Below are 244073 nucleotides of genomic sequence, written 5' to 3'. Positions count from 1 at the left end.
GACGCCATTCACCACTCTCTTAAGACCCTTTTCATCTCGTAAAAGACAAAGCAATTGCACTTGAAGGCTGGTCGTTTCTGACCATTTGTAAGTTTCTCAAAGAGTACCAGAACAACTTGTGTGTATTTTAACATCTGAACCAAGAATTCTCACCAGTTAAGGAATAGAACCCGTAAATCTCTCATGACGAAGAATCCTTTTGAATGAGTTTGTGCCCTTGAAGGGAAGTTTCAAGACCTGCTGTAGCACATATTAAGGATGGTGAAGGATTGAGATATGTTATCATTCATACACGAAAGCGTATGTAACCAGAGAAACTCTAGATGTGTAGACAAACAGGACAACCCCAAGGAAATATTGGCAGAAGAGAAACTGTGAGGGTTATAAAGGGGAGAGGCCAACAGTATGACAGCTTACAAAGCGAAGCTGTATCAAGGTCAGGGCTCATTTAAATAACCATAACTATATACAGGTCTACGGGGTCTAGTCAATAATAGATTCAGAGGAGAATCATGACAATACGCCATAAATGAAGGATGCATGATTGATGCCACAAATGGGATATACATCTTTGTGTTGGTCATCAAGCAGTCATTGCCATATCTTGCAACGAGCTTGTTGGTCCGGTTCGTGTGAATAGCAAAATCAATCAAGATGTGGGCGTAGGTCTTGACAGGTGTTAAAAAGAGGCTACGTTTTATAAAATGACAAATAGTTAATAAGAACGTTTATAGACTGCTCAGTGGAGGGAAGGCGCATCCGATGATTATCGACTATCGATGTGGGCTGTTTTCTTTATCACGATATTGGTAGTCTATCTTTCAATAATAAATGTTGGGAAGACGAATGGTTTCCTGTTTACCTGATCGTGTATCTAGATGGCATGATAACTGTAGCATGAACAGTGATGAGTAATCTGGGATACAGATATACAGGCCGATATGGAACAGGGCAACGAGAAGAAACAGTGTTGAAGATTATATGGAAGACTCCTTGAACACAGAGAGAGGGAGGGAGAGAAAGAGGGGGGGGGGGACTCTCTCTCACGCACGCACACACACACACACACACACAAGCGCGCGCGTAAAAAGATCCACACCTGAGGACATGTTCCTGCAGTAATGAGGGGTCAGTTAAGAAAGGGATGAGTTAAGGAAGAATTCCCCAGAGACAGAGACAGCCTTCATATCTACATAACAATTGATGATATATCTGCAGAAATGTTACAAATGGAAAACTATAAACTGCGGCTAAATGGCTACAACAAACAGGAAGACTTATTAAAATCCATTGAATGTACATTTGTTGGTTTGATGCATTTTGGTAAAAGCGGTTTTATTGGAGGAAGACTCATGAATGGAAGAAAAAAGTTGTACTTTTTCAGCAACACATGCAAAATATTACTGTTATATGACGAGAGACATTTCAAAATAACATGGCATAGATCAGGGTTTAACCGTTACCCGATCAGGGTTAACCATCTCCAGTTGAGTTGGATGACAATAGGAAGACAATTGAAGAATGTTACATAGGGTAATTCCTGCTTTGTTAGCATATTATTATGCAGAGAGTGCTTAACCTTACACATGGAGAGAGTCTCAGTAGTGAACACAAGGCAGTATTATGGTTTACCTTACTGATTCAGAAATCATTTCGGGTAAGGCTAATACTGACATATTCCTCATATTGAAGAATGATATTTTCCACCATTTTTGAGAGGTCTTCAATATGGTTTATTTTGGCCTTTCTGAATCTTTCACAGGGAAATCTTTACATGACGAACAGTGACACGGTGATAACTCATTTCAGGATGTTATGGGAAAATCTGAAGCAGTTGTTTGATTCAGGAAAGTAGTTTCAATTGAAACATCCTATATTAGAAGGTCAATACACTCATTTGGATAAAAGGAAAGGAATGGTCTATGTGGAAATAGAGTTGTTTCTATATCAATTGATCTATTGATGTACCAACAATTAGCAAACACTGTTTTCAAAAATACATATATTGACGAGCTGTGACGCAGTTGTGGTGATATGAAGACAGATTTAAACCACTTCCTAAATTACTACAAATGATGCTACAAGATGAATAGAGATACAAAAGGGGAAAAATCAATGTTCAAATATAGTGTATGGTTTAGATGTGCTTGCTGGGCAACCAGCTATTGATCGGACGATTCAAATATGATGCCCATCGTGATTAGTTGGTCACTTTGGCGACCAGTTTCAGCTGCCACCAAAGATTCAGTTGGCATATTGCACATCGTGGGTAGTCGGTCACTAGGTAACCGTGTACCAGATATTGCTGACACTGAAGATTCAGTTGGCATATTGCACATCGTGGGTAGTTGGTCACTAGGTAACCGTGTACCAGATATTGCTAACACTGAAGATTCAGCTAGCACTTTGCACATCGTGGGTAGTTGGTCACTAGGTAACCGTGTACCAGATATTGCTGACACTGAAGATTCAGCTAGCACTTTGCACATCGTGGGTAGTTGGTCACTAGGTAACTGTGTACTAGATGTTGCTGACACTGAAGATTCAGCTAGCACTTTGCACATCGTGGGTAGTTGGTCACTAGGTAACCGTGTACCAGATATTGCTGACACTGAAGATTCAGTTAGCACTTTCCACATCGTGGGCAGTTGGTCACTAGGTAACCGTGTACCAGATATTGCTGACACTGAAGATTCAGCGAGCACTTTGCACATCGTGGGTAGTTGGTCACTAGGTAACTGTGTACCAGATATTGCTAACACTGAAGATTCAGCTAGCACTTTGCACATCGTGGGTAGTTGGTCACTAGGTAACCGTGTACCAGATATTGCTAACACTGAAGATTCAGCTAGCACTTTGCACATCGTGGGTAGTTGGTCACGAGGTAACTGTGTACTAGATATTGCTGACACTGAAGATTCAGCTAGCACTTTGCACATCGTGGGCAGTTGGTCACTAGGTAACCGTGTACCAGATATTGCTAACACTGAAGATTCAGCTAGCACTTTGCACATCGTGGGTAGTTGGTCACTAGGTAACTGTGTACCAGATATTGCTAACACACTGAAGATTCAGCTAGCACTTTTGCACATCGTGGGTAGTTGGTCACTAGGTAACCGTGTACCAGATATTGCTGACACTGAAGATTCAGCTAGCACTTTGCACATCGTGGGTAGTTGGTCACGAGGTAACTGTGTACTAGATATTGCTGACACTGAAGATTCAGCTAGCACTTTGCACATCGTGGGCAGTTGGTCACTAGGTAACCGTGTACCAGATATTGCTGACACTGAAGATTCAGCTAGCACTTTGCACATCGTGGGTAGTTGGTCACTAGGTAACCGTGTACCAGATATTGCTGACACTGAAGATTCAGTTGGCATATTGCACATCGTGGGTAGTTGGTCACTAGGTAACTGTGTACCAGATATTGCTGACACTGAAGATTCAGTTGGCATATTGCACATCGTGGGTAGTCGGTCACTAGGTAACTGTGTACCAGATATTGCTGACACAGAAGATTCAGTTGGCATATTGCACATCATGGGCAGTTGGTCACTAGGTAACCGTACCGTACCAGATATTGCTAGATATTGCTGACACTGAAGATTCAGCTAGCACATTGCACATCGTGGGTAGTTGGTCACTAGGTAACTGTGTACTAGATGTTGCTGGCACTGAAGATTCAGCTAGCAGATTGAACATCGTGGGTGGTTGGTCACTAGGTAACTGTGTACTAGATGTTGCTGACACTGAAGATTCAGCTAGCAGATTGCACATCGTGGGTGGTTGGTCACTAGGTAACTGTGTACTAGATGTTGCTGACACTGAAGATTCAGTTGGCATATTGCACATCGTGGGTAGTTGGTCACTAGGTAACTGTGTACCAGATATTGCTGACACTGAAGATTCAGTTGGCATATTGCACATCATGGGTAGTTGGTCACTAGGTAACCGTGTACCAGATATTGCTGACACTGAAGATTCAGCTAGCATATTGCACATCGTGGGTAGTTGGTCACTAGGTAACCGTGTACCAGATATTGCTGACACTGAAGATTCAGTTGGCATATTGCACATCGTGGGTAGTTGGTCACTAGGTAACCGTGTACCAGATATTGCTGACACAGAAGATTCAGTTGGCATATTGCACATCGTGGGTAGTTGGTCACTAGGTAACCGTGTACCAGATATTGCTAACACTGAAGATTCAGCTAGCACATTGCACATCGTGGGTAGTTGGTCACTAGGTAACTGTGTACTAGATGTTGCTGGCACTGAAGATTCAGCTAGCAGATTGAACATCGTGGGTGGTTGGTCACTAGGTAACTGTGTACTAGATGTTGCTGACACTGAAGATTCAGCTAGCAGATTGAACATCGTGGGTGGTTGGTCACTAGGTAACTGTGTACTAGATGTTGCTGACACTGAAGATTCAGCTAGCATATAGAACACCGTGGGTAGTTGGTCACTAGGTATATCTCAGTACCCGTTATTAGTGACACAGATGTTGCTGTGAAAATATTGCTGTCTATTTGGAATTTGGGAATATACCAGTTGTGGATAATCCAGTGCTAATCAGTTTAGTTGACGCTGAACTGATTGCTTGAACTCTTCACCTATCCTGATATATACTAGCCACATAAAGAAACTGTGCATTGTCAAAATATTATCCCAGTTGATAAGTACGATAACAATGTCAAAGGTACATATAAAGAATTTCAATTGAAAAGTCAATCACAATGACGTCACGAATCCACAAGCGGGACAGGGGTCAAACGACCATGTCACAAGCTCAATAACGGGTATGTCCACCATCGTCATTGAGAACAGCAGTGCATCGACGACGCATAGAGCCTATCAAACGTGCAAGGAAGGCTTGTGGGATGTCACGCCAGATTCTCTCAAGTTCTGTTGCAAGGTCAAGGACGCTATCTGGCGGATGAGGAAAACGGCGTAGACGTCGATCCATCTCGTCCCAAACATGCTCTATCGGGGAGAGATCCGGTGAATTTGCAGGCCAAGGCAGTAAGTCAACGTTGTTGTGTTGCAAGAAATCCATAGCAACCCTTGCCGTATGAGGGCGGGCATTGTCCTGTTGGAATGTTAGCCCAGGGCCATGACGTTGCAGAAAAGGAATTGCCACAGGTCGAAGAATCTGATCCCTGTAACCCACACCAGTTTAGTTGCCCTGAACAATCACCAAAGGAGTTCTTTGGCGTGCTGTTATTCTACCCCAAATCATCACGGAACCACCACCAAAGCGATTCCTCTCCAAGACACAGGCCTGTGCATAACGTTCTCCCACGCGTCTATAGGCACGTTGACGTCCATCACTATGGGAAATGTTAAACCTAGACTCATCTGTAAAAACAACATTTCTCCACCAAAACAAGGGTCTGCGGACGTGATTTCGGCACCACATTCGGCGAGCTTGTCAATGACGTTGTGTCAGGATAGGCCGTATGGCGGGACGTCGTGGTCTGATCCCGTGATGACGTAAACGTTGTCGAACTGTGTTGGGGTGGATACGGCGAAGTCCTGGGATGGTTCGGGCAGTCATCACTGCAGTCTGAAACCTGTGGCGAAGATGGGTCACCCTTATCCATCTGTCCTGTCTTGGCGTTGTTACACGTGGACGTCCAGAACATGGCCGATCGATGACGTCATTTGTGTTCTGGTAGCGTCTCACCAGTGCAGAAATGGTGTTCCGGTGGCAGTGGAAATGTGCAGCCACTTGTCGTTGAGACATTCCCCCACGGACCATCCCAATGGCCTCATGACGTTGTGCAGACGTGAGCCTTGGCATGCTATGCGTTTCAATAGCCGTTTAATTTTTTGAACGATCGCAAGGGCAGGGGTTGAGCTTTCCAAAGTGACAGTATTGTGTGGCATTCATTTGCTCTGTTTCTCTTTCCCGGAATGCACGTGCAACAACGTATTGCACGTCTCAAGGACGAACCCTCTGACGTCACGGAACGTGGCACGTGCATGCATGTTGGATACACGTCACTAATCTCTGAGTTTAAATCCTTATGTGTCTACACAGGTTTGATAAATTTCGATTTTAAATTTTTGTATGCACAGTTTCTTTATATTCCTAGTATAGTTCCATAAAGATTCCATTGATTTAACAGGGTTGTTGGCCATTAGAGATAACTAATATGGAGTACATCTGTGTTCCATCGATCAAAAACCTAACCTGAGATAGTACTGCTGATACGTCAGTTATGTCACTGATAACGATTGCTGTAAATGTGATGCAATTTCACATGCGTGTAGTGTAGAAACATGGGCCTATGACTGATTCCTTGTCTAGATTATGACGAGTCATTACGGCCTGCAAGTGAATCAAGAATAGTGTTTCTTCTGCTCTGCCCTAACTTTCTCTTTCAGTTACTTATCATTTGATATTCGACAGGCGGGGGTGGAAAAATGGTGCAGTATTTCAATGGAAACTTGATATTTTTTTTCAGCTGCAGCGACAAAGACAGATATCTTTTTCAAAATTGATGAAAAGTTAAAGTCATTTTCAGTCTGTTATATTTGGGGTTTTTCACATAAAATCCCAAAACAAAATTAAACACACACATTCATCCACACACATCCACACATGCACACACACACACATCCACATACACATTCACACACACACACACACACACACATACACATTCACCCACACACACACACACACACACACACACACACACACACATCCACTCACATATGTTCGAGCACACATTCACTCACACATTCATCCACATACACATTAACTTACATAGGCACACATAAAATTCAACTTTCAAAAATATTTTGTAGTCAGACTCTGATTTGCATAGTGGGGTGACTGTTATGTCTGCATCAGGTCAGAGGAAGGTGAATTGCTGGGCCCACTGAGACTAGTGAGAGTGACTGGGAATGCTGCATTAATACTTTTCGAGCACCAGTCAGAGGTCTTCTTTGATAACGCTGTTGATGCTGAAACATGTACTGAACGGCCATGATTTATTGTTATATTTGACATAAAGAAGTGTCAATAGTTGTGGTAATACGAGTTGGCACCGACTCCCCATTGCTTGCATTTGCATCGTCGATAGTGTGGATTGTTGGTAAGTATTAATTGGATGATGATTAATCAAATGAGACAGCAACAGAAACAGCTGACACAATGGATAATGTGTCGTCGAATAGATGAATGTGGTCTCAGTCCAGTCAGTTGTAGGATGAATACAATATGTTTACTGAATCATGCGCTTATGTCGTGATTGCCAATGAAAACGCATCAACAGATAGCAGTGCAGCAGAGTAAGCAATGGTGCCATGATTTGATCCTTTTTGGGGATTTGGAAATGAAACAGGAACAAACAAAGACACTGAACTTTGAGAATATCTAATCACTCGGTGTGTAGATTGTGTGATGATACCTAAATGGATATGTAGTTCCCAATACATTATAATGGTTATTGACAGATAGCAAAGCAATAACAGAGCCCTGTGATAATATGCTGGATGATGAGGAAGTTACAGTGGCCTTTGCTGGGGACATCATGCTGGATGATGAGGAAGTTACAGTGGCCTTTGCTGGGGACATCATGCTGGATGATGAGGAAGTTACAGTGGCCTTTGCTGGGGACATCATGCTGGATGATGAGGAAGTTACAGTGGCCTTTGCCGAGGACATCATGCTGGATGATGAGGAAGTTACAGTGGCCTTTGCTGGGGACATCATGCTGGATGATGAGGAAGTTACAGTGGCCTTTGCTGGGGACATCATGCTGGATGATGAGGAAGTTACAGTGGCCTTTGCTGGGGACATCATGCTGGATGATGAGGAAGTTACAGTGGCCTTTGCTGGGGACATCATGCTGGATGATGAGGAAGTTACAGTGGCCTTTGGGACATCATGGACATCATGCTGGATGATGAGGAAGTTACAGTGGCCTTTGCTGGGGACATCATGCTGGATGATGAGGAAGTTACAGTGGCCTTTGCTGGGGACATCATACTGGATGATGAGGAAGTTACAGTGGCCTTTGGATGACAAAGCATGTTTGGTCGACTCAAATATGGCTTGGGAAGTTGAGATGACTTGATCAGAGCTTGGTGATTTACCATTCATTGATGATGAAGCTGAATTAATATCTGTCGAGAGGATGACATGATCAGTCTCCTCCGATGGAGATGCTTAATTGGTCTCTGATGTGACTCCGGAATTTTCAGAGGTGATTACACTGGTGGGAAATATTATTTCACGGGTTAACGGGTTAGATGAACTGGTGAGGAAGAGTCGATGATCTCTAGTGTAATTTGACCCCTTGTTGGGGTAAAAAGGTGGCGTAAACTACTACTCTCTGTCACATAAACATGGTTTTTGATAGATACAGAACCCTTAACACTATCTGACACACTAATTAATACCTGTGTTGTTATAATGCTGCTCTCTCTGAGGTCAGCTGTGGTTGAAACATGGGCATTCGTTGTTGATGCTTCAAATACTGATGTCTCAATGCCCACGGATGTTGATTGATATGGAGATAAGTAAGGACTTGAAGGGGTGAACTGATGCGCTGAAGATGATTCCTGAATGTCTAATGTCATTGTTGATGAGGTGAACCTGACATCTGTAATCTCTGAAGTTGCCAGACCAAAGGTTGATGACACGTCAAGTATATGTTGGAGACCATGTGATGAAGATTGTCCTAATAGTTCTGAGATACCTTCGGCACTTGATGTCTCTTCCGTTGCTGTGGTGACAATCACCTGTGGTGATGATGTTCCAGTAATTACGGATTCGACCGGTACGGTTGTGGTGGAATCCGGGAATGCAGTACTGACTGACAGTTCTGGTTCGAAAGAGGAGACTACGAGTGAGGAAATCGGTGTCACCTGTGTATGAGCACTTGATGGGACAATTTCCAATATGGATGAATCGGTGTCTAACGAAATCTTGGAACTTTGCAACACAGCTGTTGACAGTATCTTTGCTGCTGCTGAAGCGCTGCTCAGATGTGATAAAGATATGCGTTCAGATGTACCATGAACGGTTGGAGTTTGACCAGCGCCAGATGACAATCCTGCTGTTGCTGATGGTGTAACCAGTTCTGATGTATCCTGCATGTTGTAGGGTGTGTTAGTTTCATCCGTGCCACTGCTTGAAATGTGATGTTCCACAAAAGAAAATTCATGATACGCATCTGAATTTGACTCTAATGTTCCAAGTGCAGATTCTGGTACACTTTCGAGAGAGTCAATATACCGTGATGAGGTTAATGAGATAGATGTTTCTCCAGTAACAAACGGTTCATTCAATCCATCAGTAGTTTCAAACATGCTGCTTAACGCTGGCAGTGAGCTCGAGTCCATGGCTGTTACCAGAACTGATATTGATGTTTCCTCAGCGAAAGATGGTTCATGAAGTGCCTCTGTGGTTCTTGGAGCCATGTCACTAGTGCTGCTTAACATTAACGATGACGCAGAAATCAATCCCAGTGTTCTGTTGTCACTGCTAACGATGGATGTAGAAGCTTCAGTCGATATGAGTCGACTGCTAGGTGTTGCACTTGAGTAACTCAGTTCATTTGAGGATGTAAAATAGAAAACACTATTTTCGGAAACCATTCCAGTACTGCCTCCTAGCAGTGGGTAACTTGATGTCAGTGCCTGAAAAGGTGTTGAAGTCTGTTGTGGTGTTGACAGATGCGATAACTCTCCTTCCGTTTCAGGAACTGAGGATGAATCTGGAGATAACACATTGGGTGACATATCAGTACTCAATGGAGTTGAACCAACCTGCTCCACTAATGAACCGGAAAACATTCCAGAACTGCCTTCTAGCATTAGATAACTTGATGTCAACGCCTGGATAGGTGTTGAAGTCAGTTGAGGTGTTGAGTGATGAGATGACACCAATATGTTTGAAGAAACGGATGACTCGCCTTTCGTTTCAGGAACTGAGGATGAATCTGAAGAAAACACATTGGTAGACATACCAGTACTTGATGGAACTGAACTAACCTGCTCCACTGATGAACTGGACAAGGGTGATTCTGTCATAACATCACTGGCACTGTTTACAACAGGGACAAATGTTGTTGGACTTCCTAATGAGGGATCTTGCACCGTGAATAGTGATGATTCTGCTGCAGCATGAATGTCACTTGATGAAATTGGACTTTCTATATTTGATGATGGATGAATAACACTGGATGAAGCTTCATTTGTTGAATATCTCATTGATGAATAGCTGCTGAATTCGGATGAAGAGTCGGGGATATATGTGGATTCAACACTGTAACTGCTTTCAGAAGTTAGTCTAGGATTGTCACTCAAAGTCGAAGACTGTTCAATTTCTCCGGTCAAAAGTTGGGTGCTGATGTCGGCTGCTGTCGTTGAAGATGTCTCCAGTACTACTAAGGATGAACTTGAAGCGTCTTGTGATGTTACTACAGGGGACGTGGGAGTATTGGATCCAGGTGTTGTAACACCATCACCAGTGGTGCTTAACACTGACAGTGAACTATAACTCGAGTCTGTTGCTGTAACTAGAACTGATATCGATGATTCTGACACAAACAGTGATGTTTCCTCAACAAAAGATGGTTCATGAAGTGTCTCTGTGGTTCTTGGAACCATGTCACCCATGCTGCTTAACATTAACCATGAAGTGGAAATCACTTCCGATGTTCTATCATCACTGCTAACCATGGATGAAGATGCTTCTACTGCCGTGATAGTTGAGGTTGTTGCCTCCTGAGGACTGCTAGGTGTTGCACTTGAGTAACTCAGTTCATTTGAGGACGTAAATTCAAAAATACTATTTTCGGAAAACATTCCAGTATTACCTCCTATCATTAGATAACTTGATGTCAGTGCCTGAATAGGTGTTGAAGTCAGTTGAGGTGTTGAATATTGAGATGACACCAATATGTTTGGAAGAATAGATGACGACTCGCCTTCCGTTTCTGGAGTTGGGGATGAATCTAAAGAAAACACATTGGTAGACATACCAGTACTTGATGGAGTTGAACTAACCTGCTCCACTGATGAACTGGACAAGGGTGATTCTGTCATAACATCACTGGCACTGTTTACAACAGGGACAAATGTTGTTGGACTTCCTAATGAGGGATCTTGCACCGTGAATAGTGATGATTCTGCTGCAGCATGAATGTCACTTGATGAAATTGGACTGCTTTCTATACTTGATGATGGAGGGCCATTACTAGATGAAGCCTCATTTGCTGAATATCTCATTGATGAATAGCTGCTGAATTCGGATGAAGAGTCGGGGATATATGTGGATTCAACACTGTAACTGCTTTCAGCAGTTAGTCTAGGATTGTCACTCAAAGTCGAAGACTGTTCAATTTCTCCGGTCAAAAGTTGGGTGCTGATGTCCGCTGCTGTCGTTGAAGATGTCTCTAGTACTACTAAGGATGAACTTGAAGCGTCTTGTGATGTTACTACAGGGGACGTGGGAGTATTGGGTCCAGTTGTTGTAATAATATCACCAGTGGTGCTTAACACTGACAGTGAACTATAACTCGAGTCTGTGGCTGCAACCAGAACTGATATCGATGATTCTGACACAAACAGTGATGTTTCCTCAGCGAAAGATGGTTCATGAAGTGCCTCTGTGGTTCTTGGAACCATGTCACCCATGCTGCTTAACATTAACGATGAAGTGGAAATCACTTCCGATGTTCTATCATCACTGCTAACCATGGATGAAGATGCTTCTACTGCCGTGATAGTTGAGGTTGTTGCCTCCTGAGGACTGCTCGGTGTTGCACTTGAGTAACTCAGTTCATTTGAGGACGTAAATTCAAAAATACTATTTTCGGAAAACATTCCAGTATTACCTCCTATCATTAGATAACTTGATGTCAATGCCTGAATAGGTGTTGAAGTCAGTTGAGGTGTTGAATATTGAGATGACACCAATATGTTTGGAAGAATGGATGACGACTCGCCTTCCGTTTCTGGAGTTGAGGATGAATCTGAAGAAAACACATTGGTAGACATACCAGTACTTGATGGAGTTGAACTAACCTGCTCCACTGATGAACTGGACAAGGGTGATTCTGTCATAACATCACTGGCACTGTTTACAACAGGGACAAATGTTGTTGGGCTTCCTAATGAGGGATCTTGCACCGTGAATAGTGATGATTCTGCTGCAGCATGAATGTCACTTGATGAAGCTGGACTGCTTTCTATACTTGACGATGGTGGGCCATTACTAGATGAAACCTCATTTGTTGAATATCCCATTGATGAATAGCTGCTGAGTTCGGATGAAGAGTCGGGGATATATGTGGATTCAACACTGTACCTGCTTTCAGAAGTTAGTCTAGGATTGTCACTCGCAGTCGAAGACTGTTCAATTTCTCCGGTCAAAAGTTGGGTGCTGATGTCGGCTGCTGTCGTTGAAGATGTCTCCAGTACTACTAAGGATGAACTTGAAGCGTCTTGTGATGTTACTACAGGGGATGTGGGAGTATTGGGTCCAGTTGTTGTAATAATATCACCAGTGGTGCTTAACAATGACAGTGAACTATAACTCGCGTCTGTGGCTGTAACCAGAACTGATATCGATGATTCTGACACAAACAGTGATGTTTCCTCAACAAAAGATGGTTCATGAAGTGCCTCTGTGGTTCTTGGAACCATGTCATTCATGCTGCTTAACATTAACGATGAAGTGGAAATCACTTCCGATGTTCTATCATCACTGCTAACCATGGATGAAGATGCTTCTACTGCCGTGATAGTTGAGGTTGTTGCCTCCTGAGGACTGCTCGGTGTTGCACTTGAGTAACTCAGTTCATTTGAGGACGTAAATTCAAAAATACTATTTTCGGAAAACATTCCAGTACTACCTCCTATCATTAGATAACTTGATGTCAATGCCTGAATAGGTGTTGAAGTCAGCTGAGGTGTTGAGTGATGAGATGACACCAATACGTTTGAAGAAACGGATGACTCACCTTCCGTTTCTGGAGTTGAGGGTGAAACTGGCGAATACACACTGCTTGACATACCAGTACTTAATGGAGTTGAACTAAACTGCTCCACTGATGAACTCGATGATGCTGTAATATCATCACTGGAACTGCTCATACTAGAGACAAATATTGTTGAACTCCCCTACTAGGGAATTTGGTGCTGTGAATGTTGATGATTCCGCTGTAGCATGGTCATCTGGGGATTCTATACTTGATGATGGATAACCAATACGAGTTAAAACTCCATTCGTTGTATATTCCACTGGTGAGTTGCTACTGGAACCAGTTGAAGAGCTGGGTAAATATGTTGATACAAGACCATAACTACTTTCAGCATGTAGTCCATAAGTGTCAACCAATACCGAGGACTGTCCGCTATCTTCAGTCAAAACACTGGTGCTGCTGTGCGATATTAACACTGACGATGTCTCAAGTTTTACTGAGGGTGAACTCGAAGCCTCTTCTGATGTCACAACAGTTGACACGGGAGCACTGGATGATGGCCCAGACACTGAAGACAGTGGAGTTGTGTCTGTAGCACTTGATGCAGATGTCTGGGCGGCAGTTTCATAGCTGGTTGACAATCCATGTGATGTTCCATCCCCTGCACTGGAAATCAGTGACAATGAACCAGACGTCGTTATGTCACTACTTCCCTTTGAAACATGTTCAGGGTAAGTTGATATAAACTGCGTTGACATTAACGTCATGTCTTCGGTGGTACTGCCGACATCACTGCTGAAAAGGGTAGGAGCTATAGAGGCTGCTGGTGGCACCAACGTTATTGATGAAGTTATAGATGATGATGACGATAATGATGTTTCTGCAATAGTTTCCAAAAAGTTAGTAATGAATGAATCAAGTGTTTGGACCCGTGTTACCTGTGTGGATTCTGTGGATGATAGACCTTCGAGCGGAGAAGGCACAGTTTCAGTTGTGGTGGCAGATGATGAAGGTAACAGATTATCAGATGAGATCATAGTTGTGGAGGGCTCGGTGAAAACAGCAGATGTTAAAGTTGACGCTGATGTCACAGTTGAAGGAGAAGCAGATGAAATAGCAGCTGACGAAGATTTAAATGAAACTGTGGATGAAGATGAATTCGCAGACACATCACCTGAAGATGACGTTACAGTAGATGTGTCGGCTGACGATGACGTTACAGTAGACGTATCTGCTGAAGATGACGTGACAGTAGACGTATCAGCTGGAGATGACGTTACAGTAGACGTATCAGCTGGAGATGACGTTACAGGAGACGTATCAGCTGGAGATGACGTTACAGTAGATGTGTCGGCTGACGATGACGTTACAGTAGACGTATCAGCTGACAATGATGTTACAGTAGACGTATCAGCTGACAATGACGTTACAGTAGATGTGTCGGCTGACGATGACGTTACAGGAGACGTATCAGCTGAAGATGACGTGACAGTAGACGTATCAGCTGAAGAAGACGTGACACTAGACGTATCAGCTGAAGATGAGGTAACAGTAGACGTATCAGCAGAAGATGACGTGACAGTAGACGCAGCAGCTGAAGATGACGTGACAGTAGATGTATCACCTGAGGATGAGGTAACAGTTGACGTATCAGCTGAAGATGAGGTAACAGTAGGCGTATCAGCTGAAGATGACGTGACAGTAGATGTGTCGGCTGACGATGACGTTACAGTAGACGTATCAGCTGGAGATGACGTTGACAGTAGATGTGTCGGCTGACGATGACGTTACAGTAGACGTATCAGCTGGAGATGACGTTACAGTAGATGTGTCGGCTGACGATGACGTTACAGTAGATGTATCAGCTGTAGATGACGTTACAGGAGACGTATCAGCTGAAGATGACGTGACAGAAGACGCATCAGCTGAAGATGACGTGACAGTAGATGTGTCGGCTGACGATGACGTTACAGTAGACGTATCAGCTGGAGATGAGGTGACAGTAGATGTGTCGGCTGGCGATGACGTTACAGTAGACGTATCAGCTGAAGATGACGTTACAGTAGATGTGTCGGCTGACGATGACGTTACAGTAGATGTATCAGCTGTCGATGACGTTACAGGAGACGTATCAGCTGAAGATGACGTGACAGAAGACGCATCAGCTGAAGATGACGTGACAGTTGATGTATCAGCTGAAGATGACGTTACAGTAGACGTACCAGCTGAAGATGACGTGACAGTAGATGTATCAGCTGAAGATGACGTTACAGTAGACGTATCAGCTGAAGATGACGTTACAGTAGATGTGTCGGCTGACGATAACGTTACAGTAGACGTATCAGCTGGAGATGAGGTGACAGTAGATGTGTCGGCTGACGATGACGTTACAGTAGATGTGTCGACTGACGATGACGTTACAGTAGACGTATCAGCTGGAGATGAGGTGACAGTAGATGTGTCGGCTGACGATGACGTTACAGTAGACGCATCAGCTGGAGATGACGTTACAGTAGACGTATCAGCTGGAGATGACGTTACAGTAGATGTGTCGACTGACGATGACGTTACAGTAGATGTATCAGCTGTCGATGACGTTACAGGAGACGTATCAGCTGAAGATGACGTGACAGAAGACGCATCAGCTGAAGATGACGTGACAGTTGATGTATCAGCTGAAGATGACGTTACAGTAGACGTACCAGCTGAAGATGACGTGACAGTAGACGTATCAGCTGAAGATGAGGTGACAGTAGATGTATCAGCTGAAGATGACGTGACAGTAGATGTATCAGCTGAAGATGAGGTAACAGTAGGCGTATCAGCTGAAGATGACGTGACAGCAGATGTATCAGCTGAAGATGAGGTAACAGTAGGCGTATCAGCTGAAGATGACGTGACAGCAGATGTATCAGCTGAAGTTGAAGTAACAGTAGACGTATCTACTGAAGATGACGTGACAGTAGACGCATCAGCTGAAGATAGTGTGACAGTAGACGTATATACTGAAGATGACGTTACAGTAGACGCATCAGCTGAGGATGAGGTAACAGTAGACGTATGAGCCGAAGATGACGTGACAGCTGATGTGTCAGCTGAAAATGATGTGACAGTAGACGTATCACCTGAAGATGACGTTACAGTAGACGTATCAGCTGAAGATGACGTTACAGTAGACGTATTGACTGGAGATGACGATACAGTAGATGTGTCAGCTGGAAATGAGGTGACAGTAGACGTATCAGCTGAAGATGACGCGACAGTAGACGTATCAGCTGAGGATGAGGCAACAGTAGACGTATCAGCTGAAGATGGCGTTACAGTAGACGTATCAGCTGAAGATAATGTGACAGTAGACGTATCAGCTGAAGATGACGTTACAGTAGACGCATCAGCTGAAAATGAAGTGACAGTAGATGTATCAGCTGAGGATGATGTAACAGTAGACGTATCAGCTGAAGATGACGTGACAGTAGGCGTATCAGCTGAAGATGACGTTACAGCTGAGGTATCAGCTGAAGATGACGTTACAGTAGACGTATCAGCGGAAGATGACGTTACAGCAGATGTATCAGCTGAAGATGACGTTACAGTAGATGTATCAGCTGAAGATGACGTTACAGCAGATGTATCAGCGGAAGATGACGTTACAGCAGATGTATCAGCTGAAGATGACGTGACAGTAGGCGTATCAGCTGAAGATGACGTTACAGCTGAGGTATCAGCTGAAGATGACGTTACAGTAGACGTATCAGCGGAAGATGACGTTACAGCAGATGTATCAGCTGAAGATGACGTTACAGCTGAGGTATCAGCTGAAGATGACGTTACAGTAGACGTATCAGCGGAAGATGACGTTACAGCAGATGTACCAGCTGAAGATGACGCGACAGTAGACGTATCAGCTGAGGATGAGGCAACAGTAGACGTATCAGCTGAAGATGGCGTTACAGTAGACGTATCAGCTGAAAATGACGTGACAGTAGATGTATCAGCTGAGGATGAGGTAACAGTAGACGTATCAGCTGAAGATGGCGTTACAGTAGACGTATCAGCTGAAGATAATGTGACATTAGACGTATCAGCTGAAGATGACGTTACAGTAGACGCATCAGCTGAAAATGACGTGACAGTAGACGTATCAGCTGAAGATGACATGACAGTAGATGTGTCGGCTGAAGATGACGTGACAGTAGACGTATCAGCCGAAGATGACGTTACAGTAGACGTATCAGCTGAAGATGACGTTACAGTAGATGTATCAGCTGAAGATGACGTTACAGTAGACGTATCAGCCGAAGATGACGTGACAGTAGACGTATCAGCTGAAGATGACGTGACAGTAGACGTATCAGCTGAAGATGACGTGACAGTAGACGTATCAGCGGAAGATGAGATAACAGTAGATGTATCAGCTGAAGATGACGTGACAGTAGATGTGTCGGCTGAAGATGTGGTGACAGTAGATGTATCGGCTGAAGATGACGTTACAGTAGACGTATCAGCTGGAGATGACGTGACAGTAGACGTATCAGCTGAAGATGACGTTACAGCAGACGTATCAGCTGAAGATGACGTTACAGTAGACGTATCAGCTGAAGACAATGTTGCAACTGATGAATCAACTGAAGTTGATGTTAGAGTTGACAGATCAGATGAAGATGGCATTATTGTAGATGAAGCGACAGACGTTTTGCTTGAAGATGACAATACACTTGACGAATCAACTGAAGATGGCATTACGTTGATGAAGTGATGAGGAATCAGCAGAAGATGGCATTACGCTTGACAGTGATGAGGAATCAGCAGAGGATGGCATTACGCTTGACAGTGATGAGGAATCAGCAGAGGATTGCATTACGATCGACGAAGACACATACACATCAGTAGCCGTCGACTCTTCGGGTGATATCGAACTTGTAGTAGTTGCTGAAGAAGTGGCATCAGAAGCTGCAGAGGAGAACACAGCAGTAGCATCTGTAGATAGGATGACAGGAGAAGAAGATGACGAAGCTGAACCTGACAGTTGCGTGATGAGGTTAGTTTGACCTGATGTATCAGATGAAGAAGCAATGGACTCGGCGGAATGTTGAGGTAGCAAGCTAGCAGATGTCGGCAGTGCAGCGCTTGATGGTTCTGTTGACGAGCTATGCGCGCTATCAACAACCGAATCAGAATAAAGGTCACTTACTGGCGAACTTGTAATGAGGCTTACTGCTTCTGATGAGCTGGTCAGTGAGGACATGGCATCTGAGGACTGGCCATGGGTGGTGAGTTCAAGGTAGGAGGACATCAGAGAACTCAGAGTCTCTGTAGAATCGGTCTGGCCGATGATACTTGCTCCTGATTCCAGCACGACTTCTGTGAACACAAAGGATAGAACACGTCATACATGAACGCTTTGTACTATACCCCTATAGGCCAGGCAGAGTAACAACAAGTACCAGTCTCGTCCGTCTCCCTCCCTGTACAGATACTCTATACACTACGACGGCAGCGTTAGTGGGAATGCGATTTTAAGACTGTCCATCCACATCAAGGTTTCAAACTCCATGAGAATGCATCACGTCCAGAGGGGGGGTCATCCTTTTGTCATGAAAGTTTATTAAATGACCATTGAAACTCTCGTGATTATGAAGTGTGCACCAAAAAAACACAACAAAAAACATGAGGCTGACAGGGGCATGAGGAGAGGCTTTACAGGGGAATGGACCCTCTGAGGATCAGGAGGCTGACAGGGGCATATGGAGGAGCTTCCTCTGACCCTCTGAGGATCAGGAGGCTGACAGGGGGTATGAGGAGCTGCTTTACACGAGGAATGGACCCTCTGAGGATCAGGAGGCTGACAGGGGGTATGAGGAGCTGCTTACACGAGGAATGGACCCTCTGAGGATCAGGAGGCTGACAGGGGGTATGAGGAGCTGCTTTACACGAGGAATGGACCCTCTGAGGATCAGGAGGCTGACAGGGGGTATATGAGGAGCTGCTTTACACGAGGAATGGACCCTCTGAGGCGGTAGACGTATCAGCTGAGGATGAGGTAACAGTAGACGTACCAGCTGAAGATGATGTGACAGTAGACGTATCAGCTGAAGATGACGTGACAGTAGACGTATCAGCTGAAGATGACGTGACAGTAGACGTATCAGCTGAAGATGAGGTAACAGTAGATGTATCAGCTGAAGATGACGTTACAGTAGACGTATCAGCTGAAGATGACGTGACAGTAGACGTATCAGCGGAAGATGAGATAACAGTAGATGTATCAGCTGAAGATGACGTTACAGTAGGCGTATCAGCTGAAGATGATGTGACAGCAGATGTATCAGCTGAAGATGAGATAACAGTAGATGTATCAGCTGAAGATGACGTTACAGTAGACGTATCAGCTGAAGATGACGTTACAGTAGGCGTATCAGCTGAAGATGACGTGACAGTAGACGTATCAGCGGAAGATGAGATAACAGTAGACGTATCAGCTGAAGATGACGTTACAGTAGGCGTATCAGCTGAAGATGACGTGACAGCAGATGTATCAGCTGAAGATGAGAGTTACAGTAGACGTATCAGCTGAAGATGACGTTACAGTAGACGTATCAGCTGAAGATGACGTTACAGTAGACGTATCAGCTGAAGATGACGTGACAGTAGACGTATCAGCTGAAGATGACGTGACAGTAGATGTATCAGCTGAAGATGACGTGACAGTAGACGTATCAGCTGAAGATGACGTAACAGTAGACGTATCAGCTGAAGATGACGTGACAGTAGGCGTATCAGCTGAAGATGACGTGACAGTAGACGTATCAGCTGAAGATGACGTTACAGTAGACGTATCAGCTGAAGATGACGTGACAGTAGACGTATCAGCTGAAGATGACGTTACAGTAGACGTATCAGCTGAAGATGACGTTACAGTAGACGTATCAGCTGAAGATGATGTAACAGTAGACGTATCAGCTGAAGATGACGTGACAGTAGATGTATCAGCTGAAGATGACGTAACAGTAGACGTATCAGCTGAAGATGACGTGACAGTAGACGTATCAGCTGAAGATGACGTGACAGTAGACGTATCAGCTGAAGATGACGTGACAGTAGACGTATCAGCTGAAGATGACGTGACAGTAGACGTATCAGCTGAAGATGATGTAACAGTAGACGTATCAGCTGAAGATGACGTTACAGTAGACGTATCAGCTGAAGATGATGTTACAGTGACAGCTGAAGAGACGTATCAGCTATCAGAAGATGACGTGACAGTAGACGTATCAGCTGAAGATGACGTGACAGTAGACGTATCAGCTGAAGATGACGTGACAGTAGACGTATCAGCTGAAGATGACGTGACAGTAGACGTATCAGCTGAAGATGACGTGACAGTAGACGTATCAGCTGAAGATGACGTGACAGTAGACGTATCAGCTGAAGATGATGTAACAGTAGACGTATCAGCTGAAGATGACGTTACAGTAGACGTATCAGCTGAAGATGACGTTACAGTAGACGTATCAGAAGACGACATCAGCTGAACGTATCAGCTGACGTTGACGTTACAGAGACGTATCAGCTGAAGATGACGTTACAGTAGACGTATCAGCTGAAGATGACGTTACAGTAGACGTATCAGCTGAAGATGACGTTGACAGTAGACGTATCAGCTGAAGATGACGTAGACGTATCACAGTAGACGTATCAGCTGAAGATGACGTGACAGTAGACGACGTATCAGCTGAAGATGACGTGACAGTAGTAGACGTATCAGCTGAAGATGACGTGACAGTAGACGTATCAGCTGAAGATGACGTGACAGTAGACGTATCAGCTGAAGATGACGTGACAGTAGACGTATCAGCTGAAGATGACGTGACAGTAGACGTATCAGCTGAAGATGACGTTACAGTAGACGTATCAGCTGAAGATGACGTGACAGTAGACGTATCAGCTGGAGATGACGTGACAGTAGACGTATCAGCTGAAGATGACGTTACAGTAGACGTATCAGCTGAAGATGACGTTACAGTAGACGTATCAGCTGAAGATGACGTGACAGTAGACGTATCAGCTGAAGATGACGTTACAGTAGACGTATCAGCTGAAGACAATGTTGCAACTGATGAATCAACTGAAGTTGATGTTAGAGTTGACAGATCAGATGAAGATGGCATTATTGTAGATGAAGCGACAGACGTTTTGCTTGAAGATGACAATACACTTGACGAATCAACTGAAGATGGCATTACAGTTGATGAATCAGCAGACGGATCAACTGAGGATGGCATTACGCTTGACAGTGATGAGGAATCAGCAGAGGATGGCATTACGCTTGACAGTGATGAGGAATCAGCAGAGGATTGCATTACGATCGACGAAGACACATACACATCGGTAGCCGTCGACTCTTCGGGTGATATCGAACTTGTAGTAGTTGCTGAAGAAGTGGCATCAGAAGCTGCAGAGGAGAACACAGCAGTAGCATCTGTAGATAGGATGACAGGAGAAGAAGATGACGAAGCTGAACCTGACAGTTGCGTGATGAGGTTAGTTTGACCTGATGTATCAGATGAAGAAGCAATGGACTCGGCGGAATGTTGAGGTAGCAAGCTAGCAGATGTCGGCAGTGCAGCGCTTGATGGTTCTGTTGACGAGCTATGCGCGCTATCAACAACCGAATCAGAATAAAGGTCACTTACTGGCGAACTTGTAATGAGGCTTACTGCTTCTGATGAGCTGGTCAGTGAGGACATGGCATCTGAGGACTGGCCATGGGTGGTGAGTTCAAGGTAGGAGGACATCAGAGAACTCAGAGTCTCTGTAGAATCGGTCTGGCCGATGATACTTGCTCCTGATTCCAGCACGACTTCTGTGAACACAAAGGATAAAACACGTCATACATGAACGCTTTGTATTATACCCCTATAGGCCAGGCAGAGTAACAACAAGTACCATCCTCGTCTGTCTCCCTCCCTGTACAGATATTCTATACACTACGACGACAGCGTTAGTGGGAATGCGATTTTAAGACTGCCCATCCACATCAAGGTTTCAAACTCCATGAGAATGCATCACGTCCAGAGGGGGGTCATCCTTTTGTCATGAAAGTTTATTCAATGACAATTGAAACTATCGTGATTATGAAGTGTGCACCAAAAAACACAACAAAAGAAAACACACCCCACCCTTAATCAAAAAGCTGTGTCCGCCCCTGAATGAGCCCCAATCTTAACACTTTGGAGCATTGGAAGCTGCTTTACACGAGGAATGGACCCTCTGAGGATCAGGAGGCTGACAGGGGGTATGAGGAGCTGCTTTACACGAGGAATGGACCCTCTGAGGATCAGGAGGCTGACAGGGGGTATGAGGAGCTGCTTTACACGAGGAATGGACCCTCTGAGGATCAGGAAGCTGACAGGGGGCATGAGGAGCTGCTTTACACGAAGAATGGACCCTCTGAGGATCAGAAGGCTGACAGGGGGTATGAGGAGCTGCTTTACACGAGGAATGGACCCTCTGAGGATCAGGAGGCTGACAGGGGGTATGAGGAGCTGCTTTACACGAGGAAGGGACCCTCTGAGGATCAGGAGGCTGACAGGGGGTATGAGGATGAGTAGACACGAGGAATGGACCATGGAGGTTACACTCGGTATTGGCCATAAGACACGCAAAAATACATTTTGAATGTTCACATTCACCCAGGGCCATTCCAGGGCCATACTTATACAGACATGGTTTGTATGAAAATCAGTGGGTTTTTTTTAAATGAGCAATTATCTTCATAAAATCAATATGGAGTCCAATCATTTTGTGGTTTTTATGAATCAAAGGATCATACAGGTCAGAAAACCTCATGTTTTTCCGTCGTGGTCACCACGAGAGGTTTTATGTACGTGTTGAAAACACACATTGCAAATATACAAGGATGGTGCTTAATTAAGTTCTTTATGTATATATGAATACCGGGAAACAATTTCTACAAATTTGTCAAACAACTGTGTGAAAGAGATGAAAATCAACGTTTCACCATTCGGCCCCGTCGTCGATACACACATCATGTACCATGAAAAAAAGTAAGTGATATGCCGAAAATAACTTAAAATTCCCAATATCGATATCGGTTCCGTCATAATAATGAATCAGCAGAGAACACATGAGACCGGTAAGTAAAGTATGATAATAAACGTAATGACGCCAGCGGACGATATAGAGACAGGATGGGAAATTTCAACTTCTTTGAGTGGCAATTATCATCATAAAATCAATAGGATTCCATCAGGTGGTCACCACGAGAAGTTTGATGTACGTGTTCAAAACCTATCATTGCAAAAATATACACGGGCTGCTTAATAAAGTTCTTTGTGTATACACAACTCGCATTCTGAGACAGGATGGGAAATTTCAACTTCTTTGAGTGGCAATTATCATCATAAAATCAATAGGGATTCCATCAGGTGGTCACCACGAGAAGTTTGATGTACGTGTTCAAAACCTATCATTGCAAAAATACACGGGCTGCTTAATAAAGTTCTTTGTGTATACACAACTCGCATTCTCGCTTCAACCAACAGGTGTTCTGGGTATAAGGTATGTGGTAGGAAATTAAACCTCTAATCAGCACTATCCAATCAATTGGGATGACGTATACAGGAATGCATCCACATAGAAAAAAGTATCGCAACGTCCCATATTTTCATGGTATGTTACCATTAACCGCAGCAAAGGAACTTATGGAAACCTCAATGTAACTTACTGTCTGGATAAACTGACCATAAAGGAGTATTGTAAATGCACATCTAAACGCAGAGAGAACGAAAACTGCAGTTTATTCATAGAAGCCAACGTGGCACAGAAAAAGACTCATTTTGTTGTGCTGAAAATTATGGTCTTATCACGTTTGCGGTCATTTCAAGATTCTGGCACACAATCCTCAAGAAATCACATAAGGGACCGTTCAAAATGTATGGCTCGGGGATGGGGGTGGGGGTGGGGTGTGATGATGATTTAAGGGGGTCACTCATTTTGTTCTGGGGAGCAACTTTGTCACACAACGGTGTTGTACACACGTGGGGGGGTGTTCAGCAATTTTGTACATAAAAATATGTTTAAAATTATGCTAAGAAATTAATGGAAGGGGAGGGGGGTCATTGATTTGGGGGTCACTTATTTTGTACATGAATATTAGGGGTGGGGTGGGGGTCATTCACATTGTACATGCTTCTCCATAAAAATAGATCACCACCACCACCACCACCCACCCCAGCCATCAATTATGAACGGTCCCTAAGTATCAATAACTGAGTACGATGTCGATATCTGGCGTAACCTCCGCCCACTGCAGTAACATATGTGAACCTCTTCCTCATTGACTGTATCGGACGTTAAGAATTGTACGGTTAGGTATTGCGTTCCATTCTTGGTGGAGGGTTTAGTCTTAGGTTAGGTTTTGTAGTGGAGGATCTCTCTGGCGTATTCTGCGACCCAACATACTGTATGGGATTGAGATTGTGTTTACGTAGGAATCACGAATAGCACGTCCACGATGTGACCAAGCATTGTCATCCATTTAGATTTGCCTTGCGTATAGGATGCTCATCGACATGTTTAGGATGTCAGTGATGTATCGTTGTCCATTCATGTGGAGCACAGTGGGTGTAGTGGTTAGCATGCTGGCCTCTCACGCCAAAGGCCCGGGTTCGAATCCCGGTGGAGACACCAAAATTTGTGACCTGGGTCTCATACTGTGTTGTGTCCATGGGCAAGGCACTTCGTCCACATTGCACTCAGTCCACCCAGCTGTTCAAAATGGGTACCTGAGAAGCGGATGTACGGACCTATACGGTCGCGCGAAGCGCTTAGTAGCAGCTTTGAAAGTACAATTCCGTCAGGGTAATAATGTAACGCCAGAGAGCAGCATTAGCATTATCATTATTATTCAGGTTTTATCTGATCGTCACAAGGTCAGGTAATAGGGGCGGTGGGGTAGCCATAGTGGTTAAAGCGTTGGTTCGTCACGCCGAAGACCCGGGTTCGAATCCCCACGAGTACAATGTGTGAAGCCCATTTCTGGTGTCCCCCGCCTTGATGTTGCTGGAATATTGCTAAAAGCGGCGTAAAAACCAAACTCAGTCAGTCAGTCACAAGGTCAGGTTTACAGTCACGTGAGAGGAACCCCCACATCATCAAATAACCCCCGGAAACGGACTTGCTCCAAGATAGCCTACTAGTATTCCGTTGTGCATGAGCAGTGTTTCTGCGGCAACAAACAAGAGCTCGGCCATCTGACATGAACAAAAGTGGACGCTTCCCAGTGACGTTAAATTCCAGTGACTTCGAGCTTGACAAGAAGCTCGTGGTGCTGCCTTGTACACTGAGGACAACGACCGACGTCTGATAGGTCGTTTGACTTTATACCCGGATTTCGGTCCGTTTGACAAACAACGATGTGGAAGCCATGCTGATTTCCACGTGACATGAAGTCTTGTGATTCTGAAAAGCGTCGTATCCCCACTAGGAGTTAACTGATGCATTACACCATGATAATACCATAGATGTTGCGATACCTTTTTCCGTGTGTATATTATAAATATAAGATAGTTTAAAATGTTACATAAAACCATGAAAACCAATTTGAACCTGGATTTTATTATACGATGTCGTAATATGTAAGAGGAGTTGTGTAGGATTACTGACCAAAGAAATTTGTCTGATTCGTTTCTACGCTGAAGTTTGATGACGTATTGCTGAGTGCATCCATGAAAACGCCAGTGAGGGTGCTGCCGTCGATGACGGTGGTGGAATTGTCACTGGTGCCGTTGCTGGTTGTGTTCGGCGTTTTTAGCACGATTGTAAAGTCCACCTCCACACTGCCTTTTCTGAAACGAGAGTGGCATGGTTACACTCGTGTCTACACAACTAAACAGACATATAAATACAAAACACTAGTACAATATTACCGGTAAACCGGTATATACCGGTACAGTGTCTCGCGATACGATTATCGCGATATGGTTCAGATTCTGCTGGTGTCCCCCGACGTGATGTTTAGTTTTACGCCGCTTTTAGTAATATTGCAGCGGTATCGCGGGGGGCACTAGAAATGAGCTTCACACATTGCACCCATATGGGGAATCGGTCCCGGGTCTTCGGTTTGACGAGTGAACGCTTTAACCACTGGGCTACCCCACCACCCCTTCAGGGGAGATTGGCTGGAGGGCCAGAGATCTGAACAGTTGCAGTATGTGTTGTGTTCACGAAGACCATTGATAAGCACACGTTGACTAGGATGTGTTTCTTAGTTTGTTGTTTAACATGGGTTGCTGAAGACCAATTCTTACCCGGATCTTCACGGTGAACACGACTCACAGTGAGTTACATACTCCATCGCAGCACTCTATTCCAAAGAAAAGGATATTTCCCTTGCATGCGAAACGCCCAGTGTCCCAAAACGCGGTGTTTACGCCAAATGTTTGATGAAACTGGTTTAGCAGATGACCTATTATATGTCATCTGGAAGTCATGGCGTGCCTTGTACATACCCGATTAAGTAGCAAGTGAACAGTGATAGTGAATGTTTGAAGACATTTACCTGAATCCTTGAATGACCGCTCCATGATAGTTATCCGACAGGGAGCTCGACATTAGTATTGAATTCAGCTGAAAACAGATAAATAATCAACCATAAAAGGTCGGTCAGTGGATTCTTGGCAGCCAATTATCAAGTTTGCAGCTTGGGACCAGCTACACTGTATGTGCATCATGGATAAGACCTACTTGAGCAGCCTATAATTCATTCAGCAATATATATATAAGGTGATGGAATCCTGCCGTGCAAATGCTGGCATTACCCTACACCCGCGTTTTGAAGAAAAAGGAAATATTTTCCTTCAGATGCAAATACATCTTAGGCGAATTATAACGTATTCATTCATGAGGTCCGTCAGTAATTTCATACAAACTGTTTCGCTTGTTTTCAATGAGGCGATTTTGATAGTTGTAAACGACTGAAAGCAAACGTGCTGAGACAAATTACACGGAAACAGCAGGTTCGCTGTGAGTTCCTCTTGATGCCAACAACGTGGAACTTTCATAACATACTGGAAATACACACCGAAACTACTGTAGTAGAACCAGCTGGTATCGATTATGAAAACAAATTATTAAGTTATTGTTCGTGAGTTTGACTGAAAATGGATTGCAAAACGAACAAGGAATTTTGGTATTTTTTCTCTCTGTGCCATTGTTATGATAACCAGCTGCATGCAGTATACATACAAACAGTTTTGGTCGTTATCGGACTGAAATATGCGGAATCGTATTTCAAACTATTCTAAGGGTTCATAAAGTTTCAAAACGCCATATCAAGAATAAATTTCAAAGTGAAAATGTGTTTATTTTAAGTAACGTGAAAGCAAAAAATCCAGTGCCTGGACCAATGTTGGTATAATTAGTGCGATGTACTATACATACCGAAGTTACTTGTCTACAGATTTACCAGATAAGTATACTGTTGACTGACAATATTTCAAAAGATTCGATACGACATGTCATCCAAGTCAGCGAGCCTGACCACCCGATCCTGTTAGTCGCCGACATGCATAGGTTACTGAAGACCAATTCGAACCTGGATGTTCACAGGTTTGAATGTTTAGTAATGACCTTACATAACAATAGGTTACGCCAGATCTCGGTGGGAGGCCATCCTCGATAATCTCCAGGGTATACGTTACGATCACTCTCCACTATACCCTGGATGCATCCACGGCTTGGCCCGATGATTTTATTACCTCCCTTGGCTGGCTTTATATCCAATCAGGTGTCTACGCTGGGAAGTTGAGCGAACCAATCAATACTCACTTTCGCTTCTTAAATTATCTAACCGTTTAAACTTGGCAACACAATCGATGCAGAGGTACTCTGAAGGGGTAGAAGGAGTTCTTTCATATATATTTTTTTAAAGTTTCAGATCTGTCAATTTGTCTGTATGATTTCCCAAAAGATATGAGTGGCACTGCGAACAAACCTTCGCGACTGCGGCCTCTATCTTTGTTGACAATGGCAAGCTCGGATGTAACGGCGGCTTAGCTGATAGGCTACTGTGAGAATGTGGAGCCAGCAAAGGGAGGTCATATAATTATCGGGCCAAGCCGTGCATAGTGGAGAGTGATCGTAACGTATACCCTGGAGATTATCGAGGATGGTGGGAGGCAAGAAAGCCGCTTTACACAAATGTTCAATTATTACGAGTTAATATTTTCTGTCGTCATATTAATGAGTGTCTGAAATGAGAATAAAAACTTAAATAACACACTGTTTAATCGTGATTTAGGAAATCTGACACAATTACCATTATTTTCATTTATGATAGAATTCCCTAACCATTCTTCCATGTTAATTTTCAACCAAAAAATGGCCAAAAATTCAAAGGCCCATCTCCCCGGTCCCACTCCCATCATCTAGGTAGCCACACCCATTTATCTGCCCACTCGTTCACCAGCTATTCGTCTGTCAATCGGAACTTACCAGATTGATGATTTTATCTTCCAAATACACGAAAGCCGAGGTGTTGCTGTACAGGAAGTCCGGGTTCCAGTCTATTCCGTGAATGATCCGGAGTCTCCCGTGTATGTGAATGCGGTCCTCACTGAGAGAGAGGTCCCTCCGAAACCGGCGGCGGGGAGGCTCCACTAGAGGGGACGGGGTGCTGTCCAGGAGGTGTTTGGGCAACTTGAAGCTCTTGCCTCCATGGTCGTGGTTAGCCTTGCTGGCATCGTTACTGATCACGTTCGCAGAATCTACGGACGTCCCTGTTTGAAAATATTCTCTGTGTTAACTTTTATTTGAAATTTCCATTACCAATGCCCTGCGTCTTTTGTAAGTACCATACATCAATATAGGGATTTCTTAGACTAAATCAGTGCTTCAAACCATGCAAAACTGTTCTAAAAGGAGAAGCGAAAAAATGTATATATCCACAAAATGTTATTTTTCCAAACATTCCTAGCATATCCAAGGTGCGATATATATGTTTGGGGAATATTCAGAACATTGTTCTCCGAGTTGTTGTTTTGTCAAAATCTTTCCAAGACAAACCTGTTGTCGAAAAAGGACGTCTATTTTTAGCTAAATATAAACTAGTGCTCAAAAGAAAGTATACAGTGAAAGAAAAGAAAAGCATATATAAATGAAAATCTGTTTAATTTCAATAGACTATTTAATTCTACAGCACATTCTACACAATTTCGTTTCATATAAAGTCGAAAGTACCGTTTGACTGACACTGAAACGATACGTGGTATCAAAGTCTGAACTTTTGCACAAAATCACAATCAACAAGGCGTGTTTTGTTGTATGTTTTTTTGCAGAATGTCATCAAATCTTGAATCAGTAGTGAGTGTGACCACCACTGGCTTCAATACACGCCAAAACACGTCGACGTTTTGATGACGTAAGACGACGAATGACGTTAGGCGCGATCCGCTGCCATTCCTGTCGGAGACATTGTTCCAGTTCTTGAGCGGTGACAGGTGGTGACAGATTTGCCGATCCAGGTAGTCCCATAAGTGTTCTGTCGGATTCATGTCGGGAGAACATGCTGACCACGGCAATACAACGACGTTAGCGTTATGCAGAAAGTCGTTTGTCAGTCTTGTTGTATGAGGCTTTGGGTTATCGTGTTGGTAGACAATGCCACGTGGTTGTTGCTGGATAAATGGCAACACAACTGGTCGCAAAACTTCATCCCTGTATCTTCGAGCATCCAGGCTGCCATGAATAATCACAAGTCTCGTTTTGAGATCGCCGCAGATCCCTCCCCACACCATCACACCTCGGCTCCAAACGGTCAGACTCCAAATCGGTGCTAAACGTTCACCTATTCCTCTGTAAACACGAGCCCGGTCGTCATTACTGTACAGGCAAAACCTACTCTCGTAAGTGAACATCACCTCTGCCAACGTCGAACTCGGTGGCGACGTCGGCTTTGAAGAGATAGATGCACTCCGCGGAAGGGTCGACGTCCTTGAATACCATGTTCTCTAGTCGCCGATACACTGTATGTCAACTGATACGGTGTCCTAGTGCCGTCGCTGTCGTTGACGTCGCCATTACAAAACGACTTTTCAGATGAATTGTCTGGATGTGGCGATCATCACCGGGCGTTGTCAGATGTGGTCGACCACTCCTATTCCTGTCTGACGTATTACCTGTTTGTTAGTCGATGCATCAGTCTGACAGATGCTCGGATGCAGCCGATGGTTCTGGCAATGACGGTGTGGTTAGCTCCTTGTTGGGCTATTCCGACAGCCCTCTCTTTCTCTGGATTTGCCTCAAACGTGGCATATTTGTGTGTGTTCTTTTTACGAGTGTGTTGCTCGCGTGTCGCGTAGCCTGTTTTATGCCATCAGTATGCACGTGCATTTCATCAGAAAAAAACCGTTTTGTACGTTTAGACGATTCGTTAACTTGTTTCCCCGTTTGTTCCCGGAAAGGATGGAGTCTGTATGTGTGTTCCCGGAAAGGATGGGTCTGTATGTGTGTGACATGGAAAGGATGGGTCTGTATGTGTGTGACATGGAAAGGATGGGTCTGTATGTGTGTTCCAGGAAAGGATGGGTCTGTATGTGTGTTCCCGGAAAGGATGGGTCTGTACGTGTGTTCCCAGAAAGGATGGGTCTGTATGTGTGTTCCCGGAAAGGATGGGTCTGTATGTGTGTTCCCGGAAAGGATGGGTCTGTATGTGTGTTCCCGGAAAGGATGGGTCTGTACGTGTGTTCCGGGAAAGGATGGGTCTGTATGTGTGTTCCCGGAAAGGATGGGTCTGTATGTGTGTTCCCAGAAAGGATGGGTCTGTACGTGTGTTCCCAGAAAGGATGGGTCTGTACGTGTGTTCCCAGAAAGGATGGGTCTGTACGTGTGTTCCCAGAAAGGATGGGTCTGTATGTGTGTGACATGGCTCAGTATGGTTTTATCACTTCAGTTTTTATTTTGGTGAATATTCAGATAATATTTTTTGCGGTGTATAGTTTCTTTTGAGCACTAGTTTATATTACTGAAAAGGTAAAAGAACATCCTATTTTCCATATGACTATAGTTAATGACGTGGCATGAGGACACCTGAAACGGGCTTCACACATTGTTCAATCCACCTGCAAAAACACTGACCGAGCTCAAGTAAATATAAAACGTTAATGCAAAAAGAATCATCAATTTCGATTTTCAGCCAAAAGAGATTACATTAAGCGTACGAGGTAAAAGACACAGACTTTCAAGACAAAATCATTTCAAACAATAAAAAAATTGTTATATATAAATTATAAAGATTTCCTAATGCCTTAATGCTCTTCTCGTTTCAACACGTTGTATTGGGGTACTCAATACCATTTAACAAAAAAATCACAATCAATAATTTTCAAAAACCGTACATTGTGTAGGACCCCGTGGTATTGATTTAAACGCCGAGTAGATGGTTCATCTATGAGGTGAATGTTTAAACTGCTTGTAATCAATGAGGCTTGATGGCATTATGACAACCTTGAACACGTGGACAATCGAGTAGACTAATCTCAGGTTGCCCTACAGTCTTTGTCGATGGTTTCACTATGTCTGGTGATTGTATGCGTGTCGTGGGCTTTGTGTGGCATACAACAATTCTCGTTCACTATATGTTACACATGGCTGTTGCGATCAAATGGGATGGTTTAATATTTTAAGTCAAACTTTTGTGCTCCAGCGTAAGCTAGGCCTTTGTGTCAGAACCCTTGTTATGTGTTGCAAGCAAATTGATCTTTAGTCATTAAAACTGTATCGGTGGCTTTTCAGTGTGTGTGATCATAGTATACAAACACTGTGTTGAAAGGCTTTAGGATATACTCAAAGGCAAAAGTTATTGTGTCACACAAACAGATTCAGGGCCTATTCGATTATGCTAATCCGGTTTTGGTTTCTGGAAAACCATGCACTCGATTATGTCGCAACCTAAAACTGGGTTCTGTAACTCAGAAACCATCTCCGAGGCAGGTTTCGCAGTTTCGGTTTCGCGTTCTCTCACAACAAACATGGCCGAAGAGAAACGAAGTTCAGCAGGTCTTGGGGGAAGATCTTTCCATATCCGAGGAATGTTTGGGGAAGATCTTTCCATATCCGAGGAAGGATTTGGAGTTCATGCAACGTTGCTGGAGGATTTGGACGACGTCGTGAACGTCGCTCCATTTCACCCAAGATGTATTCAGCGGGTGACAAATCAGGGGATCTTGTGGACCAGGGCAACACGTGAACATTGTTCTGACAATATCATTGCCAGACACGTATAGTCTGGCGTTACCGCGTTGATGTCACTCCCGGGTTTCAAAAATCATTGCCGCCCTTGCTGCAGGTGTTATCACACCCCAGATCATAAAGCGGTTCGCATCCCGAAATAATAATAAAAATGTTTCTGGCTGTCTAGCCTTTACAAGAGGCCATTACTGGTATTTTTTCTCGAATATGTCATGATCTTTGCTGATTTTGTAAAATTCGAACATCAACTGTTTGGTTGCGTTTCTCTGACCATTTCAACACACTCTTTCCCTGGTTCAAAACTTCATTTATACGATTACCAATGAAACAAATCCATGTCACAATAACTTGGCCTCTGAGTAGTGTGCTGCAGAAGAAAGATTATGTCATGCTGGTAGAACACAAATTCTCCAGCTTTGGCGATTATATTACAGCTGGTATTATTAATAGGTTTATGTGGTTTTCTATCCTGGTGGTACCTAAAGTGAATTTCGTTTGATTTGATTGAATACTATTTCGCTCGTAATAAGCAGTGGACTGTGAGAATAAACTTAGATAAATTAAAAGATGATAAATTCCTGACGTTTGCTTTCATTTTCAGTGATCCGCAATTGTGAGAGAAGATATGGGATACATTCGTTTAAAGCCATAAACCCTGGCTATTGACCTTCTGTCCACTGATCGATGTTCATGATGATGATCACTGGATTGTCTGGTCCAGACTCGATTATTTACAGAACGCCGCCATATAGCTGGAATATTGCTGAGTGCGGCGTAAAACTAAACTCACTCACTCACTCTGTCCACTGTATCGTGACATTCTGTAAATAACCCAGTCTGGACCAGACAATACAATGGCCGACCCGTGAAGATCCAGGTTAGAATTCTTCAATCGTAAGAGACAACTAACGGGATCGGGTGGTCAGGCTCGATGACCTGGTTGATACTTGTCATCTTATCCTAAGTGCGTCGATCAATGCTCATGCTGTTGATCAGTGGATTGTCTGGTCCAGACTCGATTATTCACAGAGTGATGCCATATACCGGGAATAGTGTTGAGTGCGGCGTAAAACAACAAACGAACAAACTATCAGGGTCAGTATCAGGGGAGGATACAGGTGTTTGAGAAAGAGGGGGTTCATCTTCACACGTTTTCATGAGAGATTAAACGGTCAATAAATAAACTTTCAGGACACACACACACGCACGCACGCACGCACGCACGCACACACACACACACACTGGATACGCCTATGAATACGCTCCTTTCCTCCTCGCCCCTCTTTCAACAGTTTTGCTTGCTGCTGTTGTTGTTTTGTCTGTGGTTTGAACCCACGATAGCAGCTTCTCTGCACATTATGTCCCTATCCATTGAAGACCTTCACGATCGAACACATACATTTCATACCAGGAATCGTGTGTTTATGTTACAGTAATTGCGGAAAATGACTGAACCGTTTCACAAAATTAGGCAACAGATTGACTGAACATCTAGTTTACCATGATTAAAAAATCTAAACATTTGGAAAATTAAGGTAATCTCCTCGTGAAAAGAAAACGAAAGCCACATAGCTAACATGGCACAACTAAAGGGGTTTGTTGGTTTTAAAAAAGTCCATTGTTGAGTTGGATAATTATGGGTTATAAATCAACGTGTTACCGGCTATGTTTCATGTCAGGATATGGGTGTATGCTTAAACAAACCAACATATAAAAACACTTACTTTCAACAAATCCATTTTGCAAGATAACAGTGCTTATTCAAGCAGCGACTTATCGGTTAATCCGTTGATGGAAGTATTTTTGTAACTCAGCTGACCACTCCCCTCGTACTGCCCTGACACGTGCATATTACATAACATGTCATTCATTCACCACAAGACCTGTGATTTATATGCCAATCTTACATTGAGTAATTACCCCAGACAAGTGAAATACCAGAACCTTTGTCAAGTAATATGAGATGTGCTGTCTCTAATCATACATGTAATAAATTCTTTAACCGAGCGCCAAGAGAATGACAACAAATAGATAGGTTTAGGTTTAAACCACGAAACATGAAGGACGACAAGGGAGTAGTAATTGATACAATTCAGTTGCCAGAAAATATTTGTCGTTGTTGGTTTGAGTACATACACGGAACTTCATCGATGCAAATATAATACGTACTAGTAATTGCTGAATACGGAAGTAAAAAAGTACATTAATATTTAACATTGACAACAACGGTTTCTTTATTCACGGAGCGACGTTTCGGTGTAGATTCTTACACCATTTTCAAGCTAAAAGAGTCTAGGAATCTGCGCGGAAACTTCGAAGTTGTTGTCCATAAACTAGTCTGCTTTATTACTGACTCACCAACTTCTAGAATGCCGATAAAACAATAAATGGTTTTTATCACGCCACGCCCAGAAACCAAAATGTTGCTGGGAATGCAGAAACGTGGTCTGTCCCTTCGTTTCGTTTCCGGAGTTTAACTCTGAAACCATTGGATAGTTCTTCTTGTAACTTTGTATGTACAGAACTGGTGTCTTGTGCTACTGAGAAATTATTTTTGCGTTGAGGTCGTTTCAGTGTATATTTCACAAAACGTTTCCCGTTTCTGTGTGTCGTTTTCAAAGTGCGAGAACCGGTGGCCTGTGCAAGTCGGGTATTTTTTCAGATTGTATGTTAACAAGTTGAATTGATGTGCAAATGGTGTTTCATTTTACGGTTTAGCCAAGTCGAGTCTTTTATTGTCTATAGGCCACAGGCCCGATACAACATATATACAAATTTTACATACATTTTCACAGATACAATGGTAGAGTAGATGCTTGATTTGCATTTTAGAAGATGCTATTTGATGAACATAAAGAATTTTCTGGATTACATCTTCTTTTTATTCTTTGAGTAATAAAAAAATAAAATAAAAGTACGTGGAGTAATCATACAAAATATGTATCTTAATGCAATGGCAAGTATTTTGATTCTCTTAGTTCGTATGCATGGTATTAATATGTACATGATTGTCTTAGAAGTGTTTCGTTATTATAGTTGATAGGACTTTCAACTTACGATAATTAGGTTTTTGACAATATACAGATGGTAAATATTTTGATCTAAGACCATTATAGACATTACAAAATAGTGGCATTCATCTTCTATTCCTAAATTGCACAATGGACACTTCCGTTCCGTTACATTAATATTTTGCCATCTACCTTCAGTATGCTTTAATCTAGCAATCCACATCTGAATTTTGCGGAATTTTCTGTCGACAACATTTGGATGTATATTTTTCGGGAGCTAAAAGACTTTTAATCCTCTCTATATACAATATCGCGAGCTGTTATTTTATATACACGTTCATGACTGGTAAAAACATAGTCATTGCAACTGATTTAAATTCATTTATATAAGAAACTTTATCACCGACCGTCTGAGAAACCCAGACATAACCAAAACCATGTGAAAAAAGAGTATTTCTTATATATGAAGCATATGTATTATATCCCCAGTTATCATAGTACATTTGCAATTTATAGACTTTTAAAGGAATTCTGTCTTCATTCATACGAGTGATTTTTAACCAATATTTAAAGGGTTTACACAATGCATTTATAAAGAGAGGGTATGTTCCACACTCGGCATAGACAATAGCGAAAGGAGTTTGTGGAGTGGCATTTAAAAATCTTTTACAGGCTATCAAATGGACCTTTTCTATTTGATCAAATTTATGCATTCCCCATATTTCAGCCCTATAAAGTAATGTTGGTTGTATCAGCGTATAAAAAACACACACTTTGTTATAATATATGTAGCACCAAGGATCCTATTTTGTTATAATGAGATATGTAATATATACGTTGTTGTACTAATGCACTTATTTGAAAAAGATATAATGATGGCTTTATCTTCTTGTTCAGTTGACATCCGACAGTCCATACTATATAATATCCACGAATGCTCATGCTGTTGATCACTGGATTGTCTGGTCCAGACTCGATTATTTACAGACTGCTGCCATATAGCTGGAATATTGCTGAGTGCGGCGTTAAACATCAAACCAACCAACCAACAATAACCACGATGAGTGAGTGAATGCAGGTTTACGCCGCTTTTAGCAATATTCCAGCAATACCATGGCGGTGGAAACCAGAAGTGAGCTTCACTCGTTGTATCCATGTGGGGAATCGAACCCTGGCCTTCGCGGCATAAGGGACGAACGCTTTAACCACTTGGCTACGCCACCACCTCCATCAATTGCAAAATGGGGATTCTTTTCCAGTAGAGATATACTAAGGGACCATTCATAATTTATGGATAGAAGGGGTGATGAGGATTTTAGGGTGGGTGGGTGGGTAAGGGTACCTCTTTCTGGGGAGGTAAGGGGGTGGTCAATTTTGTACACTTCTCACCCATTTTGTTCTGGGGAGGTAAGGGAGTGGTCAATTTGTACACATGTACTTGAGGAGGGGTGTGTGTGTGTCTCCATTGCTTTTGTACATGACATGTAGTCGGGTGGTGGTCACACTTACTTTGTACATTAATTTGGGTGGGTAATTCACATTGTACATACTTCTCCATAACAATCATCATCAAGCCCCCGAGCCATAGATTATAAACGGTCACGAACACTCGTTTCGTTATATCACTAGAAAAAGATATTGATATGTCGCTTCCATGTGGGGAATCGAACCCTGGTCTTCGGCGTGACGATGAACGCTTTAACACCTAGGCTAAAAGTAGAGGTATACTAACACTCGATTCGTGATATCAGTTTCGTAATATTTGCTCTGAAAACTCGAAAGATAACAGTCATTTCGTAAGCCTGTATATGACTCATGGACTAATTATCTTTGTACGAAAAAAACCGGCTTTCGTAATAAACACGGGTACCGCGGAACTGAAACGTATACAACTCGCAATCCTATTTCCCCATGCACGTTGGACAATAACCACATCAGCGGATAATCCGCCCAGTAATAATGTTGAAATAGGTATAAAAACCATGCTGTCAAATACCATAATCGTTAGAAATTAATAATCAGATGAGATCGATATCCAATAGACGATATTGAATTGCACTATCAAGAACGGCACATTGGACGGAGCGGCTAACGGTAGTTTAACGAAGCCGTTTCTTTGTTTGCATCAAAGTTATTGACCGTTATGTTACAACACTGCAGATCTGAAAACGTGTGAGACTGAACACACCACCAGAGGTTTTGTTAGGTTTTGATTTACAAAGGAGTGGTATACAATATTTTTTAAATATCCAATATTAGGATCCCATGATTTTTTAACATGGCGCGATAATAGTTACATATTACACACTAATGGCTGGATAATTGAGGAAATATTTTTTGAAAGAGCTTCATCTGTATGACATAATGACAGTTATGCGTGTGAGATTTATGATGGAAACTTCGGGTGCTCATTGACGAGAAATAGATACTGTTTACGTAAAGGCTGAATGGCTTAGATATAAATGAAAAATATAATACGCTTCACAGTTGTTTATTTTTCACTTTGTCGCCCATCCTCATTTACTAAACGATGTTTCCGTAAAAAAACGTAAGTTCATGGGATGTTACTGCGTTGTAGCTATAAATATGTGAATGATTCGGTGTATAATGTATATATTCTATCATATAATGATGGGTATATATTATGATATGTATACGTATTGTTTCGTTCAGTAAGACGTAGTTTGCATAATGGTGAATTTGATTAAATTCACAATCCTCTATAAAAAAGAGCAGGCTCAACATAAAACACTTATATGTAGGTGGAGAATCGAACCCGTGTCTCTGGTGTGGAGATCAAACTCTTTTGTCACTTGCCTACCAAACTGCAAAGTGTTTTCATCCTGCATAAAAAATTAATTCGTTTCGCCCAATATTGCTATTTCCGCGTAATTCGTAAATATAACAACTTGGCGTTGATGCGGAAAAGATTCTGTTAAATTTAATGTTACACTTTGCTGTAAATTCCTTTAGATATTCACCAATTTGAACTTCACATATCTTACACTTTACGCAGTCATTAATGCTGTTCTAGTTAATGTTATGTTTTGATGTACAGTTCCTTTATATGGTTACCTATACGAATTACACATACACCAATTCTGCAAACTTGCCTACCCCTTTTAAAGAAAATAGTAAGATCAGCTAAAACAATAGTAAGGCAGGTGCATTTGATAGTAAGGCATGTTAATGTCAAGAAATAAAGGAAAGATATTGATGGTTAAACTCTTAACATAGTGTTTAATAGTCAAATGTGGTGCCGATCTAATTAACGGTTTATTAAGTCTTTCACTTTGAAATATACTTTACCAGCACTGTAAAATGCACAGATTATTTATGTATAATGTTTATGATGCGCCTTCTGTTTTTCAGTACTTTATGTACCGTAAATGACTCTGTAAATTGCATGGGCATGCCTATATCATTCTAGTATTCTACCATTTATTTGTAGAAGTGGTAAGGAATTTCAGTATGATCGTAAGGTCGTAATTTAGCACCAAAAATAGTAAGCCTTACGCCCAAATCGTAAGGATAGGCAAGTCTGAATTCTGTCATGTTAATATTGAGTTATACCATTCCGGGTAGAAGGTATCTGGGAGCAACGCAGTGTACTTGAACATGCACCATGTTCTTTCTGTCTGTAGAGGTTTTGCCCTGTAGAGGTTTCGGGAGGATGTCTTGATCGATATTGTAGCTATAAATCATGACTACCTGTAAATAATGGAGACTGTACCAGGCAGACCAAACAATCTCCGCACGCTAGCGTACAATCAGCCATGTAACACAGATACTCAATTACAAGTGTATTATATTTCTACTTCACTGTGATATACACCCTAAACTCATCCGCTCCCTTAGCCATGTCGAAAAAGATGGTTTTTAAAAGGTCAAATATACGTCGATACTAAAAAGACACGTTTCTTAATATTTGTCTTCCCTGTTCAAGTCAAGAGGTGGAACTTAGGTACAAGACTGAATTCAATGATTCACACTGGAAACAGATTTTGAATAGTTTCCGGGGTAAGTAGACGTCACGTGGTCTCACTGTGCAGTGGTATAGGCGCTCGGCCATCAACATAGCACTGTAGATGAGATGTGCTATGGTCAAATAAATATAGCGATCGCATCAACGACGACGATGACATCTGCTTCAAAACAAACTAATAATCACCAACTACCAGAACCACATCCACAACCACAACCACAACCAAAAACACATCTACATTAACATGATTGTCACTATTACTACTACTACTACTACTACTACTACCACCACCACTACTACTACTACTACTACTACTACTACTACTACTACTACTACTACTACTACTACTACTACTACTACTACTACTACTACTACTACTACTACTACTACTACTACTACTACTACTACCACCACCACTACTACTACTACTACTACTACTATCAAATCAAATCAGATTAGACATTTGTATAGCGCTACATATCCAGAGTCCTGCTCATGTGCGCTTAGTCGGATATTTTCCGATTTTCTGACATTTTCAGGTAATCCATTCCAGAGTACAGCACCACTCTGCTAAACGTTCTGTCACCGTATGTTGTGGTTCGGACAAATGGAACATCTAAGCTTTGCTGACCAGCTGACCTGAGTGACCTTCCAGGTTTGTGAAGGTTTACTAGTTCCTGGAGATAGAATGGAGCAAGAACATTAATGGACTTGTAAACAAACACAAGAAGTTTGAATACAACTCTGTCTTTTACAGGGAGCCAGTGAAAGTCCTTCAGGTCTCTTGTAATGTGCACATACATATGTGTGCGTGTTAATAAACTGTTATGAGCCTGGCAGCTGTGTTTTGATCACGCTGTAACTTGTCCATGTACTTCTGCTGTATTACATAGAGTAGACTATTGCAGTAATCTAAACGTGATATCACAAATGCATGGGTTAGGCATTTTACTGATGGTGTGTCCATGTACCTGCTAATCTGTCTGATGTTCCTTAGGTGGAAATTTACAGATTTGCAGATGTTACTGACGTGATTTTCCGTGCTTAATGTTGAGTCAAAGATGACACCTAGATTTCGAGCATGGCTTTCTGGTTGAACAAACGTGTCTCCAATTTGAACTCCAGGGACCTTGAACTTTGATTTTGTTTGTTTGGAGTTGATGATGAGAATCTCAGTTTTGTCATCGTTCAATTTAAAAAAATTACCCTTCATCCAACATTTGATCTTAGCTATGCAATTTGTTATTGTCTGCAGGGTATTCTGTACAGAAGATGCAGTTAGTGGCTTGAATCCAAGATAGAGCTGAGTGTCATCAGCATAGAGATGGTAACTGAGATTGTGGGCCCGGGCTATATCACCAACGGGTATGGTGTATACAGTGAACAGGGTTGGGCCTAGGACTGAGCCTTGTGGCACTCCAAACCTTAATTCTCTGCTCTCAGACCTTACCCCATCGATGATAACTGATTGCTTGCATCCTGTGAGATACGATTGAAACCATGATAACGCATCGCCAGTGACTCCAAGACGTAACTGTAGAGTTTCCAAGAGAGTGGAATGGTCTATTGCGTCAAAAGCTGCTGATAGATCCAAGAGGACAAGAATTGCCGCTGCCTTGGAATCAACAGCATGCAGAAGGTCATTCTGCACACGCAGCAAAGCTGTTTCAGTGCTGTGACCTATTTGGTATGCTGACTGCATGATATCACAAAGGTTTTTGTCCAGGAGGTGTTGTTTCAGTTGATTTGCCACAACACGCTCTATCAATTTTGAAGTGAATGGCAGATTTAGATTGGACGATAGTTCTTAAAGACATTTGGTTCTAATGTTGGCTTCTTTAAAAGAGGTGTTATTAGTGCTTCCTTCAGTGACGATGATACCTGGCATTGACTTAGTGACTGGTCCACTATGGATGTAATAGTTGGTATGACGGCCTGTGGGCTGTTTTTTAATAAGCCATGTTGGACAAGGATCGAGAGAACACGTTTTAGTTGGACTTCTTGCAATTAATATACTGATCTCTTTCTCAGTGGTTGGTGCAAAGCATGTCAAGTGAGTATGTACTACTACTACTACTACTACTACCACCACCACCACCACTATGACTACTACTACTACTACTACTACTACTACAAAAATGTCAAAAAGTACATCTTCTTTTTGTCACAGCTTCTATAACTACCAATATTGTTAGCGTGGTGCTAAGCAATGTCTTCACAACACGAAGAGGAACAGTCAGCATTGTATTCAGAATGTTTCTGATCATATTCAATACAAAAGTGAGTGAGTGAATGAGTTTAGTTTAACGCCGCACTCAGCTATATTCCAGCTATATAGCTGCGGTCTGTAAGTATTCAATACAAAATGAATAAGTGCGGACATTTTGTTCTCACATTACACATAACAAGAATACTTATGGAAGAGTGTGTGAGTATGGTTTTACGCCGCTTTTAGCAATATTCCAGCAATATCACGACGGGGACACCAGAAATGGGCTTCACACAATGTACCCATGTGGGGAATTGAACCCATGTCTGCGGCGTGACGAGCCAACGCTTTAACCACTAGGCTACCCCACCGCCCCCTCTCGTGGAGCGCCGTTCAAAGTAACTGATCTGGTTATGGTGTTTCCAAAATGTCACCGTCATGGACTATTAGTGAGTGAGTGAGTTTGTTTTTACGCCGCTTTTAGCAATATCCCAGCAATATCACGGCTGGGGACACCATAAATGGGCTTCTCACATTGTACCCATGTGGGGAATCGAAACCGGATCTTCGGCGTGACGAGCGAACGTTTTAACCATTAGGCTAACCCACCGCCCCCTTGACTATGAGAGTTATCGGTCATTAAACGAGAAATACATTCATTGTCCATTTATTAAAAGTGTGTTTTACTTTTTTGGTTAAAAGTGAAAAGTGACCACAATACCACCACAAGTTTATGTATGAAACATATATACCAGTATGTATTTTTGAGCTGTTTGGGGTTTCCTTTCAAAAAAACACTTTTTGAATTACAACTTACGTATGATTCATTAAAATATAGACGATATTAGGGATAACTATAAAGTGAGAGTATAGATGTACGCAGATTTCAGCAATAATCTAGCGGTTTTCACGGAAGGGTGACATCACAGATTGTACTCAAATGTGGAATCGAACCCGGACCCTGACGGGCGAACGTTGTAACCTCCGAGATGATCTCCAGTGATGACCTCGTTGATGAGGTAACGTGTACACATGACCGTGAAGTATTGAAGACTATCCGGAGTATATTAAGCTTTTCAATTTACCTTAAAACCCCTGCTAAACCGTGGGATGAAATGGTAGCTGTTGCTATTATTGTGGCATTATATGTCTTGTATTTCCAATGAAACAAATTGCGCTTCCTTCAAAGGTTCACTTCCAAACCATAAACGGTTCAAAGCAGTTCATAAAATTTTGTAAATACAAGCGGCAATTAAGGAACCAATCCCTTTGTTATTCAGGAATTATATTTTCATCTTTAATGTTTCCTTGACAGAAACACCAACTGTTATTTTCTGCACATTGTGACAACTGGAGTTAAGTTTATAAACATGCGTAGGTTTTGTTTCAAGAATAGGGCTCTTCCTCTATGAAATACGAATGGTTTTGACACTCTGTATAATGTCCAGTGCCCGGTTCTACAAATCATGGAAACAAAAACAAAAACAAAAACCACAAAAAAAAAGAAACCCAAAACAAACCCAACTGTTTTCTTTTATTGGAATCTGGGTGCATTTTGATAAAATTTACAACAACCTCTGTTTCTATAAATAACCTAGTAATTCCAAATAATATCGAAAAAACAATCTCATAATCCATACCAATGCTACACTTGTCTACGCTTGTTTGCAAACTGACGTTCATGCAAATTCTCATTCGGATACATAACAGTTACTACTTTACATCTATCATGATCTTTCTAACTGACCTCGAATGATGACCGGGTTCGATTCCCCACATGGGCACAATGTGTGAAGCCCATTTCTGGTGTCCCCCGCCGTGATGTTGCTGGAATATTGCTAAAAGCGGCGTAAAACCAAACTCAGTCAGTCAGTCAGTCGAATGATGACCTCAGCCTCAGCCATGTATAGGGAATGGGAGTAGCAGTTGGAAAGAAAAGACTCTGTAAACTACCATTGCACATGCGAGGCATAATCCTTAGTATGTAACATACAAACTAGCAGAAAAAAATATTGCTTCTTAAAGATGGATAGTGCTCTTTTGTCTGATGTCTGTTTCCAGAGTAGGTCTGACTTGGTGATCGGCCCTTTGAGTGCTACGTACTGAGTACCCCTGTGTGATTAGCACTCAGGATGTCATGCATAGAATATTGTCTTTTTTAGAGGGTAATAGTCTCTGTGTAATTGGTGTTGTGAGTGTCATACATAGAGCGTTGTCTCACTACAGTTAGTTTTACGAGGGACAATGTATAGAACGTTGTCTCTGTGCAAGTAGTACTCTGAGCGCGGACATATAACATTGTCTGTATGTGACTAGTGCTTAGAGTGTTATGTCTAGAACATTGTCTGTATGTGACTAGTGCTTAGAGTGTTATGTCTAGAACATTGTCTGTATGTGACTAGTGCTCAGAGTGTTATGTCTAGAACATTGTCTGTATGTGACTAGTGCTCAGAGTGTTATGTCTAGAACATTGTCTGTATGTGACTAGTGCTTAGAGCGTTATGTCTAGAACATTGTCTGTATGTGACTAGTGCTTAGAGTGTTATGTCTAGAACATTGTCTGTATGTGACTAGTGCTTAGAGCGTTATGTCTAGAACATTGTCTGTATGTGACTAGTGCTTAGAGTGTTATGTCTAGAACATTGTCTGTATGTGACTAGTGCTTAGAGCGTTATGTCTAGAACATTGTCTGTATGTGACTAGTGCTTAGAGTGTTATGTCTAGAACATTGTCTGTATGTGACTAGTGCTTAGAGTGTTATGTCTAGAACATTGTCTGTATGTGACTAGTGCTTAGAGCGTTATGTCTAGAACATTGTCTGTATGTGACTAGTGCTTAGAGTGTTATGTCTAGAACATTGTCTGTATGTGACTAGTGCTTAGAGTGTTATGTCTAGAACATTGTCTGTATGTGACTAGTGCTTAGAGTGTTATGTCTAGAACATTGTCTGTATGTGACTAGTGCTTAGAGTGTTATGTCTAGAACATTGTCTGTATGTGACTAGTGCTTAGAGTGTTATGTCTAGAACATTGTCTGTATGTGACTAGTGCTTAGAGCGTTATGTCTAGAACATTGTCTGTATGTGACTAGTGCTTAGAGTGTTATGTCTAGAACATTGTCTGTATGTGACTAGTGCTTAGAGTGTTATGTCTAGAACATTGTCTGTATGTGACTAGTGCTTAGAGTGTTATGTCTAGAACATTGTCTGTATGTGACTATGTGATGTCTAGAACATTGTCTGTATGTAGTGCTTAGAGTGTTATGTCTAGAACATTGTCTGTATGTGACTAGTGCTTAGAGTGTTATGTCTAGAACATTGTCTGTATGTGACTAGTGCTTAGAGTGTTATGTCTAGAACATTGTCTGTATGTGACTAGTGCTTAGAGTGTTATGTCTAGAACATTGTATGTATGTGACTAGTGCTTAGAGTGTTATGTCTAGAACATTGTCTGTATGTGACTAGTGCTTAGAGTGTTATGTCTAGAACATTGTCTGTATGTGACTAGTGCTTAGAGTGTGATGTCTAGAACATTGTCTGTATGTGACTAGTGCTTAGAGTGTTATGAGAACATTGTCTGTATGTGACTAGTGCTAAGAGTGTTATGTCTAGAACATTGTCTGTATGTGACTAGTGCTTAGAGTGTTATGTCTAGAACATTGTCTGTATGTGACTAGTGCTAAGAGTGTTATGTCTAGAACATTGTCCTTCAGTTCTGTTCATGAATATCAGTTGTTAGCCAATGTTTATATTTTATTGTCCTTATTTGAAATCCAATTTTAGAGGGGGGTGCTAAAGTACTGTCGGAAATAGAAAAAAACTGTGTTTAGGCTGTTACTCTGTATCCCTAAAATTTACACAATTGAAAATAGCACATGTCGAAATAACCCACATCGGCCTAACTTGGCGTTCAGAGGGATGGTAATAGGATATCCAGAAAATCATGTTTACTCTTAAAATCTGGCAAAACTTAGAAAAACGTTTCCTATCTCCCTCCCACCGCGACTGTAGTTAGGCCGAACTTGGTTTAACAGATATTCCACACTTTCACATATTAACTACCTAAATTGTAGATATAAATGTGAAAAGACAGGGGTATTTTTTCTATTTCCGACAGTACTTTAGTTTTTATTCCTTGATACTGTGATATTCTAGTTGTTTTACTGTCCCTCGATGACAGGTTTTTATAATTTACATGTATTTATGATGAATTCGAAACTTGTTTTAGTCACGATGTGGCTGAAATAATGCCGATGTGACTGTAAATCTCAACTCACTCACTAACTCACTGTTCATGAATAATCTGTTAACTATATACACGGACTGTGTGCAGTCATCAAAGCATATCAGTATTGGTGGCTATGATCGCCTGTTCTACACAGTCAGGTAGGCAGCGGGAATATGTTGTACATATAAGGCCATATACGCCATATCGTAATCATGTGATCAACAACGTCGATTGTGTACATCAGCCCTCAGCCATATACGTAAACGATAAAGGGTTCATATTAACATAAACCTGTATGTAATTTAACAGATGTCGTTATGTAGCGGTCAACATATCACAGTTTGTTGATGCTCGCAAAACGTTCTGCCGGTAGTTAACGGTACGTACGAACGTTTAAACATTTTACAGGTCAAATAATTCAACGTGAATGTAGGAAATTACATGTAAATTGTATGGAACACTGCAAGGGACCTTCCCGCGAACAAGTTCGAGAACGCGAGAATGTCCCATACATTATTTCATAAAATAGTGATACAGAGCATCAAAATGTAACCTCATCCTTGACATCAGTATACGTATAATGTTGTAAATATTTGGAACGGCAACAGAATGGAAACTGTGCATGTACTTGGAACCACGGTACACTCTTCATTTGCACCCAACAGTCGAATGTTTTATGTCTGTGAAAAGTGAAGTGGTTGAAAGTATTCAACCGTTTCTAGTTTAACATATACGCTACGAATCGCTAACATCTATGTTATAAATCCAGGTTACACTTGATATTTTGGAAACACTCGCGGCAGTCAACCAAAAAGCCCTAAAGACACACCTTTATTGCATTGCGTTAAGGTCCTGTGGGGGCGTTAAGATCCTGTGACAGCAAATGCCGTTTACAGTTGCATGATAAATGTCCTATGGGGCTCTATGTAAGAAGGCTCAGTTGGATTTCTTTGACGTGTACGGCATAGAAATTGTTTGAAAAGAAACGTTATTGTACATTATGACCTTAATGACAGAAGGCGATGTTTGCGTCTCCAATACGATGAAAACAATTAAAGTTAAACCAGTCCTTAGCATTATCAACCATAGGTCATGAAGGGCGTTACTAAAGAAACCACAATAAGAATGTTCTACAAAACCTACAACAAAAACACAAAATAAAAGGTCAAATTTATACAACGCCCCCAGAGGACCAGTAATATATTTTTAACGATTTTTGGCATTCTAATTACATTGTGGTATTTCCAACGCTTCGACTTGTATGTATCAAGGCTGATAAATGTTTTCAAGAAGGAATTTTGTAATATTTGAACATAAGCATGTATATCACCTATGGTGATTTCCTTAGTTACAAGCATGGCGCATGTATGATACAATATTTATAGCGGCTGACATTAGATTGCCTCTAAAGATTTATCACCTGTATACAGTACATCCCAGGTCACGGCCTGTCAGCTTACATTTATTTAGAAAAGTCATACATAAAGCAATTTTAGCACTATTCCAGCAATCACGACAGGATGACAGCAACCATGGGCTTCACATATTTGAGGGCAAGAACCTTCGGCTTGACGAGTTATTGCTTTCTCTGCCATTCTACCCCACAACACCTTCCGATATTAAATACTGTATTTCGTCACGGTTTAAGAAAATGAGATCCCGAAAATAGGTTTATCTTCTAAATGACAAGAACTCTTTCTTTTCAGAGAGTCCATATTTGCATCCAATGTTTCAGGCGTCACAATTTGCTGTGTCGAGTAGCGTCCCTTTGACACGACACAAATATGATCACGGGTTCGAATCACAGTTTAGTCATGGTTATGAAGGTTTGTTATTGTATATGTTCGCGTGGTTTTCCACAAGATATAAACATCTAAGATGTGCACCACTTCAGGCTGTCCTGCCTTCCACAAATAGTTCTCCCATCCAGGATAAGTGAAATATTGTTCAAAACGGGTTTAAAACCACAGCCAACCTGACGTTCAACCTGCTTGTCTGTTTTAATACACAATACACTGCTACTTTAGAAGATCTGGGTAAAATTCGTCTTCAGTAACTAACCCATGCTTGTCGCAAGAGGCGAGTAATGGATCGGGTAGTCAGGCTCAACTTGGTTGACACATGTCATGTCCGCAAAGCTAAGGAAGCGTTATGTGATCGTAACTCCCATAGCTTAACCTAACCTTACGACAGTCGTCGCTACGGTCGCTTTGTGGAACCAGTCCCGGGGTGACGTTGTACAAATCATCCTTAGCACTATGACTATTTGAAGTCTATGTTGAGGTATTGGACGATCACCTTAGCGCTAAGGTTGTTTTGTACAACGGCACCCTGAACATTGTACACCGTGTCCAGACCATTCGCATTTCACGGGCGACCATTACGTTCATTTTCGAAATGGTTAAATTACCAAATAAAATATCAAAAGTCGTTTATAAATGCTCATTTTTCATATTTGTTCACAAGTGTATTAAATTGTTACCAATTAAGACAATATGAACACTTCACCAACCAACAAATACAGCGTTCTTTGAAATAAGAAATTAAACATGTTGTATATTATAAAAATACATGATATCGTGGAGATTATGTCTTGTTTAAAACAATGGATGAAATCGATCTGTCTAATTTGTGTTTATGCCACCATTCCTTGATCTGTACCTAGTTACAATGACGCACGGCTAAGTCCGGAGTAGTCGCAGTGTTCTAGTATACCGTTGATACTGCATGTATAGATATTTTATAACTTCTTTTATCGTCTGAAGAGCTAAAAAATGATGCATTGCCTGTGTACACGGACTATGAATGGGGTATGCCACTCAGTTGATAAACAAATTGTTCTATAAAAATATGCTTCAAATCATCCATTCATCACATGTGAAAACAACCCATTTAATTTGTGGCGATGTGCGAGGACATGAGACAAATATAGTTTTATCGACGTATAAAGAGAAAGTGATGAAGCAGATTTACAATTTTCAGCCAATTGCCATCGCAGTTTACATAATTACATCGCTTTTCGAATTTTTTTTACCAGTATCAATATTATGTAAAATTTAAAACGAACGAAATGTCAACGGTACTGCTGTAAACATCAAGGTTAAATAGCGAAGTTTATTTCGTTTGGGAGTTTTCCATCAACAAAGTGTATTTGCAGTATACTATTAAAACGTCAGGTACACTAATATTAATATTGTATCCACGAAAGGAAAATTTCCACCTCAACGCACACCTGCACGTTATAAGCAGTTTACTCAAGAACACTAATATTGAATCTACGGTAAAGAGTGTTTTCACTGATATCTTATTTATTCATCTGTACTTCTTTTCAAATGAGAGAAAATATTTCAAATTAAAAAACAAAAACAGCGTAAATAATAACCAGTCATATTGGATCAATTGTGGAAAAAAGACAAAATCTGTATGAATAACAAAAACTCGGTATTAACCAAGAACAACCCCAATTGAACACTAAAATCAGAGTAAAACGACTTGAATATGTGTGCCAATATTATTTCACACATACTAGTAGTGATGCTACATGAGATGTCTCACCTGTGAGGATGGCAGCTAGGGTGACGAGTATCCCCAGGTTGGATGGGGCCATTTTTGGTGGTGTCATTCCACCAACATACTTCCACGTTGATTTCACAAGACAGAATGAACGTTTACTGCTTAGTACAAACACAAAAATATCTCACTATTTCCGCGGCCTATCTCCCACACTTAAAAATTGATCACGGTATTGATATGTCTTAAGCTGTAATCCAGCAAAGGAAATTATGTCGTGACGGGCTTGTATTGTCATCGGGGAATTCGGCAAGCACCTGTCGCATAGTCCAATCACTGGTGACTGCAAACCGTCTCTCAAAGGAGCGCTTTAATTATTCAAACACTCGCAAATCAGCAGGGGCCCTAAACGATGCGTTAAAAAGAACAATCGTTTTGAGGACAGGTTCAATACGACCCAAATCTCTCTGAACGAAAACTTGTGAAACCACTCTTTTTCTGAGACTTAATTAGTGCAGCTGCAATAAAACCAATTTATTCCCGTTGTTTTCCGGTTTCTGACGGAGCGTATGCATTAAGACACTGTATAACAGCTGGCTATTATATACCAATAAACGGGTGCGTTTAGGTATCGCCTCCATTGTTCTTGCCAGCGTAGTCAATAAAGGGGGATAATTTGTTGCCATACGATAAACCCATTCTAAACAATTACTGAACGCTCGTGGCTGTCTCTGTTGTGATGGCGCTACGCGTGGTCTCCATGGCGAGCAGTTCTTCCGCGATAATTGACCAGCAGGGGAGATATTCCATTACACAGCATTAGTAAATAATTTTTGTACTCATGCAATAAAGAATGATATCAGAGGATTAATGAGCAGATCGTTGTTACGTGATCCATCAGCTTGCCATTCAGATCATAACTTATTACTGCAGGCTGTTATGCAATCCTAGCGGTACGTGCGCACGTCACCGTACTGTGGTACAGCTTCTGAGAAGGACTTCATCCATAGCGGATATATTTACAAATTACGGAATGTTGTGCGAAATTCACTAAGTTTGAAACATCCATAAAATACACAACTCCATATCTTTGCTCTCGTATTTCCGTTATATAAGTATTTTAAGACACCAGAGTTGTGTAAACATTAACGTACAATTTTAAAACTATTATCAAGATGTAATTGTGATGCTACGTTCACACTATCATGACTGAAATCGTGGTACTAATCGTGTTGATCGTAGAAACATTTTGGACGGTTCAAAAAGATTCTACGATCAACCCGATTAATTGTCAATGGTCACCATCGCATCAGATCGTATTGAATCTTAACAAAGCGCAACATATCGCGTCTAATTGTGCTTCCAAATCGTGGTGATCGGAATCAATCGTGGTTGTGGGTTGTAGTGTTCACTCTGTTGAAGTTCAAGAAACAGTAAAGTCCATGGTCAGTCGGGCTGTATATACATCCGTCGGGGTCCAATCGTAGCTCAAATCGTGATCACCTCGATCATGATCGTGAAAGACATGACGACCACACTCGTATCCTATCGCAACAGAGTGCATCGGTTCGTGATGAACGTATCGGAACGTACAATCGCTTCTTTGTCCCTTCTATTTTATCAAAACATCAAATATAAACCCAAAACCTTTACATAAAACTGTCTACAAATGAACACGAAGAACATGGTTCCAATACAAATTCAAAACAGTTCTAGCTGAATTTCCATTATATATGCGTATTATGTCGTCTAACCTAACAAGTGAGAAGGGTGCGAGTCAAAAATGACAAACTGCTACCACCCTCGAACGTAAAACTGCGAAATGGAAGATGGCGTCCACTCGTCAAACCAAAGGTCCATGTTCGATTGAACATTTGGTGCAGCAAGTGAAGCCCATTCGTCCGCTCCATGCCGTGACTGTGCTGGAATCATGATACACGCGGCTCACCATACTCATTCCCCAATCAAGCACTGAACCCCCTTTAGCAAAACGATAATATCAAAAACACTGTTTAACACTAACGGACGACAGTGGTGGCTCAACCAGCTTCGTGACAAGGAACCATAGAGCGTGAACGATCTAACTTGCTGAAATCGAACATTTTTAACGACACCACTTAAGCCAAGCTATTTCTGACTATATCTAATCACAGGGGATGCCCATATACCATGGATAAGCAAATTATGCAGCAACATTGAACGGTTACGTGAGACCTACGGGATGTTTACGCATTGACATCGACAACACCGCGAAACAATGGACGTCTTCAGACTGAGGTTCCGTTGTCATCAGACATTTATAGTGTAAGTTATAAGTTATAACAAAACAAAACTGCAGTCAGGCGCACACATGACGGGATGTGATTATAATTTACGTCTAGCTGATCTCTTCCATACAATCGATATGACGGCATCCCTGAAGAAATAAGTGACACTTATTGCTGGTCTGATAGACACTGGCTCGACTTTCTACCCGGAACAAACCGACGGCTAATATTGAAAATGTCGGTAAATGTCATAAATATATAACGTCTGCATCAAAGAATAGTGAGTGAGCGAGTTTAGTTTTACCCCGCATTTAGCAATATTTCAGCAATATCACAGCGCGGTACACCAGAAATAGGCTTCACACATTGTGCCCATGTGGGGAATCGAACCCGGGTCTTCGCCGTAACGAGCGGCGCTTTGACCACTAGGCTACGGCACCATCCCTATCATGGAGCCCCGTTCAACGTAACTGATTGTTCATCTGGTTATGGTGTTTCCCCACCGTCCAGCCAGAGAATCACCAGTCTCGAGTATTCCACCAAACAGATTCCACTGGGCTTGAAAAGGCAAAATTGCAGTGAAAATTACATCAAAACAATCACGGATGGTCAGTGAAGACACGACAGGTATTCTCGTCAAAGATACGATTGCCCTGTCCTTCCCCTAGTTCCCTAGTGTGTATTTTATGTAATAAGCGTTACGGGAGAATTTTCTAAAAACTCCATTTCTTCACCGATTTCATTCAAATTTGAAATATAAGTTACTCATAACATATAATAACAATATAAGGCTGCAAAAATCTAGAATTTTATTTTTTAAAAATTATTGTCCAAACAGTGATTCGAACCCCTGTGACTGGCACGACTTCAAAGCCCCTTCTTGCCGATCTGTTTCGTTATAGATATACTGCGAAATGCCGGATCGTCCTGGCAAAATCTAATATGGGAAATCGACAAAGACGTTTAATTTAAGCGTCGGATAAATCGATGATCTGATATATGTGAAATAGTATACCTTTCACTGATTTACCAACCTGAACTAGAAATAAAATGAAAACGCCTCTTCTGCTTCATGTTTAGAGTGACAAAACACACCACATCTTTTCAATTACCAACCTCACCTATCCAACAGCTCCAGCTCCTCGTGTCTACATTTTACAACGTTTTGAGCATCATAGTTATATTTCCAATATTTCCAAGTGCGTCGTACTAATTTCGCTCAATCGTAATATAAAAAGAAGGCTTCAACATTCAAAGTCTCAACAAAGATAGATTGACTGATTGATTTATATACTTGGTGGTAGACACGTGCAACAGACTCTACCAAGACAATCGAGGTGTTAGGGGTGAAACGATACAGCTCAATCTCGATACGATACGTATCACGATACATAGGTCATGATACGCTACATCGCGATGTGGATATTTACGTCAAACCATTAACAAACTTCTGGACTATGAATACTTCAGATCAGGTTCAAGCTAGCTTAACTGTCGTTGCGGTTATTTTTGTAAGTGAAACTTAACGCAAATTATAACACATTTTTCAATATTTGACTGACAAAAGCGCTGGGTCTCAATGAAAGTGTAGCAAGTAATTGTATTAGCAAACGCCTTTCGCGTTTGCGCCTCTGCCTTGCGCAAATTTCAGAGCAGCGGGTAAAGTATAATGTTTCGCATCCCTAATGAAAAGTGTAAGAGTGAGCTGCGTGTGTCCGCGACTGCTGTAGAAAGGCAATTGTGGTGTCAGCTGAGGTCGTATCAGTGTGCGAAATAGCCACTGGCCCGTTAGCCCGTGGCTAGTAAAAATCTAGTCGGGCCAGTAAATCTGGTGGTGAATTTTAATGGGGTCAATATATCACTCTCCGACTTGTTAAGTTCCAACGAACTTTATATCATGCAAGATTATGGCCTGATAAAAATGTTCATCATATTAGCAGCTTTTTTTTATGAAACCCGTGTCTACATTCAAATTTCGGGCGAGTGAATTATTTTGTGGGCTAGTAACTTTCACGCATAGCTAGCCCGACTGGCTAGCAAAATTTGGAAACTACTTGGTTCACTGGGTCGTATGCATGTCTGATTTGATGTGTTAATAATCGGTAGAGACGAATGGCCAGCATATAGTATGTTAAATGATGACTATACAATATCTAGGCGCTTAAGCACATTAATTGGTGCAAAAATATTAAATCGTGTTAACCGGAACTGATTTAAATCATTAATGAACGCAACTGTTTAACATCAATAACCTGGTGACCTTAGCCTCTGACCTTCACGTGTCATGCAGGCACACATTAACAGTATCATTCAAAATAGTTTATTCCAGCTCAAAATACTTTTCAAACATACAGATGATACGAATTCATCTAAAAATGACCTAAAATACATCAGATCAATTTCCTTTCTGATTAATAGTGATGCCAGGTCACAATTACAATAGACACACTGTGTAGAGGGCATTTCACATAATTAGCTTCAGCTGAAACTTCTGTAATGAAACTGGTAATGGCTTCCCCGGGTATATCAGAATAAACATTTAATAATATTGTGAAATATACAACTACATTTTGGGTGAATGGAAGAGGTTTTATTGGTTTGGGGGGAGTGGATGTACGTCAGCTCCATGTGGGGACAGATACACAAGATATGACGATATAACCTACATTTTCAATGTGGTGAGCCTAAACCTTAGTAACTAGGCTACAACATCTAGCGCACATCCTAGCTTACGATAAAGAACAGGTTCCACATATTAAATCAATATTTGCATGATATTACACATCTTTTATTATGATGCTGCACAGCAAGGTTTGGCGTTTATCATTATGCTTATCACCAGAGAACACAATGGGATCTTCTTGAATTGAAGGAAAACGTATCAGTAAGGATATATACATTGTATGTATTAATGCAGCAATACATTCAAACGTTGCCATGGGTTTCATCTAACACTGAATTAGCACTGAAAATGCCACTAGTTCATAATCTAACATCCCTAATCACTAAAAAGAATAAAGTTACTCAATAAACGATCTACATGTACTTGGAGAGATCAGCTACTGGCAGGCATGTACATATCTAAAACTATACATGCTTCAGTTCACTACAGGGGCAAGCTGCTCTGACAACTTCAATACACACGAATTGATAGTCATTAGGAAAGTATGTTATAAACGTGTTACAATGTTAAAATTGCTGCCTTCGAAATGCACAAGGGGAATATTTTCGAAATTCCTGAACTGTAAATGGCACCAGGTCGGCTCAAGCTATTAAATCAATTTAGATACTACTGATAATCTGCTACGAAATAGTAACAATTTGATATATACTATAGATCGCTGCAACCAAAGGTGCCAATGTGTGGCGTAGGTTGTGGCAAAAGGGAGGTTACTCTGATTTGAAACAGAAAGGTAAAGGTCGTACAATATTGCCTGGTGCAGCTGGAGCTAGGTAGATGCCGGCACAAGCTAGATACATAGCCTTCACTAACATCATCGCGTTCATGTTAGTGAATGCTACTGTATGTATCTTAGCTATGTCGGCACAGGTACTACAGAAATGAACACGGGTCTCTTTCAGACTCCTCAGCGTGAGGTTTGTCCAACTATTCCTCCTATTACACCTATTAACCCTGCTATTTTTAACACAATTAAGTGTTTTCTTAATTTAGTGTCAGTACACCTTTGGTTAATCAAGTCCATAAGACCTTCAACACCCAATGAACCGATTTGGGGACGTGGAAGATGTAACCCGATGTTGCCACATTACACTGCTGGCTGTATATATTTCATTTATTATAACCCATATATCTTGCCACTGGACTTTTAAGTTACTTATATTTAGAAGTGAATATCCAAAGGATGAATGGGGCATTGTAGGTAGCATCACACACATTTTCATAACCAAAGAAAATGTTTCCCTTACCATCAAACAACCCTATGGTGTTAAATTAATAACAATTCTTAACATATTCTGTGTATAGAATAACAAATATTACAGATAAACAAACACATCAATACAGACACAACATTTATAAATAGAGTAACACAATTTAGAGTTTCAAATCATATTAAGTGATAGAAGTATTTACATTTTGCTGTGTACAAAAGGTACATACATCAAATTGTCTGAATGAGATTATGTTGTTCTTTTAGAATAGTTTACAAAAATATGCAGTTTCATAAATGCTGTAAAAGTTCCAACTAATATTGCGCCAGATCAAATGTCTTTTTTAGTACAGAGTGAACAGTCTCTTGATGAAGCTGAATACACTGGGGCAGCATGTTGTCTCAAGTGACTGTGGTAGGCTTGTTTCTCCAATATCATTCATGTCAATAACCACATAAGTCTCAGAGCTGACATGCTGTACTGCAAATGGCCCAGTGGGATCTCCCAAGTCTATCTCGGGTATGTCTTCATCCAGGTTCATGGAGGAGCCATATAGAGAGCGAAGGGCAGGGTTTGGGGAGGGGGTCTGGGTTACAGGCTGGGAATTGACTTCAGCAGTTGGGAGCTTAGAGAGCAAAGAGAACAGATAGTTAGCACAAGTAAAGTGGACAGAAGTGTAAAATATAGTTCATGAAATATGAATGAGGGTTAGTCATAATCTATGATTCAAACCAGTTGGAATATAGAAATGTGTTAACCTGTGAAAACAATTCAAATGTCAAAGTGATCTAAATATGTTCACCAAAGAGCAAGTGTTCTATGTTTAGTCACAAGCTCTCAGTTTAGACACAGCCACAATAGTGTTTCCTAATGCTCTAGATGACCTACTGGGAGAGGTTCAGGAAGGTCGGAGAGGGAGGCAGCTACGGTTGGTGGTCGAGGCTTTCTCAACTCTTCCCGAGCTGGCGTGGGAAATGAAGCAAAAAAATATGGTGCATAAACCTCTGAAAAGGTTCTGCTCATATAAATGTCAGAAGTACAATCAACGTATTATCAAGGACACTTTCGTAATGAGGTTACAAGAGGACACTGATAATGATAGAATAAGAAACTAAAATAACAGCTAAGGTAAATCCCATGCCTTGAAATTAAAATGCATATAAATTATAATATGTTTTTAAAATATTCTCCAAATTCAATGCAGTATCCATCATACGGCTGAAGTTGTCGATATAGTTACGACCATGGAAATCGTGTCAGACAATGGAAAAGGTTTGTTGATCAACAACAAAATGCATCCTTCGGTTCCAAAGATATTGGATGTAGATCTATTTGAAAACAAAGCAAATACCAACACAAGATTTTAATAAGATACCTTGATGATAAACGCTTGCAACACTCGTAAACATGGTGCTGAGCTTGTGAGAAGTGAGTAACAAATCGCAAGTTATTAGAAGAACTTTGAAGCGTTACAGTGATGCTAAACAACAATGGCGTCGTTTACAGACAGAAGTCACCATGGAGACATTCTCGCGAGATCACAACGGTTTTTGATGAACTTGTACTCTGTATATGATGAACTGGTACCGTATATGTTGTGCGCAGAACGTTATCCAGTCTCCTTCCTGAGGCGAATGATTACAACCTCATTCAAGTCATAATAATTATCACAATGGAAGGGCACCAAGAATTGGTGTCAGAAATGCTACTTGTGTTGGGAATCGAACCCATCTCAGAAGACTAGGTCACTGGGGCCCCATTTTATTTCTGTTCTAACGAACTGCATTCAAGACAGATAACTACTGATAGGCTACTAAATTTGCAGGCTCTCCCAGCGACATCAAACAAAATCAGAGTGTGAAAAGGGTGGTTCAAGTGGACGATTTGGAGCTCTGAGTTTTAAATTTTTAGTTTTCAGTCTTCAAGTGATTAAAAAAATAAACTTTCCTAATGTCATTCACATCTTTCTACAAGGTAGCCTATGGTTTTGTCCAAACCAGCAATTGTGGTAAGTCAAAGTAGTGCCAAGTCTATTAGTAGCATATTTCATCAATAAAAACCTTAGAAATGACTTTTAAAATCTAGTAAACAAACTATCGTCAGTCTTCATTGTGGTAAAGGAGAGCAAAACACAAAATTGCGTGACAATGAGTCTACTTACTCAGGGAAGTTTCAGAAGTGAGTGTTTTGGCGGGTGGGGTGGGTGTATGTCTCAACAATTTAATTGATAAATAAATAAAACTTCAACATCAAAGTGTTTTAACCGAATTTTAGAACAGGTTTCTAAACTTCAGCGCAAAATGCAAACTGAGCATATAGCTAAAGTTGGCGATCTGTAGGACAAACAGAACTAACATTCTCGTATATAATACATTTCCATCCAATGAAATACAACTGCATTCGAAATCACGGCAGTCGAATAAATATTCTCTAATGTATGCTATCACTAACTGTCTATATTTCATTTCTTGATATCACAAAATAAACTATTCATGTCACTAATATCTATTGATATAACAGATTCTATTTTTTGCAGTCAATGAATGGTGCATCATCGCCAATACGGCTATTGTAACATAGCTGCGAATCTACAGTCGTGTAGTACATACACACAAAGCTAGACGAATACAAAATACATATTGAAAGGTTTCAGGGACATTTTTACTGAATCTCAATTTGTAACTTCAAAAGACATTTACCTTACACAAAAACATTTCATCTAGAAATGTAAATCCAGTCCCTATTATATGGGCAAGAGACATTGTTCCAAATCTGCCTCTCTACATTCAGCCTGGCAATGAGAATGCAAACCTCCAAGTAATGGTCTATGTTGTGTGCTCCCTAGGGGGGTGAGAATGCATGCAATATGAGTACCAACTGGTCCATTAACTTGGAGGCATTAATTGTGTAACACAATGTGAATGCATTAGGAAGTGCATACAGCACAATATAAACATGCATTTTTCATCGATATTATCATTATTAATAAAAGCGAATTGGGCGTCTCACTGACAATTGCCGTTTGCGTAAGAATCGGGTACATGATTTGTGATTCTCAATCTGTGCCAGTGGATAATCAGTGCAATGTCCAATATGCATATTCAGCATATTAAGATTATTATTAACTGTATCAAATATATACAGCCTTCACCTTGCGTAAGCAGGTGCGGCGGGGTATGCCTCGTGGATAAAATTGTTCGCTCGTCACGCCGAAGAATTAACCGTAGTACGATTCCCAGCATGGGTACATTATGTTTTGGGGTTTGGGTGAAGCTTTCATTTCTGGTGTCCCCTGTGATATTGTTGGAATATTGCTAAAAGCGGCGTAAAACCATCCTCATTCACTCACTCAACTTGCTGCATTATATTTGTTGTGTTTGGCTGTTTTCATGCATATCTGTAGTTTGTTTGGAAAAGCACCGTTTCACCATGCTGGGACACGTAATGCGTGTACATTGTGCGTAGTTGATCACAAAACTATATGAAAGAATGAACGTAGTATAATAAATGTAATAATTATCAATATAGCACCAGAAATATGCAACATGAATTAGTTTAGTTTTACGCCGCTTTTAGCATTATTCCAACAATATCACCAGAAATGGGCTTTACACGTTGAACCCATGTGGGGAAACGAACCCGGGTCTTCGGTGTGATGAGCGAACGCTGTAACCACTAGGCTACCCCACCGTCCCGAAATTCGCAAGACACATGGAACAATACATATACGATTATTGAATTACCATCATTCAAACACCTTGACGTGAAGAGCGTTAACGATACCTCATATTCATTTAGTTTTTAAGTTTTGCTAGACAGAACCATAAAGAATCAGGGGTTTACCATACCAAGAGCCACTTAGTACAGCAATACAGTTTTAGCAATATTCCAGTAACAACAGAAAATGGCTACACCCATTGTACCCAGATGGGAATTAAACCCGGTATTCGGCGTGACGAGCGAACACTTTAACCAGTGGACTACTGCACTGCCCGGTTTGGCCAAGAAATGCCACTTGATCTTCTACAAGGTTCAATGTTTCGTTGCTCATGACGAGGTCGCTAGTGGCTGGGTCGCCAGTTAATTGTAACATGGTAATAAGTCTGTTTTAAATAGTGAAGAGCAATGTGCTTGGTGACTGAACAGGCGGAATGCGGTGGGTTGGCGTGCAGCACACGTGCTGCACGTGAAGCACATGCTATCTTTCCATGTCAGCTGTGTTTATCGGCTGCATGAAGATCTTCCTGTCATGTAGTAATTGTTGGCTTTTTGGTTTTGTTTGGTAAGTTTGTTTTGAAAGTCATAGTGTGTGAGGTTTTTCTGCCAGGTTTAGCAACATTGCATCAATATTCTTGACGACTATACACTACTAGGCCTATGGTCAAGTCGTGATCTTAAGGTATATGTGGTATGATCGAGAGCGAGTGTGTTTATACACCACTTCAACGACACCACGGTACCGTGGACATTAACAATGAATTTTATATATTATACCTACGTGAGGTTCTTAACGGACATTATCCCTTTCCCCGAACTGTGTCGCCTTCGAGACGTAGTGAAGACGCTTTTACGCCGCTTCAACTATATCAAAACGGTGGAACTCGATTAAGTGAGAGTGTATGGTTTTACGCCGCTTTTAGCAATATCACGGCGGGGGACACCATGTGGGGAATCGAACCCGGGTCTTTGGCGTGACGAGCGAACGCCTTTACCACTAGGCTACCCCACCGGAAATACATTAATAGTTTTACAAATTGCCACCAGTGTCGTGTGTATCGACGTAACGGTCATTGTCCGTGTCAAGTAAATTACAGGTGAGGATTCCGTGGACCCAGGTAAACCTTGTATAAGACGGGGACTAACAGTTCTGACCATGATGCTTCGTTTGTGAAAGGTCAAAGCTAAACACCCGTGAAGATCCGGGTTAGAAATGGTCTTCAGCAACCCATGCTTGTCGTAAGAGGCGACGAACGGGATCGGATGGTCAGGCTTGCTGACTTGGTTGACACATGCCATCGTATCCCAACTGCGTAAATTGATGATCATGCTGTTGACCACTGGATTGTCGGGTGCAGACTCGATTATTTACAGAGCTATTCCATATAGCTGGAATATTGCTGAGTGTGGTGTTAAACAACAAAACAAAGCAAGACAATCGCACCATTCATCTAAGCTACTGCTGCTGGTTGATGGGATGTTGTATGTCTACAACACTTATCATAACCAGAACTGCATGAATTGGGTTTATTTAAATAAAAGTATATTACTTTTGTACTTTGTTAAAATCTCATTGCTGAAGGTACTACTTTACTTTTCAAAAACTGCTTAATGTAACTAAAGCAGAAAATTGTATTTGCTATGTCTGCTGAGAAGTAAAAAACAAATGTAAATATTTATTTTCTTATATTTCTCAACCAGGTGCCAACCACATTAACCTTGTTGTTTCTACTGCCTGTCACATTTGTGTTATATGTTCAGCACTGTCCTGAGTCACAATCACTCACAAACATACAGGGTGGTGAGGTAGCCTAGTGGTTAAAGCATTTCCTCATCAGGTTGAAGGCCGGTTCGATTCCCCACATGGGTACAATGTGTGAAGCCCATTTCTGGTGTCCCCCGAAGTGATGTTCCTGGAATATTGCTAAAAGCGGTTTAAGATCATACTCACTCACAAACATAATTATTTGTGAGATATTGTTTGTGTTTGTTCCGGTTGGGGTGGATGGGCATCACCACAAAAGACAAACTTTAATCAGTATACCATGTTAACAAGTGTATAGGGTGTGTTGGGAACTGCCCTCTGACTTCTATTCATGTAATATTTCCACCTGTTTCACCAATCTACTCAATAGTGGGTAGCATACATATGATTGGTTTCTTGTCGTAAGAGGCGACGAACGGGATCGGATGGTCAGGCTTGCTGACTTGGTTGACACATGCCATCGTATCCCAACTGCGTAAATTGATGATCATGCTGTTGACCACTGGATTGTCCGGTACAGAGCTATTCCATATAGCTGGAATTTTGCTGAGTGTGGTGTTAAACAACAAAACAAAGCAAGACAATCGCACCATTCATCTAAGCTACTGCTGTTGGTTGATGGGATGTTGTATGTCTACAACACTTGTCATAACTAGAACTGCATGAATTGGGTTTATTTAAATAAAAGTATATTACTTTTGTACTTTGTTAAAATCTCATTGCTGAAGGTACTACTTTACTTTTCAAAAACTGCTTAATGTAACTAAAGCAGAAAATTGTATTTGCTATGTCTGCTGAGAAGCAAACAAATGTAAATATTTATTTTGTTATATTTCTCAACCAGGTGCCAGCCACATTAACCTTGTTGTTTCTACTGCCTGTCACATTTGTGTTATATGTTCAGCACTGTCCTGAGTCACAATCACTCACAAACATACAGGGCGGTGAGGTAGCCTAGTGGTTAAAGCATTTCCTCATCAGGTAGAAGGCCGGTTCGAATCCCCACATGGGTACAATGTGTGAAGCCCATTTCTGGTGTCCCCCTGAAGTGATGTTCCTGGAATATTGCTAAAAGCAGTTTAAGACCATACACACTAACAAACATAATTATTTGTGAGATATTCTTTGTGTTTGTTCGGTTGGGGTGGATGGGTATCACCACAAAAGACAAACTTTAATCAGTATACCATGTTAACAAGTGTATAGGGTGTAGTTGGGAACTGCCCTCTGCCTTCTATTCATGTAATATTTCCACCTGTTTCATACCAATCTACTAAAATATGGTACTTAGCATACATATGCCTGGTTTGCATTAATGGGTACAATAAGGACTGCACTCTGCTCGAGTCAGTATAATGTGATGATCCGGGTGGAATAGGTGCTTCAGCATGGTATCCCAGTTGGCTAGCACTATAAAACCAGCTTCAGTCTGTGCTAGTGCCATTAAAGGCGACATATGCATTGTCATAAAATGCTTGATTAACGGGATCGAAAACATTCCTCGGCACGACAAGTTAAACAATTTCACCTCACCTCACCTCACCTCACCGCTAACAAGTGTATAGGGTGTGTTGGGAAATGCCCTCTGACTTCTATTCATGGAATATTTCTACCTGTTTCCCAACTACGATTAGTGGGTACAGAGACCATACAATATTACATGATCTCTGGGCATACATTGCTGATTGGTTTGCGTTTGGTTAAACTCACTCACTGCACTCTGCAATATTCCAGCTATATGGCGGCGATCTGTAAATAATTGAGTCTGGACCAGATAATCCAGTGACCAACAGCAAGAGCATCGATCTACACAATTGGGATACACTGACAAGTGTCAGCGAGCCTGACCATGTGATCTATTACTCTCTTTCGACAAGCATAGGTTGCTGAGGACCAATTCTAACTCCGATATTCACAGGTAGCATGCATATGAGAGTCATATCCCCAGATACTACAACTATGTCAGAAACACAACCCTGCACATTTGTCTGGTGTCTGGATCACTGACATTATTTTACGACATGACCAAACTAATACTATTAAAACCATAGATGTCAACATTACGACAAAATGTATTGTTGATGGACAATCACTTTATTGTGTTTATAGTGTACAATCATAGACTTTATAAGCAAAGCTTCTCCCCAACAAAAGCGAGAATGAGGGGTATAACACTCAGTGTTCACATAATATGTTTATGTGCAACATAACAAAACAAAACTCTTTGTAAATCAGACTAAATACAACTAAGACACCAAAAATATAAATGAGTAATATATAAGGATTTGTGCGCATCATTAAGATCACTTGTATAACGAAGGCCATCAACAGTCAATGAAATCTTTGAAGGGCATTTAGAAGTGGAATGTATAAGAAAAGCAAGATTTATGGATGTCAACTTCTTTATTGTGAATAACACGACGTTTCAGAGAGTATGCTTGCTCCTTCATCAGGTGAATGGTAGGGAGTATGAGGGGGATGGTCCTCTTATACTTCATGATGGATATTACTGCATCATCTCCATGTTGATGTTGGATCAAATCTTTGAAGGGCATTTAGAAGTGGAATGCACCTCATTCCCCTTCATACTCCCTACCATTCACCTGATGAAGGAGTAAGCATACACTCCGAAACGTCGTGTTATTCACAATAAAGAAGTTGACATCCATAAATCTTGCTTTTCTTAAACAGTCAATGAGTCTACAAGCATCATTTGATTCTCATCTGTAATCTGAGAGAAATTGTTGGAAAAACTATGCAACTACCAACAAAAACCTTCAATATTCAATTAGCATTTCCAACTGAATGACACAGATTTGGCAGGTTACATCTGTATTGACTCAAATCTAACATACCATTATTTCACATATCAAACATCCAGTCTACATCAGTGATTCAGTCTATTGCCAGGGTTATATTGTCAAAGCTAGACATTATCCTTCAGGCAAAACTTAAATACTTGACAGTTCATACATTACATGCATAAAGAAATGATTAGAAAAACCTCATTACTTATAAAGATCTCTCAAATTACAAGAACTGACACATATTTGATTTGATTGGCAATATCAATGTAAATAAATATATAGTTGTTTTGCCAGTTAAATGTCATCCCTCCCTTCTAAATTACAGGTAAATAACTGGTAAATTAGAATGAAACTGATGGACTGATGATGGCCCATGAAAAATACAATTCTGTATATCAAATATAATGACCCTGAGATTCTAACATATACATGTATGTTCATTTTGCTCTAGAGGGAACTCACTCATTGCATCAAAGAGAATGGTTTAATGGGTATCTTTGCAATATTTCAGCGATACCATTACATTGTACAGTGGAGGTACATCAGAACAGGTCTTTTTCAGTATCATGAGTGAACAGTTCAGGTTATCACAAAGCCCTTTGCTCCATAAAAGTTGATGTTTTACACTTTTCTTGAGCATGAGTGGATATTTTGAACTTTTTAACATTGAATCCTTATCATTTATAACAATTTGTAAAAAATGATTTTACTATAATAAACATTCCGCTAAACATGTGCATATTGCTTCATCACTATACATTTTCATCATATCCTTCGGCTTTTGCAAACAGACTCTGTAATATTTACTAGAGCTGGCTAATAAGATCAAATAATTGGAAATATCATCAATAATACATATGTGATGAAATATAGTTTTGGTTTACGCACACAATACACAAACTTTGGTCTTTATTTGTGTGCAGTTTCTAAATTGTATTTAGGACAATGTTTTGTTAGTTAACCATGCGTAAATACGTCATGCACTACACACCAGCAATATATTGATTTCTTTCAGACTTTGGGGGCAATTTTCCTCAAAGTTACTTCTCAATGTTTATCAATAATTAATCAATATTTAGTTAACAATTATCGATCTCTATGATCAATATCGATAGCCAGGCTAATACTTTCATATGATTCCTCATCAGATTTTTAAGTGAATTAAATCAGGACAGTTTCTTCTCTGATGAGAATTATTTGTTCAAAGCATACATAAAATCATTCATACTAAAGTAAATTGCCTAACTTTTCCCAGATGCTTGTTAAATGATATAGATTTACTCATCCATGTTATTTGGAATTCTTCTTAAACTTCTTAAAGAAGCAATAATGGCAGATGAGATGCTGCTCAACAGCAAAACTCAATTATTCATTCACACAACAACCTTATGAAACATGCCTGGTATCACTCAGTAAATTAAAATCAAAACAGAAACATCGAGCAAGCACATTTTGAGACTCTTTCCTTTGTACAAAATCCATCCAGAATCAAACTCACAGAGTTTCTTCCATTGAAAAAACATCTTACCTGAGTATAAAAAATCCAGGCTTTTCATGCAACATTCAGAAATAATCTATCCATATGACAGTGATGTGTAAGATTTGTCGATTATTAACTGAACAAATCTGACATTAAGCATGTCAGCTAGGGTGGAAATAACTTTAAAATTGCTAGTGTACTCCGGAACAGTGGCACATGTAAAATCACTTGCCCTGATAATTTTTCCACTATACCTGCCGTTTTCTTGTTGATTTTTAAATAAACAACATAATTAACATCGGAAAGTCAACTGGACATGGGTACAGTGTGATATACAAATTTGCTTGCCCGACAGAAAAAACACTGAACTGGGACGTCTGGCAATGGGTTATTTCCACCCTGTTAATGTCACCAGGCCTAATTAACTGATTCATCAAGGTTTGATTTCTTGGGACTGTTTATTACCCGCAATTCCCCCAGTGTTTATTCTTACACACTAAGAATAAAATAGATTTAACAAGACATGGGTCATTTTAACAAGACATATGTCTGTGAGCAAAAATGCTTTGATGAGTTCTTTTTACAATTAGTTACATTCTTCATTACAATCTGAAATGATGGTCAGGCCATTGGAAAAACAATTTGTGCATTTTGTTCTGTGGCCAAGAGATAAGTGTTGTCATTTGTCAAAAAATCGAGGACTTGATCAGTTTAGCTCCATGCAATACTGTCCTCACATAATAAGTAGGGATACATTTTCAGTACTGGTTTTTATACACTGTTTCTCTGCCACGCATGAATACATGGGACACTTTGTAGTGTAGTTTCTATTTTCAACCCACAGCCTGGTTTCAACCATCAACAGGGAAACCAGCCACTGTTCTGCTAAATGAACCTCATCTTGATGTCCCACAAATATTTCCCATGCAACATGTACAACAGACTTACAGCCATGTACTTTGGACTAAGCTCATTTGAGTTAAACAGTACAATATCATTGCTTGACTCAATATAAACGTGTCACTACTACATCATATTTTGGACCTATGTATTTATAAGTGATGGGAGCATGTACAGCAGTTATTGACAATGCTTATGCATGGTTTTACGCAACGTTCAAATGTGTATCCAGTATGCACAAATATAGAGAATGGAAGCAGAAAAAAAATTCACTGCATCCAGAGGGAAGCAGAATATTATTCATTGTACCCACCACACATCTAGGATTTTTGTTGTTTCTGTCAGAGCAGTTGTTCTAATAACTAGGGTCCCAGGGACCCCATGTTAGTGAGTCGAGGTAAAACCTTGCTTATGACAGTCATCAATGGTCTTCTTTCAGGGCTTCTTCCATCGCTTGCAACTGGGCTTTCAATTCCTCCATCTTCAGTCCAATGGTTCTCAAGACATCTTGTCGCTGTTGCTCAGACAACTTGGTTAACAATTCTGAATATTCCTTTACTGTCTCTGAAACAGCTTCCTGTGCTTCTTCCATGTCTTCAGAGAAGTACACACTGCCCTGACTCTCTCGCTGCAAAAGATATGCCTGGGTGAGATCCTGAACATTTGCACACATGTTAAAACTTATTCCTACTTATGATCTGAGGAACTGACCATTTGATATTCTGGTGTTCCTGTCACATTCTTTTAAAACAATCATTGGTTTGAGAAAAAATATGGAGACATGTTATTACTCCTCAGGTTGTACTCTTCTCCACACAAGAATTGTTCACTAGATGTCCCTAAACAAATAATTAGTATGGCTCCTTCTTTCACAGAAAAAAAACATCTTTCAAAGATGAGTAATCTGGAAGAATCTGAGGTTGAAAAATCCATGCTAGGGTCCATGATGGGAAGGAAAAGTACTTAAGTCCCCATTATGTTTCCTAGTATGGTGATCTACCTTCAGCTGCTGGTGATGTTTTTGCACATTAAATCATGGGTCCCTTAAAACTATGCAACCTCTACTTGATCTATAAGTACCTCATAAAAAATACTTTTCTTTCAGACCTTGGAATAGTTATTAGTATCAGACTATGCCAGATGCTTGATTTCATGTTGCTGTCAGGAATATTTCAGCTATATGTCGCAGTCGTCTGGAAATAATCCAGTTTCGTTCATACAACACGTGAGTGATATCATGAGCAATGACATGTTGCTGTGGAGCAAAGCAAGCATACAGTCAAGTCAACAAGCATAGCCACCTGATCCATCTCGGTGTACTCTTAAAAGCTTATACTACTTGGCGACACATTATCTTGGTCCCACAGGTACACAAAAATGTTATCACTGATTTCCAAGGCACATATTTGGATTTGATTGATTGTTGTTTAATGCCACACTCAGCAATATTCCACCTATATGGTGGCAGTCTGTAAATACCGGTAATCGAGTCTGGTCCAGACAATCCAGTGATCAACGGCATGAGCATCCTACTACACAACTGGGATACAATGACTTGTTAACCGAGTCAGCGGGCTTGACCACCCAATCCCGTTAGTTGCCTCTTACGACAAGCATGGGTTACTGAAGACCAATTCTTTAGAACAGCCAGCTAGCTTTAGACTTTTATTTATGTCATAAACTTTACAAAAATCACCTCAAACCATGTTTCAAATTTTGTTCCCATATATTCTAGTGGTTAGTGGTAATGACTAAAATACTCACAGCATCTGAAAGTAATTCTCTTGCTTCCATGAATTTATCTGTTAAACCTTCCATTGCCCTTTTTAGTTCAGTTTGAGTAATTTCTTGAAGCAAAACTCTGCCTGTCGAGAAAGGTCGATTACTTGGTTTTTCAATTGATAGATGCCATTTCCTTTGCCACCATAAACATCCTACACTTACGGGCGATATCTTACAGTTCCACCTGAAACCGTTTGGAAGCACATTTTGTGAACAACATTTGACTACTGGTTCAGGGCCAGCTGCCTTTTGCGTGGAAAAACATGACTTTTTTAAACGATTTAAAGACACATATCTCAATGTTCTAAAGCAGATTGCTTTCGCATTGTTCGAAACCAATGTCATCATAATAAAAGTTTGATATCCCCGAAACTAAAGCACCCTCGAAAACTCAGAACGCCGTTTCTGAAATCAAGTACTTTTACGGAACTTGATAATGCGCATGTCCGGAACCGGAAGACGTCATATCGTGGCAAAACCCGTATGCAACATTCGAAAGAAGATTATTTTTCGACACTCGGAAGTATTTTCAGGTAAAACACGAAGCTATTGCTACTAGACATTGGTATTTCAGTTTTTAAATGAATCAGATACACCTATATATCCACAGTGAATGACAATTTCTATCCCGATTTACTTGTTTACTTCTTGCGGCCGGCGCACAAACAATGTGAATTCCATGCCTTCCACCGCATGCTTTTCATACATGTCGCCCGATAAGAAATCGAAATTGAAGATGTTCAGCGATTTTAAGCTCTGTTAGTGAATAAATATGATCTAATTCAGGAATGTGTAGATATTATTGTGTTTGGATTTAGAGCCAATGGAAATTTCCCGAGGTTATAGTTTGACGTTTGAATAATCACATGGTCGTCTCAAGTCTATCATCATATTAAACACACGAAACAACACACGATACGCTTCGATTAAACAATTCAATCTTTGTAAGCAAAAGGTGAGCAGACATCGCATGATGCTACAATAATACCATTCAGTATCGTTTTGGAAGTGAAAATGCATATTTTAATTAAGCATGTCTAGCTAAATCTGAAACCTTTAGAAATGATTACTCCATTCATCATGTTCACTGATTCAAAGTGTACATTGATTTCTTGTTCACTTCTGAATCCGTTTTATCTATGTTTTAGTGTGTATCAAGGATGCATTACTGAATCAAAAGCAGAAAATAGAATGTTGAAAACAGCCTTTTTAACATTTCCAAAATATGTGCTGACATATTTGGATCTGGATCATATTCATAAAGAATATATGATATACAGCAGATATATCCATGGTTAACAAGATACATTAGGATGTGAGGCACAGATAGATGTCTTATTTCCTTTTCATAAGTAATTGCATTTAAAGTTAGCTATTTGAACACATTTGCTGGCAGTAGTGTTGACAGGCCATGCTGGAAAAGTTGTCACATGTTTATGCAGTGATTCTGTGCATGATTGAAGGATGATTGAATGTTTGGTAACCTTCAAGATATGGTGGAAATAAGTCACATGCTTTTCCTTATAAAATATCAGCATTAATCTTATTTTAATTGTTAACTTTCCATAATCATGATTACCCAGTACATATGTTCCCTGAAAATATTTCTCTCAAAACAATATGCAGCCTCAACGGTTTTAACTATATGAACATAACATTAACAATGTAGAAGAAATATTAAATGATGTTTTTCACATTATTGTCATTGTCAGGGGCTTAGGCACAAGAGGATTTGATTGTCATTGGTTTGAATTCCAGAGTTGCTATTATCAAACACATTAAAATCAGATCATATTTCAAGCTGCCACTAATTAATAATCTGGGTATTGCATTTCGGGTCATGTAAGGACAGCATTTCATCCAGTCAATTAACATGTCGCTCTCCAAATCAGGAAAGGGACAGTCTGAGGTTGTTTTCCAACCATGCAACCTTGAAAAGTGTAACAAAAGATATTCCAAACGGAAAGAGTTCCTTCCGTTCCCCCAACTCTAAACCTAACCCTAAACCTAGCCCTAACTTAAATTTTGGACTTTTAATCATTTTGTGAGTTCTCTAGTAATTGTTGTGTTAAGTTTTGTTTATAATTCTAGAATATTTATACATATTATTTGGGATGGGGGAACGGGAGGAACTCTTACCTTCCAAACAACTGTTAAGGGCTGTATGATTCTGTCAAAGTCATTCACTATTTCGCTTTTCAATGGGATAAACATTTGAAAGAGAGGAAGACATTTTACATAGCTCATGGGAAGTTCTGACCAACAATCTTTGCCTTCTATGAGGATATGATTTTATTTAGGCACTGAAAATGGTTATTATGATCATGATGTTGATGCTTTTGAAATGTTTATCATGTTAAATAACTCATCCTTGTTGAACAAGGTGGACTAGTGTTGTCACTGACACCACAGCATATGGTTTCTTACAACCATGACCTTTATTTTTTAGGCCTACTGTGGAGTTAAATGGTGATTGGTTATCTCACTGGTCGTTGTAGATGAACCAATGCTATGCCAGCTAGTGCTCTCGAGAACATTGACTCGGCAGTAGACGAGACGCTGAAGGCCTCCTTGATAACAGGGAACGGCATCGACAAGCAGCTGGTCTCTTCTGCCAAGAGAGTGCTGCTACACAAGGTGGACTTCCACCCAGCAGACCGACCCTACTCACTGCAGATAGACTCCCTCAGATCCAAGTACATCCCCCTCAACCCATCCCAGAGCTACACACCAGGTAGTGGTACTGGGGCAGAAAAAGGGAATGGTAAGTTGACATTCAATTTTCATACAACTTGCACAGTAAGACCTACCCTTATCCGTTTTCATGACAAAATAGACCCCCTGTATCTGTTTGTTCTCATATGTTAATAGTTTTACCAGTTAGGCATCTCTTGATGCAAGTACTACATTTGTGTAATATGCACTTAGCATGTTGGAGCTTAGAAAGTTAAGACCCTTTAGATCTAAATATGAAGACAAGACATTTTTTTTAGATCAAGAACTAAAACATTTTCAACTGTAAATAATCGGAATTTACGTACACCTTCGTCATTGTGGCTTTTTCTCCAAAGAAATCTGTAATATACACAAGAATGCAAACTGTCGTGGAAAAATAAATTTTAAGTAGGGGGCACTAAGATTACATACAGATTGGTGTAGAAGTTAGTTAGCAGCCCTTGATCATGCGTTAATTGACCATTGTCACACTACATACATCGGATACTGTATATATGGAGCATACCCCATGGTCCTTCTTAGGTTTAACGTGAAGCCCATTTCGGGTGATATTGCTGGAATATTGCTAAAAGCGGCATAAAACCATACTCACTCACTAGGTTTAACCAATATAGTTGAAATAGTTAACAAAGATAAGCAGGTTATATTGTAAGCATTGAACCCCATGCCATGGATTGTGCCTCAGATATTGTTTGCTACTGAGGTAATTTTTGAGCATATTATATCATATCTGTGCATGTAACATGTGTTAAACGTCAAGTTTCATGCAAATATTGCAGAACATTTAAACATTTGGATTATTCAACCTGTTCTATGATATTGTGTAAAGTATTAAGTTGTGTTTGTAAATATACTAGCCACATAAAGAAACTGTGCATTGTCAAAATATTAACCCAGTTGATAAGTACGATAACAATGTCAAAGGTACATATAAACTTTAATGGAGGGATCATGAGACCATAACAAGTCGGGAGAATTTCAATTGAAAAGTCAATCACAATGACGTCACGAGTCCACAAGCGGGACAGGGGTCAAACGACCATGTCACAAGCTCAATAGCGGGTATGTCCACCATCGGCATTGAGAACAGCAGTGCATCGACGACGCATAGAGCCTATCAAACGTGCAAGGAAGGCTTGTGGGATGTCACGCCAGATTCACTCAAGTTCTGTTGCAAGGTCAAGGACGTTATCTGGCAGATGAGGAAGACAGCGTGAGCGTCGATCCATCTCGTCCCAAACATGCTCTATCGGGAGAGATCCGGTGAATTTGCAGGCCAAGGCAGTAAGTCAACGTTGTGGTGTTGCAAAAAATCCATAGCAACCCTTGCCGTATGAGGGCGGGCATTGTCCTGTTGGAATGTTAACCCAGGGCCATGACGTTGCAGAACAGGAATTGCCACAGGTCGAAGAATCTGATCCCTGTAGCCCACACCAGTTAAGTTGCCCTGAACAATCACCAAAGGAGTTCTTTGGCGTGCTGTTATTCCACCCCAAATCATCACTGAACCACCACCAAAGCGATTCCTCTCCATGACACATGCCTGTGCATAACGTTCTCCCACGCGTCTATAGGCACGTTGACGTCCATCACTATGGGAAATGTTTAACCTGGACTCATCTGTAAAAACAACATTTCACCACCAAAACAAGGGTCTGCGGACATGATTTCGGCACCACATTCGGCGAGCTTGTCGATGACGTGTCAGGATAGGCCGTATGGCAGGACGTCGTGGTCTGATGACGTAAACGTTGTCGAACTGTGTTGGGGTGGATACGGCGAAGTCCTGGGATGGTTCGGGCAGTCATCACTGCAGTCTGAAACCTGTGGCGGAGAGGGGTCACCCTTTTCCATATGTCCTGTCTTGGCGTTGTTACACGTGGACGTCCAGAACATGGCCGATCGATGACGTCATTTGTGTTCCTGTAGCGTCTCACCAGTGCAGAAATGGTGTTCCGGTGGCAGTGGAAATGTGCAGCCACTTGTCGTTGAGACAATCCCCCATGGACCATCCCAATGGCCTCATGACGTTGTGCAGACGTGAGCCTTGGCATGCTATGCGTTTCAATAGCCGTTTAATTTTTTGAACGATCGCAAGGGCATGGGTTGAGCTTTCCAAAGTGACAGTGTTGTGTGGCATTCATTTGCTCTGTTTCTCTTTCCCGGACTGTACGTGCAACAACGTATTGCATGTCTCAAGGACGAACCCACTGACGTCACAGAACGTGGCACGTGCATGCATGTTGGATACATGTCATTAATCTCTGAGTTTAAATCCTTATGTGTCTACACAGGTTTGATAAATTTAGATTTTAAATTTGTGTATGCACAGTTTCTTTATGTGCCTAGTATACATGGGAAAAATTGTTCTATTCATAATCAGTGCTTTATGTTGTGGTTATCAGGAACATGCTTGGATATTCAGCATGTTTTTGTTTCTTCTTCACTTCCTGGTAGTGTTTTGCTTTCGTTCTCTGTATCACCAGGCCAAGTGAATATTGATTTATGTTGCATAATAAAGTATCAACCAGTATGAACTCTGTTTGAATCCCTGTGGGGTGGTTTTTCAGTTTGTTCAACAGGATGTAGAATTATGCATAAATGTCAGGGGCACTCGTGATAACAATAATGTTAAAGGTTTAACTTCATATATACTCTATCAACGACCTCAGGTCGACAGTGTTCAATGCCGTGAAGACATGAAACATGCCAATTTTCTGTGTCTTGCGTGTGATCAGATGGTAACTTTCTTCATTTAATACTCTTTGGTATAAATGGCTGGGGAGTCATTCAAAATGAAAAAGATAAATCATGTATTGATCTTCGAATAAAACAATGAAATGTTTAAACTTTCTTGATGCTAAAAGGGCGGTAGGGTAGCCTAGTGGTTAAAGTGTTCGCTCGTCATACCGAAGACCCGGGTTCGATTCCCCCCGTGGGTACAATGTGTGAAGCCCATTTCTGGTGTCCCCCGCCGTGATATTGCTGGAATATTGCTAAAAGTGGCGTAAAACTAAACTCACTCACTCACTTGATGCTAAAACTTATTTCTACACTTGTTTTATCCTACATTCACCCCAGTTCTGGTGTTCCCTATCATGATGTTGCAGGAGTATTGCTAAAAGCGATGTAAAACATTGTTGTCTCCCTCACCCCTGCATTCATCAAATTGATAGCAGCTCCAGCTGAGGTTGTTTTTAGGACGAATACATGATTAATATGCTTGACATTCAAATCATGAAAAATAGGGCTGTTACCATTCACTTGTGAATAGCATAAATCGACCAGAATCCTTTCATGATTTAAATTCATTATTTGCAATCATTGAAATGGAATAGTCATGAATTTTGTACAAAGGAGTGTTTTAATTAAATTTGGCTGTTATTGTCAAAGTGAGATATGTAAAATGGAATATATCCAAGCCAGGCACCATTATAGTCAGCACTCTGATATATTCAGTTTGATAGCACTGTTGTCACTGGTAATTGTCATGATAAATTAACATTGTCATACTGGTCAAACCCTTGTCAAACAATCAATTTTGTTTTTGTTTCACTGAATGTAATGAATAACGCATCAACAGGTGACTTGTTATAATGTTTGGTACCCAATATTCAGGATATGTAGCCCTTGTCTTGTCTCCCCCCACCATGATATTGGTAAAGTATTGTTAAAAGTGGCGTAAACCTAACCTCGCCCACTCACTCAGGATATGTGTCATATTCACCCTATAGTTGATTCATTCATCCCTAATGAACAACACAAAATTGATCCGTTACCATTCTTGTAGGAATGTACTGTAATTTTCAATTATCAATCCTGATTTCTCATAAAAACTTCAAAGAATAGTAAATTGCTCAAATAGAGGTTTGGTCGTTAAGGTTTGGGGAAAAAGTGCAAATATTGATCTGGGGCTCCTTTTAAGGTTTGGGGTTAACCTTAACTCCCAAAAAGTGCAAATATTGATCTGTTCTGTATGGATGGTATGCTGATGAAGCCTTCATCATGTTCTTGATTTGAAATCAAAGTCTTGACCACTTTTTGTGACTTTCTTGTACTTTGTGAATGTATCACATTGCTTTAATTTTAAATGGACTTTAGGAAAGATGAATGTTGCAAGTCAAAGGGAAGGCGAGGATGGTTTGCCTGTCCCCAAAGTGGTGCTATACCCAGAGGAACGGGTCAAGTTGGAATGGCGGCGTGTTCAGAAGATTGGATCGGGGCTCGTCAACATGGGCAACACATGCTTCCTCAACTCCACCCTGCAGTGTCTGACCTACACTGCACCTCTGGTCAACTACTGCCTCACTGATGACCACATCACCTCCTGTAAGTGCCCAGAAATTATGTTGTGCGCAGTCGTGTAAGAATTAGATCTTCAGTGGCATAAATGTGTAAAAGAAGGGACTTTACCTTGACCTTAAAACTTTAATAGCCCATATGAAGTAATGCCATTTAATCTCATGGTGTCCCCTGAAATATATTTAAAAGCAGTGTAAAACCATACCCACCCACTCACTCATTTGATCTATTATACATTCTATAATGTTCTAAAATAGAAGTCATTAATTTGAAACTGGTGCCAAAAAGTTGAGAAATCTGCATTCTGATTGTCTAATGTCAACTTCGTTTGTCATTTCAATGGGACCCGTGAAGGTCCAGGTTAGAATATTGATCTTCAGTAACCCATGCTTGTCATAAGAGGTGACTAACGGGATCGGGTGGTCAGGCTCGCTGACTTGGTTGACACATGTCATCAGTTCCCAGTTGCGCAGATCGATGCTCAAGGTGTTGAACACTGGATTGTCTGGTCCAGACTCGATTATTTACAGACTGCAGCCATATAGCTGGAATATTGCTGAGTGCGGCTAAAACTAAACTCACTCACTCATTTCAATGGTCGCTCAAAGTTTGTGAAAGGTGACTTGTAATGGCATGTCCTCGGATCATTGTTTAACAATGGTCTAATTGTGTGGAGTTGCAATTTGCATATCTAATGTCATTATTCTTTAGATTTTATTTTACAAACAAAACAGGTGGAAATGCATTGTTAAAAATGTTCCCAATTTTAGAATATTGATTCCAACTGCATTTTGTTCGATGGTTTAAGGTGTCAATAACTGCATCAAAGTTCTGTTAATGATTGATAATGGGTATCAGAGGCAGCTACGATTTGATTGTGTGTAGTTGTGTCCCTTGTGCCAAGGACATATGATCATTTGTTGGATGTCAGATTCACCCTGACTATGGTTTAGGTTTCTTTAAATAGTACCATACCCGTGGATTTCATCAAAGTTAGTCTGTGCTTTTACTCCGCTTGAAGCTGAAAGGCCAGGATGTGACTGGAATACTGTTCAAATTCCCAAACCTAAGTCTTGTAAAATCCATGTATTCATTATTCATTATCCATGTATTCATGTATTGCATTTCAGGTAAGCAGGCTGGTTTCTGTATGGTGTGTGAACTACAGCGGCATATACACGGAGATGTTTTGAGAATGCTGGTCATGCTATCAAGCCTCAGTCTATTCTACAGAAGCTGAAATGTAAGATAGTGTTACCATTTCATGGCAACCCTCTCACCCATGGGTTACGTGTAATAACGATTCCTCTCTTCGCATGAGATGCTGCCACTACACATGCATGTCTACAAGATATGTGGAGTGTTAGAATTTAAGTGGTTCCTTGTAATTTGCTGCTGTAATGTAATGAGTCTCCAAGTGTTGAATATATTTCGTTGACACCGCCTCCATGGTGTAGTGGTTAGAGTGGAAGGTCGCGTGTTCGACCCCCGGCCACGTCATACCAGAAGACGTTAAAATGTGGTACTTGTTGGTCCCTGCCTGGTGCTCGGCATTAATGGGTACAACAAGGACTGGTCGGCTCGGAGTCAGTATAATGTGTCTGAGTGGGGTACTCATGCTTAACTGCGGCATGGTATCTCAGTGAGCTCATACTTTAAAACCACCTTAAGTCTGGGCTAGTACAAGCAGCCACACATACACACGCATGCACGTTGTCATATGAGCGAAATATTCTTAAGTGCGACATTAAACCCGTTTTCACCTGACCTAACCTCACATACCCCAGTATATTTCCCTGGTTCATTCTGCAGGTGAACAGTGGCATATTGTGAACAAAGTCATTTGCACAGTGTTTAGTGTTGGGTTGGGCAGGACAGAAGCCCTAGAACTCTCAGAAGCCATGGTTTGGTCATAGCCTGGTTCTTTCAAGTCGCTTGAAACCCACCTTTGACATTAGCCTAATATTTTGTTATAGACAGTGTAGTGGTCATGATCATCAACATTGAGCATGTCACTATTACAGATATGGACTGGAAATGGATTATAGTACATAGCCTGCTTTTGAGATTAACAAGTGAGAGTAGGATTATACTTGGTAGTGGGCATCAACATTACCAACATTTGGAAGTTTTACATAGTTACCTTGGTTATGTTAGTTTGATTCTTGTCTCAACTGAATTTGAAACAAATCAATATTTGTTTCAGTGATTGCAAAACATATGCACTGGGGAAGACAGGAGGATGCTCATGAATTCCTTCGCTATGTTGTGGATGGTTTGCAGAAGGCCTGTCTCAATGGCCATTCCAAGTGAGTATTGATCTTTTGTTGTTCTTTTGGTTTTAAAGTGTTTCTAAATTATGCTTGATTGGCTGGTTTCAGAGCCTTTCAAAAACATTGTTATTTCTTCATGTTAGTGAAATTAAAGTCTATGTTATGAGTATTTCCATAAGCATGTTTTAACAGGCATCCCTATGTTAGTTCAAGGGCAGAATAGGTCCCAGTACTCATGCCTGTCCTATGAGCCATCTTTTTTAGATCAATTAAAATTCGGTCATGTCAGCACTATTGTATTTAAAACATCTCTCTTTTTTTCAATTTTAGACTGGACAAATTTAGCAAAGAAACCACCGTGATAAACCAGATTTTTGGAGGTTACCTTCGAAGTCAGGGTAGGTAACCATGATGACAAAGTAAAAGTGATGTCAATAGATTAAGTCTCACCATAACATCCAGGAAATCTGAGTGATTAGGCCTTAGTTCTTAAGTAGATCTGTGTTTATTTTCCACCCGTGGAGATCCAGCAACCCATGCTTGTGATAAGAGGTGACTAACAGGATCAGGTGGTCTGGCTTGCTGCCTTGGTTGACACATGTGTAGAATGATGCTCATGATGTTGATCACTGGATTGTCTGGTCCAGGCTCAATCATTCACAGACCTCCACCAAAGCGCTGGAATATTACTGAGTGCAGCGTTAAACAAATACCTATTGCCCACATAGTTTCAAAATGACCTTCCCAACTTGTATGTTGCAGTAATATTAATATTGAATATTGATCTCCCCAGTACTTGATTGAATTTGCAAAAGGTAACTTGATGGAAAGTTGTCGTTGGACTCTGCAACCTGGTTTGATTACCTGTCATCGTATCCTGGCCATGGGGATGCAGTTCTTGATAAGAGTTCACTGAATTATCTGGTCCAGACTTCATTATTTATAGCCTGTTGTAAAGCTGGCATATTGCCGGATGTGATCTCCAGCAACAAACAATGCACAGTAATATTGATTCTCTATTTCATTTTTCAGTTCAGTGCCTCAGATGTAAAGAAAAGTCGAACACATTTGATCCATTTCTGGACATCAGTTTGGATATTAAGGTGCGTAGTTTGAGTGTTTCTATCAGTGTAGCGACATGTAGATGCTAAAAGTAGTAATTACCCATGATATTTCTGGAATATCGTTGAACTACGTAATACAACCCATTATCGACATTACATTACCTGTAAAACCATTTGAACCAAGGACCACTTGCATGTCATCTTCTAACATGTTGATTGACTATGATTTGAGCTGTGTGATTGTTGTTTCAGAATGTGCAGAGTGTTGAAAAGGCATTTGAGAGATTTGTGCATCACGAGACGCTGGATAATGACAATGCCTATATGTGCCCAAGGTACCGATCCTTATGTTGTTGTTTTGTTCAAAGCTGTTAGTACTCAGAGCATTGAAACAGATTACTGTAAGTTGCCCAGTCCTCTAATGTTCAGTAATTCACTATCTATAGTTACCTCTCTCAGTAACTGTTGATTCTGTGTTTGAATCGCAGACTGGAACCGATTATTTATACTCAGTTTCAAAAAAGTGGAGACCGGCTGAGCTGTTTCACTTTGGGATTGCCCAAATTATCCTGATATGCATTTCTAACTAAAATTTCATACAAATCTCAACTAAATCATTGAAATGGGTTTTATGATCTTTGCATCATATGCAACGCTTGTGATCATATTCATGAAAGTATTTAATGTCTGATGGTGCAGGGGTGGTTTGGAAGTCTTGTGGTTGTAGCGTTCGCTCGTCACACCGAAGACCTAGGTTCGATTCCGAAGCACATGGGTACAATGTGTGAAGCCCATTACTGGTGTCCCCAGCTGGAATATTGCTAAAAGCAGCATAAAACTAAACTCACTCACTCACTGACTCTTATGGTGCAGGGTAGTGTGAGATGACCGCTGTTTGACACAAGATGGTTACAAATTTGACTCTTTCAGGTGCAAGCAGAAAGTTTCTGCTCACAAGAGGTTTTCAATCCACAAAGCACCGAATGTACTCACAGTCCAGCTTAAAAGGTAAGTTGATTCAGAACATGTCTTTTCATGATCCAGTGTCTGTTCTATTTTGTTTTACCACATGGGTACAATGTGTGAGAAGCCCATTTGTGGTGTTTCTCTTTTCCTCCTTTTCTCTCTTCTTTTTCTCTCTTCTCTTCATCCTCTCCCTCTCTCTTCTTTTCCCCCAATTTTTCCTGGTTTCCATGGAAATGATTAGGACTTAGTCTCAAAAGGGAGGGATGGGCTTCGTTTCCGGAGCACAACTCGAAAACCGTTTAATATCTTTCAACAGAACTTGGCAGATTTATGAGACAGATCTTGAAGTGGTGCCTTTTGCTATTTACACATTTTTGGCATTTATATTTTTCATGATTTCCATGGAAACGATTTGGACTTAGTCTAAAAAGACATCAAGCTGGACTTTAAGTAACTGTCAGATGATTTGTTCTTTCAAATATGTGGGGCTGGGGATATGTCATCTTCTGATGACTCTTGTTGTGCACGTTATCCCCAATGGGGACAGATTTTGGCAGAAACCTTTTCTCATTTAACAGCTTATGTATCGCTATTTGTAGGAAGAATGAATAGTTGTCAATATGAGGAACAGAACAGGTGGTGGGGGATATTGATGACCATGTCTTCTTGTTGAACCATCATGTCATTAGAAGCCATATCATCTAAATGACCATGTGTTATTGTTATTGACCATTAGTGTCCTAGAATGTGCCACCACATTTGATATTTGCTCCAGGTTTGACTATAACCGTTTGATGGGGAAAGTGAGTCGACACATCCACTTTCCTGATAAACTCAACATTCGGCCATACATGAGCAGTGAGCAGGTAAGAGAAAGTTGCACAGATTATTACTGAAGACGGCATCAAAAGGAGAAATCCTTTTCCAAAAAAGGTGTTTACGGGCTTAATTAGAAAATGTTGTAAATCTGAAGTTTTGCTGATGCAGATAATGCCAATGTGTAAGAAGAGCCTGTTAAATAAATACTGAGCGATTGCAGTGTGGTATGGCTGACTCATTGTCTTTGTATCGTGTTGTCAACCACTGGATTGTCTGGTCCAGATTTTTGTCAGGTTGCAGTGTCTGTTTGTTTGTTTGTTGTTTAATGCCACACTCAGCAATATTCCAGCTATATGGTGGCGGTCTGTCCAGACCAGACAATACTGTGATCAACAGCATGAGAATCGATCTACGCAACTGAGATAAGATGACATGTGTCAAACTAGTCAGCAAGTCTAAGGCTAAATAAAAAAATGTTGTGGTTCCGATTACACCTCTTAAAAATTTAGGGTAGGTAGGTCGGAATATTTTCTTTTACATATTTTCTTTAGAAGTAAAGTACAAACTAATAACACATTTATCAATGTGCAATTGTTTATTCAATCAAGCTTGCGGCCATCATATCGACTTTCTGTATCAGAATGACATATATCTGTTGGTGCCGGGGAAAAACAATGGTATCTGAAAGCTTATTTTATTCATTCCGCTTAAAAAAAAAACATGGTTGGGACTAGAATTCAAGGGTCAGTTGGGTAATCAGAACCACAACATATTTTTTTATTTTAGGCCTAACCACCTTATCCCGTTAGTTGCATCTTTCGACAAGCATGGGTTGCTGAAGACCAATTCTAACCCGGATATTGACAGGCTGCAGTGGTTTAGCTGGAATATATACTACTGAAATGAAGTTCACAAATACAATCTTGTATCTTTCTCGTTCATATTGCTGTAGATAATTTGACATGCCATTATGCTTGATAACGGTGTTAGTACCTACACCGAAACTCGCACTCATTGCAATAAAGAAGTTGACTATCCATAGACTATCCCTGGTTTTCCTTCATTATGTCATGCCTGTGTGGGTATATATGTATGTGTTTGTCCCCAGGGTGAAGCCGTGATGTACCACTTGTACGCAGTACTGGTTCACTCAGGCTTGCACTGCAACTCAGGGCACTATTACTGCTATGTGAAAGCTCCTTCTCAGATCTGGTACTGCATGAACGACTCCACAGTAAGTTGCTCCTCTGTATTATTGCACAAATATGTTCATGATTAAACCGTGCATGGTGCTTCTCTCTGCTGATTCATGTTTTTAATTCTGTACAGATTTGCAAAAGATATTCCTGAAATTAAGCAGGAATAAGTTTGCACTGATAACTGCTAGGACTAGTGTTACCTTACCACCTGTTGCTGAACAAAATACAAATCTGATTGAATAGTATTATTCGAACGAGCCCAATTTACCAGCTATCAAAGTGTTAAAGCAACTGGACTTGTTCATTTCAACAGCTTGTACTCTTTGCCTCCTTGAGAAAATCATTTAAAGACAAAGTACAGCTGCACATATCACAGAGTAACTCAAGCTTTTCTGATAAATATGTAAAGTAGGGATGTGGTGACTCCTCTGATAAGCCTTTATTGCCTGAATATGCCATGCTATTTTGAAACTGTCACCTTTCACTGAAATCATGACAGAAATAGCGCAACCTATGACTGGTTTTCCTCGTTCTGTGATTAACTCGAGTCGTGACTTACTATGTCCAGGTTCATCAAGTCAGCAGCAGTCGGGTGTTCAATGCTGAAGCATATCTGTTGTTCTACATCAGGTCTGCCGCTCCTCGACAACAGCAGACCAGCAAGGTACTGTCATCTCACTTCCTTACAGAGTCTTACAGTTCCCTGATTCTAGTGGGATTTAAACATACAAGACATTGCTCTTTTGTATTTCATGTGTATGTATTTTTGAGATGGTACTGTGTATTCAAGGGAAACAAGTTTCATGGTGTGATATATACTGTATCATGGTGTGTTAGAAATGTTAACATTTGAACTGACATAAGTCGATGAGATGTAGTTTTGGTATAGCTTCAAGCCATTCCATCTTATGAGGGGGGTGGGATAGCCTTGTGGTCAAAGAAAGCATTTGCTTCTCATGGCTACGTACCTGTTTGAAGTCTCCGCATGGGTACAAGCTCCTATTTTTTGGTGTCCATGCCATAATATAATAGTCCACTTGTATAGCGCCATTCCAGGATGAATATCTTGCTCAAAGCACTACTATTATTACCCCGGCTAACCCAAGCTGTGAGGCGCTAGAAGGTTATTAGGCACATGACTTATCCCACCAGGTACCCTTTTTCTGCTGAGTGAACAGAGGAAATTTTGAACAAACTCACTTGCCTAAGGTGACACCAAATGTGTCATGTGCACTTCGTTGTGGGGCAGGACTGACGTCCTAGAAACTCTAAGGAATCAAGCTGCCAAACATGGTCACCCATCCATGGACTCTCCGCGCTCAACACTGCTTAAGTTCAACTGATTTGTGAGCTGAGCTCTATGCACAGTACTACAAAGCACCCGTAATAATATTATTAACAACAGCATAGAAAACACAAGGTTGAAAGATTCTCTTCACTTAACCAGAGAAGCAACAGTAACTATGCAAATGCTCTTAATGTACAGTACTACATATTAGTCACATTTTTATTCCCCGAAACGGGTTTTGCGGGGGTCATTAAAATGGACTCTGTCCGTGCATCGTACCGTATGTCCGTGCACATTTGTCTTTTCCAGAGCAGAACTCTAAAACCGTTCAATATTTCTTCACCAAACTTGGCACATACATAGATCTGGTGGTGTACTGGTGCCTTTTGGTAGTTTTGGATTTCTGAATAAAATATTTTTGGCATTTCCATGGCAACAAGTTTGACTTAGACCGAAATTGGTGATAGTGCTCCTTTCTGGAGCAGAACTCTAAAAGCTTTCAATACTCTCCTTCCCCTTTTCTATAGACACACCTAAATATTTGACATAATCATAACTCGTAGACATAATCATGAAGAGTATTTTGTCATTGCGGGGGATATTGATGACTTTGTCTTCTTGTTATTTATCCTTCATAGATAAGTATTGAAGCTGTTTAGATTATTACCAAAACTGTGTTTCCTGCCTTCCAGACTGGTTTTATTGGCCCAACAATGCCAGCTAACCACACACTGAATAATCAGCAAAGATTCAAGACAGTCAATGGCACCCATGGAGGTATGTGTGGTAGATTAAGTGATTATGATCACAGTGATTGTGTCAACTAGTTTGGTAGTGGTTATGATCACAGTGATTGTGTCAACTACTTTCCTTGTGGTTGTGATTACAGCCTTTGCAGATGCATTACCCATCAGCTTAATTGGTGCCTTTTGCATTATGAATTCTTTCAAAGTTTTACATTGTTACGTTGCTCTTTTAAAAATATGGATTTAGTCTCTGGTGCCTTTCCGATCCCATACGTAATGCAAAGCTGACATGCTATGATGTTAAGAGCTGGTCAGATCCAACAACTGATTAAGTGCTTATTTAACTGTAAGATACAAACTTACTATGGTATCGTCAGTAAATACTTTTTCCATTATTCAGGCCAGTCAAGTACAGATATTGGAACCCCAGTCGCTAGGAAACAAAATATTACTTGTGCAAGCACGCCTGAACGAACACCAAAACTTGTGCCAAAACCAATGGGTACACCCTTGCCTGAAAAGCGTGATAAGGTTTCTTTTGGTATACGACCAACATTGGCCAAACCGTCTCACCCTCAAGAAGGGACTGGAGATGGTAAGCCTAGAATTGTTGTGCAGATCAAGAACGGGAAAGTGACAGCCTTGGAGAAATCTCCAGATGGCAAATCTAAAGTAGTTAATGGTGGTTCCAGAACCAAGTCTCAGCTTGTTCCATATGGAGAGGATTCCGATTCAGATCAGGAAAACAAAGCCAAACTGAATTTAAAGAAGACAGCTGAAACTATGGTGGATGAGAGTGTGCAGAAGGCCGAGGATGGCGATGGCATAGTGTTTGACAGCAAGCTGAATGCCACGACGTCAGTGCCAGGGAACTCTAAGCTGTTGGAGTCTGCTATTAAAAGGGAAACTGCTTTAGAGAAAGGAGAAATCACACCTAAATCAAACACCCATGACCTAACTTTAAAACTGAATAAATCACACAGTACTCCTGTGAAAAGGTCTTTCAGTGAAAGTAATTCTCTATCATGTGTTACGTCTCCTACTTCCAAAATTAATGCCACTTCCTCTTGGCATGTACAGAGTCAGGACACGGCTCCCAGTCCATCAGTGGGTAGTTGCTCCAGTACAAACAGTGTGAACTCCACCACAGAGTGGCATGTGATTGATAAGAGCGAGGCGCTGCAGTATGCCAAGGTCCCAGAGAGACAGCATGTGGGTTGGACGGTGATCCCTGAAGGGGGAGAGATGGGGGACGGGGACAACGGTGGCGGGATGGGACAAAGGGGAGAGTTGGTTCAAGTCAGTAACCATATAGGTGGTGATGGGGACATGTTAGATGACATTGAGAAGGACCACCAGATATGTGATACTGAACTTGAGAAGTGTTCTGTTCCTGAGGTGGGTACTGTTGACAGATTGAACCATGAGATTGAACACAAAAAGACAAATGGTGATCACTTGAATGACATTTTTGTCAATGGGAAGTCCTCAACTGCAAGTTCAAGCCCTTCCAGTTCAGCCATTGCAAATGGCAGCCATGTAGATGTGTCCGAGAAGCAGCATCTGCTGTCCGAGTCGGCTACACCTGATGTCCATGTACACAAAAAGCATAAGAAACATAAGAAACATAAAAAGAACCATGAGTATAAGTACCAGGAACTTATGAATGAGAGCAGCAGCTCTGCGGAGACATCAAGTAAAAAACACAAGAAGAAGAAAAAACACAAACACAAGCGAGACCGGGAGGATTCTGAGAAAGACAGGAAACATAAGCATCGGTCGAGTGATGAAGACAGCAAATCGAGGAAGAAACATCGAGAGACGGATGAGGTGGAGTATCAGTATGAATGGGTCGAGAAGACCAAGGACTCACTGCCGGCAGAGAATGGGGACTGCAAACAAAGTGTCAAAGAAGGTATGTTATTTACTGCATTTGTGGTTCTCTTGTGCAATAGGGGTGGTGGGGTAGCCTAGTGGTTAAAGCATTTCGCTTGTCACACCGAAGACCTTGGTTCAATTCCTCACATGGGTACAATGTGTGAAGCGCTGCCCATTTCTGGTATCCCCCACCGTGATATTGCTGGAATATTGCTAAAAACGGTGTGAAACCATACTCACTCACTTCTCTGAACTATATATCTTCATTCCAACAGTTCCCAGCCAGCCATGGGACTGGCATATGAAGGAAGGAGGGAAAAAGACCCAGGAAGGTGACAGCAAGATCAAGTGGACCTTCTGGGATGGGTCGAAGACGTCCAAAGTGGCATCTGAGCTGGAGAAGCAGTGCTCCAGTAGAGCGTACGGAGCTTCAGGTCAGTCCTGGGAGTGGCATGTCAACATTAGTGTAGCCCATAGACATTCTGGGGAGTAGTTCATCTCCAGTACTTGGAATTTTAGCTTCCAATCTGCAGCAAATGTCTGTTCAAATAATAATACGAAAGAGGTGATACGAGACTTGACTTTCCAAAATATTGCACCACCATGTCCTTGCATAAACACAAAAATGGAACTGTTAATATAGCATTTCATGTATTATATGCATGTAAAGGTACATTTTGTGGTACCTGTTCAATTTAGGAAAGTAACGTGAACAACTCTTGGCAAAATAAAAAAATATTTGGCCAAGATTTCAAGACTTAGATAACTGCCTGTAACAGTGATGTTTGTCTATTGCAGTATTGTCGTGGGAAGGAGAACAAAGTATACTAGACCAGCAAGCTGAGAGGGATAAAGAGCGGGACCGCAAACGATATTGGGACAAAGACGATGACGATGATGAGCTTGACAGGGGAAAAGTAAGGAGTGCTCTCTTGTACATTAAACTGAAACCAGTCTCACAGCCGAAGTGGTAATTTCCTGGAAGCATCACATAATCACACACAACTTTATTCAGGCCTAAACCAGGCTTCAGATATATCTCTAGGATTAGGATCCTCAGCTACAGCACAATACCAAGGCTCTGAGGTTCCTCTAAACTGGAAAACATATTAATGTACCACCTTTGTTTTCCTCCAATATTCTAACATATAAAGTAATGGTGAAACCAGTTAAAATGTGATGTGTTTGTTTCGTTCAGACAAAGAAGGTAAAGAAACTCCACCCTGAGCCGCTGTACCCTGTTGGCAACCCCTTCCAGCGGATGCAAGATGACAGAAATAAAGGCAAGGTATGACTAAATGGGTCACAGTTGGCACCTTGTCCCAGTTTATCAGCATGGATAGGGGATGTAGTGTTAAATAAAGTGTAGTTCTTGTGATGTGCTTATTTTTCATTTGATAAGGTTCATAAGCATATGAACTATTGAAAAACCAGAGTAGAATTGGTCTCCAGCAATGCATGCTTGTCGTGAAAGGCAACTGACACAGGGGTGGAAATAACTTTAAAATTACTAGTGTACTCCGGTACAGTGGCACATGTGAAATCACTGGCCCTGAAATTTTTCCACTATACGGCCGTTCTTGTGTTGAATTTTTTAAATAAACAACATAATTAACATTGGAAAGTCAACTGGACACCGGTACAGTGTGATATACAAATTTGCTTGCCCAACAGTAAAAAACACTGGACTCGGACAATGGGTTATTTCCACCCCTGTGACAGGATTGGGTGTTCAGGTTCACCAACTGTCTTGATGCTTCATATCCCGCATATGCAGATAGATGCTCATAATGGCAGACATTGGATTATCTGGTCCAGTTCACTGTAATATGGATGTTTGTTGTTTAACGCCACACTCAGCAATATTCCAGCTATATGTCGGCGATCTGTAAATAATCATTAACACCAGACAATCCAGTGATCATCAGTGTGAGCATCGATCTACCCAATTGGGACACGATGACATGTGTCAACCAAGTCAGCAAGCCTGACCACCCTATCCTAATCGTCGCCTCTTACGACAAGCATGGGTTGCTGAAGATCAAATCTTACCTGATGAATGACAAATTTAAACTAATTCTTTTTTCAGCAGATTGGTCTAGAAATGACAAACACTAATAATTGCAAGCTCCAAGGTTCAATATTCAATGACTGAGGATTCATGATTTATAGACCACTGTCATATAACTTGAATATTACTGAGTGCAGTAGTGTGTAATAAGCAAATATTTGAACCTGCATAACGTGACAATCAATTCCTAACATAATAGCCATATTAAGTGGTTTATGTCTGTGTTTATCACCGATTTCAGCACTTTTCCAGCTATGTGACGTCTGTGACGTGGGTCTGTAAATATGTCACAGTGAATTTAAACTCACATTTTAGTCATTTAGAATTTACTAATTGCTCAAAACTCATAATCCCCACAAGAATGACCCTTTGTGTTAGTGCCAAAGTGACAAATGTCTAAGACCTATGGCATATTGGACTTTCAGTGATTTGAAAATATTTAAAGCCAAATTGAGTATTGCTACTCCAATGAACTCTTCAAATTGACAATCAGTTCAGACTGTTCAGATATTTTGGTCATCATTTAGAATTTGCTGATTTGGGGTTCAAATCCGAGAATCCTCACAGCATCAGTGATAAATGTCAAAGACCCATGGCAAATTGGACTTTGCTTGATCCGTGAACTGGGACTCAGTGATTTGAAATTAATCTTTTGCGATACAGCTCACTCGTCACAAAGATTATCAAATGTCTCACCTTGTGGTCAATTAATATTTTGTTTTGTTGATAATCAAATAAATTTGACAATTTATGGATGGAGTCATGATTGACTTGGTCTGATTGCAGTCATGGTTTAACACAGACAATCGCCAACCTCACTCGCAGCATCGAAACTATGACCACCACGGCGATCATGCAGGCCGACACTACAGCCATTCATACAGTCGGGATCGTCACGCCTACAGACATTGATTCCTCCACGATGCTGCATGGATGTTGTGCAACTAACAGTTGAAAAGTTTTGTAGTGGCTACAAATGACATTGAGTGTTCAGGTTTTAGTCAAGTAGAAGTTGGTAATTCAGATTCTTTGACACTGCAATTATACTCTTTTTCTGTGCTCCATTCTTTGACTTGATGTATAAAGAATTGTGAAAATGATATGTGATAATATTTATCATGTGTCACAGTATTTATTGCAAAATGTTTGGTACTACTATTTTCAAATTTGAAATATTGGCATAACTAGCATGGTTGAGCAAACTTGAATTTTGACTCCGTGTTTGTGTTTGTATGTTTGCTATGCTGGGTACGATAAACAGGTATGTGTGTCTGTAAACCAAATATCTCAGCATTGTATTCCCTTGAATGAACAAAGATTTTGATGAAATTGTTACAAGGTGAGAAAACAGAAGGGATTGTTCATATGGCTGTGAACATTTCTAATGAGGCAATCCTTTTTTGTCACAAATCTAACAATGCACAGATTTGATTTTTTTATTTGTTACTTGCTGAAATAATGTGCATTTTAAATACTTCCATGTTCTGTTTGTGAACTTGTTTTTACCTTTTGATTTCAGATTCTTTTATAATTTGTTATATGTTTTACTCCAAACCTAAAAGTTAAAAACCCAGTGTAGCAAATGTATGTAAATGAAGATAAATGAGAATTATGTAACCCTTCCCTCTTTAAACCACCTGTATTTTTGTTTCATTTCATGTGTGTATTTGTCAACGATGTTGCGTTCCACATTTGTCTTGATGCTGAAGTTTTGTGTAGACAGAATATGTGAAGGCTGTCGTCACATGAAGCTGATTGCTGTAGTAGTCTACATGATGATGTTAGTCTCCAGTTAAAGTGGCATATAGGGGTTACGATACAGTACTTTCACATCAATCATCTTGATACACCAAAATACATATATAAACTATAAAGTTCGTAATATCTTTGTTTGGTCACCTTACACTTACGGTGTTATCTTATTGCAAGGGCTTTTGTGTTTGATGCTCAACCATTCTGTACAGGTTTTAAACTAAAATTTCTTCAGAACCTCTGGGCTGATCAGCATTATCAGTTTTTTAATTTTTCTGCTTTAGGTTTTTCATTTTGAAAGACACATGGGCACCTCATCAGCATCACCATTTGAGGTGTGTTAATGTACTAATAAAAGATGAAATCCCCCTTTCCTTTGCTGTAGGATAACCGTAATGCATTATGCATTAATCAGCCGAACCACATTAAATTCAACTGATTTTGTTGTCATAACGACACACAGAAACAATATCATCAGTACCAATATACATGTACATGAAACAGTTACAACACATGGTTTTCTCATCACTACCAAGAATGTCGCATAAACATTAGGAAAGTGTCCCATCGGAAATTAATGCCAGATACTATTTTGAAAACTTTATAATTTACATAGAAATGTTTAAGAGTACTGCATGTTTTTTTTTGTTGTACAAACGAATGCTGTGTTGCCGTATCGTTTCACCTTATGCCACTGATTGCTGTACAGTTTGATGTTAGCATTCATCACTTGTCCCCTTGTTTGTGATATTAGTCAGCATTTGTAGTCGGGAGAGCATCAGCTTCTGTCAAAATGGATCCTTGCCTAGCTTGTGAGTGATACTGCTTTGATTGGACTTTGTGTCGATCAGACAAACATTTTTACTTGGTTGGAATCTGGGTTTTGTTACATTCTTAAATTCATTGGTGAGCAGAAAGCATAGGGATGCAGTGGTCTAAGGTGCTATATATAACCTGCTGCACAGGGTTGTGTCCCTTTGTTGCTGGGATCTGCTGGCCATGTGTTTGAATACAAGTTAGCTCATATCATGATCCCTAGACTGAAGGTTCCATAGTGGGTTTTACCAAAACCCTAAAGGTCATGGAAATGAATTGGCCATCAAATAAGTACAAAGGCTCTTAACTAGGCACACAATTTTAGTGGTCCTTTTCATAAGTCTAATGTTAAAAATTCAGAATTTTTTAGGTCCTGTTTACTCCTTCAAAGAACCAACTTTCACGTCCTCAAAATGTCTTAAACAGACCTGTAGTTGAAAATACATGTAATTTGCTTGAAGTACACATGTAGAGACTTGAAACTTGTTTTGTTTTTGACTTTGACCAGGAGATCACAACATAATCCTCTGACAAAAAGCGGTTTCATGTTTCATGGTTATTATCTCGAGATGACAATCCTGGATATCTACTTAATTAGAGAGTGCAATTTTCTGACTCTCACAAGACTTTTATAGATTTGTGAATTGTATGTTGGGATGAAATCTTTTCCAGAATTCAGAAGCATTTGTATATACTACTGAAATTGTGATTGTGGAATTGAATTATGAAATTGTCTGTCACCACAGACATCTACAGAGAACATCAGTTGGCAACAGGAACAGTGCTTAAGACATGTTTCATTTGGTAGTGCCAAGCCCCAGTTATGATTCTCAGTCTGTCCACACCATGCCCTTACTTGTTTCAAGGAAGTGGTTGCTATATATGACATTTGAGGCAAAGATGAAGTTAACAGCAGCTGTGATGGTGAAGAACATAGTACCAAAGATATACTTCTAAAAAATGGTTAAAGAACACCTTTTTTTCATGTAGCTACAGTCATTGCATGACTTAACGAGTCATTGAAAACATGGGTGTTCTGAACTACTCCTGAGTTATATATATTCTCATTAATTGCAGCATTTATTTTTTTCCAATCTAAAGTTTATGGTTCCTCCAAAACACCGCACAGGTCACTGTGATAATATGATTGCAAAGACAAGTAATTTTATCTTCGCATATCTGACAATCTTTTTACTTTATTGGTACATATGGAAAGTACATGAGGTTCTTCAGGCAGGGTTCATACAGATTGCTTTGTCTAGTAACATGATTCAAACTTATACAGAAAAAGATTATACATGACTATTAACCGCAATAGTAGGCTTTAACTCAACAATGCTAGTCAACATGTAGTTTAAAGTTAAATACTCTGTTTGGACCGGCTCATCTTTAAATATTGGTATGGAAATTCCAAACCTTTATGAATTCTGTTTCATGTGTGCATGCTTTAATACCAGAACTTCCTCCAGTGTATAATAAGAAAGTAGTGCTGACCTCGTGATTAGTGCAGATATGCATGTTTATTGGCTAGGTATTAGGCTGTTCTGTCTCATTAAAATAGTGGTCTAAGTTCCCCTACTAAGGTGTGCTGCTAGGGGTTCCAGGTGTAATCCTTGGTTTGTCATCACACTGTGCTTGTGTGGTAGATGTCTACATGTCTATCCTCCCATGGGTTGCAAGAATGGTGTGGAATACTGTGCAACAACTCTTTGAATCCCAACTCTCACAGTTGGTTGCCACCTGTGTTGCAGTAGGCTTGTAGGATGGCTGGCATTCTCTCAAATATTCCTAATCACACTCATTGTGGACTTCTACCAATATCCACAAATACTTGACCCTTCAGTTCTCTGCAGATTCACCATGAGTAAGATGCCTTGGCCTGCACATTATCTGTGCTTGCTGGTTCTACCAAAGTGATAAACGTCCATGACTTGATTCCCTTTTGGTTGTCCTCTACAAGGTGATACATGTACTTGATGAAGAAGGGTTCAGACCTAGATGGTTCCTACTCTCATTCTTGCCTGCAAGCTCCTTGTGGACTGGGAAAAGCTGATTCCTCCTCAAACTAATCATCACAAGACCTGCATCTCATTGGGCTTTCCCTTTTCTAACATGCCATGCATGTAACTGAAATACTGTTGAAAGCAGTGTTAGGCCCAGCTCTCACACATCACAGGTCTGTCTGGTCCAGACTTGACTATTGGTTAACAGGTTAGCTTTGATCTGATTGGTTTTGATTACTAGTATGGTTGATGTGACCCCTTCTGTATCCTCGAGTCAACACTCTCCACTGTTGTAATTCTACCATGAAAGATTCATGACTTTTTTCCAACATTTTTTCAATTCTATCAACTTGATCATGTTTAAGCCCACTATCTTCAGGAGCGTAGGAACGGTTTTCAGAGGGGGGGGGGGCTAATTTATGAAAAGTATTGAAAATGAAAATGAAATTGTAGTTATGGTAAGGTAGATATGGTTTCATCTTGTAAAAAGTGGGGGGCTAAGCCCCCCCTGTTCCTACGCCCCTGATCTTTAATGGATAATCTGCCAGTTTTTACACATGAGCATGCTATCCACACAAAGATTGATGTGGGCAGCAAGAGGTAGAATCGGTCTCAAAAGCCAAATGTTTAAGCCAAATGTGCCCTGTACCTTTTGCTGAAGTAGGCAACAGCTACTGACAATGGCTGGAGAGTGCCGTCTGCCACCATGACGTTAGCAGGAACACAATAAATGTCAGTGTCTTGATGCTGCCCCTTCATTAGAGAGCAGTTCAAACATTCATTTTCTGAAAAGGGATATATTTGATGATTAGATGTCTTTTTTTTTTAATCTGGATGAAAATCACCTGAGTAGTAGAATTTGTCAGATGGAAGTCTTGCAGACCTGATATATACTGACAGAGAACTGTTGTTGCTCCCTAATCTGGGCTGGGTTTAATTACTTCTTTGGCAGCCCTGGTAGAGCTGTTATATCACCAGTAAGACGTTAAACCCATTCTAATCATGAGACTGAAACTGGCTTTGGGGTATTATTGTTTTCAACAGTTCTGCGATTTCATGTCTTTGTAATTATGGTTTGGTCATGAGGGTGCCGTTATACCCATATCCCATCAGAAGTTTTTCCTACTACTGGTGATTATATTTGCCCGAAGTCACTTACTCCTTTTCCCTGTGACTTTATTGTCAAGAACATATTTTTCATATACAATGTGTATATGCAAGCTGTCATTTACAGCGATTGTTTGTGGGAAGTTGATAACATTAAGTACAAAATGCAACATATCATATATAGAATTCTGCTCAAGTTGAGTAGAGCTCTCCTCTCAGAAGTTAATTGTAAGTTTTGTCTTACACAAAATGTTTGAGGTATATTGACAATGTACTGGTTCCAATCAAAATTATCACCATTGCTTCCATACAGTATTATAAAGACTATTATGCTATTATAAGCTACCTACCATTTGCATGAACATTGAATCTAAAACACGAGTCTTGGCTGAAAGCTTTGAAAGGGCTAGAAAAGCTACTGTTTAAAAACAGACCCTGTACCAGGGGTGAAGGCTAGTTAGATGCGATTACCAACCCTTGTCATATATCCCTAGAGGAATGTTGTATACGCTCTTCTCCTGCACTAACCAATTGTGTACCAGTATCTGGATTGTCAAGTGTTTTGAGTATAATGTAGCAGTTTGGCTGGACATCCGTCCTGGAGTAAACTGTTGATGTGTACATTTCTCAGTTTGTGTCAATGGTGAGTACCAATCATGTGATGTAGATATGCAAGGGCATATTTCACTCACTGTATGTATTAAATTAAATATTCTAAATCATGACATGCTTGTGTTGTCTTCTTTTATGAGCTCTCTTCGTTCACACACTGCTGGGTTTGAGAAGAAAAAACCCCAAAGAAGCCTTTTTACCACTTACACCAATGGTGAATTTTTCTGATGCACAATTGAGTGACATGGACTTTCAAAGTCACTCTGTATGAACTGGACACAAGACAAGCTATTGATCACATAAACTTAAGTTTAATTCACTTTTGATTGTACTCCAGTCCGTAGTGTTAGGTTGGAGGAAAGCCCACCAGAGTGTGGTCTACATCTTTCATTACATTTTTGTTTGCTTAGTCTATGAGAAACTGACGCACAATACGACCATTATGTGCAGTCCAAGTATAAGTATAAGTCGAGTGTAAAAAATACTGAGACTTCCATATCTCCACCAAGTTGGTCTTCAAGTAGTGCAAGTGAAAACAAAAAACACAATTTTTAAGTTGTAATTTCATTGAAGACGTTGCATATTTCACAATACATATATCAAATAAAAGTGGTATATCATAGCACATTATTCCCTATATTAAACAATGTAATAATTACAGACTGGTGCAGACCTACCTACAAGGTTACTTTAAGGGTAACTCTACAAAATTCCTTTTTTGTGATGGTTGCTGTCCTGTATCTCAAAGACCTAAGAACATGCCTACTAGATTGCTACATCGTTGCTACTAGGTCCAATACACCTTGTTCCTCCATCACCAATGAATCCATAGGACCACGCTAGTGCAGTGATAACAAACATCAAACTTTATTGGCTAATGAGGTCATGTGTAACTGACAAGTTAAAATGAGCCAGGGCTGTGCATGGCCTTTGTGTAAACCCGGACATTGCTTTACATATGTCGATGAGTGAGTGTGGTCAATCAATATTCCTGCAATATCATGGCAGGGGACACGAGAAATGGGCTTCACACATTTTGCCCATGTGGGGAATCGAACCCGGGTTTTCGGTGTGACGAGCAAATGCTTTAACCACTGGGCTACCCCAGCACCCCAATCAAGAAACAATGCTATGTAAACAATGACCTCTGCTGCCCTCCCTACATCTGAAACCAGGCAGTTGTTGGTTCAAATAAACTGACTGTGTCGTAGCTGCATGTATTCACTGAACAATGGAGGAACATACTGTGTATAAACCCATGAAGTATTGACAATGGACTGCAATATAACCAATATTTGATTAATAACAAGGATCAGAACCTAGTTTTGCCTCTTTTCATATTTGTTTAATTCAAAGGATGAAAAATTTAATTCTGGCACATCATTTTCTAGTTTGAAGATGCATATCCAGTGACCAGTTTACACTAATATCAATGTGAGATCCTATGCAACATACCTCGACTGCTCTTATCATAAAATATCATTAATGATATATTTGTAGGCAAACCTTTTTACCAGCAATTTGAGGATGTACAGCCAGACCATTTACACTAAATATAAGGTGCTGAAAATAATCATTTCTAGATATTCATTTACTGAAAGATGTATGTACAAAAGCATGTAAGGAATTATGAGTGCTATAAACTGGATTTTGTTTTCACAACAGACAAAAAAGTAATTATTTTCCTTCTCAGTCCTAATAAAGAATTATTTCTAAAGATTTGAGCTTGGTGAGTCCATACAGATGACTTGCCACCCTCCACTATTCCCCTGTGGCTACAAGACCAACTCTGGGACCAAAACAGGCACAGTTTGCATTCCACATAGATCAGAGGACAATTAAACAAGTATGTATGTGAAATTTTATATATACATGTCTCAATAGTGCAGGTACAGTCGTCAAGAAAGTTACAATAAAGTTTAACATTCCAGTTTCAAGATATGCATGCACCAAAATGAATACAGCTTATTATTTAGAAGGTGTCAAATGTTTTGATAATACACACTTTATATGATGTCTTCAAGTCATTAAAGTTACCTTTGAAATTGGACCTTTCATAAATACAATGCATCAGTATTAATGCCTGGCATATACATCACTTGGGCATAAAAACTGTTGTGGTTCTGACAGAATGAAGGCAAAGGCTTCCAAGAACTTAATCATCACTATGCTACAAATGTGGGTTTCAGATTACATCTTTCATATACATATGGAAACAAAGGCACACATACAGAAGAAGTCATTAGTTTTAAATGAATTTCGCATGCTTGTAGAAGCTCTAAGGGTATCAGGAATTAGCTGTTTTGACAAGTCAAATACTAACAATTCCCTTTGTTTTGTTCAAATCAGGAATCAAATTGAATCCAACATATTAATTTCTCCTGCAATGTTCTTTATTCTATCTTCATTGGTATATGTATACCTTTATTTCCTTATATTGAAAACGTCCATGTATCTTTTGGAAATACTATCATACCAGTATGACTTTAACCTCAACATCTAAGACACTATGATGACATGATTCCTCTGCTAGGACTTGGTCACAGTGCCAAGAAGCAAATGGAAGGGAAGTCAAAAAATATTGTCATGGAAAACCTACAAAACATGTCACCTGATAATCAATGTTGTTTTCTGTAGTTCAAAATGAGTGTCACTTTGTAACGGAAAAAAGTTTTGTCAGACACAATCGTAGCTAGACAGGACTTCTAAAGTAGTGGTGCTTAACTTCCTTCCAGGTGTATATGTCATAACAAAGTAGCACTATTTTCTTGTTACTTGAGAACCATTATGTGAGTACTTGTGTGGTGAGAATGATTTCCCATGTGGGAAGGAAACCCAAAGAGATGTATGTCGTAGACACTTATCACTTTGGTGAAATCACCGAGCACAGACATGGTGTTGACAAACTAATACGAGCAACTTATGAGATCAGACTGTTACAACGGGAGAAAGAATCATTACGGTGGGCCTGGCCAAATAATCAGAACCACAACAGCTTTAGTGCCAGGCTGCAACTGATTGGGGCAACAACGTATTGTGAGATGAGATGCAGTGAAGCAGCTTATGGGTATGACCATGCATCTACAGACTGGATTGAGTACTTGGGTATACTTCATAACATTAACTGAATCATACAGAACAATTCGTGAGTCGCCATACAACAGGTCGTCAAGACTTGCTTGACTTCTTCGCTGCTTCCCTCGCTGAAAAAGTAAAGGAAGTTGAGTTAATACTTTGGGGTTCATATCTATTAACATGCATACAGAATGTACCACACATTTTAAAAAGCATTTTAGACATTTGACAGTTTTTAAGTCACCATTTCTAAAAGGGAAGGTCAACATAGCTATTATTGAGTTTGTGAGTGTGATATGGAGTCAAATTTCACACTCAATGGAGCCTTTTTACCATGTTGAAGAGTAAGTGCTCATTTGCTCAGACCTATGGCTAGATCTTGTTGCTAATAGTACTTCAATTATCTATCTATACCCATACATTTCAGCTATTCGAATGTACAAAATATATTTGACTGAACCAACCTATTCTTTCGTCCTCTTTCTTCTTGGCTGCTTCTTCTCTCTGTTTTCTAATGAGGGCAAGTCGAGCAAGATCTGCACGCGCCTCCTCTGTCTTCCCCTCTTCATGCAGTTGCTGATACCGTCGGGCAGCTTCCTGTTTCTCCAGTTCCTCCCTGACAGCACACAGTGAGGAATCAACAGTCAGCATATAACAGCTATATACAGGGATTTACAGGATGCGAATTCCTGTGTCCTATACGCATAAAAATTTATTAGAGCATCCACAGGGACGCAGAAAAAGTCCAAATACTTTTTGTAAAAATTCCAATCGAGTGACAATAAGTTATCACTGAAAATTAAGAGTATGAGTCCCAGGGACCCTCAAATACAGGACTCAAGGTAAATCCCTGTATATAACCAGACATGGGAGCAGTTGGTGCCAGACAAGCAAACTGTTACAGTACAATGACAGTCAAAAACACACTCAACGGCTCTAACAGTAAAAGAGGGAACGCTGTGCACCAGTCAGCAAAACTCCAGCTATAGTATATCACATGTCCCCATGAACAACCCTGTCTGGACCGGACAAACAAGTGAGTTTAGTTTTACGCTGCTTTTAGCAATATTCCAGCAATATCAGGGCAGGAGACACCAGAAATAGGCTCCATACATTGTACCCATGTGGGTAATTAAACCCAGGTCTTCAGCGTGACGAGCAACACTTTAACCACCAGGCTACCCTACCACCCCCTACCCCACAAACAAGTGAGTGACAGAAGGAGCAACAATGAAACTGCTGGGTGAAGTCACATACCCTGACCACTGAATTTCCACCAGAGTCTTAAGACAAATATGAGCCAATGTTAATTATGGAGAGCAGCATCACCATAACCTTTTCAATAATTATTACTTACTATGTAAAACAGGTGGTTTGATTGGCTTTTGTCACTTTTTGTTTTATAAAGAATCTTATGTTTGGCTCAAGCCAACATGAACAAAACTTTCTATAGGCATGAAAAAGAAAACCTCATGAAAGTGTAAAGCATCCAAATATGCCACTGAACGTTTTGCTTAAAAAGGGAAGAGAAAAAGACAATCACTCTTGCAATGGAAGAGTCAGACTAAAAAAAAAAAGCCTTTCCTATTAATTAATTTGGAAATCAGCCAAGCTCAGACCTGTTTACCGGCAACTTGTCATGCCAGTAGTTCACTAAGAATCTGTCAGTAGTAAACAAAAACAAAACAAATTCCGCTGAAAGTTGTCACTATGAAATGTAACCTTAAGGCACCCCAATTGCCAATGACTTGAGTATTTAGGCATGTTTCAATTTTGCAATTACTGCTTTAATTATTTTGGCAATCACTCTGTACATAATGTCCAGTAGTTAAGTCAGACAGTTACGTTACATCATTTACTTCCTACAAAAACCACTGACGAATGCAATGAATTCCTTACCGTTCTCTCCTTGACAGCTGGGTTGAAGCTTTTGAATCTAATTCTGTAACTTTTCGTGCCGTCCTGTTTCCTGTTCGGTTTGGATTGTGAATCTCTATCAAATGTTCTACACCCTTGGGACGAGCCTCCTGTAATAAGGAATTAATTTGGTCATGACACAAAGGAATTCTTCCTTAATACAAAGCTTAAAGTAACCATCAAAGAATCATCATATTTGCAAATAACAGTACATTACAGTAACCTCTAAATTGGATTGAACAAAATGTTATGTAAACACACAAGAATGGAATATTTTGATAAGAACTAACAACTGGGAATGTGAAATGACAACAGGGCAGAAATATGAATGCCAATGGACTAGTGAGTGAGTAAGTAAGGTTTTACGATGCTTTTAGCAATATTCCAGCAATATCACAGGGAGCCAATGGACAAGTAATGGGAACTGACAAAGGGGTAGAAACAGCAGAAGACCAAATAATAGTTCCACACAATGGAATGTCACCTGACTAGGGCTGTTGGTAACAGTATTTTATACACACCTCTCCATCTGACGAATCCTCTTCACTCGATGAATTTGGTGGCAATTCCCCAACAGCACCTCGTTTGTTTACTTCTTCTGGTTCATTTTCATCATCACTATCTTCTATGCCCTTCTTTTTCTGGAAAATCAGAGAATGTTGTGCAATGTAAACGTATAATCAAAAGCTAACATGGTGACAGATATGTCAATTTTCAGAACAGAGCCATTCTAATTAGAGTAATCTGAAGAACTTGACCATATAACCCAAAGGAGGAGGCTATCTTTCTAAATTAAAATGAACCTCACAACATATAATTTTTTTCAAAACAAACAGTTCTCATTCAGTTTCTGCACAGCCAAAATTCTTTACCTTTCTGAAATTTTGGTCCTGACAAATGAAAACTGCACAAAACTGCACTAATGTGTAGAACTACCTACAGAATGTAGATGCTACTGTGCTAAGAGAAACAAAACAAGTTGCAAAGATTCTTGATCGTTATTATTCTCCATATGGAACTGACCATTGGACTGACTGACTGATTTTGGTTTTACGTTGCTTTTAGCAATATTCCAGCAACATCACGGCTGGGGACACCAGAAATGGGCTTCACACATTGTACCGATGTGGGGATTCGAACCTGGGTCTTCGGCGTGATGACTGATCAGTGGAGACACAGAAATCAGATATGTATGGTTTCATGCTCTGCCCACCAAGAATATTGAAGTCTCCATGTTGAATTACTGATAAGAAATTCATCTGGAGGAAATCATCAGACTTCAATGTTTTTTGTTATTTAATGCCGCATGCAGCAATATTCAAGCCATATGGCGGCAGTCTGTATATAAATGACCACCCGATCCCGTTAGTCGGCTCTTACGACAAGCATGGGTTACTGAAGACCAATTATAACCCAGACCTTCATGGATCCAGACCTTGTTAGGAGTCTTTTCACAGTTGTAGGAAGTGATTTTATTAACATAGAGATAGATTCTAATGTGATTTCCTCAAAACATCAGTATTTTGCTCTTTGACAATTTAAATATGGCCCTGTTGCCAAAGTATGTGTCCGAGTATTGTTTTTTTAATAACATTGCAAAAAATAGTTCATAATTTTAAATCTGGGGATAATATATGGTCAACTGAAATGTAATAATTGTTTAAGACATTGTAAAAAGTGATAGATTTAATATATTAATCATGTCATTTTGATGTGACTACACCCTGGCCAGTTAATTGTCCTGCTGTGTCTGAGGACTCATGATGTCATGACTGATTGTTTGGCCTGCATTGTTGAATGGGTTTATGAGACTGCATACCATCCTATAAACTAGGTATGGAATAATTGTCATTCCAACTCACTCTCCATTCTCTGGCTTTTGCGTCTTTCTCATCCTGTTGCTCCATCTCACGAGGATCGGTGAAGTGGCGACTTTTGCCTTTGTGGTTCTTTTTGCCACCACGGCCGCCGCCTCCTTTGCCTAATAAGTTTAACAAACATTTCTGTTAAACATCACTTTGATCAAGTAAAAAAATATGTGAGTGTGAAATTGTGTTGGGTTGTATGCCACTCATAGCATCACTGAAGTAATATAACAGCTGGGAACACCAAGAATGATCTACTGTTAATCAAATTGTCCTGGTTAGAAACAGAACCATGTAAACAGTGACAGATTTTGTGTACCAATCTGAGGAATATCGCAGACTGCCATTACACCCATAAAGACTATTCTGGTTAGGGTGAGTTGAGTTTCAAAAACTTGAATTTCTCTCCAGGAAATTGTGTCCTTCTTAATTTATGTCAAATGAATATTCACTGCTTTACTGAGACCAATAAAAAAGATATACAATTGATGTGTTAAATTTCACTCACAAGACATGAACCAAACTGCAGTTAACTGAATCTGACTTGCACAACAAAACGAAATCCATTAGAAAAAGTGACATATTTACAGATGGCATTTGCATGATTTGAACACAGAGAGTAACTGGTAATTACACTTCATTACCAAAAACGTAACAGGCAAACTTCTATGAATTTTCAACTTTATCTTTAATTTAAAAAACTCTGGGTTTGGTTGATCACATGCGTTCTAGAGCCACAGCTCCACGTTTTCACGTTTACCATTTGGTAACTCATACGAGGAAAAACGTTAGGTACAACGATTCTATATCTAAATCTTTACAAAGAGAAATATGTAAAGAAAAGGAAAGACTATCGTGGCGTAACGTGTACCTCTTGGCATTGTTCTTATTTCTTAAAAATATTGCAGGACTTCTGAGTCAACAAGCACCCTTAGTGGCGGAAGAACTACTGCGCCATCTACGGGGATCATAAGTTATTTGGATAAAGTATTTTATGGCGTGACGTGTTTTAGTGATATATCCTGAGAAATAGACGAAAGAAACGTATAATTTAGTATATTGTACATCAATTGTGAAAAATAGTGACATTTCACTTCTATTTAATTCTGAGAAGCAAGCTCCTCTAATAATATATTTTTAAATTATCAATTTCTCCCTTCTCACGGGGAAATGCGAAGTTTGCCGATTGCAGTTTCTCTCGTAATTCCGCGAGACTTTACGGCTTTACTGGCAGATTTCATCGTACTGAAAACAACGTTTAGGTCAACATGCCAAAAGTAAAGAGGAGCAGGAAACCCCCTCCAGATGGATGGGAACTCATCGAGCCTACTTTGGATGAACTTGATCAGAAAATGCGCGAGGGTAAATATCACTAATATCCATGATTATCCCAGTTTAATGTTTGATTTTTGAAACTGTCCTGTTTTCGATCGTTCAAATTGTTACACTACACAGTCATTCTCAGTTAAGTTGTACAAATTGCTGTCGGACTGGTTACAACCCCCGCTATCCCTAAAGTGAAACTGATTTTCATATGAAATCGACAGTATTCAATAGTCAAATGCAATAGAAGTATATGGTAAACTACAATACCCAGATAGCATTCGGACGTTGGGCCAACGTCTGAATGCTATCTGGGATAGTCATAAACATTTGAGAAAATATTTGAAACTGACTGTTCCTTTACAATTGGTTATGATTTTCTAGCTGTCGGTGAAAGATATTGCCGTCAATGATTCCTTTCTAGAAAATAATCCAAAGACAAGTCAATGTTATAAACCAGCATAATAAATTCAAAGTGAGCTTTTATATTTAAGAACATAAAAATCAAGGATGAGAAAGAAACAGAAAGACAATATTTTGTTTCAATTTTGTCGGTAGAAGTAACGTAATTCACGTTGTGCTAACTGGTGTACATCACAGGGGCTTGTAACACTAAAAACTGCCATCAAGGTATGTACTATCACTGATGGGGTCTTAGCACTATTATATAAGGAAAGGGATGTAACGAGGTCAACACACCAAGTTCGTTTCAGGGCGAATTCAACAATGCTCACTGTATTTATCCAATTTAAAGTATGCACACATATCAAGCCTATAGATTTACCTACAAAATGGGACATACTGCACAAAAATCGAAGCAGTACTTTAGGAGCTAGGGTCTTCGGAAGCTTGAAAAAGATCGTGATTTCTCGATTCTGAGCCAAAATCCCTGCTCTCAATTTGTAGCGGTAACTCACCCATTTTCTTGTTTATTTTACAGTATACACAAACAACATTCACTAAAACATGTTGAACTGATGGCACCTGTCAGCGAGCTAGTTGCCATTCTTTCAGAGACACTTACATTTCACTGTCATAATGAGTTTACGTATATTTATTCATCGCAAACAGAATTGTGTCGTACCCATTCGCCATTGACGACCTTGGCCTTAACCTGCCCCGCACTGAAAATAGTCAGCGATCTGATGGGACATATTTTATTTATAGCCAATGAGCTCCATTGCTCTTTTAAGTGCTTAAAAATGTAATTTGAGGAAAATCTGAACAGTTCTTATCACCTTTTGAGTTGTGTTGAGACAATGGCAATTGTTTACATTGAGAAAAGTAAACCACATGGGACTGATGATGTGTTTAAAGAGCACTATTTTCTGTGTAAAGTTTGGCTAATTAGTTTGGCTCATATTGAAATAAAAAAAGTGACAGGCTTTTGCAAAATGCTGAAATGTGTGTCCAATATGCAGTTGTACACAATGAATGCAGAAAAAAATACACATACCTGGATTGCTTCCAAAGAGACATACAATGATATTTACTTTACCAAATTCTTCACAAGAAATATGAAAATCATGTGATTGAAATAATCACATTTTTATTACCTTAGGTGAACCTCATATTTCCAATAGAGACATTTGAAATTAAAGTACTGTCGGAAATAGAAAAAAACTGGGTTTGTTTCTTCACATTTATATCCAGAATTTATGTAGGTTATATGTGAAAGTGTGAAATATCTGTTCAATTAAGTTCGAGCTAACTACAGTCTCAGTGGTAGGGAGATAAGAAATGTGAAAAAAGGACTTTACTGAGGAGAGATTGGTACAGAAATGACCAATGTTTTTTTGTGTCCAACTCGACTTATTTGGAACAGACCTTGGCTTTATGCAAATTAGTGTGTGATGATATTGTATTACAAAGGACACTTTTTAAATGCTCATTTTGAAATTTGACTTAACTTCATTATAAACGATAGCTGACATACAAAATAAATTTTAATTTGTGAAACTCTTAAGGATGTAGACCAGTGAAGGTCCGGGTTAGAATATTGATCTTCAGTAACCCATGCTTGTCGTAAGAGGCGACTAACGGGATCGGGTGGTCAGGCTCACTGACTTGGTTGGCACGCGTCATCGGTTCCCAATTGCGCAGATCAATGCTCATGCTGTTGATCACTGGATTGTCGGGTCCAGACTCGATTATTTACAGACTGCCACCATATAGCTGGAATATTGCTGAGTGCGGCGTAAAACTAAACTCACTCACTCACTTAAGGATGTAGCTACCATGGACTATCACTATAAAAACAAACAGGTAGGAGGGATCGTCTCAAAAGCAAAACCAGGTCAGGTGTTGCAGATGGTGGTTGGGGTTGGGTTGATTGATAGAGATATCAGCAAAGATAAGATAATCCTTCAGGGGAATTAAACTGGGCAAGTAACAATTTACAAATTATATCCAGTCCTGTCGATCTTCAGGTGGCCATGCTACCTATATATTTTAAGACATTTAATATGATGGCAGATTTAAGCCTTTCTATGGGCATCACACTGTTTTACATATCTCAACATAAACTTTATGAGACATGTCAGATGTTAATCAATATATGAGACATACTCAACACACAAGAAAACGCATAGAATATCTTTGAGAAGACCCCTTGTGCCTGTACATGTGCATTACTTGCCAGGTGAGTCAATGGTCCGTCGTCATACCTGGCTGAGCGACCTAAGTGTCATCTATAGTCTGATCTATTGTTTTCAGCAGCTATTCATATTTTTTCTAAGTTTTGCCCAATTTTAGGAATAAACATGCTTTTCTGGATACGCTATTGTGCATCCCACTGAACGCCCAGTTAGGCCAATGTGGGTTATTTCAAAATATGCTATTTGCAACTGTGTAAATTTTAGGGACACAAAGTAACAGCCAAAAAAAAGTTTTTTCTATTTCTGACAGTACTTTAATCAGCGCAGTCCCTTCGACTCCCAGTTTTGTTAGTCAAGGTACTAAAACCCTAAGTGTGAATGGTAAATGTGGGGCCTTTGCTTGCAGGAAAACAAGGTGGTTGTGCTTTTGTTTCAGTAATGCAAGTCATGTTTTGCAAACTGATGGGTGATGTGTGACTGCATCCTTGGTAAATTATTAGTTTAGTAACTCATAGCTTCACATTATGACATGACTTCATTCTTCACATCCACCTAATTGGAATCCATAAACGTTTATTCAAACAAGTGCCTAACAACAACAGAATGAGTAAAGTGTTGCAATTTTTGTGAATGCTTTATTGAGTCATGTTTATTTCTTAGCTGAAACAGAGCCACATGAGGGAAAGAGGAAGGTGGAGGCACTGTGGCCTATATTTCGCATCCATCACCAGAAGTCACGATATCTGTATGATCTTTTCTACAGGAGAAAAGCTATCAGTAGAGGTGAGACTTATTCATATAGATTAGCATCTCCAACATCAGATGATTCGAATCATGATAATGGTGTACCTGTAATTGCTGACTTCTGAAGTGACAAAGGGGGTGGGGTGGGTTGCACACCCCTGCAACCCCCTTCTGGATCCGCGTATGCTGTTGATCTCTCGATTGATCACTGGAATCGAGATTCGATTATTTACAGACTGGCGCCATATTGCTGGAATATTGCTGAATGAGGCATTAAACAAAAAATAAATGAAAACAAAATGAGGCCTAAAAAAATGTTGTGGTTCCAATTACCCGACCGACCCTTGAATTCTGGTGCTGACCCTAGATTTTTTAGAGGTATGAATAAAATAAGCTTTCAGATATCATTGTTTTTTCCTGGCACCAACGGACATTGGTCATTCTGATAAAGAAAGTCAACATGATGTCCGCAAGCTTGATTGAATAAACAATGAATTACACATTGATGAATTATTAGTTCATACTTTACTTCTAACAAAAATGTAAAAATATGTAAAAAATTCCTACCTATCTACCCTAAATTTTAAAGAGGTGTAATCGGAACCACAACATGTTTTGTTTGTTTGGCCTGATTGCCATTGCTCGTGAGGCAGTACTGATAAGTAGAGGGTGTAACATGTCATTTGTCACTATTACTGTCTGACCATGGGCAACAGAATTTTGTTGATATCAGCAACGTCTGGAACTTCCAATTTCCAAGAAATATCATTGTAGGTACATTGTAGGTATATAAGTGACGATTCAAATGACATAATTTGAGCCACCGACTGGTCACTATGTTAACTGACAATAGTAATTAGGTAACTGTTTTGACAACTAAGCAAAGACTTTGTTATGTTCCAGAACTGTACGAGTACTGCCTGAAGGAGGGGATAGCAGACAAGAACCTGATAGCCAAGTGGAAGAAACAAGGTTATGAGAACTTGTGCTGCCTCCGCTGTATCCAAGTCCGCGACACCAACTTTGCTACCAACTGTATCTGCAGAGTACCTAAAGGAAAGCTTGAAACTGTAAGTGTTTTTACATCTTTGGGTGCGTGAAGTGTTTCAAGAGAACCTTGGCCACAGTTATACGTTGCTTCATTATGATCTATACCATTGATGTTCTCATGATCAATTCTGATAATTGAAAGTAATCTAAGAACAAAGGTTTTGTGGGTCTTGCATGTCCCAGGGATGAAAAGTGCCATAGTCAAATACAGAGTTGTGTCCCTTAGATGTGCCAGGATTGTTGGTCATAGGGATCAAAGCATAGATTTACCTTGATGTTGATTTTTGGTCTGTCACAGGTGTGCAATTTTAGCCACGAGTCCAACGGCTGAGTCTAGTAAAATACTTTTGGTCCATGTGATAACAGTAAAATCTAAAGAAAATGTTGTTAAGAGCCATGTTCTGGCTCTTAGTGTTAAAAGGTTTTCCCACAGTCTACTGGCAGTGCCATTTCTGTGCTTGTGGGTGTTACCATAGTAACAATGACCAATGATCTATGACAAGGTGTGATGTCATTTGAAATATTTTCAAAGTTGCTTAATACTGGACTTGCTAATTTCATTGGAATATGCTTACATTGTTTTTTTTGTATATTTTTTCAGGGCAAGATTGTTGAATGTATACACTGTGGATGCAGAGGCTGTTCCGGCTGATTCAGAGAAAAGTGGGATTTTGTTTTCAACTAATCTCAGACCTCATGTGACCTTTACAAGTCATGAAGATTTCACACACTTTTTTAATTATCCATTTGGCTCATTGTAGTGTGAATACAACAAATTCATATGTGACATATTTTTAAATTTGTTTGCATATTTTATGGATTTGTTTGTATTCATTGTAAGAAAAAGAATATGTCAGTCACAATCATGTTGTTTGCCTTATTGATAATTAGGATGCAATTTGGTATGTAGATATTTTCAAAGGTTTTCAGTCATTTTATGTGTGTAATTTGGGATCGGTTATGTATGTACAATTCAATACACTTTTCACAAACTTTCAATGATACATCATGTATATATTTCTCACTCTCAGCTTATGTAAATATGAATGTTTCTGTCACCATGGTAACTGTTTACTATAGAACCATTTTGGATGAAGTAATTTGTGTTTACAACAGTACGCTTGGTGGTGATAGATTCACAAGAGAGTACATAATTTTCAGTTTTAACAGTAAGTGTGGTTCTAATGTATGTGTGAATAAAATGGGAAAAATCAAAAAGGTTTTGTGAAGTTTCATTTATTTGTTTCACATAATGGCTAACATGCGGACAGGCAAGTGGGATGGCAGAACTAAACACCTAGGTTTGATTTTCTGTGTGAGTGAATGTGACGTGTCAGTGCTGCACGTGCGTGTCTGACGCCAAACATCTTCTCATCGAGTGAACTTAAGATGTTTCCATAGTTGAATAAACATTTTAAACATATTCTTGGGGTCTCCTGACATGATGTTACTGTGCACTGCTACACAAAGTATAGAACTCGCTCACTTAACTGAGAGTGTATGGACAGGAGAGAACTAACTGTGTGACAAAACGCAGCAACGAAAACAGTGCACAAAAAGCACCTGAGAACATTTAACTGTGGACATGAAAACATGGATTTTCACGTGCACATTGAACGGGACATGTGATTTCGTCTATTTTAGAGTTTAGTTGTGTGTTGTACCTCAATGTAGCAACATGTAATAATGTTTCATTTCCAATACGGGAATTTAGAATAGAAATGTTGCATAAAAGCAACTTAGTTGTTCACCTATAAAAGTGGACTTAAAACACAAAGGTGTAAAAAAAAGCATTTAGAGAGTATATTGTGTAGTTTAATAGCTTTAATAAAAGTTGAATTTGTTTTAGTCAGAATTGTGTTTTGATATTTTGAGTTATCTTCACTCCAGTGTATGTTGCCAGGTATTGCACCCAGCTGTAGTTTGTCAAAGATAATATGCTTTTGTGGAGAGTAGAATAAATGTATTCACATGCTTTCTGTCTGTAGTATCTCTCAGCTCAGTGATAAGATGATGACCATACACTTCAAATGCATTTTAGAATATTTTCATTGGCATGTTCATAACTGAGCTGGGTTTAACTTCACTTTTAACTGTATTCCAATTCTATCACAGTGTCAGATTTATGTGCGAGGAAATCCAGAAGTGATGCATGTTTTAGTTATGTCCATGGGATATACTAGATATCTGATGTCTGTGTGATACACATCATGTGATGGCCATGTGATATACAGAGTTTAATGACCATGTGACTGCCTGTCATTTATTCACTCAAAGCAGCAGAAAGATCCATCATAAAACTTGAATTCAATGAAAACAAACAACTTGAAAACATTCAATCGTTATAATATATAATTTATTTCATAATTTAGTAATGAGCATAACAATCCAGCATCCCTGATCAATATACACTTGTTCCTCGTGAATGGCTGTAGTCTATAATACTGCATATTCTGACAAATGTCAACACCTGTGCTTGTACATTGCATGAGATCAGATACTTGTGGGCAGCACAGTTATGTGTCAACGTTATTCATAATCTCATAAATGCCAAACCATTATATCAAGTGAAAGAGAATTGATATCAAATGAATCTCCTTAAATTCTTAATTCATATCAATCTTGGAATACTCAAGTTAGAATGTTGAATTTGTTTTATGGACTGAGTTTGATTCTCCAATGAAAAACACATATTAATGTTGAGGTTTGACAAATCTGACCACAAACATGGTTCACTAATTCTAGGCACAATAAAAGCACAAACATGAAATATGTACCAGTACATGTATTGAGGATACATAAATTCCAGTAATTCTCATTCAGATGTCTTCTTGTTGACTAAAATATTCAGTATCTTGTACATACCTGATAAAATGAAAGGACTTAAAACATTTCTCACAAATACCTACCTGCACTTTGTACTCTGTTGCCTGACAGTTAGTTGGTAGTATAAAATAACTTTGTTTTTAACACAGTAGTTCTAAAATTGGTCGAATGCCACATTCAACAGTTTTACAGTTAAATCACGGCATAACGGCTCAATCTTACAGTAAGTTGGGTTAAATGCTGCTTTTAACAAAATTCCAGTCATATCACAGCTTGTCGGCTTGACACAGGAGGAAAGCCCAAAGTGATGCAGGTCTCCTACATTTACCACTTATGGTTTGCTGACAAACAGAGAATCTGAGGGACATAATCACAATACACAAGTACATGCCACATGCACAGTATCACATAGGGAAGGTTAGTATCAACAGCTCAGTACTGCCAGCACTACTGTCAGTGTCATCACCAGAGTAAAGTGAAAGAGGTAGTTTCAACTCAACTTTAAATTCAACTTTAAACTGAACCAAGGGCACAGGTATGCTTACATATAAGTGTCATTTTTAGGCTAGCAGAAGACATGATTAGATCCTGGCACAGATAAGGCACAGCCTCAAACAACTGAACCCAACTATGAGTAAAGGAACATGATATGAACAAAGAGTGTGTATTATCATGATTATTAACAAGAAGAGAGAAATGGTGTTCCCAATTTAAGAAGATGGGTAATGATATTTATATTCCTAAATATGCTGTAGACAGGTACAATCACCGGAGTAGAATATCATGAAATAGCTGTAGGCAGTCACAGGTTATGAAAATCATGGCAAATACAGATATAAATTCTTTCTTTCATTCACAGTGTAGAAGCCATGCTCAAAATATTCCAGCAATATCACTGAGGGGTCTCCAGGGTTGGGAAACAATTTATAAGTGTTCTGAACACATCAATCCACTCCTAACACATGGGATCAAACAGATGCAACACTCTGCACAAACAGCACTGACTAGGTTTTCACTAAAACAAACAATACATATGAACCATATATATTCAGAAAAGCATGCCACAACCTGATCAATCTAATCATGACAATGAGGTGATCAATGCAGCAAGATGAGTTTGCAAAAATATATCCTGTCACAAAAACAACAATGAACAATGACCACAAATAAGATCATCTAAAGATTTAAATGACCTAAGTTGATAACGTCCTTGACCTGTAAACAAAGCTGTTCAGGGATAGATATGAATGCATTTCTAGATGCTGCCATGCATTGAGTGGAATGTCACCATCGCTGATGTTTGTTTGCATTCATAAGGAAGTTTTGTAATTGTACTTGATTATATTTTGTTTATGAACAAATGTTGTTTGATGCCCCAGTTGGCAATGTTCTACCCGTGTCAGAGTGGACTAACAAATTAGGTCTTGAAAACTGGTGGTCAATGAAATGAGCAATGATCAACGTAGTTGGTACAATAACACATACATGTATATCACTGAAATTAGCCAAGTTCACATTTTAACAGTGTATGAAATAAGGCCCGTCCGACCGCCCGAGACGGGTTAGATTTCTGACGGACGGTCTACATTTACAGCTCGCCAGCCCGATGGTCTGGTAAAATGTTTAGATATCATGTTCCATACATTTGAGTAAATTCACCATATCTTTAATTTTATCATTGTAACTAAAATTGAGTTATTCTCTTTGGATTGTCTGCTCTGGTTAAATCCATTTTGGGCTGGTAACATTATGAAGTTACCCACCCACCCCCACCCAACCTGATGTCTGGCTGGGTTTTTGGCTTATTTCATACACTGATTTTAACAACAGATGGCTCTTACAACAAGTATGGGATACCTATTCTGCTTGGAACTCCACAGGTTCTCAGATGTCTTCCTGTTCGAAAATTTACTTGCATTCTCCTGATTCTGATTTCACCTCAACCGCTTTCCTTAAAATGTGTACTCACATCTACAAACAGCATTGCAAAATCCCTCATGAAGATCAAATTGATGTACATTCAACTCAAACAAATTGGCTGCTTCAAAGTACAGATAAGACAATCAAAAACATCAACACATTTTCATGCTTAAGCATTTCATGTCTTAGCAGAAATAATTGCCTATATTGAAAGCTTGTTTTATAGGCATAACGATTGACAGAGGTTTTATGGAGGTAAAAGTCATTACTGGATAACAATGAATATTGACAATAGATCAATACACATTAAGTAGTAAGACAAGAACAGGTTCAAATATTGATTGTAAAGACAAAGATGCACAAAAAGTAAGAACTGTTATGAAGTAATGACAAAATCCTTTAACAATTAACAGGATGGAGGCGGTATTGACCTATTGTCGGAAAACCTTTTGTTCAAGGCTGTAGACTGACAGCTGATTCTGTTGTACTTGGCAAAGGAGACTGATGATGTGTTTACATGACAAGAAAATGCCCATTTAAAAACAAATATACTGTACTTATAACAGAAACAATTCCTGTCATATATCTGCTATTTTGTAAGTATTAAGTCCATGTACATGTAGATTTACCATGGGAGACTTGTGTTTACATAGCAAGAAAATGCCAATTTGAAAAAGAATATCCTCAGTTTTATTGGGGAACCATCATACAAATAATTCCCTCACGTATCTGCTTTTGTAAGTATTAAGTCCATGTACATGTAGATATACCTGTAGTGAGTGAGTGAGTTTAGTTTTTTGCCGTACTCAGCAATATTCCAGCTATATGGCTGCGGTCTGTAACTAATCGAGTCAGGACCAGACAAGCCAGTGATCAACAGCATGAGCATCGATCTGCGCAATTGGGAACCGATGACATGTGTCACCCAAGTCAGCGAGCCTGACCACCTGATCCTGTTAGTCGCCTTTTACGACAAGCATGGGTTGCTGAAAATCAATTCTAATCCGGACCTTCATGGGTCAGATATACCTGTAAGTTACAGATGGATTAAACTGTGTTTAACATAACTTGGAACCAAACTTGCACCAGTTAGAACATGCAAGAAGATAAATCAGCCAAACTTAACAAAATGTGAAGAAAAGATAAAAGAAAAGGTGCACATTGCAACAACTGTTAGCAAAACACACACTACACAGATCCCAGACACTGCACTCAACACAAGCATTTTATTGAATATGCCATATACATTTATACAAGTAGGAAGCACCCATTACTGCCTTGGCAGCCATAAATCAATATCATTAAATACCACACAATCTACACAATTCTATATGTCTGTGGGTAGTACCTTTTGACACAATTTCAATCTCAAATATTTTAGAATCTCTGACAATTTGTATAAGAAGGCACCATAAGTTTGAAATTAAGATTTAGTGTATTTCTTTTGATCAGGTTCATAACTCTCACTAGTAAATATAAAAAAGTGAACATAATGAAACTTGATTCCGAAATGGCATAGATTCTTAGGCACTGCTCACATTGAGGTGAGAAATCAACATTAAGATAGAGTGAGATTGCACTCGTTCTGTGTGCTCCACTCACACACAGTATACCGACTAGTTGTTTTATCTCTTATCAAGTCAGTTTAACAACAAATACCATCTTTTAATTTACCTTGGTACGACAGGTATCCACTAAACCATAGAGGCGGTCACATCATGGGGTTATATCCATGTAACAGTACTTTAGCTATATTATGATATCTCATGGAGTAGAGTGAAGCAGGTTCTAGATGTTCACCACTGTGTTGGAGAAAACTTTAGAGAATCATAACTTGGTAAATGTGGGATCTCTGATCACCAGATCCTGGCAAGACTAAGGGATGTTACTCTACACTTGTCAGCAAAACACCCCCGAATGTTGCTTACTGAGCATATCTTTTCACACTTGAAATAAGAAAACTTGGAAAAATAAATTATAATCCACATCATATATACATTGTCATATCACCTCTGTCAAATGTGAAATTGTGCATCTGTAGATAAACGGCATAAGTCCCTGATAAAATAACACAATTTTATGTTGAGAACAATTCAATAGCAAGACAAGTAATTCATCTGGACTCGTTCATGATACAACACAGTCACTGGCATCCATCCCAGACTGGGAAATTAGCATAAAGTTTGTTGTGTTAAACCTGGGCCTCCTGTATATCAACTACGTCTCCAGACATCCCCAACAATAACAACTAGAACAACAACATATAACCATGTAGTTTCTACATGCTGTAAGTTGTGATGCACAGATTCACTGAGAAACAATGTAAGTCTTTCATAAATCAATAAAATTGATAACATGAAAATGTGAAGGAAAGAAAAAGATACACTTTGAGACTGGCTGAAACAGATGATGAGCAAATGGGCTTTTACACCACAGCAGCAATATTTCAGCCCTATCACAGTGGCCAGTATGTGAAACAGCCGTTGACCGAGAGATTCACGTGCTATGGCAACACATAGCCAGAGGAGCTTGGCTTATGATAAACTATCTTGCTGCCATAATCTACAATTTCAATACAATCTGATGATTCCTTTCTGTGTGAAGACGGACTATCCATGAGGTCACATCATGCAATTGTTCAGTCAGAAATTCAGCACTGAGGTACAAACAAGAATCATGGAGAGCAGTGCCATGGCTAGTGCAAAACCTTTGGAGAATGTGTGTATGGGAGTTCTTTCATAAGATCTACGAATCAAGATGGTTATGAAAGATTCTAATTTGTCTTGCAAAGCTGACATCTGATGGCTCAAGAATCCATGTATTTCTCCACATAGACTGGGTAGGGAAACTTTGCACATGACTCTAATGCAACCTTCTATAGATAGTTTCTTCACACAGCAAGGTATGAAACTGGCGATTTTAATGAGTTAATCATAGGCTCATTCCTGCATGTGTTGTCAAAGTCACACAGACAGGACAGACAGCACCAGACTATATGCGCATCATACGCTAAATGCCCCCCAATCACTAAATGCAGCGGTTTCAGCAACAAAAACAATTCTGACTAATATTCAGTTCTTTGATGACTTCATTGTGAACAACTGAACAATGCACATTTCTGTTCATTCCACAGCAATCTTCCAGTCTTCGTGGGTAAACCTCATAGCAAAATACAGTTGATGTGCAGAGAACTGTCGACTCAGTGGCATGCCCAGCATAGGTGTCGCTGAGAAACCAGCAGCACCACCTGGCGGCACTTCAGCCTTCCAATCAAATGTCACCTCTTTGTCATTAGTCTCTACACTTACTCGCACTTTCCCGTTCGGTAGAGGCTCTGTCTTAATGGTGAGCACAGACCCTTTGATTATTGGGGACAGCTTTGTCTTCATCTCTTGGCCATCAACATACACTTTACCTACAAGATACAAGGGCATACAGAGAGTTTCTAGTGGGACACATTCATCAACATACTTTACCTACAAAATACAAGGGCATGCAGACTTCCTACTGGGGAAAAGCAAAGATAGTTTGACATAAATTACAATTAATAATTACACAACTCGGTAAGTCTGACATGAATGTTATGTAATCAGAGTTTTGCTGTTCATTCAGTACGTCAGGTTTTTGCTTCAATCCTAAAACATGCACAGTGGGGCAGCCTGACTCACCTCCTGTATCTACAAAAACAGCTCCTGTCCGTCGAAGAGTATCTGTGTGGTCATCCATCCACGATACTCCAACACCATCATCAAATGATTTTTCTCCGGCGTCCAAAATCCTAAATGAGATCTGTTCCCCTGATGATATGCTTGGAACGCCTGAGTAGAGAACAGATCCCAACGACCCGCTGACACGAGTCGCTGTCTTGTCTTCATTACTAGTGCAATAAGCCTCACTTTCACTGTGCCATTCTGGGGAGGAAACAAGAATCAGTTCAAATCAGAGCTATATTCACCTCTTTTAAAATCCAGTTTAAGAAGTGTTTTCAAGTACTTAACAAATATGAGCAGCTCTTCACCACCATTTTCAGAAGGACACAAAATCATTACATATCATGCATTTCCAGTGTGATGTCATTGCTTTTGTTTCCTGAAATGATTGATTGTTGTTTAAAGCCACACTCGGCAATATTCTAGCTATATGGCAACGGGCTGTAAATAATCGAGTCTAGACCAGACAATCCAGTGATCAACAGCATGAGCATCGATCTATGCAATTGGAGTACGATGATATGTGTCATCCAAGTCAGCGAGCCTGACACTGGATCCCGGTAGTTACCTCTTACAATAAGCATGGGTTACTGAAGACCAATTCTAACCTGGATCTTCACAGGCTTGTTTGTTGAAATACTAGGTACTACTATATACCTTCAAAAAGAATTCTAACTGCACCTTCCACTGAATGATTTTATAAAAACTCATTTCTAATGAAGTATGTAATTTTTCAAGTAAACTTGATATTTTTATACTTATCCTGACTCATGATCTTTTGCTTATCTCCCTTTTCCTTGCGAATGGTAGTGGAACACTTGAATCTCTTGAACTTCCCGAAGTGGAAGTAAAAATACACTCACCCACGAGTTACCTCCCTTTTCCCGCGTAAACAGTCATGTGACCAGCCTTACTCTCTCCTGATTTTTCTGCCCAAGCACTTGGATCTGCTGTGCCATCTGAAGTGTTTCGTGCGGGGAGGTTGGGAGGGCTTCTTGTCATGAGTCAGGATAAGTATAAATATATCAATTTTACTTGAAAAATTACATATTTTTTCTTATCCTGACTCATGATCTTTTGCTTATAGAATCTGACGGATTGGTGTTGGGTCAAGCCACTTCGTGGATTCATCAGCTGTCCTTACTTCCATCTTAAGACAAGTTGAATCATCTTGATTCATATGGCTTAAGATATACTAGTATCTTCTTTTTACTAGATATGATAAGATCTTTATCATAAATGAGTTGCAACCCCTTCATGTACAGGTAAGATTTTTACCCATACAGGATCTTTAATCACTCATGCTAGCCTGTCATAGACTGTGCGCATGGACTTTCAAACTAATACTTTTCCTTAGTTAAAGTTATCAACAAGTCAACGTGATAAAGGGTGAGATTTTCCAACCCAGCGCCTTTGAGGAACCGTTAGTTGCTGTGCTACAACGAGAGGCCAAATTGGTGAATGCCTGAGACATCTTCAGTGGCTAGGTCTCGGAGGTAGTGGTTGGCAAACACCATATCCAACTTCCAAAAGCAGCCCTCCATAATTGCTGATATAGAGCAATTTGCGTGCAGTGCCGATGTTGACGCCAGTGCTCTGACTTCGTGTGGGTTGGAAGCTCTAGGAGGTTCTAGTCCTTCTGCTTTATAGGCTCTCATCCCGAACGATATCGTCGTTCTTGAGACTTCTGCTGATGTCTCTGTTGATAATGGGATGAACAGGCACTTGAATTTTTCTTTCCTTGTCTTAGTCTTTTGAAGATATCTCTTCAGGGCTCTGACCGGACACAAGGATAGGTCCTCTATATCCTCTGGTCCAAGGATTGTAGCTAGAGCTGGTACATGGAACTGTCTATCTGGCTGACCAGGTAGTTGGTTCTTGGCAATGAAGTCCCATCTAAGTCCTAGATGAACTGCAGCATGTTGCCCCGTGTCGAATCTGGTTCGACCAAAGTCCAGCGCATGTATCTCTGATATCCGAGCTGCCGTGGCTAGCGCAAGCAGGAACAGAGTCTTCTATGTCAGCAGCTCGAAGGTAGTATGGTCTTGAGGTTCGTAGACATCACTTGTAAGATGACGTAGAAATACATTCAGATCCCAGGCCGGAGCTCTGAACTTCTTTTGCTGGTCCTCCAGTTTAAAAGATCTCAGCAGAGCAAGTAATTCTGGTACTTCGTCAACTTGATGCCTGTTTTCATGGTAATTACTGTACTGATGGCAGCGAGGTATGTAGATAATGTCGAACCTTTCAGATGTCTAGTCTGTCTAAGATGACACAGGTATTCCGCAACTTGTGGATGAGTAGCTTTCATAGCAATAAAGCCTTTCCGCCTTGCATAAGTCTCAAACTTCAGCCACTTGTCATCATACAGGTTATGAGTAGAGTAGAGTACGCTAGCGTTACTGCCATGGCTGCCCTGGCGGAGTATCCTCTTTTCTTCAAACATGTTTTGATACGGTCCACACGTATAGCTGGAACAGTGATGGGTTCCCGTGGACTTGCTTGGTGTGCGGATGTATGAGTAGGTTCGGCCAATCTGGTAACTTGATTGTTGGACTTCTGAGATCTTCTATTAGGTCTAGGAACCATACTCTCGCTGGCCAGTATGGCGCGACCAAGTCAGTTGTAGCGCCTGTGTCTGTTTGATCTTCAACAGTACTTTCGGTAGTAATATCAGGGGCGGAAACTTGTAAGCATTTAGTCCTTCCAAAATATGCTCAGTACATCTGTTGCCCAGGCCTGAGGATCTGGAACTGGTGAGACAAACGTCTGTAGTTGTATGTTGAACCTCGTGGCAAACAGGTCTATGCAAGGGGATCCTATTTCCCTTATGATGAGCCGAAATGCTTCTGGATGGAGCATCCATTCCGTAGGTGACGGGTACAGTGGTCGGGAGAGAGTGTCTGCAAGCACGTTCTTGGCTCTGGGTATGTGACACGCCTTTATCCAGATGTTTGCCTCCTCCATGATGTCAGACAGCTAGAATGTGAGCTGTAGTAGGCTTGGTGATCTTGTAGATCCTTGCCGATTTATGGAGAATACCACTGTAGAGTTGTCCGTGTGGACCATCAGCATTCTGTTGATCAGCGAGCTCGACATAGTTGTAAGGCGTTAATCACAGCTTTCATCTCCAGCAGATTGATGTGATGATGCTGCTCTGTTTAGGACCACTTCCTTCCACTTCAACTTGATTGTTGAGATGTGCACTCCAACCTTGTCGAAGGCCGGCTCTTGTAAAGAGGTCCCTCTGCAGACGTTCGACCTGTGGGTCCACCAAAGTAGGTACCTCTTGAGATTGTCTGGCAGCAGGATAGGGTCGACGCTGTCCAGATGTTTTGTCAGGAACCGTTGCAGCGGCCTTAGTTGTAACCTTCCTGTGCGAGTCAAGTCCTGCGCCGAGGTTAGTAGACCCGGTAGACATTGCCATGTTCGTAGTGTAAACGGAGAGATGACTGCTTGTGGAATCATGGCTTGTATCTTGACCCAATGATCTTCTGGGACCACAATTCGATTCTGTGTTGTGATAATTCTTATCCCAGCAATTGAAGATCTTGTTTTGATTCTAATGCCAACTACATCAGGTTCACTAGCCATCCTAGTTGCGTGAGCAACTGAATTGTGAAGTTCAGCTGCTGTCTGAGTTGATTGGCACTTTGAAGAACCTGTATGCCGTCATCCAGATAACCGGCTCTGCGTAGACCTCGATGCTGCAGATAGGTGCCGATAGGCTTGGTTATTCGTATGATGATCATAGAGCCGACGATATTCCAAACTGTAGGACGTTCCATTGGAAGTGCTAACCTCTGATTGCAGTGATGATACATCATTCTTCCCCTTATATGCGCAGGCGATCTGTGTTGATCAGCATACACCGAAGCGTTGTCTATTTATAGCAAGGCTGGCTCCAGTGTAGCATCGCAGGGGACAGGTACTCATACTGACTTTTATCAGTGACAACTTCCAAAATAAACATTGTTTATCCTGCTGTAAAAGCTAGACATCTATTAGATTCCCATGATGATAACAGGCCGTAGTTGTATACTGTTTCCAAGGCTGACGATGAAGTATTCCCCCATACCATGGGTTTGTTTACAAATCAGAAAACATGCTGGAGCCTGCTCTGTCAGTGGGAGGCGTTGTCTGAGGTGGACCAATCAGCTTCCAAGCATGACGTCACCAGTGTTGTAGCAAGTTGGCCTCGATAAAATCTGATGCAATTAGTTCGTTGAGTAAAAGCGTGCGTAATTCTACGCCGCTCATATAAACCTCTTGAATAAGGGTTGCTCCAAGTGTAAAATCTTGTTCAGTGATATAAATCACGTATTCACATTATGGATAATATAAGCCAGCATGACGATGGAGGCTGTCAAGCCCTATGTCTGTATGGATCTTGAAGAAATACCAATGTTGAATCTAGTTGATAGGATATAAAATCCTAATCCCCTCTCATAATTTCACCCAGATCAAGTTCTGCGTTGATTGAAGCTGCTGCGGTGTAGAAGAAACGCTGATGAGTTGTGTGCCTCAACTTCACTCTGTTGAGAAGTTGGTGGTAGTTCATCAAACAGCTGGCCTGCTGTGACCATTGCAGGAGACGATCTAGCAGTCGTGGAAGTTGATTGAGTCACCGATCTGGTAGGTACTTCGGGTAGAAGTAACGGGGGATCATAAAAAAACACGTCTACTTCATGCGGAGGTACTATCTCTTCGTTGAAGGATTTCTTCTGCGTTGACTAACTAGGCTGCGTAGATTTACCCTCCGATCTGGAAACAGATGCTTTCTTCTGCAACGTTGAAGAAGACGACCTAAATACAAAGGATATAATGCCGTATACAGGACTCCAGTGCTCGCCCAACCATCCACTTGGGCGAAAAGGGATACAGTGACAAGTATGGCTGGTCACATGACTGTTTACGCGGGAAAAGGGAGGTAACTCACGGGTGAGTGTATTTTTACGTCCGCTTCGGGAACTTCAAGGGATTCGCAAGGAAAAGGGAGATAAGCAAAAGATCATGAGTCAGGATAAGAAAATATATAATATTTTTACATTTATGAAACAAACAATTAGTTGGACATGATACAAATGACATGGCACTAAATCCTAAGAAAATTAGTTTTAGTTTTAAGCAGTTTTTAAGCAATATTCCAGCAATATCATGGCGTTGGACACCAGGTATGGGCTTCACACATTGTACCCATGTGGGACATCAAACCCGGGTCTTCAGCGTGACGAGCGAAAGCTTTAACCACTAGGCTACCCCACTGCCCCTAATAAAGGAGAAACATGTAGGTTGAAACACACCAAGCATCACTCAGCAAGAGAGGTTTACATACGGTAATGTGGTATAGTAGTAGCAGCTGTGGTGGGCAGGCTCCAGGCACTCCAGTCAGACTTGGGGGCTGCTCGACCACATACTCGGAATGAATATATTTTATTGGTGGAGAGATGTTTCACAATTGTTTGTGTATCGCTGCCGGTGTAACTTGTATGCCAGAGAGCATTGGCATCATCATTAAACTTTATATTGCCATATGCATGTTGGAGCCAGAATTCAGTGACATCAACTTCATCATCAACCTGAGGAAAAAGAGATGTTTATTAATCCTCTCTGAAAACACAAAGAGATGCTACTTTTATCAAACTCCAATGGTACAGCTGATGATAGGATCATGATGTACCTGATTATGTTAACTTCTTTGACATTACTGGTTATGCTGCTATACAAGAAAAAGCATTGAGGTTTTGCTCTACAAATTGGGTCTTAGCATTATCACTCATGTTTATCTTAAGGTGAACTCAGTTGAGACAGGGGCCAGTCCTTGTTTTATTCCCTAAATCCTGAGAGCCATAAAGGTTTAGGGAAACAAAAAAGTGTCATCTTTTAACCTCTTGGTGTGACACGACCATGGATGAAAGAAAACCTCTTCTGCTCTCCGGACAGATGCTCTATCCACCAGACCAAGGAGACAGCACTTTATGATAAAATATAGGTGTTAACTCAACTTCCCTTGAGCTTGACATCACTGCTTTTTCAGTATGTTCTCTGCTACTTTTTACTCCATATAAACATCTCATCACACTAACATCTGTGATATACATATTGCCTTTACTGGTACACATCACCATACTCACCTCACTCCAATTTACAATCAGTCCTCCTGGACGTTCTATCAAGTCTGTGATCTGAACAGGAGCTGATGCAGTTACTTTGCCCTCCTTCCGAACCATACCACATATCTTCTCCCTCAAAGGCCCTCTCAGTTCTACTGTAATATCAGGGACAGCTGATCGACACGGAATTTCTGGCAGGCTGAAATATATTCATGGCTTGAGAAATGTCGTACTTCTTCTACAGCTGCAGGATCAGCTCGTATACTCTCAGGAGTGTGGAACATGTCCTTGTCATGCATGGTTATTTCAACGAAAATGTAATTTTTTGAGTAAAATTGATATTTTATACTTATCCTGACTCATGCTCTTTTTGCTTGTCTCCTTCCTCTTGCGAACATAGTGGAACACTTGTATCTCCCTAATTGAAGTTCCCTTCAATGTAAAATCACTAATTAGTACACCACGAGTTACCTCCCTTCCACAAGCGCGGGAACGAGGGCGCCACCTCTACCCATGTGCCTCACTCTCTCCTCATATACTGAGCCCAACATTTGAATTTACAGGAAATCCAAAGTGTTATTTGGGGAGGATGGGAGGGGCTGACCTCATGAGTCAGGATAAGTATAAAATATCAATTTTACTCAAAAATTACATATTTTTCCTTATCCTGACTCATGCTCTGCTTGTAGAATCCAACAGAGCGGAGGTGGGAATATATAATACTTTGGATTTTAATAATTAGTGATTTGAACTGTGATGATTGTAATAACCCTATGGGAACTTCATAAAGGCATTGAACTGATGAATTCCTGCTGCCAGCTTATCAGCTGCCATATAGAGGTTATTACAATGTACTTATTATGATAAGTATATATAATATTAATACAATGCTTAAGACTAATAGACTTAAGCTTGTTAATATGCTAGTATAAACTCCTTAGAGTTTGTTAGCTAAAATACTTTAAGATATAAACATAGCACTAAGCTTAAAATATGATTAATTTTAAGCTAATTATATAATAACAAACCTCTTTAGGGTTTGTTAGTTAAAATATTTATATGATATAGACAGTGCTGAGCTTAAGATATGAATAAGCTTAGCTATATATATAACAACAAACTTTGTAGAGTTTGTTAGCTAATACATTTTACAATATGAGTATAGTACTGTGCTTAAGATATAATTGCTTAAGCTACATATATAATAGCCAAACTTAGTATAGTTTGTTAGCTAATATATTTTACAATATGAGTATAGTACTGTGCTTAAGATATAATTAACTTAAGCTACATATATAATAGCCAAACTTAGTAAAGTTTGTTAGCTAATATATTTTACAATATGAGTATAGTACTGTGCTTAAGATATAATTAACTTAAGCTACATATACAATAGCCAAAAACTCTGTAGAGCTTATTAGCTAATAGATTTATAATGTAACCATAGTACTAAGCTTAAGATATGATTAGACTTAAGCTAAATGTATATAGCAAAAACTCCTTAGAGTTTATTAACTAATATACTTTTATGTTATAAACATAGTACTGAGCTTAAGATATGATTAAACTTAAGCTATATATATATAATAGTAAAACTCCGTAGAGTTTGATAGCTAATACATTTTATTATGTTGATTTAGACCTAGTATTGAGCTTAAGATATGAAGTAAACCTTAAGCTAAATATATAATAGCAAAAACCTTTTAGAGTTTTAATAGCTAATATACTTATATGGTATCAACATAGTATTGAGCTTAAGATATGAAGAAACCTTAAGCTACATATGTATAGCAAAAACTCCAGTAGAGTTTGTTAGCTAATACATGATATAATGTAACCATAAAGCTTAAAATATGATGAAAACTTAAGCCCAATATATAATAGCAAAAACTCTTTTAGAGTTTTGATAGCTAATATACCTATATGCTATAAACATAGTACTAAGCTTAAGATATGAATAAGCTTAAGTTACATATATAATAGCAAAAACTCCATAGAGTTTGTTAGCTAATACATGTTATAATGTAACCATATTGCTTAAGATATGATGAAACTTAAGCCAAATAGCAAAAGCTCTTTAGAATTTGTTAGCTAATATAGTTATATGATATAAACATAGTACTGAGCTTAAGATATGAATGAGCTTAAGCTACCTATATAATAGCAAAACTCCGTAGAGTTTGTTAGCTAATGTATTTTACAATATGAGTATAGTACTATGCTTAAAATATACTTGACTTAAGCTCATTATATAATAGCCAAAAAACTCTGTAGAGTTTGTTAGCTAATGCATTTATCATGTAACCACTGTGATGATAAAAAAGCGAGCTTAAGCAAATTATATATAGCATGAAGCTATTTAGTACTGTTATAAGATAAGTAAAATCTGTAAGATTGACTTATCTTCTCGAGAACTGTCAACTGTTGTGCAAGGACCATGGGATCAAATTGGTGGATACCTGAGATGTCCTCGGTGGTGATATCTCTCAGATAATGGTTGGCAACCACCATATCGGATCTACAGTAATAAACCCTCCATTATTTCAAATAACATTTGTGTAGATGAAATTGTAGAAGTTAAGCTCTAATATCAAAGAGTATTAAAGCTCATGGAGGGTGGGATTAGGTCCATCTGTCTTGTATGCCGCGTAGTATGACAGTTCTGATCCAAGCGGAGATATAGTACATTGAGACTACACTCTCGTAAGTTGATGATAGAGGAAAAAATCTGTTGTATTTTTTCTTCCTGTTTGGTTTGGTGGAGATAAATTTACAGTGCTCTTGCTGGCCAGCGTGATAGCATCATCATTATCATGGAGTCCAAGTATGTCATCCAGGCATGTTCATAAACCTCACTTGTGAGGTGTTGTAGCACTATATTCATATCCCCAAGTTGAGTGCGTGAAACTTCCGTTTATTCTCCAAACAGAAACTTAGTAGGTTTACTAACCATCTAGTTGTGTTAGTAGCTTGATGATGAAATTCAGGTGTAGTCTGAAGCGCTGTGGATTCGATCCACTTGTATCCACGTCGTCTAGGTAAATCGTTGCGATGTCCTTGGCGATGTATGTACTAACCGGGGAGTTTGTGTCCTCGATGAACTTTATGTAAAATCGCCTGACTGCTGTGCCCTTGTCTAAACTTGACAGGGGAGGTCTCTAACCTGAAGAAAGCAGCCTAATCCTGAAGGTTCAGGTTAACTGGGCTGTAAGGAGGCTTGCTCGTTCATTGATATAAAGTTGTCACTTGCAACCTATGTCTTGAACTGTGAACTATGCTTTCGACCTCTGTGTAGAGGCGTTGTTCATCGAGGGTCCAATCAGAATAAGGCATTTTGATTCTGTAGAGTACCAGCTGTGATGTCACGGTGTAGCAGGAAAAGGAACCTTGTATAATATAGTGCGTCGTTGATATTAGAACAATCGTCGGTCTTCATCGTAACTTCGAAGTTACCCAGTGATACGTGTTTTGAGGATTAATGGTAAAGCGAAAGCTCGGTAAAAAATACCTCGCTCTGTAATATTAATGCTGGGTAGGTTATTTTCCTGGCTGTCGTGAAAGTGCTTCAGTTTTGAATATAATTCCGACTTCTTTATATATAAAGGTACAATAACTTGTAAGTTGTCAGCTTGTAGACTGTATACATGAATGTATCGTCATAATTGTAGAATTAAAGCTGAATTTGTTGTACATATTTCTTCTCAGAAATGTTGGCGATTATGAGTTATACTTTCGCTGTAACAAGGCTGCTGTTCAATTTCGATATTGAATTGTCTGCAGATATCGTAATGGTCGCATGTAGATAATCGTATCGTCGTCGGGATTGCATATACTAGCAATTTATCACGGAATAGTTGATTTCTGTGAAGATCTATGAAGCGTCGTTGACAAATTAATACAGCGGCGTTCTGTGTTGTAAATAGCCTGTGCAATTGTCTTGGCGTAGGCTTATAGGCGGCATCTGGCATACAGTTGATAGACAACTTATGCGATGTCTTGAACGGACTGAGGAGTAGCTATATATGGCGAGTGGCTAGTATATGGAGACCTTGGAGGAGACTTCCTCGGTGAGCGCCGGAGACTTCCGCGAAGCTCGAAGTATCCCTTCTAGATCTACTGGTGAAGTAGACTTGGAGCCACTTATCCTTAGCGACCTTAGCGAAGGTATCGAATCAAAGTCCGATTAGAATATATATATATATATATATAAAAGCTTGCTTCGCGAATGGCCTCTGTGTTTAACAGGATGTGGGGTCGTGGCGCTTCTCCTCAGCGGCGTCCCTTGTAGCTGGTGAGGCTCTAGCTCCTTAGCGGAGGCTGACCTGGGACTTGCTGGTTCTGCATAAGTAGGGCGAGTGGATCATCTTATCATTTTCAGAAGTGGAGTGTTACGAAATCTGGCGATAAGTGTCTCAATGATCGTTCTAGATCTATTTAGGCCAAGCGAACATACGTCTCGTCATGGATTCAACTGAACCAATTTACGATTGTAGTTCTTATTGTTGATATCGATGATCAACTTGTAGTTTTCATCGATGTCTTAAGCATTGAAGAAGGTCCATGTTGTGCGTGGAAAACTTCTAGGCGTGAAAGTTCGGCAATTATGGTGTCTGAACTTTTGTGGCTTTATGGGATGCTATGTCTAGATTCTGTGCTACCGCAGCAATCGATTCGATCGGAGGTAGGGTGATAGCATCTGCGTCGTCTTCCTTCATCAGGTATGTCTGCGTGTTACTGCCACTCTAGGAAGGTGATGTAGACTTGTGTGCAGACTTGTGTGGTAACCTGTGAGGCGATCGATGTGGTGATGTCTGAGGAGATCGGAGACTATTGACAGCCCAGCGAAGCTCTTGAGTAGTCCCTTGACTCTGTTAAATGGCGATCTATATTGGGGTGTCCTTCGAGTGCCTTCGCGAATGCCTTTGAGCGCCTTCCTGACGCACGCCAGCGAAGCTTCCTCGCGTTGATTGCTGGGGAGCGGCGATTTGAGCTTGAAGGCTTCCGTGAGGTCTGGTGGCTGAGTCTGCATCTAAGGATGAAGCGAGGAATGTGATGATCTATCCCGCCAGCGAAGGCCTTAGCGAAGGCTGTACATCTGGGTCCGCCGTCAAGGTGGTCTGCGACTTCGCCAGCGAAGGCTGCATCGTCTTGGCTGCTACGTTGACTGGAGGTGCCTCTAGAGTGTTGTCTAAGTTGGAGCCAGCGAAGGGCTCGTACTCTGGAGCTGGCTGCTTCTCCAGTTTGTAGTGACCCTCCATCACGACCATGATTTGCCATAGTAGCTTCGTCTGGGATGGTCTGCGGCGAAGTAGTCGGTGCCATCTCTCGCTGTTAGTGGTGGGGCCCTCAGGTAAGTCGTCTGACATCAGTGTAGAGACATCAGGCTGCATGGCGATCTCTGCTGATGTCATTGTAGCTGTCATCACCGGTCGCTACTTGTCTCATCGTCGGGGATGATGATCGGCTGATCATCGTAGAGGCCAAGTTCAGCGGCTGGAACAATCTCGGTTGAAAGTCCTAGTAGACCCGTTGAATTCCCCTCAGAGGTCGGCGCTGCCCTGGGGGTGCGAAGTCTCGTTGAGTGTTAGTAGCGGGACCCTCAGGAAGATCATCGAATGTTGATCTGCGCTGACATCACTGTTGCCGACATCAGTCATTCTTTGATGTACATCAGGAATGATGATCGGCTGATCATCATACAGGCCCAAATCTGCGATGAGAACAATCTCGGCTGAGAAAGTTCTAGTAGACTTCGTTGAATACCCCTCAGTGCGGCGAAGGGATGTCTGGGGAAGCAGGGCGGCTTCTTGAGGCGGCGGACTACGTCCCACGCCTCTCCACCATTCTAGCGGAAAACCAGGCGGGAGGGTCGACCAACAGCAGTAGACTGGCGAGGGTTCAGGTGTATCAGTCATGCTAGACTCTGCATCGTGACCTATCTGCTCGCGGCGTCTCAAAGCGCCAAAGTAATTATTTATTAAAGGTAGAATTGGATAAATTAGTATCGCAACTGCAAGCGTGAATCACATGAAACATGGCGCCCAGTACAGCTAGGGCATATTAAATGCGGATCAGCAGCAGAATAAAAAGCGTAATGTGCAACAGTACAGAATTTTTATCAGCGTAATCCACTGCAACAGCCGCGGCGTCCGTGCATAAACAGTAGAAACGCGACTAAATATCAATATATAATTGTTGAAAGATACTAGCTAAACCTCTATAGATCTCTATACGAGGTAACTAACTAAATATAATCAAAGGATATAGTGTGTCGGGAGACACAGGCGCTCTCAGGTCCAGCTCACTGGGCGAAGAAGGAGAGAGTGAGGCACATGGGTAGAGGTGGCGCCCTCGTTCCCGAGCTTGTGGAAGGGAGGTAACTCGTGGTGTACTAATTAGTGATTTTACATTGAAGGGAACTTCAATTAGGGAGATACAAGTGTTCCACTATGTTCGCAAGAGGAAGGAGACAAGCAAAAAGAGCATGAGTCAGGATAAGGAAAAATAGGGATTCTTCCATTTTCAGAGTAATGATAATTTCTTCCATGTGCCATTAGCAAGGTGAACAGGCTTTTACTAAATTCTTGTACAAATTCAGAATGTACAAGAGCAAGTCAAGTTTTATGCCTTTTCATCAATATTCTAGCAATATACTAGCAATATCAAGGAAAATCAGAAATGGGCTTCACACGTGGGAACTTGAACCCTGGGTCTTCAGAGCAGCGAGCAAGTGCTTTAACCCCAATGCTATCCCACCATCCGGCAATGTACAAGAACTTTGGGCAAGTAAATTCCTGTACAGGCATGAATAACACATACAACTCAGATTCCAGCCACCTCATGATAGCTTGTAAATAATCATGTGTGTCTTATTCACCACTGACTGACTGTTTTCTTAGTTGGCTCTTGTGACGAAATGTGACACAGGGGACCTTCTCAACCTTAGAATCGAAACAGGTTTGAACAAATAAAGATTTATCTATTTGCAATAGTTTTCTCAATACCTTGAAAGTCCTTTAGTGTGGGGATTGTCCTTGAACTTGATAATGCCCTCTAAATTACTCTCAGGGTCATTTTTTAGCAGAAGTGAACCTGAAATGTAGACGATAACCACATTGTTACAATCCTCAGTCAACCCAGGTTTGTCATTTAAAACTAGATATCTTAATGAAAGTAATCCATCTGTGGTTCATATAGTGACAGCATGAGGAACAATCTGTAAAACCAGGTCACATGTTGTAGCCATCCAATCAACATTTAGTTATCTCTTTAGACCAACATAACATCAGGGGATCCTTGGTACCTGAGTCAGGGGTTGGTGCACAAAACATTGACAGATAACTTCAGTATAATTTGCAATACAAGTAAACTTCGGTGAAATTCACAATGTAAATAAATTTTAATTTGTTGGTTGGTTGGTTTAGTTGGTTTGTATTTAACGCCGCACTCGAAAATATCCCAGTTATATGGCACCGGTCTGTATAAAATCAAGTCTTCACAAGACAATCCAGTGATCAACAGCATGAGCATCAATCTACGCAACTTGGATACGATGACATGTGTCAACCAAGTCAGTGAGTCTGACCACCCGATCCAAACACCTCTTACGGACAAGCATGGGTTGCGGAAGACCAATTCTAACCCAGAGTTTCACTGGTTTTATGCATTGTGATTTATTCACAATGCACACAAAATTGGTAAATTAACAAGACACATATAATGATTTGAAAGTCAGAAAGTACATAAATGCCGCAAACTGTTCCCAGAATATTGGTCACCAATCAACATTAACTAGTGAGTGAGTGAGTTGAGTTTTACGCCGCACTCAGCAATATTCCAGCTATACAGCGGCGGTCTGTAAATAATCAAGTCTGGACTAGACCATCCAGTGATCAACAGCATGAGCATCGATCTGCGCAATTAACCCTACCTTCCTCCATGACAGCAGCTGCGTTGTCAATACCCTGCTGTATCATCTCCTCACACTGTCCTAGAGGAGTCATCGCAGTTTCTTCAATACTGTCTATCTCCTGCGTCAGAGTTAACAACCGGGCATCCAACGCTTCATTCAACACAGACTTCAGCTCATCAAAATGAGCTTTTAATTTATTCCTGGAATTATCTGCACTTTGTTGAACCTAGAACAAATCAAGAAAATACAAAAAAACTAACAAACTCAAAGGGACCACTAATTTCACTTCATTTTAAATATATATTTCTTTGCTTCCACATGGGTTACAGCACATATATCATATTATTGTACACATTCTTGATCCTAAAATAAATCTTGTAAGCAGTCTTAATCTTTGTAAAGATCATAGAGGCATATCATAAACATATAATTTACATAAATACCATACTAACAATAATTACATGAAGACTGGTTGATGCTGACAACAGCGTTGCAAACTCCCGCCTGCCAGACCGTCCGGGACGGTCTGTTTTGCGACAGGAGGGTCAGTTTTAAAAAGTTACACGCCCGATGGTCTGGCTGTTAAATCCGTGTAATTTTGTAATGTATATAATGTCTAAAGCCTTGACTGAAACAGATTTAAAAATGTGTGTTATTGTGACAATAACCTGACATTAAACAGTTCCCTCCTCTTATTTACCTTCTTTTTATTTTTCTTAATCCAGAAAATACTGGACTGGCAACTTTCCAACGGTCTGGTAACTTTTGATCCTATTCCTATGTTAACTGCCACGCTTCAGTCAACCATGGGTATCATTCCTCTAGTAGCTTGTAACAACAGGGGGCTAGAGGGGTGGGGTGTTAGAGGGGTGGAGTCCAACCATGACCCCTAAAAGCTCTTTTATAAAGAGATAAACATGAAAAAAGCCATAGAAACATGTGACTGGGAACTTTGTAAAAAAAATAAAATAAAATGAGCCCTTGAAGCACTCCTAAAATACCTCTGCTGCCCTAAAACACATGCATCTTTTGAATCAATATGTTTGCTGGGCAAAAGGAATTTGTGACAAAGAATGAAACACTTCCAACATCATTCATTAGATATCCTTAAAAATCGATCTTCAAGCCACTGGGAGGTTTGAACTGCAGAACATATGTACTACTTCTACCCACTATAATATAAATGAAATCAATAAAAGAATTACTGAGGGAAGATAAATGATTGGTTGAATAAATCAAGTATTCAGTATCAGCTGTAGACAAAAAATATACCGAAAAACAAGTTGAGAAACTCTGCCAAACTAACCTATTTATGGACAGCCTGAAATAGGAAACGCATTTTACATCTACAGTGAGTGAGTATGGTTTTACACAGCTTTTAGCAATATTCCAGCAATATCACATCGGGGGACACCAGAAATGGGTTTCACCTATTGCATCAATGTGGGGAATCAAACCCAAGTCTTCAGTGTGACTAGCAGACACTTTAACCACTAGGATACCCCACAGCCCCTTACATTTACAGGCTGATGACCTGTTTTATGAGGGTGGGACACAGCTACCAACCTGATGTTTCAGCTCTCCGAGGCTTGTAAGCAGCTCTGACAACTGGTAGCGGTGCTGGTGTGCAGAGTCAAGGATCTCCACAACACTGTGAAGCAGCTCACCACTCATCTTGCTGATGCTACACCTGTAAACAATGATGCATGCAAACAGCAAGGACATGCCAGCTGGGTTGGTGAAATGTAATTACGTACTTCTTACTTACTGACAATCTTTTAGATATAATTGAATGATTAATTGACGATGAGTACAGAAAATTAATAGGGGTGGCATCCACTTGAACTTATTTCATATAGACGGAGCTTGGTTTCAGGTGTTTTTTTCAGTTATTTTAAAGCATGTGTATTATGTTGAAGGTACCTGACAAAAGTTAAACAGTGGTATGATTTGATAAACAACAACATCCGGCATTCAACCCATGATCAATTAATCCCAAGGCTAAGGGACTAGGTCTGGATTAACTCATGCTGGGTGAATCTGAGTAGGACATGAGGTACCAACAGAACTAACTCAGACAATATCGACCTGTGGTTTATCATGTGGTATGTTATTTAAAGACAAAAATCCCTGTAATTCCATGGTTACACTACACTAATGTTTGCACTTCTTTCTGACAATGCATACATTCCCTCTGAATTTTACAAGTTTGATTAAAGAAAAGGTATCAGTAAACTTCATTTGGTTGGCTGGTTGTTTACCAGAGCTCCAGATAAGATTTAGGTCATGTGGGTACTGTACCCACTGTATTTTTTTTTGGAGTGGGTATTATGAATGTTGAGTGGGTATTTCATTTTCCGTTACCCACTGCTTTCAAATATGTGCGTATTTCAGTCATTTTACTCAAGTACTATGTCATTGAGTAAGTTTACTGAGCAGGTATGTTCTGCCTTATGTCATATCTAATCAAAACCAACTTAAATATAATGGAAATGATTTCATAAAAATCACTCATCCTATACTAACAGTACAACTTGATAGCAATCGATGTCTTTTTCATTACGCAAGCAATTTTTATAAATATATTCCGTACGCATTTGTTTTAAACTTTTTGCGTATCTAACATTTTAAATGTGTAATTGGTACGCAACAATTATTTTTCAATGCGTAATTGGAAAATTTCTATGCGTACATTACCCGGATACGCAGCTTATCTGGGCCTCTGAGTTTACCACCGCACTCAGCAATATTACAGCTATATTGCTGCAGTCTGTAAATAATCAAGTCTTCACAAGACAATCCAGTGATCAACAGCATGAGCCTTGATCAACACAATTGGGATACAATGACATGTGCCAACCAAGTCAGCGAGTCTGACCACCTGATCCAATTAATCACTTTTTACAACAAGCATGGGTTGCTGAAGACCAATTCTAACCCAGATCTTCATGGGTCAGTAAACTTCAGTGTGTAGTTATATGACAATGTAATAGTAATACACCTGCAGCACTGTTTTACAATGAATTACACTGTCAACCACTGTTCTGAAGGTAGTTTATACATTGCCATATAACAGTTTGCCTGGACAGATTATTTTCTATGTGTAAACAAAATATGTTTCACAATAGCTCCGGTCAAACAAGTTAAACAAACATTTTGTACCAACTCTCAAGACCTATATCTGGGGTACCTGGTTAGAGTTTGGTAATATGTGGAGGGTACGCAGGTAATAAATGTTTACTCATCGTAGCCCTATAAGGTAAGTAACTAGACACATCACATCACATCACTGAGAAATGTCCTGAAAGGAAACACAGTGAAGAGACTGCTTACGTTCACTGTCAAGCCGAAATAAATTTAAGAAAAACTGATACTTCAAGTCCATTTGTCAGTATCCATTTCATTGAGTTCATATGACAAGAACAGACATCATGCAAAATACACCTAAGTTGTAAATTTAGTAGTTCAATGTCCAATTTCCATTACCATGATGAAATTTGAAATTCATTTAAAGTACAGATTATCTTGAGAAGCGCTAAAATAATATCTTCTGACACACCTTTCTGCCATTGACAAGGGAGATAACTCAAAATAACATGTTGCATTCGTGTACAATAAAACCGGCACAGTATGGGGACATGCGTGTTTCTCACGTTTCGAATCGACTGATACAATCTTGTCAAGTATAGTGCATTAAGCATGCAAACAAGGTCAAATTTCTAACAAATGCGTAACGTGTCACTGTAGATCTCCGTAACGAATTTCACAAACTTTTTACAGTTTTTGACATTTTCATCTTTTCGAACTATTTAGCAGTAATTTCTCTGCTAATACGACTGACACTGCTACAAACAAAGACAATGGTTACAAATTTGAATAGCAGTGTGGAATATTACCGGTGTCCTCCACAACCGTCTGAACAACCGAGGGCTGGTTTTCAGTGCATAGGGCCCCAGTGCACTTTCCTGAAGGAAGCCGCCATTGATTGAGATGCTATACCCCTAACAGCTACTATTTCACTAATCATTCCTCTCAGCATAATAGATAACATAACACATAATTTTATACAATCATATTAATTCCACACCAATAACAAGTGAGATTCACCCCAAAGTGATATACTATTCAAAATATTTAAGAAAATAATAAAATTTGAATTATATACTAGACAATGAAGAAATATTATTTATTTAAATTGGGAAATGGGGCCAAACTGTTCTGTTATTTAGTTATTGATTGAGCAACATAATAATATTTTTGCATACCCAAATACTTCTGCAACGGCTAAGATGATATAGCCTTATGGGGCCTTTAATTATCTGTGTCATGGGAATTACTTTGTTAGTATAAAAGATGTTTTATAGTCAAGCTGACTGCATAATATATTACTGGTCAGAATTTTAATTTAGGTTTTCTCAGTGACAGCTGCAGTACTTCCTTTTGCATCTGCTTAAATATCTATTGTAAAAAAACAACAACTTTCATCACGTGAAATAAGAGCAATGTAGAGGTACCTTTCTAAAATACTTTTAACATATCTGATATCATTCTCATGGATATCAGGTCTTATTGCTCACTACACTTTCTTCTTTTAATGGTAGCAAGAACTAAGATTTGATTATAATGAGATTGATCTCACATACCACCTTATTATTCTAAATAATTCTTATAAAGTTATTTTCGGGTATTTTAATTAAATCTTGTTTGAAAATGAGGAAAATATAAAAGAATAATGAATGGTGAGTGAACACTATATTTATACCATTTTGTATGTTAGATATTCCACTGTAATAAGGGATAGATATTTAAAAAATACATGCATATCGTCTAAAATAAGTTTAATTTTAAACGTTGTAAATTGTGGAAAAACAGAGTTTGATATGAATTTCATGGCTAGACCAGCAGAGGTCTGGACGCCATAAATAATTCGCTGTCGGGGAAGCAGTATCGCTCTTTCGTGCTTGTATCCAGTGCACTACTCAATGTTGTTGCACACAAGGCTAACTACTGCTGGCGACAAAGGGTAACCATCGAGTTAGCGCGGTGATCGCGAAAAGGAGATACTCGTTCTTTTGGTAAGTTTACTTTTGCCCTTGTCATGATTTCTTAGACTGGCAGTTAAGAATAGTTATTTCTTTCGTGTTATGTGTCAATAATCCTCAAACTCTTGACACGATATCATCATTGTCAAACGTCGATCTTGATGAGAGCACTATGACGGTGTCCTTAGTGTTTATAGTACGCTATGACAGGTGTTTCAATTAGCTATTTCTCATCGTCTTTTCTTATGAGTGAAACTATCATTACAAACAAACTGTGATCTTAGCTGATTTGACCTGTAAATTTTATCCCCTAGTGACGGTTACTAAGTTTAAACAATAATAAGTGTCAGTAACACATTGAAAGTGAGGGTGATTTTAACTGAGTGAAATTGGTTGGGACCAATTATGTTTATTAACCTTCAGTTAGTTAGGATCAACGGTTATGTAACCATTTGCCATAAGTAACAGCAGACCCTGTAAATTCAATATGGTCAATTAAGTGTCCCCAGTGCATGCATCGATAAGCATTGTGTTCATTTCACGGTTCAGTGATCAGCCTAGCCACTTCGAAAGATTCATGGGTGTCTTTGAATAAGCCATTGAAATCCATGATTGGCTTTGTTGACAAAGGTCTATATTTCTTTTGTTACAGGCTGTCTAGGCTATTTCAGTGCCCATGTTTACTTCCTCACAGTAGAGCATGTGGCCCAGTGCAGTCTTAAAGTTGGCCACGTGCCAGGTCAAAGGGGGTCATGCTAGTGGAGCCAAAGCAGTCTTGTCCCCCTGAGTCCATCTGTCTCCTCCCCCACCTGTTTCCTGACATCATCGTTGATCATAGCCGAGGGAATATAGACCTGATCGAGTAGAAGGTGCAGGTTTCAATGGCAAGTGGAGTTCAAGTTATAGGCCCTGGAAATCCATCTGGACACAAGGCTCCCCCTCCGTCTAATCCAGCAGGATCTTCATGGTTACATTTCAGTCAGAACAGACAGTCCTTGCCAAATTACCCAGATATAGTTGATAATGAGACCTACTTTCAGCCCGTCAACTCAGATAGTGTTAATGATCTGACCCCCAGCCAAAACTCCACCAGTGAGTTTAACCCTGAAGCAGGTCTCAGTGGCTCAGGGCACAGTCCCTCCCACCATGTTGGCGAGAGCAGACGGGTGGTATCAGAGCTTGAATCCAGCCCACCAGACATGAGCGGGGCACCTCAGCTACCACTGTACCCCTCCCTGCAACAGGACCCTGACCTCCCCGGTGTCTCCCAACAGTGGCACCAGGCAGGTGCAGATACCAACATACAGGCAGATTCAAACCAGGGACATTAGTGTTGGGGTGTCCGCCAGGATTGACCCTCATCGGGCAGATACCCTGCCTGATTTATTACACTCCCATGTTGCATCTCCAGTGACGCCGTCTCGGCCAAATCAGCATCGACAAACACGGAATGGAGAGAGACGTACTCGACCAGATCATCGAACAAGAAATCAAGGGAGACAAAGGACCCATGAAACCAGTACCCGAACTGCACGTCATGGCCGTAGGAATCGCACACGATCCTCAAGTTCAATACATTCAGATGAGGGAGCATGTAAAGAACCTTGTGTGAAATGTTTTGTGAAATTGACATCATTCCGATGGGTTCTGGTGGTGTTGTCCCTGTTGGGAGTTTGTTGTGTGGTGACTGGGATAGTACTCGCAGCGCTGCATGCAGCAGGAAACAGCTTCCTCTTTCTAGCAATTATGTTCATAGGTAAGTACAATAATGATGAACTCTTTCCAAAACTTACCCAACACTAACAGTTCTTTAACTCAGAATAAGGGTGAAAAGCTACCCATTACATTATTTAATATCAATGCATCGAATGTTATTTATTCTAATTTTTGGAAAAAATGTTAATTCTTGTGTAAAATAGCAATTGGATATTATCATCTATTAAAGTATACTCTGCACCCAACATTGTTTAAAACAGTTAGTTTCTTTGTCATTCTAATACATGTGACTTGTGGCTTGAAAGGCCTTAACTTTGGCAGTGCAGCCTTGAAAGGGTCTTAATTTGCATTCTGTTAATATCCAGTATACTTACTTTTGGATGAGATGACACGTAGCAAATTATTAGTCCACATCATGGTCGATAAATAACTTGAAGTCTGCCATGTGGAACGTGAAAGTTTGATTAGTATGTATGATTTGGATGAACAAATTGAGGTAACATGGCCTTATTGTTTGAATTGACATCAGGCCTATGTAGTTGGCCTTGAATGCATGATCATTGCCCCAAAAGGCCTTTGATTTTGTGTTCCATTATTGTCATGTGGCATAATTATGTAGAGATTGTAATGATCCATGGAGTCTTGACTTGGTGTTTGTTTACATGGTCGTGTTCCAACATACCACTTAAATTACATGTGATGGTCGCCTGTAGCCGACACTAGAACTCAGCTATTATTAGTCACATTCATTTTCATGTACACATGATGAAAGTTATGGCTATTGCACAGAACTCCTGCATATGCGGTGCAAGTTTTAGAATTGCAACCATGAATCTGAGTTTTGCTTATGTATTCAGCACCAAAGGTTTATACCAAGGAATTATAACAATATTTGGATAAACAACTTCTTTATTACAGTGAGAGTGACATAATAAAGAAGTTGTTCGTCCACATATTGTTTTCCTGTTTGACTGATCCAACTTCTATATGCCTCTCTTGGGCGGTGGGGTAGCCTAGTGGTTAAAGCGTTGGCTCGTCACACCGAAGACCTGGGTTCGAATCCCCACATGGGTACAATGTGTGAAACCCATTTCTGGTGTCCCCCGCCTTGATGTTGCTGGAATATTGCTAAAAGCGGCGTAAAACCAAACTCAGTCAGTCAGTCTATATGCCTCTCAAAGAAGTTAGGTTTATACCACCTTCCAGTTATGGGGTACTTACTGCTATACTCATTTCATGTTGTGTTGAGTCTACTGTTGACACAATTGTGATAGTACTGACAGAGAAGGAACTCCTGCCCAAAAAGGTCACTTGATTATTTTTTGCAAAACAATTCTTATTATTACAAGACAAAATATTATGGATGTCAACTTCTTCTTTATTGTATACACAACGTTTCTGGGCTATTGCTTGTGTATACAATAAAGAAGAAGTTGACATCCATAATATTTTGTCTTATACTTGAATACCAACTTCTATATGCCTCTCAAGAAACTCAATTGTTATTATGTGAAGAGTTGCTTGACAGTTTTAAGAACAAAACATAGGTGATAAGATTGACAGAAAGAACTTCTGCAAACTAAAGGTCACCTGAGTTTTTTTAGCAAAACAGTGGTTATTATATAAAGAGCAGCATGACCATTTGCAAGGACAAGACATGATTAATGATTCTTTAAATGCACGTCGAATATAAAAATATTTAGCATGTATTGGTGTATCGTGCCAGTGTGGCTCACAGGATGTGACTCACAGATAAATAGATACTGTAATGTGCAGAGGAATATTAACACATCAGTTTTATGATGGGTGTTTTGAAAATCATCAGTTGATTTATTACATTCTCATATAATTATAGTCTTTCCACTGACATTTAATGTTTGTCTTGCAAGAAGCATGTCAGCTCCACCTGTTTGTGTAAAATGGAGATCACTGTCGTCTGCTTGTCACAAAGCCATGGAACTGTTCAACAACCAGTACGCAAGGTATAGAAGTGAAATGTTTGTTTGAATATTGTAAGCGCTGGGTGCCAGTGTCAACAAGCAGGAAAAGCCAGTATTCATTTCAATAACGTGACAGTCCTTGCTAACTTTAGACGAACCTGTCTGACAGCATGCATCTTCTATACCCTCTACAGAGTCAACATGGTGGGTCTTATTGTAGAAGGCTAATAATGCTTGCAAGATATCTGAAATCTGCCGTTACTTGGCTAGTTGGCCGTGTTTCATGCTCAGTTGCCAACAGCCATTTTTCTGTTGGGGTATAATGGTTGGTGTGTTTCTTGTACAGAAGTCCTGTGTTGAGTCCAAATGTTGAGTGAGTGAGTGAGTTTAGTTTTACGCCGCACTCAGCAATATTCCAGCTATATGGCGGTGGTCTGTAAATAATCGAGTCTGGACCAGACAATCCAGTGATCACCAGCATGAACATCGATCTGGGAACCGATGACATGTGTCAACCAAGCAAGCGAGCCTGACCACCCGATCACGTTAGTCGCCTCTTACGACAAGCATGGGTTACTGAAGGTTCATTCTAACCCGGACCTTCACGGGTCCAAATGTTCAAGTGGGAAATCCTTTCTTGTTACCTGGTACATGTTTTTTGTTGCAGATTTTTCCAAAATCAATAAACTATCTGATATTTACACCTAGTCTATTTAATTAATAAAACTAACATCAGGACTCTGAGGGGCAGTGGGGTAGCCTAGTGGTTAAAGCATTAGCTCACCACACACAGAACCCGGGTTCGAATCCCCACATGGGTACAATATGTGAAGCCCATTTCTGGTGTCCCCGCCGTGGTATTGTTGGAATATTGCTAAAAGCGGGTAAAACCATACTCACTCACTCACTCATTATGTCCAACCTGAAGATCCAATAACTTCAAATGTAAGTTTTATTAGATGTTTATCAGTATTTAAGGAGATTGGTATTTAACCAGAGGTGTGCTGGTGTCACAAGTGGCACTAACTTTGTTGGGACATTAGCTGGAAATGTACACAAACCTCTGCAGCATAGATCCCAGCTAACAATAGAAGCCTTCATTGAGCCATAATAAATTAATTATGATAAGTTCACCCCCACCTGTCACATCAGCCAGACCAAGCCATCCTTGTAAATTACATCAGAGATACACATTATTATCACTGGAGTATTGTGAAGCAGGTATACAAAGCCTTAACACCTCACAAGCCCATGGCAATAACAGCCCAGACCGTAACAGTTACAGCAATGGCATACATGGTGAACTGCTTACAGCACCTGAGGCAGATAGGAATAATTGAGAACAATGGTATGAAAATGACAACAGGGAAGTGCCAGACTGGGGACAACAACAAAAACACACCCCCACCCCCACACTTTGACAGGTTGATATACTGTTTCTTACTTCAAAGGATACTACTGATTGCGTCACAGGTTAGGGAGCAGTCGAGGAGTGGAGGTGCCAGTTAATTATTCTGTCCCAAGATGTGATTGATTTATTGGTTTTATTTGCCTGCTGCCTGTATTTCATTCACACATTGTGAATATCGTCCAAGGATATACACGTGTACTGTAATTAATTGAGGATTTTAGGGATTGTTAATTAAGTAATATTCCAAAGAATATTCTCGTTTGACTCAAACAAAGACTAGTGAATTTTGTGTGTTTAATTCTGTGTGGGTTTTTATGTTAACAAAGTCAGATGATCTGTTTGAATGGCAGTTCAGAAGTTGCTGAAGGACCTACACTGAAATGTCGCATCATAATGTAATAAATACGTCGTCATCCATATAGTATCTTACTGTCAGATGAGGTATTTTAACAAAAAGGTTTCATGACCTTTTGATAATGAGGATTTTTAAAAGAGATTGTAGAGGGACAAGAAGGCTTCATGGAAGTGATCAACTTTAAAAGAAAATTCTGTAGGCAAAACTTTGAATGCGTCAGCATCGTCATGCTTTTACTTATAGACCTGACCTGAAGGCAGCACAATGTTTGTTGATATGGGCAGAGTGATGGTGTTCTGCCTGGCTGAACCCAGCTGACTATATGCCTACAGTGAGTCGATGATGTGGAACACATAACCATAGTAGTTCTGATGCCCTAAATACAGCCCTACCCAGGAGCTGTCACGTTCAGGACTAGTACAGTTGTGAGGGCATATGGCTCCCAATAATCACTTGGCAATTCTAAATATGTGGCACTCTCAAACATTTTGCTGACGTAGTCATGACATTATTGCACATGTAGTGTTGTTCATGTTAATGTTAGATTGAAGAAAGTCAACTGTGACATTCAGAAATCTGGGCATATAACGCCACAGCATCGAACTGTTAGTTATATGTATCATGGAGTCTATGATTGTAGTATTTATATTTTAAACAGCTCAATGTTTTTGCATGGCAGGACTTACAATGATTTTTAGTTTGAATGTTTATAGAACACAGTATTTATCGTTAACATAATCCTGACTGTTGAAAAGTTTTGGATAATGAATTTACAATAGGGTAATACGGCCCTATCCTGCCCAAGAATCTACACAGACACATTAGGTACTGGAATCCCCCAAATCCTCACATGAACATAACATTTTAGCAGAGACTAGGGACCTTCTCTGCCACAGCATTCCCACTAAGAGACAAGTATGAGGTAGGGATTTATCCTGAGTCCTGTATTTCAGGGTCCCTGGGACTCATACTTAGAATTTTCAGGGGTCCTGGACAACACAATGGGGTCACAGACACTTAAACATTATTATTAATACTGTTATTGTATTGTGTATCATGATCAACACATTAATTGTTACAGTAATTAAATTGCAAATCATACCATAACCCAGCGAATAGCAAACTCATTGATAACTTGTTGTTACAGTAGAATACTATTATAACGAACATGGATATAACGAACTGACAGCTATAGCGAACTGTTTTAAAAGTCCCGAATAAACCTTATATTATCATATAAAAAAGTGAATAGCGAACTACGGATGTAACAAACTAATTTCAGTGGTCCCTTAGGGTTCGTTATAAAGGTATTTTACTGTACTTGATTGGAATGTTTACAAAAGTATTTGGACTTTTCTGCATCCCTGTGGATGTGCTAAGAAATTTTGTTGCGTTCATTGTCAATTTTTATGCATATAAGATGCATGAATTCACGTCCTGTAAATTCTGATTGGGTACCGATCACTTTTTCAGACCTGATTCCCTACAGGTACATAAACATTTGGTCCTCATCATGTCTCGCCAACAAAACCTCACAAACAACATGAATATCAGGTACCTTGTACCTGTCTTCCATGACTAGTCTTAATTCAATGTTTAAAGTTGGACTGCCATTTTGACCTCCCTGAGACTTATATAAATATATTGAAAGCAACACGCACCTTGAAAGTGTCAATGCATTGATCTCAAAGATTGTACCATGAAAAAAATATTTTTTGAAAGTGTATGATCTATTTAGAGAAACATTTTGCAATAAAACACTTTCAAATTACACTTAAGATACTGGAAAGTAGCCCAACCTACTAAGGTATAGAATTTGATATGCTGTGTACACTTGAACACACAACATGGTGGGAAATGTGATACACTACTGTAGTTGTCTGATTGACTTATGTCAGTCAGCTGTTAACATGTCAATATTGCGTGTCACTTGTCATTAACAGCATGAAGCTGTAGTATGATATCCAGGTAACTCTTCAGTATGTGATATAGCAGGGTTTTATCTGGGCGTACTCACAGCCAATATACAGGAAATGTAGGCCAACATGTTCAAAATTCCTGAATTAGAATTAATATTCCATATTCCTGTTCAGACTTGAACTTCTAAGATATTGAAAAGCAATTTTAATTTAAAGCTTTGGATGGTATTAAATTTACTTGAAGCATATAATTCTTATAAATGCAGGAAATTTATACATTCCAACTAACAAATTTCAAGTAATGTTTTATTCACAACAACTTGATATTGGCACATTTTGTGAAACAAATAAAACATTGATAATTGACAATTGCATCCATGTCATTAGGAATTTATGAGTGAGTGAGTTTAATTCTACTTAGCTATTAGCAATATAAATTATTCCAGCAATATCATGACATCATTGTACATATGTGAAGAATCGAACTCGTGTCTTCAGCATGACAAGCAAATGCTGTAACCATTAAGCTTAGATATCTCACTGACTGTCCAGGAATTTTATAAATGAGATAGAATAGTTATATTGAACTGTCCATGACTTAAAATATTATGCAGTGAATAGTCAATAAATATGTGGAGTACATCCTCCAATAAAACCAAACTGAAAATGCTAAAAGCATGTGGAAAAAACAGATCAATGTACTTTAATTGTCATAAAGGGTTCTTTTTTCATTTATACACCAGCTTTTGTTTATAAGCACGAAGCTGATTACTCCCAGGTAGGTAGAAACTGCCATGTCTGCTGTAAATAATGCTTGAGAAGCAGCCATTGATATTGCAAAATTAACAAGCTCCTTAACAAGCACCACTAGAGAAGCGATATTGACTTACAGGATTATTGAACTGCAGAGTCCTCGCTGGAAAATATCCAGGCGATTAACAAAGTGAGTGTGACAAACTGTAAATTTTTGCAGAGGGTATTAGGGACAAAAAGTTTTGAGTCTGGTTTCATCAAATACATTTAAAATTACCTTATTACCAAGGTTTTTTCTTGGTCCTCTGGTTGTTGTTAACAGATAATATTAATCACTGGTTTGCGATTGATATCGGAGGGGTAGTGGTTTTGTTTTACCATTTCTGGAAGTATGCAGTCATGTAAAGTAGGACAGATGGTAATTTGCAAGTTCGACTACAAGCTATACCACATGGGATATTCTGTTCTCAAACCTCAAAGTGATGCTTATAAAGAGACAACTTTATGGATGTCAGCTTCGATATTATAAGGAACAGTATATTCTTGCTCCTTCATCTGTACTGCAATTGTAGAACAGATGGCCCATCTGGGAACAAGCTTAATCCATACCCTAAGGAGCTCTGTTCACAATGGTATTGAACAATTGTGTGCTTGATACATAGTGTATGCTAGCAATATAGAATCATGAGAAGCACATGGACGTACAGTAAGGAGATACTTCAGTAAAAATGCCGTCGTCTGGCAATGATCATGTTGAACATTGTTACTGGGTGTGACCTACCCTGATGAAGTTTTCATGGCTATTGATTAAAGTCAGGCGAGTTGTCAGAAGACGATTGCTGGCGAGTATGTGATGTGTTATAACTCTGATTAGCTACAACAACATAAGCTGGTTATTCTCACGATCTGTCCAGATGGCCGCGATGTCTCATTGAGATCAGCCTGATTTGAGACTGTATTGATCACTGGCAGTACATTTTAGATAGGGCAGTCCCTCATTAGACCAATCTGATAATTACAAGACATCTGTGTTTGTTAGTGATCGTGAAAAGGTGCTGTGTTAGCCTAGTGGGTAAAGTGTTGATCCCACGCCGATTCCCCTGATTGCATTCCTGGTGGGTAGCTCATTTTGGTGTCACCTACTGTGATACACCTGTAACATTGCATAATGAATATACAGATGGATGGGTGGATGGATGGGTGGGTGGGTGAATGAATGATGAATGGAGGGAAGAATTAAGGCTCTCATTTTAATTCCATGCTTTTGATTTCCCCAAATACCTGTTTTGGAAGGCTGATCAACATGATTTCAATGAAATCAGCAATGTTGTTTTTAATCTCTAAGCTGTTGTCACCATGCTCGCGTGTAGTTAACCATTTCTTCAAGATATATTTTCGAAGAAATAACATTATATTTTTCTATTTGCATTTTAACAGATGTATCAAATAAATATAGTAATTCAGTATAGTTACTTCATCGAGATTACCTTTTTGACACGAGGTCAATTAGTCAAAATCCTAGAAAGTTGTTCATGTTGTTACTTCAAGATTTTCTGATTAACCCCAGATATTCTAAGATTAATTTGCCCAAATCCTAGAAGGTTGTTCCTGGTCAGTGTTAGCTGGGCAGCATGCGAGCGCTAGTCATCAGGGGTTGTGAAGTATTGTCAGTAAACCCTGTCTACACCATGTGAGCCCCTGCCTACACGCTGCTATATACACTACAGTTGGGTTCAGTTTGTCACGTTCAGGGCGGTGTTCAGGTAATCATCTTGACTTCTTCCAGGTACATGAGAAATTCCTCAGGCTCTGTCACAGTAAGCTTCATTACATGGCGGCCGCTTTGTTTCGTCTGCGTTCAATTTGTTAATTGATCTGATACTGGTGGGGCTTCATGGCCTATTTCCCAAAGACTAAGCTTAGCTGTTCATCTGCTGAAAGGAAGTGTAGCCAATGCTTTGGAAGCAATAGGATTCTGTCAACATTTAGGGGAACATTATTTATGACACATGTATATTTCACAAAACTAAATGAAACTGAATTATTGCTTTCTGTGGAGGTGAAGAGGTTGCATGTTTTATTCGGAAAAAGTTAGGAACAAAGTGTAATTCCAACATATGTAACATGTTGTCAGGGAAGGTGTGTACATTTTATCTCATCGTCCTGATGCATTTGATGCGTTGCTGAAATATTGTTTTAATTGAATTTTGACTTTGATACTGCATATATTTCACATCTTTAATTTAGAATATACTGATGGGCCATACTTTTGTTGACAGATGGGGATGTGTTTTAGGACTTTTTCATTTTTTTTTTTTTTTTTTTTCAATGTTGAAGAACATAATGTTCTATCTTTGACAGATTTATGATGTTTTGGAGAGCTTTTTGTCTTTTTTTAACCTTTTTTCTTAATCTGAGAACATAAGGCTACATTTATGTTGACATTGTTTGCAATGTTTATAGAATTAGGATATTAGACAAATTATTTAATGTATTGTAGCATGGTGTGTCTTCTTCTGACGTCAAATCTGCCACTGATTGATCTGGTGACAAAAACGTTTGACACCAACATTTCCATGTAATGGTCCCATGATTCTCATATTACATAAAAACAGATTTGGTAAATCCTTTTTGTGTTGCTTCACATATCATACTCTCAAGAGCTCATTTGAGAAATAGGTTTTGTCAAGTTGATTTTATTCACTGACAAGGAATTATTTGATTACCAGTATAGTGTTTTTGCAGATTTCACAGTAATCCACTTTACTGATGGACATTCCCAGTCTGAAGGAACTTTTTAGAAAGAAAAAATCATCTAAAAAGAAATTTTATACCTCTCAGACAGCATATGGCTAAAAGCCTACATTAAAGTTATGTAGTGCAGCTAAGTCAAATTGATGAATAATTCTTCCATAATGTATGATACAGTGTCATCAGTTGTTGATATCTGTGTTAGACAGCAGCTGAAATATGTATTGCTGATTCTTCAGATGATCTTAAAATGAGAAACCCTGACCATGGGGTCTTACATTGTATTTTGCTTGGGTTATGGAACTGCTGAAATAAAAAATCCTAAATTCGGAAAATACATCAAATTAGAATAACAAGGGTTCTTATATATCCCCAAAGGTATAACAATGACTATAAAATTAATCCAACTAATTTCTGTGTGAATAAAACCAAAAAGATTCATATGCTAAATCATAACTACATCTCTGATTGTATAATGGACTAAAATTAAGAGAAAAATTTGAGAAAAGTTTAAAAATCCACTACAGTATTATATTTTTATTTGTTTGACCATACAAGCGAATGTTTCACTTTCAAATCCCTAAAATGTGATTAAACAAACCTGTTACCTAAACCTTATATTTCTTTTTCTCAAGTTAACCTTAGCTTTTAGCACTTTCCTTGTGTTGTCCATACTTAGGCTCAAGCATTATTGTTTACACTTTAATATGAAAACTGTCATAAACCTTCCTTTGCAAATGCCGAAGATGATTTCCTAGCCTACCTACCCTGTTTGGGCGGAGATGGGATGTAGGCACATTTTTGTTTCAAATAGACTGAATACAGAGTTTTCCACTTGCTGTTCAATGAGAGGAGCACTGTCCTCGACTCCTTGCTGATTTCCTTTGTGTGGGAACTGTGGGAATGTTTTGGTGGTATTTTGACCCCCAGCAGGGGCCAGGCGAGATACACAGGTATAACATAACTGATCTGTATTCCCCCCCCCAGGGTATTGTGATCAAATGATACCAAACCTCAGGCTAGATGAACATCAGTTGCCTGTCTCACAGTCCCTGAACCATAATATTTTTCACTTCTGCCTAGTCTTTCTCACAGTCCCTGAACCATAATATTTTCACTTCTGCCTAGTCTTTCTCACAGTCCCTGAACCATAATATTTTCACTTCTGCCCAGGCCTTTCTGCAATGTTAAAGCCTGTTCTTCATGTGAAGAAACTATAATTCACTTGTTTTGGCAGTGTCCATTTGTAGATTTCATTTGGAATAACTTCCATGGATGGTTGACACAGACATGTGACCATATATTCAATCTGAAGCTCTCTGCTGAACTTGTTATGTTTTGGTGTGACTGAAATACTGTCACAGATAACTTTTTGACCTTTTACTATTGATGGCTAAATTCTTTGTGTATAAATGTTGGCGTCAAGGAGTAAAACCATACATTGATGGTTTTAAGAAAATTAGTTTCTCAAGCAGAAATAAACTCAATAAATTTTACACAAAGTGGGCGGGGTGGTGGGGTACCCAAGTGGTTAAAAGCGTTCGCTCGTCACCAGGTTGAAACTTTTTTCACTTCCAGCTACAAGAAGTATACCTGAAAGGGCTCACCTAGTACATTTGAATCAAGTTTACTTCTATCGAATTGTCATCTACTAAATACATAAATTTGATTAATAAAATCCTCCTTTCAGTTTTGAGAAAGTTTATGAGAACAAGATTATTTTGTGACTGGCTGCAAGGAAAGGTTGCATCTAACATGATATGCTAAACAGTGGCCATTATTTGAAGGCATTATAAGATCAAATACTACATTAATAATATTCTTTTGTGAAATATGTTGTCTTATGTGGATTGTTGCAAGTTCAAATCAGAAGTTCAAAGCAAGTGTTCATTTGAACTTGTTAAGAAACAAATCAATAGCTGATAAAAAATATATATGATTTTAATCATATATGTTCATGGGTAATGTTGAAATATTATTGTTTGGAAGAAACTAGATAATATTAATTCTGCTAAAATTGTTTGATAATAATTTGGGTTAGCCAGGTTTTGTAAAGTTCTTAAGGCTGTACAACAACATTGGGCATTGAGAATGTAAACCTTTTGATTACAACAATATGACTTTTTGTGTACAAACATCAAAACCTGTTGACTTGTAGAAAGTGCATCCAAATGTCACATAATGACCAAGGTTATGAATATTACGTGAAACAGCATTGTAAAAACAGGATAAATTGTGTCGTTGATTTATCACCTGGTTAGATAAAGTCAAAGGTAAATATTGACAGTGACTGACGTTGTAGAGGTAAACAGTCCACTGATCGTTGTAACCCTCTGTTTCTCCTGGCAACACCGAGGACTGCACTCGCACATCTCTCGTGTTGTTGTCTTACACTCAGCTCTGATGTCTTCCACAGAGGATACCGAGCCCAGCCATGGCCCGCATAGTGATATTCAAAATAATTGTGTGTGTTTTGTGGAGAATCATGTGGAAATGTGTGTGTCGAGTTGCCAAGGAGTGTGTTTTCGCAGTGCAATTAAAATCGAGCACATAGACTCTGAACTCAAGAACCTGTTTAAAGAGTATTTAAAAATAACATTATTGAATTGGCTGCATGGTGCGTAATTAAGTCCGAGAAATTGTTAAATATTTTTGAGAACTTTAAAACATAATACTCTGCTGACGTCATAAGTTATTTTGTTGGAAAGAAAATCTTTGAAGTTATGAAATATCTTTTTGAAACTTAAATCATATGTTATTTTTATGATAATTCATGTGGATAGACCAATGTGCTAATTCTTCATGGTAGATAGTTACACCTACGTTGAAAATTAGCAACACAAAGATCCTGTTTTGTGGAATAGAATATGGATTGTGTTATGTCAGTGTTACTATAGTCAAGCTCCCACTGTCATGGCAATATTGATGTCTTCTTGGTAGTCTGCTCCTTCAAGCAAGTGTAAATCAATGGTTTTTAGTTCTTCACTGTTTGTTCTTGGGGATTAGATTTCTGGTGAGATTGTATGTGGTAGTTATAAATCATGAATCAGTGAAGTCTACCATTGCTCTACTTGTGTCGAAGGTGATAACTGCTACAGATCGCTTGTGTTATCAGAAGCCTATGACAGATCGAACAAATGTGAACTGCCTCATCAGTGAAATCTACTGTAGTTGACCTTTGGTATCAGCGAAGTCTACTTTAGATCACCTTTTGTATCAGTGAAATCTCCCATAGCTCTGATTGTGTCATCAGTGGAAACTACCATAACTCAATTGTGTTATCTGTAAAAAAGATGTTACTGACTTGTAAGTCCAGTCAGGAGGCAAATACAAATGAAAATTACAATCTCATGTTCATGACTTCGGAATTTAAGACAATTTTATGCATCAAATGCAGAGATGCCAACCTCTACAATTTTATCATAGTCGCTACGAATTTTAGCCTCAAGCTATGCCAATACGATTGCACTAGAAATTGTACAAAATTTTGAAGAAAATTCATAAAAATTTGAATATATTGACAAAAACATATATTTTTGTCGATTAAATACATTTTCGCCAAAAAGAGACAACAAGAAAAAATGTATTGCTGATAATTTAGAAATTTGCTTAATTAAAGCTTCACTCTTGATTGGTGTCATATTATTTTTCTCAGAATCCATCATGATGTTAAGTATTTAGTTGACTGCTAATTTTATGGTCAAACTACTAATTTTGATCCTTGAAACTACTATCTGCAAAACTTTGGGGTTGGCATCTCTGCAAATGGCTTGTTGATTATTGTCAAAACATTAATATTACAGAACCGTAACCTAAATTGGTGGTTAACCTTGATTCGTGGATCGTGGAAATTATTATGCTAGCTCCTAAATTAAGTCTGGACTGATGTCACAAAGCGGTACTTTTGATGTACTTACAATGCCACGCCTTGCTGACAAAAAAGTTCCAAATCTCTGCATTACACGTAAGTACACTAAATGTAATTGTCCAGCATTGAGATAAATAGCCCCAGATCACAAATACCACCATTGCCAAATTTTATTTTTACAAAATGTCAAGTGAAAAAAGACACCGTTAGCTCCAACCTTTTCACTTCTCGTTGTCTGCTTTCCTTGGTGTCAATACTTACTGCAGTGGGATGTCGTACATAGTTGTATAAAGTAACCGACTAAGTAATCCACGAAACAAGTTGCCGTCACATTTTGTGGGCACATGAATGGGTGATGATTGCAAATGGCTTCCGTAAACAAACGTTTCATTCACAAGTGGAATATTAGGCATTTTCAATTTGCTGAATTAATGAATAAAATAATCAGTCCGTATACTAAATGAAGTCATGCATTTAAAATATGAATTCAGTCGCACTTCCCTTATATCCACGAATCAAGGTCACGAGAGTGTAAAACTTAAAATACTTTCCAAAGTTTTGAACTTTAACCAAAAACATATTATTTAAATATAAAGGCATATATGTGAAACAGCGAAATGACTGTAAATTATAACATGGCATTGTTGTGTCACACACATATTTTATGAAATGTCGTGTTTCATAGAACATGATGTACTGCAGGTTTTTGATGGAGATGATAATAATAATTTCCCATGTATGTCAGCTGAATTCCCACTTATTAATATAATGGGGCTTTTACCGTCGAAACTAATATTTATGCTAAATTATTGATTGTTCTCTTGTATCAAGTGTGTTGGTAACCATGGTTACAGTATCTATTAGGATAAAATGTATAACAAAGAAAATGTTTGTTTGTATGGAATAATTCTGGTAATCAGCAAATGCCAGACCCAATTCCACAGAGGTCTGTATGTTAACATGCTCCACCCTCTTTGACAGTCTAGTGCCATGAAGTCATTAGGGGCAGTCAGGTCACATCATAACCCACAGAAGTCTTCAGGAACCTTATTTCCTAATGGGTTGTCATACAGACCCCATTTTGTGATGTTAAATATCTATCTGTTGGTTGAGAAATATTGTATAATGAATCTGATTAACTTAATACACTCAGTTCCTGGAGATTGTGTCCTTGTATCGTGGATAGTCATTGTATCTAACTAAAAACGCTAATGTTTTCCATGCAACTGTTCCACCATCTTTAAGACTTAATAATTAACCATTTGGTTTCTAATCAGCTTGACTGTCCGTTCATACAAAGAAATAAACAGATGGACAGCATCAATAAATAATAACCCAATATTTGTGAGGAACATTATTTTGAAACAATTCCCAATAGCTATTAGGTCATTGCTAGCCCAACAAGCTAACACATGATAGGTAGCTGTTGATGTAACTCTTTGTCAGTCTAAGGGGTCACTTCAGAAGCATTTGTAACGACATTTTAAAATATTATCCCAAAGGACAGAGTTATGTTTAATAACTGCCTCATGTTTAGACTTGTTTATTTTAGCAGTTCTAAATTCTGATTGGTCAGGAGAAGCCTTAGGAAGTCAAAGTGCTTCATTGTTAATGAAAACATGTCATCTGAACTAACAGCACTCAGTGAAGTTAAGTCTCTATAGGGTTGACATTTCATTCTTTTTCTTTATTTTCTGTCTTAAGATGTTAATGAATAAACTACAAAATAACCTACTCGAAATTGGGAATTATAGATTATCCTCCCTCGTGAACGAATGCCGTAAGTCCGTCACCAAAGGCGGGTATTAAGGCCATTCATTCACGTGAGACAGATAATCCGTAATTCCTTGTAGCTCGTTGGTTATTCTCTAAATTAGCAACGGCCATTGTGTCATTGTCATGGTGTATGCTTACTGGACAATGGGTAGGACGAATATTCATGGTGCATTTGCTCGAAGGGATAATTTTCCCTCCGAAACATTCTTCATCGATCGATCACCATGTCATAACTTTTCACTTGACCTAACTAATGTCTGTGTTGCTAATTAGGTGACTGACAATGAACTGTAATATGGTAGCCTACAGGGTCATCATTTCTGAGGATACTACTCTACAGGGGAATAGTATTGTCAGTGAACCTGGTATAGATTCTGGGCATGTAGGAAGATGGTGTTTCAAATCACACTTTTTGACTTAACCATTGTTTTTAAGAATCAGTTTACACTTAACATGAGCACTGTTTTTACGTATACTATTTTCTATAAAAATTTAAATTGGATTTTCATCCAAAATTTCTGATGAAACGTCTGTATTATAATAACTATGTATCAAACATAATAGGGAAAAAATTATTTTGGACATAAACAATATCTCTATATTGGAATGACTTTATCACCATTATAGGTGTTTGCTGACATAACAAGATACTATCTTAGATGTTTTCACATCAAAGTAAAATCATTTGACTCATATTTATTTTAGAAACATTGGCTGTTGAATAAAAGATCAGGTACAGATCTTTTGGCAAGATAAGACACAAAGTTTAAGAGCTATGTTGATAATAAAAATGGGGAAAAACATCAAAGTCAGAAACCATATACACACTGAGCTTTTTTCAGGGTAACTTAAGATTCCAGTTGCAAAACATCAATAACATATCCAAGCTGTAGTTGCTGCATAATGGATTATATTTCACATCTGTGGTCGCAGAGAGCCTGAATTCCAGTCAAGCGATAAATGTGCTTATCCTCTTACAGGCAGTCTAAGATCATTGGATGATTCACTGTTAGATATTACGGAAAACCTAGGATGTTCAAGGTGCAGACAGGATCAAACGGCAAGGTGTTTTGTTACAGCTGCACTATGAGATGTGGATAAGGAATCTATGTTTGGTGATGAATCATAGTTTCAAACAGTTACAACAAAGGTTCTCCATTTCAAAGTTAAGTTGAAAAAAACATTGTCCCTGAAGAACATAAATTGTGTTGCTATGGTAACTATTTAGATGATTGAGGAAAAACTAATGTGATCCCTCGTCCATTTTTTGTTAAATACAAATTATAATGTTCTGAACAATAAGATATTGACTTTTTTGTAGTATGTACACTCACGATAATATTTTTCACTGGTTAATGGATGCTAGCTTTCGTGAAAACTATCGATTTACGAATGAGAACAAAATGTTAATAAGGATTTCTTCATATCAACCTGCAAGAAATCTGAATGTTGAGTTCCAAAGGTTTATTACTTTCCAGTTCATGACAAGGTGGACTTTTCACAGCGTAGAAACATTCAATACTCTTTTCAAGTGTCACCTCACCTTGTATTGTCTTTGATAAACCTGTTTTCAAAGCAACCTGACAGTAAGTCATTAAATCAGCACGGTTTTGTTCAACAAAGTTTCCTCCTTATCAGAATGTTAAAAGCATCTTGGAGATACACAATTTCAGGAGGAGCTTTATTTGCCAAGGCTAGGTCATACTCCCCGGACTCTGGAGGCTGACAAGCAGAAAGCCTTATTAGTCTACAGGGTGGTTTAGGTTGTAGTTGACCACTAATTATCGGCTGTTCGAGGTGTGTAGAACCCGGTGTCTTGTTTAAATAGTGCAGAGGCAAACGGTATATTTGTTTACATTGGTGAAAGACTGTTACCCTCACAGAAAGTGTATGTTTACAATTAGTCTGATATTTGGTTGAAATTCAACCATGATAACCTGGATTATGGTCTGGTTGAATTATATTTTTTTAAATTTAACAATGTGTTCAAATGTACATCAGGTTTTTTTTCCAGGTTTATTAGAGGTACAGGCTTGAAATCTTGAATGTTTTATTTTCAAAAGTGTATTGAGTGCATTATTTGTGTCAGTTATAATTAGTTACCTAGCAACTATAGAAATCATATTTAGTTATTTAAGCGGTACATTCATCATCAGTATGTGAAAATGCAAGATGTTGTAAATTTATAGTGAACATAAATTATGAAAACATAACTGAAAATGCCTCATTACACCATCAAAGCTTCTCTTATCAAAGCATGTGCCTATACCTGTGAAATGAAAGTATTAAAAAAGGAAGTGATGAAATGATTGTATAGGAAACAGCTCGACTTGTTTTAGGAGTATTGATTCGTTGGCACACTCACGTTTCAAGTTTGAGATCTCGGTTTAAGCAAATTGTTTGTATGTATACAGGGTTGTCTACATTCTCAACCTTAGCTATAAAAAGGCGAGTGTATGTTGAAGAGATTTCTGCAATTGTTTAGAATCAGACAATCTGTTTGATGTAGACAGTGGTATTTTAAGAGTAAGTAGTGGATACGTAGGGTATTTCGTTTTGTCACTAGGTATTAAGGATTTATGTTATGTCCACAGTCTGGTGCTAGATTGTATAGCTTGTTGAACATGTTCAATAAGCCTGTAATACTAACTAGTAAGAAATTGCCTCGTGAAGTATATGGCTCAGGAGTCAAGATTCAGAGCAGTGGTATATCTAGTGGTTCAAATGTTGTTATCATGCCAAATTTCTAGGTTTGAATCCCAAGATGGTTCCATTGCGCGGAACAATTTTCTGGGTCCTGCCTTGATGTTCTTGGAGTATTGTGTGGATCAGTGGTGTTTTTATTGGTCAAGCTGTTGTCATCATGCCAAATTCCTGGGTTTGAATCCGAAGATGGTTACACTGTGCGGAACTCTTTTTTGTTTCCTGCCTTGATGTTCTTGGAATATTGTGTAATGTGGTGTAAAACATATTTACTCACCCACATGCATATGGAAATATAATTACTGCGTGTCAGTGATGTTACAGCTTTTACATTGCTTGCTTTAATAAACAGTTCTTAACCATTCCAACTACTGATGGATGGCATGATCTCCTTGGTGGAGAATATTCACATACTGTAGTCACTGACAACTTTTTAGCAATATTCATCGCTATTCATCCAAACCACCCTTTGATGTTGCTTCCGGCCTCGAAGACTGGTTTGGGGATGAATATGAATGACTTTCGATTGAAAGGCCTGTGCATTCTTTTGATCAAGGTCACCCACTGAAATTATATACCTTCCACGATCAAGCTTCAAACAGGGTTTTCACATTTGTTAGAAAAGATGTGAATCCTGAATTTTAGCTTTGATATACAATGTTCACAAAAGGAATGTCGTGTGTTGAAGTCATGAGGCATTGTACTGTTTATTTTCATAATATAAGTAACTATCAGCAATAGATCCTGTTGATCAGAGTTGACGAACATCTTTGTGTAATGAAAGAAGTTGTGACTCCTGGATCACCACTTATGCCACTCTGGCTCGTCGTAAGAGGTGACTAATAGGATCGGGTGGTCAGGCTCTCTGACTTTGTTAACACATGTCATTGTGGTGGTCAGGCTCGCTGACTGGGTTGACACATATCATCATATCCCAATTGCATTGATTAATGCTCATGCTGTTGATCACTGGATTGTCTGGTCCAGACTCGATTATTTACTGACTGCCATATAGCTGGAATATTGCTGTTTGCAGTGTAAAAACAACAAACGAACCATTTACACTGAGGTGTACAAATCTTGAACTGATCTCCAGCAAAATGTCACAATGATCCCAGTTTGCATAAAAGTGTTGTCCTCCAAGTAAGGAACATAGAGTCAAATCTTCATCACTGTTCCAAAGGTTAGAAGACATATTTACATCTACTATGTCAATAATTGATTCGATAAGAAGATCTCTCTGATGTCTTGTCAGCTCGCAGTACATAAAAACATGTTTGACAATATCGTAGGCAAGGGTGCCACATATACACTCTTTTGGACCCGTGAAGGCCCGAGTTAGAATTGATTTTCAGTAACCCATGCTTGTCATAAGAGGCCACTAACAGGATCGGGTGGTCAGGCTTGCTGACTGGGTTGACACATATCATCGTATCCCAATTGCGTTGATCGATGTTCATGCTGTTGATCCCTGGATTGTCTAGTTCAGACTCGATTATTTACAGACCACCGCCATATAGCTGGAATATTGATGAGCGCGGCTTAAAACTAAACTCACTTACTCACTCACTTCCACTCTTTTGATTGAATACTGAGTACTGATTTGCAATACAGTGAAATAGATCAGGTCATAAGATGGACATTTGCATAGACCTATACTTGTCTTTACAGTGCAAACCAGAATTCATAACATTTTTCATGATACTAGTAGAAATTGCTATTATTTACATGTTTTTTGGCTATATATACATAATCATAGGGATAAGTGACCAAAACAAATGAATTTTTACACCCGTGGAATACCTTAGGATTCCTGATTGAATACTTTACTCTCAGTCTGAAGAAAGTATAAACACAGTTCTGGGTCCTGTTCCATCATACCATCTTACTGCTTATAGTATCCTAAGTCTGTGTTAAAGGATGTGAGTTACTTTGTGAAACCTGGGTCCTACAAAAATTTCGTAATCATCAGACACAGGAACCGAAATCGGTTTCCTGACATCAGATCTTAAGAGGTTTAAAATTTGTTGATGCATCCGTGGCATGACTTAATATTATCATTATTTTTAGCCATACAGATCGGAAACTTAGGGAATTTGCATACCTCTGAGAATTTTCACAGGGTGGATTATTCAAACAACAAAACAGCATACCTGCACACACAGTGATTACACAGGCCTTGCTTGTCCCTTCGTCGTTGAAGTGGCTGCCTGAACAGAGTTCCGCATTCAAAAACTATGTCCATTGTACATCTGCCGCTTCATGTCTACCGGAAGGAGCTTGAGAGGTGGCAGCTTGTTGGAACGCTTTCATATTTCTGTCCCTTTGAAGATGATCTTGTAATGTATTGATCATTTGTATCTCTTATGGCCCCTCCCGAGAAAATGATAAACCTGCTGTGTGAACTTTCACGATCTCAGATGCTCAATGTTAAACTTAATATTTATGAAAAAGATTATTTCCTAAGTCAGTGCTGAGAATGATGTGAATTGTTTTGGATGCTTCTTTGGATTGATGTTGCATTGGTTGGTTCTGTGCACACATGGTGTTTGGAGTGATTCATATGAGGTTATAGGAAGGTATTACATTTTTACAAAATGCTTTGATAGAAGTGAAAGATGTTGGATAAAATGGCTTGTTTGGGATTAAATATCAAGTGTTGTACGTGTTCAGGGAGGTCCCTGGGTCCGTTTGGCAATCACAATGGATTTTAGGACCAAACAGACCTACAGGAAGCCATAGACTTTAGTTTCACCTCAATGAAGATTACTTGATTCGAACTCCATTCCGTGCATGATGCAGATTTCAGGATACAAATCCAACGAATGGGTGTGATACACACCGGAGAGTGCATGTCCTCTCTCACACAAGATCAGGGTTCAAATGCCTGGATTATTACATGTGCAGCTCACTTTTAGTGTCACCCAATATAATTAGGTTTTAATATGGCATAAATGCCATACTTCCTCACCCTCTCTCATTCCTTCAGTGAGTTAAACATGTATCTCATTCCTTTAATATGGTGAGTTAAACATGTATCTCATTCCTTTAATACGATGAGTTAAACATGTATCTCATTCCTTTAATTAGGTGAGTTAAACATGTATCTCATTCCTTTAATATGGTGAGTTTAATATGTATCTCATTCCTTTAATTAGGTGAGTTAAGCATGTATCTCATTCCTTTAATACAGTGAGTTAGACATGTATCTCATTCCTTTATTAGAGTGTATCTCATTCCTTTAATATGGTGAGTTAAACATGTATCTCATTCCTTTAATAAGGTGAGTTAAACATGTATCTCTTTCCTTTAATACGGTGAGTTAAAAATTATCTCATTCCTTTAATTAGGTGAGTTAAACATGTATCTCATTCCTTTAATAAGGTGAGTTAAGAATGTATCTGATTCCTGTAATACGTTGAGTTAAACATGTTTCTCATTCTTGTAATTAGGTGAGTTAACCATATATTTCATTCCTTTAATAAGGTGAGTTAGACATGTCTCTCACTCCTTCAACATGGTGAGTTACAAAGTATTTCTCTTCTTTTAGGATGAGGTAATCTTCTCTCTCTGTAGGTAGGGTGAGTTACACTTTAACAAGTAAGATGAAGTAAAACTCGACTGTCATCTGGTGGTGAGTGTGTGCCCTGATGCACTAGGAACCCTGGTAGAGGGGCGGAATGTGGCCATGACAGAGGAGGAGGGAACCCGTGCCCTTGTTGAACAGTGGCCAGTTTGACAAAGGATCAGCGGCCATGTTGCCAAGTGTTAGTACAGGTCAGCAAGGGGACACTTCGGTCAACACCGAGGGAGACCAGGTGATGGAATTTGGGGGGCACACCAAGATGTCCACACACCTGGCGTTTGAACTGTTTTATTGAACAAAAGGAAATAATGAAAATTAATGAGTCTGAACCAGCTGTTTGATCGTTTGTTAAACTTTGCTGTATCATTGATTTAGGTGTTTGATGACAGGTCAGGACTCGATTTAAAGAAATGAAACCTACTTGCACCCAGTGCAACCTTAGGTAGAAACCTTGTTGCATCATAAAAACAGGTTGCACATGCTGCTCAATATCAAATCTTGTATAGAATATGATGCTTGAGTTTTGGTAATGATAGTTTAGAACATTATAACAAAAGAAATCTGGGACTGATAAGATTAGTTATCTTACGTCCTAAAATTTCATGAACAGTAAGTCCTTCAGTCGCTGCTCATACAGTCATCAGAGTCACTCTTCCAATTCTTCCATTCTGTTTTCCAGCTGAAGTCTCAAAAATTGACTTGCACCTGGTGCAAGTTAGACTAATAACTAGGTTGCATTTTGTAATATTGGGTTGCGCCAGTGCAAGTAACAAAGCACTAAATCGAGCCCTGCAAGTGTTTGTCTAAACAGGAAACAGACAGTGATTCAAAATTTGCATTCAATTATGTAGTGGGTATTTTCACGGCCCTCATCTGATATTCTCCATAGTGAAGGTTATAATTTAGGTCACTGAAAATCATTAATATGTTTTGCATCATCTGGGATGTTAGATAGGCAAGTGGTTAAAGTGTTCATATCTGGGTTTGATTCTCCACACGGATACAAAGTGTGATGCCCATTCTTCATGTCCCTAGACATCATATTGCAGGAATGTAGCTAAAATGTTACCATCAAAAGTTAAGCAATCACTAAAAGCAACACACAAATGATTATGTAGCTTATGCTTGAAATTGTTGTTAGAGTGGTCCAGTTGTTGAAGATGTGGCAATTAACAGAGATGTGCCCCTATGATTGTGTGTGTGATTCCTGTTTCACTCTGGTTGTTTACAAAGACACTGTACCAGTGTTTCGTGGGTTTCTTCAAAGTGAACATTTGTCTCTCTGCTTCTATCTGTAATACTGTTGAAAGCAGCATTAAACCCAACTCACTCACTCTGTTCAGTGTCTGGAACATGTAGAGAGCTGCACAGTCATTTAGCACCATTCATGACATGGCAGTAATGTGTGGTGCTTGGTGGTGGTATGGCCTGTCTACATACTCTCGTGACCTGTCCACTGGCAGCATTGTGACTGAGTGAAAGAATGCTTAAAACAAGCAACTTTCATGGCAGTCAGTCATCCGCTAGCTCTGTGTGGACATATAATTAGGAAATACTCAAAGTTCAAAGTAAGGGATTGGCCCCATGTTTAATCTGATGAGTCTATATTTGAAAAAAGGGTGATTTTGGTGGACAGTTTTTAATTTATTACCATGATGAAAAGCTACACATTCCTGTTGGTAGATGGTATATTTGGCCTACAATAAATACACCATTGCGGAATATGATCCGAATCATGAATATAGGGTTACAAATGTAAATATCTATTTATGAATGCGATAACAAGTCAGATACACGTGGTGAGTTTGTTCAAAAGTGCCTCTTTTCCCCCAGCAGAAAATGGGTACCAGGTGGGATAAGTCATGACACAATAACCTTCGAACAGCTAACAGCTTGTGTTATCCGGGGTAATAATGTGTTAGTGCCATGAGCGTGCTTACGAGCGTGGATATGTGCCCATTATAAATATGCACTATTATTATCATTATTATTTAACATGGTTTGATCATGTGACCAATTCATCATGACAATAACCAGTGACCACTTTCCTGTCAAATGAAAAAGTAAGATTGCTGATTTATCCTGCAGTTTAAAAAGCTTATCAGATAACAATTTAAATACTAAGGCTGTACAACTGTACAAGGTTTCCTATCAACATGAATAAAACAATAATTATGTTGGGAACTGTTTGTCACCTTAAAATGTGACATTTATTTAGGATATCTCACTGTGATAAATAACAGTTCAAGTAACTAACACACTGTTATAAATTGTAAGTGCAGTGGAATACAGCATGGAAAACAGCTGTTGTTGTGTTTTATATTGAAATAAGCAAACAATTCAACACACACTTTTTTAATGATTTTTGGTGTTGTAAATATTGATTCTCGTGACCATGAATAAGGAATTGAATTCAGGAAAGGATATGGTTCAATGCATCTAATATGCAAGTGAATCATAACAACCTTAGTATATATGTAATTTACATATTCATCAGCAAGAAATTTATTGTTTAAGTTTTAGTATACTGATCTTCAATGGGGCAGACGTCAGATGATTTGGGATTTGATTCTGTTATTGCATAATTAACATATTGATCTCTATGTTTGAAACAAAGAACAGAAAGAAATCTTATTATAAATGTACATTTCAGTTACTTTTTTCACAGTATATGTTTGTTTTAGAGAAATAAGGATATATTTGATGCATTGTTATATTGTTGTCTTGTAATTACATTGACAACAGCTTCCTGCTAAAATTAAGATTGAAATTTTTCAAAAAATGATTTTACAAACATTGTCTCTGCATGAGGATCTAAACAAACAAGCTGCGCAAATATTTCTAAAATGGAGAATTGTTCTCTGTCACCTGTCCTTACAATGATACATTAGTTAAAAAGTGGAATTTTGGTATACAGCATGTCTGGTGAAAAACACTGCTTTGTCCATCTGTCTTGTCGTTTCTTATCATTATAGATGGCTAAAAAACTTGACACCAGAGAAATGGCACTTTTTTCAAAATTAGACTTAGGAATTGGGGAAAAAAGATATTTATCAAGAAAAGTAATTATACACAGTGAAAAGGCCAATCAGATTGCAACATACACGTCCCTTCAGTTTACAATGGAAATACGATCGTGTTTTCTATGCATTGGACTTGTACCATTCTTCAAATTGTTGCCCTACTACCTGTAGCCAGTGAAGATGGAAATCAACAACTGATTGTTGTGTATATGCTGGACTGGGCTAGACTGGGGCATTGTGGGTGAGGAATGTGGACAATGTATCATATAGCATCGTTAACTCGGGATTTCGCCAGGGGAAACTAGATAGCACCTGGACGTTTGTCATTAGAGAAGACTTTATAGAGGAGGATCAGATAGTGACTGAGTCTGACCTGTCTCCTTGCAGGTCCTTGTTATTGATTGGAGTTGTTGTTCAGGATATCGGACCAGAGGGGTTTTATATTAGTAGACTGCTGTGATGTAGCTGGAATGTTTGGCTTGTCCACTCACTCAACCACTCACTCAACCACTCATCCAACCACTCACTCACTCACTCTCACTCATTCACTCACTCACCCACTCACTCAACCACTCACTCACCCAACCACTCACCCAACCACTCACTCAACCACTCACTCACCCAACCACTCACACACTCACTCGACCATTCTCAATCACTCACTCATCCACTCACTCACCCAACCACTCACCCCATTTCTGGTGTCCCCCGCCGTGATATTGCTGTAATATTGCTAAAAGCGGCGTAAAATTAAACTCAGTCAGTCAGCCAACCACTCACTCACTCTATCACTCAGCAAACCACTCACTCACTCAACCACTCATTCAACCAATCAACCACTCACTCAACCATTCAGCCATTCACCCAATGAGCAGCTCACTCACTCACTCACTCAATCAACCACCCACTGAGTGTGATGATATACTAACTAAACATTCATTCTGTTTGGAAGATCAAGCCCTACTGTTTGTGCTGCGTAAATTTGACATTTTGAAAATCCATCAAAATCAATTTTTGCCCCAATTGTTCTACACCTTGTCAATTGATTCCCTTCTGTTTTCATCATTCTGTCACTGAAAGTGTCAAACCTGAACAACATAGTTGACCATACCTCGAACCACCCCCTGCCTATCAGTGTGTTGTCATATGTCACAGACACACATGCCACAGTCACTGCATGTCACAGATCAACACAGGTAGCCGACCTATATCGATCATTGTCATGGGATTCATTACATCTCAGGTCAGAGACCAGTGTAGCATCGATGGATTAACTTCAAATTAGTATCTAAGCTCACACTTTACATTTGATTGTATACAGAATTTTCTTGTCACTTAACATGGGTGACATGATAGTATTTTTTTAAAATATACTATATTTGACCATAAACAGAAACGATTGCCAATCTTCCAAACATTAATATGCAAAGTCCGGCATATTATAATATTACTAAATGTGCAGCTGAAATGTCAGAAAGAGTCAATATGTTTCACAAATTCTGGTGTTCTTGTCATTCTATGTTTGTGTAAATGTATTGTGGGATTGATACCTGTATTTACTTTGAAATAAGTTTACTTTTATGTTGATGTTTTTATCATATCGTTGATTCCCGAAACATAAGCAATTAAAAATTGTTGCCAAAGTGTTGATCAGAAAATCAAGTGATTGACACCACGATTTCAACACCTTTCATTTCATCAGTTGAAACTAGTTTTTAAAAAAATGACATAATAAGTAACATATGAACTTTGTACCTATCCAGAACAGGAAACAAATGTTGTTGGGTTTGTGTAATGTCTCTAGTATAGGATTTCCTCTTTGGTTGGGTCTGCATGGTGCAGTGGTTTATTCTGGTGAGAGTCCTGCGAATTGGCTCAATGTAGGACAGATTATCTTTATTAATTTTGTTCCAGCGTTTAGTCTCGGTTAAAGATCACATTTCGTTAATAATATTTATCCCGCATCACCAGATTGTGTATATCAGGGGTGATATTTCGGAAAACAGTATATAATCAACACAAGAGATAACGGCGTTATATACTATTCGCAATAAACATAAAATAATGAAATTATGATCTTATCCATAACTCTAATTAAATCAGAATTAAATGTGATGGCAGATGCATTTGAAATCTTTTCTCATGAAGAAACTTGGAACACTGCAAGTGCTGTCTGAGTGTGTTGTTAGCTTGAATGCACTGATCGTAAACACCCATCTTTTTTTCTGTGTAAGCTGACCAAGCCGAAAATACACATTCAGATTTCAACTATCTGAATAAACTTGATATCCTCGACAGAGTAAACACGGCAAATATTGAAACATTTGCGGAGCAAATAATCACCGATCTGAATGGTGTTGAGATGGCTGAGGTACACAGCTAATGTGGCTGGCTGTTTTAATGGCTGATGCTGTAAACCAAGCTTATATTTCATGGCGCCAACAGCTTGGGTTAAAAATAAAAACTGTGGCATCATCATGGAGATACCATTATCTTCATGGATACTGTCATGACATATTGTACAATGCAAGACAAACCAGCTGCCTGTGTCACAGTGACCTCAGTGTGGAGATGTGGTTTCAACTGCTTCTGTAAATGTTATATACATTGCAACAAATTAACTTGTCTCAACTTTGAAGCTTCCACTAATATTTAACTGTATTTACAATAAATCCTGTTTCGGTTAGAATAACAACAATGTTATTTACATTAATTCTTGACTTATATTTCTAAGATTTTAGATAAATCTACTGCTTTCTCAATGGGAAATAAAGAGGTATTACATGATAACATTTTGCATTTGATTTTAAATTGTTTACTAGAGTTTTATTCAGCCTTATGCAATCAAACTTAACCATGAATATGTATAGTGTTGCATCTTGATCATTCAAAATTATCCACCTCAAGATAAAAACACATGCTTCTGGAGACACTTTTTTTAATTTATGGATTTAAACACAATCATTGATTCATTCCAAGGCTTTTAGGGATTATACTGTGCAAGCATTAGGTTGCCAGCTTCCTCATAACTGTCAATTACTGGCTGAACATTTGCATCGTGTTTCAGATTAAAGTGTTTTCTTGTGCCTGCCTTGTGATGGAGGGGCTAAAATGTGACTTGTGAGATCTTCTCTGCCATTTTGGCTTAATGTATGGTTCTGACAGGGCTCCTTTTCAATATAAATGGGCTTGTTTGTTACTATCAAAATTATATATATTCAGGGGTGCTGGACATAGGTTGTGACAAACAACATTGTGGTGAACATTTGTTATTGGAGAACTTTTTAAAATGTGATATTCTGTGATGTTTTTTGGCTTGGTTTAGTTTGTTATTTTACGCCACTCTCAGCAATATTCCAGTTATATGGCGGCGGTCTGTAAATAATGGAGTCTCGACCAGACAATCCAGTGATCAACAGCATGAACAGTGATCTATGTAATTGGGAGATGATGACATGTGTCAACCAAATCAGCGAGGATCCAGTTAGTCGCCTCTTATGACAAGGTTCGGTTGATAATGTGTTACTGTACTTGGACAATATAGATTGTTACTCATAATTTTGATCACTGGATTGTTTGGCCCAGTGTTCAGGCTAACCCCTCCCTGAACCCCCTCCTTTCAAAATTCCTGGATCCGCCCATGCATGATATTCCTTAAGCCCAAAGTCTGATAAAACCATAATCAGTTATATGTTACAACAAAAGGAACAACTTGAATTGTAGAGTTGCATGATATTCTGGGATAATTCCCAATCAATGATTTCAACCTAGTTCTGGTTGTCGTGTTAGCTTTCCTCTGACCATCACTAATTTTTGTCTGTTTGTCTTGAGGTTCCAAATAATTACCCAACACAGTGAATCCATCTCATCGCAAAACAAATCTTCAAAGCAAGCCGCCATTGTGTATTCATGGGTAAACCCTCTATAATTTCTCGTTTGTCACAACGATTGACATACATTTGAATAAACAAACAAGAAAACATCACGTTTGCTACAGCGAAATTCAGGCGAGTCTCCATTCAGTATTTTGTCCATCTATGTCCTAGCCACGTTTATGTACGTTGTTTGCTGTACTTGTTAGAAGGGTCAGTTGAATCTGCCTGTAGGCGATACTGGCGGGAGACAGTCAAGGGGCTACTCAGGAATGCTGGGATGTGTTTATCAGGAAGTGTGGTTTCTGCTCATTTGATGAAGACAAATGTTACTGCCAGCGTCACCAAACTGAGTACATGGCAGCCATGTGAGAACTGTATCAGTTTGTCAAAGTTGCACATTTGCAATATTTTGACTGGCTACTTTCAGATCTTGGTGTTGTTGTGTTAAGATTAGATATGTGTTTTTGTGTTGTGGGACATTGTGCAGGAGCAATAATATTTTGTTGATTGGGTTGATGTTTCAAGGGCTAGAGGGATGAGGTGACTGATGAGGAGGTGTTTGGTTGATGCTGTAATATTTCATGATGTGGAGGATTAGTGATAATAACCTTCTTTTCTTTGAGTTCTTGCCTTGATATATCATCAAAGCACCTCTTCCACAAAGTGATCTTATGAACAAGGGCATCTTAGTACAAGAAAGACTTCGTACAAGGTGATCTTTTGACAAGGTGATCTGAGCATGTGGTAGTCTTAAACACAGGGGACCTGTGAAGATCCCGGTTAGAATTGGTCTTCAGTAACCCATGCTTGTTGTAAGAGGCGACTAACAGGATCTGGTGGTCAGGTTCGCTGACTTGGTTGACACATGTCATCGTATCCCAATTACATAGAACGATGCTCATGCTGTTGATCACTGGATTGTCTGGTCCAGACTCGATTATTTACAGAAGCCACCATATAGCTGGAATATTGCTGAGTGCAGCATTAAACAACCAACCAACCAATATTGCAACAAGTTCATTTCATCTTGGAAGAGGGGAGTTGCCTACACTTATATGGTTAATATGTTTCACCACTGAAATAGTTAACAGAACATTCCCACAAGGAACTTATCTCCAAACATATCAGAAGGGCAGAGGGGCGGTTTACAAGCAATCAATTCAGGGAGACTACAAAACAAATTTATGATGCAATTAACTTGTGGTTTATGCTCAGTATGAAGTATTATTGAATTATTATCACCAAGATAGTCTTAATGAGTCGTTGTCTGCTAAAGGTTTCTGTACCAGGCAACTTGGGTATTGCTTCATTAAGACTACAAATTATATTTGCGTAATGTGAGGATTCTCTTGTACCAGGGGATCAGTGCAGAGGGGTCAAGGAGGCACTGTTTAAGAAGATTACATAATCAATTTGATTAAATCGGGCATGGTTCACCATGTGCAAAGCTTGTAGGTTCTTGAGAGACCCCGTTGTCTTGTCCTGGCAGACCTGAAGAAGTTCACAAAAGCCATTTTCTATTTGTGGTATTCTTTGAACAACAGTAGAAACTTGAATGTTTTCTCATCATAATATTTTCTGAAAAAGGTGAGAACAGTCCAAAATGGTTTTGTTTTCTGTGGGTGAATTTTTCTTCAAACAATATTTTTTATAGTTTATACATAGTTTAATATGCTTATTTGGAATATTTATAGTTTGTTATTTAATTTACTTCATTATAACTTTTTCCATGTGGTGTACTTATTCTAAATGATTTCAATGATATCACTGCTATTCATATGATTATATGCTGTAAGTGAGTGAGTTAATATTTATCACCACATCAACAATACTTCAGCCTTATCGTGACGATAGGCAGTAAGGCCTGTTGGGTAATTGTAAAGAAGACTGGGGGCGGTGGGGTAGCCTAATGGTTAAAGCGTTGGCTCTTCACGCCAAAGACCCGGGTTCGAATCCCCACATTGGCACAATGTGTGAAGCCCATTTCTGGTGTCCCCTGCCGTGATGTTGCTGGAATATTGCTAAAAGCGGCGTAAAACAAAACTCAGTCAGTCAGTCAGTCAGTAAAGAAGACTGAGTATATCACTGTAAAAGAATATTCATTTGAATTGACAGTTGATATTACTTGAGGTTATGATGAAGAAGGTATATACCATAAAAATCATTTCTTATTTTAGCTTACAATCATAAATAGGCTCACAGTACGATATCTTTTGTGACCAATCAGTGATGACATCATCAAAAAAGAACGCTCAGCGTCATATACTGTATCTGTAAACCCATCAAGAAGATAATGAATGATGACTGTGTGCATATATAGACATAGTAGATCATGTTTTCAGATTTAGGACAGTCTCCTCTCCTTCCCTACCTGTATGCGACACCCCACCATTATTTCTCACTCAGGAATCCCTTTTCAACTTAACACAAGTATCAGAAACTTTCAGAAAAGGTTTGAAGTTGAATTGCTGACAAAATATCGCAAAAATAAAATGTATTAATGACATGAATGCACAATACCAATAGATAGGGTCAAAGGTCACTGAAATATAAGACCTGGGTTCAATTCGTCATATGGGGACAATGTGTGTGAAGCCTATTTCTGGTGTCCCCCACCGTGATATTGCTAAAAGCAGTGTAAAACAAAACTCACTTATTCACCTAATTGCCAGCACTCATATGTAAGACGTATCACTGGCATTTTAATTAGAAACAATATATTTTTTTGATATATTTGTAAACTGAGTGACAAAGATGTTTTCACTTGCAGCTAGAATACAACACTTCTGAGGCCCAGATGCTCTTTAAACTCACCTCCAAATCCTGCATATAAAAAGAACTTTGCCAACCAACTAACATATGCTGTACAGACAGACCTTTGATACAATATACTGTATGCTGACAACCCAGAGTGGTCTCTATACAAAATATACACAGGTTCTACCAGACGAACAGGAACAGGTCCGTCATATTCTATGAGGCCATTATTGAGAATCAGCTCGCGCTATAATTGGCCCTGTGGGCAACTTCGGATTGCAGATATATACAGTATATAGCCATTGATGGCATCTCGTACTAGCTGCTGACAGGCTATTAGTCATGTGCCTCCTATGGGATCCACCATACACCACCACAATATCTTATACAGGATCTTATTATAAACTCTTTGGAACTTCCTTGTTGAACATTACAAGGGTTAAGAATGATGATCAATGTTGAGACTGGGGTTTATTTAACTGTTTTTTTTTGTAAATAATAATTGAAAAGTTCAATTTTACAGATTTAATTTTTGTAAAATGAATATGGTAAATAGAATACATTCTGTTATAATTGTATTAAATATAAATATCACCAGCTAGTATCTGTCTATCTATCAGTTCTTTACTGAATTTTTTTTTTTTTTTTTTTTCATTCCTTTAGCGGGTAGGTTAAAGAAGGGCCAGGATGTGTATTAATTACGCAGTGTTGTCACAAGGACATGGTCAACTGCTGAAGCATGAAGGAAAAGGTTGGACGTGTCAGGGTCAGGTTGACGGAAGCCAGGCTCATTAACGAGTTGTTACCTGGTGTTACCTGAGATGTAAGCCATCTTCCTGGATTCCTGTATCTGGTGAATCTGGACCCCTCAGCTTGAACTGTGCATTTCTTCATACTGTAGCTCAGGTCAAACAGTAAACAATGGCCTCCAACTGCACTCTTTCAATCACCACTGTTTAGGTGGTACTAACATTACTCCTTATATACAATGGCCCTAGTCTGTATCACAGTCCCTGAACCCAATACCTACGTGTCAGTTAGTGATTATACTACAGGGTTTTACGCAACGTGCAAATGTGTGTCCAGTGTGCACAAATGTAGAGAATGGACCCAGAAAAAATTTTCACTGCATCCTAAAGGATGCCTAATAACATTCTTTGTACCCACAACACATCTGTGACTTTGCTAAGTGTTTGGTTGGTTGTTTCTTTCAGAGCAGGGGCGGTGGGGTAGCCTAGTGGGTAAAGCGTTGGCTCGTCACGCCGAAGACCCGGGTTCGATTCCCCACTTGGGTACAATGTGTGAAGTCCATTTCTGGTGTCCCCTGCCGTGATGTTGCTGGAATATTGCTAAAAGCGGCGTAAAACCAAACTCACTCACTCTTTCAGAGAAGTTATGTGCATCATTTCATCCACCAGTCCACATGATCAATGATTCATTACAGGCTCCAATGCTATAACTGAAACACAGTTTTCTACACCATTGCTTCACAGGACCCTCATATTGCCAGCAGAGACCTTAAAGATAAAAATGGGAGGGTCCCTGGAACACCTGTGTTTGTGAGCTGAGGTAAAACCCTGATACTATGGCCTATGTGTCCATAAGTGATTTCAAGCTGACAAAGTATATACTGAGTGGACAGTAATTATATAGCTTGTGCTGTTTGGCCCTTCATTAGCCTAGTGGTTAAAGTGTTCGCTTATCACACCGAAGACCTAGGTTCGATTCCCCACATGGGTACAATGTGTGAAGCCCGTTTCTTGTGTTCTCTGCAGTGATATTGCTGGAATATTGCTAAAGCAGTGTAAACCTAGCTCGCTCACTCACTCACTCACTCACTCACTCACTCACTCACTTACAGTACCTGTTTAATTCAAAGGTGTGCTTATGATAATGTTCTTATTATATCATATGATAGAGATGCAACCATATGATTCATATCTCTATATTTGAAATCAGAATTACAATACAGGCCATGAACAGAAATATCTGTGTATGTCAGATGACTGGGAAATGGTTGACGGACATGTTTGATCACTGTTGCGAGTCCATAACAAATAGTAAGAGGGACATTAAAGTAATCCAAACAGTGATCATTCAGATACGGACAGACCCGTGAAGATCCGGGGTAGAATAGGTCTTCAGCAACCCATGCTTGCCATAAAAGGCGACTTTGCTTGTTGTAAGAGGCGACTAAAGGGATCGGGTGGTCAGGCTCGCTGACTTGGTTGACACATGTCATCGGTTCCCAATTGCGCAGATCGATGCTCATGCTGTTGATCACTGGATTGTCTGGTCCAGACTTGATTATTTACAGACCACCGCCATATAGCTGGAATATTGCTGAGTGCGGCGTAAAACTAAACTCACTCACTCACTCAGATACAGACATTAGCTTTGAAGCTGTCATTGGTACCCTATTTAAATAGCATCATCATTTTTTTATGAAGTCAAAAATATTTTGTATTTTGTATCACCATTGTGATGCAGGTCCATATGTATCATCTGTGCTGTTGAAAGCCAAATAGTATGGTTTGGTTGTAGAGTATCACCAATGTTACAGATATAGAGAGTCATTACAATACAAATTTGAATCCCGCTGCATCTGAGATCGTCAGCCTGTCCTGATTTAGGTGCTAGAGCACCTGTTGGTCGGCTTGGCAATCAGTGTATTTGAGAAAAGGAGCTTACAGGTTCATGGAAGTAGAAATCAGTGGTGCAGTGAATTCTGTAGTGCTATTTATGTATGTAGAATGTATGGATTATATGTCAAGGCAGGGTATTTAGCCCAGCCCAGGTCAAAATAACACAGACAATGAAATATACTGGCCACCTTGTTAGGAAAAGCACTTGTGCTTCTCTTGCTGGGATATCTGTCCCTTAATGAGATATTCACCTGGTGAAGACAATCAAAGTAATGAGAGGTTATCAAGATTAATGATGGGAATGTGTTCCAGGTGAATGGGTTTGATATCCTCGTTAATGAAGCTGGCTTGTTCTCGTATCAAAACGCTTTATGTACTTGATAGACCCCAAACCTGACCAAGGGAATGAAAATATGATTAATGAAAGTGTGGAAAGATTAATGAAAGTGTGGAAATACTATTAGTCATGGTTTTCTAGAATAACCATGAAGACATATGAATTATTGTCCCAAGGGAATAAATGGCATCAAGCTGGCGTCAGCTCTTTTAGCCTGTGGCAGGAATCCTGAAGATGACTCTGCAGGTATCAGAGGGTCATTACATTTGACCTTACTGCCCTCAGGTGTAACATTAAGTGAATATATACCATCTATGTTCACAACATAAATCTATGTCATACCAGTGATTACTCGACTTAGTGATTTTTCGTGCATGTGTGCGTGTGTGTCTAGTTATTCACGCACTAAAAAAAACCCAAAAAACTGAAACCTTTCTGCACATTTAAACATAAGTGATACTGGCCCCTTTACTTCATTAGGTGAAGGTCCATTTTTTGTAAGAGGATTTCAGCAATAAAATATCAATTACAAAAATAAATAATACTAAGTGAACATGCACTTCAGGTGTCATTATGAATAAAATTAGAAGTGGCAATAACTTCAGGATACTTTTGATCCTGAAAGTTTTATTGGATGTTACGTGTGTTGGCATCTATATTTGGTAAATGATCTTGGAAACCATGTAAACCTGCTGCACATTGTAAAGGCAGGGCTGAAAGTGTATGCTTAAGGGTTTTTCAAGTCATCGTCATGACGAGACTGTTATGTCGGTTTATGGATCAGTGCTTCAATCAAAGTGATGATTATGCGCAGATCGTCGGTGTGTTGATGTCACCTCATGTGCCATGAGTCAGACAAGATCGTATCAGGTAATAGGATGCCATTACCGGCTTCTTTTGTCAAATGTTGTTGCTGTACAGTCAAAACATGTTTTATTTGCTGTGCAGTACACATGTCCTGTGGTGACTCTCAAATCTCACGATGCTCAGGCCAGGAGTTTTTCTCTTGTCTGTCGATATGATAATACAGCAGCGTCCCTGAATCATATAATAATTATGATAATAATAATGTGTCCATTTATATAACGCCAAACTCCCCACCAGGTATGCTCACAGGTCTAACAATGAATAAAGTATTAATGAAGTCAATTTATATAAAACTCTTTGTAGAAAAAGGTTTTGAGATGACACTTAAAGTTTTGAAGGGTTGGAGACATCTTATGGTCATCAGGGAGGGAATTCCATTTGACCGATGCCATGTTCTGGTAAGACTTGTATCCACAATCTGACACAGAGCATGTTAGACGAGGATGAACAGAGTTCTTGTTGGCATGTAAGGAGAGAGGAGGTCTTGAAGATGCAGAGGTGAAATACCATGAATGGACTGATAAGCAGGTGCAAGGATGTTACAGTCAATGCAGCTTCACAGGGAAAGAAACCTTTCAAAATTTCCCACTAGACCACAGGACCAGTGAGTGGACAATAATTAGTGGTCCTGTCTGTACTTCACTGGTCCAAAATAACATTCGTAGATTTACTTAACTATCAATACAAAATTCACTGGCCACCAGGACCACTGCAAACTTATCATTTAGTGGTCCTGATGAATTTTTACTAGCCAGAGACCACAGGACCAGTCTAAATTTCACACACTGGATTCAGTAGGCAACCAATGAAGAGACATCAGGATGGGAGTGATGTGGCAATGTTTTGGTTGGAGAGAACTATGTGAGCGGCTGTGTTCTGGGTGTTGAAGCTTTAGGATGGACTCTTGTGAAGCTGCAACCAACAAACTGTTGCAATAGTCAAGTCGTGAGAGAGTCAGAATGACACCATTGTCCGTTGTTCCACATAGCCTTTCTCTAATGCAAAAACTCAAACAGAAGCAGTGGCAGTGGGGTAGCCTAGTGGTTAAAGCGTTCGCTCGTCACGCCGAAGACCCGGGTTCAAATCCCCACATGGGTACAATGTGTGAAGCCCATTTCTGGTGTAAAACCAAAACTCAGTCAGTCAGTCAAACAGAAGCAAGTCTAGATTTTCCTCAGAGTCTCCTATCTCACAAGGCTCCTTTTCATTAAAGATTAAGTTATTTGTTTTAATTGAAAAAATTATGCATTTTCTGCAACTAGGTGTTAGTCAAGTATTTATGAATTTATCATGGAGACGCACACTAACATATACTCAGAACTAAACCCTCCATCTCTCAATGCCTGGCACCAAACTGAAAGGTTGATGTTGATGTTGATGGAATGAGTGTGATTGTTCAAACAATAGGCTCTAGGGACTGTAACAGAGATTAATACAGAGCCTGAAACAACATAGGAATACTGACTAGAAAGCCTACTACACTGACAAGTCTAGAGGTCTTCTAAATTATGAGATTCTCTTGGACCATTATATCATATATTAAAAGGAAACTTGAACCAAATCATCCTTAAAAACTAATTTGGCATCCTAGATTGTTATACAGGTGTAAAGCCAGTTGCACTGGGATGGTATCTTGTAGGATTAACTGGAGTGAACAAGGTATATCATACTATTGATGAGATATGTGAATTGCGTGAAGAATCATGTGATGTGCCCTAATTTATGTAATGATGTTTCTGATTGCATCTGAATTCAAAATTGGAATTATACAATATATCATGTTGTGTATCGCAATACAGCCTTGTGTATTGCAATATGTTGTAATCCATACTGAACCTCCAATACCCATCTGTAACGTTCCCAGGGTCTTTCTTTAAGATGTCAGGGGTGAGTGAGTGAGTTAAGTTTTATGCCGCACTCAGCAATATTCCAGCTATATGGCGGCGGTCTGTAAATAATCGAGTCTGGACCAGACAATCCAGTGATCAACAGCATGAGTATTGATCTGCGCAACTGGGTACCAATGACATGTGTCAACCCAGTCAGCGAGCCTGACCACCTGATCCCATTAGTCGCCTCTGACGACAAGCATGGGTTACTAAAGATCAATTCTAACCTGGACCTTCACGGGTTAAGATATCAGGAACATGCCAGTAGGACGTGATAGGAGTGGTATAGTTTCATATTTACTGAGGTGAGATTGGTGTTAGAGGTTATGGACACCTAAGACGTAGATGTCTCCAGAAATATTAATATACCCTTCCCCCTGACCACAAAGTGCTTCAAGTAATGTTTACTTGGCTGTCTTTGTCCCTATCAGTATGCTGTCCCCTATTGTTGAGTATACTTAACTTAGACAGTGACCTAAATGAATTGAGGGGTCATGGTCAGTGACTTTGTTATTTGCGTGTCATTGCACTCCAACTTTGTGTTATGTTGTTCATAACATCAACCACTTGTTTGTCTGGTTTCACCAGGCAGGATATCCTCTGTACTTTCTATCCTGCTTGTCTTTAGGACAGATTCTTGAGAGGATCCAACATGGGTGCAGTGTGTGAAGCCCATGTCCCTCCATGATATTGCTGGAATATTTAGTGCCACAGCCAGACTGCGTAATTGCGAGATTTCCACTAAATGTACTTACCTTAGAGCTATATTTATAAATGTATTCACCAACAATGGCGCAGATTTATAAGTTGTAACATGTTTTTATATATTGGGTGCATAATTGATTTCCAAATACGACTATTTTCATTGAAAGATATGTCAAACCTTTGGAAATCAACATCAAAATATTGAAACTTCTGGAATTTTAAACGAGGCTTCATAAGCTCTGCACATTGCTAGCATGTTTATTTGCATATGAAACTGTAATATGAATCACTGTAAGGAGCTTGTTTTCCTGAATGGAGCTTGCCTTGATGTACAGAGTTTATTTATAGTATTTATTACTAGAAGCATTTAATGATAACCATGATAGACTCATAGTTTTGTCACTTTTGATTACTGGCCCACATTTCTGAAGGTAGGGGCCAAGTAGCCCCTTCCAAGGAAATCCTGGCTGCAGCACTGGATGTTGCTAACAGCAGCAAAAAATCATACATACTCACTCATTCACTCATGAGAAAGACCGCCTCCGTGGTGAAGTGGTTAGAGCTTCCGCCCGGAGAGCGGAAGGTTGCGGGTTCGAACCCCTACTGCGTCATTCCAAAAGACGTTAAAATATGGTACTTGTTGTTTCCTGCATGGCGTTCGGCATTACTGGGTACAACAAGGACTGGTCAGCTCGGAGTCAGTATAATGTGTCTGAGTGGAGTATTCATGCTTCACTGCGGCATGGTATCTCAGTTGGCTAGCACTATAAAACCAGCCTAAGTCTGGGCAAGTACAAGCAGCCGCACATACACATACACACGCATGCACATCGTCATATTAGCGAAATATTCTCAAGCACGACGTTAAACCCAAATTCACCTCACATGCTTCCATTGTATTGAGATCAACTATTTTTTTAAATCAAGAAACAGAAATATCCACACGTCCTGTACTGGCATAACCTCATATTAATTCATTTCTTTTTTTATCTAATCTGTTTTTAGCGTGAATCTCATTTATAAAGTATTTATATCGGCATTGAAGTCAACGGATGACATTTTATCTACACTAACAAAACAGTAGTATATTTGTTTAATCGATCCACTAAAATACAAGTAATTGGCAGTGTTTTGTAACCTAATGTTTACCACAGTGACAAGTATGAATTGATCCCTTGCTCCGACATGTGATTATAACACGCGGATCAACAGAGGAACACATGGCAATCAGGGGCTCGTCACACCTCATAAACAATAAAACAGCAAGGTAGCTGTTGTACATGTTTGTTAATCACTGTGTTGACATGATGACGGATGTGGTTGGGCAAACATTCCACCATTACGGTTTCCGTGGCAACAGCAGTCAGGAGGTTTGTATAAAAATGATAAAGTAGTTATGGTCAGGCGTCAGAATTAGGATAGAGGTAATATGTGTGGTATCGGAGAAACAATATGTTGGTCTAAATCAGTGGATTGTTTAGGCAGTACTTTGTGGCACTGTGCTAGGATGCTACTGTTATAAGCTTTTGACTGTCCAGATGTGTTCAAGCATAAGTTGTGTTCAGTATTCCAAATTATTACCAACAGCAGAAAGAAGATCAAGCAGATTCACAACTAGTTTTACAAAATGATTAAACTTGAGCAGCAATAAGCAAGATCATAGAATATATATTTACCATGTGATATGAGGCCAGCAGATTTCTATGGAGTTGTGTGTGAATGTAGGTATGTAAGTATATGAATGAGTGTTTGTCCTAATGGGAAAAAATAATCTCCTCTGTACATCCTTTAAACACCCATGGAAACACACTATTACATGTACATCATGCTGTGGAACTCACATTACCTTGGGTGTGAGGTATCCCATATGTAACAGGGAAGGAGGACATAAAATAGAAGAAAAAAAAGATTAAACTTAATTGGATCAGTTCTCATTCTGACATTAAAAAAACCCATTCTTCCCTGGGATTAAAGTGTTGGTGGGGATTAGATTAGTGTTGTCCCAGAAAATGGATATGAGTCTCATATAACTAACTCTGTTAATGGTTTATTATTGTTGGCCCAGACTGCATGGATTGGTGTTCATAATATCAATCACTGGATTGTCAGGTCAATACACAGGCCCCCTTATGTTGACAGGTTTTTTGAACTGCTCCTGAAAAAACAACCCAAAACTTTCATGAAAATGTCAGATATCATAATTTTAAACATGAGAACTATCGTAAAAAGGACATAGTATTTGACCTTATGTTTTATTTGAAACATACAACTTAATGATTGAAAACTTCTTGTTTATTGCACAGAGTGGCGTTAGGATGTAGATTCTTACACTGTTATCAAGCTAAAACCAAATGATGAGAAGTATATATGAGTAGTATGTTTTGACAATCAGCAGTTTGACATTAACAACATGTAATTGAATAACAACTGGTACATTATTGGGAGAGGCCAGATGGGGACTAAGAACAACAAATGGAATGGCGATGAAGCCAATAGACAAGGGGGATTCAGTTGTAACAACAAGCTGATAGGGTGCTTTGATACAGTCTATAGTTTGATTAGTTCTTCATTGGTCTGTCGTTTTAATGTGACTGCAAAATTTGGTTTTGTTGCAATTACTAGTATTAGATTTTGTGTTAGTGAGCAATTCATTGGTCTCAAATGAAATCAAACAGACTATGAGTTGGTGGGTTACTGGTTGAGGCTCGTGAAGACATGTTGTAGGTGGTTCTGCTCATGTTCTAGGTCATGGCTGCTGGAGGAATGTTCTTAGCGTGCTTGATCAGGGTTGAGATGACGCCAAACTTAGTTTTAGGGGGTTGGTTTGACAAATTTGAAATCTTATCCACCAAGAATCAGGACTTCACAAAAAGAAAACTTTTGGAAGCCATCAAAATCAGCCGCCACAAACCTTTGATCAATAGAGATCAAGGATACTACATACCATCGGCCTATGAAGAACTAATCAAACTATAGACTCTATCAAATCACCCTATCAGGTTGTTACAACCTAACACCCCACCCCCCTCCCTTCCTTGTTAATTGGTTTCATCACTAGATCCATTTGTTGTTCTTAGTCCCCAACTGGCGCTCCCAATTATGTTTATTTGACAAAACATACTCTGTACATGTATATATACTTCTCATCATTTGGTTGTAGTCACTTTTAGCTTGATAACGTTGTAAGAATTTACATCGAAGCGATAAGCTCTATACAATAAAGAAAGAAGTTGTCATCCATAGAGTTGTATGTTTCATTTTGGACTCACCAACTTCTAGAATGCTGTTCAAATAATGTGTTATTTGGATATGACATGTAACTACTATAACTGTGACACATATATCTGATATGATGATGTTTAGCAATTATTGGTTGTACAGATGAATAATAGAGAGAATTGTATATGGAAACAGGAGTGTAACTGACAAACACATTATGTTAATAAAGTAAACACAATAAATTTAAATAATTTAAAATGAAATGAGATTTATCAAAGTGGTTAAAACAGGCCACCTAAAGAAAAGAGTCAATTAAATCTTTTTTCTACTCAAGCAATTGCCTTTCAATACAGTATGTGTCAGTTTCTTTAGCCTAAATGATGATTTAAACCAATTATTTCACAATATATTAGCAATTCGCCCCAGTTATATAGCTGGATTAGTGCAGAGGTTGAACAAAATGTTGAACTGCATTTGCCGTTGTTAAACAAGACCACCTACACTAAGGTGACCGTAACTTCCATACCTTAGCATAAACTTAAGGTAGTCTTAGCGCTAAGGTTGTTTTGTACAAGAGCACCCAGGAGGTGACAGAATATAGGTTATGACTTAGGCTACACTGAGATATGCTTATGTAAAGAGTCCTCCATTCTGACTAGTCAAAGTCAAGTTTGTTGACTACAGTGTATTGAGAACATGCCGATGGTGTTGATGTAATGTAACACCCTACATTGTATTGATGTCACGACAGGGAGAACTGGGTCGCCTAAATTGCTGAATCATTGAGTTTGAGCTTATGTTACTCTGGCAGACGTCTTAGTCAGGTTTTTAATCTCATTTATTGAATTAGGTCATAAAGTGGTATTAAAGTTCAGTGTGCTAGCTTGATCCATTTATTTGTTCAGGTGGCCGTCGTACAAAGTGATTTTTGCGCTAAGGTGATCGGAACTCCCATACCTTATGATAGACTTTAAACAGTCACAGCACTAAGGACCCGTGAAGATCCGTGTTAGAATTGATATTCAGTAACCCATGCTTGTTGTAAAAGGCGACTAACGGGATCGGGTAGTCAAGCTTGCTGACTTGGTTCACAGATGGGGCGAAAAACTAAACTCACTCACTCTGTACAATGGCACCCTTGACAAAAAGAGGTTCAGTTTGTCCACTCATCACACTAAAGACCCGGGTTTGATTCCAATGTGTGACCCTTCTGTATACTGAGTCATATTCATTGATTTCTATAAAGGGAAATATTTGTTTGTGAATGTTAAGACAGGGAAGGAAAGTCAGTGTGATACAAGACGCTCATGTTGTAAATGAGAAAATGCGAAAGTGAACTACTGGTGTCTTTATGGATGTGATTGATTGAACATCGATGTTTAGTATTGTGTCATTGAAACCAGATTTAAAATGGAGGGAAGGTGTTAAATAGGTCCTGGTCATTAGTGAGTGAGTTTAGTTTTATGCCACACTCAGCAATATTCCAGCTATATGGTGGCAGTCTGTAAATAATTGAGTCTGGATTAGATAATCCAGTGATCAACAGCATGAGCATCGATCTACACAATTGGGATACAATGTCCTGGGTCAGTAGGATAGAGATATATTACACAGGATAACCAGTGATGAAGGATGTGTTGAGTATGGCATAATGGTAATGTGTGTGTTTATGTTCCAGGCCTGGGAGTACTGCTGGTCATTGTAGTGGGCGTCGGCTGGAAGTGCACCCCCAGGGGACATGAGCCTTTACATGCACTTTTCAATATCGGGGATTTCCGTCGTCGACGAGACCGCCAAACACGAAGAGCGTACAGACAGAGAGACAGCAACTGGTATGGAGGTAAGTATCATGTGATGGAAACGTTCAACTATCCACTACACCGAATGACCCCAGAGGCAGAACAGGTTCTCTGTTTCCATGCTTTTTGTTGGGGGTGACTAACGAAGAGCATGTAGTTGCAGCATGTGACCTCGTTGATGATGTCTTATCATTTGCTGATGGCGTGGGCCGTTGCTCAAGCGGCTGGTGTGCATAGGATACTTATTGCATTTAACAAAACAGATATTAATTTTTTCTGCTGTACAGAGAGACTGAAAACATACTCCCACTTGGTGTAATAATATTTACCCTAAACTAAAACAGGTAGATGGCCTTGTCTAAGGTCTTTACAGGACCAGTGTTCAGACAGACGTCATCATCGACAATGAGATAGACATAACCAGGGATCTTTACACTATCAACTACAGACTTTATTTACCATCAGGTGTGGCGGGGTAGCCTAGTGGTTAAAGCGTCACACCGAAGACCCGGGTTCGATTCTCTACATGGGTATAATGTGTGAAGCCCATTTCTGGTGTCCCCCGCCGTGATATTGTTGGAATATTGCTAAAAGCGGTGTTAAGCCATACTCACTCACTAATTTACCATCACCAGAAAAATATACATAATCAAGGTTTGTCCAGGACTGACACATTTTTTACCATTGGCAGAAAGTTGGAAATGTCCAAAGTCTCCACAAAAAAAGATAAAAATATCTCTCAGGTCTCACTAGACTGACTTCTCAAATTAACAATCATCAAGCTGACTGACATTGTCATAGGTTTCAGTGGACACCACACACAACCTGCTGAATGTAAGGAACGTAATTGTCCAAGAGTCCTGTTTCACAGCATCAGATGCATGTAGGTTTCAGTACTATGACGGTAATTACAACCGAGACACATGATCCTTTTCAGGTGTCCACGAGACAATGACAGTGAATATTCCACTGAGCATACATGAGCAGAGAAAAGTTTTTCTGACTGTTATGTCGAGAGTGTCTGCGAACCATCATCTTTGTTTGCTACAAGCTTAAGTATTTGCTTCCTGGGAGGGTGAACTGTTGAAGGATATAATGATGTCGTGATCGCCGACTCGGGTCTCACGCTGTTGTGTCATCACTGTGTGACCAACGCTTGCTGCAACATTTACTGTTTCCGATGTAAACCTTTCACAGTTTACAGAGCACAAGCATACACTCAGAGGAACTGTTTTCTTGACAACTAATTAGTGTTTGACTATTGATTAAGACCAGATTGAGTTGATTATTGATTTTAAGATTCTCATATCATTCTGTTGATATTATCAAGATGTTCCGTGAGATAAACAATTCATTCTTTTGGCATGTGTTTTCTAAAATAATGTACAAGTTATGATGTTTATTTTGAAGAGGGTGGAAATTTGTAGAACAGAAAATCTGTTTTTGCACACAAAAGATTATCTGGGTGGCTCAGTGGTCTAGGATGCATAATGGTGTGTTGGTTTCATCCTTGACTTGTGCCGGGATCTGCTGGTTGTATGAATCCCAGTTTTGTCTCATGGTCATCATGTATCTGTCAGTGTCAGCCTGCTTGTTAGTTTCATAATGTTTCCATAATGTCTTGGCCTGTCAACACTACCCCTTCATATGGGTTCAGGCAGTGGAGTAACCTAGTGGTTAAAGGTTTTGCTTGTCACACCGAAGACCTGTGTTTGATTCCCCACATGGTAGCCCATTTCTGGTGTCCCCCGCCGTGGTATTACTGGACTATTGCTTAAAACGGCTTAAAATCAAACTCGCTCACTTCATATGGGTTCTCTCATATTGATGACTTACCATGATATAACTGAACCATTTTTAAGTGATATTAAACTCAGCTCACTCACTCACAGAAGACAGAAAGGCATGATGTAGTATTAAGTTCAAGTTACATATCTGCTTGTTAAATCTTGATGAGATGGGTATACATGTAGTTTAGCTGCTTGTTTGACCTTAGCTGGATGTCCTGCTTAAAAGCTTTCAAGGGCACTCAGAGATATGAGTGAATGAGTGATCTTCTATGTCCATAAACCCACACTTTAACTCCTACAGTGGTATTGTTCTGTGTCGTTGTGTGATAGGCACTACAGACCTCCATCAGGAAAAGATGACAAGAGGAGACATCTGTGAGTGAACTCATTGTGATGGAAGTACTAGGTCATGCATCCACCATGAATTGTCGGAGTTTGATTGTTTCTAACATTTGCAATTAAACATCAAGCTATCAGTATGGTTTTACACTGCTTTTAGCAATATTCCAGCAATATCATGGTGGGGGACACCAGAAATGGGCTTCACACATTGTGGGGAATTGAACCAGGGTCTTCGGTGTGAGACCCGTGAAGGTCCAGGTTAAAATATTGTTGTAAGAGGCGACTAATAGGATCGAGTGGTCAGGCTCGCTGACTTGGTTGACACATGTCATCAGTTCCCAATTGCGCAGATCGATTCTCATGCTGTTGATCACTGGATTGTCTGGTCCAGACTCGATTATTTACAGACCGCTGCCATATAGCTGGAATATTGCTGAGTGCAGCGTAAAACTAAACTCACTCACTCTTCAGTGTTCATTAAGCTACGCCACCGTCCGTCAAGCCCTATTTTCGAAGCTCTCTTAGAGCTAAGATAGTCGTAAGTGCCATACATTAACATTAACTTACGACTATCTTAGCGCTAAGAGAGCTTCGAAAATCTAGGCCCAGGACCTCAGCATCCCAGATCTCTACTGTTCCAAGGACATGCACACACATCGTAAACAAGTTTGATCTTACCAAGGCTTATTCATATTATTGATTTTGGAAGAATGTATTGACCCAATTATAATCTTAATGATAACATATGCAGCACTGTGTTGACTTACTTTGATCAATGTTGTGTTATATTATGAAAAACGAATGAGGTATCACACTTGGTTCTAACAATCACTAAACTGAGGACATTTGGTGAAAGTAAAACAAGCCAGCAAAAATTAACAGGGAAAATCACAAGCTGTGCATGTAACCCAGTTTATACAAGTTGCTTGCAACATATTGTCAGAATTGTTTTTGCCATGCAAGCAATATGGCAATTGTGACAGTTGCTACCAAGATTGAAACAGTTTTTGACATATCTGTTGAAGGCAAGATACATGCAGTAGGCCCACCCGTCTAAGATTCAGTTTTACATGTCTTAGGTAATACATGTTACAGAAAATTTGGAAAAATACAAGCTGCATGTTGGCTTTCCTAAAATTATTCTATTTCTTTTTATTTGCATTGTTAACTGTTGTTAATCCTACTTTCATCTTGGTTTTTCGGAACCATACCAAACCATGCCCATGAGTTTCACTATGGGTTTTAGCCCTCATTGACCTTCAATTTGTAGATCCTTGGCATATCCATTGGTTTCACTATAGACTGTCCCCCTACATTGATCTGCTCTGTCTGGATTTGCCTTATACACTATTCTAGGCAGCAGTAGATCCCAATAGTTTACTGTGGCTCTCATAATATTTTCCTTCTTCCAGGTGTGATGTACCCAGAATTCCAGTACCGTCGTCCACCACCGTCGTATGCTGCGTCAATGCAGGAGTACCAACAGCAGCTGTTGTTAGCACAACAGCAATACTTGCAGCAGACTGGCAGTAATGGCGAAAGTCTTCCAAACTCCCCTCCACCCTCGTACAGATCCCCGTACAAGCACTATACACTCAGGAATCCATATTGCCTTCCCGCCAGACTCTGATCAGCCCAACTCGCGGCCACCGACATACAGATCAACTGCGAGTACCATGGGCCGTAGGGGCCCTGTTCGCCCACCATTACCCAGAGACCCCAGTTATGACAATGACAGGGGAGACAATTTACCCGGTGGTGATGTTTCGTTCGCTGGTCCCGATGTCAGTCCGACTGGTGTAGGGTCAGAGGTCGGTCAGTCGTCGGAACCAAACAGTGCTAGCATAGATAGGACTCCATCTGATGACTCTATACTGAGCGCGCGTCATCACCATCAGACTTGGTTACAGGGAGGTCATCAAATGTAGCAAGTCCTGAAACTCCCAGTAGTGCTGCTAGTCTGGCGTCTGCTCACAATCAAACCACAGTAACAAACCCAGAACAATCGTCTGTGATTCAAGGTCAGAGCTCATCAGTGAGTGGAGGAACAAATGGGTCAAATACGAACAATTCGGACGAGTCTTCCAGCCACGGTCAACCAAAAGATGACGCGCTTGACCAAGAACTACAGCAGACTCTTGAGACCTTTGATGAGATTACCTCCGGTGCTGTGTCGGACAATGTATCCAAGTCGATGGAGGAAACCACTTCATCGGAAGAACCAGAAAGATTTCAAACAGCTTTGTGAATCATGAGCTGTTCAGAATCTGGTTTTCTTGATATGTATAGGAAGGTGGATACATTTAGCAAGTCTATACCCAACATTCCCGTGTGTCTTGATTGTGTTCATATTGTGTCAGCGCTGAAGGATGAATGAAAACTGTATTATTATTATTATTATTCCACAAGTCATTTGTGTTGTATGCATTCAAGATGAAATACATATGATCAACTTTGACTCCTTTACCCCAAGGTCAACATTTTTTTTTAAGTGTGTGTGTGTTTCATTTAAATGATCGTCATTGTCACATGTACTTTTAGCATGTGGTCATGTCTTTGATTTCTTTGAAATATTTTGTGTACAAATGGTACGTTATTTTAGATAATGTTTTGTTTGAAGACTTTACCTTCTGTGTCTTTTTATTTTAGCTTGCCTTTTCTGTTCTCTTAAGTAAAACATGTTAGAATTAGGGCTTTTATATACACAGCATCTGATAAATGTAATTAAGATATCTTATGTTCAAGAATGGTTGAGAGCGATATATGAGACAGGTTTTAACAAATTATTTAAGTGTTTTTGTTAAAAAAATGTTTTATTGTTTCACTCTCTGTTAAAGTTTTTAGATTTGTTAAAAGTTTTTAAAAGTTTCATTAAAGCAACAGTTTTATTTCTTATAGACATTCAAAATACTACAACTTTCCTAAACATTTTAGCCAAAGTTTTATTATCTTATTGTAGTAGTCATGGTAATTTGATGGCAATATTTCACAAAGGGATTTAGATTTTATCAAACATATGATACCCAGCACATTGGAACAAGTGAAACTTGGTAGCTATATCTGATTTTGTTTTTACCTCAGAATTGTATTGTCAGTCGCCTTCTGATAGACAATGGGATGTTTTTAATGAATTTTACATTATCTGTAAACTACGTACTAATTTGACTCAGCAATATATAGATACCTTACTTACAATGGGATTAATAACAGCTGCAATATTCACTTCACTATGACTGATACTTTAACACCATGGGGTTGGGTAGCCTAGTGGTTAAAGCGTTCGCTGGTCATGCCAAAGGTCCAGGTTCGATTTCCCACATGGGTAAAATGTGTGAAGCCCATTTCTGGTGTCCCCCGCCATCATGTTGCTGGAATATTGCTAATAGCGGCGTAAAACAAAACTCACTCACTTTAACACCATGCATCCACTTGACATCATGAAATGATGCATGTGGTCATTGATGCACTGAAATATGCACACCCACCTGGCACCAGGTTGAGCATGGAAGGAGCTGTCAGCTGGAATATGTACCATACGTGTCAATTCGATGTTATAAGTATAATGTCTCCCACGAAGGCCAAACCCTGACATTTGAGGGCTGGTAGTGTTGCAGTTGTGATGGAATATGAATGTGGGAGTCAGAAGAAGGATGAATAATGCAGGGAGTATTCTGGCAATATAATAATCTGTGTGACTCTTGCTGTCTGATTGTCACTTGTTCTTGTTTCTGGTTCATCTCCAGGGATTGGCTCGTATTCAAATTATGCAATTTGCCTTCTAAAACCTATGAATATTGTCCAGGCTTGAACTAGTAGTGGGCAGCCAGATTCTCATGAATTGCAGAACATGTTTTTAAGGGCTAACCGTTTTGATGTGTCAGTTTTATGCTTTGAGTTCACTTTTAATTGTTTTGCTGTTGCTTTTTCCCAAGAAATATGGTAATTAGGTAGGGATATATGATAGACCCTTGCTTGATCCCACTGAAGTTCATTTGCAATTTTAGTTTTTAGGAAACTTTTGTTTCTAAATCCAACGACATTACTATTCTGTAGAGATTCTGTTATTATGTATATTCTGATTCTTTGTGTATCTTTTCTACAAAGCCTGCCTTCTGATCTACACCAGTGGTGTCTGTTTGGTAAACATAATATCCAGAAGTTATAGCGTCAGCCTTTACCTTCAAGTCTTGTATGATTTCTCCCGAGTGCCTTGGACAATTTGCTGATTGCTATATCCTCTTCCTTGATTGGACTGGTAATGTCAGGCAGACAATGTTAAATGATCGTATTATACGTGCCTTACAAGTATACAAGGATATGTATTGATTGGCAATGTTAACAGGTCTTGAATCGAAAATTTTGAAAAGATCATATGAAAAACTCATAAACCAAACAGATTTATTGTTAAATGTTCAAAATACTGACAGATATGTAGGTATCTGCATACAGAACAGTTTTCCAAGTTAACATATAAGTGAAGTAAGCTCACCTCAGATTAAAGGTCATTTTGGCTTTCATTCAAATAATTACCGATGTTTCATTTGGGTGGTTCAAATGCTATGTTACATCCTTATGCACAGTTTCTTTTTAAGAATATTTTGGTTATAATTTTTTATTACATTGAAGCCAGTATGGTCAAGTCATATCAATATAATTAATGTATAACGATTTCAGTATTTTTAAATTTCTCGTGTACTGAATTCAGTCCCATTAATATACCAGGATATCGGCCTGTCAATCTGTGGTTATTGTGAGCTGACATGTTCATGTGTTCATATGAATGCACCACATCTGTGCCTACTCTGTATTGATATGCATCGTTGGCTTGTTCACGTGAATAGAGTGGGGACAGCATTATGGTTATGTCTTTAGCACCAGCTGCTTACTTCCTCATATTGAATCATATTGAATATTCTCTTGTTAAGAAACATCAGTTCAGTCTGTTACATTTACTTTTCATTATTTTCACACATTTGTATGTTTCTGTGAATGAACAACATTGTGTGTGCTTGTTTAACACATGTAATATTTTTCTCATATCGTCAATTGCTTGCAAGTGTTCTGCAGGTCAGTGGTTGCGTAGTACAATATTTTGTTGATTATTATTCTGAAACATTGGTGACTCAAAGCAGTTTCAAAACATGTGATCTTGTTTCATCATTTTAAGGGGTAGCTTAGTGGATAAAGTGTTTGCTCGTCAAGCCGAAGACCCGGGTTCGATTCCACACATGGGTATAATGTGCGAAGCCCATTTCTGGTGTCCCTGCCGTGATGTTGCTGGAATATTGCTCATCATTCAAAGGTTCACTCATCATTTGAAACTGAACAGTGGGGATAAAGTTGACTGAATTTAAGATCATATTTTCTGTAGTTTCATTTTCAGACATCTAAGGTCATGCTCTTAATAAAATCTCAAAGGAATCCACTGAAAAACAATCAATTGTAAAATGACTTTTGTCTATAATATTTTAGTGATGAATGTGTGAAAATAAATTGCTAAGTATTGCCTGTTCTGCTGAACTGTTCCAAGTTTTAAAGAATTAGTCACCTTAACATCGTACATTCATCATAATCGTAAAAAGAATTGTCAAAGCATATGATTTAACAGCATGAAACATTGATGGATATCTCCTGTATTGTTTTTAATGTCAGGGCCACTTTTTACATCTTCATAATGTGACTCGTTCAGTCAAGTCATTCAAATTAACACAGAAATTGTTATTGTCAAAATATCATGTCTTTAAAGTTCTTGAAAGACATTTAGAAGTTGGATGAACATGAATACATGTTTTTATGGATAGCAACAAAGTAAGTGAGTGTGGCTTAAAGTATAAAGAATTAAATGAAGTTGTTATCCATATAAATGTCATATATTCATCATGTCTCTATGTAAATATTCTGTGACACATTCTTGATGAATATGATTAGAGTGTGATGTGAAGTTGACTGATTCACTGAAACTCACAATTGTTGATATCAATAAAAGTTTCTTGTTTCATAGTCTTCACATAAATATTTTCCTCAAATTATTTCTTTCAAGTTGTATTGCTATTTCCAAGATCTGTTGTCCCATCTGTTTATTCAGACCTTCATGCATACTATCACATAGTTTATTTGATATTTGTTTGATTTTCTTTGAATTCTTTCAACAGAATATTCTATATTCATGTACTGAGGCTTTGATCTGTGCTGTACAACCTTTTGTATATCCAACCTTTAGGTTATTGAACTGTGCGCTACAGAAGACATTTCACAGAACGGAATTTCATGACAGCTGGTTAAGACATATCCTTAACCCATTTAAATATATAGACGTGCAATAATAGTAATAATATTTGCAGGTTCTCAAAGAAAAGCTCATTCCGTTTATTGAAATATTTTTATGATGCTTCAGTATTTTAAATTATTATTAAATTTTATGTACTGATTGTATTTATATATCTACTTTAGTTTTCATAACACAAGTTACATGGCAATTTCTGTTAGCTATAAATGGTTATAATATTGGATGTGTTTTATAAAACTATAAAAGATTTTCTAAGAATCCTGAAATAAGTGGCATTAGGCAGAAAGTGCAAATTATTCAAATTTAAAAGGTTGAGAGTGTCATTGAGAACTTTCATGTTGGTGCCAATGAAAAATTACCATTTTTGTCTTCGATAGTGTGAAATAACTTATCTGAAGTATTGCTGTTTTGTCTGATGAGTACAAAATGCTAGTGTATAAAAAAAATAACAAGCCTACAGACATCAGTGTGAGAGTGTGAATGTATGTTTTTCGGGGGAGAGTATTACGTTGAGCGCTGGTGTTGCATAAGCATTCCAAGGGGATCATTACAGGCAATGCTGCGGTCATATATAATGAACGATATGAGTCTGAAACCCTTTTTTAAATATTTTACCATTTTGTGCCACGGAAGTTGTTTGTGTGGTGTCAGGTATTCCACATTCCATGATTTATTTATGTGAAATGCAGCCCCTAGTTACCAGCCTTGTTACAGGTTGGTGTTGTGAGTGTCAGGCTTTGTTGCCTGGCTGATCAATGCTCCAGGTACAAAGTGTACTTGTGTTACAGACAGGATGATTCTCACACCGTCGCACTTATAGAAGAGTCATGGTTGTAATCATTACATAAACAGATATATTTTGAGATACCGTTTCCCCAGATGCACATTTTCAGGATGAACAATGAAATTTAAATATGTTGCAAAAAAATTATCAACGTTAATTTCAAGTCAACTTCGTATCAAATTATATTGAAATAAGTGTTGCAGCAAAGGCAATGTTTTAAATATTTTCAGTTTAAATATTTTCATTATGCTACTAAACTTTAGTTTGGTACATCCAGAAAAGAATAATATACATTTATTTTTTCCCTTACATTTATTGATTTCTTTTCTTTCTATGTTCCTTTATGGATTGTAAATGGATATTTTGGCAGGCCAATCACAGAATAAATATGCAAAACGTGTTTGTATGATACTACAATACTGTATAAGTGTCCCCATCATGTTGCTACATGATATGATTGTTGCTGTCATTGAATCATTGTTGTTTCTTTGCATCTTTGATGCTGTTAATCGCAATTACTGTTGCTGTCAATGCATCTGTGTTGCTGGTCATTGCATCATTGTTGCTGATCATTTCATCATTGTTGCTGTCATTGCATCATTGTTGCTGTCATTGCATCATTGTTGTTGGTCATTGCATCATTGTTGCTGTCATTGCATCATTGCTGCTGATCATTGCATCATTGTTGCTGGTCATTGCATCATTGTTGCTGGTCATTGCATCATTGTTGCTGGTCATTGCATCATCGTTGCTGGTCATTGTATCTTTATTGCTGGTCATTGCATCATTGTTGCTGGGCATTGCATCATTGTTGCTGTCATTGCATCATTGTTGCTGGTCATTGCATCATTGTTGCTGTCATTGCATCATTGCTGCTGATCATTGCATCATTGTTGCTGGTCATTGCATCATTGTTGCTGATCATTGCATCTTTGTTGCTGGTCATTGCATCATTGTTGCTGTCATTGCATCATTGTTGTTGGTCATTGCATCATTGTTGCTGTCATTGCATCATTGCTGCTGATCATTGCATCATTGTTGCTGGTCATTGCATCATTGCTTGCTGGTCATTGCATCATTCTTGCTGGTCATTGCATCATTGTTGCTGTCATTGCATCATTGCTGCTGATCATTGCATCATTGCTGCTGATCATTGCATCATCGTTGCTGGTCATTGCATCATTGTTGCTGATCATTGCATCATTGTTGCTGGTCATTGCATCTTTGTTGCTGGTCATTGCATCATTGTTGTTGGTCATTGCATCATTGTTGCTGTCATTGCATCATTGCTGCTGATCATTGCATCATTGTTGCTGGTCATTGCATCATTGTTGCTGATCATTGCATCTTTGTTGCTGGTCATTGCATCATTGTTGCTGATCATTGCATCTTTGTTGCTGATCATCTGGTCATTGCATCATCATTTCTAATCAGTATCATCATTGCTGGTCATCACAAGTTGTTGGGCTGAGACAGAGGTTGTGAACATGTTTTATATCAGACCTTATTTTTCTAAAACTGTAAATATATATTCTATCCAGACATTTTATACTATTCCTGTACATAAGTTGACTATTTATGTTCATGTTTCGTGTGGGACAGCTGTTTGAATCCAGACAGTGCTTGATGTTACAGATGTACATTATAAGAACATACTCAGTTACTCATACAAAACTTAAATTACAATTTGTATTTTTCACTATGAACATAATTGTTCATGTAAAATATGCTATGTTAATTTCACACAATTGTCAAGTTATGATTGAATCATAATTGTTTAAGAAGGTAAGGTAAAATATTCACAAGCATTATTTGTGCTTATAATGTAAGTGGTATGAAGTTTGAGATTGACTTTTGATTTTGTTGTAATATGTATGAAATACTGATAAAGTAAGTGAATAAATATTACATGACATATATAGCTTGCATTTATTTTATTTGTAAGTCTGGCTGGCATCACATAAGGCAGCGCAGAAATTCGTGGGTGCAACTTGACCTTGCAGAGTTATGTCCCCCATTTGTGATTCCAGGATCTACTGAGTTTCAATGGAAAGTGGTTCAGTTCCCTCAATATACCCACAGACTGAACAATTTTATTTGTTTGCTGCTGGGTTGTTGGCCCTGAAGGATATAACAAGCGCTAGCCAGCACAGGGTAGTGTCTGGGGTATCAGTGTTAACACTGTGTCATGGTATCTCAGTGTATGAACCAGGATTAGAACTAGCAGTTCCACACATGTTCATGCCTGTGAAACAATCTTGAGCGCAACATTCAACCCCAGTTCATCGCACCTCAAAGGCTTTCTTACAATAACCTGCCATGACAATATTTAACTGAAAGGTTTACACATTGGTCATATCCAGCTACAACACATTTCATATCTTGTGTAAAATACTAGATTTATAAAGAAGATTTTATTATGTGTCTCTGCCTAAAACCCTCATGGCCATGTCCAACCATGCCGGTCAGCCAAAGGATGTATCATTTACAGAAGAACTAACTAGCTAAGAAGTCACCAGAGATTTATGCAAGTTCTACCTCTCAGCAAGATTCCAGCATTGGTTCAGAGTGAGAGTGAGTGTAGTTTCTTATGCCGCTTTTAGCAATATTCCAGCAATATCATGGCGGGGGACACCAGCAATGGGCTTCACACATTCTAGTCATGTGGGGAATGGAACCTGGGTCTTCGGCGTGATAAGCGAACGTACTAACCACAAGGCTACCCCACCGCCCTGCACTGATACAGAAGATAACAATAGAAAATTGGTTTGCAAGTATGTTTTTCTTTAAGTTAATTGAAGTCTCCTTTAGTAAGAATGAGTATAAAACTGTTTGTAATGAATCCGACATGGTGATTGTCCATCTCTGCTAATGGTATGTTGTTTTGTTTAGGTAAAGTACATATAACAAAGAAAAGAAATAATTTTTGTTTTATATGAAAGGTTGAATATATCTGTGTACAGTATTTAAAAAAATATAACTAAAAAGTAACTGGCAAATATGCAACAGAAGTAATTAAATTGGTCTGGCAAAAGTTTTAAAATTCCTCCTTTTGTTACCATGTCATATGAACAAGGCAATGAGCCGTGATGAACAGCAGTTTATCGTAATGGACTTCTCTCATGTCCTGGTGTCTATTGTTGACGGCTGTTCTAAACACAATAACAACAACAGCTTATCAAACACACACACGATCCTCTCAGCAGGAAGCTCGTACAACCGAAAACACCCATCAGCCATGCCCTACAGGTACCAGGAAAGGTGTTTGCAGTAAATCAGGCTACGCCACTTTATCCTGATTGCGGAAAACTTCTCCCCAAGAAACATGCATCATGAACAGTTTTGACTGTGACAGAGCAGGTGACATCTGACCTCACCAATGTCAATCTGTATTCAATCTGTAATCTCATGTTGTCTAATGCTGTACTACCTAGTCCCAAATTGTATGCCTCAAGCTATCTTAATCACAATTTATGAGCATTTCCTGTTTCCTTAAGAGAGGCGGTTCTTAAAAACATGCAAGCACCTGCTCTTACATGTTGAGAAGGGAAATAATTCAGCTTAATCATTTTGTTTGAACCAAAGCGTCCTATGCATTTACGGTATGGTGAGCTATCTGCAAGACTGACTGTATTTGTCATTAAGATAGTCAAGTGTTCAGTGACAATCAAATAATTATTTTATGATTTCTTTTGTCAGGAGTCTTTATACTCCGATTTCTGAATTGTATGAAGTACTGAAAATAATATTTGGAACAGTTCAAACATCATGATACATTTTCCCTCCTAAGATGCGTGGTGGGGTAGCCTAGTGGTTAAAGCGTGAACTTGTCATGCTGAAGGCCCATGTTCGATTCCCCACATGGGTACAATATGTAAAGCCCATTTCTGGTGTCCCCCGCTGTGATATTGCTGGAATATTGCTAAAGCGGCATAAAACCCAACTCACTCACTCACTACTAAGACATACCAGAATGACTGAGGTCCTTTCAGGGAGAAGTTTAGTCATAAAAGTGTTGTATTTTTCAATGTAAGTATGTCCATGAGCTGGTAGCAGAGAGACAGAGAGCAGAATGTCTGTTATGGTGTCACTATCTAGATCTGACTTGAAGTTTAGTGTGTGAGGTATTTTTTAAAAAGATATATTTGTTACTTTATAGAAGGAAGTTAGGCCTGTATAGAAAAGTGCCTGAGTGACTGATGTTGTTCACAAGAGCCACCAATACACAAGATATGTCACTGTGACATTTGAATAATAGAGTCTTGTGCAGACGGCCATTGTATGTTTGCCATGTCTCATCCTTTCAGACTTGATAACATTTAATCAAGTGATGGTCTTACCTGCCATTCCAATGGAGTCACACAAGCAGTTGAGTGTGGACCCCATGGAAATTGTGAAGAACAAGTACTACAGTTCTTTGGCCCATGACAACTAATACTTTGGAGAAGAACAATCGGTACAGTTCTGGGCTCGATGACAACTGAGAAGAACAATCGGTATTGTTCTGGGCCCCATGACAACTGTGGAGAAGAACAATCAGTACAGTTCTGTGGCACATGACAACTGTGGAGAACAATCAGTACAGTTCTGTGGCACATAACAACTGTGGAGAAGAACAATCAGTACAGTTCTATGGCACATGACAACTGTGGAGAACAATCAGTACAGTTCTGTGGCACATGACAACTGTGGAGAAAAACCATTAGTACAGTTCTGTGGCACATGACAACTGTGGAGAAGAACAATCAGTACAGTTCTGTGGCACATGACAACTGTGGAGAACAATCAGTACAGTTCTGTGGCAGATGACAACTGTGGAGAACAATCAGTACAGTTCTATGGCACATGACAACTGTGGAGAAAAACCATCAGTACAGTTCTGTGGCACATGACAACTGTGGAGAAGAACAATCAGTACAGTTCTATGGCACATGACAACTAAGGAGAAGAACAATCAGTACAGTTCTGTGGCACATGACAACTGTGGAGAACAATCAGTACAGTTCTGTGGCACATGACAACTAAGAAGAAGAACAATCAGTACAGTTCTATGGCACATGACAACTAAGGAGAAGAACAATCAGTACAGTTCTATGGCACATGACAACTAAGGAGAAGAACAATCAGTACATTTCTGTGGCACATGACAACTGTGGAGAACAATCAGTACAGTTCTGTGGCACATGACAACTGTGGAGAAAAACAATCAGTACAGTTCTGTGGCACATGACAACTGTGGAGAAAAACAATCAGTACAGTTATGTGGTTCATGACAACGGTGGAGAAGAACAATCAGTACAGTTCTGTGGTTCATGACAACGGTGGAGAAGAACAATCAGTACAGTTCTGTGGTCATGACAATTGTGGAGAAGAACAATCAGTACAGTTCTGTGGTTCATGACAATGGTGGAGAAGAACAATCAGTACAGTTCTGTGGTTCATGACAACGGTGGAGAAGAACAATCAGTACAGTTCTGTGGTTCATGACAATGGTGGAGAAGAACAATCAGTACAGTTCTGTGGCACATGACAACTGTGGAGAAGAACAATCAGTACAGTTCTGTGGCACATGACAACTGTAGGAGAACAATCAGTACAGTTCTGTGGCACATGATAACTGTGGAGAAGAACAATCAGTACAGTTCTGTGGCACATGACAACTGTGGAGAAGAACAATCAGTACAGTTCTGTGGTTCATGACAATTGTGGAGAAGAACAATCAGTACAGTTCTGTGGTTCATGACAATGGTGGAGAAGAGCAATCAGTACAGTTCTGTGGTTCATGACAACGGTGGAGAAGAACAATCAGTACAGTTCTGTGGTTCATGACAATGGTGGAGAAGAACAATCAGTACAGTTCTGTGGCACATGACAACTGTGGAGAAGAACAATCAGTACAGTTCTGTGGCACATGACAACTGTGGAGAAGAACAATCAGTACAGTTCTGTGGCACATGACAACTAAAGAACAATCAGTACAGTTCTGTGGCACATGACAACTGTGGAAGAACAAAGAACAATGACAACTGTGGAGAAGTACAGTACAGTTCTGTGGCACATGACAACTAAGGAGAAGAACAATCAGTACAGTTCTGTGGCACATGACAACTGTGGAGAAGAACAATCAGTACAGTTCTGTGGCACATGACAACTGTGGAGAAGAACAATCAGTACAGTTCTATGGCACATGACAACTGTGGAGAAGAACAATCAGTACAGTTCTATGGCACATGACAACTAAGGAGAAGAACAAACTAGTAATAAATGCCAAATTCCTTATATTGTTCCAGTTTAAAATTTGTTTTTGTTTAAACATAAACGTGTCACTTTTCATGACCCCCTTGACGGTTCCCCATCGGTTCCCCTATAGCTGCAATTTGTTTTGGCAATCCACCTTTTAATGTATTTTTTTAATGAAACACAAAGACACCCCTTAATTCTCATTTACTCCTAAAATAAGTTTCCTGTCTGTAAGTAGAGCTCCATGGACACTGCAGATGAACAAGCACTGGCGTGCTGCGAGACCTGATACCCATGTAAGTCTCTCACAACAAACAGCATGGAGGAGGGTATGTCGTCAAGTTAATCACAAGTGCTTTGTTTGTGTCCCTAAATGATAAATAGTCGGAAGTAACATAGATTTAGTGCAACAACTCCAAACCTGTCAGACGCAAACAAAACTAATTGATTTTATCATGACAACTTGAATGAAAAAGAACCTTTATATGTACCTTCTGTATAGTGCAATAAATCAAAGCCTTCAGTTAAAAGCATACATGCAAGTTGAAGCCATGAGACATGGAAGAAAAGTTCTCTTAGGTCCATTCCTAATTTGTGGGGCGGTGGGGTAGCCTAATGGTTAAAGCGTTCGCTCGTCACGCCAAAGACCCAGATTCGAATCCCCACAGGGGCACAATGTGTGAAGCCCATTTCTGGTGTCCCCCGCCGTGATGTTGCTGGAATATTGCTAAAAGCGGCGTAAAACCAAACTCAGTCAGTCAGCCTAATTTGTGAACTTTTGTGATACATTTTTTAAAAATCCACCACAACTGATACATCACTTAGATATACTACTGAAAGTTGATAGGGATATTTTGAGTATCCAAATGTGGATTTTAACTGACTGGGCGATGTTGGCCTACAAGCAGGATGCTATGTTGTAATGGAACTGACACGTTAAGGTGAGGTGAGGTGAGGTGAAATGGGGTTTAACGTCGTACATAAGAATATTTCGCTCATATGATGACGTGCATGCATGTGTATGTGTGGCTGCTTGTACTAGCCCAGATTTAAGCGTGTTTTATAGTACTAGCCCACTGAGATACCATGCGTGCAGTTCAGCATGAATACCCCACTAAGACACATTATACTGACTCCAAACTGATCAGTCCTTGTTGTACCCAATAATGCCGAGGCAGGCAGGGACCAACAAGTACCATATTTTTACGGTACCTGCGATCGAACCTGGGGATCGAACCTGCAACCATCCGCTCTCCAGGCGGACACTGTAACCACTACACCACGGAGACAGTTGACACATTAATGTGCTTGTCAAGTAATTATATACAAAAGTAAAGATGGAAGCATGTGTGCAATGTTTTGGAAGATTTCAACAATCCCGAAAAGTAGGTATTACATAGCATAAACAGCCAATGTTCGTGTTTAATCACTGAATGGGAAGAAAGTGATTTTGTTACATGCGGGCTTTAATTCTCTCCCTAAATGATAACAATTAGTTGAAAGTTCACTCAGATAGATGAGTCTGAGCAATACTAATCATACTAATCGTGATTGGGATACAGTGCTCACTCACACTCTCACAGAATACTGCAGACAACCAGTCAGATACAATCCCCATACTGGACATGTGCTTACTATCCCTATGAAATATTCAGTAGTCATTCGTCACCACTCGCCTCTTTCTGTAACCTCCAAGAAGTCGGCTTCTCCCGGAATAACACGAGTTCTTCACGAATGATTCAGTAGAATAACTTGAACCTGAAGGGAGACAACCCTGATAAAATCCTAAAGGGAGGTAACTGATGTAGTTTTTTTGGTGGATAAATCTCGTGAAGTACACCTATGTACTGGACCAAAAAACAAATGAACATTTTGAGGTGTCTCATAAAAGTCAGTGAAGGAATGATCCAGCTTCACTCTATTTTGGAATATTGTTTGTCAAGCTGGTCACCATACTTGGCTCAGTAGTCCTTGGTTTCAACAGTGTTTCAAGGACCAGGCGAGTGGGTGAGAGAGGTGTGAACAGTCCTTCAGTTTTGTCACAGCATATGAAGGAAAAGGTGAGTCAGTGAATGAGGTTTGAAATGTGCTTCAGTTTTATCACAGCATATGAAGGACAAGGTGAGTCAGTGAGTGAGGTTTGAAATGTGCTTCAGTTTTATCACAGCATATGAAGGACAAGGTGAGTCAGTGAGTGAGGTTTGAAATGTGCTTCAGTTTTATCACAGCATATGAAGGACTAGGTGAGTCAGTGAGTGAGGTTTGAAATGTGCTTCAGGTTTGAAATGTGCATCAGTGAAATGTGCATCAGTCGTAGGGTATGTACAATGTACAAACTATGTTACACACTCACTCACTGAACCACTCACTAACTAACTAAAACACACTCTACTTCTCCCTGAGATATATCCACCCCTTCCTCATAACTACTCACCCACAATATACTGCTATGTTACATGTTCACTCACTCAAGTGCTCACTCACTAAACCACACTCGACCCCTCAATCTCCATACCCCCTAAAATTACTTACCTTCACTGTACCCATGTCTGTCTCTTCTTCTCACACTCACCCATTCTCTCATTCATTCTCTCACCCATTCTCTCGTTCATTCTCTCACCCATTCTCTCATTCATTCTCTCACCCATTCTCTCATTCATTCTCTCACCCATTCTCTCACCCATTCTCTCACACATTCTCTCATTCATTCTCTCATTCATTCTCTTACTCATGCAAGGGGCAGTGGGTAGCCTAATGGTTAAAGCGTTCGCGTTCGCAGAAGACCCGGGGTCAATTCCCCACATGGGTACAATGTGTGAAGCCCATTTCTGGTGTTTCCTGCCGTGATATTGCTGGAATATTGCTAAAAGCAGCCTAAAACTCACTCACTCACTCAACCACCAAACCCACCCACCCTCACACCCACTCACTCTCCCACTCACTCACTGTTCCTGTTCCCACCCAGAACAACATGACACTGTAAAGAATGATATACCACAACAATCCATCACACAAGACAATGTCAAGTGACCTCCCTCCAGTAAAACCAGCAATCACCAGTATGATGTATCTCCTTATTAGCCCGACTTGGCTGGTGTCAGCTAATACCACACTCACTGCCTACACTGTCTCTCAATGTACTCCCACAAGTGATGAATACACTACTTAGCTCATACATAAAGTATAAGGAAACTCCCAGTCCATATATCACCTGGGACCCCATGTCCACTTGGAGCAGGATCACATACAGATATCTTGGTGTACTGTTGGAATGTTTCCCATATTGTCTGTATCATGTGTCTTCTGTGTAGAGATTAACATCTGTATTGTGCCCAGATATCCAGTATTACTAAGGCAGAGAGTGGAAATACCGTGTCCAACTTTGCCTAACCTGGTCTGTCTCCCAGGCGCTAGAAATATAATATACAGGAGTCCTCAAGTCTTGATATCTCAGCTCTGAAATCAAGAATTGTTCTGCGCTCTTTTGGATTTTATTTATTGATTTGTTTTGTAGCTAACCCAGTATGTACATCAGTTTAAAAACAACCAGTTAGGTTTCTCTGGACAATGCTGGTTTTCATATTCGTATCAAAACAGGATTTGATATCTGAAAAAAATAAAGACTGAAAATCAAGGCAAAGCAAAGATCTGACATGTGCACAATGGATACAGAACCAACATATATGTGATACATCATGTTTCTACACCATCCTGCTGTAATACCGACAACCAACCAAGTGTACCTACAATCAAACAAATCTTGGATTCAAACTTGCTCAAACTCACATGCCAAAGGAATGCTGTTCTGCAGAAAATTGTATGGTGCCTTCATATAGCTGAAGACTTGACTATGTGTTTTCATGTTGCATACCTCACTGTCATTGTGTAAAGTGACTGTAAATGTCAAGTAAGGAGATTACAAAATAGCAGAGTATATAAGTTATTCTACAAATTCACTGCAGGTATGTCCATTTATTTTATTATGATATTGAATTCCAAACATGTTGATGAATAACTTTATCAACCAGAACTGAAATGATAGGATTGTAGAAAATGTAAGTCAACGTGTGTTCCTTTTAAATTGGGGCTACTAATCCTAGCATGTTTATTGTAATGTTTGTTTGGACACTTTAAAATTCCTGATAATTTTGTAGCAGTCAAAATAAATGGAGAGACTGTTCATTCAATTTGTAAAAGGACTAAACTATTCGGACATTGTATAAATGACTTAAGTGAATCACATTTGACTGTAGATGTTATTCAGAAAGACGTATTGTCTGGTTTAACTACCTTGTGACATGTCAGCTTGTAGACAACACCCAGAGCTATGGTGTTCACTTGGTATCTAATGTATGGAGATATGCTTGCAATGTCCAGTCGGTCAGTTAAGTGTCTGCGTGATCCCCCACTGGGATTAGAGGTGACCCCCCTGGACATCCAGCAGTGTGAAGTAATTCATTCTATGTCAGCTGACCAGGGTTCAAGTTGAGGCCATGGAATAACAAGCTATAACAGCATGGTTGACAGTTTGGCCAATGGTCAAGTACAGAGTGTTCTCTAAGCTGACTGGAAGTCATGCAATGAGCTTACTTTGTTACAAATGTAATTACCCAGGAATGTTTTAGCAATTCGATGTACAAAACTTCCTCAGTGACTAACTGGGAAAAAATACTTTCAGGTGACACTAAATCGTGAAATAAATATACAAGTTTTCCTTTAGATAAACCAACAAACCAGTATCTTTTTGCCCTGGGTTAGTCGGTCAATCTGCTAAAAACAGGAGGTAACATAATTGTAGTTTGAGATTGGTCTCTAAAACAAACCTCCTGATACGTATAATTCAGTATAATAAATGAATGTATGCCATATATACTACTCACACTTTGCTACGGATCACAGAATTTCACAACTTTACTTAAACATAGATTTATAATTTGAAATTGTATCCATTTAAAACTGGATAAATAATACTATAGTAACCCCTATTTAGGCAGACAGCCACTTTCAGCTAACCTTATGCACTTGATACACAAGTAACCATAAACATGGTTTTCATGGCGTCAATCAACCATTTTGCAAATCATGGAATGAGTCACTGACAAATAAACAACACCTGTCAATAGCAGGTATGGGATCCACAAGATGCAGTGACATACTGAAACCTAGGATCCATGCTTACAATAAGCTTAGATATTTAAACCAAATCAGACCCCATGTAATAGTTTTCTGTTGAATCCATGATTGATCCTTAGTGAAGTGTGAATAGTATAATGATTTGGAATGGTTTGTTTTAGCAATACCTATGTGGGTATAGATTTGTTTTAATTTTGGTGAAGGCTTGTAAAACATTAAAATGCATTGGTCTGGCTTTAAACTATTTCTGAAATTGAATTCGTTATTGAAATTGGTTCCAGTTGTCCTCTGAGAAGTCGAGAGAAAAATGGAGCTGTGGAAAAAGGGAGTGTTCATAATTCATGGCTAGGAGGGGGTGATGATGATTTTTATGGAGAAGCATGTAAAATGTGAATGAACACCCAAACATTTATGTACAAATAGACCCCACCCCCACCCCCCATGTCATGTACAAAATCACCCACCTTTCCCATAACTTTTAAGCATAATGCATAAATTCTTTATGTACAAAATTGATGACCCCCCCTAGTACATGAGAACAAAATGGATGCCCCCAATCATCAAAAATGGGTGGCCCCCATCATCAAATCTTTTTTTTTACAAAAAAACAAAAATATGAACATTCCTAATTATTGTGGAATAATCATAGTTTTCCTCTACACTACTTACATGATTTACATCAGTGTAGGAAAGATAGCCCTGTCCCAACGTCCGAGACGGGTGAATTTTGTGGATGACAGGTTAAAAAAATATCTAGTCCGTCCTCATGTCGGGTCAATTTTAGCAAACCAATGACATATATATAATGATTATAACCTTTTTGAATATTTACTGCGAAGGTGTTTTATTTATATTTGGAGGACAGGCTAGATTTTGGCAGGACTGGTAAAAAATTTGACCTGCCAGTCCTGTGGACAGGCTAGATTTTCTACATCTTTCCTACACTGTTTACATGGATGCCAGGTGATTGCTGACATGGACAGAGGGCCTAACTTAGTGTGATGTTTCAGCACTACCCCCAACATCCACTCCTTAATGAAATTCAGATAAAATACGCTACAATTAAAACATCTTTAGTTTCATGATTGTTTTATGCCTAACTCAACAGGTTCCAGCTATTCATGGCAGGTGATTAAACATTCCAGTCTGGATAGGAAAGTACGATGATTGACGTGATGAGCATCGGTCTATGCTATTGGGTCATGTAATCAGCCATACCACACAACCTATTTAATCACATCTTTCAACAGTTGCTGCGACCTGTATTCTTTCCCTGAGCTCCAATAAGTGTTTTATCTAAAGATGAGCGAGGGTTAACATCGTAGTTTTAAAATGTGTCGGAAACACATGTGGACCATGTGAAGTCTGATAGTGAAGACGTCGATTCACCCATGGAGTAAAAGTATGTGGAGTATTCTCTTCACAGAGTGAGTTCATCTGATTCTTTACCACACAGGCTATCCCATCGACTCAGTGAACATAAAGGGGCGGTGGGGTAGTCTAGTGGTTAAAGCGTTGGCTTGTCACGCCGAAGACCCGGGTTCGAATCCCCACATGGGTACAATGAGTGAGGCCCATTTCTGGTGTCCCCCGCCGTGATATTGCTGGAATATTGCTAAAAGCAGCGTAAAACTAAACTCAGTCAGTCAGTCAGTCAGTGAACATAAAGATCACAAATAATAAAAAAGCAAAAACAATACAGCATTCAATGATTGTTTTATTATGCAAAAGTGTATAACATTGTTTTGATTTTTACAAATAGATCAAGCCATCAACATACAGTACCCAAATACAGAACAGCTAACTGTTCATGGACATACATAAAATAACAAAGTATTCAGTATTGTTGTTGTAATGCTCTGCTCCAACTCTCACATATGTGAGATGGTATGACATCACTCTGGCATGTGATGACATCACTATATCAACTACTGATATACACAATATTTCCTTACTTTGTATCTGGTTTGTTGTACCAAACTAAATGGCACAGGATAGCAGAAAAAAGAAAGATTGTTAACAAGAAAATTGCTCATATGCAATGACAAATTACGAGAAAATTCCAGAGTAAATAACCCTGTTATTACCATTTTCAAACCAATCAGATTGCAGAACACACTCCCATTCAATGTACAATGTTAAAAAATATAAATAAATTATATAATTTTATTTGTTGTGACAGCATGCATGATTATTTACCACGAGAAGGGCACAAGGCCTCTGCATTGATTACAGGATTTATACTACTCAAAAAAGTTAAGGATCACCTGCTTACTTGACATTACTTGTGTCATGGCATGGTTATAGTTAAATAAAACTTTTTTGAGTTGTATACAATGCAAACATGAATGAATGAGTGAGTTTTTTGTGTCCTTCAGCAACATGAATGAGATTCACCTTCTGTATCTATCTAGGAATCATGCCCAGATATTCCACGTGACAAGCTACCACTTTGCCCACTACTGGACTAGCCCATTGTTACCCCACAGCCCTTAACAGCAATGAAAGGAAGATTAAAAAAACATTCAAAACATTCATAAAACAAATATGAATTATGAAAGTATAAAAATATCATAATTACTTTGAACTATGTACAGATGATAAAAATACAAAAGTTATAATTAAATAAAATACAATACAATGGGGAATATATTATGATTTCTTCGTGAAGTAGTATGAAATGGGGTAAAGGAGATGATATAACACATGAAATGTTTTCAAATGATTTCCTCAAATCTCATAATCAGTACTTGTTCTCATGTAAATTTGTTGAATATGTTATTCAGACCATTTTAAGAAATAATTGCCACGTATTTTGCATTTGTGAGATTCAGTAATATTTAACCTCAGAAAAAATAATAAAACAACCAAACATCTAAGAAACTGATAACATAATGTACTAATCAAAGCCATTTCAGTGAAGTCCAACATGAGAATAGTTGAAACAAAACACTGTGATCCACTTAAAAGCTACTTAAATTAACAATCTGACTTGTATTGAGAATATTTTTTTCATGGGGTATCTTATGTACCATAGCATTATATACTGATAGAGAAATATTTTAACTAGAAGATGTCTTTCCACTGTAAAATAACTTAACACATTTAATCAGAACTTACAAAGTTAAAGTAATATAGGCACTTAGAGGGCAGTAAAAAGGGTTAATTACTTTAGTTTGGGGTTAAGGGTTAACAAGTTGAAAGGCAATAATTGCAGTCCCAATAATTTTGCATTTGCAGGTTAAGATGGGACTACACTGAACTTGACATTACAAAGATTGACGTAAACAGCCAGATCTACCTATTCACATGAATATCCCCATGAGAACAACAGGATCTTTTTTTTTGAATTTACAGAAATAATCAAATGTGAGAATGAGTCTTACTTCAATACCACAAATCACAATGGTTCTCTGAAGGAACACAATACTCCCTGATAATCTAATCTTGCACTGTTATACTCATGTCCAAATACATCTAAAATTTCAAGACTAATCAGAATTAATATTTCTGATATGAAATGGGAACAATTTTTAAGATATATAGATCATATGAAAAATCTGTCATACCACATTACTACAAATACAAGCAAACCAGCCTAGCCTGTTACCTTTATGGGTTATATTTGCTCTGCATTCATCTCCATATAAAGGACACATACAAAGTGTACAGTAAGGCCCTTTCTACACCACTGGGTGAACATTGGACTTCACTGTATGCTTTAAGCCATAACACAGCAGAGTTTACAGAAGACTGTAAACACCCGACCACTGACTCACTGCTATGTCTTTATGTATTGTCACATGTACAACCTCCTTCAATTACATGCTACATTAAAACACTAGTCACATGGCAGGGTTTTATGAGATGGTGTGTGGAGATTCTGGGTGTGACAAGATCCCTAGTAAGTTACTCCAGTCGCAAGGCCACTGCATGGATGGATATTGAAATGGTTGCAACTATTAAAAATAGGATGTTAATGTTATGTTTCATCCCTGATAAGAGTGAGTGAGTGAGAGCAATATTCCAACAATATCACGGCTGGGGACACCAGAAATGGGCTTCACATATTGTTCCCATGTGGGGAGTTGAACCCAGGTCTTCGGTGTGACGAGCACATGCTTTAACTAGTAGGCCACTCCACTGCCTCCCAGCTCAACAGTGAAATGACCTTGCTGTCACACATTGTGCCCATGTGGGGAATCGAACCCAGGTCTCTGGCGTGATGAGCGGACGCTTCAACCACTAGGCTACCACACCACCACCCCACCCCACCCAAATAAGAAACACCATCAGTGTTCAGTGCCTCCATATTAAATGTTCAAAGAAATTTCCATGTATAACAACACAAGGCAACACACGTGCTCCAGGTATATTTCCTGTTGGTATAGCAGTCACCCCTGGCCCCCATTTAATGTCATGTACCCCCAGAATTTATTACCTGGCGTCCCCAGGACACTTACACAGACCAAGGTAAACCCCACTGCAGTAAAGGGGAGAGGTGTTTGACACGAGATTTTTATGACTGTTACCATGAGCGTCCAACTGTTCTCGGTCTCTTAGTGGCTTGGTAACGGACAAATTTGTAGCTTGACATCATGGACGCTATCTTTTACTGTTAATATGTGGACTTGTATAAGAAACAGCATTTCACCAGATTTGAGCTAAGATTGTTGATAATGAATCATACTGACTATTGATGTATAAACTAATGTCACTGCATGTTTCAACAACAGTGTCGTCTACTTGTTTGGTCTCCAGTTTCAACAAGTGAAAAATTTTTATTACACACATCATAAATCTTCATCAAACATGATCACAATCAGTTTACCTGCAGGACAGGTTCCCCTGCAGACCAGGATACACCGAGGAGGTGGTGCAGTGATTAAGTACATGCTAGGCTGGGTGCAGTACACTCAAACCCCTTTCTAAATCGTGATTAGCAAACTCTGTTACCACCTAAACCCATGCTATGTCAGTGTAGGAAGACAGCCCGTCCCAACGTCCGATCGGGTGAATTTTGTGGACGGGTTAAAAAATATCTAGTCCGTCCTCATGTCGGGTCAATTTTAGCAAACCAATGACATATATATAATGATTATAACCTTTTGAATATTTATTGCCGAAGGTGTTTCATTTATATTTGGAGGACAGGCTAGATTTTGGCAGGACTGGTAAAAATTTGACCTGTGGACAGGCTAGATTTTCTACATCTTTCCTACACTGGCTATGTCCAAGATAATGATAACTCTGTGTAGTAGATGAATATCTGCAGTACTGTTCAACTATCAAGCTGCCTCAGAGTGAGTGAGTGAGTGAGTGAGTGAGTGAGTGAGTGAGTGAGTGAGTGAGTGAGTGAATCCTTCTAACTCCCGTCAACATCAGCTTTATTCACAGGAAGCACCAGAACATGGTGACGCAGCATTCCTGAGTCTTACCACCCAATTAGTCTTTAGTCTTCTATCAGAGCAAGCACAGCATTAGTGGGACTTCCCACTGGGTGTTGAATGAGTCAGGCGACTATTACAACTTCATAATACTTTTAACTTGTAACCCTACAAGAATGAAGAGCAGTATGGTACAACACGTTATATAATCTAAGGCTGTCACAGAAAAACATATAGAATAAGGCAGACCCTGAAACAAATATATCTGAAGCAGCAGAATATGTGGAAAGTCTAGATTACCTAAGTTTCTGATAAATAGCAAAGTTTATTTTTTTAATTACATTTAATAAATATATAATAGGAACTTTTGTCTGTATGTTCATTTCAGAGACTAGATGTTAGTCTATGTATCAGGTCTATGTTCCTCTTAAACCTATCTCACTGATTGACATAACATTGGCTGAAAATACTTGCATAATCAAGAAATGGTGTCATAGTCTACATTTGTTCGACTTGATTTGAACTAAAACAGTTTCCCCTGATTGCTGTGTGTGTGTTTATTGGTTGCATCATGCAACACTCCATCTATATGATGGAGCCTGTAAATAATCAAGTCCAGATCAGACGATCCAGTGATGAATATTTTGAGCAACATTATGGAGGTATTTGGACACCCAGTCAACCACTTCACCTGAGCCTGACCCCATTATTACTATATCTAACGTGAGCCTCTTACATAGCCAACTTTTCAACAACGACATTCCTTTCTTTACAGTTCAATATGCATCACATTCAGTCATTACTCTATAATCATTTACACAATTAAACATTAAAACAGATATATACTGAGATGGTAGGCATATGTGCAGGCCTGGCATCATCATCCTGCGAGTATCCATGGAAACACAGTTTATGGGCCATTTGAACTTGGAATAAAATAGCTTTTAAATTGGGTCAGAGTTTTTTAAATCATAATCTTACACTGAACTATCAACAAAAATAAACTGAAATATCTTGTTAACAAGCTAGCCAAATACCTAAAAATCTTTCACAGTGTTGCAAACATTTAGCAAGATATCATCGTTTACAATACTCATAGGATATGTCTAAGCCGTAATATCGCTGGCATGGTAAACTCATGCATATAAATGTTCCCTTGAGATGTCTATATCACTGTTCCATTCCTGTAATGGGGAACTTGTCATATATTGATAGTCAATAGGCAAATACTATTGGTAATGTTTATAACATGATAATCAATTATACACAGCAGAGTGAACTTCTTCCTTGTCACAGATACCAATATGTAAGTAATAAGCCTACATCAATGATACATCCACTGACGGGAACAAACACATAATGTTCGGAGAATTATTGGCACAATCTACACAGACACAGACTATATTTTAAAAGGTGTTGAGTTGCAAGCACTCTTAACTACTAATCATTAAGATTGCTTCATGAGAAATCCACCAGGAAAATAGCATAATGTCAACTCTATTGTCTGTATGTAGTCATTCATATCAGGGCCTGGATTTGCTGGAGAGGTGGTAGATTTTAAGGGTGCTTCATTTCATTTACCTTGCTTTCATCAAATGTTTTTCTCTCTGAAGGAGAATTGTTTTGAGTTTACATCCTCTCACAAATAAACAGTACGTACTGTGAGTAGGGATGTCTCGATGCATAAGTTTCCTGAATCGATACGTATCACAATATCCATGTCACGATTCAATAGGTATCATGATACCTATTTTCACAGCATTATTGCGTAAATTTAGTTACACTTTGAACATTAATATTACATAATTTATAATTGTCCATTAAAAGAACATTTTTTATTCTCAGAGATTAAAAAGTTCTAATTTCCCATCTTTGTGCATGAAAAAATAATTTATAACTCTCCTAACATAAAAAACATGATACAATTGCAAAATGTAAAGGATACATAAACATATTTCAACCGATACTTTCAAAAGTAAATATCGATACAGTTTTGAATGTATCAATAATTGTATCGCCTTAGAAAAAGTATCGATGCATTGATGTGTCGATGTATCGTGGCATCCCTAACTGTGAGTCCCATGAAAGTATGTATGTATAAATAATCAAAACAAATCCATTCTCAAAGGGCACCCCCAGCTTAACTAACTCTGCTGAATTCAATGTCTTGAAGCAATCTTGAAGCTATTTTCAAAGCAAATACAAAGTTCAAATCCTTTTGATATTCAACCAGTCACCGAGTTTTGTTTCAAAGAAAGAAATCACATCTTTGTGTCCAGTCACCATGGCCTACTGTTCTCATACCTAAGACCATCAAACTTTAGGTGAGAACTGTACACTGAATGAAAAAACCCAAGGCCTAGAGTTTCAAAGCTCTCTTAGCGTTAAGATAGTTGTAAGTTAATGTTAATGTACGACACTTATGAGTATCTTAACGCTAAGAGGGCTTCGAAAATCTGGGCCCAGGATATTTGATGAAATGGGTGATTTGAAAAGTAGAAGAGTTACACCTCATATGAATCTCATTGTCACTGATGTACATTTGAACATTTCAAACATATCTTTCAGTGGCATTTAGAAGTTGTTACCAAATACCATGCAGCTGTGGTGATCAATATATTGGCGAGACTCTCAGGCCCATCAACACCCGTGTTGCTGAACACAAGTCATCAGTATGTAAACAAAATGATAAGTCGGCTATTTTGGAGCACATGGCAAATAATCCAAATCTTGTAATAATGTGGAATGACATCAGGGTGCTTTCAAGCAATAACAACAACTGGCATCGGAGGAAACTACAGGAGGCTGTGGAAATAAGAAGACCTAAACTGGGAATGAATCGTGATCAAGGTGTCTACGTGCCAAGCATGTGGAACCTCTTGATTAACTTTTGATGAACTTTTGATAAATGTGAAGCCTATTATCTATTCATTTTGAAAAGCCTACTATCAAGTAAAATTGTGTAATTAGTAATTATTGTGTAATTAGCAATCATTGTGTATTAACAATTCAAGTTTCAAGTCTATTATCTAGCATGAATTAATCATCATTATATAATTAACACTTCAAGTTTTCAGCTTCACTTATACTGTACTCTTCCCTGTGGATTGTGATGTCACATGCATTGTGACATCATAACGCAGCTATGACATCGTGTCAACTGTCACTTCACCTGATGAAGGGATCTGTAATGATCCCCGAAACGTTCTGTGGGAAAGATTAAAGAAGCTTAAATCCATAAAATGTCTTGGTCATTTCAAATATAGCTGCAAAAATATATGGCAATGGTTTGATTCACTGAATGAATGATGATGTATATTTGGCAAAATAATATCAGGAAATACAACATCAGGTTCAGTGTCATTTCACAATCTTTACAGTACTGGTTAACAGTCATATGTTGATTCAGTACATGCTTTCATCATACATCCAGTCCAGTCCTCTGAATACACCATTCATCACATCATGGCTTCCGTCGATTGTGGAAACCAAGTTTTTCAAAGTATTTTGAGAATTGATTCAGATCTTTGGAATTGTCTCTGACGTCCAGGGTTGATTTGAGTTATTAGCAGCTGTGAGGAAAACTTTATCACTTGGCACAAAAAATGTCATATGATACCCTTTATGACATGAGTAGGCGTTACACAATGCCGAGAAGGTATGCTTAGTCCCTACGTGGGCTCAACAGTTAGTGAGTTGCTATGGGCTTCACAAAGAGTGTGAAGCGGGGAATCGACCATCTTCCGGGTCTGTCCTACCATGTGTTCTCCCGCTGTGTCTGTCCACTCTGTGTACCCCTCTTGTCAAAGTCTTATCTTTTATCTAGCTTGGTCAGTCAGTTTGGGGTAACCATAAACTTAGCCTAACTGCATATCATTTATGTAGATTTAGCTTGGACTTGTTGGCACTCAGAGTCAAGTGTAACACACCAGGAATACTGAATTGACAGACTAACAGAAACTCTAGTGGCTGTCTTGTGGTCTGTGGGTCGTCCATGATGAAGATTAATCCTGGAAACACCTTCACCTTTCTTGCACAAGATGTTCCAGGAATAAGGAAACGTATTGTCCAAGAAAATTCTCCTGCAATCAGGTTTCTGCTGTATTTCGTTCCAGTAGACAGTTCCTCATGAAAAACAGAACCTGAGTTGACATAATTAGAACACTTGGCACTCATGGGAACTGTTCATCCCAAATTACACTGCATTGTAGATACTCATGATAGGTCCAAACTGATTCAATAATCCTATCTTTCACACAACCTTTATGACTAGTCATCACCACCCAGTATAATTTGATCATCTCTGATGAATATGGCTGTAATCTCATCACCAGCGAGTGGCGTTTGAGTACATAAGTTCACTTGGCAGCAGTTCTGGAGGTAGTTTCACCATAGCACTTTCTCAATGCACCAAACTCTTCAACAGTTGACTCACGTCAAATATCTGTACACGTTACATCAGCATTTGACTGAAACAAGAAACCAGCATTTAATCTCACTTAAAAATAGTACTACATGAATTCATTTTATATATCTCTGGAGGTACTGCAGAAACTTAGAACCTGAATATACTGTGGAATTGTAAAATAAAATTTGCTTTAAAGTACACTTATAATTTCAGTGCTTGCCTTGACAAAGGTGGTGAAAAGCTCTGTTGTGTCTCTTAGAAGCCAGGGCTGTTTCACAAAGCTAGGATTTGTAGCGCTACGACTGTTGTACCTCCTGTACTGTAACATAGCATTATGATAGTTGTGCTACGATGGCTTTGTGAAACAGGGCCCAGGGTCAGACACGAGGGTCATGGGTTAAAGTCAAAGACTCACCCTGATCCAGATCCGTGGGTCCCTACTCATACTTGTTGGTTTCACCCATGTTGCAACAAGAGGCATTACTTTGAAATTCTACTCTCATTGTGCTGACACACTGCCATAAGACTAAATACTGCTCAGTGTGGTGTTAAACTCAGCTCACTCACTCACTCATCCTCACCTTAAAGTCCAGGTAGTCATGGGGAACGTGAAGGACTGAGTTGCAATACTTGATTCTCATGTAACCTTTCTGCTGTGAAACACCAATGACCGTCACCTCTTGACCTTTCATGAGCGTCAGACCTTGTGAATCACCTGTAAAATTAGTCCATATGGATGTGTTAATTTTGTTTCAGGGCATATTGCCATTGGGTCCAAAATGTTTGGATCAAGTCATATAAACAACAGTTTCTTTGTCTGTTACCACAGACCTTTGAATAACAACCTATTGGTAAATCACTGCTGAACTTACACACAGGGGCATATTGACCAGTGTTCGAAATAAGTGCCTTTAGGCCATGAATACTTTCATTTCTGTCTGGCCCACAAAAATATATTTTAGTAAGCCTGGCAGATGTGTACAATGATACACCATTAACCTGGTCTGATATTATGACATCAACAAACATGGGGACCTTTCCTGCTCTGTGGACTGAATATGTTCCTTCCTGTACATACAGAATCATGTACTGACCTGCAAAGTTATGTTTCATGATGCGGTAGTGAGGGAACTCCATCCTCATCCCCTCGTACACCAGGTAGTTCCGCCTCGATGGCATCGGCGGTCTGGAATCCTGGGAAAACAGCATTGGTACATCAGAAACTTTCTGAGACATACAACCCACCTAAAACTTAATTGAGCAAATATTGGCATGCTCAAACATATTTTCAAAATTAAATCACAAATAGTATCACTGAAGAAACATTATTTAAAGGTAACTAAAAACGTCCCTTGTCTTAAATATGATTGTGATACTGATAATATGTAGAGTAAAAGGAGACCTGTTTTATTCTCACTTGAAAATTAAAGCATGACTTTGTCAAAAAGTTGCAGACCTACCACAGCCAATTCATCTGTTATTTCACATTTTGGATGTTTTCTGAACTACTACAGTGCACTCTGTCTAATTCGGACCGGCTTGGGACCGACTAAAAAGTCAGAATTAGACATCAGTCCGAGGTACACAGATTTTAATGATTTTAATGGAGTTATCTCCCTTTGACAAGCATACGATTGTGCATGAAACACATATTACATGAATGCATATGAAGACGAAACACTGACAAAGTACATGTACACTTGTTTATTACATACTTACATATAAAAGCTTCAGTTTGTGAAGAAATCAGTCATCAAAGACTGTGACTGACTTTTAAGTGAGTGTTTTAGAATCATAGTTTATGTTTATTTAATATAGTGTTAATCGCATCAAAGGTAAATAAGCGTTCACCACAAGACCAAGCGGACTTCCTGCTAAGTAAATAAGACAAAATACACAAACCAATCAACGGATAGTTTATTCAAGCTTTATTGGCCAAGTGGACTTCCTGCTCAGTCCAAATTATAAAGCAATGTTTTTACTCGTAATTACCTTATCGGGCCGACACTTTGGTTCGAAATCCCAAATAATGAGAGTCCGAGATACAGAACTTTTTCATTATGACAACAAAGAAGGATTACTTCGGGACCGTAAGTTCAGTGCTGTTTATACAGCAATCCGAGAAAGACAGAGTCCGAGTTTGACAGAGTGCACTGTATATGTAAATACTGTGTTTGATGTTTAAGTACTGTCCTCACCTGGTTGATAGAATACATGGAACATATTTGTTGCAGGACCCATTCATCCACCTTCTCCACCTGTCTCTGCTTCGACCTTGACACCTGATGGTCCATCTTTCTACTATGATGATCTACATTGTGCCGGTGGTGACTGATCCCCTGTTGATCAATACCATGATCCGCCTTGTGGTGCTGGTGATTTGTCTTGTTACTCTGTGGAGCTCCTCTGTGTGGGAGGGAGTGATCTCCCCTAGAAGGCTGGGAGTGGTCTCCCCTGGAAGGCTGGGAGTGATCTCCCTTATGTAGATGGGTGTGATGACCATTGTGTGGTTGGGAGTGAACTCCCCTGTGTGTCCTGGAGAGATGTTGGGAGTGATCTCCCCTGTGTGGTCTGTATTCTTCCTCCAGCAGGTTTCGTGTGCTGCTGGCACTGGAGGAGGAATGAGAGGATCTGGAGGAAGAAGAAGGGATGTCATGGACGATACTTTGACCCACTTGATTGGAGACTCATCTACTACCTGTACTGCACATCTATTTTCACATCATTCAACCAAGACACAACAGAGTCACGAGATCTGTCGTGTGATTTATCATTATTACATATAGCATCATTATGAAATCATCAACCATGGCACCAGTCAAGTCAAAATGGGAATGGCATACCTGTGTCTCAACCTTTTCTCTGATGATTTCCGTGTTCTTAGCCGAGCTCTTACTTCAGGCCACAACCCTCTCACTTTTGACCCTCGCCAGCATGCCTGTATTTTAGCAGCAGCGTCGTGTAGTCTCTCCTGGCGCATGCCCTCAAGACTCTGACGAGTGCCCTCACTGGAATAAAGTAAATGATATGTCTTTATACAGTCAAATTTAAACCTATGAAGGTACACTATCTGAAAAAAGTAACTGTTTTTCATACAAAGTAGTGATAATGTTATATTATTGATAATAACACCATCATATTTGGTCATTCCTCTGATCAATGTTATATCATAACAAACTCATTGACCCAACCTACAGTTGGTACAAGAAGCCAGAAGGAGATCCCCTCAGAGATGAGAGTTGGTTAACAGTGTCAGCACCAGATGATTGACACATTTATTATTTCTCGTATTATTGTGTGTGGTATCGATGGTACCTGTAGAACAGATGCTTCTTGCCGAGGGTCCATTGTGTACTGACGTAGGGAAGCCGGCCGTCGTCCATGGCCCTGAGGAAGCTGGTCAGGATGATCTGGACACATTGCAAAGAATTCATGAACAATTCTAACAATACTAACTTCATCAAAAATCATAATTAAATAACATAATAAATGAAGAAAGCTGAAATGCTTGTGACCAGTGATGTCTACAGTTTATTGTGGAGTACCCTGGTTGTCCTACCCGACACTCCTCCTGGGGACTCTGCAGCTGGAACTGGGCAGACTGAGGCAGGAACAGGCCATATCGGACATTAAACCCCTTGTACCGCATCCTGTGGGGCATGCCTGGAAGTGACAACAAAGTAGAGCTATTTCACAAAGCAAACAAGAAAAAATTGTGTCCAGGGACACGGATGCCCCCTCTGCTGTAGGAAGAGTTCCCTACACTGAGTGTGCTCTGGTGATTAATTTCTACTAAATAAATATCATGGTTGATTATTAAAATAAATAGGAACAGGATGAATAGAACCAAATTCAACTAAGTTCAAACATCTGTAGAAGTGACAAAATTAAGAAATTGGATGAACAAGGTATGAGATGCACACCTTTAGAGTCCAAATAAAACACAAGTAGAAGCTCAATCAATTCTGTTGAGCAGCTTTTGTGGAGAAGTGGATAGACTTCATCCCCTATAACACTATATTCAGAGAGAAAGTCAACAAAATTTATGCAAGTTCAAACGGCATTAAAATTGGAAAAAAATAAAATCAAAAATCAAAATATGAGATGCACCCCTTTAGAGTCCCTATAAAGCACATGTGTAATCTAAATGAATTCCATCAAGTAGTTTTTGAGGAGAAGTGGTTTACGTACAGCCCGACGTTTTGATGGAACGAACAGGCAGAATAGAACAAAATTCAACTAAGTTCAAACATCTGTAAAAGTGACAAAGTTAAGAAATTGCATAAAAAATTATGAAATGCACACCTTTAGAGTCCCTACGAAAGACATGTAGAAGTTCATTCAATTCTGTTTAGCAGTTTTTGTGGAGAAGTTGATAGACTTCATCCCTATTACACTATCATCATAGAGAAATTCAGCAAAATGTACCTAAGTTCAAATGTCTCTAAACTTACAAAAAAACAATAAAATACAAAAACAAAATATGAGATGCACACCATTAGAGTCCCAAGAAAGACCATGTATAAGTTAATTGAATTCAACAGAGCGTTTATTGTGGAGAAGTGGATAGAGTACATTCCCTGTTTCGTACGGACGGACGGACGGACATGGAGGGTAACCCTATATATATGGCGGGGGCATACAAACTACTGTTTCTTATCTCTAAATGTGATAATGTTAGCCTTACTGATGATTCTGGGGAGTTGATGTTCATATTTGGACTAAGCAAACGAATGGTTGATAGTGTAAGCATTGATCCACACTGTGGTGGTATGACCAGACAATCCAGTGAGTGACATCATGGCACTGATCCACTCTGTGGTGGTATGACCAGACAATCCAGTGATTGACATCATGAGCATCGATCCACTCTGTGGTGGTATGACCAGACAATCCAGTAAATGACATCATGAGCATCGATCCACACTGTGGTGGTATGACCAGACAATCCAGTGACTGACATCAAGAGCATTGATCCACACTGTGGTGGTATGACCAGACAATCCAGAGACTGACATCATGAGCACTGATCCACTCTGTGGTGGTATGACCAGAAAATCCAGTGACTGACATCATGAGCATCGATCCACACTGTGGTGGTATGACCAGACAATCCAGAGACTGACATCATGAGCACTGATCCACACTGTGGTGGTATGACCAGACAATCCAGTGATTAACATCATGAGCATTGATCCACACTGTGGTGGTATGACCAGACAATCCAGAGACTGACATCATGAGCACTGATCCACACTGTGGTAGTATGACCAGACAATCCAGAGACTGACATCATGAGCACTGATCCACACTGTGCTAGTATGACCAGAAAATCCAGTGACTGACATCATGAGCATCGATCCACACTGTGGTGGTATGACCAGACAATCCAGTGACTGACATCATGAGCATCGATCCACACTGTGGTGGTATGACCAGACAATCCAGTGATTAACATCATGAGCATTGATCCACACTGTGGTGGTATGACCAGATAATCCAGTGACTAACATCATGAGCACTGATCCACACTGTGGTAGTATGACCAGACAATCCAGTGATTAACATCATGAGCATTGATCCACTCTGTGGTGGTATGACCAGACAATCCAGAGACTGACATCATGAGCACTGATCCACTCTGTGGTGGTATGACCAGATAATCCAGTGATTAACATCATGAGCACTGATCCACACTGTGGTAGTATGACCAGACAATCCAGTGATTAACATCATGAGCATTGATCCACACTGTGGTGGTATGACCAGACAATCCAGTGATTAACATCATGAGCATTGATCCACACTGTGGTGGTATGACCAGACAATCCAGAGACTGACATCATGAGCACTGATCCACTCTGTGGTGGTATGACCAGACAATCCAGAGACTGACATCATGAGCATTGATCCACTCTGTGGTGGTATGACCAGACAATCCAGTGATTAACATCATGAGCACAGATCCACTCTGTGGTGGTATGACCAGACAATCCAGTGACTGACATCACAAGTATTGATATACTCGGCAGGGGTTTTAGAAAATATCACAGTCTGCGAACCATGTTATTTTCCCTTCTGCCCAGCTCTTACTGCCATGCCTTGGCTACTGGTGAGAGTTTTCAATGTAAATACATATGCTTGTTCCTATACAAAATACCTTTTCAGAGACTTTGAATCTGTTTATAAAAAGTACTTACCTCCTGCCATGAGCCTGACAGTCTCCAGGATCTGCAGGGACCGGATCTGCTGTATGACAGTCTCTGGACAGAAAGAGTCCATCTCACCATGATCATTACTCTGTGCAGAAACAAACAATTCTGGCTGAGTGAACATTGCATAACCCACAATATTACATCACAAATAATCAATGTCTTGAGCAAATGAACTAATGGCTGATAGCATGAGCACAAATCCATAACACTGGGGCACATTGACACAAACATTATAACTGATCCTCACGCCAGTCAGCTCATATAAGTCGGAATATCCAGTGTATTAGTTTATTGAGGTTTAAAACTGAAAGTATGTATGTTGCAACATAAATTTTATGATCTTACTCTGACACATCTGATGAAGTGTGGCTTGGCATTTACAACTGACTGCAGCAGGTTGTCCAGCCTCAGTTGGAAGTCGTGGCACAGTGACCCGCGACACTCTTCATCCCTGTTGGGAGATGGAGACAATGTGTCAAGACACATGTTATACTATATCATCATACTGTACAGTCATTCAATATACTCAACAAAATTCTGTTTGGTTTGAAAGTTATTACTCAGATGTTGCAAAATTTGATTATTTTTTTCAGTTATATCCTTAAACAAATGCAGTTTCATGTTCTCTAAAAATAATTCTTGCAGTTCCTGAGAACCAATTTCAGATGTTCTCTTATACAAAAAACATTGTACCATGAATTCTCAAGAAGTACACAGAGAATATTAGATGTCTATTCTCTCTGCATAGCAATAGTAGTACTGTTTACAAATCTTGATAATCCAGAAAAAAACACTATGTCAGGGTACGAAACTCCCAAAATGTTCAGCCAGACCACAGGGCTGGTTAGATGTAAAACTTGCCAGCCCTGACCAAAACTTACCTGTCCACAAAATGTTTGAGAATCTGGCAGTCCGTGTTGAAATAACCCGTCCTGGACGGTCGGGCAGACAGGTATTTCGAATGTTGACTATGTATATACACTGTTTGTATAATCTTTTTGAAATCTTGCAATTCATGATCCAGAAACACTTTACATAAAAACTCACCACATGAGTGTCTCATATACACAAAGCAACAGAGTTCTGAACACAGCTAACCAATGGTTACTTACTGTTTTCCTGTATCATGGTGGTTGGTGGGTAGAATCCTGTACTTGGTCCCTCGTGGGCCCTGACCATTATCTGGGAGAGAGTTACAGAGTGAGTGAGTGAGTTTAGTTTACGCAGCTTTTAGCAATATTCCAGCAATATCATGGCCGGGGACACCAGTAAAGGGCTTCACATATTGTGTCCAAATGGGGAATCAAACCTGGGTCTTCAGCGGGATGAGCCAACGCTAACCACTAGGCTACCCTACTGCCCCTTATCTGGGAGAGAACAAGCAGTACTTATTTTAAAACATCATTCAACAATGTATTTATCTTCATTTGTGAGTTGTTATATTAGTTTATTTTTGTGAGATAAAGAAATTACATATGCTGGCCTGAATGCTTCACTTACTCCTACCAAACATTCAGAAGCCTTGACACTCACTGGCTGGTTAAAACGTCTGCCTGAAGTAACTCATATATATATAGGTGTTGTCAAATCTTTATGCCGAGGTACTGAGGTGATTTTTTAATAAACTTGACTATCACTCAACAACCTCGTGAGTAGGTCCATATTAGAGTTATCCCCCCTTATTCCCCCATTCCTCAACCTACAGTATGTATACTCACCACTCATGGTTTTGACTTCATGTGCGAAGAGATGGGAGGCAAAACCAAAATTACAGTTTTGCTTGGAGAAAATACTGATGATGTCATCAGGAATCTGATCCTGATTGGTGGAGAGGAAGTTGCTGGCGTCATAAACAACACGGCCTGAGAAATGGCGGATGCCAAACAACCGCTCAACCTTTGGTAATGGCTCAAAGAAACTGAAAATTCAAAAATGAAACAAATGAAGATCAAACATGTTTTGTTGTTGATTTCCTAACTCAGCAACATTACAGTTCTATGACAAGAGGCCTCGAAATAATAATAAAGTCAAGACCAGACGAACCAGTGAACAGTTGTTATAAAATATGAGATCAAACCACAGGTTCATGGCAATCTAATGAAATGATTTTGCTGTTTCATGCTTACTAATTGTTGATCCTGTGCCTTGCTTTAATCTCCTGGACAAACGCCTCGACTGTTTTCTTGGGTTGAGCAGTCAGAGTATCCAGGATACTCACAATACCATTTGTCTGCAACAAATTGGGTCATGCATCTGTCATACTTGTTTAAATGCTGATCTGTATTCAATATTATTAGTCTCAGAACTCTGTACACAGAGCTCTAGAATAGCTGTGTGTTTGTGTAAAACATGCTAAAATGAGTACATTCAATATATACTCAGCTCCAAAAGAAATGCAAATCACACAAAACTGATAATAGTTTTGAATAAAGAGATTGATGTTTGCTTATGAAAATATGCTAAAAACAATGTGAGTCTTTAAAGTGAACACAAATGATCTTTATTCATAACTAGATGTGTTCTGTGATAATGTCAATATGACATCATCAGATTGAGCCATTTGGTAACGTCACTTAAGAGCCATGGGAAATGACATTTCAGTATCGAGTATTGGCTTCAGTCACCTTGATTCATATCTTATCTAATTTCAAACATTGTAATATTCATGTGTACATAATATATTATCAATAATATGATAATATACATCAAACAGAGTGATACTGAAAAACTGAAAAAAAATAAAAATCTAATGCCTCTTAATCAAACTTGCTTGGTCTTTCAGGTTACTCAAAACATTTTCCTCCTTGAAGACAATTATTTAAGATTGAAACTAAAAATATGACCAAGAACGAATACAAACTCTGAACCAGGTGAGTTAATGCAAATCCCCCATGACTGACAGGTAACCCAGGGCAGAGGGCAGCCCTTTCTACTGTGGCACAAAGCGAGTCATTGATGTGCACCTTGAAGGGTCTACTGTGCTATTGATTATTCACTCAAGTTAAGAGTCAGGTAAATATTAAAATAGAAAATATTATTTACCAAACGTGATGTACTTGTACTCTTATACTAGTTAAACAGTAACTGATCCATCAAACACACACACACACTAACAGTTTTAGTTGGTTGGTTGGCTGGTTTGTTTGTTTGTTTAACACCGCACTCAGCAATATTCCAGCTTTATGGCAGCGGTCTGTAAATATTTGAGTCTGGACCAGACAATCTGGTGATCAACAGCATGAGCAAAAATATCGACACAATTGGGACTTGGATGACAGGTGTCAACCAAGTCAGCAAGTCTGACACCCGATCCCGTTAGTCGCCTCTTAGGACAAGCACAGTCGCCTTTTGTGGCAAGCATGGGTTGCTGAAGACCTATTCTACCCCGGATCTTCACGGGTCACCTCCTACAGTCTCACCTGTGACGACAGCAGCTCTATGACAGGCATGTTGTTGAAGTGTACAATGTCTATCTCCGGGTGAATACCCTCATCGTGGAGGGCTTCCATGGGGCTGCGGAACATGTGGCTGTTGTAGAAGTTCTGCATGGCCTCAGCACACAGGTTCACACACAGCTGCTCCAGCTGATTCACCTGAGATGAGATGAAACAGCAGGGTGCTTTACATAGGCAACATAGGTGACAACTTAAGTACTTCCTTATTGTTACTCCCCAACCTCTGAAATGTCACTAAACAGATCATATTATGATTACATATCATGATCTGTGTGTGATAACTGAAGTTTTCATTGTTACCAATCTCTGAAATGACACTCACATATTATGATGTGTGTGTGATTAATTGAAGTATATGAGCATTACATATGCCACAGATTAAAATCTCAAAAACACAAATGATCAAAACCATTAACCAAAATGAAAAGTCAAAATATGTTGCAATGTTGAGTGCATTTCTTGCTACGATTAGGGACTTGTTACTTGTACGTTATATAAAAGTGTTTGACATATATACTGCTTATAAAAAGAGACAGACTTTGTTAAACTCTTGTTTTATTTCATGTTTCCAATATATTTTGATTGTATATATATGTCATATGTGTATGGGCCTGTGGCCTTCATGCATGCATACAAAAGATCTTTGACTGCTGGAAACCTAAGATCATGGGTTAAATCCCAGACCTCTAGGTTTGTTGGCACCATACCCATACTTGAGGATTTCAATTAAGTAGCCAATGGTTAACATCTACATCACTTAATGCTTTCCTCCCACATCAAGACTAAAATACTGTTTTAAGGGATTTTTATCACATACTTAAATGGATTAATTTACTCACCTCTGCTAGCTCAAAGCCAAAAAGGTCCACGATACCCACAAAACCATCAGAGAACTTTCGTCCATGTTGGATTGTGGAGGAGGAATCTCCAGGGTTGGTGGTAAGGATGTCGGGACGATGGCCTATCAATTAACCAGATCAGATGTGAATGCAGAGAAATGCAGTTTTTGTTCCTATGCCACAATGTGTTCTTCATGCCATGAGTTGAGGTTAACATAAATCTTTAAAGGTCACATGCAACCAAAAAATCAAACATAATTAAAACACAATTATCACTTATTCATGACATATAATATACATTGCTGGTTACGAAAAAATATATAAACAAAATTATAAGAGTACAAATGCAAATCGAAAGTGCAAAATTGTGTACTTGGGTTTACTTCCCAAGAAACGAAGCAGCCGGGATACCGAACCCAGTCAGAGCGGGTGGGTGAGCACTCAAGTGTAACGGCTGGTTCATTTGCAGATGCCTTGACGGCTAATTGTGTGTATATATATAGAGAGATGTTGGGTTTTGTAAATACATGCTCATTTTTTTTGTATAACATTTTGCAATCAACAGACATCATAACATGTCATGTGTTCAAGTATCACACCTGCCTGTCTGTGTAATTACATAATGTGACAGAGACCGAACTCGGGCCATAAATCAATGCATTTTGTTTATGGTGTATAGCCTGATTGGTGTTAAGTTCAATTTGCATTCGGTCAGTGATAGCAGCTGTGTATTGAATATTGTCATTAGCAGACAGGCAGGCAGACACACAGGTGTCAATAAAACAAGACATTGAGTTTTTTCTGTGACAACGACATATCTATATAATAATAATAATAATAATAAGTCCATTTGTATAGCGCCCTATATCCAATCACCAAGTGGTTGCTCATGGCGCTAACTATATACATATTTACAATAGGAGTTCATTTAGAAGTCATAGTGCTTCTTGAACAGGAAAGTTTTTAGGTTAGACTGGAAGCTGGCTATTGAGGGGGATTCTTTGAGAGACACGTGCAGATTGTTCAAGAGGATGGCTGACAAGTAGGAAAAACGTCGCTGTCCATATGTCTCCAGACGTGCATTTGGGATGATGAGCAGCGACTGATTGGCTGATCTCAGAGTCCTGGTTGGAACATACTCCCTTACAAGACTAGAGAGATAGGATGGAGCTGCATTGTTAAGACATCTGTAAGTCATGCTAAGTATTTTGTATTCTATCCTAGCTGGGAGTGGTAACCAGTGCAGACGCATGAGGATTGGGGAGATGTGGCTGTGCTTGGTGGTTCTACAGATCAATCTGGCAGCTGCATTTTGGACTTTTTGCAACCTGGAGAGCAGGTCTTTGTTCATGTTCCCAAGCAGACTATTACAGTAGTCCAAGCGGGACACCACCATAGATCTTACAAGATGGTGTGTTGCATCAGTTGTTAATAGCTGGCGTATGCTGGAGATACGTAGCATAGCATATCAGAGTAAGAAATTCTGTCAACGCTAAATAATGACATTGCTTTTAAGTATCGAACTGAGAAAGTGTCTCGGTAAGAAGAACGTGTGGTGAAATAGACAAATGAAATTATATAAACAGTTAATTTACTGTCATAACATATAAAAAGCTCGCGCCTGTGAGATATCAACAAAACATTAGAAAAATAGAACACACCAAAGCCTTCACCGAGTATTCACCAGACAACCCGCTTCCAAGCTGCGTGAACCTATTTACTTGCGCACATGCTATGAGCGCAGCCCAGCTGTTGAAACCCGTATTCCCCAGAAAAGTCTGGGGAAAATTAGTGAAACGTTTGAACTCCGATTTCGCGCTTTTTTTTTCATCGCGTTATTTTTCAACTTTATAAGTTGAATTTGCATTTTTGACGATTTGTTTCGGTATGTCCATACCGGTATGTCCATACCGAAAGGTATCAGAATCTGCAAAGTTGTGTTTTACGTTGCATGTGACCTTTAAATAAGCACCTATGCTAAGTAGTACTGTATAAAATACTGTTTCATGAGGCTGTAAAAGAAGCTCACTTACTCACTCACACGAACTAGGACATATACCCAAAATGATAAGTATGGTATTTCCTGTACTTCTTTCATATTATAAATGTAGTGTGTGAGTGAGTGAGTTTAGTTTTATGCCGAACTCAGCAATATTCCAGCTATATGGCAGCAGTCTGTAAATAATCGAGTCTGGACCAGACAGCATGAGCATCGATCTACACAACTGGGATACGATGACATGTCTCAACCAAACCAGCGAGCCTGACCACCTGATCCCAGATAATTAGTTGCCTCTTACGACAAGCATGGGTTACTGTTATCAAAGATGCAAAAACAAACAATCTGGACACATAATCAAGCTGCATCCAAGTCTGTTTTGTTTGTTTGCTATGTAACACAACATTCAGCAATAGTCCAGCTATATGGTGGCAGTCTGTAAATAATCGAGTCTGGACTAAACAATCCAGTGATCAACATCATGAGCATCATGACAATTTACGCAATTGGGATATGACGACATGTGTCAACAAAGTCAGCTAGTCTGACTGCATGATCCCGTTAGTCATCTCTTATGACAAGCATGAGTTGCTGAAGACCTATTCTAACCTGGATCTTCACAGGTACCACTTACTATACTGAGCACTACTGCGACTTCCCTTGGACTCGAGGCTCTCCATGCTCTGGGCAAGATTGGAAGCCTGACGACGCATACTGTTGACTCGCTTCATCACCGTGGATACGGTACGGTAATACAGGGCCCTTGCCAAGGCATCTCGAGTTGAGTTAGCCTGCACGTACAAAAGTACATGCTTATGATGAGACCATTCAAACAATTGGTTGAATTTACATACTCATATGACACTGAAAAGGAGATTTTAGGACATAAATTGTCATTTCAAATTTGAATTTCTGGTATGCAGGATGCATCCTGCTGTTTCCAAACTCGGTCAATTGGCGTTACTGATTTCAGTGATCCAACACCTATCAGAACAAGGGCCAACAATAAACAAGTTTATGATCTCCATACAGTTTATGAGCACCCCAAGAAAACGTTGTCCCATGATCATGCTCACTCAACGTTACTTGTGTGAAATTTGGCATACTTAATTTTTATATTTGCGAAAGTAATGACAACTGCTCATATCCCATGGCCGCTTTGTATCCAGTTGGCATGCTATGGCATATATACTTCATAACTTGTATCCCATTGGTATGCTATGGCATATATACTTCATAACTTGTATCCCATTGGTATGCTTCATAACTTGTATCCCATTGGTATGCTATGGCATATATACTTCATAACTTGTATCCCATTGGTATGCTATGGCATATATACTTCATAACTTGTATCCCATTGGTATGCTGTGGCATATATACTTCATAACTTGTATCCCATTGGTATGCTGTGGCATATATACTTCATATAACTTCATAACTTGTATCCCATTGGTATGCTGTGGCATATATACTTCATAACTTGTATCCCATTGGTATGCTGTGGCATATATACTTCATAACTTGTATCCCATTGGCATGCTGTGGCATATATACTTCATAACTTGTATCCCATTGGCATGCTGTGGCATATATACTTCATAACTTGTATCCCATTGGCATGCTGTGGCATATATACTTCATAACTTGTATCCCATTGGCATGCTGTGGCATATATACTTCATAACTTGTATCCCATTGGCATGCTGTGGCATATATACTTCATAACTTGTATCCCATTGGCATGCTGTGGCATATATACTTCATAACTTGTATCCCATTGGCATGCTGTGGCATATATACTTCATAACTTGTATCCCATTGGCATGCTATGGCATATATACTTCATAACTTGTATCCCATTGGCATGCTGTGGCATATATACTTCATAACTTGTATCCCATTGGCATGCTGTGGCATATATACTTCATAACTTGTATCCCATTGGCATGCTGTGGCATATATACTTCATAACTTGTATCCCATTGGTATGCTATGGCATATATACTTCATAACTTGTATAATGCTATGGCATATATACTTCATAACTTGTATCCCATTGGTATGCTATGGCATATATACTTCATAACTTGTATCCCATTGGTATGCTATGGCATATATACTTCATAACTTGTATCCCATTGGTATGCTATGGCATATATACTTCATAACTTGTATCCCATTGGTATGCTATGGCATATATATATATACTTCATAACTTGTATCCCATTGGCATGCTATGGCATATATACTTCATAACTTGTATCCCATTGGTATGCTATGGCATATATACTTCATAACTTGTATCCCATTGGTATGCTATGGCATATATACTTCATAACTTGTATCCCATTGGCATGCTATGGCATATATACTTCATAACTTGTATCCCATTGGTATGCTATGGCATATATACTTCATAACTTGTATCCCATTGGTATGCTATGGCATATATACTTCATAACTTGTATCCCATTGGCATGCTATGGCATATATACTTCATAACTTGTATCCCATTGTATGCTATGGCATATACTTCATAACTTGTATCCCATTGGTATGCTATGGCATATATACTTCATAACTTGTATCCCATTGGCATGCTATGGCATATATACTTCATAACTTGTATCCCATTGGTACTATGGCATATATACTTCATAACTTGTATCCCATTGGCATATACTTCATAACTTGTATCCCATGGCTATGGCATATACTTCATAACTTGTATCCCATTGGCATGCTATGGCATATATACTTCATAACTTGTATCCCATATGCTATGGCATATATACTTCATAACTTGTATCCCATTGGTATGCTATGGCATATATACTTCATAACTTGTATCCCATTGGTATGCTATGGCATATATACTTCATAACTTGTATCCCATTGGCATGCTATGGCATATATACTTCATAACTTGTATCCCATTGGCATGCTATGGCATATATACTTATGGCATATATACTTCATAACTTGTATCCCATTGGTATGCTATGGCATATATACTTCATAACTTGTATCCCATTGGCATGCTATGGCATATATACTTCATAACTTGTATCCCATTGGTATGCTATGGCATATATACTTCATAACTTGTATCCCATTGGTATGCTATGGCATATATACTTCATAACTTGTATCCCATTGGTATGCTATGGCATATATACTTCATAACTTGTATCCCATTGGTATGCTATGGCATATATACTCCATAACTCACTGAAAGGGCTAAGGTTTCAAATCAAGTTTACATTAGCAAGTGCTCAATACCAATGTTTACTATGCTTTACATGTATATTTTTTATACATCCACAAATAAACCGTCTTTATCATCCAAAACTGTGTTCCACAGGAGATATCGCTTGTGTGAGATCAAACGATATCTCCTAGGAGATATCGTTTTGACAGTAGATTTGACAGCAGTACCGTGTTCAGAGAAGTACACTTTTCATTGAAAATTAATGAAGAGTGATTTTGGATGATAAATAGAATCTCACCTTCGTATCTTCTGATATCAAATATATCAACACTCTTTGATAAAAGTTAAAATATCATCTGCAAGCCTCGGATATTTGTAACTTTATCAACTCGTGTTGATATAATTGATATCAGAAGACACTATGGTGAGATTCTCTATTTAAACATGACCTGAAACTACTCACACTTCTTGCATCTGTAATGCTGCGGGAGACATGGCCATGAACATGGCGAGTCCTCGTAGTGAAGCCTCGGTATAAGGACACCCCTGACACGCCCAGCAGAGCTGCTACAGACTTGATTTCTGGATCAGATAATTTCATCACTGAACAAACTTTTATTGATCTGATCTGTTTTGGCATTGAATAATATGAATTTAATCTATCAGTAGGTCTTGACAAGGCTGTAACATATCAGTATTTAGTGGAATTTGTGATCTTAGTATATTTTCAACTTACTGAAAATGTCATGTGAACAGGCTTAACTGACGTTTTCCACACCACAAAGGAAAATAGTGGAGAACTGAAATCTAAATTATGAGGTGAGGTGAGGTGAGGTGAGGTGAAATTGGGTTTAACGTCGTGCTTGAGAATATTTCGCTCATATGACGACGTGCATGCGTGTGTGTGTGTGTATGTGCGGCTGCTTGTAATAGCCCAGACTTAAGGTGGTTTAATAGTGCTAGCCCACTGAGATACCATGCCGCAGTGAAGCATGAATACCCCACTCAGACACATTATACTGACTCCGAGCCGACCAGTCCTTGTTGTACCCAGTAATGCCAAGTGCGTGATCGAACCCGCGACTCTAAATTATGAAATTGCTACTACATAAATACAGATCATCAGTTTCGTTTCATTACTGTATTTTATGCTTTGCAAATACCAAACACTAACCAACTGCTTTTGAACTTATAGGTCTGGTTATACACAACAAGATCTATGATAGACAGTAAAGTTTTAGTGAACTCAGATGATTCTTATAAACAATTTACATTAATCTTTTGTGATAATCCTTTGATTCATGTTTTGTGTTTACACTAAACAGTACGCCCCATCAAGCTCTCACATCAGGCTGAAAATAATTAACAGGAATAGTGGAGAGAGTTGTCAGACACTGTTTCACAACACACAACCTATGGATATAATAAATCAATTCCAACAGTGTCTTGGTGTTCACTATAGCAATATGTTTCACTTTCACCAACAGTAATGATCTAGAAGGTGTAGTTCCTGGACCAGGATCTGGAATGAGAGTGAGTGAGTGAGTGAGTTTTGTTTTATGCCGCTTTTAGCAATATTCCAGAAATGGGCTTCACACATTGTACCCATGTGGGTAATCAAACCCAGGTCTTCGGCGTGACAAGCGAAAGCTTTAACCACCAGGTTACCCCACCGCCCTACCAGGATCTGGAAACACATCAACCTACTCACCATCGTTCCCTACAACCTCCAGCTCCATCCCTGGACTCTCCACAAACTCCACATTCCCCAGCAACAAGATGGCCGCCAACACCCTCAGTATGTCCATTACAGGGATTCCAAGCATTGACAAGGACGACTGAAGGAAGAGACATCTTTTAGGAATGAGTACTTCATGGCAATGACACCTCATTCATTCTTCCTGACATTCAGCAAAGCATTAAGCATGTATATTAAAAGCAAGTGTCCCCTTCACCAAAACTGAACTTAATATTTCCAAATGTATATAATGCCTAAACTAGCTTATGTTTAATACCGAATGACATAGTTCTGACTGAACAATCAAGCTGAATTATCTTCATACAATTAATGAGGCTTCATTGGAGTGTATGCTTATTGTCCATCTCACCTTCCATACATCAAATCTGTGCATATCGTCTGTCACGTTCTGTTGGAGGTTACCACAGCTGAGGTAGCGCAGGTTGTGGAGGGAGTACCCCTTTAAATGTAGCTTCACTGAAATGGATACATTATAGCAGTGATATAGGTAGATATATACACTGCTGCCACATGTTAATATGATAATATACTCCAACCAATCCACTTTATACAACAGGTACATCGAGAAACACACAGGTGGACTGTGGAGTCATATCAAGAGTGAGTGAGTGAGTGAGTGTGATTTTACTAGCAATACTCCAACAATATCACAGCGGGAAACACCAGAAATAGGCTTCACACATTGTACCCATGTGGGGATCGAACCTGGATCTTCAGCGTGACAAGCACACGCTTTAACCACTAGGCTACCCCACCGTCCCTGTCATATCAAGAAATATATTTACAAACAACTGTTTCAAACTGTTTCTCACAAGTGAAAGTTTTTCATTCTATCTTTCAACCATTCTGGACAACCATGAATATCTCTGTTACATGCAGAACAAATCACAATGAACATTTGTTTATCAAATCTAGTACCTCTTTCTTCATCAGATAATCCAGCCAGCATCTGGTAGAATATGTGGTAGTTTTTCTCCCTCCGAGGAACATAGGTCACTCGACCCTGAAACAAAGTTACAAAGAAAGACAAGTTATATAAACAATACAGAGAAAATACTTGAACAATACTTGAATACTTGATTGTTGTTTAACACTGCACTCAGCAATATTCAAGCTATATGCCGGTGGTCTGTAAATAATCGTGTCTTGACGAGACAATCCAGTGATCAACATCATACGCATCGATCTATGCAATTGGGGTACGATGACATGTGTCAACCAAGTCATTGAGTCTAACCACCCAATTCTGTTAGTCGCCTCTTTTACAAGCATGGGTTGCTGAAGACCAATTCTAACCCAAATTCTTCACGGGTCAAAAGAGTTAATGACCCATCATGAGCAAATGTTTAAAACAAAATAGTCAGCACATTTCCAACTTCATCACTACAAGCCGTCAACCAGTGGTTGAAAACATGAGCAACCATCCATATTTACCAGCACAATAACACAGCAAACCTGGTCACACACTGCAACTATATATTGTGTTGTTAGCTGGCTACAGAAACGCCGGCCTCTGTAGATCATGGATAATGGCAAGAAAAGAGACCAGGGATGGAAATAACTTTAAAATTGCTAGTGTACTCCGGTACAGTGGCACATGTAAAATCACTTGCCCTGATCATTTTTCCACTTTACCGTCCGTTTTCTTGTTGATTTTTCAAATAAACAACATAATTTACATTGGAAAGTCAACTGGACACCGGTACAGTGTGATATACAAATTTGCTTGCCCGACAGAAAAAAACACTGGACTCTGACGTCGGGCAATGTGTTATTTCCACCCCTGGAGACAATGTATATGTCTTACCTGGTCTACGTACAGACCATGAATCTTGGTTCTGTATATCACACAGTCGGAGGTCAAGTTCTCCAAGTACATTCCCTGCAACATATTCAAGGGATATTCAATACAGACCATTCACATATGAGTTGTATATACACCTGGAACAAGGTGAAGCACTGCCTACTATTTATTATCCATATAGTTCTAAGACATTTATTGAAAATGTATCCTTTTCCGATTGTGACAGAAGACATTAATTTCATTACAAAGCAATGCTCTCATTGAAATTCAGAAACCAAAATGCATTATGTAATGAAATGTTTTGTAAGTGTTCCTTGACCAAAGTTATTGGGCTACCCCTTCAGTGGCTTCCTCTGATCTGTCTCTTAATATTACATAACATGACCTTGAACTTGCAACGATCTAGAGGAACATACAGTGTTCTTGTCTAACTGCTTAATACGTATTGGCGATATCATTGGCAAATATCAAAATGAGATCAAATATAGATACTTCAATTCTTTACATGCAATTTTGGGATATATGATAATAACGACTATACAAAAACGTGTGCTGTATACTCACAATGCGTGTGCTGTCAGTGTTGCACGTTGTCTCAGCTGATCCCAGTGATCGGAGAACTGTCATGGCCGCCATTAGGTGTCTGAACATGTCTGTCTTCGTGCCCCCGCCTGACCGCTCGTACAACAGCCGCAGGATGTGCATGGTGCAGTGAGTCTTCCCACTCCCACTCTCACCACTGGTGTAAAACACAACATCGGTCTAGACTTCCACGAAATACACACAAGAGGAAACAGGTAGCCAAGTGGTCTAGGGTTCCACAATTCCACAGAGATGCATTCCTCAGTAGGAATCCTAGACATTTCTCTATGAAGATTCTTAGCTTATCGACACACAACCCATTTTCATTGGCTTCAGATTTACAATTCCAAAGAAGACTCACAAAAACAAAGTACCAGAATTAGTACTCCGCTTAGAAAGAGTAATTCCAAACATAACATTTGTTAGACAAAGTTCAAAGTGAACCCACTCACTCATGTTTCCATCATTACACTAATTTGTTTCAGACATACTGAAATCAATATGAGTGATGTTTCAGAAGACCTCTGACACAATGCAAACAGACTTAAGAAATGTGACAAAGCCTGTTATTGCTGAACAAACTTTAGAACAAGTCATGGCCTTACAGTTAAACCCAGGATCTGAATAATCTTTGCAGCAGCAACAACAGCAGGGGGCAGTTGGTAGTGTATTTGCTTGCTACTGACCATTTGTACCAGAATCTGAGATGGACATCTGAGCAGTTGACGACAACAATCCTTCACAATCAAGATGCACTGCATATATGAACATGGAAAGCCTGATGTTCCTAAAGAGCATTCAAGTATAATAATTTGGCTGTGTACAATCTACCTGAGCACGATGAGTTGTGAGTGCCCCGAGTCGATGTGTTGTGACAGGGCAGTGTTGACCAGCCCCTGCAACTGATGCCCAGCTTGGTGACAGTCCTGTAGGACCATGGGTGATGGGACATGGTGGAACGGGTTCAGGCATATCAGAGTGGGCCCAACACTTGTCTGCAACAGGAGTGAGTGAGAATAGTGAGTGAGTATAGTTTTACGCCACACTCAGCAATATTACATCTATATGGCAGCGGTCTGTAAAAAATCGAGTCTGGACCAAACAATCAAGTGATCAATGAGCATCGATCTGCGCAATTGGGAACCGATAACATGTTTAGAACCTGGCAGGAAGACACCTGACAATGCAGGGGTAATATTGCACTACGTCTCACCTGGTACTGTTGGCTGTAGAACCTGGCCTGTAGACACCTGACAATGCTGGGGTAATATTGCACTACGTCTCACCTGGTACTGTTGGCTGTAGAACCTGGCCTGTAGACACCTGACAATGCAGGGGTATATTGCACTATGTCTCACCTGGTACTGTTGGCTGTAGAACCTGGCCTGTAGACACCTGACAATGCTGGGGTAATATCGCACTACGTCTCACCTGGTACTGCTGGCTGTAGAACCTGGACTGTAGATACCTGACAATGTTGGGGTAATATTGCACTACGTCTCACCTGGTACTGCTGGCTGTAGAACCAGGCAGGAAGACACCTGACAATGTTGGGGTAATATTGCACTACGTCTCACCTGGTACTGTTTGCTGTAGAACCAGGCAGGAAGACACCTGACAATGTTGGGGTAATATTGTACTACGTCTCACCTGGTACTGCTGGCTGTAGAACCTGGCCTGTAGATACCTGACAATGTTGGGGTAATATTGCACTACGTCTCACCTGGTACTGTTTGCTGTAGAACCAGGCAGGAAGACACCTGACAATGCTGGGGTAATATTGCACTACGTCTCACCTGGTACTGCTGGCTGTAGAACCTGGCCTGTAGATACCTGACAATGTTGGGGTAATATTGCACTACGTCTCACCTGGTACTGCTGGCTGTAGAACCTGGCCTGTAGATACCTGACAATGTTGGGGTAATATTGCACTACGTCTCACCTGGTACTGTTTGCTGTAGAACCAGGCATGAAGACACCTGAGAATGCTGGGGTAATATTGCACTACGTCTCACCTGGTACTGTTGGCTGTAGAACCTGGCCTGTAGATACCTGACAATGTTGGGGTAATATTGCACTACGTCTCACCTGGTACTGCTGGCTGTAGAACCTGGCCTGTAGACATCTGACAATGCTGGGGTAATATTGCACTACGTCTCACCTGGTACTGCTGGCTGTAGAAACCTGGCCTGTAGATACCTGACAATGTTGGGGTAATATTGCATTATGTCTCACCTGGTACTGTTGGCTGTAGAACCTGGCCTGTAGATACCTGACAATGTTGGGGTAATATTGCATTATGTCTCACCTGGTACTGTTGGCTGTAGAACCTGGCCTGTAGATACCTGACAATGCAGGGGTATATTGCACTACGTCTCACCTGGTACTGCTGGCTGTAGAACCTGGCCTGTAGACACCTGACAATGTTTGGGTAATATTGCACTACGTCTCACCTGGTACTGTTGGCTGTAGAACCTGGCCTGTAGATACCTGACAATGTTGGGGTAATATTGCACTACGTCTCACCTGGTACTGTTTGCTGTAGAACCAGGCAGGAAGACACCTGACAATGCTGGGGTAATATTGCACTATGTCTCACCTGGTACTGCTGGCTGTAGAACCTGGCCTGTAGACACCTGACAATGCTGGGGTAATATTGCACTACGTCTCACCTGGTACTGCTGGCTGTAGAACCTGGCCTGTAGACACCTGACAATGCTGAGGTAATATTGCACTACGTCTCACCTGGTACTGCTGGCTGTAGAACCTGGCCTGTAAACACCTGACAATGCTGGGGTAATATTGCACTACGTCTCACCTGGTACTGCTGGCTGTAGAACCTGGCCTGTAGACACCTGACAATGCTGGGGTAATATTGCACTACGTCTCACCTGGTACTGCTGGCTGTAGAACCTGGCCTGCAGACATCTGACAATGCTGTCCTCTGTAAGTGGACCAACCAGGTGAGTCAGATCATCCACTCGCATCCCACTCATTATGGATAACTACAGCTGGCCTACAAATACACAACAGGTAGGGTCAGTGGTATCAGTGCATCAGTTAGTTCTGTAGCTCACCTCATTATGGATAACTACAGCTGGCCTACAAATACACAACAGGTAGGGTCAGTGGTATCAGTGCATCAATTAGTTCTGTAGCTCACCTCATTATGGATAACTACAGTTGGCCTACAAATACAGAACAAGTAGCGTCAGTGGTATCAATACATCAATTAGTTCTGTAGCTCACCTCATTATGGATAACTACAGTTGGCCTACAAATACACAACAGGTAGGGTCAGTGGTATCAGTGCATCAATTAGTGCTGTAGCTCACCTCATTATGGATAACTACAGCTGGCCTACAAATACACAACAGGTAGGGTCAGTGGTATCAGTGCATCAATTAGTGCTGTAGCTCACCTCATTATGGATAACTACAGTTGGCCTACAAATACACAACAGGTAGGGTCAGTGGTATCAGTGCATCAATTAGTGCTGTAGCTCACCTCATTATGGATAACTACAGCTGGCCTACAAATACACAACAGGTAGGGTCAGTGGTATCAGTGCATCAATTAGTTCTGTAGCTCACTTTCAGAGACTGAATATTGTTTCGATGAAGAATAAGTGAGTGAGTTTAGTTTTATGTACCCATGTGGAGAATCGAACCTGGGTCTCCTGCGAGATGAGTGAATGTTGTAACCACTAGGCTACCCCACCACCCATTCAATGAGGAGAAACATAGTTTGGGGGAATTAACTGCTGATGCAATTAAAATAGCTAACATTCTATGACAATGATGATATATGTTTCTTAATGTAATTAGTATCACCAATGCTGTAAATGGCTTTAATCTACCACTTAAATATTGAATAATGAGCCATATATTCTTCATTATTATTGTGATACTTATTTTGAGGGCAACCCTACACATATTGTTTAGTTCCAGCCAGAACTAAATACAGAACTAACGGGATCGGGTGGTCAGGCTTGCTGACATGGTTCACACATGTCATCGCATCCCAATTGAGTAGATCGATGCTCATGCTGTTGATCCCTGGATTGTCTGGTCAAGACTTAATTATTTACAGACCACCACCAGCTAGAATATTGCTGAGTGCGGCGTAAAACTAAACCCACTCACTCACTCAATACAGAACTAAGCAACCAGTCATTAATTACAGTGATGGGTTAAGAGGATTTTAATGCAATTAAGTACTAATGCACTAATTGTATGGAAAATGACGACCCTCCCCATGGCCTTTACAATTTTTCAGGATGCTCACTGAAAACACAAAGCAGTTTATATTTTATTACAAAAAATCATTAGCTTGGACTTAATGGAGCATGGATAAGGTAAAGCAGCAATTAGGAGCATGAACAAAGATTGATCCCATCAGGGGACAATGACACATCGTTGCAGTGCTTGGTCACTTATGCATGAATCCTTTTTCCCCCTGTTGTTTCAACATTACCCTTGCACCATATTCATGCTCTTGGGTTTTACCAAATTGGTAAACACCTAAAATCTTCGTGACCAAGAATCTCCTGGAGATTCCAGCTGAAAGGAATATCACCATTTTCACTTACAGTTGTCTTGGCATGGCATTCCTGACATAATATCATATCATTACCTTCTCATGCTTATTCTATGATAAACCGTGTGTGAACTGTAAACATGCAGACACTAACTGTAAACACTCCTACCAAGCTGTACGGACTGCACCAACGACCCGGCCTAATCTGTGCAACCAGATCCACATTCCCGTCTTATCACTTTAACTCAGGAATTAAGATAAGGACAGATCACCAGTGCATGTATTCAGCCTGGAATCAGTTACAGGATACTATTATGGCCTTTATTAACACACTATGGCAGAAAGATGATCCTATCAAAGGACTAGGTAAGATAATGATCCAGTTTGGCCCCCCTGGTTGTGCATTATTATGGAGCTAAACTTTGAGAAAATGATATGAAAGCTGTGTTGCCTTGAATTGGAACTTAACTTTGTAGATGTACAGATCTGGCAAAATGAGTCACAAATAACATTTCGAAGGTTTTCATCATGCTTATGAAAGAAGCTATTTAAAGTTTATGAAATGAGGAAGTATTTTGCCTAAGCTGATCTTTCTAGAAGTAGGTAAAAACAGAACAAGTATGTTGTGAAATGATCTTTGGTCATTCATGTTTAGGTCTGATCTTGAAGTCTAAACATTAGCCTTTATCATACAATTTAGTCATTAGATACTTGATCATGCTTGAAGTAGAAACTTGTAAAGCGAGGAAACCAGTGGTGTCAACCTTTTGAACTAATATTTTTCCTTCCAATATGACAAAATTTTCTGTAACTTTAAATATTACATTTTCAGAAGACTTGAAAGGACCCATATTCTTCTACATCCAATTAACTGACAATACTAAACACCTTCATCATAACAGTACACAAGATCATTCTATCAGAATGAATCTATTTTAACACGGAGTCTACAATTAACGCTGAAGGGGTTGTTGCTGGCACTGGTAATATAGATATGTACTCCAACATACCCTAGACAAAACCAGAGTGAGTGAGTGAGTTTAGTTTTACGCAGCACTCAGCAATATTCCAGCTATATGGCGGCAGTCTGTAAATAATCGAGTCTGGACCAGACAATGCAGTGATCAACAGCATGAGCATCAACCGACAAAATCAGAATACAGAAATATACCCTAGACCGAGTCCATTCTGCATTGTGCCATTTTCTTGATTGGAACTGATGTTGTATTAAATACATTTGATTGTGTTATATAGGAAACGAGCATGTACACAGTAACGAATATTTCACGATGCACAATACCACTCGCAAACAGGGAAACAACTACATACAGTTTTGGTTTTGGGTTGCAGAATATGGATTCAGCCCCCGTTTAGAGTACTGGGTATGTCTCTATATTTTGACTCAGGGTACATTTCTGTTTACAGAAATGTTCTTGGGGTACATATTTGTAGTACCTGTGCTGCAACAACCCCTTCAGCACAATTAACATACTTTAAGCCAGTCACACAGGATGAATGAATCCAGTCACATGTCAAACGCATTTATTTGAACAGTTTCTTCAAAGAAAGTTTGGCACACCCCTCTGACAGGCTTATCACCTGAGAGTGCGATATCCAAAAACTGTAGAACAGAGGCCGATGTTGAATAAAGATTACATAGTTTCTTTGTATTGTGGAAATCGGACACCCCCAACCAGGAAACTGACTACAAAGAAAGTTTTCACTTTTGAAATGAGAGTGAGATGACGAATGCCTTTGGCTCGTGGCACTCACTGGCTAAACAAACTCATATTGTCATATACACCAAGCTGAGCGTTATCTTCCACTGTAGGTCCAAGATAGTTCAACTGCCAATTATTTTGGCGTGGAGACTTGTTCAGAGAATGATAGTCATCCTGCAGGAAATGTCAGTAAAAATTCTCAAATGTCTTTGCTGGGATGACTTATTTATCAGTGATGACAATACCAATAAAATGGAAGAGCCACGTTAAATATTTTTATCAATTTCAGAAATATGAACTTCTAAAACACATAATTTTAAATGTCAAAATTCTTTCTCAATCTGCATGCTTAGGGCAATTATTTTGGTACTTTACTCGATAAATCTCTGTCACAATTTATTTTTTTTTATTACAAAATGAGTAAGAAATTACATTCATCTTCTATTCATGAAATGGCTGGTTACAGATTTAATATAATCTCTTATTTCTTACTTCTCCAATATCCCTGTCACTTTCCATTCATAGTTTTATGACAACCCGAAGTGAACTGAACATGAGCATTGCCATGTTTCAAACAATTCACAATGTTGCCATATGGTTTAACACCAAAAATAGATTTAAACCACAAATATCAAATGCTTTAGTGCCCTTTAACAATTCAGAATGTCAATCTTTTTCATACAAAACTTCTACTTTTATACATTTCGTTTTGCACCATGTGTTTCTTGCCATCTGTATCCATTAACCCTTAATCCTTAATGCCAACTTTGACAACCAATACTTTGTATTCATATTACTATATAAGCATACTTGACATAATTATCATTAAATATTTTCAATAACAAACAGATAAAACAGTAATATCAACATCATTCAGAAACATAATAAAGTTATTACAGAACATGTACAACCTGTCCTCAAGCAACTACCATAAAGCAATTAAATAAACCATGTATGATTATTGTAATTACATGATCGCAAATTAAACCAAGAACGTAGCCATCAACTCCCCCAAGTAAAGCATCATCACACAGCCAAGGTAAACAAACATAAGCAGCATAACTGACAATGACTGGCTTGTTGCTAATATCAAACTTCACACAATTCAACTGATATACACTTATACACTTACATTCCCATGCTCCCAAATTACTATAATTATAAGTCCAGCAATATGAGAATAATAATCTAGGTCAGGAGCCTTATCATTGCTATTACTGCTTTACACAGATCTATATCATTACTTACTGCAGTCATACCCTGGGGCTCACATACTTATGTACTTATGTACTACTTTAACATAGCGACTGGTAGTGGGAGTGGCACTTACAAGCATGTGAAAAAGAAAATATTAACTTCAATACATGAAGAACATATGGACAATAGAATGGGTCTGTTATAATTACATATGAATTCATGAAGAGCTAATGGATATTTTACGTTGATAATTCGAGAAATATTTAGGGTGAGTTTCACACAGGCTGCTGTGAGTTATTGGCGAGCGTGGGATAGAACCTTTGCCTTTGTGACATTCAGTGCTGACACTTCTTCCCATATACCTGATTAGATGGTACGTGTGTGCGTGCATGCGTGGGTGCATGTGTGTGTGTTCAAAATGGGGGAATACATAGATATATAGTTCTTAGGTCTGGTCTTAGTGTAGTCACTAGGGCTGGATAAAAAGATGGATATCACTGCTAGGAGTGAGTGAGTGAGTTAAAATCTAAAGTCACTTTGGCAATATTTCAGCCATATCGTGACTAAAACAACATATATATTAACAATAATTAAAGATAGAGTATAAAATCCTGTCAACGAAGGACATTAAAACAACTAGAATATCACAGATATAAATGTAAAACTAGTAATTAAATCTAAAACATGTTAACTATAGAGGACAACACAATATAGAAATAGGCTATAGATCACCATCAACTGAAGGTAGTTCATCATACTAGGGACTCACTGCTAGGAACAATTATTAATGATAACTTTTCTGATAAAATGAAGTTTTAATTTACTCACTCAGACCACAAAGTTCGGCCTTTATTCAGGGGCTGCTTCTAAACTATGTTCAGGCTGCTGTTTTGCTAGTAATCCATGCATTTCTTTATTTGCAAATTGCTCAGATTACTTCCTTCATATTTATCATACATGATTGATATTGTATAGATTATTGATCTCCATGATTGATATCGATGGCCGCACCTACAGTCACTGTCAGTTCGTTCAATCCAAAAGAGAAAAAAAGTGAAGAATGACTCACCAAAGTTATCACATCCAAAATCACATGCTGTATCTATCCTCTTGCTCAGTTATCCAACATCCGTTATCTCTGACTCCCGTAAGTCTTTCCTTGTATTCATTGTCCAAGATTACAGCTGGAATAAAAAGGACAGGTGAGTGAGGGAGGTGGGTTCAGCTCCACTTTACATTTCGTTTTGTTTGTTGTTAAATGCTGCACTAGATTGTAGCGATCTGTAAATAATAAAGTCTGGACCAGACAATATAGTGATCAACAGCATGAGCATTGATCCTTGCAATTTTGATACGATGAAATGTGTCAACCAAGTCAGTGAGCCTGACCATCCTAACCTGTTAGTTGCCACTTAAACAAGCATGGGTTTCTGAGGACCAGTTCTAACCCGAATCTTCACGGGTGCACCACTTTGAACAGCGTGTCAGTTGTATCTTAACAACGTAGATCGAAAGCCTGACGTGACAAGGATTAAATATTTAGTCACTTGAAAACCCTCACCCCTTGAAGGCCATCAGGGATATGGCCTCTGTGTGTATGAGGGTACAGGAAGTGTAATATTGTACCCATGCACACACAAATTTAAGTAATAACAAAAAGTCATTACACTATAAGTCATGTGGCATGCAAACAAGTATAGCTTTAATGACATATATTACATATATTACATGTTACCTTTAACTGACAGTTTTATACTGACAAGAACTAATCTCAATGTGCTGTGTTGATGGTTGCACATGTGAAAGTTTGAAAACCACATCTACAATCAAGATAATATCTGCTAAACCAGTGATATGATATAAAATCAGTAAAACTTGAGGAAACCGGGATCTCCATGTACGTGCCTTGAACTTCAAAACCTTTGCTGTGAGTCTAATGGACTTTCAAACAGACAGACCCAGGTAAACCCCTGGGGTATTAAACTTTGATAGAAATAGAATATCAAATCCAACAGAATATCAACAGAAGACATCTAAGGATGAGCATGTGGATTCAAACTCATGTCTATGGAGTGAGCACTTTACCCACTGAGCCACACATCGCTCAAGTAAACCATACGGTATGTCGTGACAATGTCTTCCGAGCTGACACACATCATATGAGATAATCTCATTGTACCATGAGCTTCTCAGCATCTTACCCAGTTCATCACATAGTACATACAACAGTGCACAATAGTGACTTCTTCAGAAGCCTAGCACAAACCAGATGTATCAATGTTTAAGGCTATTCCACGTATGTTTTCTATACCAGTACAGAACCATTTACCCAACAAAAATCATATATTTTCCAAGCATTAAATGCAAATTATTGATCAATGATAAGTTGAACCAAACAGGACATTAACCGTTCAGCTTTCATATACTCATCAAAAATATAATTAATTCCATAATGCTTTGTGACATATTTATTTGTAATGACTTAAATTTCAGTAGAAAAATTGTATTATTCTAAGATACTATCTACCAAAATATGGTACAGCAAAATGTTCAGAAAAGGTTACACATTATCAAATATAACACAATGCATTGACTTTAACAGTAAACATTTGTTTAAAAAAAAGAAGTTAAGTTTTCCCTCTCTATCAATATCTTCAATTTGCAAAAGTTTAGAAATAAAAATCAAACGAAAAAGTACCTGTCCGTAAGTTTGAACACCTTCGAGATGACTGTATCACTTGTGGAAGCAACGTCAACAGCACAAAGAACAAGTTGGTGAAAACAAACCCACAAATGTTCCTTTCAGTGGTATCCGATTACACGTCAGAAAGAAAACCTCACCTGACACTGTCAATGTACACGTTAGATCAAGCCTGCTAGCACCTCACTCACTGCTCGTAAATATCCGATCCTCACAATGGAACTCTGTAATTAAGTTTTCCCAATACAGCCCAACTACACCAAAATGTGGCAGGAACACATTAAAGGAAAACTCCGTTCCGTGCAAGGTGTAGAGTTAATTGCTTGGTACAAAATGATTTCTCCATACTCCTGTTGTCGAACAGCATTCGATAACCATTGGCTTAAATCCTTTCAAGAATGTTGTCAAACATGCATTGATGGCCGTCTGATAACCTTGTCAAATAAACCTTGTCTAGGATACAGGGTATAAAATCCTGTATCTGTCCCAGTGTCAACCAAGACCTTTGTATACCATACCGGTGACCACCTGTAGCTGCTAATGCTCTCCTGTCCACTTCATAGCACCTTTGTATAACACATAGCTGAAGAATATCATCTTGTATCGCATGACAATATCCCATTCATGGTTCTCTCCATACTAGTACACTCTCTTGTATATTTCTCCATCACAAAATGAAAACATAACCTTCGTAAGTTTACCACTTGTCAGAGGTAGTAATTTATTGTAGAAGCTCAGTGGACGAACAATATACACCAGACGGGTAATTCACCAAACTGACCACTCCACTGAATAGGTGCGACCAATAAAACGCTCACTTGAGGTATGTCCACTTAGTGTCCACTACCAAGCTTCACTGACCCCATTATTGATGCAGTGCATTAGCTAGAGTATAACAGGTTTATGTGGGTTATCCCACATGGGCTTATTGTCAGCCAAGACATGGGCTTCTTAGTAATAGATTAACATGTGAAACATTGTGTAAAACTCAAGTTGTGCCTTCAGGCAAAGACATTAACAATGCTTGTTGGTCTTTTCCTTAATACTGACAGGTCTGGGTACCAACCCTAATCAGTAAGGATAATTCACGTATAAATTTGTGTACAGTATGAAAATACCTTCTGAATTTGTACCTGAATGTATCACTAAGCTATGTAAATACATCAATATTTTGAGACTGGTATCTGGTCTTCCAGATGGTCCTCAATTGAATCAATTGAATGCCGGCAGCTTGAAGGCCACTGCAAATTAATTACAATTTTTGGGGTGATTTTCAAATTTCAGCCAATCCAGAAATAAGGAATTTAGAAAAAGGTTCTTAAAGACTAGATTTCTTTTTTTGAAGAATGGCTACTTGCTGTGAGAGAATGTTTTGTTTTTTTGAAGAATGGCTACTTGCTGTGAGAGAATGTTTTGTATTTTAACCAACAAGAAACTCCTCCTGTAACATCAACATTAACCTTCTAGAGTCCTACAGGCAGCTTGGTTGTATACTCCTAAGGGAGCTGAGAAATAAACCCCACTGATCCACTGACCAATGTAATCAAAACATAGGTCGGACTGGTCCATGGGTGTTCATGCTGAATTATAAATAGAGTGAGTGCAGGGATTTACGGGACGCGAATTCCTGCGTCCTATGCACATGAAACTTGACAATGGATGCAACGAAATTTATTAGTGCATCCACAGGGACGTAGAAAAAATCCAAATATTTCTTGTACAAATTTCGATCAAGTAGCAATAAGTTATCACTGAGTCTGCTACTAGCAGGGTTATGGTATCATTTGCAATTTGATTACTGTAACAATGTGATGATCATGATACACAATACAATAACAGTCGTGAATTACAATAATATTACAAATAATAATAATAATATTATAATAATAGTATTAATAATAATATTTAAGTGTCTGGGACCCCCATTTTGTAGGACCTCTGAAAATTAAGAGTATGAGTCCCAGGGACCCTCAAATACAGGACTCAAGGTAAATCCCTGTCAGTGAGTTTAGTTTTACGCCGCTTTTAGCAATATTCCAGCAATATCATGGTAGGGACACCAGAAATGGGCTTCACACATTGTACTCATGTGGGGAAAAGAACCCAGGTCTTTGGCTTGATGAGCAAACACTTTAACTACTAGGCTACCCCACTGCCCCCAATATAAATAGACTTATTATTAACATGACTTTACACATAGAGGTTAATAGTTTTTCATAGGTGGGGGACCACCTCCGTGGTGTAGTGGTTAGAGCGTCTGCCCGGAGAGCGGAAGGTTATGGTTCGATCTCCGACCGCGTCATACCAAAAGACGTTAAAATATGGTACTTGTTGGTCCCTGCCTGACGCTCAGCATTAATGGGTACAACATGGACTGGTCAGCTCGGAGTCAATATAATGAGTCTGAGTGGGGTATTCATGCTTCACTGCAGCATGGTATCTCAGTGGGCTAGCACTATAAAACCAGCTTAAGTCTGGGCTAGTACAATCAGCTGCACATACACACACATGCACGTCGTCATATGAGCGAAATATTCTCAAGCACGACGCTAAACCCAATTTCACCTCACCTCATATGTTGGGAGACATTTCTGACAATCAATCATCAAGTGATATTAAAAGTTGTGGCTAAAGCTAATGGTTCATGCTGTCCATTAAGTTAATATGAGCAACAAATGTGGCATACAAACTGGATATGAAGTTTATGCTCATGAAACATCTACATGATACAAAGTAGCAGCATGTAAACCAATACATGTAGATGACGACAATGGATATGATGTACTGATGATGTCTATGAAGTATACTGCATTGATCATAATGGACCACAATATATAATGGCATCCCTGTTGTTTACTATGAGTGTTATTTTATGGTGTAGTCAGCAACACTTCAGCCATGACAGCTTCTGAATAATTGGACAATCACAGTCTACACTGTTGGACAATAATTCTATCTCTCTGGATCTCAAATCAGAGGAAGATCCGGGGGTAGAATAGGTCTTCAGCAACCCATGCTTGCCACAAAAGGCGACTTTGCTTGTCGTAAGAGGCGACTAACGGGATCGGGTGGTCAGGCTCGCTGACTTGGTTGACACATGCCATCGGTTCCCAATTGCGCAGATCGATGCTGATGCTGTTGATCACTGGATTGTCTGGTCCAGACTCGATTATTTACAGACTGTCGCCATATAGCTGGAACATTGCTGAGTGTCGCGTAAAACTAAATTCACTCACTCACTCAAATCAGAGGAATCTCTTTTCCCTTGGAATCAGCACAGGTTAGAGTCCCCCAAACACGTTTTTTGTTAATCAGATGCCGATATACATATTGTAAGAAATAGTGCTAAGTCCTTGTAGATCACATGCATATGCGGTGAGTGAGTGAGTGGGTGGGTGAGTGAGTGAGTGAGGGAGGGAGGGAGGGAGTGAACGCAGGTTTTCGTCATGACACACTAACACTGTAACCACAAGTCTATCCCACCATCCTGAATATGTATGTAATAGGTTATAATGTCAACAAAGACAAACATTTGAAAATGTTTAAGATGTGAACAAAGTATGTTGAGGAGAAACAGACTCTTCAGTTCCCTCAGGCTAGTCATTTCAAGAGAAGAATGTTTACAGAGGCAAATATGTCTTTTGAATTTAAAAGAATAGTCCAAACAAAGACAACATTCTAAATATTGATGAAAAAACACAACACTTGTAGAGCCCCATTACTTACTACCATATGAATTGTATTACATGCAGAAAAAAATGGCTGAAAAATGCCTGGACATGGTTGATTAGGTGTATGTAATCAACAACAGATTCAGATCTGTCATCTTCATTATTTACCATTTGTTTACTGGCAACAAACATCTGAAGAATTAAGCTTTAATGCTGGACTTTCAGTCATAAGTACCAGATAAGAAAACAAAGCTTAACAAAAAAATTAAGCATTTTATACATTATATTCTTGAGTTATTAAATATGATGATTTGTTAAATAACTGACCATTATTTAATATATACTAGGCTCACTCAAAACATATGTAAAACAAAACAAACTTACTGGTCTACAATAGGTGTTTTGACTGAAACAGCAGACAACCAATAGATCCTTTATCAAATGTAGGTACAGGAAGCTTTACTGTTTTTATTACTATCTGATGAATTCTTTTGTTAAACCTATGAGAATATAAGGCAACAAATTGTGGAGAGCTACTTGACATGATTTTCCCACGATTCTTATTCTATAAATAACAAAATATTCAACGTAATAAAGACAAATTCAACTAATCTTCAAATACATCAAAAGTTGACAAAGCCTTCTGTGTGTAATCACTCAGCCAAGTTCAAAGCTTTCAAGTGAAATGACAAACATAATCAAAATATTTCAATGAAATTAGCCATGTAGAACAGTTTGAAAATGGGATGCACCATGTTGTCTTTGTCATGGGTTGGACATTTTACGAACGATTCACGTACCTGTATTGGTGTCACAAACGTTCAAAGAACAAACTCTACTTTGGAGCCTGTCAAAATGATTTCGTTGATATAGTAACATTTTAGCTCATACATCACATCCAATATGTCAGAAATGAACGCACTTCTTTGTTTCAACAACCTCCCGTTTTGCGACAATCAGGTAAAGTACGACGGTAACGGTGATTGCCACGAAAACAAGGTACGATACAAGGCCTGGTACACAAGTAAGCAGTATGTATGGACATTCTGATAGTCCTCAGTGACAGTTTGCTTAGCGACAACTTTGATGTGTTTGATTCTGGCAACTTACCTTGAATCATATCGTATTAACTCAAGGAGACAGGTAACACGCATGATAACCACTAATTGCTTTTAGCCCGGGAACACCGTGTCAAGTTAACCCGTTGGTGTTCTTCTCGGTTGACTGAGCGTCTGACACACATGGCTTGGTCTGTTGTTGTGTTTGGCCACAGGTGCGCGGTAGTTATCTCCCCTTGGGTCAGTGGAGTGTGTGTGTGTGTGTGTGTGTGTGTGTGTGTGTGTGTGTGTGTGGGGATTAAATTGTTTTGAAATTAAAACCCCACCTGTTTCATGATTATTGTATGAGGCACCTTTTTACTATTATTCCCGATGGTATTATGTAAAAACAAAAATTTAATGATATCACAAAATGAACTATTCATATCAAGTACAGTTTCGATGAAATGATACCAAACACCAGTTACGTCATTAAATATGTATAGATATTACAGATCCGATTTTTTAAATATCAATAATACATTCATGATGTCCAAAATATATTCTGCGAAATTAAATCTGCTAGCTTGACTGAAATTCTGTGAACAACTACATAGAAATTCTAAAGCATATACATGTTTTACAAATTCCATTCAGAGATATCTAAAATTCATTTTGAGATGCATTATTATTGATTGTAGTTCAGTAACTCCGTCAATCTGTTCGACATAGGTGTTCAAATTCTGTAATGGTATTTCACATATTTCATTTTTTCTCACTAATCCAGCTTGTATATATCAGTATTATACTCAAGAGCATTTAATGTTAGTGTACATGTGTGTTATTGTCACGTGACATCATTGTGTTCAGACAAAACCAGTTTTAGTTTGATATTAATACGCAAATCACATGGACCGGGAATACGTGTGTTCCACTACCGATCTACAGATCTATGTTTAGTCTCTGAAATATATAATACTGACAGAAACAAATGTCCCAAAATAGCCATTTTGCTTTATGTTTAGCATTAAAGTAAGGGTTGGGGTAAAGGGGAAATAGGATGCTTCAGGAACTGTGAGACAGACTACCTATCGTTGTGTACATAATTGTCCAGGCACAACAAAAGTAAAACAGAGAACGTCATATTTTAAATTATCTCCCCCTAGTGTTCTGCTATGATATCATTAGGAACGTTCTCAAAGTGAATGAGTGAGTGAGAATGTTTTTTCTCCGCTTTTATCAATATTCTAGCAATATCACGGCGGAGGACACCAGAAATGTGTTCACACATTGTACCCATGTCGGGAATCGAACCCGGGTCTTCGGCGTGACGGGCGAACGCTTACGTTCTCAAAGATACCGAGACGATTACATGCTGAGGACATACATACGTAAGGAAATCCACAAAATAATAACACATGATTGGTTGGTTTGTTGTTTAACGCCGCACTCAGCAATATTACAACTGTCTGTAAATAATCGAGTCTGAAACAAACAAACCAATGATCAACATCACGAGCATCGTTCTACGCAAATGTCAACCAAGTCGGCGAGCCTGACCATCCGATCCCACTAGTC

General features: G+C 39.4%; 9 protein-coding genes and 1 long non-coding RNA gene across 12 annotated transcripts; 3 read left to right on the top strand and 7 right to left on the bottom strand.

The window, feature by feature from the left end:
* Window positions 1-17676: 17676 nt before the first annotated feature.
* LOC124289404 (platelet binding protein GspB-like) lies at window positions 17677-20737 on the bottom strand (the record flags this gene model as incomplete). The annotated part of the gene is made up of 2 exons (XM_046726026.1): window positions 17677-18314; window positions 20632-20737. Coding segments are annotated over 2 exons (744 nt in total), but the record flags the coding sequence as incomplete, so codon positions are not given.
* A 307-nt stretch (window positions 20738-21044) lies between these two features.
* LOC124289403 (cell wall protein AWA1-like) lies at window positions 21045-49278 on the bottom strand. The gene is made up of 6 exons (XM_046726025.1): window positions 49209-49278; window positions 28470-28753; window positions 26536-26603; window positions 25641-25822; window positions 21336-21816; window positions 21045-21048 (listed from the first exon to the last, which is right to left on the bottom strand). The coding sequence occupies exons 1-6, from the start codon at window positions 49273-49275 to the stop codon at window positions 21045-21047; spliced, it is 1086 nt and encodes a 361-aa protein (XP_046581981.1). The 5' UTR covers window positions 49276-49278.
* A 6195-nt stretch (window positions 49279-55473) lies between these two features.
* LOC124289363 lies at window positions 55474-56828 on the bottom strand. 3 transcript variants are annotated; one of them, XM_046725981.1, is made up of 3 exons: window positions 56697-56828; window positions 56210-56283; window positions 55474-55946 (listed from the first exon to the last, which is right to left on the bottom strand). In XM_046725981.1, the coding sequence occupies exons 1-3, from the start codon at window positions 56728-56730 to the stop codon at window positions 55665-55667; spliced, it is 390 nt and encodes a 129-aa protein (XP_046581937.1). In that variant the 5' UTR covers window positions 56731-56828; the 3' UTR covers window positions 55474-55664. The 3 variants fall into 3 exon arrangements, 2 of the variants coding, with proteins under 2 accessions (XP_046581937.1, XP_046581935.1); XR_006901678.1 differs by lacking the exon at window positions 56210-56283; XM_046725979.1 differs by lacking the exon at window positions 56697-56828 and having other exon boundaries at window positions 56210-56464.
* An 11422-nt stretch (window positions 56829-68250) lies between these two features.
* LOC124289386 (ubiquitin carboxyl-terminal hydrolase 36-like) lies at window positions 68251-90611 on the top strand. The gene is given in 19 exon segments (XM_046726007.1): window positions 68251-68305; window positions 70222-70536; window positions 74610-74837; window positions 75941-75987; window positions 75990-76053; window positions 77017-77119; window positions 77414-77481; window positions 78116-78186; window positions 78400-78482; window positions 79078-79155; window positions 79889-79979; window positions 81041-81166; window positions 81700-81795; window positions 83112-83196; window positions 83566-85080; window positions 85319-85477; window positions 85842-85960; window positions 86242-86331; window positions 87901-90611. Coding segments are annotated over 18 exon segments (3402 nt in total). The 5' UTR covers window positions 68251-68305; window positions 70222-70283; the 3' UTR covers window positions 88027-90611.
* LOC124289390 lies at window positions 68883-86744 on the bottom strand. Its single transcript, XR_006901682.1, has 4 exons — window positions 86527-86744; window positions 82588-82592; window positions 77618-77622; window positions 68883-68894 (listed from the first exon to the last, which is right to left on the bottom strand). It is a non-coding gene; the product is annotated as an uncharacterized LOC124289390 (long non-coding RNA).
* Window positions 90612-93952: 3341 nt separating the features above from the next.
* Window positions 93953-101244, bottom strand: LOC124289388 (28 kDa heat- and acid-stable phosphoprotein-like). Its single transcript, XM_046726009.1, has 6 exons — window positions 101133-101244; window positions 100259-100377; window positions 98918-99037; window positions 98379-98506; window positions 96944-97095; window positions 93953-96607 (listed from the first exon to the last, which is right to left on the bottom strand). Exons 1-6 carry the CDS (start codon window positions 101140-101142, stop codon window positions 96573-96575), a joined length of 564 nt encoding a protein of 187 aa, XP_046581965.1. The 5' UTR covers window positions 101143-101244; the 3' UTR covers window positions 93953-96572.
* A 188-nt stretch (window positions 101245-101432) lies between these two features.
* Window positions 101433-107193, top strand: LOC124289389 (protein BUD31 homolog). The gene is made up of 4 exons (XM_046726012.1): window positions 101433-101623; window positions 104842-104964; window positions 105829-105995; window positions 106577-107193. Exons 1-4 carry the CDS (start codon window positions 101530-101532, stop codon window positions 106625-106627), a joined length of 435 nt encoding a protein of 144 aa, XP_046581968.1. The 5' UTR covers window positions 101433-101529; the 3' UTR covers window positions 106628-107193.
* A 4740-nt stretch (window positions 107194-111933) lies between these two features.
* LOC124289387 (cytokine receptor-like factor 3) lies at window positions 111934-132456 on the bottom strand. The gene is made up of 8 exons (XM_046726008.1): window positions 132353-132456; window positions 130023-130146; window positions 128475-128682; window positions 127549-127636; window positions 120566-120743; window positions 119767-120010; window positions 114390-114632; window positions 111934-114136 (listed from the first exon to the last, which is right to left on the bottom strand). Exons 2-8 carry the CDS (start codon window positions 130128-130130, stop codon window positions 113844-113846), a joined length of 1362 nt encoding a protein of 453 aa, XP_046581964.1. The 5' UTR covers window positions 130131-130146; window positions 132353-132456; the 3' UTR covers window positions 111934-113843.
* A 1923-nt stretch (window positions 132457-134379) lies between these two features.
* Window positions 134380-185249, top strand: LOC124289402. Its single transcript, XM_046726024.1, is given in 5 exon segments — window positions 134380-134590; window positions 134700-135254; window positions 177272-177433; window positions 180937-181100; window positions 181102-185249. Coding segments are annotated over 5 exon segments (1443 nt in total). The 3' UTR covers window positions 181453-185249.
* A 21393-nt stretch (window positions 185250-206642) lies between these two features.
* On the bottom strand, window positions 206643-242667 carry LOC124289370 (unconventional myosin-IXb-like). Its single transcript, XM_046725988.1, has 25 exons — window positions 242569-242667; window positions 236156-236270; window positions 230521-230645; window positions 228461-228624; window positions 227612-227786; window positions 227051-227125; window positions 226162-226246; window positions 225593-225699; window positions 225196-225322; window positions 223948-224066; window positions 220905-221061; window positions 218272-218393; window positions 217397-217570; window positions 216104-216207; window positions 215696-215895; window positions 215090-215159; window positions 214323-214428; window positions 213963-214062; window positions 211322-211425; window positions 211078-211172; window positions 210606-210770; window positions 209961-210393; window positions 208857-208956; window positions 208344-208477; window positions 206643-207823 (listed from the first exon to the last, which is right to left on the bottom strand). Exons 3-25 carry the CDS (start codon window positions 230623-230625, stop codon window positions 207791-207793), a joined length of 3054 nt encoding a protein of 1017 aa, XP_046581944.1. The 5' UTR covers window positions 230626-230645; window positions 236156-236270; window positions 242569-242667; the 3' UTR covers window positions 206643-207790.
* Between the last annotated feature and the right edge of the window lie 1406 nt (window positions 242668-244073).

This window comes from Haliotis rubra, unplaced genomic scaffold (assembly GCF_003918875.1).
Source record: "Haliotis rubra isolate DU_JTF1 unplaced genomic scaffold, ASM391887v1 Scf44, whole genome shotgun sequence".
Taxonomy (NCBI): Eukaryota; Metazoa; Mollusca; class Gastropoda; order Lepetellida; family Haliotidae; genus Haliotis; species Haliotis rubra.
The sequence above is the reverse complement of the archived record's forward strand: the minus strand, read 5'-3'. Positions and strand labels throughout refer to the sequence as shown.

Coding starts and splice junctions, on each gene's coding strand:
- LOC124289403 (XM_046726025.1), bottom strand. CDS start 49,275: ATGACACCACCAAAAATGGCCCCATCCAACCTGGGGATACTCGTCACC. Junction 28,754..49,208: donor CCTAGCTGCCATCCTCACAG/GTGAGACATCTC, acceptor ATTTTCAAACAG/GGACGTCCGTAGATTCTGCG. Junction 26,604..28,469: donor AAGATAAAATCATCAATCTG/GTAAGTTCCGAT, acceptor ATCTGTTTTCAG/CTGAATTCAATACTAATGTC.
- LOC124289363 (XM_046725979.1), bottom strand. CDS start 56,344: ATGAGCAGAACCTTTTCAGAGGTTTATGCACCATATTTTTTTGCTTCA. Junction 55,947..56,209: donor ACCTTCCTGAACCTCTCCCA/GTAGGTCATCTA, acceptor TTGCTCTCTAAG/CTCCCAACTGCTGAAGTCAA.
- LOC124289388 (XM_046726009.1), bottom strand. Junction 99,038..100,258: donor CAAAAGCCAGAGAATGGAGA/GTGAGTTGGAAT, acceptor CTGATTTTCCAG/AAAAAGAAGGGCATAGAAGA. Junction 97,096..98,378: donor CAGCTGTCAAGGAGAGAACG/GTAAGGAATTCA, acceptor GTGTGCTGTCAG/GGAGGAACTGGAGAAACAGG.
- LOC124289389 (XM_046726012.1), top strand. CDS start 101,530: ATGCCAAAAGTAAAGAGGAGCAGGAAACCCCCTCCAGATGGATGGGAA. Junction 101,624..104,841: donor TGATCAGAAAATGCGCGAGG/GTAAATATCACT, acceptor TTTATTTCTTAG/CTGAAACAGAGCCACATGAG. Junction 105,996..106,576: donor CTAAAGGAAAGCTTGAAACT/GTAAGTGTTTTT, acceptor ATATTTTTTCAG/GGCAAGATTGTTGAATGTAT.
- LOC124289387 (XM_046726008.1), bottom strand. CDS start 130,130: ATGAGTGGTGAGCTGCTTCACAGTGTTGTGGAGATCCTTGACTCTGCA. Junction 120,744..127,548: donor CACACTAAAGGACTTTCAAG/GTATTGAGAAAA, acceptor AATATATTTCAG/CCTGCCAGAAATTCCGTGTC. Junction 114,137..114,389: donor TGTTTTTGTAGATACAGGAG/GTGAGTCAGGCT, acceptor TGTATCTTGTAG/GTAAAGTGTATGTTGATGGC.
- LOC124289370 (XM_046725988.1), bottom strand. CDS start 230,625: ATGAGTGGGATGCGAGTGGATGATCTGACTCACCTGGTTGGTCCACTT. Junction 210,771..211,077: donor AAGAAGCATCTGTTCTACAG/GTACCATCGATA, acceptor ACTTTATTCCAG/TGAGGGCACTCGTCAGAGTC. Junction 208,478..208,856: donor CATGAAACATAACTTTGCAG/GTCAGTACATGA, acceptor CTAATTTTACAG/GTGATTCACAAGGTCTGACG.